The 283,710-nt window shown below is 50.7% G+C and overlaps 3 protein-coding genes across 3 annotated transcripts; 1 reads left to right on the top strand and 2 right to left on the bottom strand.

Moving 5' to 3' along the window:
* Window positions 1–85,742: 85,742 nt before the first annotated feature.
* Window positions 85,743–92,305, bottom strand: BRINP2 (BMP/retinoic acid inducible neural specific 2). Its single transcript, XM_066324714.1, has 7 exons — window positions 92,004–92,305; window positions 89,801–89,991; window positions 89,455–89,645; window positions 88,975–89,080; window positions 88,384–88,620; window positions 87,974–88,196; window positions 85,743–87,632 (listed from the first exon to the last, which is right to left on the bottom strand). Exons 1-7 carry the CDS (start codon window positions 92,303–92,305, stop codon window positions 86,516–86,518), a joined length of 2,367 nt encoding a protein of 788 aa, XP_066180811.1. The 3' UTR covers window positions 85,743–86,515.
* A 9,949-nt stretch (window positions 92,306–102,254) lies between these two features.
* Window positions 102,255–157,128, top strand: ASTN1 (astrotactin 1). The gene is made up of 23 exons (XM_066324713.1): window positions 102,255–102,537; window positions 124,504–124,691; window positions 127,906–128,299; window positions 130,166–130,312; window positions 130,761–130,868; window positions 131,879–132,028; window positions 132,818–132,985; window positions 133,188–133,272; window positions 140,859–140,933; window positions 141,408–141,545; window positions 141,868–142,018; window positions 142,685–142,851; window positions 143,026–143,220; window positions 143,553–143,680; window positions 145,897–146,001; window positions 146,165–146,353; window positions 148,743–149,011; window positions 149,352–149,485; window positions 149,844–149,995; window positions 150,332–150,467; window positions 150,587–150,687; window positions 151,158–151,341; window positions 156,120–157,128. Exons 1-23 carry the CDS (start codon window positions 102,255–102,257, stop codon window positions 156,352–156,354), a joined length of 3,882 nt encoding a protein of 1,293 aa, XP_066180810.1. The 3' UTR covers window positions 156,355–157,128.
* Window positions 157,129–164,410: 7,282 nt separating this feature from the next.
* PAPPA2 (pappalysin 2) lies at window positions 164,411–254,963 on the bottom strand. Its single transcript, XM_066324712.1, has 22 exons — window positions 254,492–254,963; window positions 248,201–249,263; window positions 226,361–226,506; window positions 219,257–219,550; window positions 218,359–218,551; window positions 215,222–215,343; window positions 213,269–213,761; window positions 212,617–212,745; window positions 211,560–211,651; window positions 211,104–211,297; window positions 209,855–209,989; window positions 206,164–206,299; window positions 205,745–205,967; window positions 196,420–196,591; window positions 194,190–194,367; window positions 191,637–191,850; window positions 185,335–185,503; window positions 184,505–184,637; window positions 183,284–183,393; window positions 180,735–180,806; window positions 168,302–168,400; window positions 164,411–164,530 (listed from the first exon to the last, which is right to left on the bottom strand). Exons 1-22 carry the CDS (start codon window positions 254,961–254,963, stop codon window positions 164,456–164,458), a joined length of 4,914 nt encoding a protein of 1,637 aa, XP_066180809.1. The 3' UTR covers window positions 164,411–164,455.
* Between the last annotated feature and the right edge of the window lie 28,747 nt (window positions 254,964–283,710).

Raw genomic sequence — 283,710 nt, 5'->3', positions numbered from 1 at the left:
TACTGGCTCACATATTGTCTCAGGACCTCAGCAGCGAATCTTTTGAACATTTTGGCTTGTTCAGTGTGGCCCCTTGCAGGGTGACATCCCAGGAGATGCTCTCCCATCGGATACCTGCATGCAAACAGTAATCTACCCTGGGCAAGCCCTCTGTGAAGGGGACACGGCAGAAGTCTTGGGCTGGCGTGGAGCAGAGCAGTATCCCCATCCATCTCTGCCAGCCGTGCTGCCGGCGCTGGGAGGCAGTGTGTGCCATCGCTGTCCGTCTGACACGGCAGGTATAAATCATGCATGGGCAGCAGAGACGGCGGGGAACGCGCCTCCTCTCACCCCTACTCTGACTAGCATCCCTGTGATGCCAGGGGGGTGGCAGAGGGCAAAGCTTGATGTCACTTCTTGGCACTCTACGAAGACGTTATTCAAAGAGACGGTGACCTCTCCTGGCACGCGGAGCGCTGCTGGGGACCTCCAGCCCCGCGTCTGCGGCAAATCAAATGATGTGCTGGGGGAGAGGAGGGCTGGCACTCAGACATCCATCACCAGCCTGCTGACCGTGGAGGAGAGGAAGAGAGCTGCCAAAAAGCCTCCCCTCCATCAGCCCTCAGAGGCGCCGGTAGCTTAAATCCTGGGGTGTCTCCTTACTCATCCATTAGTGGACACTAACCACAGCTCCCTGTGCAAGCACCTTAATGGCTGCCTCATCTGGACAAGACCTAATTAAGACTGAGGAGTGGTTTCTTTTCAAAAGCTGTGCTCAAGTGTGTTTTTCTAGTTTCTCACCTTCCCAGATGAGATTTCCAGGGCTCAGGCTAGGTGATTTTTCTTTTCTTTAGTAGTTCCAGTGATTCACCAGTTTAAAAACGTGAGAGGACTGCAGGACACCCGATCAGGCTTCCTTTCTGATCACACATTCAGGGGATTTTATTATCTTTTCTTTTCCTCTCCAGAGAGCTCAAGCTCCGAGGTAGCTCAGGTAGAAACCTGCAAACCACAGAAATTAATCTTTGCTGACAAAAGCTTTCTGACTAAGCACTGGTCTGGGTTTGAGGATGTGCTTGACACTCCCAGGTGAGCTTGCAAGGGTGGAGGGAGCACAGACGTGTCCCACCACTGTGGCATAGATCACAATAGGGTGTGCACTCACTATGGGGCAGAGTTAGGGGGTCCAGGCCACTCTGTATGTAGCAGTGACTTTGTAGTGCTATTTCTGGGCATCCTGGAGGGTGAGACCAGTGAAGTGCTAGAGATCTGCATCTTGCTTGCAGGCTGTAGGAGGGCTGAGAGGTTTCTTCAGCTTGGAGGCTCCAGCTCCTGTTCTTCACTGGTACAATCCAGTCTACACTAGTGACTTCAATGGGCCAGCCTTAGTTTACCTAGCGTGAGGTAAACTAGTTTATCTTTGACCTCAGCTGAATTCTCTGGCCCATCCTCCCCCCTGTGATCTGCCCAGCTTCTTGTCCAGCTTGCCCCTGCTGTGGAGCCCACCATCTCAGCCACGGGAACAATGCTGGGCCTTGGCTGCTGGTTCATGTATCATTGGAAAAGGTAGTGCTCTCCCCTTTCCTTGTGCTTTGGGGAAGGTGTGGTTTCTGCAGCACTGAACGCACCAGTGGGAACACAGTCCCGTGTGTTCATTGCCTGAATTGTGTTCCTCTGTGGAGGCCTTGCCTCCCTCTGCTGATAAGGGGGTGCTGGTGAAGACTCTGGTCTTGTGTGATAGAGGCAGCAGCATGTGACAGGCTGTTTACCCAGAGGGCAGCATGGGACAGAAAACACTGCGGGGAATGTGTCTGCTGTGGAGTATGGGCCTGATTTGAAGTGGTGTCTGCTGGGATCTGAGCCTGCCTTTACAGAAGACTTTGGGTGGTTGGCACTTTCTTGTGTGCACGAAGAGTCTGAGATGCTTGGCTGAGCCAGGTGCTTTCAAACCTGTTTTCATTTCACAGGCACTGCAGTGATGCTGCATTGGTGTCCCCCCACAGGGCAGTACAGTCCCCTCAGGATGGGGTCTGAAGGTGTAAAGAAGTTTCCCCAGCTCACATCTCTCCAAGTGGGTTGCTGGAGGTAAGACAAGCTTTCGAACACCCCAAGGCAGAAGGAACAACTGTTTCCCAAGCTCTGGGCAAGTTCTCCTGGGGGGAAAAGAAAGACCCAAGTGTTGCAACATCCCTTCAAGCTCTCTGAGCAATGATGACTGAAATCCCCTGGAATCTGGCCCATGCTGTGCTCCCCAACCTGAGGTTCCGTGTCCCTTCTGACAGCTCTCTTCCGCACAGGTGCCTGGGGAGTATGGTAATTCCTCCCAGGTTTTCCCAACCCCTTTCCCAGGCAAGGCAATGGGCCTCTAGATGGCAGTGTTTCTGTTCAGGAGCCCAGCAGCCGCTTCCCAGGCGAGCTCCATGGATCCCTTTGGTGCCAGGCTTTGGAGAAGCTCCGGGATTAACGCTGGGCTGAAGTGGGCAGCTTAGCACCCCGCTGCCTCTTATCGCTCCCTCAGTGAAAGTGGCTTGAATTTTGTGACCTCAGGGGAGCAGCGGCTTGAGCAGGCTGGACAGAAGTTTCTGGCTGTTCTTCCTTGCCACGTGATGAAATTGGCTCAGGGCTGATTGCTCGGACAATTGCCTGTGGGTCAGGGAGGTAGCGGGGATTCTGGTGTGTGTCCTTTGCTGTGACAAAGCTCAGCGAGTTTTCTATGGGTGCTTGAGGATGCAGACAGGGGGTCTGCTCTTCCCAATGTGTGTGGAGGCTGCCTGTGTGGGACTAGGGCCTTGTCTTTGGCTGGAGGAGAGCTGGGAGCTTAAGGAAGGAAAATGTTGCTTGAGAGAGGACTATAATTGCTCCTGCACACTTGGAGCTGTCACTTGCTGTCACCTCCTCCCTGCACCTGGCTCTGCTCGCTGCCTGAGTGATGGGATCCTGGGCTCAGTACCCTCCTCCTTTCCCAGGGCTTCTGCTGTGATGCTGGATGCAGACCTCACCTCAGAGGCTGTGCCCTGTTCATCTTCTCCCCTGGATGCCAACGTGACGGGTACTTTCTTTGTCCATATAAGTGTCAAGGGAGAAAGATGGAGGAAGCCTGAAGGCTGCTGTCCCTCACTGGCTGCACTTGGTAGTTTTGCTTCAAGCTTGGGGCTGATCTCACTTGGCTTCTGACTTTCTTTTGTCGTGGACTCAACCCATTTGGGGTCAAGAGGAGAAGAGGGAGACTCAGGAAGCCAGGGATGTGTTCCTGCCCCTGGGAGCTGTGAAACGCAGCACATGTAGACTGGGATTCGGTAACTCTTCCCTATTACAGCCCTCCTGGAAGCTGGCAATAAAATTCAGCCCCTTGCCAAGGCCCCCAAAGAGCTGAGTGTGGGGGCGAGGCAAGGACCATGTTCAGCAAAGGTCTGGGCCATTTGTACTCATTGTGGCTCCTTGGGGTTATATGAATCTAAGTGTAACCTCATCTTGGGAGAACTGGGTTTACTCTGTGGGCCAGAAATAGAGGCTAGACCCAGATCTTGCTTGAGCTTGACTGGTATGGTGCCAACAGCTGGCCTGGGATCTGGGGCAATCTCCTCTTCAGCTAATTCCTACCACTTCCACTAAGGGAAGTGTTGAGATGGCTCTATTTTCTCCCTGTATGGCAAGGATGGGAGGGGCAAGCCTTGCTACTGAAGCTCTCCTCTTGTACTCCATCCTCTTCCTCTCCCCTCTGCCTGCCTGGCCTGGCTCTCCCAGCCTGGCCCCTTGCCCAGGGTTGCTCATGCACTGTGGAGGAGCCTGGAGCTGCTCCTGAGCAGTGGAATGATGGTGGTGCTGCAAAGTGTGGAAGGGGTATTTCAGGGCCTGCACGAGATGGCAATCATTTCCCAGCTCTGCCACAGCAGAGCAGAAATCATTCCTATCTCCCTGTGCATCATTTCCCTCTGCATAAAATAGACAGTGATCCTTTTCTTGCCTCCTTGAGTTGATGCCAAAGGAGAGAGACTGGTTCCTCCTTGTTTTTCCCTCAGCACAGATGATAGTCTCTTTGGGGTTGGCGTGGTCATGCCTGGGCTTTCCAATCCCCCAGGAGACTCTGGCTTTTCAGGAGTGTGGTGGCAGAGATGAGCTGCCTGGCTGTCCCTCAGCCTCTCAAGGCCATGAGACAGCTCGCTTCCAGCCTATGCAGGAGCTTTCTCTGCCGGTCCTGCACCTGCAGCCTGGGAAAATGGCTCCAGTCATGCTGCAGCGGCCATGGACAATTGATTATAAGTGGTCATAGATTACCTGGAGCAATGCTATTAAATTTAATACACTTCTCCACCGGCTCTTGGGGCTCAGCCTTGGGTTGTGTAACTGACATCTTGTTGCAAAGCATTTTGGGGACATTGCAAGGGGCGGGAGGCAAAGAGATTCAACTGCAAAAAGAGGGAGAAGAAGATGAGTTTCTGTTGAGATTTATTTCCTGCCCTATAATTACCCAGAAAAACTGTGTAAACCTTCTCTGTTTGTGGAACAAATACTGCAAGAGTTACTGCTCTGACCTTTTTTTTTCTTTTCCACTGGACAATTGTCTGTGCCCTTGCTATTCTGAAGCCTTGATATGCTGCTGGCAGATTTATGCCATGTTGAAATCCACTTCTTATTGCCTCAGAGTTGATTGGAAGAAAGGAAACTTGCTTGCTGAAAAAATAAACCCGCTACCATGTGCCTGGCATGCCAAGCTGGGGTTGAAGTTTAGAAATCCTCTTTTCCTTGTCAGCTCCTTGTCTCCTGTCACTGTCATCTTTGAAAGGTGAGGGACCGGCTCCAAAGAGGATCACCACTGGATTTAGGCAAGAGTGAGACACCTAATGAGCAACCTCTTACTGTGATGCAGCGAGGCCACTGCTTCCTCTCGAGGGAAGGGTTATTCAGTGTCCAAGTCCTGCCCTGGCTTAACAAAAGGCTGTGGCAAATCCCCATGTGAACACTCTCGCATTGATTTGGCAGCTGCTAAATTTGGGACTAAATCCACCTTCCATGGCAGTGGTAGTAAATCAGATGAGGCATGTCCAGTGAGGGTTTGGAATCCTCTGCAAAAATGCGTTCAGTTTGTGTGTGGTTCAGAGCTTGCCTGTGCTGAAGAGGACTTGGTACTGAAGCTCTCTGGAACAAACCTCTGAGTTTTAATCCTGTTCTGGGTGGGATCTCAGGTGAGATCTTAGTACTTTTTGGAGTCTTCATCACTCCGCAATCCTCTGATTTTGATGCTTAGAGAGTGTTTTCCCTCTGTATCAGCACAGAACTGACAAGCCAGTTGTACAGTAGCCAGACAGTCTAGAGAGACTGTACAACAAAAGCTACTTGGAGTCATCAATCTTCCCCTTGAATACCACACAAGAGCAGATGCCAATTGCCAGCCTCAGCTCCTCATAAGTGTTGGGGGGGTTTGAGGTCTATTACTACCGGCCTTGTCCAGGCAGAACATTGGTTCTGTCTGTAAGGTTTATTCTGGGTAATACAGGATTTGGGTGGTAGCTGGTAAATGTCAGCCCTCATTAGGAAGTATGTCATCTTCGGGGTGTGTTTCTCCTTGTGTTGGGAGCTACTGGTGTTTCACTGAGTGCCTGAGTGGAGAATCAGGCCTGTATATGTGTATGTCCCCGTGCACTTCCTCCTGCAGGTGACAGGAGAGCAGAGGGCGTGGGGTTTAATCCGTGTGTCTGTGTGGGCGGCTCTGCCGAGGCTCTTTGTCAGCTGGAATCCCAGCACAGGGCTCTGCGGCATCAGCCGTGCCTTCCTTTTTGCCTTCTGTCACATTTGGAAGGAGGGAAGATGTAGCTGAGTCTTGCAATAGTAGGTCAAAACATACTGCAGCACTAAACATCAGAGCAAAAGCTTTCTTGTACAAACACATGGTTTTATTCATCCTGTTATTTTCTTTATCAAATGCTTACTTGCCTTTACAGAGCAGCTTTCAGCCCCAGGGAAAGAAAGTGTCTCTGGGAGGGAAGCTGGGCTAGTGACTGGAGTGGGGGACAGTTATGGAAAATGGGCAGTCTGGACTTTTATTCCTGATTCTGCCGTGTCTCCTGACCTCCAGATCTCTGTGAAGAGCTGAAGGAATGAAGTGCAGGGGCTGTCGCTGCATGTGTACGTGGCACAGAGCGTGGTGGCACCCCCAGAGCACCCTGGGTGCAGCCAGAAATGCCAGTCATGCTTGCAGCTGTTTCTGGCTGGGTAGCAGTCTGGTTAGGGCACAGCCTGGTTAGGGTGCTGGAACGAGCTCTTTTATCCAGGCAAAGCTTTGGCCTGGAATTCTTCAACGTCCAGACATGCAGACAGCTTATTTTTAAGGTCTCATTTGAAAGATGTCAGCTCCCCCTCCCTACTCTTCCCCAGGCAGCGAGAGCAGAAAACTAAATTTATCTGCATTGGGACAGAGAGAGCTGGAGTAAACCAGCCAGGCGCTGCTCCAGATCTGCTGGGTGGAACAACTGGCACAGAGCTGTCTGTCTGTCCGAGTCAGAGGTGCTGGGGTGCAGCTGATGCTGGGCTGACTGTGACACCTGCACAGCGTTTTTCATTCCTGTCCCCGGGGTTCAGAGTTTGCTGGAAAGTTTGCCTCGTTGAGGTGATGTTTTATCAGTCTCTGGGTTAATATATCTCTTCTATAGGTGATGCACAGCAGTCCCTCTGCTTGTTGGGAGACTGATGAGGAACTACACTCCTTACCTTGCTTCCCAAGACCTTGTGAGAACCCCAGGGTGGGAACAGTGCTGGAGAGGAGGTGAAGCCCTTGTTGCTCCGGAACTTTTGGATGTCCTGTAGGTAGTGCACGGGAATGGGTACTGTGAAGGACTCAAATATTTTCAGTTTGGGGGTAGCTGCCCACAGGTCCCTTTTTGGTGTCATTCTTGATTGGTGGAACATAGGGCAGATGTTTGAATGGGTGTGTGCTGCACACTGCTGTGTGCCTGAGGTAAAGAAGAGACTTACTGTGTTCCTTCCTGAGGCTGGCTGGGGCATGGGCAAATGGGGGATCACTGGGATCTGTTTTTTCTTTTTCCCTTCCTAAAACTGGAGCATCCTTCTCTGTCAGGCTGCTGCTAATGAGTTAGTTAAACAGCATCTCCTTACTGGAAACTCTTTTCAGTCCAATTAAGATCTTGCAACATGTCAGTTGCGACAATAAAAGTGAATTAAGGCTCATTTCTTCTTTTTTATGATGTTTATTAGAAGATGGGAATGCTCATTTAGAGGAGCTAATCGTGGTTATTTATTTGTCAGTAGTACAAAGAAGCCCCTGCTTAGGCTAGAAACCCAATGCTAGATGCTGTGTGTGCTCTTGGAAGGAGTGGGAGCCAGCCTTGGAGAGCCATGCAAGAAGGGCCCAGGTGAGGTAGGGAGTGACCATTTAGCCCCAGCTGCAGGACTTGCTGCTGCTTGGAAATGCTGGGACAGCCACTGGAGTCTAAGAAGGAAAGAGGAGAATGCATAATTCATCTTCCCTCTGAAGCTACTTTGATTCAATGGCTTGGCCAAGACTTTAAAGCAAGCTCTTCCAGGAGCTGGGCTGCTAGTGAAGACGCTTTGCAGCACATCTAACAGGGAAAAGGAGTTATTTTATTGCTGTGAAGAGCCCAGGCAGGTGGATGTGATAGAAAAGGCCTGTAGGAAGGTTCAGAGCTTCACCTTGGTTTGTGCTTCTCAAATCCTTAGCCAATAGAATGAAAAGATCCAGTAATTAAAAGCAGAAATCCAAGGACATGGAGGCACAGAGATTGAAAAGTTGGCCAGGGAGGAAAAAGCCAAATTAATGATGCTCCCCTGCTATCTGTCCTGCAGAGAACCAAGAACAGTTGACCCTCAGTGCCTCTCCCTACGAGGTGACCCTGTGCTGCAGGAAGGAGGTAAAAGGGTCTGGCTCCCCTTGCCCTCAGGTTGCCATGTGGGGAGGGGCAGAATTTACTGAAGGCAAAGGCACTGAGCACAATGAGACAAATTATCCTGTGGGCTACTGCAGTCCCATGCTGGCATTGATAATGACTGAGCTGTGGGTTGCTGAGCTCTGTCCCTAGCCTGTGTTTTGGGCTTCCATAAGTTTGTCTTTCAGTCTGGGCTCCTTCCTCAGGACTTTTTGTTTCGTGCTCTTATGCTTATGAGCATCATCCACACCCTGGGTCCATCCTTGATGCCAGCCTCACATAAACATGGGTTGGGGTTCTGAGGGCTTTGAAAGTCATCCTGAACGTGAGAATGGAGGAAGCTGAGGTAAATGAGGCTGCAGGATGTGCTGACTTGCTCCCAACTCTCTTGCCAGGATTGCCAGGCTAGGGTGAGCCAGCAGCAGCCTGTGGGGAACTGAGACTTCCAGGTTGGGCTCCTGCTTGTGGCCCCAGGAGTACAATACACTGGGGCTCTTCCCCATCCATGAACCCATCCTGCCATGTTGTAGCAGGGAGAATCGCTGTCTGTATTGGTGTAAAAACGTCTTTTTTCTTTCAGTCCTGCAGCTGTCGATGTTTTGAAGTTAAGAAAACATTTAAATGATTTAAAAAAAAAAAAAGTACCCAGCCTTGGTTTATCAAGGGAACTTCTAATGAGGAGAAGGGGAGGGGGAACACACACAGGAAGGGCAGCAGAGAATAACAGCCTGGCAGAGCACTTGTCATCTTGACAACACAGTAAGTTTCAAACTGGGCTCGCTCCTGACGTTTGCCTGAAGGTATATTTAACTAGTGCGGGAGACGCTGGAGCAGAAGTGTGCACCTTTGAGCCCAAGGAAGCCTCCACGGGGGTTAGCCGGGCTTGGGAAGGGGGGAGATGGGCTCCAAACGGAAAATGTGCTCCTTCCCTGCCTGTCTGTCTGTGTGTAGCCAGACTGCAAAGCTGTGCTCGCAGCTTGGTGAGAGAGGATGCTAATGAAGCGTGAACCGGCTGCGCTCAGTGGCGGCTCCGCGTTATCTGCCACTAGCCCACCTCTTCCTTTCATTCCTTCTCTATCTGCATGTTGTGTTTGACGAATGGAAATGTGGGCTTCTCTTTGAAGCAGGAGGGATGACAAACAAACAGATAGGATGAGAGCTCAAATTCTGCTTTCTCAGGGCTAGGCTAAATTGTCAGAGGATACACAAAGCTCCTAGGAGAGATTTGCAGCCTTTGGGACTGATAGGAGACCCTAGATTTTGCAGGTTCAGTGAGGTGCAAAGACAGATCTTTCAGTGGCTCTGTACTGTGTCTAGAAATCTTTTACTGTGGTTTTTTCTTTTTTTTTTCAGGCCCTGACTTGAAGTGCTCTGTTCTCCAGGGCTGCTGCTCCTCTGTATGGAGTTCCAAATCCCCAACCCTTCTTACTCCAGGACTTCCAAAGTGCACCTCCCACCTCCCTGAAATGCCTTTCAGCTCTTCCTGCTGCAGCAGGACCTGCTCCATCTCTCCTGTCCAGGTATTCCTGCCCTCTTCCCCACTGCCTCTGGCTCTTACCTCCCCTTCTTCCCCTCAGTTTTCCCTGCTTTAGTCAGGCCTTTGCTCACTTTCTGTCCCCAGAACGTGTGCTTGGGATTTCAGAAACAGACATGAACTGTGCTTCCAGAAATCCTAACATGGTGCCTACAGACCACAGGCTTGTTGTGTTGAATCTGCATTACCTGCACGTGGGAATGAACAGCATCATCTCCTCAAACATGCCTACAAGCAAAATCATTGAATTGTTAAGGTTGGAAAAGACCTCTAAGATCATTGAGTCTGACTGTTAACCCAGTACTGCTGTGTTCACCTCTAAGCCATGTCTCCAAAATAGTCCAGACAGCCACAGGAGAGCAGGATGCTTTATGTCTGCTCCTGTGTTGTGAGAAGGTTCTATGGCAGAGCTTAAGGCACATACATTGACACTGGATGCTGCTGAAAAGAGATTTGATTGGTTTTTTCATAGTGAGTGACTTTTTGGCATTTCTGAGAAGCAAACTCCCAACTAGGAGGCAGAACAAGCTGGGCATGTGAGATGGGAGTTGTGCCATGAGCCAGAGCATCTGCTGTATTGGAGGATCTGAACTGTCCTGTTGCTTTCATCACATCCCCAGGCATCTCATGGCACCTCCCTGCCTGGAAAAACACATCTGGAAGGGTGCAAATGCCAATCTGTGTTTGTACTGGCCCTCTGTAACAAAGCCAGCCACATCCCAGCACCAGTTGTACCAGGAAGAGATGGAAACACAATGTTAGACCCTGGAGTGGGGGGTCTGCCTGGGAGCCTTGCCTGGAAATGGTTGTCTGTGGCAGTATGGGGAATGGGCTAAAATCAGGGATGTTAGTCCATGCTTCCTCTTGCAGCTGTGTGGTTTTATCTCCCTTTCTAGATTGGCTTTAGGATATGGGAAAGTGTTGAGATTCTTCCCATAGGAGAGATTTGCTGAGGTCCTTACCTGGTACAAATCAATCAGGCTCTAACTCACAAAGCACCCTATGGGGACACAACTTCGATAGGAACCTTCCCTCTGAAGTTTGATGTGATTTCCTTTTCTTCCAGCCACACATTTTCCTCTTTTCATTGCAAAAATAAAAGCTGTGACAAAGCCTGGCATAGCCCCAGAGCCGGTCCCCACCTCCCTTGTCCCAGCCTTCATGCCCTCCATCACAAAACTGTGAGTCATCATCTCTTGGCTCCACCAGCTTTGTAATGTTTTTTTTTTCTCTCCTCTTCATTCCCCCATCCCAGCTGGGGTGAAGAAGTGAGAAAGCAAATAGGAATAAATACCTCCAGCCATAAAAGTGAAATAAATCAATACCTCTTCTCTGAAGCCAGAGATGCTTAATAGGCAAGGATCATTGCCAGATTGTAAAAAATGTGTTTAGTGTGCGGCTGGGGCAAGTTTAACCCTTGGACATAAACAGCTGAGCAGCTTCTCTCACCTCTGAATTAAATAACTTTAACTGCAGAGGGCTGTGATTAATGGAGGTGCCTCTGCTTGGGATGCTGCAGGTATTTGGTGCCTGTGGATTGTCTGGGAGTTTGGGATGGAGAAGTTGTTGCCAGGTCCTTTCTGCAGGCCCAGTGATGCTTTTTTTTCCATGAAGGTAGGGCTCTGTTCACGGATAAGGGAGCTCCTGGGCACTGGGCTGAGTTGGTGAGACTTCAGCTGCCTTTGCCTGGAATTAAAGACTCTTCCTTTGTCTGTGGTGGGAAAGCAGAGGAGCAAAGCTTGAGTGAGGACCTGAGACAGTGATAGGACCTGAGGGAATGGCATGAATCTGTGTCAGGGGAGGTTTAGGCTAGATATTAGGAAAATGTTCCTCACTCAGAGGGTGATTGGGCACTGACTTCCCAGACTTCCCAGGGAAGTGGTCACAGCCCCGTAGCTGCCAGAATTCAAGGAGCATTTGGGACATGCTCCCTGAAGTCTGGCAGCCGTGGTGGGATTGTTGGACATGTCCTGTGCAGGACCAGGAGCTGAACTTGATGATTCCTTTGGGTCCCTTCTAACTCACAATATTCTGTGATTCAGTAGGATGACAAGACACAGCCAAGGCTGGAGTAGCAGGGATTGTTGGAAGCCCAAGTGAGATGTTGGGAAACATTAGCCCTGCTGTCAGCTAGACTGGTGAGACCACATCAGGAATAATGGGGATACTGTGGCCAGTCTTTCTGAAGACCAGTGAGGTCAAATGGGAGCAGGTATAAAGGAGCCTGCAGGGAAATTCTGGATCATGCAAGTCCTATCACACCCTGAGCTTGGCTTCACAAAATCGAGGCTAAGAGGTGTTGCAGTCTGGGAGAACTGTTTAGAGTAAGCAGGTGTGGGCACAAGGACAGCTAGTTATGGGCTGTCCATGAGCTCAGGAGACTGGCAAGAAGCAGAAAGACAGTGATCCCTTCCAGCAGTCATGGAGCAGGGAAGCACTGTTTAAAGTGAAGCTGAGCAGGAGTGATTATTTGACATAACTCCAGCACTGCTCAGAGGCTGGATGTAGGGTTTCTTACAATTCTTATTTATGATGGTTTGTGTGCCTTTTGTTGGGGCTAGGAGCTCCAAGATAGCCAAGGTATTTCAGGAGAGGATTAGGGTCAGTTTTCCCACAGAGCCTTCGTGCACCTGGGTAAGCTCTTTGTTCCCCTGGCACAGTCTCACACTCAGTTAAGTGCTGCCTGACACGCATATGTTTTCCTGAACTGCTGAGGAGAGCCACATGATGGAAGTTAACTTGGTGTTGAGGAGCTGGCGGCATCTGACACAACTCTCAAAGCCAGCTGGTTGCTGTGCAGAAGGAAGACAGGGTCTGCTGAGATGATCCTGGAAACACTTGTGTTGTTTTAATGTTTATTTTCATGGGTAGAGGAAATCACATCTCTTGTTAATATCAGCTGGCCACAGGTGTGGGAGTTATTAAAGTAGCAGTGGAACAGGCGATTCCAAATATTCCCTGGTTTTGCTCTTCTCCCATGGAGAGTATTGCTGTTAGCTGGGACAGAACAAACAGGCTGAGGCTGTGGTTGGCATAAAATGGGCAGGATTTGTCCCATCACTTGTGCCAGGCTTTCCTTATGGGAAGCAACAGAGAAACCTGGGTCTTACACAGAAAAAAAGGGCTTTGCTGACTTTTGATGCATTACTTCTACCTTACTCTGCAGCCTGTCAGGCAGCTCCTACTCCTCCCCAACAGATTCTAGGTGTTCCAGTTTGGACCCGAAAGCCCTTGTAGTTAAACCGGGTAATATCAGAGGTAGATCTCCACACCTAAATCCACTTAATTAAAAAATTTCCAAGATTACCAAGTCCAACCATTAACCCAGCACTGCAGCTTTTTTCAGTCTCTTGATCCCTTCAGCAGTGCAGCAGTGCATGTAAGGGTCTACTGCCTCCAGGACCCCAGTGTTTTGGATGAGGTGATGTCCTGTGGACATCAAACATCTCTGTGGCTTTGTGTGTGTCATTCCTTGCTCACTCCTCCACCTCCGAACACAGGAGAAAATCCTCTTGGTGATGCCTGCAGAGTTGTCTGTGTAAGTCCAGCCATGGAAGAGCTGGTGAATTGTTTTTCTGCCCAAAGCAAAGAAAGTGCTCCTGGTGGGATAATCAATCTTCACAAGAGCTCCCCCTGCCCTGACTTTATGGAGTGTAGAGCACCTCCCCTGAAATGGCCACGAGTCTCCCTCCCAGGCAGGAGCTCACCTGTGGGATGGAGAGAGTGTGTGTGTGTTTAAAGGTCGTAAAAGGCTCCGTGGAAGAAGGCTCTGGCCGTTACACGTGCTGACAGGAGAGCTCCCGGCACTTCAGCCTCCTTGGCGTAAAATCACAGCGGCGGATAAATCCCGGAGAAATAAAACGAGCCCAATCGAATTAGCCCAGAACCATGTGCAGGAGGTGGGAAATGTTTTCACAGTGTTTTATCCTCTCTTGCGGGTACTGAATCATTGAGGGTAATTTTTCAGCTCAGTGCAGTTCAAACCAGCCAGGGCTCCTTGTTGGTTAATCCTAGTGAGGGAGAGAGGCCCCTCTCTTGGTCTGACAGTACCACATTGTTCTTGTGTTCTCCAAAACGGTAAGGAAAGGCACTGGCAGTGGTTGTACCCTTCCAGCAGCCTCCTGAAAAGTACAATATGAATAATTTTGTTGATCCCTCTTTTCCTTCCTCCTTGGACTTTCTGATGCTGTGCCTTGAGTCTGAGGGAAGGATGCTCCCTAATGTCAGCCAGCATTGGGCTGGGTATGCTCTGCCTTGCTGGCTGCCCCGGGGCAGGAGCCATCACCCAGGCTGGGATTTCTCCCGAGGCTGGGAAGTAGCTGCCAGGCCGGATCTGGGATGGGGGAAGGGAAAGACTTGGTTTCTTTCAGTATCTGAGGGTGGATTAAGTGGAGCGTTCCTTGTTAGCTAATTGAAACAGTCAAAATGTCAAATGAGGCATTTCAATAATAGTGATGTTAGGAGCTTTACGTTTTTATTTCCTCCTCTCTCTCTTTTGTATCGTGCCTTCAAGACTTGGAGACCTAAGTCTGCTTTTACAGAAACCCTCTTAAAGAGGGGCTTCAGGGGGATGGGGCAAGGACTGAAGCTGTTTTAATCCCCTCCAATTCCAACATTATTGTGTTTCAGCAAATATTTTGCAAAAGGATTTTCAGGCTGAACTTCAAACAGGAAAATTCCTCACTCCAGTGACTCGGGGAGCTTTGCAAATTTAGAAAAGAAAATGAAGATTGTTTTAGCTGACATTTAAACCTCTTCTCTTTTCCCAGCCTGTCAGGAAGCTTCATACACTTTGGGTCAGACGCTCTTTCCCTGAAGAAGAAAAGGATATTTATAGCTGGGTAGGACCTTAAAGGGGAAATCTCTAGGCTGCAGTACCTGTCAGATGAAGTTATATATTGCCCCAATAGGAACAGTCAACCTGGAACCCACTAGAGGGAAGCAAAAAGGTGATGGTCCAGCCCTGGGCCACACAGGAGGGTCTAGCTCAGGTAATTTGGCTGAATTCCAGGAGGGTGAAGGTAGGTTTGGCTGGAGTGTGGTATTTTCCGGGTTTTCCTTATAGCTCACTGTGTTTTGTTGTCCTTCTGATTCTTGGAGAGTGTTGGCACACAGAGACATTCAAATGTGGTTTGGAACTTTCCTGCTCCGTGGAGAGGTGGGAAAGGGATTGATGAGAGAGACAAACCCATGAAAAGGAAGTTTATCACACAGAGAGGCTGTGGCTTGCTTGCCCTGGTTGGTTAGGAGCTCCTGAGGGGCTGATGGAGCACCTGGCTGCAGGTCTTGGTTCCTCCTTGCTCCTCCAGCCGGGGCTGAAGCCAGGCTGGCAATGCCAAGCAGTGAGCAGCTGTCTGGGCTGTGTGTGGAGCAATTTACTCCCAGGGATTAGAGTGATTGGGGTTTCTTAAGGTAAAGACAGCTTGCAAAGAAAAGCAGCATGTCTGGGGACAGCAGAGCTCTGCCACAGCCTGCTCTTGCCCACAGCTTGTTCTACACAAGGAGATTTTGTTGGCAGATCACCTCTGCTCCAGAACTGGTCTGGAAGGAGGAGAGCTCACCCTAAGGGAGTGGGGTTGGGCTTGTCTTCTGTGGCTTTTGGGGCTGCACAGGAGGTTTTGGCATAAGCTTTTCTGCAACCTGGGGCTTGCTCTGAGGCCCCAGGTAGGACACCAAGGACATTTTGGTGTATCCCAAAGTAGCTGGAGTCTGAATGAAGGTTGGTGTCAGGCTAATGTAGCTCTGGGTCTGTTATTTCTGTGTGGTATTGGCTAATTGGACTACAGTGTGGAAATCTCTGGTAAGCTTCAACTAGGCCTGGGAGCATCTCCCACAGTGTAGGTCCAAGTGTTCTCCTTTTGGCCAGCATGGGCTGGGTGTTCTGTGCACTCTGTTTTTTCCCATATCTTCCTAGATTTTAAGGGAAAGAAATCCACATGCAGTGTCTGGAAAAGGAACCGTGATGTGTTCTGGCCAAGAATCCTGATTTAGCCATAAGGGTGTGGTGGCTCATTCTCCATGGAATGGGCATGCAGGTACCACCCAGAGCTGTGTGGGGTGCTGCAGGCAGGCTTTTCTTGTAGGAAAACCACTTGGGCTGAAGGAATAACAAAATGCCTCTTGGAGACCACTCATCTCATGGAGATGAGACCCAGAGGCATCTCCTCTGGAGCTCGCAGGTGACTCTCAGCTGGTGTTGCTCCTCTGGGCTCTGCAGTAGTGGGAGAGCCCAGAGCACTGTGCAGGATGTTCTGGGGGGTGTCAGCTTGGATCTGGCCACAGTGTTGGTTCTGCTTCCATGTTCCTTCAGATACCAGCCCCAGCAGTGCAGTCCTGGAGCCAAACTGCCCAGGTGTTCATGATCCCAGAAAGGAAAAGAACAAATCTCTTACACACGGAGCTCTCCACCGGGGTTTTCCCACTTTCTGCCCACCCTGGTGGATGTTAACAAGCTAGTAGATCTAGACCTGCTGTGCCTTGATAGAAAGATTTATTTTTAGGGCCTTGATATTTAAAATGATCTGTTATAATTTCATGCTTAAATAACACTAAATAATGTTCCCTGTTTGCACAGTGTAATTGGAAGAGGCGAATAAACCAAACAAACCAGCTATGACTGAGCTTCCTTAGTATTTCCAGACTGAAACAAACAGCAAAAAACAAGAGCTTAGCCAATTTAACACTTTGGGGGTATTTTCTAGTTGGCATTTCACTTTTTCTTTTTCACAGGCCAAGAAACACAAGAGTTCTAAAGAGCCAGTGGCTTCTTGCCAAAGAAAACTCAGTTGATCTTAGATTGCAAAAAAAGAAAAAAAAAATCAGAAGTGAACTTATTGTTTGTTTTTTGGAACTGGCAGGGCTAATGACTCTGCAAGTGCCATGGGATTTTATGCAAGTGCAGAAAAGACTTAGAAAATATTCAGCAAGTTCATTTAGGCTCCTTTCATGCTTCTCAAATCCTGAGGCTTCTTTATTGCTTCTTTATGTCAATTTGGCACTGCTTTGATTTCACTGCCACCCTCAGTGTTACTGCAATGCCATTGTTGTGCTCCATGTGGAGCAGGTCCTGCACTGATCACATTCCATGTAACCTGCCTGGGCTTTTAGGGGATTGAATTAAAACTTTGGCCTTTGGTCGACCCTTTTTGGGGATAAAGAGTTCAGGCCAAGCTGCCATTTCTTGTGTGCAAGGCCCTCAATGTCATTATTTAGGCAAAGAGATTTTGTGATTAGTCATGAATCGGTTGTATTCCCTTCTGGAAAACTGCTATTGGAGAGGGAATATAGCCCTGCTGCTGCACATCAGCTCATCAGTGTGTCTTTATCTGGCAGCATCCCTCTCTGCCAGGGTTCAAGAAGTGTTAGGACAACACTCTCAGGTTCATGTTGGGCTTCTGTGCAGGGCCAGGAGCTGGACATCATGGTCCTTGTGGGTGGCTATGATTTTGTGATTCTCCTGTTGGAAGGGTGTGTGTAAGTTTTCCTCCTGTGTCCCTGTGCTGAGATGCCCCGTGGAGCCATGCTCCTGCAGGCTCAGGCTATGGCAGTGATCACGATGAGACTCCTTGGCAGCCCTGCATCCTCCTCTTGGCTCTTCCCTTTCCTTCCAGTGCACTGTTCTCCCGCTGTCCCGCCTACCCTGGGGCGAGCAGGCTTCCCCCAGCGCCTCCCCTCCTTCCTGGCTGGTGAAATCCTTCTCCCTCTCCTCCCCTGCGCTCCGCACAAGCCTCGGCTCTGTTTGTGCCCACATTAGCATTTCTGCTGACTGCAAGGATCAGTTTAATTTCATGGGTGTCATTTCCTTCAAGAAATCTCTCTCTGAGCAGCAGCCCGACGAATGCCTGATAAAACATATTTTCCTACGGTAATGATTTTATGGACCCATAAGTCATGAATTTATTATGATCTCAGCCCCTGCTGCTGATTGCTGTAAAATGCAAAGTAATTAACAGCGAGCGGTAGCAGCTATTCCCACCTGGTAGCGTGTTCTTGGGTACGCTGATGGCTTTGATTAAAGTAATGGCTAAAGTGTACAGCCCGGCTGTAAAATATTAGCATGATTAATGCAGTATCCTAAATAAGAAACAAAACTAATGGGCATGGTTTAAGGAATTAAATATATATATGTGTGTATATATATATATACACACACACATTCCTCTCCCACCCTCTAGCTATTGTTCTGGCTCATTTATGATTTCTTTTCTGTTAAATAATGTATGGGCTGGAGGACCGGGGGCCAGGCTACAGATGCATATTGCAGTTTCATAACATCTTAAGTGCTTGTGTTAATTTTTCACTCCTTCCTCCTCTTTCCCCTCAACCTGCCATCTCCCACTGCAAAGGGGGAGAAAGATAATCGAGTTTCCTGAACTTGGCCTGAAGTCAGATGTGATTTGATTTGGATTGCAGGCAGCCCGGGGAAGTGGCTCCAAGACAACTCGGAGAGTTGGACGTGGTTTCTGGCCTCTCAGAAGAGAAACCCCGGCGCTGTGTTCACATTCCCGTGGCTGGGGGTGATCTCGGGGCTGTCTCAACAGCCGGGAGCCCATAAGTTTCTTGCGCATGAAGAACAACCCACATCTGTCCAAAAAGCTGCAGTGCTTCTGCTGAGAAAAGAATGCTTGTGCTTCTCTTTTTTCAGAACAGCCTAAAAAAGACAGTGACTTGATTTTAGTGGCAAGAAAAGACCAGAGTAAGATTTCTCCCTGCCACCCTTCCCAAAACCATGATGAATTTGGTTTCTGGCATTTTCCAATGGAAAATTTTCTAATCAGAAATTGCTTCGGCTTGGGTGTGAGAAAAGGAAATACACTTCTTTTTAAGACCCGCACTTTGAAAATTTTATTTGGAAATGGAGAAAATATCTGATTGAGGGAAAAAAAAAAAAAGGGAAAAAAGGCCTTTCTGACCCACACATTTTGATTAGCTCTTCTCTTCGTATTTGTAAAGATGTGGGCACCAATGCCATCTAATTCCCTCTGATCAGTCTCTACCTTTTCAGGTCTATTGATCTGCTCTAGTTTATGAAGCTCCCAACTATTGGAAAGAAGAGTTTATAAATAACTATAGAGAAACGGGATTCTGTATCACAGGAGTTCCAGCTGTGCTGCTTTTGTTTATCACACAACACACATTTTTCGGAGCTTTTCTTAACCAGGAGGTTGCAAAAGAAAGCTCAGCATGCCAATGTCACTGAGAACTGTTGTGTTGTATTGTACTGTAGAAATGGTGTTTTCTCCCTCTTGGGATGGAAAGGTTTCTGGGTTTGTTTTTGTAGATAAGATATAAACTCAGTAGTGGTTCTGCTAGTAAATACAAGTAGCCTCAAGCTCTCTGGGATGTGTCTTGTTGGTCCCTCTAGTAATTTGACAAAGTACCCTTCCAGCAGCCTCCTGAAAAGTACAATATGAATAATTTTGTTGATCCCTCAGTATCTGGACTAGTGGGAAGAGACACTTTGCTAGTGTTAGTGTGAGGTTTGGATGTCTCACCCACATTCAGTGGTGGTCAGTCCCAGGAATCAGATGTGTGTTACCGGGAGGGTGAGGGAAGTTCTCCCTCTAAAACTGCCACTTCTGGAATTGTGACTATCTTTTGGGGGGTAAAATGTGTAGGAAACCTCAAAAAGGTAGAGTCTGTGATTTAAGGTACAGGGGAGCTTGCAGGCAAGGAGACATTAATCAGGTTGGGATGTGTTGTTGGAGCAGAGAGGCAGCTGGGAAAGGCGGAAGCCAAGTACAGTCCAGAGACGAGTAGGATGGTTTGCTGTGTCTTGTGATGTGGGTAACCCAGTGAACTCAGTAAGCAAAAAGCTTAAAGTAAATGAAGGTAAGTCCATTCTCCTGACATGCATAATTACATATATATTCCGTCATCACTTGCTGCCGTGGAGTCCAAAAGAAGAGAATGAATAGATGTGAAGCAGGACTAGATCATCGTGGAAGGCAGATTGCTGGGGATGCTGAATGTAATCAAAGGGTATGCAGCAAGAAGAGAGTCACAGGTATCCTCATTTGCTTTCCCCCTCTTCCTCTTGGGAAGGCTGCGGCCATGTTCTTATGCCTGTTGTAGCCTCTTGTCTTGACACAGGGTCTCAGAGGCCAAGTGCTGGAGGATGTGGTTTGACTGACAGCACTTGTCTTCCTCAGGAATGGATGCCCCAGTCTTCTCCCACCACGTGAGACCTTGTGTGCTGGATGAGGAAGCGCAGGGCAGGTGGTGAAGGAAGGGCAGGGATCCTGGGCTACATCATGATGCCCCCAGGACCATCTGGCCTGAGGGGCGTGGAGGACACCACAAGCCCGTGGGGCTGAGAGGTAAGAGCCAGGAGTGTGGATCTCCTGCCAGTCCTGAGCCATGGCAGTGCCCCAGCAGACCCTGGCCTGTGAGGGTGGTGTGTGGTGCCTGGGCAAGGGGGAGCTGGTCCTTTTCATCCCTCGTTTGGGCGCTGTTTGAGTCGGCTGCCGCAGTCGGGCTGCGGGGTCATATTTGGAAGGCTTTCTCAGCAGTGCACACATGTTAATGATGTTTGAGGAGTAGTTTCTGTGGGAGACCTGGGAGCCAGGCAGCTCTGCAAATCAGCCCATTAGTATTTTAAAAGAAAACCTCCATCCTATAGGAACTGCTTTGGCCTCTGGAGACATGCCAGAACTGTATCCCAGACTGCACCGCATCCGCTTCTATTAGATCTTTCCCTCTCCCCTTTTATCCACCCCTTTTCCTTCCCTCCTGCCTAGAGCTTTCTCTTGCTTTTCTATCCAAAACACACTTTAGCTGTTCCTTTGGAAGTTTGCACAAGGATAGGTTGGCGTTTACTTTTCCCCCTGCCGTCTCCTTTCTCCTTTTGGAGCTAATCACCCCGATGAAATTGAGCTGTAATTCAGTTGGCAGTGGTCAGATTGAGCTGAACATGTGTGCTCCAGCACATCCCCAGATTCTTGCATCAACAAAAATGAACACAGACAGGCACAAAGCAAAGGAGAGATCGCGTGGCCTTGTTTAAAACACACTCGTGCGGTGGCGTCAGCTACCTGAACAAAAGCTGCCTGTCTGCTTTTTGGAGGTGGGTGAAAGAAGAGGTCATTTGGCTTGATGTGCACAGCAAGAAGGGGAGATGGTGTTTCCCCCCTCCTCCCCCTGCCATCTGCAGCCTGGTGGCAGGTAGAGGAGGTTGGTTTGGTGGGGAGGATTTGTAGCTGCCGTGAGTCAGTCAGTGTGTCAGGGTAAATCAAGCCTGACGTTTTTAACATCTTCCCCACACAAAGAGGGAGGGGCAGGGGGGAACGGAGGAAGCAATTGTAATTTTATGTCTATATCCTGCTCGACTAATCAAGGTGAGCAAGACACTTGCCAGCCAGAGGTTTTCCTCTTGTTAGCTTGTTCATTTCTCTGCTTTCCCTTTCCTCTTCCTTTCCTTTACTGAAGCAATCTCCTCTGTAGGGAAAGAAAGATCCAGCTGATCAATGCTAGAGGCTTGTAGACAAATGGTTCTTGCTCCTCCAGACTGTCTCTTGTATTATGTCTCTAATTAGGGAAGTGAAAACTCAAGGAAAAACACATTTTGGCAGAGGTTTGACTACCTTTGACTCTGTATCCTGCCTCCTCACTCCTATTCAGACCCTAAACTTACTGCTATCCCTGATGGCAGTGCTGCAGTCCACCATCCTGCCCCTCTCGGGATCACCAGGTTGGACAGGCCTGCAGGTGAGCTATGGAAAGAAAGAATATCTGCATCATGAGAGGAAGATAATTCCAGGGGATTTCCAGCAGCAGCATGGCTTTAGAGTTGTGCTTGGTATGCCTCTTGTCTTGCCTCAGGCACGTGCTGCTGCAAAGCCTCCCTGTGCTCTGCACCTTGCTGCCAGCTCAGGCAGCCTGCTCTAATCCCAGGTGGGCTAATTCCCTCTGGTGAGCAAGGAGAGAAAGGGAGGCAAAGTAAACTCATAGACAGGTGCCACCCTTCCGTTACCAGAGTCCAGAGTAGGGGTGTAACACATTAAGTGCCTCCTGGTTTGTATATACGGGGATTAACGGGATGTTCCACCTTTTGCTGGGAGGATGATCCAGTAGCCTGGGATACCTGATGCCAGTGGAAACAAGGCTTGTGCTCTAGGGGAACAGCCCAGCAGCTTCAGAGCTCCCTTCCAGCCCATGGCATGGGTTGTCCTGAAGGTTGTGGGGGGTGGATCATGCACAGTCCTGGGCTGGAGCTGTTGGGCAGCATTAAGAGCTGCACGCTGGGTCCATGTGCTGCCAGGGCAGGGCAGCATCATTAAAATTCCTGGTGTGCACAGAAGTGGACTAAGTCATCAGCACAGGGCAGGGAGCCTCCGAGTTCTGAGTGCTCGTGCTGATTTACACCAGCTGGGAAACTGGGCCAAATCTGTCTCGTTCAATGAATGATCATTCAATTTTTCTCTCTGCTATCAAGCCCTTAAACAAAAGCCAATTGAAATCAATGGGAGACTTTCATCATTTTCAGGGTTATAGGCCTAAAAAATTGGATGCTTGGGGAAAAAGCAGGCAGGGGAAGAGAAAGGGAAGAAGGAATAAATGCTGCTGTAACATTATGGCTTACAACAGAAACAGATGGAAGTGAGAAATGCTTTAGTTACGATTCTCTGGCAGCAACAATTCAGCAAAGCTGTACATGGAGATGTGTACATTGAAGAGCATCCTTCCTTATGTAGACTGCTCTGTGGGTGCAAAGAGAGCCTGTCCCTCTGTGAATCCCATCTCTGCGTGTCCTATTTCTATATGTGATTAAGTTCTCTGCTCTTCCATTGCAGTTTAAGTTGTTATTAGTGGTAGAGCACTTGCACATGCTCCACAGCTGGCTGTTCTGCACAGAAATGCAGGAAGGAATGCTGCCTTCTGCTCCCAGAAACCAGCAGGATGATTTTTTTTTTTTTTTTCGGTAGCTGGAAGAGGGGGAGGTTAATATCTCATCCAGCCTCTGGCTGTATTTTGATAAAATCCTTTGTCCAATGACTGCAAAGTATTTTGCACGTACAGCAGGATAAATCCCCTTCAGACAGGTATTATCTGGCCTGTTTTTACAGCGGAGAATTTGCAGCCTTCGGAGCCATCTGAAGGCGCTGCCTGCACCTTGTGCTCTCTGCAGAATGAATGTGTCAGGATGGGTACTGTCGACCCCTGCCCCAGTTCCAACAGAGCCCTCCAGTGTGCCTGGGTACTGTTAGATCCTTCCTCCCTCAGCCTCCCCATCCCTGTCACAGGTATGACAATCATCCCTTCCCCCGGGTAAACATTTCATTATGCGATGCTGCCGAAGCACCTCGGAGGGGAGAAGACCTACAGATAAGTCTGCATTCTCATTTTGGCTGTATTTGTGTGCGTGTTTTCTGCTTTAACTGCTCTTCCCTTTCTTTGCCTGCTCATTAGTTCTGCCTGAGTGCAGGACCTCTCCAAAAAATGCGGTGCTGGCAGTGGGCATGAATTCTTAACGACTCCTGTCTCTAATGACAGAATCCAGGGCCAGGCAGTCAGTTTGCTTGCTGGGAGAAGGAGAGGCAGATGAGACTGTGCCTCTTCCCCTTGTCATGGGGGTGAGTTTGCAAAATCACGGGAGGATCTGCAAAATATGCTCAGGTCTTGGACTGCTTCTCATGCTGCAAGGAGAATTCCTTGAGATGGCAGATGGAAAGAGATGCCTCTCGGGCTGTGGAAAGTGTTGAATTTGTTTTTAAAGCTCACTCTGCTGTTCTACCCAAGCAATCAACAACAGATTTTTGGCTTTTGAGCCAAAGCTGAAAATCTTGAGTCTGACTTGCCCAGTGCCCTTTTGTGCTGACCAACCTAATGCAGATGGAATGCATTAAATTGGTAAAGAAGCCCAGACAAAACAATACAACAATTAACAGAAAAAAAAACGCCAAGAGTTCAGTTTTACTGAACAGAAGGACTTTTCTTAATGGAGAGATTAAAACTTATTTTTAGTAGTGTTTTTGTTGTCTTTCATTCCTATTCTGTTCTTGATTCAAAGTTTCTTTCACTTTTTTGCAGATGCAGCTTTTAACACGAGCTTTTCTTTCACATGCTCCTTTGTTTAAAGAAGAAGCAAGTCTTCACAAGTTAAAAGAGGTGGGAAGAGAAAGACAGGTGAATCCTGCCTGGGTGCCATTCTTTCTGTTCCACTTAATGTCAGGCGTAAGAAGAAAAAATATTAAAAATCCTCAGGTTTTGATTTCTAAAAGCCAAACCAAGGAAAATTACAATTTTTCATACTGGTGATGAAATCTTAGATTTTTAGTTTGGTGGATTTGTGCTGAAATATCATTTGGTAGAACTGTTTTGTTTCTGATGAAATCTCAGTAGGCACTGAGAAAATTTCAAGTTGATTGTGGGATGACCAATCCCTCTTGGAGTTCTGCTTATTTCTTTTGATTTGTCCTGGTCTCTCCTTCCCACTTTCATCCTTGCTGATGCATTTCCCCCCTTCTATTCCTGTTGCACTGAAATTGCCAGCACCAAGGCCATTAAAATGCCCATGAGGCATTTCCTCCCTGGATGGACTAGTTGGGTAAAGATCTTTGTGATTCCCAGAGATGACCTCTTAGCCTGGCTGACTTGCCTCCATCTCACACACTGTTGCTGGAAAACTTCATTTTTTCTGCTCAGAGTGCTTCTCTCCACTTCTTCTATAAGGAAAGGCAAATTCTGGCACTGGGACATTCCATGTGGCCTGTGGAGGTTGCTCAGGTAGGCTGGATCTCTACCTGTGTTGTCTGCAGAGTTAATTCTGGCTTTGCAACTACTGAAGTTCAGCTTCCTTGCTGGTTTTATTGTTCCTCGGTAGCACAGATCTGTTAAATCAATAAGTAAATAAATTAAAATGGTGGGATTTATTTGGGAATCTTCAGAACCATAGGTAAACCTTTGATTTGGAGGAAAGAGAAAGTTGGCAAGTATCCTGTCCAGGGATTCTCCTTCCTCTCTCAGTCCCATCTGTGTCCATGGGCCCAGGGAAATTGAACTGGTGTTCACCTAGTTCTGACAGATGAGTGCATGCTGAAACACCAGTGTCTTGGCAGAGTAATCTGAAAACCAAAGGGTCTCTGGAGCTCTCTTCAGAGCTCTGTGAAAGCTTCTTCTGCATGAAGCCTATGCCATGACTTTGGAGACAAGACCTGGTCATCTCAAGACCAGAGTGTTCTGCCAAAATGTGGAGCCACCACCTTTTTTGGCACTCTGATGTTCTTGACCAGCTCTGGGATGAAATATCCAAAATCCCTTTGTAATAAGGTCTTTGGGACTCTCTTCTCCATGTCTTTCTGGCAGAAAGTTCCCACCTTCTTGTGTGTACCTCCATCCCCTCGAGCAGGCATGTTGATTCCACAATCCTCTTGTTCTCGAGGGCAGATTTTAAAATCCTGTCGTAATTATTCACAAGCTTTGATTGGAGCCCACGCTCAGAAACACTATTTGCATCCAGGGAGGATCTGATTATAATTGCTGAAGAGAAGTTTGTTTGAGACTGATTCTGTGTCAGCTTGAAATTTCTTGATGATGCTCTTTGGGCATGAGAACTGTTCAGGCTTAAGGGCCAGAGAAGGGTAGTGGGGAGACTTTGAGGTGTCAGACTTGGGGATGGAAATTGCTTTTTTCTTCAGAGAAGATGGATATGGTAGGAATGCTGAGCTGGAGAAAGAGCAGAGCAGTAGAAACTGGAATTACCTGACTGGTCTTTGGGGCACCCCTGTCTTCTCCACCCTAAAGACTTGAGGAGGTGGCCTGTTTTCTTCAGGATGGTTGATTTAAATCACCCATTTTAATCATGATTTAAATCAACAAGCAGGAAATCTTGATTTAAAAACCACGTTTTAATCTCGTATTTTAAAGTTCATTTCTTAATGAAATGTGGCTTTTCATTGGTTGGCATAATTTGGTGCTATTTTTGGCAAAGCAAAAGGGGATGCGGCACCCATACATATTTATTGGTGTGACTGTATAGCTCAATATATATCTGTTCTAACTTTTACATCTTTTTATTACACTGAAGGAATGGAAAGCATGTAATTTCTGATATAATAGCCATGGCTTGGTTTTTTTTTACACTTGTCTCAAGCTGTATGAGGACAAAAATTAAAATGCAATTAAAAATGCATGAAGAAAGCAGTTAAAAAGTTTGTTGTTGGTATCGCAGAGGGCTGGAAGGAGCCTCTGCAGGTAATCTACTCTGTGTGTTGGCATTGAGGCAAGATCAATTACACCTCTCCCCTCCACACAGGTGTTTGTTTAACCTTTCCGTAGATGTCTCCAGTGAAAAATTCTGCAACTTCCCTGTATCTGTTCTAGGGAGAAAGTTTTTAATCTTTTTTTTTTTTTTTAGATGTCTAAACTTAAGCTCTCTTTGCTCCAAGTTAAATTATTTCTTCTTCTGCCACTGAACACAGAGAACAATCGACTGCTGTCTTAATAACCTGCAAGCTACTGGAAGATGGTTATGCCTCTGTGCCTTAGTCTTCTCCTTTTTTTTTTCTAGGCTGAATGAACCTAGTTCGTTTAACCTTTCCTTGCCAGCTCTTCCTAAAGCTGTGACGGTTTAATTTCTTCTCCTCCAGACTGCCCCCTGCTTTTTTCATCTCCTTCTGCATCTGCAGTGAAATTACTTTGGGGGTGCTTCAAGAGGAGAAATTGCTTGCCACGCCATGTAGGCAAACTGTGGAACTCATTGCTATGGGATACTGTGGATGCTAAAGATTAAATGGGTTTGGAAAGGGTTTAAACAAAGTAATGAAAGCTGTTCCTGAGCTGAGCGTTGCTGGAAGGCCTTGGGAGATTGGGATAAACAAAGGGTAAAATGCCGTGCTCTGTGTTAAGGTTTCATTGCTGGCTTTGGGGTGCTACTAACCCTGCCAGGGGTCATATTGCCATGCACAGCCCTGCGTCCATGTCATGCTGTTGTGATGTACCGGGAGCTTGTCCCACTGCTGTGTTTCAGGGAAGTGCTGCGATGTGCCCGTCTCTTCCCCCAGAGCTTGTCTTTCCAGCCTTTCCAGCAGCTGCCTTCCAACCAGCTGGAAAAACAGGAGTCCAGCTCTGACTCGAGCATGTTGGGAATCAGAGACTCAGAAAACCTGGATGGCAGCAAGGGGTATATGTATTTCCTGGGATTTGGATGTTAACCAGATGCTGCTTGAGGGATGTTCTGCTCCTCTGGCAAACAGGAGCATGGGGTGGTGCTGGTGACTTTGCTGGAGCACCACGGTGGTTAATGATGCCCCAGCCAGGCAGCACGAGTGCTGTAAACAGCCGTCGGGAAGCAGAAATCTCTCTCTTCTCCAGAGCTACTGGATTCGACAGTTCCTCTTTTATCTGTTCAGAAAGTGCTGAAGTGTTTTCCAGCTCCTCTTCAAAAGCAGTTCTGCACTGCCCAGAGGGGGCTGTAATTCACATGGGGAGCCAGGAAAAAATTATACTCCCCATCTCAGCAGATGTGTGTAAACCATGTAAATTCTGACTTCAGCTCCTCAGTGAGATTTAAATGTGAGGGTGGGAATGTGGTGACAAGGACTCAGTGGGTCACCAGCAGGACAAAGGTACACCAGGAAGCTGTTACTTCTGGAAAGGCAGCGTTTGAGGATAGCAATGCTTTGTCCTGGAGCATCTTCAGGGATGTTAAAAAAGGTAATTGGAATCTGACTTTCCTGTTTTCCAAGCCTCATGATGCTCTGTGGTTTCATAAGAATACTCTGTTACTGAAGGTCTTTATAAAACAGTCCCTCCTTTTTCCCATCTGTTCTTGGGCTTCCAAATCCTTTTTTCCTTTTCAGTTTACCTTATGGAGAGGAGCACTTTCTCAAAAGACCCTGTCTGATTTTAGCTCTCTTGAGGCCACTGGAGCACAGCAAGGATTGGGTAGGTTCACAGTTCCTTGGGGGAGAATGAGGCCAGTCCAACATTTAAGGGGAAAGCTGGGATGTGGCTTTTGATGGGCCGGGGATCATAGAATCCTAGAATAGTTTGGGTTAGAAGGGACCTTAGGCATCATCTAGTTCCAGTGTGGGTGTGTGGAGGTGGAATTCAGCAGCAGTGAAACAGTGCTGGTCATGTTTCCCTTGCCATTGGCAGTGGGGCCAGGGACAGCTGGGCAAAGCAAAAAGTTGCTCATCGTCTCCCAAGTGGTGGCCCCAAAAGGAGGGTGGTGTGTCTGAAAGGGACTCACAGCAGTTATTGCATCTTTTGAACCTCTTGAAAAACATTTGCAGGAAGAGATGTCTTTGTTTCAAGAAATAATAAAGCTGGGCAGCTTGCAAGCCTCGTGCTTGCCTTCTCCCTGGTGTTTCCGTGCTTGGCAGTGCCTTTGCTTTTGCAGAAGCATGTCTTGGTTTTTTAACTCTTGCTGCTCTGTGAAAGAGAGCAGCCAGAAGAATGAACAGTTTGGGATTTTGCAGGTAGGCAGGGGGTGGACACCAGCCCTCTTTAATCTTGGGTGCTGAAGGTGATCAGAGCTTTTTATACAGACCTTTATCTGTTGGCAACTTAATTAACTAATGGTCCCAGAAAGCTCTTACAGAACAATTGATTTTATTCACTTCAATATCGTTATCTCTGTCCTGCTGGCACCCAGGCAGTTGTGCAGACATTTTTGGGTGGTGAAAGCTGGTCATGGCTTCCTTTCCCAGATGTGTTTTTTCTCCATAGGTTTTTTTGGATTAGAGATTTAGCTTTAGAGAGAATTAAATCCTCTGTCTGTGGCTGTGTGGGTAGCACATGGCTGCAGCTGTAACAGCCGTAGAGTATGAATGGCTCAGGGCAAAGGAAACATGATCAGCATTGTTTCATTGCTGCCTTGCCTCACTGTCTGTGCTCCCCACCTGACCTGAGGACACACGTGAGAGCAATACAAGATATTCAGCCCCTCATCACGTTGTGTCTTTTCTTTGCCTCTGGCCTGAACCCTGGTCTTCTGGTTACTAGTTCTTGCAATTTTGCTGGTAGCCCTCCTGGTGGTACATGTCATGTTGAACTCCCGTGTCCTGGGTGCATGTGACAGAGAGAATCACAGCCCTTGTTTTAATAAAGCTTAATTCTTCTGCCTCATAAAAAATATCTATGTAAGAAGACACAGCTGAGCCCTCAGGTCTAGATATGAGAAGGTAGAGGGAAGATCTCCCCCCAGGCTCTGTGTGTGTGTATTTTAAGTGCTTTCCCAGTGCAGGGGTGTGGACTCCTGGAGTCGTTGGATTTGCTGAGACTTCAGCAATAGGGATTGCTGGGGTGAACTGGGATTTGATGAGAATTGAAGCTGGCTGTGAAAAAAAAATTACCTGAGTCTTCCTCCAACGTCACGCTGGGTTGGATTTTGCATCATCTTTGCCGAGGTCAGAAGAAATTCATAATGGCAACTAGGGCCAGAACAAACAGCTTTAAGGCTTGGTGGAAGTCTTCTCCTTTTTCCCATCCCTCAAGCTTCCTTGGACACCTGGTTGTTCCCCCTTTAACCCAGCAGCTCATCACCCTGCCTGTCAAGCATATCTTCCTCTGGTACCTCTCTCTGTCCCCATTCCCATCCTAAGGCATCCATGACCCTACCAGTATTGTGGCAGGATCCTTGCTGGGGCTGAGGGTGGTTGGGTCAGCTCTTCCTGCCTGTGGTGCTCTGCAGTAGAGGGAGCTACTTCTCTTTTTATTAAAACATAATCAAATAGGCCACCACATATGGTGGCACCTCCATACAGATAAGGTTGTGATCCTTCAGACCTGGAAGTGGGAAGCACCCCCTTTGCCTCCACAGATGCTGGGACAACCCAATTTGACTTTCTTATATATTTTAGTCCCTTAGCAGGGTCTTCTGGGCTCCTGGTGGCTGGGGAGAGGCTATTGCTTTGTTTGAAACCCACAAAAGGTCATTTAATCAGTTTGGCTTCCTATATGACTGGGCAAGAGCACCCCAGAAATGTAGTGGGCTGCTTTCACGGGCAGCAGCTCATGCTTGATATTTATAGAGAAATGGTGCTTTGAAAAGACCCCATTTTTCTGTCTCTCCTGCTGTTCTCTAGCTAGGGCTGAGCCTTGCTGTTAATAAGGGAAATGCAGACATCTCTTCACAGTAAAGACAAAAAAATCTCCCCTTTGCTTTCCTTCCCATCTTGTCAGGAGCACCCTGCTGTGCCTCTCTGCTTTTTTCCCATCTCACAGAGGGAATGGATTCTCTCTCTCGGTTTTGCTCCTCACTGGAGTCCTGGTTGCTGAGTGTGTCCATGCAGCCATACCATATCCCTTCAGCTGCCTTTTATTAGCAAGCAGAAAGCAAAGTGCAATGGTTTGGGTGGGGGGGGGGGAAAGGAGGGGTTTGGAAGACCTGAGGTTAAGTCTCAGTTGTGTTTTGGATTTACCGTATAGCTTTGGAAAAGTAATTTGTGTGCATCAGCTCTCTACCTGTAAGCATCAGTGTGGTCTGACCAACTTCTTCGGCATTAAATGGTAGTTATGTGTTGCTTTTAACCATATTCCATCCACAGAAAAAAAGAAGTGGGTGTTGAAGCAAGGGTCACTTTGAAGCTGAGCCTCAGCCGTGTGTGTTTCTCAGGTGCTTTCAGTAATATGACCCATGCTTTATGTTACAGGCTGCAAATACTGCAAAAGGCTATTTTGAGCCCTGGTAGCTTTGACTGAGATCCAGGCTCCTAGCAGCCCTTGCAAAATGAGCCTGACACCCTGTATTCTGTTGTTCTAGTGAAAAAATGGGTTTCTTAAGCTTTTTGGCTGTGCTTTGGGTAGATGTTTGTCATCTGAGGTGTCACCAAAAGAACTGGGCTCTGGCTCTGCAGGACTCTTCAGATGTGTCAGAATTCTGGTATCATTTTATCTCTGGAAAATCACTGGCCATATAAAAAAACTGCGATGAGGAAATGCTTGGTTAAAAACTCAAGGGACACTCCATGGCAAACCCACGGGAGGATGCATTTCCCAAGCCTCCTGCTGTCTGCGGGGGCTATTAGGAGATTCATTTATTCTGCTTGAAGCCTGCAGGCGTATTAACACAGGCTCTTCTCTTCAGCTGAGTTAAGAAGAACAACTTCCGTTTGAATTCCTTTGGGACTGCTGCTGTCTGTCTCTATCATTCAGTTTAGGAGAGTAGCAGATGGGAGGGGGGAAAGCCACGGGAGCACCAAAAGGCTCTTGGTTTGTACTAGGAAAACCTGCATTAACCTGGTGAAGATGGGTAAAAATGTCACAATTAAACTTGTGCTGCCGCAGCCTAGAAGGATTAGCCCCATTAGAGCTTTTAGTGCAGCATCCCTGGTGTCTCTGTGTGGATGGGGCTGGGCCTGAAGACATGGCTGGGCTTTTAGACTTAGCTAAACTAATTGTCTTTGGAAGGTGGAGACAACGGGCAGCTCTCCCTGGGCTGTGGCAACACTCAAAAGAACAAGGCAGCATTTCTGGGGCCTCTGAATGTCACTGTTGAAGGTGTTGAAGAAGGCTTTGGGCTCATGGCTGAGAGATGCTACCGCAGGGAAACTCACAGTGTCTGAGGGGGTTGCAGAACTGAGGTTGGAGAGAACATGTGAGATGGCTTCTCTGGCTGTTTTCATTTTCCTGTACCATACTCAGGAAGATTCAAATACTCCAGGGACCTGTTCAGTTCTCAGGCCACAGCTGGTTTGTAGCTGCTGGGGTCACTTTCACCCTGCAGGTGGATTGAAAGGCTTTCACTCCCTCCTGCACAGGGATCGAAGGGTTCTGCTCCTTGGCTTGTGAGACAGAATGACTGCAGTTGCTGTGAGAGAGCAGGAAATCATCTCTGTAAAGCTGTCCAGAATGCCTTGAATTCAGGTACAAGCCTCATGTTTATAGGAACATAAAAGGAACCATGGAAACTAAATATGGGTCAGAGCATCCACAAATAGAAAAAACAGAGGGATTGCAGAGTTACACTTATTTCTCTGCATTTGGATTTGCTGTGGTGGTTTCAAACCTGCCTGGGGCCTAGGCTCTGAAGGAGACTTTGAGATCCTTGGGAGTAAGGAATATTTTTGGGAAGGCAATGGGCAGAGGACCTCATTTAAGTGCCTTTTCCACGAGGGTCATGCTGCTCAGTGGTACATAAGATGTGCTGGCTGTGACATTCCCATTGAGTCCCAAGGGACGTCAGGCACCTGGAGAGGAACGAAGAGCTTCATGTGCATTGTTGACATGGAAGTTAAACTTTGCTTCCCTCTATTCCTTTGCTTAGAAGATTACCCTGTGGAGCTCTGCATGCCCTCCCGGGCCTGTCGCAATGATTCAGCTGCTCTGCAGTCCTCAGCTTCATCACGGGGAAACTTCTTCACCTAGCTGCTGCCAGCATGCTTTTGGCGACCCTGGGTGTCCTGTCAGCTGTTACAGACCATTAAAGGATTTGTTTCTCGGTGTATGAAAAGGCTTAATTCAATTCTCATTCTCTCCTGGCATTCCTCGGAGGTGAGTGCGTCCCCTCAGCATGAATCCTCCAATGCCGCTAATTGACTTGAAAGTAGCTCGTGTCTCCTTGGAAATGTCACCCAGCCCTTTTCAAGTGCAATTCCAGGCAATCAGGATCAATATGTTTCTTTAGCTAAGGGTATTAGCACATGACTGACAGCCCTGCGGCATTAGCTTATTCATATGGAGTTTCGATGCTCATTTTTCTTCCCTGTCTCAGCTCCAGTCCCAGTAAGGAGGGACAGAGCTTGGAGCAGAGCCATACCCTGAGCTGCTGTTGTGCCCAGAGCACTGGTGGCTACTGGGCTGGCTCTCCCATACCTGCCCCAAATCCACGGCTTGCTCTCATTCCTTGTCTCTCAGGTGAAGTCAAACTGCTTTGCTCCATCCCCTTGCTCATCACATCGTGGCCTCGAGGTGTTCCAGAAAGGACGGGGCTGGATTTCTCTGCCCGTGTTAATAATCAGGGCAGCGCTTTGTTTGATAAAAGAAAGGGTGTCAGCACATTTTGGCAGCACCTTTGCACAGAGAATGCTGTCAGTGTAGCTGTCCCTCCTCACATCACTGCCCCCTTTCGCTCCCAGGGAGGCTGCAGTCAGCAGCAGAGGACTTCCCTTGCTTTCCTCATCGTGTGGCAATTGTGGGGTGGTCCTGGTGCCCAAAACATTTGGGATTTTCACTATGTCTTCCATCAATTAGACATTCTTCTGCTTTCTTGCCTCAAAAATGTTTGTGAATTCGTCTTCCCAGCACCTTATGAGGAAGGGACATGCTGCACTCTCTGCCTAGACAGGGGTGAAAGCACTGGAAAATGAATTTAGAGGAGCTCCCAAAAGCACTTGAGGCAGTGAATTTAATCTGAGCCCAGGTGCCCTCTGCTTTTCTTGCCTCTCCTTTAATAAGGCTGCCACAGCTGATGCATCCACTCTGTTCCCCTGGAGAGACCTCCCATCCCTTCTGCACCCCAACTCTGCCTCTTTCCTTGGGAAGCAGAGGGGAACTCACCTCCGACTTTGGGAAACACTCAGAAGTCTTACAAGCAGCACCTCTGGAAACAGATCACAGAATATTTTCATGTTTTCAGAGGCAGAAGCTGAGTTGCTGGGAGACCAAGAGCCATGTCCTAGGTGAGATGACATTTCTTAGGCTTGGTTCTTCTGGGTTTCTGCCACCCTGCTAGCAAGCAGTGCTCCCAGCTCTCCAAGAGCTCCTCCTGGCATGTTAGAGCTGCAGGGAAAATGAAGGTAGCTCCTAAGCAGCAAATATTAACATACAGAAGGATGAGGCGTGCTGCACTGGAGTATTGAGAAAACTTTGAGGACTTTAATGCCATTGTGAATTTGAGTGTGCTGTGAATTTGAGTGCAGGGCTGGTGATGGCACATCATCTGCCCCCACCTGGGATTTGTAACTGCTACTGAGGCAGAGGTGGGGAATCTGTCAGGGAGCTGCTGAGAGCACGATCCCCAAAGGCACATCAAGACAGAAACAAGAAAGCCTGGAAGTTGATTTCTTTTTTTTTTTTTTTTTTTTTTCTTTTTTTTTTTTCTTGTGTGTCTGCCTGGATACCTTCGGGTGTGTTTGCTTTCCCCGTCCTCTGGAATTAGTCAGTAAGGAGTTAAGGTGTGTGCCCTGTGAGACAGCATGAACAAGCGCATCCAAAACCCCGGCAATCAGAGGCAAAGCCACAATTATTAACGCCTCGTTGTTTAATGTGGCAGATCGCTTACGCCCCCAGTTATATTGTGTGCTCAATTCCAGAGCCCTCAGAGTTGTCAGTCAGCAGGTCCATAGATCATGGTGACCTTAGCATCGTGTCAAGGGGCTTCACTCCATCAAGGATAATGAGCATCTCCCACCGGTTTCTTCCCATCATTCACTGGAGATCCAGAAGTTCATCATGCAAATGACAAACAGTGTTAATTTTCTGCAAATAATTCCTCCAGATGTCCGCAGGATTCCAGCACTCCTTGCCCAGAATGGTAAAATATGTTTGTCTTCCTCCCTATAATTCATCACCAGGCCCACAAATCTCCCCAAAGTCTCTATAAACAAAGCAGGATGCAGAGTGCAGAGGACAGTAGTTCACTGCAAACATGTCTCTGGGTGTCTCTGTGCTCCACACTAGAAAAGGAGTGGCAGAAGAGGTCCAGACGTTTCTTCTCATGTGAGCTGAGTTTGACTGCATTTAGTCTTGCAAATACAGTGAAACGGGATGGTCTGAGCCAAGCCTCACACAAGCACAAGTCATTGTGGGAGGAGAAACTCTGGAGGAATTTTTATGAGTTTGAAGTTCAGGTCTGTCATTCTGGAATGGCTCGATCTGGAGTGAAACCTCCTGCAAAACATCTGCATCACCAGGGGACTCTCCCTGAGATCCATGCTTTTATCATGGATCTGCATCATGCTGTGTTTTCTGATGAGTGCTAAAGCAATCAGCTAGAGTTTGGTTTCTCCAAGCATCTCATAGCTTACTGGATTCCAGATACAACCAAAAATACACAAAGAACTGATTTTCAGGGAGATTTGCGCCACAGAGCACAAGAAGCTTTGTCTTGGATGGATTTGAAGATATGATGCAGGGATTTGCTCCAGCCAGTATATCTGGCTGGGAATAGGGCAGACCCATGATGAGGCAGACAGAAAAATGACTGTATTTTTGACTCACACAAGAGGTCATCAGGCAGCTAGGACCCAAATCCAAGGAGGATGGTGCAAATCCTGGACTCCTTCCCATGTTCTGAGTAAAGATCAGAAGACTTTGAAGGTACCTGATTTGCCTCAGGCTTGAAAGCTTTCTGTACTTGAGATATGTATAAATGTATGTATTGTTTTATTTAGTTGGACATGGACAAAACCAAGGACATCCCAAAACTCTTCCTCCTCTGGCTGCTGAGAACACCCAACCATGTGCTCCTGCCTTACTTTGACCCCCATCAAGTGCTAGAGCCAGCCTGGGGGCTCTGTCCTGAGCTCCAGCATGGCAGTGACCTGACCTGGAGACACATTAAGGACAGAGCCACCAGCTCAGAGTGAGGCTTGTATGTGCTGGAGGAGAGAGCATCCCAGGCTCTGGAAGGTCCTGTGAGGGCCCAAGGCCCATCTTGCCAGTGGCACAGCGGGGCAGTGTGCGGTGGCTGTGTCACCTGGCAGAGGGCAGGTGGGCTTTGTTGCTCTGCTCCTCTGTTTCCCACCATGCTTAACAGGCCCAGCTTTGCTGTGGATTTTACCTCTCCATTCTCCAGCTCCTGGAAGGCGCTGCACCCGCTCCCTCCCTCACTGGCCTTTTCACCCTGGAAGGGTTTTTAAAGGTCCCTGTAAGCCTTATCTGCTGTGTGGCTTTTTTTTTTTTTTTTTTTTTTGGTGTGTGTGTGTGGTTTTTTGTGGTGTTTTTTTGTGGTTGTTTGTTTCTTTGGATTTTGTTTGGGGTTTTGTTTTGGTTTTTTTGGTGTTTTTTATGATGGGCTGGAAATTAATTTCTTTTTCACTGGCGTTGGACTATCCATTCCCCATGTCACAGTGCAGAATGAGCTCGTAACTCTCTTGACTGCCTCGTGGCTGAGTTATGGGGTCTTCTGCAGTGTAGCCCAAAGGGTTTAATTTAACAGTGCATGTTGGAGGAAAGCAATGGAGTCCTGACAACTGTCTAGTGCTTTTGCTGTCGGTGCACTTGGAAAATTTTTCTTAATATTTGACTGAAAGGTTCCTTGTTGTAAATTTAGCTCAGGACTTCTTGTCCTCTCCATAGATGGGGAAAGGTGGATTTTTTTATTGTTTTACCCCCTTCTCTTTTTGTTTGTCTGAAGATTGTAACCATGTCTCCATCCTCTCTAGACTGAGCATCACAAATGCTTTCCACCCCTCCTTGCCAACTGTCTCCTATAGATTTCCAGTCACTGTTGTCTGTCTCTCTTGGACTGTCTCCAATTGTTCACACTGTCTGGAAGATCAGCATCCCAAACTGGACAGCGTGTTCCAGCTGAGGCTTTAGCAGTGTGGAAGGCACACGAGGGTAACTCGGACTCCTTGCACATGGCATCTTCTCTGGGCTCTGATCCTGGCTGCCCTTGGCATGATCTTGAACCTGTTTTGGGGCAAGCGGGGTAAAGTGCTTTGGTGGCTGTCTGGGCCACCTGTGGTGGTGTCCTTGTCACCACACATGGACACTAATAAGGCCATCTGCCATAGGAACCTGTGTCTTGGATCAGGGATGCTCAGGTGAGCTAATGTGAAAGGACAAAAGATGCCTGCTCCTTGCAGGAGCTGCAGCTCATTAACCCCCCTGCAGATGCTCCTCCATGTGCTTTCTTTCATGGGACTCTTCATAGGCTGGTTTAATGGTGAAATTGGTGGGGTTGTGTCCACTGGAGCGCTCTTCCTCTCACAGAACTGTGGAAGAGCCATGGGGAAAGAAATAAAGTCCTTTGTTTTTCCTCATCCCTGGTTCTGCTTTTTTGTAATTTCCCCTTACAATGATCAGCAGATCATGTGTTTTTTAAGGCCCAGCTCATTTTTGGTCCCCTTAAGGAGTAATAACATCTTAAGGGCACTGTCCCAGGATTTTGTCTCTCACAGGCCAGCACCAAATCCTGTAGCATTTGCTCAGTTGAATGGTCGCTGGTTTTTGTGGACTTGCATGGAGGACATGGTTTGGATCCAAGTGCAGTTCAGGAGCTGGGCTCTTGCATGGGGGTGATTATAAGCTAACAGAAATTGTTATGTTGGAAAAGACCTCTTAGATCATCAAGTCTAACTGCTAACCCAGCAGTACAAAGTTCCCAAGTGTCTTGTGGGCTAAACTATTTCCCCAGGTGCCACATCCACAGGTTTTTTTGAACACTTCTAGGGATGGTGATTCCACTGCTTTCCTGGTTTGCCTGTTTTAGTGCTTGAACACCCTTTCTGTGAAGAAATTCTCCTAATATCCAATCTACACCTCCCTTGGCACAGCTTGGGGCTGCTTTCTCTTGTCCCATCCTTATTCCCTGGGGGCAGAGCTTGACCCCTACCTGGCTACAGCCTCCTGTCAGGGAATTGTGGAGAGTGAGAAGATCCCCCCTGGGGCTCTTTTTCTCCAGGATGAACAACCCCAGCTCCCTGAGCTGCTCCTCATTGGTCTTGTTCCTCCTTCTTCACTTTGGGGCGTGGAGAGCAAAGCTGAGGCATTAGTTGTGAAGCAAACAAGAGTCATGAACAAGGGAGGATTTGATATGGTTGCTTGTAGGCCAACCTAGGTGGAGGTGGAAGGAAGGGTGGGTCCGGCCAACAGCTGGAAAAACTGAGTAGGAGTCCTCAACCTCCTGAGGGGAGAAAGGACTGAGATCTTTGAGTTGTTTTCTTCCTGTTTAGGACTGGGACTAAAACAGGCATGGATCTGACACACCCTGGAGACCTTACAGCATTCCAGCAGTAGGGATGGAAATGCAGATGTATTGTGAGGGTCTGGAGTTACAACTCCTCAGGGGATGCCTGTGTGACACCTGTCTCAGTGGAAATGACCAGAGAACCCGTGAAATCCCTCTTGTTTCTCAGAAGCTCACCCTCAGCTGGGTAAGGAAATCAGGATAAGTGGGCTTGTCTTGCCTTTGGCAGTGTGTTTGAGGCAATCATCTCTTTCTGGCACCACCTGGGCACTGTTTGCACTCCAAATACTGTCAGGTTCTGTGGGACAGCCCCTGTCTCTACCTCAAACTCATCTCCTGGAGCCAGGCAATTAGATGAGACTCTTTTTCATCTAAGTGCTTTTTGTTTTGCTTTCTAATCTGTGGAAGGAAGCTGGCAAATATCATCTTTAAAGCTGAGGAAAATGGAGCCAACATTTTATATTCCAGAAATCTCATTATTTTCTAACTAATATGCTGATTTTGGATGCTTGGGGTTTGGCAGTGATGCAAGGGTCATTGCTGAACAAAGCAGAAGCCTGCCCATCCTGGAGAAGCCTGCCTGGGTAAAATACACATTTTCTAAGAGTGGAAAACATGAATTCTCTGGGTCATGTCAAAGAATGAGGCCTTGTGGGTAATTTCCCTTTGGCTCTGACTTGATGAAAGCTTTTACAAAAGGAAAAAGTGTGTTTTAAGAAGTTACTTGATACTTATCTGTCCGGAGTGCTTTTCCCAGGCTGGATTTGGGGAGGGATTATCTCAGATTTTCATTTAGTTCTGAAATCCTGGGTATTGGTTTTATAAACTAAAACCCCTTCGCAGCAGGTTGCTTGTTCTGTCTTGTTGTTTTAGCTTGATGCCTAGGAAGGAATTTAAATTTCCTGAATGGATGGGGCCTGTGCCTCGCTGGGGTAAATCAGCATCGTTCAAATATTTAAAGGCAGATGCATCAATACTGGCAGCTGAGGATCTGGCTTACTTTGATTAAAATCTGATCAAGATTACTCAGCCTTGCCAAGGGACTTGGATTACCAGTCTATAAAAAGAAGAGGAGGAGAGGACATCAAATATAAAAATAATCCAATGAAGGACGTTAAGCTAAACTCACTGCAAATTGAACAATAATGAAAACATCCTCCTTAAGCAGGTGGAGGGTGGCAGGGCTTGCAGGCAAGCATGGGGCTTGCAGCTGGGGTTGAGGTAGAAATATTGCCCTGGGGTTTCTCATGGGCATGGCTTCATCTTTTAAAGGCAGATTTCTTTTCAAAGGAGGGCCTTGCTCATTTAAAACCCCCAAGGAAGCATTGCGGGAGGAGATGTGGGTGACAAATCCTTCGGAAAATCCTTGCCTCTGCTTCCTCAGGAGACCTGGGCTAGTGCCAAATCTCACTAGCAAAGAGGTGATTGAAGCTGAGGAACAGAAAATCAACTCTCTTACAGATTGCAGAATGCGAAATGTGCTTTTGTCTTTAGGGCTTCTTACAGGGGTTGAATTTCAACTTCTCCCTTCCATCACAGCATTTTTTTCACCCTGGTTCTTCATTACTTTTTAAATGTGAAGCATATTTAAGGAATGTTATTATGCCATGGGATTAGGCTTGATAGCCAGTGACTGATGGGGACACTGCACCAAGCTCACTGCTTGCTGAACCATTTCAGGAGTCTGTCCAACCATTTGGCATGTGTCTAGATTTCCCAAGATTTCATATGCTTATGGTCTCTAAAGCCTGGTCTAATGGGAAGTGTCCCTGCCCATGGCATGGGCTTGAAACTAGATGATCTTTCAGGTGCCTTCCAACTCAAACCATGATTCCCTGTGCTTCTGTCAAGTGCTGTAGCTATTAATAGAGCAGGCACACTCGGGTCCTAAACTTGTTGGTTTTTGAAGCTCCCAAGTCCCACTGAGGTCAGCAGATTTTTCCCTCCTCTTTATGGAGCATGCTGGCTGGCTGGAATGGGAAGGAAGCACATCCCTTGGTGATCTCTGGAGAAGACATGTGGGTGGAAGGAGATCTATGGATGTTGCAGGACTTGAGTGTCCTTTTGACAAGACTGTCACTTTGTGAGCAGGAGGCATGGAGAGCTGGCTGGTCTGAGACTGGACCATGCTTTGACTGTGTCAGAGGACTCTGGGAGCCTGGAGAGTGGGGCTGAGTGGCCTTAAAATAGTCACAGAATCCTCAAATGGTTTGGGTTGGAAGGGACCTTAAAGATCATCTGGTCCCAACCTCCCTGCCACGGGGTGGGAGGTGATGTGAAGTGACACCTCTCAGATTGCTGCAGGGAAGTCAGGGGTGGCTGTGGAACCTCCTGGGCAATTATGTACATGGATGGTCCGTGACCTCGCCTGAATGCCCCAGCAGTGATGCCAGTCTGTCCCGTTTTCTGTAATTGGAATGAGGGTCAGATGAGGATAAGATGGTGTTGTAATAAATATTTGAGAGCAAGTGCCTTCCCCTCCCCCCTCTAATATTGTTCATTTTCCTTGCAGTAACACGTGCCTCGTTCAGCTTCTGTTGCTCCATGTGTCGTGCTCCATTACTCCATCTCACTCGCAGCCACAGAGCAGGAGGAACACAGCCAAGGCTTTTTCTGGGAATTTGCTCTGGTCCTGCTACTTCCTTGGTGGTGCTCAACCGATGTGTTTTGTTTGCAGGGAAGAATAAATGCTCAACTGTAAGCTCCTGAATGGCCTGTCAGAGACCAAGGCAAGGACCAGCCCCTTTCAGCTCTGTGTGCAGGTGCCCACACAGCCATGGTAAGTTTTGGGCCATGACTTTTGGGAGAGAGAAGTTGCTAAGCAATAAACGTGACCTCGCCGTGTGTTTTAAAAGATGTGAGACTTTGCTTAAGGCATCCTTAGGATAAAGGTTCTTCCTCTCCAACCTTTCTCAGGTGCAATAACAGGGTCTGCAAGTGGCTGTGATAGCCTGTGAAGAGGCAGCCCTGTCTGAGGTGTGATTGTATCCTCACGGGATGTGGAACAGTGTTTAAAAACGTTGATAATTGAAACAAGGTTTGCAAACACTTGGTTTTTTTTTCTGGAAACAGGATTGTCCTTACCCGGGTCAAGTGGCTGCAGGGAAGGTGGAGCAGCAGTGGTGGTGCCTGGGCCATGGCTTGGTTAACTTGAGGCTGAATTTCTGATGATTCAGAAGGGAGCCTGGCAGCCCCTCAGCTGTTTGCAGGTCTGAGGGTCAGTGGTACTGTGCTAATGAACCAGCACTGCATTGAGCAGGGCTGGGACCAAAAGCCATCTCAGTCCCAAACTGCCTATAAAATGAAGCAGCTGAGTGTTCTCAAGTGTCAGGTCTGCACAGGGCACTCACAGGCAAGTTCCAGAAAAATAATAAGGTACATACTTATTTTTTAATAAGAAGGTTCTTGCTGCTTGCTTCAGTTTCTTTCAGGCCATGAGAGGGAGCAGGGGAAATTTGAACCGTCTGATGTACATTAGCAATGAGAGATTAATGTTGTGCATGAACAGGGGCTTTATCCCTGCAGGAGCTGGTGATACTGAGTATCTTATACTTTCTGATTTATAATTCCTTCCTGATCTGGAGTCTTTGGTCAAACATCTTTGTATGCAAAGCCTGAGGAATATTTGATGGGAAAGGCCCTTTTTTCATGGGACATGCCTGCAAACCTTTGGTCACAGCAACTTCAGAGCATTTGACCATCAGAGTGGGCCAGAACAACACGGGGTTGGTTAGCAGTGGACAGCAGTTTGTGTAGCTCCACAACCCACACCTGTGCCTGCAGCATCCTGGCTTGCAGAGCCTCTGTGCTTGCTCAAGAGGTGTTTCACCTCAGCTCTGGCTCTTCAGGTTGTTCTCTGAGCTGTGCCTCTGTCCCACCTGGATTTCTTCTCTCCAGGAGCTGCACAGGGCAGCTGCCCAAGCTCAGTTGTAAGACCCTTCCTTCTTGCCTTTTCCCCCTGAGAAAAGAGGGTTAATATGTGGGTTTGGCTCCTTTTTTGCCCACCCCTAATAACTTTCCACCTTGATGGCTGATTGCAGCTCTGTATTCCAGAGACCTTAAAGATAACAAGTTCCTACCAGCTTATTATAAATAGAGGGCCAGGGAAAAGATTTTATCTTTGCCCCTCTCTGCCAAAGGAGTTCAGTCCTTATCAGTACAAGAGCATCTGTGTGTGAGAGAATGAGCAAGAGAGATGTCACGAATGCCTGTAGGGAAAACTGTTCTTGGAGACAGTACCCTACTGCATCCTGGGGAATCCCACTGGGATATGTAACTCCATGGGAAATGGAAGTACTGCTGGCCCTGCTAGGGGCTGAGCACTGTGTGAGGCTTTCTGTTGTTTGTTTTCCCTGCATCCTTTCATCAGAGACTAGAAGAAGTGATGTGTGTAGTGTTGCCAGCCTGACTTTGAGCAGGAAGCCCAGAGACAGGAGCTTGGTACTGGAGCAGAGGGTGGTAGCCTGATTCCCAGGGGGATGAGGCTGTTTTAGCCTCTGGCTGGTTGATAGGGCATCTTTCTCCTCCAGCAGTGTAGAGACATCTGTGGACAGCAGGGACAAGGAACTCTGCTGACCTGAGATATTCTAGAAACACATGGTTTTATTGCAGGGGTCGTGGGTAAAGAGGGCTGCTTTCAGCCACCAGCCTCGGCTGAAGGGAAGTCCCAAAGAGAGAGAGAGAGAGGGGGGGGGGGGGATGAGGTAAGAGAGGTAAGAAGAGTGCTGGGGTCAGGACGGTAAGAGAGAGGGAGGTAGAAGAAGCAGAGGGAGAGAGTGGGCAAGAGAGAAGAGAAGAGAAGAGAAGAGAAGAGAAGAGAAGAGAAGAGAAGAGAAGAGAAGAGAAGAGAAGAGAAGAGAAGAGAAGAGAAGAGAAGAGAAGAGAAGAGAAGAGAAGAGAAGAGAAGAGAAGAGAAGAGAAGAGAAGAGAAGAGAAGAGAAGAGAAGAGAAGAGAAGAGAAGAGAAGAGAAGAGGCAAAGTGGTAAGTGGTAAGAGAGCAAGGACCTTGTTACAACACATTCTATCTCCTTTTGTGTTGAATGTTCTAATTTACAGTGACCAACCGGTGCAAGATACAAAACCTACAAACTGCATGCAACCTATGAGAACTACTAAATTGCCATCTAATCCTATATTCTAAACTCTAAAGACTAGTCATATTCTAAACTCTAAAGACTACTCTTCTTATCTACTTCTTCCTTGATGCCTTTGCAGGGTGGAGAGGGGCTGCATTCTTGGGTCCTTTCTTCTGTGCTTCAACCTATCTTCAGTTACTCACTGTCTTCCTGCCTGCCATGCCTACATCTCAAAGCTGCTCTTCATTTCTATTTCACTCACAGATTTTATGTCTCCAGTATTTCTTACCAGACGATCATATCCATAAGCCCTTCCTGTCCTGTCTTTCCCAACACAGCAGCACCTATTTTCCCTGGGGAACAGCCCCTGTTTCTAGGATGGTCCTCCAGCTCAGCACCCAGCTCCCTTCCTGCCCTCTTTGCCTTTTGCAGAAAGCTGTTTAATCAAGGGTGTATCAAAATCCATCTGTCTACACTGGTGTCAACAACTTGGCTTCAGGGACATTTTAAATCATTTTCTAACTGCATTCTGTAATGGATTTTGTTGCTGAGAGAATGGAAAGCAGGGCAGCAAAGGTGTTTTAATTACATCTGATTGTGGCATCTTGCAGACTTGCCCTGTCAGTTGTTCTGGCACAGCACCATTTAGAGCCTGCTTTTGCCAGCACAGGCACGTTAGCTGGGGCAGGTTACTGATCACAGAGGAAATCATTGATATTTTACTACTGACATTATCTTGGAGCTGTGTCTTCTTTCTCTACCTTGCTTTTGTGGCATCAACTTCTGCTTTAGAGGACTCCAGTCCTATGTCATGTCAATTGGGAGCAGTGAAAACCAGTTACCTGCCCTATTATTGTTTGGGCAGCATATTGGGGTGGAGCAAAAGTTCTTTGCTTGCTCTGAAGAGAAGCTGTGTTGCTGCAAGGGAAATGTCCCTTTGAACCCTTTCCCCAGCTCACATCTTGGTTTCACAGCCTCTTAACATAAAAAAACAGCTTCCCTTTTTCTGGGTCTAGCAGGGGAAGATTGAAATGCTGTCTCCAGCATGACTGTGTGTGGGGGAAGAAGGAGGGAATGTGGCAGGCAAAGGCTAATGGTCTCGCTGGGCTGCAACACCTTTGTCAGACCCATGGGACTGGATCAGCAGGTGGAGTTAGTCCTGGACAGGCAGGGGTGTAGTAGATGCAATAAAGCACATTTTTGGAAGTGTCTGCTCACCACACAAGAGGAACTCCAGCAGGGCACGTGAGGGAATGCCAAGAACTATTCTATCAGTACACATTTAAGGTGTATTTTCACTGGCACTCAGGGCTCATGGTCTCTGCAATGATGCCTGTGTGTTTTCTGGAGCATTCAGCAGGTAGCAGCTCCCAGAGCTCATACTTTGACTTACCATTTCAAACAGCTTAACAGGCAGGAACTGTTTGAATCTAACCTGGGGTTTGGAGGAATGAGAGTCCGAGGAGGAGGAGGAGGGCAGAGCTGATGCCATTTTTCTACATGACTGCTAATATTGCTTCCATTCTTTCCAAAGCTTTTGGCTCTGATTTAGTAGGTAGCTCAATCCTCAATATCCACAATTTTTCAACGTTGGAATGTGCTTGTGCTCCTGACAACTCTCATCTGTGTCATTTCCTCCTCTTAATAGTTATAACCTCAGCTGCAGATGAGGAGTGCTTTGTTTGTGACTCCTGGGTGCTCTGCACTTGATGCATCTTCTCCCGACAGATGCAGGGCAAAAAACTCTGCTCCTCCTGCCTGGCCTGGGCTGCAATGATGGATTAAGTAGGTAAGTAATAGAGTGGTAATGAGATAACCACTGACACTGAACATTAACATGGGAATAAATGAAGTTACCAGCCAGAACTAATGGCCTGAACTATCACTGGGTTGTAATTAATAAGTGTGGTGGCTGAGATTTACAAGGATATTTTAGGATGCTCCTTGCATGCAGCTTTGGGTTTTATGGCTTAGTTGGGGAGAAATTGGTGAATGCCAAGAACTTAATGAATGGGCAGAAGCTGTTCTTTGTCAGTTTGAAGTGCTTTTTTGTGTGGAAGAGGCCAGAATGGCACATGTGGAATATCTGCTTTTTCATTACTTTGGGGACTGGAGGAGGGTAGGACGCTGTGGCCTCTTGGTGTCTCTGCCTTGCAGTGTGAGGTATCTTGCAGCTCTTATTCCTTCTGTTTTATTAGGGCAGACTAGTAGGAGCCCTGGTGCAAGCACTGCACCATAGGTTCTGAAGTGAACATATGGACAAGTTCACTTGTATGTAGAAGAGTTTGCCATTGACATGGATTCTCCACCCAGGACCTCTGAACTGAGCAATGGCAAGCTGCCCTGTTCTGCCCCATGGAGATGTGACTTCTGGTTTCTTCTTCTGGTCTTCTCCTTCTTGCTGCTCTGGCTCTGTTGCCTGCATGTCACCCCCTCCCTCATCCTGCTCTGATGTCCATGTGATCCAACTGCCTGGACCTCATGCAGGAGTTTTCTGGAGCAGGAAAGGAGGTGTCCATGCCCAGAGGGCTTTGTCTGGAGACCTAGCCCTCCCTGCCTGAGCAGCTTTCTCACTGTGTGACCCTGCTTAACGCTTCTCAGACATGTAAGAAACATTTCAGAGGTGGTTGCTAGGCTGTTGCAGGAAACACAGCAGAGCAGTCAAAATTCTTCATGGTAATTGGTGGGAATACTCCAGCCACTTCACTGCTGCCTTCCTTATCTTTCCATGGCAACCCTCCCTCTACAGCAGCCCAGGTGCTTGTGGTTGGAGAGAGTAGGAGTTTTTGAGTCCTCTGTCTTCCAAATCACTCCTTGGAGCATGGAGGGAACATCTGTACTTTTAAAGTATGGGCATCATGTGATACAACAAATAACTTCACTTGCTCTAACCATATTCCTTTTTTATGTTGGCAGAGACAGAAAACTTTGGAAATATGTCTGAATCAGACCCTTGCATTTCTTTGGTGGAAAGAGCTGTTACCTTATTTTTTAATGGGGAGACAAAGGTGCAGAAAGACCTGAGTGTTTCTTTTCTTTCCCATGGTCTGAGCCACCACATCTCTCTGTGCTGGAGAGAGGAGTGGGACCACACTCAGCATCTGGTGAGCAAAGGGCAGGACAGTCTTTTTATCTCTGGCAGAGACACCCTGGATGGAGTTGTGATGTCTCCTACAGGAAGCCAGGATGGTGGCAGGAAGGAACAGAGATGAGAGAGAGGTCAGGCATTGCCTCATCCTCATTTCTGCTCCCTGCTGTAAACAAGGGTGAGTGTGACACAAGGTAAACACAAGGGAAACTGCCTGTTGGATGATGCTCAGCTCTGCCAGCATGGGCAGAGTTGGGCATTGCAGAGCAGAGGCATCTTCCTGCTCCCCACTTCCCTGAAATATTCTCCATGCATGTTCTAGTACCATTGTCTTTTCCCAGACCTGTCTTACGGGCATTTTTAATGATTCCAGGGGAAAATGAGACTCAATTGGCTTCTGGCAAACCCAGCCCTAAGCTGCCCAGACTTGGGGAGGTTGCCCTTTTTGTCTGGAAGCATTACTTATCCTTGGTGCAGGCTCTGTAGTTCCCTCCCATGTTGAAAAGGAGGAGGAAGAAATTTCCCTCAGGCTCAGAAAGTTCCTTTCCATGGTGAACAGGAGGAAGAAATTTCCACTTGCTGGGCCAGCACAAGCCAAGACCCAAACTGAACAAAGAATGGGCACTGTAGTCAAAGATATGTAAATCCTCCTCCCCCAGCTTTGGGGAGTTTATTGCCCTCCACGAAGTACACAGTGTGGCTGTCATTCCTGAGCAGCCCAGGAGGGCTCTTAAATGACAGGGGAAAATTACCCAGTCTGTTCTCCAGAAGGCAAGTGAGTAGGAATTTTCCTCCAACTGGTTCAGGACATAGTTAATGTAGGGAAAGCCATTAAAATTAATGCCGGTAAACAAGGATAAAAACCAGCAGGGTTGTAACAAAATTTGGACCAGATTGGGTTTCCCAGCTGTTGTGCTGCACACTGTCTTAAAGGCAGGGGGCAGAGGGAGGGGGGAAGCTGTGCTCAGAAAAGTCTTGCTGGAGAGGGCTGTAGGGTTGGGGTTGGGGCATCTGGGCTCAATTGGCACCACCTTTGTGGTCCAGCCCTCTAATCTCCTCAGGCTGGCTGTCTTTGTCTGAGAAACAGTGATGCTGGCGTTTTTTTGTGATGGTCATTACACGTTTTATATATTCTTGTTATTTATCTGCTGTTCTGCAGAGGCTGCCCTCTCCATTCAAGCCCTGCTTTAGGGCTCTGGCAATGTGTCCACATGGTTGCTGGCTGCAGGTGTTTTGTGTGAGCTGATTTGGGAGCAGATCTTGGGCTGTTGGAGCAATGACTTGCTACAAGAAACTTATCCTGAGTTCAGATGGGTAAAGAGGCACCTTTCCTCTTCCCAACCCCACAGCTTTGCTAATATGATCCAGACAACTTCTCCAGAACACCAGGCACTGGATGTTCAGCTGACTTGGCACACTTGGGAGTAAGTCAAATCTAGTATAACCAATCCAAAATTTCTAGCCCCAGAACAGAAGTAATGCCCCATGTTTTCAGGTGATCACTGATGGTACTGGTGAGAGGGGAGAGGTACAAAAGCAGTCAGCCACTTTCATGCAGTGTCTGAGGGAGTTGGATTGTATGTTTGGAAAAAAGAAGGCAAGAGTCTGAGCACCACCACTTTCAGCACAGATGCTGACATTCATAGAAAACTTTCTTCTCCACAAGTCAGTGAAAACAACAGAAATATCCTTTAATTCCTCAAAAAGTGTCATATCCCTTGTGTATCTCCCTAGTGAGGCTGTGTTTGCTCAGAGTTCAGTGGTTTTGATGGTCATGTTTTACAGGTTGAGTGGGTTCTGGAATCTCCATGCAGCAACTCACAGAGCCAAGTGACGCTGCTGAGATAAGGAGCTGTGATGCCTCCAGCCCAGGGCAGGGAACTAGAGCTGGATGTCTGAAATTATGCTCAGTGAAGAGATGGAGGAGAGTCTGGACAGGTCACAGCTCTTGCTGGAACAGAAAGCAATGTGGAGAGAGGCCCAACACACAAGGATTCTTTTGGAGCTCTTATCCCTCTGGGAATCCACAGGCTGCCTCTCTGGGGAGGCATCAGCCCCATTTCACCAGTCAAGCTGCTGTCAGATTGGTGTCTCAGAGGTGGAGAGCTTGTTTTTCTTGAGACATCACCAAAGAGTCAGGGTGACAGAATTATTTTTGTGGAAGTAACTATGTGAAACATTTTTTTTTATTTGGATTATTTGAAAACTAAAACTGTTCATGGGTTTTAAAATTCATGTCCCCTCCAGGTAGCATTACTTTTTTTTTGTTTCTTATTCCCTCTCCCTTATTCCTCAGAGGAAACCATCCAAACCTACACAGTGTGTTATTTCTTTGAGAAATGCAATCATTTTACAGTCAAACCTAGGCTGGAAATGCTGCTGGTGATTCATTTGTCTGAGAAATTTAAAAAGGCTTGGATGGAGCAGAAACCTGGTTCAGAGGGAGTTTTCTTGTGTGTGAAGACCTACTTTAGCGGGGGCGTTCTTTCTCATTGGAAAAAGAAGTTTTTAGTGGCTTTGTTAGGGAGACTTGGGCTCCAGCCATTCTTCTGTTGCAGCTTTTTGTATGGTACAAAGATCTGGAGCCTGGCTATCCCAATTCCTGCTTCCCACATCTGCTGCATTGCAGAGTTCCATGATTCCAGTGCTTTGAGCCCTTTGTTCTTTAGGGTCACTGCTTCAGCAGGGTGGGATGGACGTGATGCCATTTTTGCCTTGGCTGTACTTTGTCTCACAAGACTTCCCCAAACACAAGTACCGTATGAATGCACAGCTGTGTCTTGAGGGCAGCAGGGATCTCCTGCTATCACATGGTGAGGGGTCTGGGTCCCACATTCATCTTCAGGGTCTGCTCAAGCTCCTCTTAACCAAGAACCTCTTTCTGAAGTTTCCCAGCTTCCAGCTGGAATGGCTCAGGGCCAGGCCCCAGGAAGGCAGAGTCATGGCTGGTAACCACCACAAGTCCCCTGCAGAGTACCTTTTTGGCCTTCAGTTTCTCCATCTATAAGCCAAGCATTTTTAAATGGTGTGCTCTTTGAGACATAGCTTTCTGTTCCCTCAGACAACAGAGACCTGTGGAAAACCCCCAGGCAGGGACTGAAATCAGATGAGCTGATATATCACATCCCAAGAGTAATCCTGGCTTTGGGGAGCTCTTATCACCTCCATGGATGTCCCAGAGTTGGCTTGACTGGGGGCAAGGAGTACCATGGAAACAGGACTGGGAGAGGCTTGGGCAGTGTTGGAGTCCAGGACATCCCCTTGGATGACCTGGGACCCGAGGAAGGGAATTTGAGCCCTGGACAGGGGGTTGTGAAGCTGGTCCAGGGGGGCTTGGAGACCTTGGCACAGAGCCCAGGAAAACACCAGGTTTGATTTCAGTCCATGGGAGAGGCTTCTGACACAGAGAGAGGAATTACAAACCACTGGGATGTGAAAACAGTAGTTTAGCACAGTAGAAGATACAGAATTCAGTAGTTTTAGGGTTCATAGAATAGAGGTAAATGGGGACAAGATGGTGGAATTTGGGTGGCACCTCGTGTCCTTCTCCTTCTTCCTCGTCCTCCGTATTTTGGCGTGGTGATGGCACAAAGTAGTTAGAGTGGATTGGGTCAAAGTAGAAATGACACTTTTAGTGTGGGCACTAGGCACTGGTACAAAATAGTAAATAACAGACACTTAGTTATCTGTATAAATGTTAGGGGACATCCCATCTGTGGGCAGTCCCCTCATGTCCCAGCTGCTGTCCGGACCTCAGCTGGGAGCAGAGAAAATTCTGAGATACCAAATAATAAACAACATGAGAAACCTGAAAACAAACCTTGAAGACTCTGCTTTTTTATACCAACGCGACTCAGGGCTTTTAGAGGGCCAAGAACTTAAAACAATCTAAATCTCGGGTGAGGAAACCCTCCCTGAGAGGCAGTGAGGCAGCTTTGCAGGGGTCAGGGGTGGTGGCAAGTGCCAGTCTGTCTGGAAATAGAGCAAGAAGTGGTCTGGATAGAGGAGACCACCACTCCTTTAATGACTGCTGTGAGAGCTGCCAGCTCTGCTGCCTACTGCTGGCCCCATCCCATGGTGTGACTGCTCATCTCCAGCCCCTGCCTCCTCTGTGTCCCACTTGCTGCTTTTCCCTATAAATAGTCCGGTGGGAAGTGGAGCATGGAGCCACCACAGATGGCCCCCAGTTCCACGTGCAGCTGTGTGTGAGATCCCAGATAGGAGCTGTCAATACCTTGCCTGGAGCCATCCATGAAACCTCATTAAAAATGGTGTCCTCTTCCCTAACCCCCGTCACCCCCTCGCTTCCCACTCCGACTTGCCTGCATTCAGGCACCCTTATTAAACATGCACTTCTAAGCAAGGAGCGCTGACTTTCCCTTAATTGAGGCATAATAATTAGAGCATTAACACATTAGGAGGGTGAGACAGCATGTTTAGCTTTTGTGATTAATTATCTGAGGATTGTAATAAGTTGTTAAGACATTAATTACTCTGGCATGTTTATTGCTCTTTATTGCAGAACAGACACTTGGTAGCAGCAAGTGCTGGTTCATCTGGAAATAAGAGTGAGAAGTGGTCTGATGGGAGCAGACCACCTACTCATCCACAAAACAGTGAGCTGCTGCTGGTGGCAGCAAGGTGGAAGCATCCCCCTGGGTGTGCCTTGGTAACCAAACAGATTTATTTCTCTCAGATGGATATAGAAATGGTACCTGAGTCCCTTAGGACAGTCCAGGACCCAAAAAGTCCTTTCTGATATTTTCATCTGGATTCTTCTCTTCTTTCAAATGAAGTGTTTTCCTCCTAATGCTTTGAGTTCCCCCTGATTTGAATCGTGTGGCCAAGTTTGATCAGCATGGCCCAGTCTCTGGATATTACCAGGAAGGTTGTCTGAATTAAAGACAGGCTGAAGTTTGGAGCATCAGCAGAGGCCAGGGAATGAACCAGGACCCCACTGGCCTCCCTCACCACACTCAAACTCAAAGGATGAGTTTTCCTTTGGAGTTTGGAGAAGAAGGTTAGGGAAGGGGTTGGAGAGGATTGGAGTGCTGTAGCCTCCTTTTTGCAGAGCAAGCTCCTCTGTGTTCCCTAGAGAGCTCCGTGTGGGTCAGTCAGGTTGGGATTGATGGCAGGCCTGGAGAACGAGTGGTTCTTGTGTGTTCCTGAAACTCTGAGAAAAAGAGAACGCAATGTCGTAAAAAAGACACATCATCAAATCAGCAGGATGACATGGTGGACCTGTTCCCAGTCTTCTGCTCTTCCCATGAAATGCTCATGCTGATGGACAGCCTCTCCTTGCAGTTATCTGGCTGGGAGGAACACAGGAGACATGATGGCAGCCCCAAAAACAGTCACAGATAAAGAAATTTGGGAGTACCATGAAAAATGAGAGGGTGGGGAAGCCAGAGGAACGGTGTGTTGCTATCAATTTCCTTTGGGACCCCTGGAACCCAATGTTTCTGGTCTCTAGGCTGTTCTGTGTCCTCATGTCATTGCAACACATGCCTGTGTCTGATGGATGCAGGGGGCAGGAAGGGGGGATCCCCTGTTGCCTCTTTTTAGAGTTAAAACACAAGATGATCCTGACAAGTCTTTGTCCTTCCAGGACTGACCCAGTGGTCACTTTCCCTATGGCTTCCACCAGCTCAAGCCAGTGTCACTGTCACTCACTTATGTGAATGGCTGTGGAGGAAAATTCCCTGTGTATAATCTGGGATCTGTCCTGTGTCAGCTGAATGTGATTTGCTGCCTTCAGCCCCTCAGAGCCTGGTCTGCCTCTCTCCAGCCCAGTCTGGGACTGGCATTCACTGTCAGGAACCTGCTCTCTGCATTCAGAGTGTGGGACTGTCAGCCTGGCCTTCCCTGCTCCGCCCTGGGGACAAGGCAGGTCATGACTTATGCATTTTATCATTACAAAGAGAATTTCCTCTAGATTTGTGCAATAAGACAGTGGTGCTGACCTGTGATCCTGGCATTGAGCAGCGTTAATGACTCCCCTTGCAGGTAATAAGCGGCAAATGTACACATTTTGGGGAGATCTGAATATTTTTTTTCTCCTTTTAAGACTGCTGTCTTCCTAGGCCAGACTTAATTAGCAGACCTCATTATTTCCTGAAATGTAACTTGACTTCCATTGAATGAGAATTGTTCAGTGGATGGGAAGCAGCAGAGCAGTGCTGCAATATTCATATTGTTTTAATTGCAACATTAACATTTCATGCCGCTCTTGGCACACTTTCAGGTGCGGCCCTTTAGCTCAATGCAACACTGTGAAAGGCTGGATCAGAGTGATTAGGATAGAGTGACTGGATTTCTGGATTTTCTTTTTTTTTCCTTCTGTTTTAATGAACATAAGCTTGAATTCGATCCCCATCCCTCCTTTTGTTGGGCAGAACAGGGAGTCACCATCCCTGGAGTGTAAATCTTTTTTTTTTTTTTTTTTTTTTTTTTTTTTTTGTAAAGGATGTACTGTAGCACATGTTTAAATTGTCGTTTTGTGGAGCTGAAGCCCCACAGGTACAAGTGATACATTACCCACCAGGCTGAAGGCACCTCCTGGGACTTGACCTTTACCAGGTGAATCAGAGAAGTCCCAAAATATGTCTGGCCAGCTGGGAGAGTGTCACAAATGAGCTGGAGGGAAAAAGGTTATTTCTCACTTCTCGGTTTCTGCCAGGGCTCTGGAATGCCTGAGGCTGGAAATGACACTCCAAACAGATAACGACTGGGTTATCAGTGCGGATCCTAAATGTGCACAGGGATTACACCCTGCTCCATCCCCAAATTGCACACAGAGTCTGGCTTTCTGACAGGGGGGTCAGACAGCTCTGAAATGCTGGGCTCAGCCTTAACAACGTTCTATCACACTGGGTGATGTTAATTGACTCTAAGGGAGAGAGCCAGGAGGCTGTTGTATCCCCTTCAGAAGGAAGAAGAAGGGTTTGTGAGGCTCACTCGTTCCTCCTGGGGGAAGGATAGCTGTGCTGCTGCCTGCCAGCCCCGTGCTGGCACCGGCAGCTCCGTACTGGGGCTGGTGGGCAGCAAGGACACGTGGGAGGAATCTCTCCAGTGCCACCCATCAGTCAACAGCTAACGAGCAGCCCGATGTGTAAGTGATCCTGCTGAGAGCTCACCAGGCGCTGCTCCGACTCTGGGCTGCCTTCCCGGCAGCAGTGTGTGGGTGAAACACCTTTCTGGAAGGTGCGATCTCTGCCCGTGCAGTGCAGAGGCAATGGGAGAGGTGTGGTGGGGGTGAGGGAGCTGTTCGGCCCGGCAGCTCTCCCCCTTGGAGCTGGGCATGGCACTTCCATTGGAGGCAGCAGCTGAACTCATCCGTGAGTCTGGGAGGGCAGTTAAGGTTGGAAATGCAGAAGGACCTCAGCTTGGTCTCTCGAAGAAGGATAAGGGGAGGGCACACATTCCATTTTCCATGGACTTCCCAAAGGCTAACGTGTCTTAGCTGGCTGGCTCTCCTATCAGCCAAACAGGCCTGAAACCCTCTCCTGTTGGTACAATGTGCAGTGGGATCCATGAGATCTCACCTTCTCTGGATGCACAGTTTGGGTTTGGAGTCTCTGGTGTCCAGTAAGTTATTTGTGCTGAACGGAGCATCTCCGTTCCCTGGGATATTTATAGCATCTCTCCCACACAAATTGTCTGATGTCTAATAAGGGATGATGCACTACAGTTTGGAAGGTGCTAATAATGTCTTTCCTCTGTTTGGTAGTCTGTTCCCACGAAATTTATAGACTCTGACTATCTCCAAGACCTCTGTTGCTCTGTCACATCAGCTTGAAATCTGTTTGCGGTGTCAGAAGTTGCCGGGGAGTGGGCAGAGGACAGACTGATGCAGCAGGATTGCACATGCTTAGCACTCCTTGGGAAATCAGGCTGAAAATGAGCAGGTCCGGGCACGGGGGCAGCTGTGGCTCGGGTCACGGAGCTGTGTGTTTGGGGAAGCGATCGGGCTGTGTGGGAGGAAGGTGATGCGCTCCCAGCTCTCCGCCCCTGCCGCTCCCCAGGCACCGGGCGAGCGGCGAGTGCCTCTGCTGGAAAACAGCCCCCGCGGACGATAAACGAGCCAGCCCAGAGCTCCTGGCTGGTGTGAAGGATTGCCTGGCTAAAGGATAATGAATGCCACAGCAGCAGACAGAGCGTTTCTCTGAGGCCATTCATCCCCTTTAACACCCTGCTAACAAGCCCCAGAGCGACTTTCGAGAGGCTTCTCGGGAGCAGCGCCATCCCTCAGCCGTGCTGCTGCCTGGGTGCTGGCAGCCAGGGGTCCTGCATGTGGCAGCAGGCTCAGCAGGAAAACCACGGGCCCTCTCCCAGAGAACAGCCCCGGGTTTGGGCCTCTGGGGACTGTGCCTTGGCTTTGGTTTGGCTGGCGTGGAGACCATGCCCTCCTTCAGGCCGTGCTTGCTGCCACCTGAGAGATCCAGATGTAAAAGCCAAGCATCCGTCTTTTTAAAAGTACTTCTTGGGCAGCACCTACAGCACCCTTAGGAGGATTGCTCCATCCTAACTCCCAGCTTGCCTAAGATTTAAGATTTGTAAGATTTATACAAGACCCAAGAGGAGTTTGGGGCCGTCAGCACGTAGGTGAGTTGGTTCTGCTTCACTTGCAGCACAGCTGAGCCTGTGCGTGAGCCGTGTGAGAGGAGGAAAGGGCAGGAGTGATGTGCTCTTCATAAGAGCTAATAAAAGCTAATCCATCCCTTTGCTCCAAGACAGTGGGAAGCATTAGTGGCTGGCTGAGTGCCTTCTCCACTGCAGCAGCGTGCAGGGTGCCTCCACCTTCCCTCCGGCTGGGAGCAAAGCGTGTCCTCCCGTGGAGGGGAAGGGGTCTCTGGCAGAGCTGTGTTGCCTGCAGCTGCCTCCTGGGAAGGAAAAACTGCCAGAGAACCTGGACAGTCAGGAAATAAGGATGGACATTCCTTGGGCAATCTCTCGTGGCAGGCCTCAGCTCCAAGCAAGTGTCTTGCCTCTGCTTCAGGAGATGTGGTTTGTGGGAGCAGAGGAGAGCATCACCTCTGATTTGACTGGTGTGTATGAGACCCTCAAAAAGGCTGGAGCCAGTTGAGCCCAAATGGGTGCCCAAATAGGTTGGAACACCTTCACCAAACAGCCTGTGTGCTCACCTGTGCCCTGTGTGTGCCTGTACAAGCTGTGCCACCCTGCCAAGAGTGATTTGTGTGTGGGGCACAGTGCACAGTGGGTGATCAAGTAGAAATAATTGCCAGTAATTGGAAGTTTTTTCTTCTTCATCCTGTGTGTTTTCTTAATTTCTCCTTCTTTTCCTCCTCCAGGTTTAGCTGTTGGGGAATGCATTTTGTGTGGTCCATGGTAAACACCCCACAAGCAGTGTTGGTGGGAGAAAGGAAAGCAAACAGGAGAGTTCATGTTGTGTTTGGGTGTCCTCAACAAATGCTGATAGTGGTTTTATAGGGGCAAAAAATGAGAAGAAAAGCTGCAAAGCTTTGCAGATAGAGGGGGCAGAGTGCCATGATAGATAATTGGGTAGTTCCAGTGAGGGGAGAAAGAGCAGGAGAGCAGCAGGTGGTGGGGATGGCCTGGAATGTGTTTGCAGAGCCGTGGAGCAGAGGAGAAAGTGTGTCATGGATCCAGGTGTCTCCTTGAGTGTGAGCAGCACAAAAGCAAGAGGATTGTAAGCCTGTTTTTTACTCTTGATTTTTTTTTCCAGGAGGTCTCCAAGCATTTTGAAAGGAAGCTAACATTGCAGATTGAAAAATTTCCCATCTTGAAGCTTCAGTGACTAAGTTTGGAGCCAGCCAGAGGAACCTGTGAGTGTTGAGCCTTTATCACATGCTTTCCTCCCAAAAAGTCTGCAATTTAGACCTTGGCCCCTCTCCCAGACCGACTTGCTGACCAGACTGATGAGGGGGAGTTCACTGGAGGCCAGTCATGTCCCACGAGGTGGCAGCAGGACATGTCGCCTCCTGTGGCCACTGCCATCAGCTGGACTGCCTCTGGAAGGGAGGATGTTGGCAAGTCAAATGGCCTTTCAGAGCAGGCCGGAATTTAACTGGTGCCAGTCCATGAGGGCCCTGTTCCTGCCCTGACCTCTCAGTGTTTTGGGAGGAGTTCACTTCCAGTCTAGAAACAGCTAGTGCTTTTTCTTCTTCTGCCAGCACCATTAAATGTCGAGTTGAAGGGAAACACAATACATCACCTTTCTCGTGGGCTGCCATTCAGCCAAGAGTAACAGAGATTAGCCTTCAATCACATGAGGGCTGCAGCTGAAGGAAACTTTCCCGAGGACACGCTGGAGAAACATTTTCATTAGCAGAGGAGAAGGTGACGGAGATGAAGTGGCCCTTCACCTTGGCTGCCAGGCCTCTCGCCTGCCTGGTGTTAACAGGATGGGGAATGCTAACTGAGGAGCTGGGGCCAGCTGCAGTGCTCTAAGTGCTGGCTGCATCCAGATGTGGGAACAGCTGGGACACAGCAAAGCAGCGCTTTTATAGTCTGATGGGGGTGGTCTTGGTTTCCCCCCTGCCTATGAGCTCTCACTGCCAGGAATAAACTGTCTCTCTCAACTGAAAGGAGAAAACGTGTGCTAGGGCACATTCCTGAGTGGGTACCCTGGCATGGGCCAGAAAAACAATGTCCTTGGGTGATAATGTCATGAGACCAGGAGGTATCCCAGCCTTTGCCTCCTGCAATATGTTTTGCAAATTTAACCTTAAATCCTTAACCTGAAGTCCTTAAAATTAAGGAATGCCTTGGTGGTTAGTAGAGGCTTTCTCTGGAAAGCTGTTCCACAGCTCTTTGCTCTTACTCTGCATCTCCCCAAGGCAGGTGAGGTGCCCAGGATTCACTTCAGCTATTGATGTTGATGAAACACCCCCTGGACCCCAGCTGGGTGCCTGGCACAGACCTGTCTGTCCCAGTTACTGGGAATTAACCAGCAGGATTCCTGCAGCTCTGTCTGCCGTCCCCCACCACCTCACCTCCCCGGGGCTGGCGTGCTCCTGACAAAGGCAGACTCCATCTCTTTCACTCACAGCTAAAGGATGCCTTGCCTGCTCCTATCTTGCAGGTTGGAGGAAATCATTTTAATTTGTGTGGCACATTCCTTTGGGCGTAAGTTGCAGGAAGAGAAGAAAAAAAATCCGAAAGAAACTCTGGCCATTCTGGGTATTTTTAGTTGTTTGCGTAGGACCATTAATATCTCTTTCTCTCTCACTTTTTTTTTTTTTTTTTTTTAATTTCCTGCAGACTGTTCTCTCTCAGGAGCTGCCTGTGGTGCTGCATTACCATCACATCTCTGTGGTGAAGGTAAGCTAGTTCTCAGTGTTCCCTGAGACACGGACTCGGAGGGAGCCCCATCTCTCCTCTTCACTCTCCCTATGTGCCCGTCACATGCACAGTCCTCTGAGAAGGGGCTCCCTGGCTGGGAGGGTGAAGGCTTGGAGATATTTATGCCTTTTGTGATGGGTTTTATCAGGAATGGGATTTGAGCTCCCATTTGAGAGGGAAGTGACACCCAGCCTGGAAGCTAGGGAATTGGTTTGGAACATCAGAACAAATGGCTGCTGGTTTTGGAGCCTTCTCATGTTAAGTTACCTCTCATGTCGGCCTCCTTCATTTCAGAGCTGAGAGCAGCCAAAATGAGAGGAAAACATGGCTCCCGAGCATTTTCCCCCCCTGTGATGCCTTTGCCTTTCTTGCATTCCCTTTTCTCCTACGATCTCAGCTGGCTGGGTTACACTGCCAGCCTATTGAAAGGAAAGGCACGTGCTGGCTTATGGAGGGAGAGAGACCTGAGACAGGATAAATCTGTATGCAGCGAGAATGGGGGGAAGCAAGTCAGCTGCTCTGACACTTTTATTATGGAGCCAGGCTGCTTGGGGATGAATCTTTCTTGAAACGTGTTGCTGGATGACATTTCTACCAGGTCTCAGCAGTAACCTTCACCAAGCCTTGCTGCCCAGCCCTGTGCTCGCCTTTTCCTAGGACAAAGAGAATGAATATCAGCTGGAAATGCCGCAGGCAGCAGAGATCAATGGGGCTTGATGCACCTCCAGTGAGTCTGAAGACACCTGGACTCTCTCACCAGAAGCTCTTCAGGCTTTGGTGACTTCAGCTTATGGCTGCATGTCTTGTTTAGCAAAGGAGGTATGGGCTCCTACGTCTGTTTCTCATTTCAGAAACAAAGAGGATGCAGCAGAGACCAAAATGAAATTCTCTTTGGAGTTGTCCAGAAGGACAGATAACTGCAGGAAAATACAATTCCATGGCTCTGGAAAAGGAATATCTGCTTGTTTAGTAACCTGGTAAATGAGGTGCTGGCTCTGCTCCATGCAGAGGCTGGAAGCCACGGGAGATTTGGGGTTACAAAGAGGGCTGGGCAGAGTTTGCTGCCCTCTCGGCTCCTTTCCTGTATCACTGTCAACTTAGATTTCACATCAAGAGGGTGATGTTATGGCTGGCGGTGACAACAGCAGAATGTCACTGGCAGAGGTGAAATCTTTCCCTCCGTAAGGGTAATTCTTCCTTCCCTTTCCCCTTCCCCCTGGCTGGCATTGGGACCCACTGGCTCCTGGTGCTGAGCAGGGCAGGCACACATGCTGCTGAGGGGACAGCTTATACTGCACTGAGCAGCACTTCCCTGCTGTCTGGGTGAGTGGCTCCGTGTCACTGCTGCCTCCTGGCTGCATGGTGACCTGGGACAAAGGGAAACCCCTTGTCACTGCCTGAAACAAATTGGGGCCACTGGAAGCTGCAGTGTCTGCCATCGTGGCAGCATGGCAGAGTGGTCCTCTGCCATGCTTGTACCAGCAGGAGGTCTGCCAGGAATGCCCCTTCAGAGCCCTGGGGGCCCATATGCTCTTTAGGGCCAGGCCTAAGCTAGGTCTGGGTCTGAGGGGCAGACTGACATGTTGTTAATGGTTCATGTTCTCTGCAGGCTGTCTCTCACCTCCTCTGAGCAGGAGCTGATCTTGTAGAAAGGTTCCTGTGCCCACCTGCTCCAGCAGCCCCTCTACCAGCTTCTGTCCCCAAGGGCCAGTTCAGCAAAGCCTTGGTGTTGTTCTGAGTCCAGTTTCCATTTTTCAGCTGGTTATGGAGAAAAGGATGAAGGCACCTGCTGCCACCAGGCCACGGTAAAAAACAGGAAGAGGACTGGCCTCTTGGTGTGCTTAAAGATCCGAAAGTTTAATCTGACTCTGCTTCTCTCTCCACTCTGATCCTGTTGAGTCTTTTCCAGCTGATGCTTGAGTCTTTTTTTGTTTTGCTATTTTTTCTTGTTCCCATTTACCCTCACTTTATGAAAAATGGCTTTCCCATCTGCATCTGTCAGGAGTCTGCCTGAGCTGGGTGTATGGCTCAGTGAATATACAAATGTGCAGCTGGGTTGTGGCCCTCCTGACAGGCCAGAGATGAATTCCCAACGTGCAGGGAGAAGGGCTTCTGCTGCCTCTCATGGTTGTTTTTGTTATCCCAAGGAGGTGTGAGAATCGCCTTTGGGAGCAGCGCTTCCTTCTGCTCCTGCTCTGCCTTACCAAGGATCAGTTCTCTCTCATCCATCATCAGATGAGTCCTCCTTGCTCCCACATCTCAGCTGCTGATGGGAATGCTGGGGAAAGGGAAAACATTCTTATCCTGCTTTTTACTACTATTCTCTCTGCCTTTTGCATCCCACTTCTTAGGCCCATGACAATACCCTTGGCAGGCTGGGGCTTGAGGACACTTCCTGGCCCAGGTACTTTTAAAAAGAGTTAAGGACAAGGTAGAGGGAAGGGCATTGTTTTGTAGAATCGTAGAATATTCTGAGTTGGAATCCACAAGGATCATCAAGTCTAACTCCTGTCCCTGCACAGGACACCCCAACGATCCCACTACGTGTTTGGGAGCATTGTTCAAACACTCCTTGAGCTCTGGCAGGCTTTTGGCCATGACCACTGCCCTGGGGAACCTGTTCCAGGCCCAGTCACTCTCTGGGTTGAAGTACGATTTCCTAATGCCCACCCTAAACCTCCCCTGACACAGCTTCGTGCTGTTCCTTCTGATCCTGTTGCCTGTAACCATTTTCACCCTTAAGGGGCTTAAAATGCAGCTTTGGAATTTTTCAGCAGTTGTGCACATAAGATGCCCTGAAAGCACCCAAATGCTCCTGCACATTTCATCCTCACTGTGTCCCCTTTCCCTGCTGCACCACGGGGCTCTGCAAGGAGGAGTTCACCATCTATGCTGTGTAACTGCAGGGTCACTCAGGCGCCCAAAGGGAGCTGACAGCCTACCCTGACACCCACGGATTTGCTGAGCTGGCTTTCTGCAGGCTGGTAGGTGAGCTGCTTCCCTCACCCCTGTGTACAGAGATGCTTACAGCCAGACGGGCTCAGAGGAGCAGGGAGGCAGAAAATGAAATGAGTCTGCCCATCCACTCTCTTGCCACACTTCCCTGGTCAAGGAAGAGAGGTTTCTGGGAGGGCAGAGCCCCACTTTGGCAGGAAGAGAGAGCAGGCAGCTTGAGCTGAGCTCATTTTTCCACAAGCAGATGGATGTTCAGTGGGGACCCACGAAAACCCTCTCAACTCCAGGCTGCAAGCCCTCCAAACCAAAGTGTTGTGCTGACATGGAAAAAAAAAAGCATCGTTCCATTTGTGCTCAAGCCTGAACTGCTTCTTCCATTCGATTCAGGACACAGCCACAGCCTCCTCCTGCCACCAGCTCCCGTGAGGAGCCAGCTGCACACCTGCAGCCAGGTGAGGAGGGAGCCGGAGCTGTTGAGCCACGAGGAAAGGCGACTGATGGCAGATTCCTCGGGCATTTCCACCCCGCGGGGCTCTTGGCGAGTGAGCGCTCGTCTGCTTTGCGAGCTCTTAGTGCTCCTGCAGGTGGGAGCCAATTTGTCGGCTTTCCTGCCCAGGTGCCATCTGTTTGTAGGATTGCCTGTGCGGTGGTTGAGCACGGCGGGGATGGGGAAGGGAAAAAGGGCTGCCGGGGTGGGAGAGATGAGCCTGAAACTTTTCCTTGGGTATCTTCAGCACTTCTGGCTGCCGTTGCTCCTTCTCCTCTGCGCCGTGGCGGGGAAATCACAGCCTGTCATTTGCTGTTCCTGGAGCGTGATGGGGAGCTGAGGCACCGCTAATAGCAAACCATCATTTTAATGCTAATTTCCTACCATTAACTCAGGCTGAGGGAGGCTCAGCCTGGGTGGAGGGAAGCCATTAACAGATGGAGAAAGGGGGGATGTGTGGGGATTTGTTCTGCACCCCCAGAAGGGACTTCCAAAGGGCAGATGACTAACTACCACTGGGAAAATTGGTAGGAGGCACGGGGGTCAGTGTGTGGTGGATATGTGGGAGGTAGGAAGAGCAGTGCTTTGTTCCAAATCATCTTCATATAGGGATTTCATGAGTGCTTCAGACTTTGGCTTGAATTTGGTGTTTGCTGCTTGTTGCCAGCCCTCTGTGTCCTGTGACCCAAGGGATGTTCAGAGTGCTGGCAGGGCTGCAGCTGGTGGCATCACTGTCCTTTCAACAGGGGAGACAAGCAGGGTCAGGCTTAGCTGCTGTCATCTTGGGAGGGATTCTCTAGTGCAGGAGCCTGAAAACCCATGTTGGGTGATGGGCTTCAAAGCAGGGAAATTTGAAGCTGTTCTTGAGATACCCAAGAGCTAAAAAAAAAAAAGAAACCTGCCCTTTTGCCAGGGGAGCAAGGTCAGCTGTCCCAGGCTGGAGAGCTGGCAGGAGATGCCAGGGGCTCAGTTTGCAGTCATGAAGGAAACTCATCCATTTCCCTGCCCTTTCCAGAGATGGTAGTCCCCACATCCAGCCTCTTGGTCAGTCTCCTCTAGCCATGCTTGCAAAGTGGAAGAGCCTGGGCTGGTGTAGGTGCCTGGAACTCCAGGAGAGTTTGAAGAAAGATGACTGGCTGTAAGGCCTGTTTGGGATTGTTTGGGCAGCAGTCAGAGAGGTTCCTCTGCCGTTTCTAGACCAGTATGCAAATGCTGGAACCAAAGGAATGCAAGCTCAGATGCAGTGCCTGTCTGGAAAGAAACTAGTTGCCTACTAATGAGGGACAGCATTGTTTGAAGTCAAGGGCCCAGTGGTGTCTTGTCTGTGGTGTGACACCTCTCCTGAAGACACACCAGCCTGTGGTTCATCTTTTCGTATGGAAGCCTATGTGGATTTTTTTTAAAACTAAAGGACTGTTTTAAAACTCTTTTGTCATTGGCAGAGAAGCAGTGGAAGGACAAAAGCAGCCACAACAAGCCAAGAACTGGTTAAATGGCAAAGGGATTGAAAGCCAAGAAGGGACCATCCTGCCACAAGGCTACATTAGTAGAGCACCAGCTATCAGATCCATCTCGGTGTGGAGCATGACTCACTGTTTTTAAAGAAGCTATTTCCATCTGAGAAAATGGCTCCTATATTTTATAAAGGCTCATCCCAGCTTTGGTTGAGGAAAGAACAGAAAAAAGTGAGGGACAACTTTTTCCTAGTTGAGGAGAATCAAACTTTTCCTTCAAGTAGCTGAGCAGGGAAACCGGCGCCTTATGTGCTCCCAAGAATAATACAATCCAGTAGTTTTGGGGGGGAGAAGTGAAGTAAGAATAAAACAGCATTGCTTTTCCCAGTTCAGCACTCTGAATAATGAGCCTGCAAGGCGGAGGGAGCGCTCCCGAGGGAGGCGGCTGCGTACGGGAGATGGACACAACAAGTGTCTCAGATGGGTCGGTATCTGAAGGCATCTCTTCTAATTTTCTACATCACTGAGAGCACAGCACAGCACCATCAATCACAGTCAGCCTCCCCTTAGAAAGCCACCTCCTACTTCGCTGTGCTGTTGTGTCCCCCTGTGCTCCTGCCCGTGCTCCCGGGCAGCAGCACTGCAGGCACTGTTCCTCCCAGGGGGTTCTCATTCCTCCTGTTAGAGCCTGCTTGTGCTTCTGCCTGTCCTCTTCCTCCACCCCTGGCACCTGCTCCTTGCCAGTGTGCCATTGCCAGATGCATCTCCCCCTCCTGGAGTTAGAAAAGGCCAAATGCTCCCTTTATCTCCAATGAAGAGAAGGTGTGGGGCTGTCTTACCTGGAATAAAGCCACTGTGTGCTGCCTGGGGGAGGCCTGAGGGTGGGCCTGGTGCTTGTACTGCTCACCTGAGGATGGGAAGGTTGGGCTTATTCTGGGGTTTGCTTAGGACTAGCTCCTTTGCCCCAGCTGTGGCTATGGAGCACCTTTCATGCTATGCTTGTGATGCCATACAGCAGCTCTTGGTCCCTCATCTCTCTTTCAGACAAGCCTCCTGCTCCTTTCTGGCCTGGCTGTGTTTCTGCCAGACCCAGGGGCACTGCTTTGGCAGGAGAACTGGTGCTGGGTCTTCTCCTGGCCAGGCACACTCCTAGGCTGGCCAGAGGGCCGGTAGGACACAGATCTGTGCCTGTGGCTGTTTCCTCTACTGTAGCACAGACATAGCTGGTGGGTTTGCTGCCTCTTGGTTCTTCATCTCTCTCATGTGCCAAATTGGGTGCTCTTCCTCAGTCGTGGTGGCTCTTGGACCTACCAAAACTTGGCTGACTTGTTCCTGGTATCGTGACACAGAAGTTGTTTGCAGCCCCACATTGGACTCCGTGGGCTCAAGCTCCAGCTAGAAAACCAAGGACTGAGCTGCTTTCTTGAACACAGCCTTAGAGAGAAGCATTTTTAGAAGAAACTCTTGCAATTGCCACCTCCCTCTCAGCCTCTTCACTGGTTTCTGAGAGCTTCTGAGCATCCTTGACCTCTCTCTCAGGCACGGTTCCCTGCATGTATCAGCTGTGCTCCAGTGTTGTGGAGCTGTTGATGGTATCTGTAATAGCTGCCTTGTTTACTTCCCAAGTGCCTGCCCTTTCTGTAATGAGCTGTAATTCATCCTGGTTTACACAGGGCCTGGAGATACCTGGAGCTAGGAGGGTGTGCCATTACACCACCTTCTAGACTTCTGGCTGGACCTGGGGTTGCTGTTCTTCTGGAAATGTAAAACAGGGGGCCAGGTGGAGATGGGGAATAACTACCTTGCAGGGTAGAGGGGGCTGGCTGGGTTGGAAGCTGCTGGGAGCTGGCACACAAGTGCAGATGGATGGTTATGGCAGGCAGGGCAGAGGGATGAAAGATGCCTTTTTAAAGCATCTGCCTCCCTCTCTTCCTCTGCTTTATAACCTGTTTTTATAGAGACTGCACGAGGAACACATTTTTTTTATTAGCAGCTTGGGAGTGGAGAGTAATAAAGATTAATTTTTTAAAATAATTCTTTGCATTATCTTTTAATTTCCTGTGGCAGGGTTTGACTTTTAAATCTGCAAATGGACTTAACTGCTAATGTGCTCATCAGTTCAGAAGTGGCAGCCAAAGGAGCTGTGGGACTCTGTGAAGGTGGGAGAGGCCCCAGAGGTGAGCCTGGAGTCCCAGGAAAAGCTTTTCCACAGCCTTCCCTGGCCAAAAGGACCCATTCAGGTCCCCAGCTGTATCCATCCCAGCAAACTTGGAGAGATCTAATCCACACTTTAGCTCTTGGTGCCAATTTTGCTTCCTTCCACTGATGGCCATGATGAAGCTCCTGTGAGGAAGAAGGAGGGAAGCCTGATGTCCCTGCTGTGCTGCTGTGGGTGACAGGTCCTTGCTGGCCTCCTCCCAGGATGGTGTGTCCTGCTGGGACCTGTGCTGAGCTGTGTGGGATGGTGGGCATGGGGCTGTCCATGCTGGACTCCAGGGCTCATGCTGGCATCAGGAAAAGGTGGTTTCAGCACTGGGGAGTGGGAATATCTTAGGAAGGGGATGAAGTGTCAGAGAGAAGTGACAACACTGGGGATCTGCTCAGAAAGGCTCTCCCTGCCCCACTGAGCCACACCATCTGTCCCAGCCTCCAGGAGCACAGACCAGCTGAGGCTCTGCTGGGCTTTAACCTGCTTGGGAGACTGGCTTGCACTGGAGCTGGAGAACCTTCCCTGGCTTGGATGAGCTCTCCCGTGCCCTGTAAATGTGCCACGGTGGCACTGGAGCTGGGGAGAAGTGATGCCTAGCATGCAGATACCCCAGCCCCAGCTTACTTTGACCACTGACCACCTTCTCAGAGCTTGTTCCTCATCAAACAGCCCTTTTGGTTGAGTTTGCTCTGACTTTCTGATCTCCTTGTAGACAACGTGGTGGAGGCAGAGAGCAGCTTTATGGAGAACCAGCACTCTGGCTCCCACAGATACAAAAGCAGCTGTAGCTCAAGTGCCTGATGTGGGCTTTGGGAAGGCAGAAAGGGAAGCCCAGTGAAGGGTGGAGCACAGCTGGAGTGTCTGTTGAGCCCTGAAAAGGCTTTTAACTGGATTATATTGCTCCTGTGTTGGAACCAGGGCCAGAATGAGAGGTTTTGGAGATGCCTGGGGATGAGGAAGAGCCAAGTCCTACACGGGGAGCACTGTGACCCAGACTGCTCCTGGCTGCCTCTGACAGATGCCATCTGGAGCAGGCCCTGTGCATGCCTGGGTGTCTGTGTGCCTTGGCAGCCCTGCTGGCCAGCTCTGCTGACCCAGAGGGCTGTGCTCCCCCCCTCCCACTGCTTCTCTGCACGCTTGGAAGAGTGATAACAGGGTAGCTCTAGACTCAGCCTGGCCTCACGGCTGCTCCCACAGCTCCCCTTGCTCCTGGGCAGAGAGGAAACCCACCTCAGACCATGCTCAGGTCGGTCACCCCTTGCCAGGTCACCTCTGTTGGCATTTCACTGGGCAGAGCTGTCCTGGGTGAGCTCTGGGTTTGTGGGCACCCTGCAGGGGATGTGGAAGGTCTGCCTTTGGATCTGTGAGACTGCCTGGCTCCAGGAATCCTGCCTGCAGCAATCAGTGTGGTTTGGGTTCTGGTTTTGTACCTTGGCAGCAGGCTGAGCTCTCATCCTGTTGGCCAGGTTTCATCCAGCTGGATCCTCTGGTGTCCAAATGAATGCCAAAAAGCTTTGGTGCCTGTGGCTGCTGCATGTTTGGGGCAGGAAAACTCATTCCTCAGCCTTTTGTTTGAATTCTCCATTTATTTGAGGCTTGGACAAAAAACGGGACCCTGTCCTCTGCCAGCAGAAGATGACAGAAGTGTTCCTGGAAGAGAGCTCAGGAGGTAAACTGAGGCTCAAAGAGGCTGTTTTGCACCTCAGTCACACACACATCCTCTCTGTACATCTGCCAACCCCCGTGTCCCAACCTACTCTGAATAACCACAACTTTGAGTTGTGTTTTTCAGCCAAAAGAAGCATCACTTGTTACATTCTCCAGGTGTCAGGAAAACTGGGAAGGCAGTACCTGACTGTCAATATCTGTCCAAGAGCAGAAGCCTCTCCTGTTGTGGTGAGTTCTTCTTTTTTTTACCTTGTGAATTCACAGAGAGAAAAATGGAAATAAAAAGCAGCAGGGAGAGAGCTGTTAAAAAGCTTAAAGCTGTCACAAGGCATTGGTTAGTTTATGTGCAGTGAAGTATACAAACAAGTTTTCAGCTTGTTGGTTGGAGCCAAGGAGCTGGGGCTTTTTTTTTTTTTGTGTGTGTGATAAATATGTTTTATAGGTCTTTTATGGGATTTTTTAAAATGCCTGTCCCAATAAATTATTTACCAGGGTAATAAAAGATCAAGGATATTGTTTCAACCATATCACTGAGCATCTAAATCCCAAACTTTTACTGGGGTGGAAGGACTCTCTGAATTCCTGTGTCCTTACGGAAGATGGGGCAGGTGTGGTGTTTGTCTCTGTTGTCCTTCTGGAGGCCGGGTCCCCAGTCACCCTGGCACTCCATGTATATCCAGGAGGTCCCAGAGGCTTCACACTGGTTTTCCACCCCCTCAGCATCTATTCCTGGGGATGGATGGCATTTCCTTCCACCACTGGCTGCAAATCTCTTGATAGTCTCTGACTTTTTATTTAAGTTTCCAAGAGATCTCAGAAGCTTAATGGTCCTTACTGAGATGAAGTCGGAGTTAGAAATCACTTGGAAAGCAGGGAGGAGCTCAAAGAACATCCATAAGCCCTGTGGGATGGGCTGGAAGGGTGGCCATGCCATCCTGCAAGCAGCAGGGACCTTTCCCCATCCCAGGTGTCTGGGTTTGTTCCTCCTTGTTTGGCATCAGCCTCTGCACACAGCAAGGGCCAGGTCCTGCTGGCTTGGGCTCCGTGGCAGACAAACCCAAAATAGCCTCGGGGCAGGACAAATAAAAATTGATTGTCACAAAGTCACAAAGTCTACAAATACATCTTTTTTGGGCATTAAAGTAGGCTTTAAGATATCCAGACACTCTCCCTCCCTGCTCTTCCCAAGAGGAAGGAGGGGGCTGGGGGTCCTATCAAAGGCTCCCTTTCAGGACTGGGCAAATCCTTTGGCTGCATCCCAGACTTTCTGTAGTAAGTGGGATTAGGTGTAACCCCCAGTAGGGTTTAAACCACATGCAGTTGTTAATGCACTGGCTTTTATGAGGACTCTGGTCAGGAAAGGCGCAGGCCTGTGTGATAAGCTGGCCACAAATAAATTTAGACAGGATTTTAAAAGCAATTTCTGATGCTTAAAAGAGATCCTTCTGGAGTGGTCTTCAAAATGGCTGGTGGGTGGGAAGAGACAGCCACTGTTTCAAGATAGCTCTCAATATTCATGGAAAAGGATTATTCATTCAGAGCCTTTCCAGAGGGGAGAGTCCTTGGGTATCTGGTGTGCTGAAGCGAGACTGGATTGATCTTTGTTTGTGCTGTCTTTGTCGTATGTTAATCCCTCACTTCAGGGTGTCTGCTGTCCTCTGCAGAGTCCAGGGAGGAATCCTCATCTCCCTTGGTGCCTAATTTGGCTCCTGGGTTGGTGGTGGTCCTGTCTCTCTCTGAGGTGCTGGAGAGTGGCCACAGCTGGAACTGCATCTGGGGACAGGGAGCAATTTCCCTGCTCAGCCAACAGGGAGCACAGGGCTTTGTTTGGCCTCCTTCTGGTGCCTGGAGGCTTCTGCAGATCTTTCAGTTTTCTGAAATAATTCCTCTGCTATTACAGGGCACTAGGAAATTCACAGAGCTGTTTATCTTCCTTGATTGCTTCCCATGCCACATTACAGTGGCGGCTTTTGGGCTTCCCCTGGGCTTGTCTGACAGCTTGGGGCACGGCCGTGTCTCCAGGTCTGACAGATGTGCTGGGGTGGAAATCCTGGGTGGCTGCTGGATATCCTGATCCGCCCCTTCTGTGCTGTCCTAAAAAGGGGCTCGTTCCTCTCATGTGGGAATTGTGCCAGCAGGAACAGCCCTCCAGCATCTATTCTCTGGGCTGCTGGCTGCCAAAGTTTTGGGGTGTGTTGGCCGCACCCCAGAATGTCCGGTGTTGGTGCTCACTTCTGTGGGTGGAGTAAGCTGAGCCGAGGGCTCCAAGCTCAGGAACCATTATGGCTTTATCCTGGGAAAAGTTTAAACGAGCTCTTTGTGTGTTGTAATGTTTGCTGGGGTCAAGGCCCTGTGGTTTGGCTTTTAGGCTGGCAACTGGGAACCAGGTTTTGGAGCAGGCTTTGCACCACAGGGAGCAGAGGCTGGAACACTCTGATGTTTGGCTTTAAAGAAGAAAAAAGGAGACATCTCCCCAGCGTCCCTCTTATTAATGATAAACATGTCCTGCTAGTTAAGGATTGGATGCCATAAATCTCAGGATTGAGGCGGCACGGGGCAGGTGTAAGAGACCCAGATGATGTGTGTAGGCCAGGCTTAGCATCCCCTCCTGCTCACTCCAGACTGCAGCGTGACTCCACTGACTTCAGTGGCATTTCCTCCTGGCTCCCCTCCTCATGATGGGAATTGGACTGCACGTAATTGAAAAGGATGGAGCGTCTGCCAGCAGACTGCGAGCCACATTCCCCTTGGCAGCTTGAGCTCGCTGGTCGAGGACAGGGGAGACAGGCTGGGGCAGACACCTGCGTCTGGGGGAGGTGATCAGCATCACAGGGATCCCAAATCCATCTCCATCTGAAGCTGTCTGGATGTGGCCTCCCGTTGTGAAAGGATTGCCCGTGCCCTGAGGGGGGCTGATATCTCCAGCTGCTGGTTCGTGAGCAGTAATTTTCTCTCATTTCGTGATCTCCCCTGCGATGGCACCAGGATAGACACGTGAACTGCTGCTCCTCTGAGCAGCTTTCTGAACCGAGGACTTGAACTTGAGAAGCATCCTCTGATGCGTCCGGCTGCTGCTGACCCGGGGCTCTGAGCACATCTCCCTGCCTGAGCATCAGCCGAGGGAGGCGAAAGGCTCCTGGGGTTTGCGTGGTGCCGAGCGCTAACGAGGGTTCATCACACACGGCCGGGGCAGGGCGCCTCGCTGTAAGGCCAGCGATCAAGGTGCGAGGGCGCTGTAAATCCGACACCTACAAAGATGCGGGAACAAAGCGGGGCAGGATCTGCATTTCAAAGCGCCTTGTTTCTGTAGCACTGGAGCTGACGTGCTCCTGCTGCCGAGGCAGAGACCGAGCTGTTTGAACAGCGGGATCGGGGAGCCTGTGCAGCGCCAGCTCCTGCTCAGGGCACGCTTAAAGGAGAGGTTCATGACCCCACGCTAATTGCACGGTGAGGTGATGCCGACTGGGCACGGCGCTGCCTAACATGGGCTGCAGCAGAGGAAGATGTCTTGGAACTGTGTTCCAAATGTCTGTGCTGCCTCACTTGGCTGCTAATGACAGAAGCATCACTGCCACAGTCATAGAATCACAGAATATCCTGAGTTGGAAGGGACCCGTAAGGATCACTGAGTCCAGCTCCTGGCCCTGCACAGGATAACCCAAGTGGAGGCTGGCCACACCAGCAATAGGAGGTTCTCTTAGGGAGAGCCAGTTCCTATTCACAAGCCTTTGGTCCAGGCAGGAGAGACAGCCATAGGAGCGGGAAGTGAAATAAAATCCTGGTGGTGATGAAATTATTTGGTTTTGTATCCCAGTTACAGCAGGGATTGAGTCAGGAATGACAGCCAGAGCCTGGCCATGATTGCTGGACACAGCCTCCTTCACCACAAATAGTGCCTTTTTTTTTTTTTTTTTTTTTTAAAGAAAAAAAGGGGTCGTTTTTGGCTGTGAATTGGATTTTTCTGTTATTATTTTCTGGAAGGGGAAGTTCTAGTGAGTGGGTGCTTTTGGGCAGCATGGCACCACTTTCATTTCTCTGTGCTGGCCATCTCAATGGGAGATGGAGCATCTCCTCCACAGCACTTCTGGCTGCAGTCATGGTCCCAGGGCAGCTGCTTCCCTTACGGGAAGAGGGAGCACCAGCAAATCCCAATTTCTGAGTGATTCCAGCCTGCCCTGCCTGGCTTATGGTGACCTTGCTGCTGTCCAGGCCCTCCAAGTCCAGACCAGGAGCAGCATCCTGATGTTGGAACTTCTGTTAGAACCTTGTGTGCCTCAGAGGTGCCGGAGGAAGGAGCAGTTAGAGGGAGAATTCTGCTTCTTCCAGGAAGCAGAATTAAATAGAGCAAAGTAGTGGCTGAACATAGCAAGTAAGGAAGTTCAGTGTGTTCCCCATGACCAAACTGAGTGGGGAACAAGATGGTTTTATGAATAAAACTGTTCTGCGTGTGTCCAGGTCAGGCACCTGTCTGGGTCACCACTGTGCACTCACATTTCAGAGGGCACCATCAGGAGGGGAAAAAAAAACAACAAACCAAAATACCAAAACCAACCAAAAACAAAAAGAAAGAAGAAAAATGCCATCTGTGCCACTCAAGCCCCCTCAGTTCACTTGGGCTGTGGTCCAGAAAAGCACTTAGGCTTGTGTGAATGCTGCTCCAGGCAGCAGTGTGTGGTGTCCCCGCCTGGGCAGGGCAGCAGGGCCTGGCCTTGGGGTTTGGGAGCCAGGGAGCCCCTGCCTCTCAGCACCCACATGAGATGCCCAGCAAGGTAACCCCTCTTGGCTCTTCCTGATTCACTTGTGGCTGAGCCTTGGGAAGTTACTGCACTTTTATTTTATTTTGCATACACCTGTGAGGAGTGGACCCCTTCCTGGAAATGGGGACTCACTTCTTCATGCTGGGATGGGTGGAGGTCTGCAGGATATCAGACAGGACATCTTTTCTCAGAAAAAAACAGATGCTTTGGCATCTCTGGGATGTTGAAGCAAAGTCCTTTGGTCACAGGTCTGGCCTTAGGCCAGTCTCACTTTCAAGGCTGCATCTGGACAGCTTTGCTTCATAATTACTTCAAGTGCAGTTGCCAACACTGGTGGGACTTGCATGAGGCTTTCCTGGGAGCATCAGACCCCTTTTTTGGGGCTCCTCTCCAGAAGGAGGGTGGGACAACACAGGGGTTCTCCTGTGGTTTCACAGAACTCATCTAGACAACAGAATGATGACAAGTTGCTCTACAGCTGAGAGCAGAGCTGGATCCAGCAAGGTTGCCACCATGGTAACAAGTGACAGGACAAAAGGAGATCTCTTCAAGTTGCTCCAGGGAAGGTTTAGATTGGATATTGGAAAAAAATTCGTTCACTGAAAGAATGGTTGAGCGTTGGAGCAGCAATGGGGTGAGTCACCATTCTTGGAAGTGTTCAAAAAACGGTGGAGGGGCACTTGGTGGGTTTGACAGGGCTTAAAGTTCTTTCCCAACATTAACAATTCCACCATCTCTGGTTGCCAGGCTGCCCTGCTGTGCTGAGACAGGCCCCATGGCTGAGGACCACTGTGGAGACTTGTGGATTCCCCCCATGCCAGCTCTCCACGTGCAGGGCCCCACACCACCAGCAATCACTTGTGCATGTGCTGTTCTACAAACCTTGGCCAGGTCGTTAACGGAGGGAGGAAATAAAAAAGCAAGGGCTCCAAATGGATCCCAGAGGGATTCCCTGTAGCAATTAGCTTTATACTTGAAAACATATTTCCAGTCTTTACTGCCTGCTCTCTGTATTTGAAATAATTTTCTACCCAATAAACCTTAGTAGCCCCCAAACATAATTTTAGCGGTGCATTAATTAACAACAAGGTGACCCAGTGGTTCGAAGCTGAGCAGAAGCTGATGCATCTCAAGGCAGTAAGGCAGCATTTCCAAGGAGCTCTCCGGGGCAGCACGTGGAGCCAGGAGCTTTATATAGGATATTACCTAAGGCCTGGCTGGCCCCAGGGCAGTCTGGGCTCTCAGGTGCTGACAGGCACCTTCTGCTTTGGATAACCACACTGGAACTTGAGGCTTGAAAAGCTCCTTTCTGGAGCTTTAATCCTTCATAAAGAATAATTTTGGATATCTGTTAGGCTTAGGAAGGTCTCTGAATAAACCCCTCACTTCCTGGTACCCTGTGGCTGGGTGTTTCAGGGCTTGGACATGAACAGCAGATCCCTTGAGCTGTTGGAATCTCCTGCCTTCCCTGTGATTTCTGTCCCTGTGGGTGTGAGAGTCAGCTGAAAATCCCTGGTAACTCCTTGCCTACTGGTCCCTTGGCACAAATTCACACTGGAGGGAAGCACAAGGCTTGAGGTGCCTGGTTTTTTCTGGGGGCACAGCCACCAAGTCAGAGCTGGTGGAGGCTCCTGGGCTGGAGAAGGCATCAGGTGGGGAGGGCATATGGATTCACCACACCGTGTGGAGCTGGTGCACCCAGAGCTCAGTTAAGCCAGTCCCAGCTCCCTCTGGGATCTGTTCCCATCCAGAGAGTGGGCAAAGATGAGGGAGAACCTTCAAGGAGGTGGATCTGCAGGTCTGGAGCCTGCTGTGGACTGCTGGAGAACGATGCAATGCCTTCAGCAGGTTTCTGCTCCCTGCCTGGGGGATGACACAGAGTCTGGCTGTGACCAAGAGGATGGGGACCCTGCTGGCTGCCACCATCGTGGAGGCAACCAGAGCAAGAACCCAGTGCCACCTGGTCTCTGAGCATGTAATCTACTTAACAGGAGAGGCTAGGGAGCATTACAGGCTGCTGCTGCCATCGGGGTTTGCAGCTATCATGGGCTCATCCTGCTTTATCTGTTGCATGTGAAATATCCCATGTAAAGCTACACAAAGCTGCAAAGCTACCGTAATCCTTCCTAAAGCCAGCCTGACTTTCCCTGCAAATATTACATTAGATATGCTTATTAAACTCACTCAGCTGAAGTTTTACTTCCAGCCGGTAGTGATAGTCTTGAAATGCCATTAAGGTGATAATTATACCACGTTGTGCTTCATCCAGATTTTGGGTACTTTTGGGTACTTGTTCACTCCTGCCGCTAGCTATGGAAGAGGTGGCAGATGCAAGGGAAGGTTGTGGCATAGTGGGTGGTGGGATAATTCCAGCTGGATAATGTGAGGGTGCCTGGCTGGTCAGGGACTCTCCAGGCCACATGGGATTCAGTGCCAATGTCTTGCAGTGACCAAGACAGTCACTCTCTGGGGTTGGATGATGGGTGGGAGGTTCCCTGTCCTGCCCTTGCACATCAGGGTTGTCCCCACGCTTTGGAGATTGAACTGGTGCCATTTAATACCTTCATAAAGTGCCTGAAGTTCTGCTGGAAAACAGAGTGATGAATTTCATGATCAGAGGAGGAGAAATGGAGGGGAAAAGTCTGACATGAGGCTGTTGTGGCTCCTTCTTACTCTCCATGGTGTTGTTGGACCTGGGTCCATTTGGTTTGACCAGTCTATGAGAAGCAACTTGTTAGTGGTAAGAGAGCCACAGATGTCACTTTGCTCCTGGCTTTTGCACTCAAATGGAAGGCTGGATTAACTTCAGTTATTTCTATGAATCTTACATGGAACTCATTGCCACCAATTCCACATAAATACCTGGGAGGTAAGAAGTTGCAGTTTGAAATTTAGCAAACATGCAATAGGTGGTTGTTTTGTGATGTAAGTGAACTCTGTTTATCCTGCAGTCAGCTGTAATCCCGCTGCCTGTCACTCATCCCACCTGCTCTGCCACAGCCCTGCTGAGATGACCTGTTTCTGGGTAAACCCTGGCAACCTAGAATGTGTTTCCTCCTGGGTTAAAATTGGATTTAGCAGAGATGAAAGTGTCACTTCACTTTGCTGGTCTTGAGTAAGAGCAAAGCACAGCCTGACATCCTGGCCCAGTGGGATTTGAAGGGCTCAAGATTCCCAAGACCTGTTGAGGTGTCTCCCTGGGCTGCAGCAGCCCTTCCAGGAGAGAAATCTGTTCAGAATTTGCATGACATGGGATTGCTCTCAGTGACTTTGCCAGTCCCAGCTGGAGCAGGAGGATCCTCTCCCTGCTTTGGCCTAAGGGGATACCATGGAGTCTGCCAGTCTGCTGGGTAGCTGGGAGAGGGAGCCAGGGAGGACAACAAGCCAGGAGGACTTACGGCTGTGGGAAGAGGTACTTCATTCCTGTACTTGGCACTGCTGAGGCACCTCAAATCCTGTGTTGTTTTGAGTCTCTTGCTACAAGAAAGGTTTTGAGGTGCTGGAACATGTTCAGAGGAGGGCAAGAGAGCTGGACAGGGGCTTGGAGCACAATCTTTGCGGCTGAGGGAGCTGGGTGTGGTTACCCTGGAGAAAAGGAGGCTCAGCAGGCACCATATTGCTCTCTACAACTGCCTGAAAGGAATCACAGAGGTAGCCACAGAGGTAAACCGATGGGCATGGCATGACCCTGGGCATCAGGACCGGGCATCCCGTCCTCTGCCTTCATCTCCTCACTCCTCTGAACCTCCAGAACTGGAGCTCCTGGCAGACGTGTGCCATCAGTCACGGGTGGGGAGTGATCTGGGTTAGCATGACACTGATGTAAATTTAAAGCCTTCTTTTGCTCTCTCCGCTAGCCGCCTTGTATTTTCAGGAAGAAAGAGAATGGGAAACAACTTTTTTAATGAAGTCGAGCATTTAAATTCTCTTTATACTTAGTCCTATCTGGAGCTCTTTACCCAAATGAAGCAGAAAGCATTTACAGCTGTATTTTCCATCACACCAACCAAGGAATATATTCATTTGCAGTAACATGGCACTCAATGAAGTGGAAAATAAGCTCCCAAAATTGAGCTATGAAATGGTTTCAGTGAGTAGGAGAAGCCTGCTTGGACTCCACTGGCCAGTCGCTTTGGTTATGATAAAAATTAATTTGATTGAACACCTGAGCTGTGGCAGAGGTGAGGTTGGCCCCGAGATCGCTCTGCTTGGACTGCGTTTGGGGCTGGATGCTCTGCCATGGCTTCCGCCTCTCCTGCTCATGGCTTTGCTTGCCCAGGAGATCCGGTGCCTCCAAGGGATGGCCATCGGTGACACACGGACGCGCAGCAGCCGATGTCCCACGTGTCCTCCTCGGCACGGCTGCAGGAGGGGACAATGGCAGGGCTGGCCCCTGGCTGTGGCAGCACCGCTGCCCGTGCCCACCATGCACACACTGGGCGTGTGGAAGCTGTGAGAAGAGATGGAAACGGTTCCTCCTTCCCGGCGCCGCAGCCCGCGGAGGACGTGAGCGGAGCGCTAAGCAGGTACCGGCCCAGCGCCAGCGCGGGGTCTGCTAATTGCTTGTGATGTCTAGTCCAACTCCATCGGCACGAGCAACAATTGCTACTGGAAATGCAATTAATAATTAAGCACTCAGCACTGGCAGGTGTCAGCAGGAATCCGCAGGGCCTGGCATCCCCCGCCTCAACACCTCCCTCTGCCCGCGCGGGAGCAGCAGCGCCGGGCGGGGTGCGGGCCCTGCCTGCCGGGATCGATACTGGGGAGGATGCACATCCCTGCCTTGAGGAAACAACTCGCTGCTGGAATTTCCCCGCCATGGATGAAGGCTGCCTGCTGTGGGGCAGCGGGATGAGGACTCAAGGCTGCCTGCCTGGCTGGTGAGAGCTCTGTGTAGTCCCGTTATCATTGCAGGGATGCTTCCCAGTGCCATCCATCTTCCCTCAAGACGTTCCGTGGGCATTTCCTGGTTTTGCTGTACAGAGTGATTTTGGGTGGAGATGACTGGCAGCACTTCTCCGCAGTGTTGGAGGCTGGGAGCATAACCCCATAGCTGGCACAGGGTGGCTGGGCTGCAACAGCTGGGCGATGCAGCCCTGCCCCAGCCATGGAGGCAGCCGGGGAGGACGGCGGGGGGCAGAGACATCTTAGTCCTGGCTGGAAAAAGCAGCACCCTGGTGGATTAAAATGTCTTCCTGAGACACTGCTCCAGCTCAGGGCAGCCCCAGGACCCCCTGTGTCCCTGCTCACAGGCTTTGCCAGCGTCGCTTTCACTTGCAGTGCTGGCTGCTGCTTGTGATGACTTACTGCCTTCTTCAAGCTGGCTTTTATTTTTAATTACATTTTGCCTCTGAAGATGGTCTGCTTTGCTGGTTCATTATTTTCCTCTGCCTTTTTTTTTTTTTTTTTTTTTTTTCCCTTCCCTCATTTTTCTTTTAAAGCCCAACAGACTTTAGGCTCCCTGAGAAATAGCTTCACCCTTTAGGAAAGTGCAGAGCCTTTTCCCTGAGTAACAAAAATGTTGATTTGCTACCACAGGGCTGAGTGATGGTGATTCCCTTATTAAACTGCACTTAGAGGCAGCGACTGTCAGGCAGGGATGGAGAGCTTCTCCGATAAGTTGGAGCTATTCATTATTAAATTATCTTCATTCACTTGAACATCTCATTTTCATTGAATTAGATGAAAAGTGCTCAAAGGCAGCTGCTGCAGCGGCTTGGAGGCTGCCAGGAGCAGCGTGCCAATGTCCCTGCTGGCTTTCCCTCCCACACCAGCCATATCTGACCCTTTCCCACAGATGGATGGGCCTCGTGGCTGGTGTAAATCTCCTGGAGTTGCACCTGCTGACGGCCTGACCTTGGAGACCTGGAGCTCTGAGAGCTGGAGCTAGTGGGGATTGACTCCACCAGGGAGTGAGGTAGTGTGTCCCCAGCTGTCTGCAAGCTTGGCAGCAGTGACAAAGGTGGGTGTTCCCAGTAACTGGGGGCCAGTGTGACCTCTCAGGAGGGCCTGTCCCGGTGTTTTGAAGGGTGTGTGTTTTGGTGGGGACTGCAGATGGTTTTGGCTGAGTTACACAGGGCTTTAACCCTGCTCCTGCTGCCCCCTTCCCCTCCTGGGACACCCTCCCCAGGGCAGCCACCGGCCACATCGGGCTGGCTTCAGCCCTCGATGGAGATGAGCTGCTCTGTGTCCTGTGGCTGTTTTTGTGGGAGGATGCCATCTGGCTGCCTGATCTCTCTGCTTTCACCTTGGCACGAGCACCTGGCACCCGGCCCCACGGCTCGGCACCGAACCAGGGGCTGCTGGCTGGGCCTGCCAGCCCACTGCTCTTCAAGGCACTTTGTGGAGTCTAAGCTGCTTTAAGGCTGGCCCCGAGGAATGGGGGGCTTCTGTCTCCAGACAAAAGACCTTGGACAGAGCACACCGTGCTCAGGCGTTATTCATCTCTGTCCCAGCCATATGTGAAGTTGCATCTTTCCCTGTGAGAGCTCAGAAGTGGGATATCTGGCTGCTGCTCAATCCCAAACGCCTTGGGAGCAGGCAGCACCCCTCTCTCCTGTGACAGCCTGCAATCTCACTGGGCAGTGAAAACCTGGGTGCTGTGAAGCCCTTCTCGCCCCCTTCCCACCACTACCATCTTCTTCCTGACAAGGATCCCCTGGCCCCTTGGAGCAGCTCCTCAACTGTTGCTTTTCCTCGCCAGCGAATCTCGCCCGAAGAAGCTGCTTTGATCAATGCACTTGGATTTCAGCCTTCAGCCTTGATCAAGGCAGGAGGAGGGACGGGGGAGAGCGAGTACTCGCAGGCTCTTTGGGGACGGTCTGGGAAGCAGAGCTGCTTCTCCAAGAAAAGCCTGCTTCAAAGTAAGAGGCGGTGCTGTCAGAATAAGAGTGAACCAGGCGGGCAGAGGAGGAGGAGGAGGAAGGCTGCTGGGTGCCAGAACTCCAGCTGGGATGGGGCAGGTGCGGGTCCAGCAAGGAATGGTGATGATGGCATTGCTGTGAGGCTGGGGAGCAGCTTCTGGGAAAGGGCAGGAAACCAGGTGCAGTGGAGGGGGAAAATCCACACTTCCCCCTGTGCTTAATTCTGTAGCAGACCTGGTTTTCTGTACTCATTAGCTTTTTCAGCTCTCCAAACTTCCCCAGCCCTGGGGACCTGGCACTGAGAAAGTTTTAGAGCTGAAAAGGGAATGCATTTTCTTCTTTGGGTCAGTGTTTTTTTCTCCCAGGCTTTAACTGGTGGGGATGGTGCTGCAGGTCAGGTGTTACGGACCTAAGATGGCTCTGGGACAGGAGCAGGGGGACAAAGCCTCCCTTCCCTGCCAGCATGGCCTGGCTGCTTTAGCTGTAAGGGCCTTGTGTGGCATGAAGGGATGCTCAAGGTTTGATCAGATCAGAGCTTCTGCTTACTGGTAATGAATGGCCAGGAGGAGGCCTCCTGGGGCTATCTGGCTTTGTTTCCCCCATCAGTGCCAGGGAGTTCTGTGTCAGCCACTCTGGAAGGCATGGGCCATTCCTTTGTGGGTTGCATTACCTGGGAGAGGAGCAAGAACCGAGCAGAGATGCAAAACCTGGAAGTCCCATGAGCAGGGAAAAGCTCTGGCCAGAGACCACCCTCTGACACCAACCTGCTCCAGCAAGCCTCCTCCTCTCTCCTGCTCCCACTCCCTCTTTGCTGCTGCTGCCTTCCTCAGGTGCTCACACATGCACCTCTCGCTTTTCCTTTCAGCTACAGATGGCAGGCAGGAAAACCAGCCAGCCAGATGTGTTTTTCATAGCTCCCAAACCAGGCATAACTAAACATTTACATTTATTACCAATTAGAGGGGAAACAGACTGTAGTTTTATGTACTGTATGTGTCTGGATATATTTCAGTTTGTGACCTTACTACACCCCACCCTCAGCAACTAAATCTCTCTTGGCTAGGAGCAAAACCCTAGAAAGCATTGGGGTCCCATCACCTCGTGATTAGATGATGTGCAATTCACCACTTTGTAAGAAAGCCTGCACAGGGGTTTGCTCCTGGGTGATGCTGCACATCCCTAGGGATGCCCCAGAGGTATTTCCATGGTGGAGCCCATATCCATTAAGCCCATGTATGGCTGTGACCACACTGCAGCTGTCAGTGGGTGGCTCAGGAGTGCCCAGAGCCTGCAGGTCCTGAGCCAACATCACAGCGGTTCTTTAATGATGTGTGAGCCAACAGCAAAACACAAATAAATCCATAACCAGACGCTGAGCCTTGCTGAGAGCTGGAAAGAAAGCAGGAGGGGATGAATGTTCATGGTGGAAGTGATGTCCCAGCCTTTACCAGGAGGGTCACTAAGGGACTGATGTCCTAACAAAGTCCAGGTCCTGGCTGGCAGGGGTCCAGCCCCAAGGTGGTGACGGTGCCACTGCAATCTGCTCACCTCTGTGAGGCCAACACCTGAATCTGGGCTGCCTGGGGCGTAGGGGCTCAGGACAGGGTCTGCATGTGCCCATCAGGCCTTGGGCAGGCCGGTGGATGTCCAGTCAGGTGGAAATGAGGACTTACTGGTTCTGTGGGGATACTGGGTTTGCTGTACTGGGTCCATCACTCTTGATTCTGCCTCTGAGCAATCGTTAAGCTGCAAAGAAAAGCATAGTAACCTCCTCCTTCAGGTCACCATCCTCTTGGCAAGAGAGGAAGGAGAAATGTGGTAAGGCCAAGGGACGTTGGAAAACTGCTCTTTAAACGAGGTTGTCCCTTATCCATCCTGGTACTGGGATTGTGCCCCCCAGCACCACCCCACAGCCACACATTTGGGATGTGGGATGCTGCAGGAACTGACCTGCTCAGCCTTCCCGTGTCTCCCCTATCCTCCCACAGCATGTCCCACAGCCATCTATTCATGCAGCAACATCCCAATTCCTTCCTCGCTCCCAATTTTCTTCCCACAGAGTGCCTGGAACCCTCTGGCAATCATGACCAAAGCTCACCTCTGGCTGTGCCTCCTGGATCCCTGTGCTCACCTCTGCTGTTGCTCAGGCAACAACCTCAGAGTCGGATGCAGGGCTGTATTTCCCTCCTCTCTCCAGGGTGCTGCTGCTGGGGAAGCAGCCCAGACCCAGAGGGAAAGCCACGGGCGATGCTGTGGGATGCACACACAGCAGTTGTGTGCATCCCTCTGGGGATGCCTGGGGGAATTATTCCATCACAGGGAGCTTCAGAAATGCAGTATTTTATTAGAAGCCCATTAAACTGTTCAAACAGGTGATTAGGAGAGCGGTGATGATGCAAACTGAAACGAGGCAGGGGTGGGCTTCCACCTGGGCAAGGAGAGCTGTGGGGTGGATTTCCACCTGAGCAGGGAGAGCCGTGGCTGGAGGGCTAAGGTCAGCTCTGCAAGGCCAAAATAAGGAATGGATAAAGCTGAGAGGTTTGAAGGGGCTGGGGGTGGAATGAAGGGCTGCAGTGTTTTGGCAGAGGTACTGGAGAATGGAAGGAACCAGCCCTGGGGTGGAAATGGTCCACCCCAACCTCAACCCGTGGAGAACTGTGTGGACATGCCTATCCCATGGGAGGCAGCATCCTGCCTGCATTTGGGTAGGAAGCACCAGGTACAGGCTGGATCAAGGATGATACAAACCTTGGCCACCAACTTTTGGGCCCCTCTGAGAAGGAACAAACACAGGGACCAGGCACGTGGGGAACATTTGTCCAGCAAGGGCAGGAGAGGAGTTAGCTGGGAGGTGCAGGACCTACTGCTCCATACACAGACTTGTCCCATTATCCTGCTGATCAGCAAAAGCAGGAGACAGTTTAACTGGAGAGTTGGATTTAAGATTAAAAAATAATATTTAATTTTTTTTCCTCCTCTTCTGTAACTGTGTTGGAGAGTGACAGGGTGGGAACTCTTGGCAGCCGGGATGTTAAATGTTTTTCCACATGGTCTCTTGATTATTAATGGATTTTAGCACTTGACAAAGTAGAAATTAGGAGATAAAAGCTATTAGAAACTAATTTGGGTAATCACTGATTCTGTTCCCCCAGGAGCCTTTCTGAGAGCATTGCTCCCAACACCACTGCCAAGTCTCAGGAGAGAAGAAATCTCTTTTCAGCAGAGTTTCCTGGGCTTTGGAAGAGTCCCCTGATGTATGGCCAGTAAGGAGATGACTTGAATGGAGCAGGCCCGATCCAAACAACACTCTTCTCCCAGAAGCCTCCTGGGATTTATAGGATTTCACATCCCTGGACGCTATTTGGGGTGGTTTATGTGCCACAAATTTTTTACTGTTATGTTGCTGAAACAACCATAGAAACTAGCTTGGGAAAACAAGCTGGGAGATAAATCCTCGTGGCATGGGCTCTCCCAGCGATAAAATGAGCTACAGGTGGAGAAATAGACCCTTTATTTCCTTCAATTCCCATCTTCCTGAGTGGATCAATACCACCAGGGGCAAGGAAAAGGTGAGGAACCATTGCAGGGAATCAGTTTAAGGGAAAAGCTGGATGGTGGTAACTGATGTAGCAACCACTGCTGATTTTTGAGGCAGATGGGCTGGGAGGGTTTGCATATCCCAGGAGGGTTTATGTACAGAGAAGAGGATGCCTGTAGGCTGGGAGAACACTTTTTGAAATAATTTGACTGATTTTTTCTCCTTTTTTTTTTTTTTTTTTTTTGTTTTTTTTTTTTTTTTCACATCCAGTCAGTCTCCACTCCTGGCATATGCAGTAGGAGCAGAAGGTCTGTCTTGCAGAGTTTTTGGGGGTTTTATTCCACCCTACAGGAAAGTCCCCTCCAAATCTCACCCGATTGTCCCACCAAAATTTGACCATCCCAACCCTTGTTCCAGGAGCACAGCCCAGACATCCTGTGGGAGCACTGTCCTGAGGACAGCTCTGAGGGTCCCAGGGGAGCTCCATCCCAGGCAGGGGTCAGGGTCCAGTGGATGAGGTAAATCCTCCAGCCAGGCTCCTGCCTGTGGATCAGCTGTGTCCCTGGCTCCAGCCCTGCTGATTTACACGGGCTGTGGTGACATCCCAGGGCAGGATACCCATATTTAATGGATGGGGATATTGCTGCTGGCAGCAGCAGCTCCCAGCCATGAGCTCAGGGAGGAGAAAGCCATTTGCCATCATCATCGCTGGTCCTCTGCAAATTTTTCCACTTGCAGAATGAGATGCAGTGAAGGGACTTTATTTGATGGTGTCTACAGAGGTCTCCAGCTTCTCCTGAAGAGCTGGGAGCAGCTGAGGGCACTCAAGGAGGCCAAGGGCTGGTGCAGGCTGGGTTGGGTGGCTGAGGTTATACTTTCTGATCTCTGCTGAAAGACAAATTGGTGGGGACAGAAGAAGGGAGCTGAGGAACTGGGACTGGGGCTTCCTGAGGTCCCCACCAGCTTGAGTCATCCCAGGTTCTCACTGAGCTCCTAGTGGGGACACAGGAGGGTGGCTGGGACATCTCCATGCCTGGGCTTGCAGGAACCTCCCTCTTCCCCACTCTGTGCTGATTCTCCTGTCTCCTTCAGAGACTGTGGCAGGAGGCTGATGAGGAAGAGGGAGGAAGAAGCTGAGGTCACCACCATTCCAGGATGCAATTTTCCCCTCATTCTCCTTAAGAAGTGGCCATTTACCACAGGCCCTGTAAATCATCCCTGGAGAGAAAACACCAGGGAGCCATGGCATGGGGGGGATGAGAGCCCTGGATGGCTTTGAAAGAGATAGCAGGGAGGAAAAACAGCCCACCATTGGCGAGGAGGGATAACACTGAAAGAGAGAGAAGCTGAAAATGTGCCGAAGCAGCTGATGACAGCCCAAACAGCAGGAGAAGGCTCCTGCCTGCCAATTAACGAGGCTCTGGTGCTAATTTGCCACCTTGACTGCACTTCTGAGCTTGTCAGGAGAAGAGGGAGGAAAAACAAAAAGATGAGGCTAAAAAAGAGCTGGCGAGGCTTTGGTTTGCCTCTTGGCTATGCAGATGTCACTGGGCTTTGGAGAGGCAGGGGAAGCAAGGGGAGCTGGTGGCAAACCCCACCAACCCATAAGCCAGGATGTGAAGAGGATGATGACCAGTTTCCACGGGCTTGTGTTGGCAGAACAGCTCTAGGCCACGGTGCTGCCTGACTTGGGGATGCCAGTTTCCCGGGGATCACATCCTGCCATCTGCTGGGTCAGCTGGGAGAGTGAGAGGTGATCCCGTGTGTGCCCAGGAGCATCTCTGGTACCCGTGATTAAACTGAGCTATAAAGGAGCCAGAACAGCCCTGTGCTGGGCCAGAGAGGGGCACAGGCAGCTTGGCATCTCCTGCCTCCCCCAGAAACACTGTGAAACACAGAGCAGATCTGCTGGCAGCTGCCTGGTGGTTCTGCGTGGCTAACACAGCCACAGGAGCCCTGGGCAAAATGCTCAGTGTGAAGCCTCCTGCCAAGCCAAACGTCTCGTTCTCACTTCTTGCCCATCCCGCAGCCCAAACCAAGAGACCATGGGGAGGGATTAAAAGCAACATCTGCACCAGTGTGCTGTTTGCATGCAAAGCAAAAGGGTTTCTGCCAGGGAAGCGTGTTATCTGGAACCCTCCCAGCCCTCCCTCTTCCTCTGGGATGTTTTAATTCCTATGCATCCTCGTTCTTCTGACACAGTGTTAGCTGGGAGCCACAAGGGGTAAACTGAGGCAGGCTGGAGTAAGAATTGCAGGCTTAGCCTCACAACCTCACTCCATGCTGGCACTTCTTGGAAAAACTGTCCTTGGTGTTTGGGGCCAGCCTGATGTGGAGATGCCCTTGGGCCAGGAGGCTGAAGGCCCCACCTCATGGCACCCCAGGGCTGCAGGCTCAGCCAGTGCTGTGGAAAAAGGGCGAAGACAGGAGGCAGAAAGGGTGTAGGTTACATAGGTGGAGCTGTGGGCTGTTTGCTCAGCCCATTACTGGCTGTCTCAGGGTGGGAGATGGAGTTAGGATCAGCCCCAACCTGGGGGCCATGAGCTCTCTCTGCCCTGGGACAGCTGTGCAGGTAACCCCATCCTGCTGCCTGGGCTGGAGTGAAACATCCTGGCCTTTCCCTGGCCTCCTTTTCCCCGGCAGAGCTGCTAAACAAACGTGTCTGGAGGGAACCAGAGTGTCTGCAGTCAAGTGAGTGAGGAGCTCAGCTTGTTATTTAAATGCCATTTTCTGGCTTTTATACTGCAGAGAATCTCGTATAAACACAGAGCGTAGGAAAGGACAACCCCAAACACACCAGTTGTTAGAACCTAATGGGTTTGATGCTGAACCCCTGGTTCAGAGTGGCACACTGGCTATTTCCATCCTGAGGCCAGATCCTGCTGGTGCTGTGCAGCAGCAGCTCTCCAGCCAGCCCTCCTGCCATCAGCACTGTTCTGTGCAGGGGAAAGCACTGCAAGGTAATCAAACACTGACCTCCAGTTATTAACCTCGTCCTTTTAATCACCTCCACGGAGCGCCTTAATTGCTGAGCAGGGATGGGAGGACCTGGCTGCTTCCACCTGAGATTCCCACACAGCCTGGCAGTCACCTCCCAGGGCACGCTGCTGCTGTTGCTGCTGCTCTTCCTTTAACTCACACACATCCCCAAAAAAGGTGGCAGCAGTTTTCTCCCACAATACAGCATTTTAGCAGCCAAATTCAAGGGACCAACTCTGTTTCTCTGTGACTGAGTTAAAGAGGGGGTGCAGCCCCATGGGCTTGGGGTTGGATGACCAAGGCCTCGTTTGCCTGTCCCTGTGCTTCCCAGTGGGATGCTTTTTGCTTAGACAGGGCTGTGCCAGCTGCCAGCCTTGGAATGCCATGCACAGCCTCATTCCTAGTGGGAATTGGCAATTTGGGGCACACTTGGTGCTTTTGGGAATAGATTATGGATCTTGCTGGGGACTGTGGAGAGAGGAGAGTGCAGCCCCAGGGGCAACTGCTGAGGATGCAAAGAGCTGATGGCTCGTCCTTCCAGCTGCCTGCCTCCCCCTACTCCCAACTTTTTATTTTTTACATGAAATTAAAAATAAATGGCCTTCAACCACCTCTCTCCTCACACATGGGGCTGTTAGGGCATCACCAGCCTCCATCTGGAGCCTACACAAAGCCAGAGAAATCCAGGGTCCATCCCTTGATGGGTTCCTTGAGGTGTTGCCAGTCATCCCAACAGCCCTTGCATTCATGTTCAGGTGGGTTTAGGATGTGGGACTGGTTCAAGACACCAAAAAACATGGCAGGAAATGCTCTGTCTAGAGGAGATGGGATGGAGTTGAGGAATGATAGCCTGACACATGGCCCACGTGATGACTGGGAGAACCCCAGCATGGCTTGGGTTAGAAGACACCTTAAAGCTCATCTTGTTGTAACCTTCCACAGGCAGGGACACCTTCCAGTAGACCAAATTCCTCCAAGCCTCATCCAACCTGGCTTCAGACACTTCCAGGAATGGGGCAGCCACAGCTTCTCTGGACAACCAAGAAGTGATGAGATGGGAAATGTACAGCGGAAGCCAAAATAATTTCACTAGCTGAGAATCCTCCCAGCAGCCCTGCCTGCTCAGGAGCACTGCTGGCCTTCATGCCTATGCCCTCCCCATCCCCAGGCTGATGTCTGCCAGCTTTGCCTGGGGAGCCCAGAGGATGGCTTTGACTTCCCATTTCCTCCTGGCTTCTTTAACTGCCTGATTTTTTTTTTTTTTCCCTTTAGGACTGGGAGAGAGGAGAGATGGGCAAAGGAAGACAGATGTGTAGAAAATAGAAGTCTAGGTGACAGATTGAGGGCTGCTATAACCACAATAGCCAGCCTGATTGATAGATTAGACAGGGAATATAAATAGCAAGTATAGTTTATCTATCCCCATTTTATTTTCCTCTTGTCTGTCTCTTTCTCTCTCCTGGTGTTATTTTCCTCACGCTTATCTCTTTATCTGCCCAGCCCGAGGATGGAGGAGAGGTGGGTGACAGAAGCAGGATGGATGAGTTTGGCTTCCCACCGCCTTTTGCAGCATCCAAGCAGACAAGTTTTGCCAGCTGTGGATTAGAAAGCAGCCTCAGATCTGCATGCTGAAGACACTTTTCCCACCCCTCTCCTTTCCCCTGCACCATCCCCTCTGTCCTCATGTCCTGCCTCAGGGATGCTGCGGTTGGAAGGTTGGCTCCTTCCTCTCTCTGGCTCATCCTCAGCCAAGGAATGAGGGCAGCCACTGGAGCAGTGAGCTCTGCTTGTCTGGGTACCCGGCGTTCCCATCTGACAGCCGGGCAGCTCCACTGCTTGATATTCCTGTCAGGCACCAAGTACAGCAGCAGCACTGGGAGGAAGGCAGGGAGGGGAGCCACACAGCATGGGAAAAGCCAGGGCTAGGGATGACAGTAACTGTTCTGTTAGTTGGTTGGGTTTTTTTTTGTTGTTCTTTTTTTTTTTTTCTTTTTTTAATCTCTGTTGGTTTTGGTTGCTCTTTTGCTCAAAAAAGGCGTTTTTTAAAAAATATATTAAACAGATACATTTTACTAAGATGTCTCTTGGCTGGAGCCACTGACAAGAAATGACACTCCCCAAATGAATAGGCTTAAAAAAACCTGTCTCAAACAAACCAAATAAATAAATACATAAATAAAACATTTTCATTTTCTTTCTTTTGCATTAGGTTTTTTTTTGTTGTTGTTGTTGCCGTTGGTTTTCTTTTTTTTTTAGGGAATCGTGGCCCAGAGGTCTCTGTGATGGTGGTGTCCCTGGAGCAGGTGCCAGGTCCTTCCCAGGCAAGGGGCGAGACAGTGCCTCAGCACTGCAGCAGACACGAGGTGCTCATGGAGAGGGGGAGCCAGGTCTCCAGACCTGCCAGGTCTCCAGGGCCTGTGCTGTGGACCCCCACCAGCACCGTGTGCAAGGGTACGGCTGCAGGATGGATCATGGGGGATGCAAAGGCAAAGGTGCCAGTAGAAACCTCTTAAAAAGACTACAAAAGTTGGGGTGGCAAGGAGGCTGCCACTGGGGGATCCTTACTGTGGGTTATGCACCTGCTCTGGTGGGACCAGCAGCTGCCTCTGGCCAAGCCACAAGCCCCTGGGCCATTGGCACACCTCTACAGCCACCTCTGTGGTGGCCACAGTGGCACTGTCCCTGCACCCGAAGCCAGTCTGCACTGTATGAGCCATCCCTCCTCCTTAGTCCCACTGGCATCCTCCATCTCCTTGAGCCCTGTGTCTCTTTGGCCAGTTGCTGGGTGTACCATGGAAGCACGCAGTTGGCACTAAGGTAAGGCCTTGATTTATATTTTTAGGGTGGTTCTTTCTCTCTCCTCCCCAGGAAATCTCTCCTCTTGGCCCCCTGGCACCGAGGCCTGAGCCGTTAGCTGCACAGCTTGCCCGTCTCCTGCTCCAGCGTGTTGGGCAGCTTGGAGCTGAAGGCTCTCAGGGAGGACTGGATCCTCGCCACCTCGTTGTTGGCCAGCTTGAGCCGGTGCCGCAGCAAGCAGGTGAAGAGGTCGAGGCGGATTTTGCCAGGGGGTGAAAGCCTGTTCACCCTGTCCCTGATCTCCAGCAGCTGGAGCATGGCTGAGTCCTGGGAGCCCTGGGTGTAGGGGTAGTCCAGCTGGAGGATCAGGTCACGGATAGCGTCCGGCTCAAAGGGCAGGCTGTAGCCAAAGACTTGCAAGCTGTTGATTTTCATGTACCCCAGGTTCTTGGAGGGATCTGACATCTCCAAGGGTTCATAGTAGATTGTCTCATTGGAGCTGTCATCCAGAGACTTGATGCGGCTCCGCAAGTAGACGTGGACCGTTTCAAAGAAGGTCTTCCACTTGTTGCCCAAGGTGATCGTCCAGTTTTGGCACTGGGCAGAGGCATCTACGGTAGTCCTTTCCCAGTCTGGGAAGCTGCCCTCATTGACAGGCATGAACCAGCTCTCCGAGTGGCTTCCCCCGAAGGGGTTGACATAGATGGCCATGACGGGCTCCAGGGTGCTGTTCTTGGTGAGGCAGATCTGCAGAGAGAGAGCCAACATGACGTGAACCAGCCCGGGCTTGTACTTGTTGCTCTTCAGGGTCAGGAGCATGCGCTTCCTCCAGGAGGGGTCAAACCAGCTCCCCAGGCGCATGTCGTTGCTGATGAAGATGGAGTGCACCTCGATGCGGCTGTCCCGTTTCTGCAGGAGGTACTTGAGCTCCAAGTCCTGCAGGTCGGTCTCCAGCCCCAGGTAGTGCTCCAGCGAGTCGGCCACCTCAGGGCGGCAGAAGCCCTGAGCGAGCACGTAGCCGTGGTTGCAGGTGCCGCAGCGGGTGCTGTTGTCCTGGTCACAGCTGGCACAGGCTGGCCCCTCGCCCAAGGCACACGGTATGGACCCCTGGCAGGAGGGCTGCTCGGAGGGACACGTACAGCTGTGGCTTTCTTCCAGGAAGGTCCCAGGCACGGTGGTCTCGCTGCAGTACAGGAGTGACTGTGCGCGGCTCCACCAGAAAGGGAGGGACCTGGTGCAGAGGAAGCACGGAAGAGAGGCTTAGGTGGCATCTTTTGGGATGTGACTGACTTTCCCTAAGAATGGAAGAGCTGCCCACCTTGCGTTTGTTTTCTGCGCTGCTGGTGGCCCCCCCCATGAACCAAACCCCATTTTTCTACCTTCAGGTTTGCACCTGATCTCTCAGGGCTACATTCCAAGCTGGCACAGCCACTCCTGCTGCCTGCTCACCCCTGGGCGTCCCTCCCAGGTGAGAGTTTCTCCAGTTGCATCCACAGGGAGGTAGCCCCTGTCTCTGAGCCACCCTTGGGGCACGGGGCAGTGTCCCCAGCAGGGGATGCCATGGCACCCTACCTCTCCTTCGGCAGCTTGAAGCGAGGCTGGCGGTGGCAGCGTTTGCTGAGGTTGAAGAGCCGTCGGATGAGTCGGTAGGTTTTCCTGGAGAGCAACTTCAGGCTGGTGCCCAGCTGTTGGTAGCGATGCTGGACATCCAGATCCATGGCCCAGAAGTGGGAGATGGCTGTCCTGTTCAGGAAACGGTCCGTGGGCAGCCTTTTCACCAGTGCCTGAAACTCCTCTGTAGGGAGAAGGAGATGGTGTCAGCAAACCCCAGAGAGCAGGCAGTGAAAGTGGAGCCGAAAGCAACCTCCCTCCACCTGAGCTCTGAAGCCTTCATGGTGAGAAGGTCACCCTGGAGACCCAGCACCCAGCCTGGGCTGCTCACAAGGGCAAGGAGATGTTTGGTGGGGTCTCCCCAGCCTCACCTGACTCCTCGAACTGGTTGTGGTGGCTCTCCCAGGCTCTCCCAAGCTGGGCCAGGCTGGTCTCCAGCGCCTGGATGTCGGCCTCGGGGCAGTTGCAGTGGGGGGAGGCGGGCTGGCACTGGCAGCGGCAGTCGCTCCGGCGGCACAGCAGCTCCCCGGCAGAGCCACAGGCGATGTAGCTGAGAGCGGCCGACACAAACCTCTCCCGCAGGTAGGAGGGGAGCACCGTCTGCAGCCCTGCCAGAGGGGGCAGCCCCGAGAGCATCAGGGCCCGCGTGGAGCCCCTCAAACATCCCCTGGTGGGGAGGGCACGAGCCGCCCCCCTCCCTGGGCTCCCACCCTCACACGATTATCATATCAATTTGCTCTGGAGCCGCTTGTCTGGGCTCTGCATCGATCTTGGCTCCTCTTGGCAGACAAGCAACAACCTCATCCCGCCCAGCTTTCATTATTTTCATCCCCTCTCCTCCTCAGCCCTGAAATTAGAAGCAGCATCTCATGCCAGCATCTTCCCCTGCAACCCCCTGTGCACCCACAAGCATCCCATGGTAGCACTTGTCCACACCCACATCCCCACCAGCCCGCTCCTACCTTGGAGCTGCACTTTGTTCTCAGGGCTCTGCACCAGGACAGAGCTCACCGAGTCCAGGTTGTCATAGTTGCTGCAGCCAAGCGGCCCTGTCCGTGTTTCTGTCACCTAAGGCAGGGACACACAGGTGGTCAGGGATACAGGAGGGGACACAGGGTGCGCTACCCCACTGAGAGTGCTGCAGATAATCCCTGACCCTGCTGGCCAAGCCCCACTCCTCATAGTAGGGCGATGGTCGGAGAGGAGAACTAATTATCTCCTAATTAGCTAGTTGACAGGCGGCAGCCCTGCCTGCAGCCCGCTGAAAAATGTGCCTTTATTAGCGTGCCCAATTTCCCATAAATAACGGGACCGTGTTAATTTTCCCTGCCCTGTCCTCTCCGGGTGACGCTGTTTCGGGTCTGGGCAGCTGCGAGGGGCCGCCGGCGCGGCCCGGGGCTGCCCTGTCTCGGCGCTGGTCCCTCCCTTGCCCGCTCGCCTACCTTGATGGCGGCCGTGGCGATCTGGATGTGGTGCAGCCGGCGCAGGGTGCTCTCCCGGTCGATGAAGTAGGAGGCTGCCAGCTGGTGCAGGGTCTCCAGCGAGACCCCCGAGCTGTTCCCAGCGCCGCCCGCAGGCTCTGCCCTCCGGCTCAGCTTGCGCTTGTCCACAAAAATGGTCAGGGACTCCTCTCCTGGGGGGACACGCCATGCTTTTGGAAGGCTGCTGGGCTCCCCCACTCCCTTTCTTAGCCGTATTTCTCCTGCAGCGTTTCTTTCCCCACTCTCCCTCCTTTGCACGGTCCTTGTGCAAGGGGGATGAGCAGCACTGAGCACCCCCAGCACTCACCTCCCAGCGTGGCGGCCAGCAAGAAGTGTGTCCCATACTTTTTGATCAGGCTGTCGGTGATCTGCTGGGGGCTGGGCCGACGCCCCAACAGCCGGATGTTGCGGATGAATTCGGGGGCCAGGGGAAGTGGAAGGCTGAAGAAATCTTTCCTCTCCAAGGCCAAATTATTCACCTTCCAACGAGCAAACTCTCTGTGGGAGGAGAGCAGCAGTGGGGAGAGGGTGTGAAGTGAGTCTGGCCGTGGCACATGCATGCTGTCCTTCCTTCTGTCCCCAGTTTCCAGCTCAGGACAGGTGGAAAACTCTGGTTAGAATCATCCCGACCTCCCCATCAGAAATGAAGGACCTGCTGCGTGCACGTGCCAGCTATGGATCCAGCCAGGACAAAAGCACCATCCCTCCCTAAGCCATTGATGGTGATAAAGAGCTACAAGCAGCAGACATGCCTGATATTGATTAATCCAGCACCTCCGGAAGGCATTAATCACAGCCCAGGGCAGGGCTGGACCCTTTTCCAGCCCACTGGGCTGGTTGGATCTCATTCCTCCTCCAGCCCTATGCCTACAGATCCAAGTGAAAATTCAAGGGGGTATCACAGTTTTAAATATCAGCAGCATTTTGTGGGAAGCTGGAGGTGTTGGGATGTGGTGGGGTTGGTGGTGAGCCCCTCAGAGCCCCAGATGCTGTGAATGTGCCCCCCCCAGCCTTGCCCAGCCCTAGGGAGCATCTGCCACTGCCTGTCACCAGCCTGTCACTGCCTCCAAAACCCCATGGCCTCCTAAACAACTGGCAGCAAATTCCAGCCTAATCTTTGGCTTTTTGCTCTAATTGAAACCAGGCAGTGCCTTTCAAACAGTTTTGCCGCGGCTGGATGGGAAGAGAGGGAGAGGGAGGAGGAGGGAGGGGTGGATGGGTGCAAAGCAGCAGCTGCTGGGCTTGGCAGATGACAGGTTGCCTCCCACCATGACTTTTGGGCTCAGAAGATGGGATGCAGGGGCCAGTATCAGAGCTGAGGAGGAGTTGCTCCTCTCCTCAGGGGGGATGCTGCCTCTTCCCTTGCACACACACTCCCTTGGGGCTGGGGTGCCGATTTCCCCCCTTCCATCCCAGAGGCAAAGCAAGTCCTGAAGGCTGGTAGCAGGTTCCCTGCCTCTGGGGAGGCGTCAGCCAGCTGCTGTCCCTCTGGCTGCTCCTTCCTGTCCCACCACCGTCACCAGCAGCATCCCTGGAGGACGCAGGTCCCTCAGCATGGCAGCGTCAGCACACAGGAAAGAGGAGAGGAGCTCCCTGGGGGTGCCGGGCTGCATAACAAGGCTGCAATCCCGGCACCTACCTCAGCATTCCCCAGAGGCCTGGTCAGGCTTTGCTCTGCTGCTGCAAGTCCCCAGGGCTCAGCACCCGTGGGGAGCAGAAAAGAAAAGGGCTCATTAGCCAGAGGTGACAGCCCCAATTAGGAGGCTGTGGAGTGGAGTGGGTTTCCCACAGAGGCTGTCACAGGGTGCCCCGTTGCTGTGGCCAGTGGATCCCAATGCCGCAAAACCTGGTTTTCTGCTGGCAAGAAATCCCCTCCGGCCTCGGCCCCCATGCATATGGCATCCCACTGCAGCAGTCCATGGCACTGGGGCCATGCCAGGGGGCCAGTCAGAGGGCCTTTTCTCGAGCCCCAGTTGCACCCCAGCCCCATCCCAGCCCCAGAGAACTGCCAGTCTAGGCAGGTTCAGTAACTTGGTACTGAACATCTTTGTGCATGGAAAAAGGACAAAAGGACAAAAGAGCATCTTTGTCCAAAGGGCCTGGGAGGTGGACACCACACGCACATTGCCCTTTCTGCTGTCTCCAGTTTCCACCTTGGGGCAGGAGATCAGTAGGTGGAGGATGTCCAAAGGGACTGGAGAACACAAGACCCATCCAGCCCAGTGGGCTCTGTGCCTCCTGCCATAAGGGCTGATTCCATCTGAACCTGTGCACCAAATCCCTCCCAGCTTAGGGCAAATCCTGCCTGGAGCCCAGCCTGGCCACACCGTGAGCATCCTGGGGGGGGGGCTGCTGTTACACTCCCTGGAAAAGCAGCATCTCACCCACCTGCTGTCTGTCCCAATGGACAGCCTCCTCCCGCACATGGGGGTCTGCTCATGTGGATTAGAGAGGCTCTGCCTCCACTCTGCCGTGCGCCCACAGCCCCCCACCCCACAGCCCCCTCTCACCTGTAGATCCTGTACCTGGTGGTGAAACCCTGCCGGTAGCGCTCCATGAAGTCCACGTACTCCTGCGCTCGGTAGAAGGGCCCCCGGTCGGTGAGGAGCCAGTCGAGGGGCGCCCGGACGGAGGGAGAGGAGGATGAGGAGGAAGAGGAGGGGGTCGCGGGGGCTGCATGGCCCTGGGGCACGGCGCTGCCCGCCCCGCCCGCCACTCCCCAGCGGCAGCAGGCGCTCAGGGCCAGCAGGGCCAGCGGCCACGGGAGCATCGGCGGCGGCCCGTCAGCACGTGGGAGGTCCTGCCGCCCCATCCTGCTGCTGCCCGGCCGGCTTCTTCATTCTCTCACCCCGCCGCGATCCGCCGGGACTGCCCCGTCCTGCAACGCCAAGAGGGGGAAGCCCGTGAGGACAGCGCCCTGCATGTAAACCAGGAGCGACTGCAAGATTTGGAATGCTTGTTGGGATGCTGGCAAGGGGAAAGCTCCAGGGAGAGCCACACGTCAGGCGTGGACTGGTCACGCCACAGGAAATAAAGAGTTTATGGGGTTGGAGGTGCTGGGTGTGCTGAAGTTAAACGAAATCCTGGCTCATGGCTGTTGGAGGAATTTCTGGCTTTTTCTTTACGTTTTTCTCTGCTGTACATCAGCCTGTCAAGCCAAGCTTGCTGCTGTGGGGTGCCCATGTGGTGGGGATGGTGGGCTGCCTCTGCACCCTGCACTGTGGGGACACATGTCACGAGCATGAGTAACACTCATTTCAGGTGGGGCTAAAGTAATAATCATGGGGAACTGGGAAAGTGAGCTGCTCCAAGTATGGACTGGATCATGTGTGGTTGATGTTAGACTTTTCTTCGTGTCCTGCTAGTGACTGACTGGCTGGCTGGCTGGATGTCCACTCCAAGGCTGGCTAGGCTAATGGAAGTAGTGTTTTGAGTGCAAAGCAAAGATGGAGCTTTTCTGGCAGCAGCAAGCACAAGGCCAGAGCCTGAATTTGCCAGTGGAAATGAGAGATGGGGAGCTGCAAGGTTTGGCCAAGACCAGATGTGCTGTGAGGCAACAACAGCTGTTTGCCTCAAAACAGGGACCCCATTGCTGCCGTACTGCCAGGGAAGATGGTTTTTGTTCCAGGAAGGCGGCTGGAGCCCAAATACCCATCACTGCTGAGTGCACACCAACCCTGCCTTCCCCCAAACAGGGCTTTGCTGGATGAATCATCATGCTTTAACATGTAGTAATATGTTTCTCCAATTTTTTTTTTCTCCCTCTCTTCTATTTTTAAACCCTTAAGGGTGCCCTTTGATTACACTTTCTCAGCTTCTTGCTCAGCCCTCGAGGCTGGGGCCCTGTGAATTTTAAACGAAAGCTGAGACTTTTGCATCACCATGCTGGGGTGCCAGGACAGTGGGGTGGGCAGGAGCAGCAGCATGGCTTATTCTGTTCCCCCACACTCTTTTTTCACGTGTCACCCTGGTTTCTCCCAGTCTGGCAGGCAGCCACATAATATCTCAGTCACTGCTTCCAGCTCCTGGCACGTGAAGTCCCCCACGGCCACGATGTGACCAAATTCTGGCCCCAACCTGTCCCATGCTGGAGTGGGGGGCAGGCAATGCCAGGCTGGTTTCCTCACTCTGTGCCTCCAGTGTTGGAGGGGGCATCTGTCACCCCTAAAACGTGGCAGGACCCAATGCTAGAGGCTCATGGAGCTGCCAGCTGTGGGCAACGGCTGAGCAGCCGAGGCACTTTGGCTGCCCCCTAATCCTTCCCTGCCTGCTTCCCTGCCTGCAGCCAAAGCTAGGCCGAGGGGGAGCAGGCAAGATGGGATGCTGTCTGCCTGAAGCAAACCTCCACCTTGCTCCCCTCCCCAGGAATATCTGCTAGTACAATTAAAAATTGATGTGGCCTGGGGACCAAAGAGATCCTCAAAGCCCAAGATTAAACCCCCCCAGGTGCACGCTGCCTGCAGCCATGGGTCCTGCTGTTGTGCTGACTCAGGACCAGCTGCCGTGTCCAGGAGAGAATAGAGGGAGCCAGGGTCTGGCCGTAAACCTCATGGATGGCTGAATACTGACCACAGGCTAAACCCTCAGTGATTTGACCCCTTTCCCATACAGCGAGGAGGAGAGTAGCACTCTGGATCTCAGCTGAGAAGCTGAGGGAGGGTAAAGCATCCTTGAACAGCATCTTTCTAAACCCTGCCCGTGGAAACATGCCTGCTTGTAGCATTAAATATGGCTGTGACAGCGAAACACCTTGTTTAAATATCTGGTGCGCTGGGACTCTGCCTGTTGCCGCACAAACAGGCTTGGCACACCCCATCTCCTCATCCCCTGCCATCATCCATGGGTTTTAAGTGGCTCCTGACCCATCTCCAGCTGAGGTGGGGCTGGACAAGGGCTGCTCCCTGGCTGTGTTCCTTGCACCCCTCGCTCCACACAGGTCTCTAACAGCCTGGGTCTTACAGGGGATCTTAAAGGGGATTTTAAGCAGTTAAAGGAGATGCTTTTCCACAAGTGCCATGGGATATCGGCCTCATTCTATCACTTCTTCACACCACCACAGACTGGTAGGGACGTTTTGCACCAGTTACTTCACCACCCTCCCCGAGGCTTTCCTGGTGTAAATCAGAATACAGGAGTATCCTCCCTTTGATTCAAAGCACAGAGGGGCGGAACACAGCAGGCAGAGCACTGTCTTCTCCATCAAACCATCCCAGATGTTAAATGCTTCCCACCAGCACTAACCAGCCCCTTGCCATTACTATCCTGGGAGGCATCTCCATGTGCGTTCACCAAGAGGGGCTTCCCATGCTGTCCTTCCCCTCCAGTTCCCCTCTCCCAGCCCAGCGGTGGATAGACCCACTCTGGGCTGCCTTTTCCCTTAGGCTGTGGTCCCTAGACCAGCTAGAAACCATTCCAGCCTGCTCTGATGCCTTCCCTGGGGAGCTCATTCTGACATTCGAGGCTGAGCATAGGATGTTTCCCTGTGGCTACTTCATGTTTTACTACAGAGCAGTAAAAATAGGATTTGATATTTCCAGCAATTGGTGGGGGCAAACCGGTGCAAAACCAGTGAAGACTCCCTCCTGGTATGAAGCAAAGTTTCCAGCCTTGCGAAGTGAGCTTTTATTCACACGTCCCTCTTATTTACACCGCGTGTGCCGGCACCTCCGAGGGAGCTCCTGCTTGGGGACGGGTGCTGACGCACGACAGCATCCTTGCCAACAGGAACTGGGAGTCCCAAGTCAGGCAGGAACGGGCAAGGAAGGCCTGTGTGGGGGCTGTGCTGAGCTATGCAGCAGCTTATCCCCTATGGAGCAGCTTTCCTGCACCACTGTCAGCTGGGATAATTTATTTCCTCCTATCGATCAGGATTTATAGAAAATAAATACGTGCAGATATTGCCATAGCTCTGTATAGCCCTCAATACCTGCAGCTGGAGGAACTGGCTCTGATTTGAAGGGAAGAAGGGCTGCACTGCTGCTCTGTGGGGTTGGGGCAATGCTTTTTGGGGTGCACCTCCACGTGCTCACACTAGGACCCTCCTGGGATGCTGGGGAGAATAAAGCTCTTTAGAAACAAATAACCCCCTTGACCTTACTACTAGAGCTGGAAATAACTTTCTAATCACTTTTCCTTGATCCAAAAAAAAAAAAATGAAGATTTGATGAGAAGCATCTGACGACTCTTTTTTTTTCTTCTTCCTTTTGATTTAGGGTTTTGCATCACAAAAGTTGGAAAACTTCCAGCTTGTTAATTTTTTTTTTCTCATCTTCCCCCTTCTATAAAAACCCCAAAGCAATTGAAGGAAGAGTGCCAAAGCAAATATTCTTGGTGAATTTTCCTAGGACCACAACCTCTTACAGGGCCAAGTCCTCCTGAGCTTCTTGCAGCCCACTTGTGTCCCCATTGCCTGCAGCAGAACACGCTGGTGTTCCTCCAGAGACGGCTGATGCATGGCCCACACTGTCACTCGTCATGAGCTGCATCTCAAAAAGAGCTTGTGGCAATTTCTAGAGGCAATTTCTGGGGTCACTTCTTTGGTGGTGTCCTCATCCAAAACTGCTCGAGAGGCTGAAGGAGGGATGTGAGATGGGTATGGGGGTGCTCAGGTGAGCTGCAAAAGCCTCCCTCTTCTGCCCTTGGAGCTGACAGCGACAGCAGCAACATCCTCAGCGTAACATCAGAGTTATGCCGAGGTCCCTCTTGCTTCCATGCCGACGGCATCTCCAGAGCCACGCGCTCCACCGCTAATCAGGCGGAGTTCGATAATTAAGACGTTAGCTAATTGTTAGGGACATTACCATTGATTTGTGCCCTTTAATGCTGCAGGAGCAGATATTGAGATGCAGAAATTGGGACGCATGCTCTGGGGAGGAGGCCAGTGGTATTTGCCAGGTGCCGTCGAGAAGCACAGGAAGATTCCAGATGGACTCTGGAACTACCTCTGTCCATGCTGAACTGAAGCCCAGAGCCAAAGCAAAGCCCACTGTCCATGGCAGGTACAGGACAGCAGTTGGTGACATTGCTGGGATGTGCCTGTTCCTTGGGCACAGTGGGAGCAAAGGTGCATCTGTGGAGGAGCGATGGGGAGGGGTCTCGAGCTCCCTGGCGATGCCTTTTAGTGGGAATGAACATCAAACCGAGTGACTGAGTCACCTTCTCATTAAACATGGAAAAGCTTTATCAAATTAAGGCCACTTAAAAGAGCCTGGGCAAAGGTTAAGTGCAGTTTAGCGTCTGAAGTGGATTGACTCGGCTGAGCTGTGTCTATGTATGAATTCACACAGGCGCCCAGGCCACCTCTTGAACACCTCGGGACAGACAATTCCAAAGGGCTCAATTTTTGCAGGATGCTCCCATTGCTCTGGAGCCACCCGTCTCGCCTGGGGCTTCGTGGAACCCACCCCCCTACAGCCAGCCCTGCCTCTCCCTGCCTACGCCGTCTCCTCCGCCCCCTGCCCCGGCTCGATTGTGGCTTGCAAGGAGCTGCACGGCCGGGCTCGTATCCGCACGCTCCCAAGGAAGCGCCAGGGCCTCATTGATCTGCCGGGGTAATTAAGAGAGCGAAGCAGGCACCGCCGGAGCGACAGCAGCGCGGTAATCGCCGGCAAAGTGGGCACGGCGGGGTGCTGGCAGCCACCTGGCAGCCGGCCTCGGAGACACGGCTCCAGGCGGCGAGCGTGGGGACAGCCACCTCGGAGCCTCCCGTCCTGCCGGAGCCGCCGTGCTCAAAGATCACAACCGTGGCTGCGAACAGATTCTCACTGGGCTCCCGCAAGCCACCCTCGGTAGCCCGTTCAGTCCCCACAGCCGAGGGACTCTAAGTCACTGCCCTCCTCTCAGCTCATGAGATCAGTTAGAAAACCTGCGGGACTCAATGACTTGGGTTCCTTTTATTAGCTTTTCCTCACATCCTCAAGAGCGAGACACTTGAAGATGAGAGTAAAGGAAAATAGCAGAAAATCCCAGGACTCAGGGAGCCCAGGATTTGCATAAGACATCAAATGAGTTGAAGCCTGGGCCGCTGTCAGGGGAGATGGCAGCTGTGTGCAGCGAGTCGCGCCAGTGCCATGTGTTCTGCCCTCTGGCTTTGCACACCCGAGACTTTCACACCTACAGGCAAAAAGCCTCTTAAATAAAGCAATGTGCAAAATACAGTTTCACCCCCCACCCCAGCACAGTGACGGCAACAACAGCTCCAGCTTCCCCACCTTGCGCCGAGCTCTCACTCAGACCAAAGAATCCCTGCAGAAAGATCTTTGGGACCGGAGGAGAGCATCCCTGCACACGAGGGGATGAGGAAAAAGAGCAAGCCTGTGCACATGGGGCCAAGGAAAGAGAGCAGCACCGCAGCCTCCTCCCCAGGGAGGATGGCTCCTTCCCTGGAACAGATCCTGCATGCCCGGTACCCTCCTCATACAGGAGCTGGGGGCAGTGCAGGGTGAGGAACGCTGCTTCCCTTCCCTGCCATGCCTTCGCACGAGTGACAAGTGTCACGGACGGGCAGTGATGCACAAGTGTAGCTCAACGTTAGCGGCACAGGATAAATAAGGTGGCGGGTGGCTGGTGTTGGGCAGAGAGAGGGAGCCCTCCTCTGGGGTGTCAGAGTGTGGCCACTCCCCTTCCCAGCACCCTGCTGCTCCCCAGGTCTCCAAATTGTCACTGAACGGCCACCAAAACCAGCTCCGCTTTGGGAAAAGTGCAGCGGCCTCCTTGCAACATCTCCGGGGCTGGCAGGGACCCTCCTGGCTGCTGAGAGAGGGGACACTGACATCTGCCGGCAGGTCCCACCCGGCCCCGCAGCGCCGTGCTCGGAGTGCCCGGGACCACAGCGGGGGCACCCCGGGACCCGCCACGGCCGCTGCAGGGCGGCGTCCCCTGGGGAGGGGACAGGGCAGGGGGAGCGTCGCTGCGCCGAGAGCTGATGCTCTCCGGCGCTTTAAAGACACAGAGTTTTGTTTCTTGCTGGAAAGATGAGTGTTTCGGGAAGGGAACGGAGCCCGGCAGCGGGGACCCCCCGGCTCCCGGAGCTGTCGCTACTGTGCCGGGTAGATGCCGGAGGCGAGCAAACATCTCCCGAAGGATCACGCACCCACGGCTCGACCCGATGCCCCGGGTGGTGGAGCGGAGCCCTGCGGCGCGGGGAACGGGCGATTCCCCCACAGGCTATTGATTAATCGGTGCCCAACGGAGAAATGTGCGCTTTAACATTGGCGGGGGCATCTCCCCCGGTCTCGGCGGCCGCGGGATGGCTCACCCGGCATTTCACACCGAGCAGCGCACTCAGCACACAGCAGCAGGTCCCAGCATCCCGGGCAGCCCGTGTATCCCGGTGGCCCGCCGGCAGCCGGTCCCACCGGGCCGGTCGCAGCCGCCCCTCACCTGTCGGGCCCCACGGCGGGGCGCCTCCCGCCTCCAAGGACTCGGTGCCTTCCGCTACTCCCGGGAAGGCTGCGAAGCGAGCCCGGAGCGGGGACACAACTTGACCAAGGTCACCGAGCGAGCCGGCCTTGGCACCCGGGATTTCCGCCCTCGCGGGGCCGCTGCTCGCCCCGCACCTCTCCTTTCCCCCACCGCCTGCGAGATTCCCACGCCGGCCCCAACCCCGTCCCACAACTCCTCCCCGCGACCCCGCACACTCACCCCAGGCTCCGAATCAGCGCCGGCGGGGCACCGGCCGCCTCTCCTTGGCGTCCCGCTCCGATCCGCTCCGCCTCAGCGGCCCCGGGCGCTGCCCCGCCGCCGCCTCCGGGCCGTGCCATGTGCCGGCGGGCGGGCGGGCCCCGGCGGCGCCGCCACCATCCCGCGCTCCCTCAGCCGCGGCCCGCCACTGCCGCCGGCTCCGCCGCGCTCCGCGGGGCCGCCGCGCCGCGCCATAATATATGCAGCGGCCGCAGCCAATCACAGGCGCCGCCGGCGGCCCCGAGCGTTCCCATTCGCCAGGAGAGGAGGGGCGGGGCGTGGGGGGGCCCGTTCCCGCCTCCCGCCCCGGGGTTAGCGAGCCCCGGGATGTCCGGGACCGGGAATGGGGAGCTTGGAAAGGGACCACAGAGATCATCCCGAGCCCCGGGATGTCCGGGAATGGGGAGCTTGGGAGGGAACACAGAGATCATCCCGAGCCCCGGGATGTCCGGGACCGGGAATGGGGAGCTTGGGAGGGACCACAGGGATCATCCCGAGCCCCGGGATGTCCGGGAATGGGGAGCTTGGGAGGGAACACAGAGATCATCCCGAGCCCCGGGATGTCCGGGAATGGGGAGCTTGGGAGGGAACACAGAGATCATCCCGAGCCCCGGGATGTCCGGGAATGGGGAGCTTGGGAGGGAACACAGAGATCATCCCGAGCCCCGGGATGTCCGGGACCGGGAATGGGGAGCTTGGGAGGGAACACAGAGATCATCCCGAGCCCCGGGATGTCCGGGAATGGGGAGCTTGGGAGGGAACACAGAGATCATCCCGAGCCCCGGGATGTCCGGGAATGGGGAGCTTGGGAGGGAACACAGAGATCATCCCGAGCCCCGGGATGTCCGGGAATGGGGAGCTTGGGAGGGAACACAGAGATCATCCCGAGCCCCGGGATGTCCGGGAATGGGGAGCTTGGGAGGGAACACAGAGATCATCCCGGGCCCCGGGATGTCCGGGAATGGGCGGCTTGGGAGAGACCCTAGAGATCATCCCGAGCCCCGGGATGTCCGGGCCCGGGAATGGGCGGCTTGGAAAGGACCCTAGAGATCATCCCGGGATGTCAGGGGTCGGGAAGGGGGAGGTTGGAAGGGACCGTAGCGATCATCCCGTTCTCGTCATAGGAAAGGACACCTTCCGCTAGATCAGGTTGCTCCAAGCCCCGCCAACCTGGAGCACTTGCAGAGATCCACGTTGACAGGTTCTCTGGTCCAGCCTCGTGTGCCGGTCATTCCCGGTGAGCAGCAGGAGGACGCTGTCAGTGCCACCAGATTTAGTGTTCTCGGATGGTTTTTTTTTATACGTGTTCTATTTATCCGTCTGTGTTCTTCACACCTCCCACCAAACCCTTTCCTTGCTCTTCCTCACGTGTCGTTAGGCATTCCAGGGGCGCTGCTCCTGGGGATGCATCCCCTTTCCAAACGGGAGGGTGGAAAGGACCTTGTAGGAGACACCCTATAATAATGCAATTACACCGTCTTTTTTTATTATTTTTCAGAATGAAAAAGCTTCTTTTAATGAGTTTGTGGTGAAAGAAGAGCAGTGAAAACGCCTTTTGGAAGTCATCCAATGGGATTTCCCTGTGCTCCCCCAAAAAAACACAAAAGGAAGGCCACCGCCTAAAAACACCACTGCTCATTTTTCCTTTTTTTTTTTTTTTTTTTTTTTTTTTTTTTTTAGGGTGGTGGGGGACTGTGGTTTGTTTGGCGGGTTTTTTTTCTGATTTTCCCTGATTTCTCCTTATCCTGAGCCAGTTGGTGCCAGAGGGAGACAGCCCTGCTGAAACACTACAACCCCACTGGTTTAGTTCAGTGCTTCGCTCTGGTTGTTGAAAATGGGTAATTTCTGGTGAGCATAGTTCTTCCTGCCCAAAGTGTCATGGAAATTAAAAATACATGGGGTTAAAAATACAGATCACTCTGGAGAAAAAACAGGCAGTTTTTGGGGTGTGTGGGACACAGAGCTGTCCCCCCTCGATGCCGACCCTGGGGAATGTTAAGCATCACAACTGGCACAAATGAGGGAGGAGGAATTTAGAGAAACCTTACAAAGGGAGGTGGAGAGCTCTGCAAAAGAAAAATACACAAGAAAAAAAAAATCACAAGTATCTGCTGTGTCTGGTTTTCTTTGGAGGTGCCAGGTGGGATGGGGCTGTGTTCCCATGAGGAGATGGTGTGGAGCTGTGGAGTGGGAGCTCTCTGATGCCTCCACACCGTATTCCAGAGCTGTCTGCCATCAGGAGAGTCCCGCGGGGAAAACCAGCAGATCACCATGTATTCCTGCTGGGATGAGGACTGGGCATTTCCCCCAGAGTGGAAGAAGAAAACATTTTCCATCAGAAGATTTTGGTTGCAGTGGGGACCACAGGTGTCTGCAGGAAGATGTGGCTGTCAGACAAGCCGTCAGTGCTGCTTTGTGCTCACTTAAAAAGGGTGAAAATAAGAAGCATCTGTATCCGGCAAAAATATCCAAATCCAGCAGGTTTGGGGTTGCCCTTACACTCCATACACATATACACATAAATATGTGTATATGTATATATATACGTATGTATGTATACACACATTCACATTTACAGACAATGATATATATTTAATATGGACTTGGGGAATTCAGAGATCGGTGACTTCTTCTGGGGCTTTGGGGCCCATGACTTCTCCTGGGACTTATTTTGGAGGTCCCTCTGTGACTTTTTCTGGGATTTTGGAGGTCGGTGACTTCGGGGGCTTTGGCTTCCATGACATCTCGTGGGACTTCCCCTGGGATTTTTGAAGCCCGGGGTTTCGGAGGTGCGGGATTCTGGAGTTCTGTCATTTATCCTGGTGGTACCTGCGCGCTATCCTCAGCGCGGAAGGAGTCCGCGCAGTCCCGGCGCCGCATCGCTCCGCAGTTCTCCCGGTTTCCCGAGGATGGGGGGATGGAAACGGGGGAAGAGGAGGACAGGAGAGGCGGGGGGCCGGGGAAAGCGAGCCGTGCCGAGCCGCGCCGAGCCGCGCCGCACGGGGAGGCGCCGGCCCGCGGTCCCCGCCCCTCGCCGCCGCCTCCCGCCCGGCGCCGGGAGCGCGGCGCGGGGCTCCAAGATGGCTTTGGCCGGGCTGTGCTCGCTGCTGGCCGGCTGCTGCCTGGCCGCGGGCAGCGGCCCCGCCGAGGCGGCGGCGGAGGCGGCGGCCAAGGAGCTGGAGTGCAAGCTGAAGAGCATCACGGTGTCGGCGCTGCCCTTCCTGCGGGAGAACGACCTCAGCATCATGCACGGCCCTTCGGCCGCCGAGCCCAAGCTGCTCTTCTCGGTCCGCAACGATTTCCCCGGCGAGATGGTGGTGGTGGATGACCTGGAGAACACGGAGCTGCCCTACTTCGTGCTGGGTGAGCCTGCGGGAGCGCGGCGGGGCCCCGAGCATCCCCGGCGGCGGGGCTCCTCCCTGCCGCACCGGCGGGCGGGCGCCCTGCGGCGGCTCGGCGCCGGGGCCGCTTCACCCGCTGCAGCATCTCGGCGCCGGGGCCGCTTCACCCGCTGCAGCATCACGGCCGCAGGTGCCGCAGGCCGGGCGTGCTCCGTGCATGCCCGGGTTGGCACCCGCGGGGCTCGTCCCCTGCTCGATCGATGGCCACCGGCGGCTTGCGCTGGCGGGGGGCCCGCAGTGTCTGCTCCCAGCCTGAGGGTTTCTGCTTTGTCTGCCCCTGAGCAGGGAGTCACCTTTCCTGCAGCCTGATGGAAAAATACTCTGCTGCCCAGCATATCCCATCCTTGCCTGCGTGTGCTGCCTCCAGCGCTTCTGCCCCCAGGTTTTAGGCTCTGGCCTATTCGCATGGTCTGGGTGGTTCCCAACTGCTCTTCATCCACTTGGGTGAGGCTTAGCTGCCCTTATCTCATGGGCTCCTTAAGGTTTTTTCCACCCAAAAAAAAAAAAAAAAAAAGCCAACGATTTGCTCCTTTGTTTATGCCGAACGAGGCCTCCACCTCTTGTATGCAGGGCCCCGTTTCCCTCCTCACCACCTGGAGCAAGTCACTGAGATGTTTCATTTTTGGTGACATTGGTGCAGAATGGCAGTTCCTTGCCCACACATAACATCCTGCCCTGGGCAAATGCCACCATCACTTCCCTAGCAGCCTGACAGCAGCTGTGTCACCTCCTGCAAGCCTTGTCCATCTGTTGCTTCTCCAGCTGCACCTTGGGTGTCCCATGAAGTTCTCAAAATGCCACCCTTGTTTGGATGTTGGCCCAAAAATGAGGTCCTGGTGTGTTGCTTGTTGTGACATTGCCCCGCTGTACCACCCTTGTGTATAGCAGTGACCCCAGACTGGGTTTTTTTTTTCCCCAGAAATTCATCACTTCCATGGGCTATGGACCCCTCCACGTGCTCAAACCCCCAAGTTATTCTTGCTGGGTGGGCTTGGGGCAGCACTGGCTGCTGTGTGGGCACCCCCTTCTCCCGGGTGAAAGGCAGAGACAGGGGCTGCTGATGCCGTGGGGAGGGGATGTGGGGACAGCCAGGGGTGTTTATCCGGAGTCCAGGGGCCGTGTGAGGAGGAGCAGCGCGCTGTGGTGTGTCCCCGTCTCCCGGTCCAAGCCCCGTGCTGCGGGATGCTGCGGCGGAGGCCCGGGAGCGTTGCTGTGGCAACAAGGCAGCGGCGCTGCGGATGCCGGGGGACGCATGGCCGCCAGCCCCCGCCGCTTTGGTGTCCCCGAGGCCACCCGAGTGCTTGTCCCCTGACCCCTCGGACCCACTCCCGTGGAGCCAGACCCCGATGGGGCCCCAGGACCTCGGGTGCTGCCAGCAGGGAGCTCCTGGGTGGGGATCCTGGAGGAGGCTCCTGGGCATGACCCCAGCCCATACTGTAGGGTTTTCCTCAGGGATTTTTCAAATTTATGAGGTACCACACACTGGGCAGCATAGGAAAGAAGCTGCCTGCCCTGGCAGCCCCCACTGCTCTGATGATGCCTGGCAGGGCTTTGCTTTTGCCTCTACTCTCTGCTGCCAGGCAAATAGAAGGATGACAAGCCCTGTGCCAGTGCACCCTGATGTCCTGGTACTGGCCAAGCTCTCTGGGGCACTGCGGCTTGGGACATTGATCCCCCAAAAACATGACCGTGCGCGGTGCTGTGCCAACCCCCAGCATGCAGGGGTTTGAGCTGTGGAGACACAGAGGAAACCCAGTTCAAGTCTTCCTGCCTGGAATACTGGGGCTGGGCTGGCAAGAGGGACACCTTGTGTTTTGGCAAACACCCCTGTTTGCCAGGGTTTTGGCTTGGTGACTTCAGAGAGATGTCACGTTACATCTTCCTCTCTGCTGTGAGACAAGGGCTTGCCCTGAGGCTGGCATGGCCACTTTGCCATCTGTGGGCATTACTGTTTTGTGCTGTTTTACCATGTGGGGGGTGTTGTTTTTATTATTATAATTTTTATTGTTATTATTATTGTTATTGCTGCTACTACTACCACCGCTATTAGCCTGGACACTGCTTTTGCATGGCAGAACCTCTGAAATGCACAGAAGTCTTGCAAGACCCAGACTTGGCAACTCAGAGGCTGCAACCCCTGGGTCTGGAGGTTCCCCTGCCCAAAAACCCAAGACCATCAGTGCTGTCACTGCACACTTGCTGGGGTCATGGCTGTGTCAGGTTGATGCCTGGAGCTGGTGTGAGTGGCTGTGTTTTCACAAGCCCTCGTGCAGGGAGTGGAGGGTGTGTTTGAGCATCTTTCCAGAAGTGTGGCTTCACACAGTGTGGCTTGCACCATCCGTGGCAAACACCAGACCCTTTAATTGCACCCACCTCACTGAGTTTGAATATATAATAAATATTTTGGAGTGGGGGATAATCCCCACCCACCTGCTGAGCCTGGTCTGGTTCAGTGTCTGAACCAGGGGGAGCTGGGCAGCTTCTTCTTCTGCTCTGGTGTTTTCCAGATCTAGGGCTTGTGCACAGGGAAGGGGTTCCCAAGGAAAGGTAAGCCCCCACCCTGGCTGACAGGCTTGGGCCATTCCCAGGTGATGCCCCTGATCAGAAAGGGCCTGGGCTTGGGCTGGAAGCACCATGAAGTGCTTCACAGAGGCTCGTGGCAGTGGCACCTTGGCTCCCTTGGGGGGGATCTCCCCATGCCTCAATTTCCCCTCAGAGAGGGTGTGAGCATGCGGGTAGGTGGCTACAGTCGGGGGGTTAGTGAGGGGAGCAGCTGGGAGAGAGTCTGGATCAGGGAGCCCAAGGATGGTGGAGTATCATCCGCCTCCAGTCTCCCTCAAATTCCTCCTAAGTAATTTTCAAGGGCTTTTGAGCTTGGCTAGTTTCCGTGGACACTGGCATGTGTGGTTCCCCTGCCTTGGGGAAGCCTCCGTGCCACAGTGGCATCCCACTGATGGATGCATGGATTTTTCTCCCAACTGAGGATGTGCTGGGGTCTTTGGAGAGCCACATATGGTGCTTATTAAAGCTGAAGTGCTGGGGGGAGATGTTGAACTGGGCAAAAATAGCTGTGACTCCTGAGCCCTGATAACCCCTAATGGGAAGCTCCAGTAACATAAGTTTATTTTTAAACTTATTTATTTAAATATAAATGAGCTTTATATTTATCTTTACACAAGAGGGCGAGGCAGTGCTTGCTGCCTGCTTTCCATGCACCTTTTCTGGGTCTCACCCTCCCTGCTGCGTCCATCCCGCTGCCAGAGACAGCTGTGGGTGCCTTGGTGCTCTGGTCTCCCAAACACAGGGGCCTGGTTCCTCTGTTCCTCCAAAAGCAGATGGGCTGTCTGTGGGGTTATGACATCTGCTCTAAGAGGAGGTGACATGCTTGGACAAGGCTCTACAGCTTTTTGCCAATGAGTGGAGCAAGTTTTAATTGCACTGGCCGCCTTCTTCTGTATGTGCTGCCTCACTGCCTGCATTTGCTGGGGAGCAGCTCAGGGCTCTCACCATAAACCCCACAGTGGTTTATATGTTTGTCCCCAAAGGGACTCCAACACCATCTCCCCATTTTCCTGTCGGGTTTTCTCCCACCTCCTCAGTTTTTGGGAAGTGCTGAGGGTGTGAGAGCTGGGATGGGGCCGCTTGCTGCGCACCGGGCTGCCTGCATTTAGTACCACCTGCTTCCATCCTGCTTTCATCCTGCTTTCAATCAAGCAAACCTTCATTTTGGAATGGTGGCCTTTCGTCTCGTTTTGTGTTTGTTGCGTTAGTTGTATTTTTTTCCTGAAGGGAGGAAGCGTTTTGCTGGTTGGTGGCCATTAAGAAATGCTAATTTGCAGCTCAGTATTCCCTGTCTGCTCGCCTTCACACCCCCTTCTCCCTCACTGCTTGGCTCGGCAGCATCCAGCCACATTTGATATGTCATTAACTGGATTCACACTCCTGCAGGCTGCTAATTTTTTTGGGCCCCATCCTTTGCAGGTTATAAAGCAGCACGAGGGGTATTTATGAGCATCCTGGCTTCGCTCAGCCCCTTGGGCTTGACAGAGATTTGTGATGCAATTAAAAGCCGCGCCGAAGACGGTGTCTTTGACTCCTTCGCCTTCTCCGTAATGCAATAAATGTTTGAAAAGTAAAGTCTTGAAATACCTTTTCGAGTGTAAAATCGACTTGAGAAATGAGAAAGCAGAGCTGACGGGTTGAACTTGTGCTTTCTGGGTGCCAGATATTTCAAGATCTTGAAATACTGGATGGTTTCTTGCATGCTGGTATTTCTTTTTCTTCGATGTGGAGGAGCTGAAGGAGCTGCTTCTGCCTCTCCAGGTTCCCAGCCCAGTCGGTGTGCTCTGAAATAGGGCAGTGCAGCCCCTCACCTCCCCACTTCCCACTCCCCACTGCCCTCCTGGGTGCCTCAGCAGCAGAGGGTGGGAGATGGTTCTTAACTTCAATGACTTTAATAGATTATCATAAACTCCAGCCTTAATACAAGCTGTCATGATTTCAAATTATCTTACTTTTAAATTAAATAGATTCCTTTTTAAATACAAAATCAATTCTAATTTTTTAGAGGGGTGAGATTTTTCAAAGGCACCGATGAGCTGGGCATATTTAACTGCTCTTGAATATCTCCCCGAAATATCTAATCAATTTTTTTTTTTTTTTGCTAAATCCTAGCTAAGCTCTTGGCTCTACTGCTGGAGGCTCTGGCCCTGACTTCCCTGGGTTAATAACGGGATTGCAGAGAGGGGGTTTGCAGGGCTGTGAGACAGATCAGGGTGGGATGTGGCTGCTGCTAATCGGGGTGACGGCCACCGGAGCGCCCGCCCGCCCCGGCTCTGGCCAGATGTGACACCCGTCAGCTCTCATGCTCGTTCCACACATCTCCCTGCTGCTGTGGACTGCTGGAGATGGTGTCCTCAGGCTCTGTCCTCAACCCCCAGCTCCTAAAAGGCCCTGGAGGAGGGAACCAGGAGCTGAGGGGCTGCAGGGTTGCATTATCCTGTACTTTTTTCTAGTTCCATGTCAAGTGAGAAGAGCGTCCTGTTGAGCTTTGTTCCTCTCACCTGCATCTGGGTGCTGGCTGTGGGTCCCAAAGCTGTTGGCACACAGGGCGGCTCTTTGGTCCCAGCTCTTCGTGGTGGGAGGCAGTTCTTGGGGTGTTGTGGTGCCATTCCCTGGCTTGACTTAATTCCCAGGATCATCACCACCAGAGATCCCCTTCCATCATATGTCACCATCCCATGAGAGCAGAGCACTGCAACAGGGCTGACTCCACCGTGGGGCCCACAGTGTGAACCTTGCGTCTGGGAATAGGTGTAATGGTGAAATAATGAAGCAAATATTAAGAAATTCTAAAGTACCTAGAGAATAACTAAGTTAAATTATACCAGGGGAGCTCAATTGCCTCGCTTAGATTGATTGAATTACTAAATGAGCCTGACTAATGGAATGGAGTGGATATATCGGACTTTTACTCGAGATCCTGAAATAATTTCTCTAATAAGATTGTGAGCCATTAATTGAACTTGGCTTTGATCCTGGACACTGTCACATGCTCTGAAACCCACTGGTGTGATCTGTGCTCTGGCAGGCCCAGCAAGGGGACAGCTGCTGTCATCTTCCTGCTGGGTGGCTTGGAGGGCAGCTGGGGGATTCACCTGGGGAGGTCTCAGGTGCTGTGGTGAGGAAGGGAACCCAAAACACCCCATCTCAGCTGCCCTCCTGTCCCTTAGCAACCCCCATCCTGGCAGGGGCATTCACTGAATTTCTCCCTGCTGCCAGCAGCTGAACACCTGGCTGGTGTCTGAGCCCCAGTTTCCATGCATTTGAGATGGATGCTTGGAGTGTATGCCTGCCGAAAATCCAGGAGTGCCACGTTCTTGCTACATCCTCCTGGAGTGGTTGCTGCTGGTGGTGGAACATCGTTGTAGCACCCAGAGTGCTGCTGGGTGTCTGATCTGCTGTGTCAGATGTTTGTCCCCAAGGCTGGGGGGCCTCCAGAGTTTCCAGCAAAGCAGAGAAGGATCTATCAAGGGGATGCATCCTACCCTGGCCCTGCCCTGGAGCACCTGGTGGGGCAGGACATGCTTGTTTAATAGAAATATCTAATACCTCATCTAATAATTGGGTAAAAACTGCTGGTGGCACCCCATTCCAGCTCCTCCTCTTGGCCACACAGCGTGACCACATCCCTTTTCCAGCTGAGTCCAGAGCCTGGAGTGAGGTGACCTGCTCAGAGCCACCGAAGCACCGGGGACACCCCATGCCTGTACCATTCCCTCTTCCAGGCAATGGAGCCCAGCACCAACCTCAGCTAAGAGCAGGGGCCACCCTTAAACCTCGTGGTGGGGTGGGAAATGCTGCAGGAAGGCTGCAGGGAGTCTGCTGTGGCCAGACTGGGGGTGATGGGGGCTCAGGAGGGAGGCACAGTGTGCTCATCCCCGTCCTCACAGACGCCTTGTCCCCGTGCTGTGCCCATCGCAGACTCACTCTCTTGCCGAGCACGGGCATTCCAGTGACATGGAGGATATACAGGGCCTCTTGTATATTTTTTTTTTTCCTTAACCAAGGGGAAAAAAAAAAGTAAGAAATAAGGATTTGGTCTCCGGGAACCCGTTGCCACAGCAACAGTGCATCCAGCTGGCTCCAGTGGCAGCGGGGCTGGGAGGGGATCTCGCTGACCCAGAAAGCAGTGTGGGGACTGGGATGTGGGGCTGCTTCACCTTTCCAGGAGGGTGTCAGGGTCTGGCAGGGTGGGCAGGGAACCAGCAGTCAGCCAAGGGGGCTCCTGGTGCCCTGTTTTGTCTCTCATCCTGGATGTCTCAACCCATGTCCAGTCAGGGATGCTCAGGCTTGGTCCTGTTCCTGCCCTGTGACCTGTCCCTGTTTTGGGGCTTGAGCTGCCCATATGGGCGCTCCTCAAACACCCCCAAAGGTTTCTGGTAGGTTTTACACCTCTGGAATTGGCTGTGGTTCTACTGCTGGAGGGGACCTTTGGGCAGCCCTAATGTCACTGTCTCACCTCTGCCCACCTCTCCACATGCCAGTGGCATTTGCTTCTGGGCTGCATCCCATATTTTATTTTATTTTATTTTACTTTCTTTTATGCTCCTCTGTGGTCTTAAATGCCGTTCTATTTTGTTTCATTCTGTTTAATTTTATATTCTATTATGTTTTATTTTTTTCACGGTCTCTCAGCCAGCTAAAAGGAGATTGAAATCATCTCTTGGAGCCTTGCTGCAGAGCAGTCTTTCCAATGAAGGAATTTTTGCCTGGTGGGATTAAGGCAGTGCCTGGATGATGACAGCTCTGTCATTTAAGTCTGGTTGTCCTTTTACTTGCAAATTGCTGGGCTCTGGCATCTCTGCAGCTGTGGCCGGTGGCTCACCCCAAACAGCAGCTGGGGAATTTGTCTAGATAAGGGAAGATTTTTGATTGCCAAGTTCCGTCTGTCCCACTGCAGCTTTTTGCTGAGAAATCACCCAGAGGCTGATGCCCTGCTCCCGTGGGCCGTGTTGGTATTTCTGACCCTGTTTCCTGCCCTGCAGCTGGGGGTCCTTGGGATGGATGCTCCCCTGGTGCTGGGCTCTTTGGAGCCTGGTGTGGCATGTGGTTAAGCTGACCCCACACTTTGCTTTGCTCCGGGGTCTCGTTGGCTGGTGATGGGCTGAGGAAGGAATCTGAGCCTCTTCCCTCCGTGGCTCGTGCCTGCAGAGCCTGAGATCCACTGGGAGGTGGGCAGGGACTTTTTAAAACGTTCATATTCAAAGGGAAGCAGGGATCCTTTAGGGACCCTCGAGCTGGTGGTGGCTCATGGGTCACAGAATTTGGGGTCCACAGCCCCCATGCGAGAGGGGACACAGCCCCTTTTCTGGCCAGCTCTGAGGCATCTCAGTCATTAGGATGACTAACGAGCATAGCAGAGCAAGCAGCTTGTGAGATGCAGAGAGCTGGCTTTGCTCCTACAGGGAGCTGATCCAGCTGAAAACTAACCTGGTGGAGGAATGAGATTGGGGAATCCCAGAACTGTAGAGTGGTTTGGGTTGGAAGGGACCTTAATGCTCATCTCGTTCCACCCCCTGCCATGGGCAGGGACACCTTCCACTGTCCCAGGCTGCTCCAAGCTCCATCCAGCCTGGCCTTGGAATCCCACTTGGATCCCACTTCCAGGGATCCAGGGGCAGTCACAGCTTCTCTGGGCACCCTGTGCCAGGGCCTCCCCACCTTCATGGGGAAGGATTTCTTCCTAAGGGCTGGATGAAGGGCAGGACAAGGTGGCAGAAGGTGCCAATGCTCTTAGTCGGGCACGTCACAGCTGCTTGGCCCAGTGAGGGCTGTGTTACCCTGTGAGTGCTTCCCAAATCAGGTCAGTGGTCCAAGGAAAACCATAGCCTGTTTGCCAGAGCCCTTTGGGATGGAGGCCTTGACCTTGTTTTTTGGGAGTGGCGCCTCCTTTTCCTCCCTGCTGCACCCCTGCCCTCCTCCCCTGCCAAAAAACCCAGCTGCCATGTCACCGTCACAACATCGTGGCTGCCTGGGAAGGCAGATATTAGCAACCCCGAAATATCCCCGGGACAGGCTCTTGTGTGATGGGAGACAGTTACCATGGAAACCTCCTTCAAATTAAAAAAAAAAAAAAAAAAAAGAAAGAAAGGAAAAAAAAAACCAAAAAAACAAAAAACCCCAAATTTAAAGCAGCCCTTGTAGCTCAGAGGAACTGTAGACCTTATAATGGGTTTTGGCAACCCCCCTTTTTCTTTTATTTGTTCCGGCTAAAAGCTGCAAGAGACAAGGCAATTAATTTGGCATCCCAAGGGGAGTGAGAGAGTGAGGGTATGGTGCTGGGAACCAGATTACCGGGCTGGCAGCGCCCGGAACTTCCCGGTGTCACTGCCCCACAGCCACCAAACACCCTCCTCTAGTGGGGTTCCTCCAACACAGGGGAAGAAGCAGGGGAGTTTTTTAGTAGAAATGGCTTGATGGGTTTAAAGACCCTTTCTACACGTATGGAGTGTCTGGGAGGGGGTAGGATGAGTGGAGGGGTCAGGGCGCTGCAGGAGGGGTGAGGATTGGGAAAAGCACCGCAGGTGGCAGCTCCAGCGTGGGGATGGGTGGCTCCAGCGTGGGTCGGGGGGGGCTTGTCCTTACCAGGGTGGCAGGAGGAGGCAGTGCCCTTTCTCCTGCAGGAAGGGCAGCAGCATGGCAGGAAGGCTGCTGTGTGGATGAGGCGAGCCGGCTGGCTGGTAGGGAAGGGGGATGCTTGGTGGGAGAGACGTCCCACTCCCAAATTTTCTTGCCAGCCTCTACTGTGCAGCAGTGGCCGCAGGGTCTGTAAATGGCTGCTGTGCTCTCGGCCCATTTGCTCCCCTAATGATGTCCCCAGTGTCTGCAGCCTCTGGGAAGTCTCCTGTTTGGACTGCAAAGGCTGCCGTGCCTCCCACTGCCTTGGGCTGGCCCCAAGCTCCCCTGGGCACAGCTTTCCCAGTGGTGGTTGTGCTGTTCTGCCATCCCAGTGCTGCACCTCCCAACCTTTCCCGAATTGCTGAGCCAGAAATAGCTGGGCTCTGTCTCTTGCCTCTTTGGGAGAGCTCTGGAGAGGAGCAGCGAGGAGACTTGAGAGCTGTCATGCTGCCTTGGAAAGGAAAGCCTTGCTGGCTTTCCTGCTGGCCAAGGGGGCAAGCCGGGAGTTTGTCTCTGCAGACACGAGATGTATGGCCTGGCAATCTAGGGGGAATTATTAATGTCTCTGCTGGTCTATGAGCTACAAGGATCTCATCCCAGCTCATGCCAGGGTGCCACTTCAGTGGCCGGAGATGTGTGTCCAAGCCTCTGCAAGCAAGGCAGTGCCTGAAACATCCTTCGAGGGGAAAAGCAAACAAATATTTTTAGTTTTTCGGCAGGAGCTGCTCTCTTCTGGGTTTGCTGTGGTCGTGGTGTGCTCAGACTTGGTGGGTGTGGTGGTTTCACGTTCGCCAAATTTTGCTTACTAAGTGGGAGATGGGATTTTGGGACAAAAGGCGAAACAGACACAACTTTAAAGTAAAAACAGATAGATTTTATTAACATACACTAAGGAAAGAGAGAAAGAAAAAAATGAGACATTCAAACACCTTTGCCCCCCCCCAAACTGTTCACTTTCCCACTCAACACAGGGAGATAACTATGATTTTCAGTCAGTTGCCACCATTTAAACACGATCCTGCATCACCTTGGGAGAGGAGCCTCTCCAGAGTTATGGAGAACACGCCAGAAGAAAAGGTTTGGTGGCTCTCAGTGTCACAAATCTGCAACAGCCTGGAATTCTGCAGATTCTGTGCAGTCCCACCCATATAACAGTTTCCCAAGCTGCTTATGGGCCTCTGCATGTTTGGAGTGTCATTTTAAGAATGCTTTTCTAGTACAAAACAGGGATTCTCTTCTTCTATCTCTAAAATTGCCTCTGTCTCAATAGAAATAGAGACCTCCTTGTTCTTTCCCAGGAGCTGGGGACGTGTTCTATTCAAAATTCTCAATTAAACTCCATGTATATCAATATACACAACCCTTTGGCTAGAACCTGCATTCCCCCAGGCAGCACTAGGACATTACAAAAACAGTCCATTTCCCCATAATTCACATCCAGAGAAGTCCGGTCAGAAATGTCCCCTTCCTCCTTCTCATGTTCCAATAGTCTTTCTCAGTTCTTTCACTGACTTTGTCTCTCTACATTTCAAATCTGTCTTCCATGGAGGAGGGAAAAGGGTTAAAGCCTTTGCCCAGAGTCTTTTTTCTCCTCTCCAGCTGACTCCTGGAGCTTCAAGGCCACAAGTGATGGTGGGGGAGGAAGGGGGAGAGGAGCTGCTCAGGAACGCTGATGGACAACCCTCATCCATCCTGGTCAGATCTAAAGCAACTCAAACTCGGATCAGCTCCCTGGAGCTCCGGAGAAAAGTTCTCCAAAGTCTCTCCTCCCTCAGACCAGAGGCTCCAGCAGCCAAGGCCAGAGCACGGCCACCACAGCCCCTGGGGCAGGGCCAGCACTGCGACCTGCCATCCTCCTCCTGTCCCCATGGGAGGGGCTGGGGACAGAGGGGACACTGCTGGGGGACACTGCTGGAGACAGAGGGGACACTGCTGGGGACACTGCTGGGGACACTGCTGGGGACACTGCTGGGGACAGAGGGGACACTGCTGGGGACACTGCTGGGGGACACTACTGGGGACACTGCTGGGGACAGAGGGGACACTGCTGGGGACAGAGTGGACACTGCTGGGGACACTGCTGGGGACACTGCTGGGGACACTGCTGGGGGACACTGCTGGGGACAGAGGGGACACTGCTGGGACAGAGGGGACACTGCTGGGGACAGAGGGGACAGTGCTGGGGACAGAGGGGACACTGCTGGGACAGAGGGGACACTGCTGGGGGACACTGCTGGGGACAGAGGGGGCACTGCTGGGGACAGAGGGGACGCTGCCAGGGAGCAGAGGGGACACTGCTGGGGACAGAGGGGACACTGCTGGGGGACACTGCTGGGGACAGAGGGGACACTGCCGGGGGACAGAGGGGACACTGCTGGGGAGAGAGGGGACACTGCTGGGGGAGAAAGGGGACACTGTCAGGGGACAGAGGGGACATGGCTGGCCCTGGCCACTGTCCCACAGGCAGTGTCCCCACCGAGGCCTGGCCCCAGGGGCCCAGCCTGAACTTCTGACTCACGAGGTGATGTCAGCTCCGTGCCAGCCAGCAAAGGAAAGAGGGCCGGATCACCTGGGACTTTTGATTTGAGACTGGTTTCCAGAGCTGTATACAACACTCCTGTTTGTCAGCCAAGCTGTCAATCCGTGCTAGAACTTCTTTAGGAAAAAAACCTTTTCACATTCATGCTAAACCACCACAGAGGGCAGGAGAAAGAGCTCAGCTCCCTCCATGGATGGTGGGAGGAGAGTCAGCCTTGGACTTGGGCCGGCTTCCATGGCTTTTATTGTCGTGTTTCTGCCTTTTTGTGCTTGCAGAGTAAGGCACGTCTCTGGTTCACCCTGGAGGACTCAGCCCCAGCCCCGGCATGCCCCCACAGTCCATCCATGCCGTGGCACAAACTGGGAGGAAGGGGTGTCCTGCAGGAGCTGGGGCTGGTGGAGGATGTGGAGGTTCCTGGGGGGTGGTGATCATCTCCCCATGGCATGGGGGTGGCACGGGAAACCTGGAATGGGTCTGACCTCCTTGTAACTAAAGCTCAGGGCTGGGTCTTCCCAGCTTTCTCATGTTGGGGATGAAAGGCAGTGTGGATGTGAAACCACCGTGCCAAGCAACAGGGGAGTACCAGGGCAGTGGAGGGAGGGCAGGAAAGGAAGGACTGTGAGGAGGGGAGCAAATAACTGCAGGAGCCACACGGGAGCTAAGGGGCATTAGGAGCAGTGGTGACAGAGCCACTCACTGTGGGTGGGAGCCACAGCATCTTCGGTGGCTTCTTGAAGCCACTGCACACAGTGAAGTGGTCCTTGCAGTGAATCCCAGCAGGAACCAATGGCTGGTTTCACACCAGGTGGCAGCATCCAGGTCCTGGGAATAGCCCTGCAAGAGACATGGCTGTGTAGTCAGTGGGTTTCTGGCCGAGAAAGGGAGGAAATGCCAGGAGGAAACGGCAGGAGGAAGTGGCTGGCTGGCCTGCTGAGCCCTGGACTCAGTAGCAGCCAGAACTGGCAGGGTTAAGGCAAAGATGTTGCTGTAAATGCAGGAGTTTGCAGTTACTGGTGCACAGAGTCCAGCAGGGCTCTTCGCTCTTGAGATACTGAAAATGCAGCTGACTCCTCACCTTGATTTGATTTTCTTTGCTAAAATGGGCTCCTGCTTCTCTGGTGCAGGAGTCAGAGACAGCAGCCCCTTGCTTAGAAACTCCCTGGTCATGATCATGGGAGTGCTATCCTGGCTAGGGCAACTCTTTTGTGCTTGGCTGGGCTGAAGCACCCCAACTCCATGCCCTTTTTCCTGGCCATCTCCAATTTCAGAGACCACTGGACCAAGAGAATTGAGTAGGTTTTCCTTCCTTCCCTTTCCCACACAAATGCAAGGGAACTTTCCGCCTGTGGTTGTGAGGTTGGGTTCCCACTTCCCACTGCCAAGGGAGCCCTATGTGACAAGCCAGGCAGGTAAATACAGGCAGGGCTATACTGCTGCTGTGTGAGGGCACTAAAGCTGATGGGTGCTGAAACTCAAGAGCAGTGTTACATAATTTGGACTGCAATGCAGAAGCTCTTCCTTAATTTTTAATTATCCAGTTGCCGCACGTTTGTGGTGCTCAGCTCGGGATGCGAAGCCGGCCTGTGCACACGTGTGAAGGGCCTTGGCTGGGGAAGGGGACAGGAAAGCCTTCCCTCATGTTCCTGTCCCTGGTGGCATGGCAGGAAGAAATGGATCCCCATGGCACCAAGCTGGGCTGGGTGGTGGTGGCTGGAGAGGATGCTCTGCACCCATCCTGGGGACTCAGGGATGTCCCGCTGGGACTTTGGGATGGGGAGAGAAGGTTTGTGTGCAGCTCTCCAAAGGCCTTTGAGGTTTCTCTGGTTCACAGTGTTGGAGAAGCGGACGGCTCCATGGTCATTTTGCATCCAGATTTCCTGTAGAGCCCCAGCTGCCTCTCAGCTGGGTGGGTTTGTTGGGATGTCCTGTTTGGACATTAGGACAGGGGGAGAAGGTTTGTGTGCAGCTCTCCAAAGGCCTTTGAGGTTTCTCTGGTTCAAAGTGTTGGAGAAGTGGAAAATCCTCCATGGTCATTTTTCATCCAGGTTTCCTGTAGAGCCTCAGCTGCCTCTCAGCTGGGTGGGTTTGTTGGGATGTGGGAGAAGCTGTGAAAGAGCTGGTGCAGACCTCCGCTGTGAAGCACCATTTCCTCCCCTCCCTGTTTCTCTCCCTCTTTCAAATCCCCACTCTGCACTTTCTGTCCTTCCTACAAAGGCGGCTGCCTCGGAGCAGCTTAGGCTTCAAAGTTCCCAAAATAACAAAGGTTAAAATAAAATTGAAAAAAAAATGAAAAAAAAAAAAAAAAAAGGTGTTGCTAAAAGATCGAGTCAGTGCCCCACTTGCACCTGGGCTCAGAGCTTCAAAGCCGCTGCAAAGAACCCCCCACGATGTCCATGGTTGGGCTTCTCAATGCTTGTGGTCCTGTCTTCACCCTTCTGTAGTCACAGGAGATTTTGCAGAGGCCAGGATGAGGCTGCAGGTAACTGGAAGGGGCAGAGGGTCCTGCTGCTTTTGCTGCCTGTGAGGGCAGTTGGAGAAAGTCTCTTGTGGAGGAGGAAGTTGTGGTGATGTGCAGAGCTGTGTGGGTGAGGTGGGTGCCCCAGGGCTGTGTCCTGCACCCACCAGCCCTCTCTCCTGGCCAGGCAGGTGGGCAAACAGCTCCTCTGTGCCCAGTGTGTGCTTTGTGCCTCTGCTGGCTCCACTGATTTATGCAGATCATCAATATGACAATTATATACACCTGCAAATTTAATTACCTCCATTTTCATCAGGCGGCGACAGATTTATGCCTCTGTTCAGTTCCTGTAAATCTCAAAGAAGCTTGACTAGACCCAAAAGTCTTCCCATTGATCACTGTGCACTGGCTGGTCTCTGGCTGTCTTGACAAGCTCTTCTTTCAAGAGTGATAAATTTGAAATGCATGGTTAACTTTTTTCCCTTCTACATCTTTCTTCTTTTTTTTTTTTTTCCATTCTGCCTTTTCCATCTTTCAAAGCCTCCCCACAAACCTGAAAATGAAGCTTGAAATCATGTAAGAGGTCCTAACCAACGAAGAGTTTATGATGCGGCCCATACCTGCCATCTCCATCCCTTTACCCAAGGCCAGCGTTGTTCTCTCCAGGGCAAGTGGGAGGAAGAGGAGGATCACCTCTTGGCCTAGCTGTGGATAGGAGAGCAGACAAGGTTGTTTTGGTCCTGTTTCATTCCCTGGGAGGGCCACCTCAGAAAACCAACAGGTCGTGGCTCTGCCCCCAGGGAGATGAGGAACAGGTAGCTGTGCTTGTTCCCTGTGCTGAGCACAGAAACGCCAGGATAACACCTGATTTTCCTGACCTCTTTGCCTTGGCACAGTGAGTTCCTACACAGGTGAGTGTGTAGGAGTGAGCTGAAGCACACCCTTGAGGTACAGCCCGTGTCATCACTGTAGAGCATCCCCCCACAGCCCCCTCTGGTCCCACAACCACTGCCTGACCTCCCCTATAGGATATGCTCTGATGTTCTGCTAAGTGCCTGGCAGATGGGCTGGAGTGGCCAGCCATTTCCTTCCCTGCCAGTCCATGATGGATATAAATAGTCCTTTGCCTCCCTGTGAAAATTGCTGGCTGGCCTGTGAAGCTGAAGGGAATCTTGGCAAGTGTCTTGGGTCTGAAGGGTCTGACAGCACGGAGGGTTGGCATTTGGAAAGGAGGAGTTTCTGGCTGGCTGTTAAGAAGCTCTGGCACTAGGAGGGGGCTGCCCTGGGGTATCCCCTCCTCCAGTGCCTGAGGGAGCAGAGGGTCTCAACCACTCCCAAAGGGACACATGGATGCGGGATGCATCCCTGAATGGTGGCCTGGGTAGCACAAAGCTGGCTTTGCAGTCGCTCCTGAACCCCAAGAGAGTGGGCAGTGTGGAAGTAGTGGGTTGTTTTCCCTTGGCATCTACAGCCAGCACCGATAATTGAGAAAAAAGAATTGTTAAAGCCACAGGATATCTACATGGTCCTTTCCCTGCTGCCCAGGTCTGTGCTGCTGGGATTTCTCCACCTAGGATGTGCCTGTTGGCTCTCTGGCTCAATAGCTGCTGATGGCTGTGTCTTCCCCGAATTCAGTGCCTTTTGCAGTGCTTTCACACTTTATGGTGGATGAAACAGAACCTTTTGTTGCTTTTTACTCACGTAAACCCTTGCAAAGTGAGAAACAGTGAATAACCATTGCCTTTCCCACTGCTCCACAGGCCCGATGGTTTTATAGGCTTTTATCATGTCCTCACTCTGTTGTCTGGTTCCTTTCCTGAGGAGTCCTAACAGGGTTGGTTTCTCCTCTTCACAAAGCCATTTGCAACATCTCATCTTCCTTGTACCCTTCCTCCCAACCTCCCAAGCTTTGCCTCCTCCGTTTCGAGATGCTTGACCTGAATATCACTTGCAGGATTCCAGATCAGCTTGCTTTCACCAAGGTTGAGTTTCACCTGCCCACTTCCTTGCCCACTTTCCTCCTGCACTTCTCAGCTTCAGCTTTGAGAAGACTAAATTTAGCCTTGGTGACCAAGTTTGTCATTTTCCTCCTCTTCCAGGGCATTTCTGAGCAGCCAAGGTCTTGACAAAGATATCTATGGGGCTTCTTGGTAGCCTCCTTTCTTCATGAAAACGAAACCCTTTCTCCTCCCCCACCTGGTGGGCTTCAAGATGACTTTCCTTCTTATCCCAACACCGCTTTGGTTCTTTGGGAACCTTTGAGGGTGGATTTTGACAAGAACCCTTTGAAGCGAGTCTGTCAAATTGGATCACCCTTATCTACTGGCTGACAGTGTTGGGTGACCCATATTTACTGATGCACCCACTGGTTCCTCTAACAAAGTCTCCAGGGCACAAGCAGAATTTACTGGTCTTGAATTTCCTTGATGTGCAAGAACTTTTATAAGAAATTGGGGTTTCCTCTGGCAGGTTTTGCCCCTTGAGTTGCTCATCCTTTTGGAGCGATAGTAGTTGTGTTGGTGGAGTTCTGCAGTTCACAGGTAAGTACCATCTGAGCTGAGGGGTTTGTACCCTCCTTCTCACTGGTTTGCTGGGAGACAATTTAGCCAGGGCAGTAATTTTCCATGGCTGATTGGGAGCCTCTCCATCATTTGGACTCTTTCCACAGAGACCTGATTTTCCCTCTGGGAGAGGTGATGTGACAGCATTGCAGGGTGAGATAACAACTATAGATGTGGTCTTTTCTGGGGATTTTATATCAGCGTGGCATCTTGGAAGTGTATTCACACATTCTCTTTATTTTGCTTTTGCTCCCTGTCGTGGGTGGGCGCTTGGGTTCTTTTGAACATGACCGTGTCACCCGAGTGTTGGACCAGGAGGTAGATTTGCCTCTCTTCCCACATTTCCTCTGCAGTTCACAGTTACACCAAATGGGACCAAAGTAACAAGACAGGAGTGAAAATCAAACACCAGCAAATGTCCCAATCTGCTGGTTGTTTTTCCCCCCACTTTAGGTCAAAATTGACAAACGCTGATGGGTCAAAATTGACAAAAATAGCGTTGGAAGGGATGTCACACAGGTGTGGTTGGGCAGGTCCTTGGGCTTGTGGGGAAGAGCAGGGCTTTGCCACGTTGTGAAGTCAGCGGCTGCAGAGCAAACCCAGTCAGCTCAGGCCCACTGATGATGAACCAGTGTCCTCTGCTCAAAAACAGTTGTGCAGCTCAGCATCACTTCCAGAGTGATGGAGGGTTTGTTGTTAAAGAAAGGGAGGGGTTAGGGCTCTGGCATATTTGGGACAAAAAATCTCAGTTCAAGGCTGAAGTGTGGCTGCAGCTTTGAAATGTAACTCCTTGGTGACCTTCCCGATAGCAAAGGCACCCTGCATTCCAAGGAGAAACCTGGTTAGCTGTCAGCCATGCCGTGGCACCTCGTGGCTCCACGTGCACCAGCCTCACGTGCAGGCAGTCGTGGTGGGGTGATCTCTCTGACCTAGCCTGAGAGTGGCTCCAGGGAGATCACCACTGCCTCTCCCTCAAACCTTTATGTTCTCCCATATCTACGAGTCTTTCGGAGATTTTCCCCCCAGGGGCCCTCTCTTATGAGGCAGGTTCTTAATATTTCCAGTGAGGTTTATGTTTGCTGGTATGGAAAAGCTGGATTGTCCTGAAAAGGCAGAATGACCTGTGGAATGAGCCGGTTTTCCTACCTGAGACTGGAGACAGGAAAAAATGCAAATGAAATATGGGTAGTCAGTGATGAATGAGAATATTTTAGGCAGGTCCATAAAAACATGAATATTATCCCATGAATGATCTGTCACTAAAACCCTGGAAGTATAAATGAGTTAAGTATCAAGATAAGCGTTTTGACATCTGAATTGGTAGAAATCAAGGCCTGAGTTCCCAACAGGGAGAGGGAGTGAGTCGTGGTGGGAAGGTCTCCTGAGTCACTTCAGACATTGGGGATCCTCAGAGGAGTGCCAGGCTTGATTTTAGCTGGGTTTGAGTCCTTTAAAGGATGTGTGTGTTTTAGGCATGGAGCAAAAGCCTTAGCTAATGTGGAACTTAAATAAAAACACAGTCAGGTTCCGGATGGAAAATAAGGCAGGTTTAAATGTTAACGAGGAAATACAAGTCCAAGTCCAAATCTGTGCTGGGCTGTATGAAATGAGTCTGTGGAGACCAGCATGATGGCAGAGTTCATTTGACTTATTGGAGGCATCTATTAGTGCAAAATGCTTCCTAATGGAGAGGAAAAATTGTTTTGCTGGGTGTGTTTTTTCATCAACATGCTGATGGGAGTTTTTAAGGAGAGTTGTTCCCCTTGTGTGCCACCATGCCAGGTCTTGATGGGGGGTTGAGGACATGGGAACAGGTCCAGGCCAGCACATGGGCCGTGGTTTTGATGTTGCATCAGTTCAGGTGCAGAACTGGGCTGTGACAGAGGTGCTGCCTCCCAAAATCAGGACACACTGAGGTATTGTGTCTCCAGCAGGACTGGGTTTGCTTTGTGTGGGGCAGCTGCCCCAAGGGAAATGAGACTGTTTTGGGATAATCAAGAATGAAGCAGGTGAGAATCCACATACCTCCAGCACCTTCAATCTGGGTTTTTTTTTTGTCCTCTCCTCAAATTGCTCCTGTAGAACCTTTTATTTCCCTGCTCAGATGGTCTGGGAGGGGAGCAGCCACGGCCCTTATGTTGAAAGCATCAGCCAGGGCCTTTGGAGGCTGCTGCTCCTGCAGATATGAAGGACCTGGGCCACGTTTGATTCCAGGTGAATGTGGCACAGCCTAATTAGTGGCCTCCTACTGTTATTAACCTCTGACTCAGACAGGCTATTTTTTAACAGAGGTGCAAGAAGTTAATACTACTGCTAATGGCTTCCTATCCAAGGCCTTAATGAAAGCCATGCAGGGATCAGGCTTTTCATCAATATCTTTCAAACTTTGAACTTGAAATTATCCTCTCCCCCTGCCATTTATTTTTTATTATTATTATTTTGTCTTTCTGCCCACTTTTCTGCCTCCTCTGGGACATCCTGGCCCCACTGTACAAACTGGTCAGCAGGGTTGGCACCTGCCACTCCATAGCAGAACTGACACCCTGTGACTTCCAGATAAATCATCCCAGTTGTTCTACGTGGGTCATCATGGCATCTCGCACCAGGTGGTGAGATGTCTGCTTGGAGGGCAAGGCAAAGGGAAAAGTGAAATCTGTTGGACAGGGAGAAGAGAGAGTAAAGAGATCCTATGTTAGGGAGGAAGCTTGGTCTTGATCTTGTCCTGGTCTCGCTTAAACCAAACTCCAAGAGAGCTTCATGGATGCAGGAGAGCATTTATATGTGTAATTTTTTTGAGCAGAAATGGGAGTGGGATAGAGGCAGCTGATGTGTTGCTAAGGCACTCAAGAAAAGGAGGAGAAGGTCCAAGGCTGAAGCTCTCTCATCCAGGCACTGCCTCAAGAACCTTTGCCAGGGCAGGAGCAGAGATGGTGGAGTATCCTTGTCCTGCAGTGTGATGGAGGGCTCGTAGCCTGCCATAGTTTGAGGTGATGGAAATTGATTTTTGGGGTGTTTTCCTTTGTCTCTTGTACTTCTGACCTGTGTGCAATGCAGCTGCAGGGTCACGTTTTGATGTCTGGTGAAAGAGGATAATGTGCTCAGGCTCTGTGGCTGGGTTGTGCTCTTCTGAAACAAGAATCCATGTTTTATTGAAATATATTTTTCTTTTAAGAAATAAGCCTGTTTAAATAAATTTAAAATTATGACAACCTATTTTAAGGCTTAAATTTACTATAATCTATTAATCATTTAAATAACTTCCATCAAGGATTTCTTCTCAAATATTAATGAGCTGGAGGGTGCTGCTTTTACAATGATATGTCAGATCAGGGGGAAAACATCTCTAGCTTTCTAAATGTCACAATGTCACATACTTGGTATCTATTATTTTCCCTCTTTACAATGGAGCAAACGCTGGTATTTACATTTTTTCCAAATGTCAGTACGTAGAGCTCCTGCTGTGCATAAAAGCTCTTGCCTTAATTACTTCTAATTTCACGTTAGCAGGCAGGTGCAGGGAGAGTGTTTTCTTCCATTTGAGCTGGTTCATACGAAGTTGAGAAGCCGTGGGGAGTTGGCAGAGCGGGCGAGCTTGTTTTCCCCTCTCAGTCCATGAATAAAGACCATGTGGGAGAGGAGGAGATGTGCTGCTTCAAATCCTCCCGCCTGCCAGCACCGGCTTTTTTTTTTTTCCAAAGGGGATCAGTGTCCCTAAACACATAGCTCAGCAGTTAGAGGGAATTTCAAAAGTGCTTCTGGCTTCCTGGTGACTTAACTCTGGATTTTGCTTCCCGGCAGCTCTGTGGAGCGCTCAGCAGCATCCCTGTGCTGGGGACACCCCGAGTGCACTGAGCACCGCCAGAAACACGGCCCGTGCTGAGCACAGACAATCTGCCAACTCACTCGCTGGGGCTGATGTGCCTTTTGATTAATCAAATCAGTTTGGGAGGGTTCGCCTGGTTCCTGATGCAGATTTTGCCCCCTCTTCTCGCCCCTCCTCTCCCCCAGCAGCCAGCTCACTTAAGGCAGCCTAATGAAATTAATTAACAGCGAATTTAAAATGTTGTTTTTCAGCACTGTAATTGAATTCCAGTTTTCATTTGAAAGGCAGCATGAAACAAGCAGAATAAAGATGATAATTTGCAAAGTGAGACGGGCGATTTCCCGTTGCCGTCAATGGGGCAGATAGAGGAGGGAGGGCTAAGCCTCAGTGGGAAGCTCATTGTGTTTTTTCCGGTTGTCCCAACAAAATCTGCTATTTTCACAAAAAAAAAGCAGCTAACAGGCTTGAGCTGATGGCTGAGATCGAGGCGGTGTGAGATGGTGATTAAGTTGATCTGGTCTGAGGAGGAGATAGTGATTAAAACAGTGCCCATCTCTCCTAGGGAGAGGTACTGGTGTTACTCTGTCTTTGGCTGAGTCCCAGCTGTAGGATGTCCCTGAAATTTTGGAGCCAGCCAGGTAAATTAAGTTTGATTTGGCTTTTAGTGTCCTGGAGCATGTGTCATGTCCCTGTCCTCAGCTTCCCTTCCTGCCTGGGTGTCCTCTACCGCCGTGACAGCCCAGCTTTGTCCATCTACCTGTCTCACTGCCCCAAACTCTGGAATTGAAGGTACTTAGGGAAAATAGGGCTGCTTGGGCAGAAGCTGCAGGTACCTCTGCAGGTCTCTGGGCTGAGTCCTGGCTGGAGAGCTGTAAAAAATGATTGAAAACTGAAAACCGCTGAAATTGCAGCCACATTCAGTTTCGCTGTTCACAAAGGATGGTAAATATTTTGTCTGCAATAATTTGTGATGTGGTCCCAGTGATCCCATCATGCTGCTGGAGCACTTGTGCTGTATCCTGTGTTCCCAATGTCTGAAGCCGTGTTTAACACAGAGCGTGTGGGTGAAAACTGTCCAAATTAGAGCTGGAAGGACACTGCTGGGTTACTGCTGTCAGTAAGTGCTGTCTCCCTGCAGCACAGCTGGATTTTTGGAGAGGCCCACATTTGGATTATACCCAGAAATATGTTTTTACTCCCTTTAGCCGTTCAGGTTGTGATTTACCTAGGGACAGCCCTGGTGCTGGCACAAGGTGGCTGGAGGTTGTGCATCCTTTGGTCCCTGCACCCGTTTTTTTTTGGTAAGAGTTGAACACCTCCCATGAGCCCTCTGCTCCCCATTTGCCCCCTGACCAGCTTTGCTCTTGCAGAGATTTCGGGGAACACGGATGACATCCCGCTGGTGCGCTGGCGGCAGCAGTGGCTGGAGAACGGCACCTTGCTCTTCCACATCCACCACCAGGACGGGGCCCCCAACCTGCCCGGCTTCGACCCCACGGAGGAGCCCCAGACTGAGTCAGCAGAGGAGGAGCTGAGGATCCTCCACATCTCTGTCATGGTATGTGATGGGGAGGCAGCCCCTGTTTAGATGTCCAGAAGCCTGTGGAAAATACAGTGGCTTTTGAAAGGCCCTTTATTTCCCCATCTGGCTCCAGCTGCCCTAGGATGGGGAATGTGCCCACCTTCGGAGTGGTTAGGATGCCCTGAGCACCACTCTTGAGTGGGGAATGCTAAGTGCCTTCACAGGCTGCTTTAAACCTCTCCCTCAGTTTGAATCACTTTGAAAATACATTTGTGGGGTGCCTTCATCCCTGGGGGTTCTGCGCTTTGAAGGTCTCAACCACGTTAACTCAGGGTTAATTCACATTGACTCAAAGGAGCCCTTTGCCCAGCGCATGCTGCCTGCTGCCTTCTGCCCTGATGCACAGCGTGTGTCACAGTGCCACCAGGGAATGTCACCACCACTTCTTTCCACCACGGCGTGGCAGCCCCGTGGCCATTGTTTCATGTGTCGAGGTTGCACAGCAATACTCCACTCAGCTACACAGAGACAAGGTTTTAAAGGCAGAGAAAGGAGAGATCTGTGTGTTGGGGGAAGATCTGTGGTGTGTTGATTGTTTTGTGCTTTTTTTCGGTTGTGTTGGGAAAAAATTTGAAGAATCCTACAATTTGTGCCACTGGAAGATAATTAGCTGGAGACAATGAGTTGCCGAGGCTGCAAACAGGCTGTTCAGTGGTGTCTACCCTAATAAGAACTTCAATTGCTCTTCCAGATTGCAGCCCAAGGCCAGATTTCTCCTCCATCATTTGTGCTTGATTAGTCTGAGAGAAAAAAAAATTGTTTGCAAAGCCACTCCCAAAAACATCTTGCACCATTATCTGTATTTTACTGTCCATTCACAGCTGCTCCTAAGAGGGTGCATCGCCTCTGGAGAGGCTGGCCCTGCCTTGGTCTTGGTCTTCTTGGGCACTGCTGTATCCCAAGATCAAGGCAGAAGTGCTTGGATCAAGGCTTGTTATCGAGCTGATGAAAAGGATATCTACAACTCATTGCTGTCATACCAAAATGTGCAAATGCAGATTGAGTCCTCTTCTGCCCTTTCTTGCCCATCACTCTCAGCTCTGCTCTGACAACATCCTTAACTCCCTGACAAATAGAGGTTGGCTTTTCTGCCAGGAGTCAGGATCACGTGGAGTTTTCAAGGCTGATTTCCTTTCTTTGCTCTGTGGTTGCCAAGGGAAGAAGTGTGAGGGAGGGGTTGTATCCATCAAGATCCACGACGGGGCAATGAGCACTCCCACACCCATCCGGTGCAGGGCTCCTCTCACAGCCATCACGTGGATGCTGGACTGGGTGAGGTAATGGGATTTCTGTGCTCCTGTGCAGGGAAAACTGCCGTGTGAGGTGGTGGTCTGACCCTCTCCAATAGGCAAAGTATGGGGGAGACTTCAGTTCTAGCTTTCCTCCTCCTCTCAGAGCCTCTTGAAATCTCAAGAGTCCACAGGCTGCTTTTCTCAGGGATAATTTGAGCTCTCAGACGACCGAGGCAGAAGAAATTCAGTTTCAATGAAATAACAGGTCTCTTTTGTGAACCCACAACCACTGCCTGAAAAGAATGAGCATCCACCAGATTCGAGCTCCAGCTTGGTCTGTCCTGTTCACCAGCGCAGGCGTGTGGCAGAGCTCACTGATGTTTGAGGGATTTAATATGCATACACAGGGAGAAGGAGAGCCAGGAATGCCCTGGAATTCCTACTACTTGTCATGCCATCTGCAGGTGGACTTTCTCCAGGCTGATGGAGAGCCATGACAGAGGAGGAGGCATCTCTGGTGGGGATGGGGATAATCCCCACTTATTTATGGATCACAGGAACTCACAGGGATTGGAGCATGATACAGAATTAGGCTTCCACTTTGCCACTAAAGATTCTGCAGGACTGTCCCAGGCACATTATACAAAGGCCTGTAGTGGTGGAATTAGACTGATACAGAGATTAGATATTGGAAAGAAGTTCTTCCCTGTGAGGGTGGTGAGGCCCTGGCACAGGTTGCTGGGACAAGCTGTGGTTTCCCCATTTCTGGAAGCGTTCAAGGCCAGGTTGGACAAGGCTTGTCCCTGCTTTTGGCAAGGGCTGAGATGAACTTTAGGTCCCTACCAATCAAAACCATTGTAGGATTCTGTGATTTCTATGATCCAGGGACAGTTTTTAGCCCCAGCAAGATTTTCCAACCTCTTGGCTGTAGGCTCCCTGACCAGAAAGATGCCAGCCAGCCTCCCAACTTCTGCAGGACTGCTGGTCTCCTGAATCACTGGAGTTCGTTTCCTCTTCTTCTTTCTTTTTTTTCCCCCTGTTTTTAAAGAAAGTTGGGAAGGAAGCTGGGAGAGTGCATCACAGCTCCATTATTCTGGAAATGGAAGTGGGTTAAACTGTAATGGCCATTAAACTTCCTTTTCCATCTGCCTCTCCTGCTTCTCATTCAATAATTCCCCTAATGTTTTATCCTAATGGAGCAGATTATTACTATTATTTTATTTTCTCAAGATCACCTGTTGCATAGAAAAGAGGAGGGAGACTGGAGCTGTGGATGGACTCTGAGCTCTTAGCTGTCTCCACATGCTTTTTATTGTTATTATTGTTATTATTCTTGGCAGATTGCGCATAAAGGGCCAGTTTGGGGCTTTCATCTCACCGCTCTCTATCTGTGTACAGTGATGTCTTGCAGGAGGGTGATCTTGGGGACAGTGGCAGGACGGCAGGGCCAGGTGCAGTTTTGGGGTCCGTCCCTGTGGGACAGGAGCTTTTTCAGCCCCTTTCCCCAAACGTGTTTCCCAGACAACTCTTCAGTCCTGTCTCAAACCTTGATATCTTTTAATCTGTGCTGCAATTTCTGCTGGGTACTCTGGGAAAATCTCCCAAGATTGAGAGTGACAGCAGTGAAACCGGTTGGAAATGGGTCAGAAAAGTTGCCCGTAGGAGCATTATTTGCCTGGAATAAAGCTGATCTCTGTTTTCAAAGCCAGGAGAGTAAAACAAAAGACGCTTTGCCTTAAATGCTGCTTTTTCATGCCTCGGTGGCAACTTCAGAACTGGTCCAGCCCAAGGCAGGCTCCAGCTGGGTGCCTTTGGCCAGTGCTGGGTGCTCCGGGTGGCAGCAGACTCTTGGTGATCGAGCTCCCCTCTCCAACTCCATTGCTGCTCCAACTCTAGGCCACCCTGGCGGTGTTTGTGTCCCGGGGAGTGGCTGACCCTGCCCATGCCTGTGCCCGCAGGGAGGGATGATCGCCCTGCTGCTCTCCATCCTCTGCCTGGTGATGATCCTCTACACGCGCCGGCGCTGGTGCAAGCGGCGCCGGGTGCCGCAGCCCCAGAAGAGCGCCAGCGCCGAGGCGGCCAACGAGATCCACTACATCCCGTCCGTGCTGATCGGGGGCCACGGGCGGGAGAGCCTGCGCAACGCCCGCGTGCAGGGCCACAACTCCAGCGGGACGCTCAGCATCCGCGAGACGCCCATCCTGGACGGCTACGAGTACGACATCACCGACCTGCGGCACCACCTCCAGCGCGAGTGCATGAACGGCGGCGAGGACTTCGCCAGCCAGGTCACCCGCACCCTGGACTCGCTGCAGGGCTGCAACGAGAAGGCCAGCATGGACCTCACGCCAGGTGAGCTGGGTCTTTTCCTCCTGCTTCTTATCTTCTCTTCTTCGTGTTAGAGACGGGATTAATACACGGGTGTGAGCTCGACACTTTCTGAGCTTGAGAAGCTAGCTCTTCTCAAGGGAAACTTTTCTGCAGCAAGGGTCCCTAACTATTAGGAGATTGGACAGAACAGACGACACACCTAACCGATACGGCCTCCATGTTGAATTCCCCTTTATTATCAGCCCACGGCAAGTTATATAGGTTCACTACATAGTTTACAGTTACAGGCTATACAAAGAATGCAAACAACCCTTATTTATCTATGTCTTAAGGTGGCTAAAGTGTTAGAACTACAATTCTACATTTAGAAACCCACTACTTCCCAGAACACCTTTATATAAACTGTGAATTTCTAACTGCGTCACTGTGGCCTGCAGCCCCTGTGGACTCAGGGGCCCACAGGCCCTGCAGGCCAAAGGGCCCAGTCTGGAATTGCTCACTCTCAATCAATACAAATGTAACACTCTCTAAAAAAATCCCAACACTTTTCAACAGTTTTCGTTTTCCCAGGACAACCTTGTGTAAGCAATATTCCTTTCCCATAACAACAGGTGTTGTTTGCTATTTCTGTTACTTAGCCAATGGGAGAGGTGGCAGTCCTATGGACCAAAAATGTGCCTTCTTAGAGCAGCGTGTTATAAAAGGGCTGAATGAATTGTAAAGAAAGCCTTCTGATTTCTACTGCCTTCTGACTGGAAACATCTTTATTTCGTGTCCTACTGCAACACATGGGAGTCGCATTTTTGTGTTCAGACTCAATCTTTATTAATCCTTATCTATATTACAGCCTCACGAGCTGTGAGCTCTAACTAGCAAGTTAGAAAAATGGAGATGTCTCTAACTCTTTCCAAGGTTGTCTAAACGTTAATCACCCAATAACGAGATGACACCTATATTATTTATACTTTTAACCCAATAAATGACCACACAAGGTCTGCAATGCAGTCCTTTTTCACCCAATTAGAAAAAAACACCCGAAAGCAAGAAGGAGAAGGTGAAGAAGGAGGACTTAGACAATGCCTTTAATCCTCTATATTGCCCCATATATATCACTATATACTAAAACCTTGAAATCTAAGTTTCCAAGGTTTCAATACTTTCCATCTTTTCTTCACTCTGCGGTTCCATGCATGTGTTTTCCCTGGAGCATCTCCCCTGTTTCTCTGGGTTTTCATTGGGTGTGAGATGTTGGTATTCCCCTGAAGGCACTTCCATTGCCAGGAGACCTTGCAGCCAGTTGAGAGCAGTCCCTGCTGAGTGGACATGGCTGGGACAGTGCAGCTTTGTGGTTGATAACCAGCACAAGGTTCCCTCCATGCTCTCCCGTCGTGACCCCCAAACTTCCCTTCTGTATCTCCAGATTTCTGGTGTCTTCTTCAGGTGAGGTTTTTAGTAGCAAATTTTTACTTGCCGTCAGAGTGATTCAGAGCTGCCTTCTGATCACCAGCAGGGATTCTTTCAGGCTTATAACAAACCTGTTCTTTGGTCATATCACTAACTGAGCCATCCGGATAGAGCCTTTCCAACTGAGGCAGAGTTTGGGAAGATCACAGTGTGGTGCCTAAAGCTCTCCTGCATATGAAGAAGTGCCCTGGGAGGCTGAGTGTTAAATCTCAGCTTTTGGCTAGTTTGGTGGAAGTGCCAGTCCTCTTCAGGATTTGAGCTGCTCATGAGTGTGCACTGGGGGCAGCTCAGCTCATTGGCTTCAGCACCTCGATCCCCTCAGGGTGATTTGGAGATGGATCCAAGGAAACCTTTCTCCCACCTCCCTCCCTTTTAGAAAATCTTCATCCCTGAAATATTTTGCCTTCAATTCTTCCTGCTCAGGGAGTGACAATGCCAAGCTGTCCCTGATGAACAAGTACAAGGACAACATCATTGCCACCAGCCCCGTGGACTCGAACCACCAGCAGGCCACGCTGCTGTCCCACACCTCCAGCAGCCAGCGCAAGCGCATCAACAACAAAGCGCGAGGTAGGGCGGGCCCCGGGGTGCATGGGGGGCCTGGGCCTTCCACCCACCCACATTCCAGCAACCCACCCTCTCCTGCGATGGAGAAACAGGACCAGAGTTGGGAGAGAGCATGGAAAAGAGGGTTTGGGTGGGGAGAAACGGGAAACGTGGTGCCTGCAAAGTTGCAGATGGTGTTGGGTGGGTTGTGTACAAAGATGCAGATGGTGTTTGCCCCAGTAAATGCTACAGGATACTGGCACAGCCACGGGGGAAAGCTGCAAGGTAACCCGTGGTGGGGAGGTCTGGCTGTGTGTGGTGGGAAGGGGAGCAGATGCTGTCCCTGCTGTACCTGGCAGATGGGGCTCCTGGTTTTTAGTGCAAGGCTTTCCCTGAAGGGTGGTGTAGGATGCCAAGGCTTGGGGTGGCACGGTGCCAACCCCTCCATGACTACACTCAGTGTCCCCTGCAGCTGGCTCAGCGTTTCTCAACCCTGAGGGGGACTCAGGGACAGAGGCAGACACCGATCCTCAGCTGACCTTCTACACGGACCCCTCACGGAGCCGGAGGCGCAGCCGAGGTGGGTGATGAGCCACGACCCCCCTTGCCTTATTTGCCATTGCTTCTCTGGGTTTGGAGACTTTGCGTTGGCAAAAAAGATGGAAACCCAATTGCAATCCCAGCTGCCGCAGGCAGGCACCAGTCCCTGCTTCGCAGCAGGCTGCTGCTGCTCTCCAGTGGACTTTCTCAGCAGAGGATGAAATAAATTCTGATGTTTTGCTGGAGGCTTGTGCTGGGCACTGGTGTATATTAATGAGTAACACGCTTCAAAGGCTGGCCCGTGCGTTCCTGTGCATCATGCACACACCAGCTGTACGTGCACCAGAGGCTGGGAACATCTCCAGTCCCCAGGCAGGAGTCTTGCCCCACTGCCCTGCACCATCCCTTGAGGAGGTTTCCTGTTCCCAAGAGGAAAGTTAGTTGTCTGTTTTCCCTCATTGAGCCTCGTTTGCTGGGTGATGCCTTGTTTCTTTGGGAGTGGCAAGACTGGGAGCCATCTCCTTCAGCTGATTCAGGCTTTGTCTCCAGCCAGTTTGTTTTCCACTCAGCTTCTTCAGCTGAAAGATTAAAAGTCAAAGACCTGCATGCCCTGAGCAGTTAGAGTTCTCTATTGCTTTTTCAAGAGCATCAAATGAGCCTGTTGTCATGAGAAAATTAACCTGAGTGAAGTGCCGAAGAGTGGGGAAAACCAGGATACTGCATTTACCTTTTTTTCACTAATATCACTGCTCTGCTTTAAAGCTCTGCTGCTGCAAAGTTCTCAGCATGGTGCAGCAGAGGGTGTGGGAGAGCCAGGGCTCTGGGGGATCAGGAAGATCTTGATCACAGCGGGAGAGAGGGATGGAGAGTCCCATGGCAAAGGCTGCTTCGTGTTCTTCAAAGTCCAAAGTGATTCCATTTGATTTTGATTGATGCTGGATTTCCAGGGGGCTGGGCAGGGTCTCTGCATCCTGAGGTCCCCTGGCTGCACCCAAAGATCTTCCTGGGTCCCTCAGGTGTCAGGTGTGACCGTGCCCCTGTGTTTTGCAGTGGGGTCTCCCCGAAGCCCTGTGAACAAGACCACGCTGACCCTCATCAGTGTGACGAGCTGTGTCATCAGCCTGGTGTGCTCTTCCCACATGAACTGTCCCCTCGTCGTCAAGATCACCCTCCACGTCCCTGAGCATCTGATTGCAGATGGTGAGCACCCCGTGGCCTGACCCGTTTCTCCCTGCCCCACTCTGTAAGGTTTAATGGACCAGAGGGACAGGATGGGTGCAGGACAGAGGGGACAGGCATGGATGGAGGGCACAGTGCAGGACACAGGGAATGGGCGTGGGATGGAGGGTATGGGCACAGGACAGAGGGGATGGGTGGAAGACAGAGGGGGATGAAGCAGGTGGGTCCATGACAGAAGGGATTGGTGTGAGATGGAGGGTGAGATGTTGGGAGCAAGGGATGGGGTGGTACAGGATGGAGGGGATAGGCACAGGACAGAAGAGACAGACACAGGGTGGAGATGGCTGTTGTGGGACACAGGGCTTGCTGCAGAATGGAGGGGATGGGCATAGGGCAAAGGAGGAGATTATTGTGGGCTGGAGGGGAATGGATGTGGGATTAAATGGATCATCATGGGATGAAGGACATTGTGGGACAGAGGGGTCAGCCCTCAGTGTGGGACCAAGGGGAGGGGTGTGGGATGGAGGTGGCTGCTGTGGGACAGAGGGGAAAGGCACAGGATGGAGGGAGAAGACAGGTGTGGGCTGGAGCGGGCTGTCATACAGCAGACAGGATGGGCACAGCACAGAGGATTCCTTGTGGGACAGAGGGGACTTTCTCAGCGTGGAGTGAATGGGCAGGGGATGGAGGGATCCATCACAGGATGGGAGGGAAACATCACGGGATGGATGGGATGCAGGGCACCATCATGGGATGGAGGGTACAGCAGATGGAGGGTCCTTACACTGACTCCCCTTGTCTCGGTGGCAGGAAGCCGGTTCATCCTGCTGGAGGGGAGCCAGCTGGATGCCAGTGACTGGCTGAACCCAGCACAGGTCGTCCTCTTCTCACAGCAAAACTCCAGTGGGCCCTGGGCCCTGGACCTCTGCGCCCGGCGCCTCCTCGACCCCTGTGAGCACCAGTGTGACCCTGAGACTGGTAAGTGTTCCTGAGGTTGGGGTGGGCTTGTGAGCTCTCCTCTGCCTCCTCAACCCAGCTGTGGTGGGAGGGTGCTGCCTCACCTTCTCCGTGTGCAGTAGGGAGCTGCTGGGTGTGCTGGGGTGGCTGCAGGCTGCACTTTTCACATGGAAAGCCTTCCCACGTGCGTTGTCCCGTGTCCCCCATGTCCCTGTCTCCACAGGGGAATGTCTCTGCTATGAAGGTTATATGAAGGACCCTGTGCACAAGCATCTCTGCATCCGGAACGAGTGGGGAACAAACCAGGGGTGAGTGCCCAGACTCGGGGTGTCCTCACGCGTGGAGTGTCCTCACATGAGCTGCTAGGCTTCCACAGCTCCTTACCACAGCTGTGGTAACTTCTCAGTGGCAGAGTTGGAGGCACCTCAGTGAATTGTGAGGTCAGCACAGGACTGTGCTCTGCAGCAGGTCTGCGGGAGGCGAGGATTTCTACTCTTTGAAATAATCAGGAAGGATGAACAAGAGGCCATTGTCACATTTTAAACACCCCCTGGAGAAGATTGAGGCTGTTCCTCCCGCCATTGCGTGCGCTGTCTTGGGCATCCTGTGCTTTGTGGGGCTTTTGTTTGGGGTGTGTGAGGCATCAGAGGAGGGCTGAGGTCGGGCTGAGATCCCTGTTGAAAACTGGGAAAATTAAATGCTTTGGTGCTGTGTCTGAGGGAACAGAGGAGTCACCCCCTGCTCCAAGCTTTACACACCTGGAGGTGCTAAAGGAAATTTTCCTGACGTTTCAGCAGCAATTCGGTGGTGGATTCCAAAAGTTCCCATCTCTCTGTGACCCTCAAGGGGGTGCTCCATCTGTCCCTCCGCACTCCCAGGGCTGTGATGTGCAGCTGGGGCCTCCCAGGAATAGCTGGAGGTGGTGTGCAGAAAGCCAAGGCATCCCCAAAATTCAGATGTCCCACGTGCAGCAGCACCCCCAAACCCTTTTTTTTTACCCCTCCTTATCTCATTACGCCACAGCTGGATCAGTGGCGGTCCTGCACGTGTCTGAAGTTAATAGTCTTCACAGTGGGATGAGAAAATTCATCAAAGGCTGGGCTTGGTATCTCCCCTGCCATGCTGCTGTGCTGGGGGATGGCAGCAGTGGGGGCTGTCAGTACAGCCCTGCTGTGTCCCTTTGAACTGGGGCCTGGGGAGAGCACTGCTGCTCCATCCCCAGCCCCCTCTCTGTTTTTTATCATTTTAAAGGCAGTTTATCAACTAAACCCAGCGTGGAGCACCAGCTGTGTTGGACAAGTTGTTGCTCTGGGTGCCCTGAGCCAGGGGGATGCTGGTGGCACAGGTGGCCCCACACTGGGGATGTGCTGTGTGGGGTGGTGATGGTCCCCAAACCTCTGCCGGGTTCCCTGCTGGGGAAGGGAAATACAGGCAGAAATACAGATCTGTGTGCTGTTTGTCCCCAGGGAGCAGTGTCCAAGAAGAATGTCCCCAGCTGCTCTGTGCCATCTCATAAGAGGCACTGAGCAATGGGCTGTGGTGTGCGAGGGGTTATTCCCCTGCCAGGGATTTGCCTGTTTTGGGAGGTGTTTTGTTTAGGAGTGTCTCATAGTGGGCTGGAAAGAGCCCACAGCCACTTATGGCTTTGGTGCCAGCCTTGGCCTCCATCACAGCAGTGTGTTGGGCCCCACCACCTTGAAAAAGCAAATTAGCAGATAACTTTGTCCATTGAGGCTAGGAATAAAAACAGATAAACACTGTAGAGAAACATTTGCTTCCTGACCCTGTGCTTTTCCTTTGCTTCTGAGTGTGGGTCGGCAGCTTCACGCTTTTCTTCCTGTACACTGCTCTTCTCCAGTCTTTTCCTGATTTATCTGCTTTACTTTGTTAAGTCAAAGTGGAGAAAAAGATGCTGCTTTCGGGTAAATTGGGAAAAAATATAGATGGCAACAAGCAGGAGACAAGCCAAGCGCAAGAAAGACCAATACGTTCCTGAAGCCCCCTGACCTGTTTGCATCTCCTGACCCAGCTTTGGTCTCAGCAGTGCCCAACTGAAAGGTGCTCAGGACCTCCTCTGTTCCTCTGGGGGACTTGGGGCCGCATTTTTAGACCTATCTGCAGCTTGATGCTCCCCCAGGAGCTTTCTCTCTGCCTTTTATGAATCTGCAACAGGATTCATACCTGGCCAGGGTACATCTTGTATTGTGTTTCTTCTTATATACCAGAGTTGGCTATGACAAATTATGTGCAGCATTTCCAAAATATTTTTCTGTTGGGGTAGAGAAACCTTGCAGTTCTCTTTCTCCCCAAGGTGCAGCATGGCCCTAGACCACGTCAAAGTCCTTCTACCCTTCTCTGGGCTCTCAAGAAGGCTCCAATGCTGCAGTGTCACCATCCTTAGAAAACTCTCTCAAGCCTCTTGAAACTCTGGTCATTTTGTGTGTTTCTTCGTTGAACTTGTCAGATTTTTGTTTCATAAAACAATGGTAGCAGCTGAAACCACACTTCATGATCCCTGCCTGTAGCTTCCACTATTTTTAGGGGCTCTTGAAAGCATGTTCACACTAAGCATTGTGATGCCCAGGGCACCTTGGTGTTTAATGAGAGTCTTTTTCCTTTTCTGCTTTCTGGTCCTGATGTCCAGGTGCTGCTTAGTGCAGCTCTGCCTGGGAGGGCCTGTGATGGCTGGAGGTCCCTTTTGCATGAACCTTTGGCCTCCACAAGGTCATGACTGTGGTGAAGTCGCTTTAGCCTAAGAGAACCATCTTGTCAGAGCCCATTTGACTGAGTAACTTGTAGCTGTAAGCTGGTATTTAGGGTTTTTTGGGGTAGAGGTTGAGCTGCCATGCTGTTTTTTGCTGGGCTTGTCAGCTTACTCCCAGTTCCAGCCCAACCAGGTGGCTTGCAGGCTCACCTGAAAGAGATGTCTGCAAATCTTCTGCTCTCTCCCCCATCCCAAGGTGAGATCAGCTGTGCCTGAGACATTTCTGACTATTGTTTGTCTAATATGCTCTGGACCCTCCAATATTGGAGTGATGTGCTGCTGCCACAGCTCAGTCCCTAGAAAAACCACACTGGTGCTTGGTCAACAAAGCAGGATTTGCCAAATCCCTTGGCAATGGCGTGTTCTGGATATGACCTCCTCTGTTTTCCCCGAGTGGCCTTTTTAACTGAAAATTCATTTCAACCCTTTGGTTTAAATAGTTTTGCCGCTGGTTTGTTTTTATTTACAGTGATGACAAGTTGACTCGGTGTCTGTTCCCTCAGTAGCATCTAATTTTGCTCATGAAGGCAAGCTCATCTTTGTACTTTATTGGTGATGGCAGTGAGAAGCTTTTTGTGTTGTGTGTATTTTGGGTACCAGACTGAGATGCACGCCTCCGCACTGCATCTTTTACCCAATGTGTCCAGACCCTAAATCTTCGGTTTTCCAAAATCTCAGATCTTTTTGATCATGGGTTGCAGATACATTTGATCAGGTCTGGGGTTTTTTTTGGTTTTTTTGGGTTTTTTTGGGTGTGTGCTGCTCTTTGCCTGTTCTAAGCAAATCTGTCTGGTGCTGTTAGTGTGCTCACAGTCTGTTTCCCTACTTTGATATGCATTGTTAATTAGCTGCTTTTCGACTCTTACTCTAATGTTCCTTGAGGAGGATGCAGTTTCTAGCAATCCTACCAGCCACACTTCATCTTTGCTCATCAGACCAAGTTTCTGCCCTTCTTTTTGTGGTGTGACTTGGCAAAAAATCGAATCAGCTCGTTCTGTCTTTAGTTAATAAACTGTTACCTGCCTGCTTTTGTTCTCCCCAGCCCTTAGATGCATCTCACACCTTTCCCCTCCCCACTTGCAGTTCCCTGGGCGAACTTTTCAGCCTCCCCGTAGAGATTTAAGGTGCTCTGCGTTTAAGTGTGCTCTTTTAATTTGTAATAGGCTTCACCCTGGCCTGGGGAGGTTTTAAGGCAGTTTAAGGTGATACAGTGAACATGTCAGGCTGGGTGCTTCTCATCCTGCTAATAACTGTTGGGAAATTGTCCCACCACAGTTTTGCTCCCCCACCTGCAGCCTTGCAGATGTTTTTTTCCAGCACAGGACCCGAATCAGTACATCAACCTGTGCCCTGCTCACCCAGATACTCTCCTTTTCCATCCCTTCCCCATCCTGCCTCTTCCACACACAGATATCCCCATCCTGGCTGTGCACCTGCTCGTCTTATCACATCCCCAACCCACAGAAGAGCGAGGGACACACTGAAGTGACAAGGACAGCAGTTTTCCTGCTTAAAGTCTTTATTTCTCTCTCTTTTTCCCCCCTACCCCACCCCTTTTTTTGTCTTTTTTTATCTTTTTTTTTTTTTCCCCCCTTTGCCTCTCTCCATCCCCTGCTGTGTGCCTCGGCTTTGCGAGCTGGAGGACAGCCTGATGAAAAGCTCCTCGTTCTTTGAGATCCTTTCACCAAACCACCCGTGCCCCTTCTCCCCCCCCCCCGCCTCATCCTCCTCGTAGATTTACGGGCAGCCCAGGGAGAAAGTGCCGGCATTAGCATTTTTAATAAAGAGCTGCTTGCAAGGAAGGGATGGCAAAGGGGAGGGGGCTGGGATGGGAAGGGGAGAGCCATCAGCAGCTGAAACCCGAGCAAAGCTGGTGCAAAGTGAAGTGAAGCTGGGGAGGGCATTCCTGAGTGGAGATGTCACTCGATGCTCTGCTGCCATCAGGGCGGTTCTGGGTCTTCATGGGTCCCCACTTTGGGGTCCTGGGGTGCAGCAGATGCTGTGGGTGTGTTCTGGTCTGTCCACCCTGGGCATGGCCATCCTTGGTTGGAAACCCTGAAGAGCACAGAAGGTCAGGGAGCCAGATGTGAAGTCACCTATTCCGGCGTGTAACAACTTTCTCCTCCAGTGACATTTCAGTCACACTCCCGTGCAGCAGCTTCTTGTGCCTTCTGCAAAGACCCTCTCCTGCACCTGCTCCAGCCTCCTGCCAGCTCCCCTCAAACCAGCTGCTCCAGGTTAGCTCGTGGTGGTTGCATCCTGCCAGCACTGGGTTTATTCCTCATCCCACCCAGCTCATCTGCAAGAGTTTTGCAGGCAGTGGGGACAAGCTGGAGCACAGTTCCTGATGGTACAAGTCAGTCTGGCCTCATCCCCTGGGAGCTGCAATTTAAGCATGGCCAGGGCCCTGTTGAGCTGGTTCAAAGCATCACCAGCAGCTCCAGGTTGGGAGGGCTTAGCAGGTGTTTTGTGAGCCTCCACTCAAGCCCAGATGTGAAGCAAAGTATCCAGATAATGGTCCAGCTAGAAAAGCCAAGAGGCTCAAGATTGTCCTGGGGATCCACTGGCAGCACTTTGGCCTTGGGAACTTGTTGGCTGAGTTTGGGGAATTTTTCTGGTTCTCAGGTGCCCTGGTAATCCCCATTCTGTTGTTTCAGATGCCTACCTGAGTGCCAAGGCTTGCAAGAAGCTGAGGTTTCTGGCCCATTTAGCCGAACCTGGTCAGCTGCAGAGCTGCTGATCAGTCTCACTTTTCTTTGGGAGCTCTGAAAGCCATTGTAACCAAAATACCCAACAAGAATAACCCAAAGCAGAGCAGCAAGGTGCCTCCAGTGATGGCAGAAAGCAGGGAGGGGAGTGAGACATCCGTGCCGGGGAGGACACATCCACGCGGGGAGGGAGGCAGCCGTGTGGAGACACACACAGAGGAAGGAGGAGGTGAAATGGTGACAAAAGGCAGCAATGGGGGAGGTAAGGTGTGCCTGGGGGAGGAGATGCTGCCCTGTCCTCTGCAGCAGGAGACGTAAGTCAGCAAGAGTGCAAGGCTGGAAATACCAGTGCTGAGCTTCTGCAGAGCTTCCTTGGAGATGAGGATGGGTAAGTGTCTCTTGTTGAGCTGGAGTTCTTGTATGGAGGACATCTCAGGGCCTTTCAGCAGAAGGCCCATGTCTTCACAGACCCAGGGGTGCCTGCCAACACTGACCATCCCTTACCCTGTAGGGATGTAGCTAAAGGCTGAATATTGCATTTAAGGGTCTTTTTTTGACCCCAGGTAAGGGAAAAGTGTTGCCACATATGTCCTTTCCTGGAGCACAGAAACCTCTTCCCTGGATCAAAGCCATCATCACTTCTAACAAGGGCACGTAGCATTAGGATCAGGGGTAATGGGTTCAAACTGACAGAGGGCAGGTTTGATTACATGCTAGAATGAAATTGTTCCCTGTGAGGGTGGTGAGGCCCTGGCACAGGGTGCCCAGAGAAGTTGTGGCTGCCCCTGGATCCCTGGAAATGTTCAAGGCCTGGCTGGATGGAGCATAGAGCAACCTGGTCTAGTGGAAGAGGGGCAGAATGTGATGATCTTTAAAGTCCCTTTCAGCCCTGGCCATTCTAGGACTCTATGATTACAAGAATTTTAGCCACATTTGGAAATTGAATCCTGGGTGGACACAATATGGCTTGGGTGCTGATACACTGGCTCCCTGTCCTGGGTGTGTTGACATTCGTGGGCTCACAGATGTGCCACCAGGCAGAGGTCTGGCAGTCCCTGTGCTTGTACAGCATCTGCCCCAGCACTGAGCTCTGCTGCAACCCAAGAGCAGCTCTCCACAACCACTTTTCCACCCGAGTTGATGGGGAACAATACCTCGCTTCTGTACAGCCTCTGCCTTTGTTCCCGGCCTGCCGTGCTCCTCAGAAGCAAGAATAAAACCCATCTGCAGGAGCACTGGAAGGTGGGGGAGTGAAGCATTCAAGGTGCTGGCGAGACACAAGGAGCACATCTCTTTCTGGATGAAGCTGACCTCATTCAAAGCAATCTGATTGTGGGCTGAATGTAATCCCCGGCTCGCAGCCGATGGACAGGGAAACAGCATTGTGTGCCAACGGAGGAATGAGAAGGCGTGCTCTAATCCTGCAGTCAAGGTTTTATTATTATTATTTTTGTCCTTGCTGAAATCACTTCAGATTAGAAATTAAACTGCTTGTGCAGGAGAGCTGTAATTGCCTCGAGAGAAAATCCCAAGGCTTGTCACTGGCACCTGACACTCTTGACTCTGAATTTTAGCAGCAGTGATGTGACGGGGTGGAAAATCTCCTCTCCCTAGTTCTGAGGTCTTGCAAAGGGGATTTGGAGTTTTAGGGTTTGGGAGCAGGGTTCATGGTTCCTGAATCAAAGCCCACCACGGCTGGGTCTGTTGCCTGACTCACTCTGCAAGTGATGGTGTGCCAACAGGGCTGTGCTGCTGGGGGTTCATGTCCCGGAGGTGTCATGGCCGTGGGTGTCCCACTGAAAGGCACTGGCCTCCAAATCTTAGTGGCTCATCACTCGTCACCCTGTGCTGTCTACAGCAGCAGGGATGGAGGGGATGGGGCCACCAGCTCTCCAGCCTTCTGCTTGGCTCCAAGCTTCCACCTTATCTTCCAGCCCATTCTGCAAAGGTCCCCCTCCTGGAACAGTGAAACACAAGGGTGATAGGGCAGCTGGTGAAACCGGGGTTCCAGACTTGATGTCCTCCCTGGCAAAAGCCTCACAGAGAAAGGGTCGGGCTGCAGTTTGGTTTTCTTTTTGCAATTCAATAGCTGCGATGCAAATCCCTGAAACAGGACCAGGCAGGCGGTACCGAGCATAAAGGGATGTGGGGATGGCTGGAGTGCACTGAACCCCAAAATAACAGATGCAACACATCCCTGGCCTATTGGCAGGTTGGGGCTGGGACGAGAATCTGATGTTGCAGGGACCCCAAAATGAAGATCTCAGATCTGAGGCTGTTTTATCCTTGTCCTGGCTACCCTAGGAGTCATCCTGCCCTTGGACCTTTCTGCCTGTGGTTTGGGGGCTGAGCAGGGCATTTTGGGCTGTGAGCAGCAGTGGGGACACGATGCTGGTGTGATGCTCCTGGGTTTCTTTTGCAGGCCTTGGCCATACACCATCTTCCAGCGGGGCTTTGACTTGGTGCTGGGCGAGCAGCCCTCGGACAAGATTTTTCGGTAAGTGGTGAAGCCAGCATGCTCAGCACATTTTGGGGCTTAAATATAACCCAGGGCATATAGGCATGCAGTAGCCCAGCTAGCAGGGCTGAGCACAGCTGTCCTGTGCCACCTCCTGGGGACATGAGAGCATGGCTGGGAAGATCCCCCTGCAGCTGTCATGTGAGTGCTGGATACCCAGCAGTCAGTTCCTCCTCTTTGACTGTGGGGAGAGTGAGTTTTAGGCTTTGAAGGAAGGTATCTATGGAAAATGAAAATGCCTTTTTAAAAAAATTACTTAAGTTACATGCAATTTTTGGGAATCACTGGGTGTATTTGGAGGAGCCACCCCACTTTACCCTGCCCACACACCTTAGTTTGGGCTGGCATCCCTGCAGAATGAGCAGGCAGGCTTGAGGGCTCGGATTTGGGCAGAGACAGCCTTCCAGGCTCAGCGTTTCCCTCTGTGCCAGCCTTTGCTGCTCTCCCTGGCAGGTTCACCTACACCTTGGGGGAGGGCATGTGGCTGCCCCTGAGCAAGAGCTTCGTCATCCCACCAGCTGAGCTGGCCATCAACCCCTCAGCCAAGTGCAAGACTGACATGACAGTGATGGAGGATGCAGTGGAGGTCAGGTAGGTGCCACGGCAGGGTGAGGGAGTTCAGAAGGGCTTTTTCAGCAAATAGAGCTGGGATCCCCATCCCACGCTTTGCAGGTGGACATTAGTGCAACCATTAACCTGCCCCTCTTTCGTCCTGCAAAGCCGAGCCTTTGGCAGTATTCCTCCTCATCTCAGTAGCTCCTGCATCCTTCTAAAAGCTTGGCTGCCCTCCAGTTCACTGTGAGGCAGAGGAAAGCCTGAGCTCTGGAAAAACCCACGGAGCAGCCGTGGTCACGCACGCGTCCACAACATCTCATTGAAGCGGTGACACATCTCCTCTTCCCCCTCCTCGCAGGGAAGAGCTGATGACCTCATCCTCCTTCGACAGCCTGGAGGTCCTCCTGGACTCCTTCGGCCCTGTCCGTGACTGCTCCCGGGACAACGGGGGCTGCAGCAAGAACTTCCGCTGCATCTCAGACCGCAAGCTGGACTCCACGGGCTGCGTGGTGCGTGACCCCAGGGGCCTGCAGGCTCCCCTGCTCTGAGCAAGGAAGGGGAGGCCGGACAGGGAATCCTTCCTCCCTTACTGTCACTTGGGGGTGGATGTTTTGAGGTTGGTTTTGTAGCGGGATGATGTTTGTGGGCTGGCATCTCCTCTGTTGCTGCACGCTCACACATACACACGCACATGAGGCAGTAAGGGGCCATCTGTTTGTTTGGCGGTGTGGGAAGCTCCATATCTCTCACGTGTGTGTCACCACCACAGCTGCTCTGCCCCAGAACTGGGCGTCTGTGGGGCTGGGTGCAGTGTTGCCAGAGCTGAGCATTGGGGTGGAGAGGCTGTGAGTGTGGGGCAGAAAGGGCAGCACTGCTTTGTCAGTCACTGGAGCTGGGTTGCTGGAGAGTGGGGTTGATATCAGCACAATGCCTTGGTGGGGGATGGCTTGGAGGGCTCCCACCTCAGGGGATATGCTCCTGAGGGGTGCAGAGAGGCTGTGGTGCAGGAGGAATACCTGCAGCTGTGGATGGTGCTGTCCTTCCTGCAGCCCCTGAGCATTGCTCAGGCTGCAGTTTCCAGTGGAGAGCGAGGCTGGAGCCCTGCCCTCCAGCTCAGCCCCAGAGACAGATTTCTTCCCAGAGGTTTTCATCTCTTCCTTCCCCCACCCCCGCAGTGCCCGACGGGGCTGAGCCCCATGAAGGACGGCACAGGCTGCTACGACCGTCACGTCGGTGTGGACTGCTCTGATGGCTTCAATGGGGGCTGTGAGCAGCTCTGCCTGCAGCAGATGGTCCCCCTGCCCGAAGACCCCCTGCTCTACAACATCCTCATGTTCTGTGGGTGAGTGACCCATCACCTCCCTGGCCGCCTGGACACCCCCGGAGTGCTGCTGTCCATTGCTGCTGCCACCCTGAGCTCGTGGGGTCGGGATGGAGGGGCTCTCCTCTGTCCTCGTGGCTGTCCTCGGTGCTGAGGGGGCTGCAGCTGACAGTGGCCCTTGTGCTGGCTTCCCAGGTGCATCGAGGACTACAAGCTGGGCACGGATGGGCGCTCATGCCAGCTGATCTCGGAGTCGTGCCCCGAGGCCGGGGACTGCGGGGAGCCCCGCGAGCTGCCCATGAACCAGACGCTCTTTGGGGAGATCTTCTATGGCTACAACAACCACTCCAAGGAGGTGGCGCCGGGGCAGGTGCTCAAAGGGACATTCAGGTGAGTTGCAGACATGGGGAGGGGACCCCAGCAGGGTCAGACCTCACCGTCCTCTCCAAGAAGAAGGCATGGGAAAGAGCCTGGGGTGGGGCCGTAGCAGACTGCCTGGTCCATCCATGTCTGGCTTCACTTTGCAGAAGATGGAGGGGCTGGTGGGGAGGGTGCATCTGACACTTTCCACCAAGAGTAGACATCTTTTTAATCTGTGCCTGAAGGAAAGGAGAAGTGCCAGGTGTTTTTTTGGGATGGGTCACTTGCTGGCGGGGATGATCCCAGTCATTTCTGCTGTCCGCCCCACCAACCTTGCTCTTCTCTCTGCTATTAACTTCCAGGCAGAACAACTTTGCCCGGGGCCTGGAGCAGCAGCTGCCAGATGGGCTGGTGGTGGCCACAATGCCCTTGGAGAACCAGTGCCAAGAGGAGCTCTCTGACCCCACGCCCGACCCTGAGTTCCTCACTGGTGAGGGAGTCCAGCTGGATCCATGTCTCTCCCAGTGAGGCAGCTGCCAGCATGTCCAGCTTCAGCACCTTAACTTCCCACAGGACGTATCTATTGTGGGATAGAGCTGGTCTGGCATTAGCAGTCTGTGCTCAGCTGCACATACACGAGCCAGCAGCTGAGGGCTGGTTCCTTTTTTCAGTAAGAGGAAGGCATTAAAAATGAAGGAAAGGCAAAAGCTGTAAATTAATTGTGGAGTGTAAAAGCTCAAGCATCCATCAAATATTTGGGGCATTTGCAAAAGGATTTTTCTTTTTTGAAGGCAGAAAACGTTTTCCAGCTACCTTTGATTTCTTTGCTGATATAATGAAGCATTCAAAACCCAGTGCACCCAAACCAAAATGTTTTAGTTTGCCGTGCCAGAGCACCATGGGCCGTGAGTGACAGGTTATCATGGGTTCCTAGACAGCCTTCAAGGATTTGCCGTTTTTCCAAGTCGCCGGGGTACTCATAAATATCTTTCGTTTCCTTGGTGTTTGTTGCTCTTGGCTGAAATGACCCAGACATTGAGGAGCTACTACGCACAGGATGTGGCTAGTAAGGTGTTTCGGTCACATAGCAGACCTTGTGCATTCCCTTTGTCTGGCAGAGCTTTCAGGAGGATTTTAGGGAGCACCCATGGACTGTATCAAGGGTCTGGTGGATGCTAGTTGCCCTGATAGGATGCATGGCAATTAAGGTGTGTGTGCAGGCAGATTCAGCAGGGAGGAGGGTGCTGGTGGGTCTTGGGGGGCTGATCTTCCCCAAGAGAGATGGATGGGTGGGTCACTCCTGCTTCCCTGGGAATGCTCAATCCTACCTGGAGGTGCTGGAGGACACCTGCCTCCCAATGGGGCTGTCCTGCCTGTGACACGGTTACATGGATGTAAGGAAGGCACTGTCACCACAGCCCCAGCATCACAGCAGTGTCAGTGGGACTGGGACTTCACTGGCAATTATGCTGGGGAGGTAAAAGCCAGCAAATTATCCTATTCATTTCCCACTGCTCTGCTGGCTTTGTGGCTGATTAAGGGGAAAAAAAAAGGGGGGGGAAAAAAGGAAAAGAAGTAAAATATTCTCTGCTTGTCAGAAGCTTGGATATCGCTGAGAATACATGAGAGGCAGAGCTGCTGAGTAAGGAAGGGCTGTTTTTGCATAAACACTTTGCAGGGAAGAGCAAGGCTTTGAAGCTGTCGGCAGCAGCCAGCACTGAAGAGAGAGGCGCTGGAAGGCAAAGGATCTTATCCTGCTTATACTCTGCCTTCAGGTCTTGTTACAGAGTGGGGGATGCCCACTGTTATCCTCCTGAACTCCTGCTGGGTGCCTGTTAGCAGCAGAGTTTGCTGCTCCACTGCGGAGCAGAGGCGTGACGTGCTGGCTGTGCGGCGCTGGAGCTGCGAGGGAGGAGGTGGCCTGGCCCAGCATCCTGCTGTAGCACTCCAGGGATGCTCCAGCCACCAAACTCAGAGCCAGGAGCACCCTCCAGTTTCCTTGCTAGGCTTTTGTCTGAGACCTCTCTGGCCCTCTCTCATGGAAGCTGAGCTGCCGTGTGCCTTGGGTGCCCAGCCCACCAATTTCTGGCTTCTGTAACTCACAGCTAAATGGCTGAAGAACGGTATGTCTTTGAAGGAGAAGGACAAACCCCAGTGCTGGTCCTGTTCAGCCCCAGCATTGCCATAATGTCCTGAGGGAACATTAGCATCAGCAGGCGAGCGATTTCCCCGTCCATCTGTTGCCCACTCAGCTCAGTCCCAGCCCACGGGGACCCAGGGCCTCTTGGCCGGTCACACCTGGGCACGTGTGGCGTGACGGTGACCGTTCCCAGGCCTGCAAACAGCTCATTAAAAAGCACAGCTCTCGTTAGTGACATAATTAGCACACCTGGGCATGCCTTGGGAGTGGGCACTGGGAAGGAAGCAGGAGGGGATGCAGGAGGACGCTCATTATCTTCCAGCGCAGAGGCCCGGGTGGCAGGATGAAACAAGCTATTTGTTTTCCTTCAAAGCTGTCATTTTAATTGCTGGGCACCACCTGACCCCCAGCTCTGAATGCCTCCCTGGGGGGATGTGGTGCGTACAGAATCCTTTTCCCTGGCTTCCTCCCACCTTGCTGGCTGTGTTGCCCAAGGCAGGAAGGGCTGCAGCCATCCCCGTGGTGAGGTATTGCTCAGCAGTGCCACTGTGTCCTTTCTCTGGCAGGGATGGTGAACTTCAGCGAGGTGTCTGGGTACCCCCTCCTGCAGCACTGGAAGGTGCAGTCTGTCATGTACCATGTCCGGCTCAACCAGATGACCATCTCCCAGTGTAAGTGTGCAGGGACTGGGGGAATAAGGGGAGGAAGGATGGCAAGAGGTGACACAGCCTGCTGGCAGGGCTCAAAGGCTGATTGCCCATTGCGAGTGCGTAGGGAGGTAGCAAGGGCTTGTTGGACTCTGGGAACTGAGCATCTCCTCTATCTCCTTCCCAGCCTTCAGCAATGCACTCCACTCTCTGGATGGAGCCACCTCCCGTGGAGATTTTGTGGCACTGCTGGACCAGTTTGGCAACCACTACATCCAAGAGGCAGTTTATGGCTTTGAGGAGTCCTGCTCCATCTGGTATCCCAACAGGCAGGTCCAGCGGCAGCTCTGGCTGGAGTATGAGGACATCAGCAAAGGTAGGAGCTTTTCCTTGGGAAATAGTCATGGCCACCCCATGGCAGTGGGGTTTGCTTTTGCCATAGCAAGAAAGGTGCCCAGCCTGTGTCAGGACTGCATTCCACATCATCGTCCCACACTCTGCTCTCGCACCCTCTGAAGCCAGCCAAAGGATTCCCATAGATTGCAGTAGGCATTGGTCCAGGCCAGAAAGAAAGATACCCACAGCCCCAGCGAGATAAAAGACAAGTGCACCAATCTCACCAAGACATCCTGCCTCATTCTGGACTTAACTGTTGTCTTTAATCTTATTCTTTCCTTCCTTTTGTCTCTGCCATATCTACTCTCTTCCGCTTGCATCCCGCAGCCAGACTTTTCTCCCTCCAATGTATTTCCTTCTCCTGGACTGCCAGCACTGTGCTTTTAATGCCTAGGAACCAGCTGGGAGCTGGGAAGTTCATCATGGTGCAGAGGGCATCTGGCTCTGCTGCATCCCCTCCAGTGCCCTGGCTGCAGTGAGCTGTGATGGATCCCAGTGGAAGAGGTGGTGCCTGCTTTGGATGGCAGCTTTACAAAAGCTGGGGCAGCCTAACTCCTGCCTGTTGCCGTCTGTCCTCAGGACTGTGGCAACTTGGTCTAGTGGAATGTGCCTTGCGCGTGGCAGGAGACTGGAATGAAATGGGTCTGTATTGTCCCTCCCATTCCAAGCTATTCTCAGATTCTGTTATTCCACGATCTCTTGTGCTGGCCTCAGCAAAGCCGCCTGCAGGCGTTCTCCTGCCTGTTCTGGGGATGGTGGGTTGCAGCATCCAGGCTTGGGCAGCAAACAAGAGCCAGCTCCCAAGCCTGGGCACGGGGAACGCTGAGCAGAGCTGCTGCTTTATAGATGACCTTGGTTTGCTGCTCCTGCCCAGGAATTCCCAGGTGCAGGCAGTGTGAGCTTAGAGCTCACAGACACATCATTTCCATCCTCAGGCTTCATAATTCTCAGTATTGGCACCAGCCTATGATCCTGCTCATGCTATGTCCCAGCCACACAGACATCTGTTATCTCCTCGGGGCTCTTGTGTGGGAAGGGTTTCTTTCAAAGCCTGAGTCTGGATCCTGTGGGCTCAAGTCTCCTGGAGCCTGGACTTCTTCACAAGCACACCTGGAAAAGTACAGACCGGGTGCTGTTTGGCTGTAGGCTGTCTCCAGACGTAGCACCTCTTGATTGCAAGTACTTCTTTTTTTCTACTGCAATTTCCTCCTCTTTGATTCTCGTTCTTGGAGGCTTTTCAGGTCTGGCAGCCTTTTTCCACCCACAGTATCACATTTAGGTTTCACTCTGGCACCTGCCACTTTCCTTCCTTTGCTTTTTGTTTGCAAACGTCAGGGGCTGGATATCGACTGAGAAATTGCAAGAGACAAATCATTTCCTGGCTCCTCTGCTTTTCCTCAGTGCCTGCTAAGCTGCAATTCACAGCCAGCCTAAAGTGATCTATCTCCAGCTTCCTGGGGGAGCAGAGCAACACTTTTGGATCCCAGGTTTTGTTTTAGCAGCCTTGATTTCTCTGCAGGAGTCTCAAGGATGGGCTAGTGCTGGCCCATTTCTCCACAAATCCTTGATATAGGGAGATTTCCCTATTGAGTCGTGGATGTGGTCTATGGTGGCTCCCCACAGCAGCCAGCCTGGACCAAGTCACCACTGACAGTGGCCCGAGCCTGCCCTGGGGGTGAGGCTTTGCCTTCTGGTCCTTCAGCTTCCTCCAGCCCCACCAACCATCTTCAATGGTTGCTCTAGGCTCCTCTTTCTTCTGTATAAATCCAGGGACATCCTTTGGCAGGGATTTTTTGAGAAAAGCACTGTTTCCCTTCATGGCAAAGATCACCATGGCAGGCTGATGCCACCCAGGGCACAGCAGTGATGGGCAGAGTTTACCTTTTTGACTTCTGTGCAAGGACTGTTCCTCTTGTGTCAAAATATTTCCTGTTATGTAGGGCCAGGAGGCCTTTTGCAGGAGAGTGGTTTGGCAGGGGAATTTGGTGGGGATTCGGGGTGAACTGAAGGTGCTCAGGCAGGTCCTTCAGGAGTCTCCAGCCACATGGAGGAGGCTCCCTCTCGTGGGGACCTGCTGTAAGGGTGCTCTGTTCCGGTCCAGGTGTAGGGATGGGGCTGGGGAAACTGAGGCACTGGGAGACCGGAGGACCTGCAACCATAGAGGCCAGGGTGGGCTTTTCAGTCCCGATTCCTCCTCTAAAGACCAGTAAGTATTTAATCCCTACAGTGCAAACAGCTCTTAAGGATACAGGGGCCTCTTCAGAAGCGCTGTCTCTCTCCTGGGTGGAAGGCAGAGCTCTAGCCCCCTCATATTCTATTACCAATGACTTGGAGCCCACTCTGGTGTCACTTTTTTCTCCCTTCCCCAGGCAACTCGCCCTCAGATGAGTCCGAGGAGCGGGAGCGGGACCCCAAGGTGCTGACATTCCCCGAGTACATCGCCAGCCTCTCCGAGTCCGGCACCAAGCGCGTGGCGGCCGGCGTGCGGATGGAGTGCCAGAGCCGCGGGCGCTGCCCCTCCTCCTGCCCGCTCTGCCACGTCCCCTCCAGCCCCGACGTGCCAGCAGAGCCCATCCTGCTGGAGGTCACCAAAGCAGCACCCCTCTACGAGCTGGTCACCAACAACCAGACCCAGAGGGTGAGGAGCTGCATGCTGGGGGTGATGGAGTGGGCAGCAGGGGTGGCAGGACGGCATTGTGGCTGTCTTCGGAAGCAGCTTGGCCAGATAGCATCATGTCCAGTCATGGCAGCCCTTGCCAATTGGCCAGCTCTGCTCTTCAGGGTGGAGGGACTGTGCTGAACCCACCAGGGGGTGGATGGACACTGTGCTGAACCCACCAGGGGGTGGACGGACACTGTGCTGAACCCACCAGGCAGTGGATGGACACTCTGTTGAACCCACCAGGGGATTGATGAACAAATGGTGGCGGGATGCGAGCTCACCTGCCTGGTGCTCAACCCCTTCTCCTGTCTCCCAGCTCCTGCAGGAGGCCACCATGAGCTTGCTGTGGTGCTCGGGCAGTGGGGATGTCATCGAGGACTGGTGCCGCTGTGACTCGAGTGCCTTTGGGGCTGATGGGCTGCCCACCTGTGCACCTCTCCCCCACCCAATGTAGGTGCCCAGCCTGGCTTTTTGGTGTGATGGGTCTGTGGAGAGGTGGTGATGGCCAGCAGTATGGTGGGGCTGTGTGCCTTTATAGGACAGGTTTGCAAACTGATCGGTGACCTGGAAATGGGGCAGAGAGTACAGGGTTGCAGTGTCTTTTCTAAGTTCAGCTGAGGACTGTGGAGCTGGTTGTGGATCCATCCTGGAAAAGCAGCCCTAGGGAATGAGTCCTTTGGACCAACATGCCCAGAGCCAGGAGGGGAAAGGGAGGGAGACTCATTACTCTCCTGAAATTGCTGTCTCCTGTGAGTTAATGGCTTTGAAACCCTTTTGGTGTGAGACTAATGCAAAAATTGTCCCCCAGCCTGCGTCTCTCCACTGTACACGAGCCCAGCAGCACACTGGTGGTACTGGAGTGGGACCACTCGGAGCCCCCCATTGGGGTGCAGATCGTGGACTACCTCCTCCGTCAAGAGAAAGTCACTGACAGGATGGACCACTCCAAGGTGGAGACAGGTGAGTGGGGACTCCACTGGTTCTCTAGGAGAGTGGGATGGAGATGTTAGCAGAGAGCCTCTGTCTTTGTCTTTCCAAGGGGGTGCTGCAACAAATCAAATATCTTGTGGAAGAGAGAGCAGCCCTTCTCCTGCCCACCATGCTGCAAAAAGGGGCAGCTCCATACCGTAGGGATGAACTTTTCTGGAATAGCCATGGCTCCAACTTTATACCAACTTCATGTGTTAGCTTTGGTCCCCCTTTTCACCAAGCAATGTGGCAGCAGGCACAGACTCTCCACAGCCCCAGGGACACCTGTGTCATCAACCAGTGGCACATCCTCCCCTCTCTCCCTAGAGACGGTGCTGAGCTTCGTGGATGACATCATCTCTGGTGCCAAGTCACCCTGTGCCATGCCAGCCCAAGTGCCTGACAGACTCTCCTCCACCATCTCCCTCATCATCCGCTGCCTGGAGCCCGACACCACCTACATGTGAGTGCCCTGCCTATGGCTCTGCTGACATCCTGACTGTGGTCATCCTCTTTGGTGCTGCCTGTATTTCTGTGTGCTCTTGGGAGCCCAGAGCTTTGTTTTTAACCCTTCTCATCCAGGTTCACGCTCTGGGGAGTCGACAACACAGGAAGACGTTCCAGGTCAAGCGATGTGACAGTCAAGACACCCTGCCCTGTGGTAGATGATGTGAAAGCTCAAGGTGAGACACAAGGAGCTGCTGGACTGTGATGCTGGGGCAAGAGGGAGTTCTCCCTTCCAGTATGTTCCTGTACATGTCTTGTGTCCTGGCTGTAACACCTCCTTCACCCACAGTAGCCCAGGACCTGCCACATGGTGTGGAGGGCTGAGATGGGAGGCTGCAGGGGGCAAACGTCCTCTCTGAAAACAAAAGTGCATAAATGGTGTTTCACTAATGTTACCTGATGGTGCCACCCATTTCTTTTCTTAATTAGACCAAACTGTGGGAAGCTAACCTGAACTGAGTTGAGGGAATGCCATCTAAGCTGTTGCTTCTCCACTGGGACCTTGTCCTGACATGATGTAAATCATAACTCCATGGACAAATCTTGGTTCTGGTCCTGGTTTCCCTAGAACTGAGCTTTAGCCCTGACGGGCTTTATTAATGACTCTCCTTGCACCCCACTGAACACCCCCTGTCCTTCTGCCCAGAAATAGCAGACAAGATCTACAACCTCTTCAACGGCTACACGAGCGGCAAGGAGCAGCAGACAGCCTACAACACTCTGCTGGACCTGGGCTCCCCCAGCCTCCACCGGGTCCTTTACCACTACAACCAGCACTACGAGAGCTTTGGGGAGTTCACCTGGCGCTGTGAAGATGAGCTGGGGCCCAGGTAGGCTTGGGGCCTGAGTTGGCTCAGCAGGCTGGCCTGCCCACCAGCAGGCTTGTCCCTCATGGATAGTGGTCACCAGGAAGGCATCTCTTCAGCAAATCTCATGATGTGATGATGGATGGTGGAGTGTCACAGTGGGGTTTCTATTTTGCTGGATGCTGTGCGTGTGCAAGGACCATTAACATTGATAGGACAGAGTGGAAAGTGGTTGACTGTTGTCAACCCAGCGTTGTTGTCCATCTCATCAGCCCTATACTGTCTCTAGAGATTGGCCTAACATGTTCATGCTGTGCGGAATGGCAAAGGGATGGGATTCTCTTTTTTCCTTCGTAGTTGATGCCACAGGCAAAAAGGCAGAAAGTCTTGGGAAAATAAAGCACCTTTGAGGGATGGAGATCGGGTTCTGCTTTCTGCCTTTTCCTGGGCTTTGGCTTGAGCTGAGTGCACCTCTGTTTGCTGAACTCTGTCAGCTTGTGATCCCCAGCAGGCAGAGGACTGACTTCAGGTCTGAATTATACATTTCCTCACTTCTGATCCACAAAAATGTGGTTGTCTGGGGGTGACACTAGTGTTTTTGGTGCCCAGGCAGTGCTGAGCTGCCACAGCAGGTTTTGGAGGAGGTTGTCCTGAGCTCTTCCTGTCGAAAATAGTCTCTTTGTGCCTGAGTAAGCAACATGTCTTCTCTTCAGGCTTCTCCAGGTCACTGAAGCCCATCCAGCTGCCTGAGAATGTCCCAGGCTTGTGGAGATAGCCAGATGTTCCCTTCTCCCCATGTCCTTCAGCATCTGCTTTAGTCTGCGTGGTTTCCCAGTAACATAGATGTTTCCAGTCAGTTTAGCAAGCTGGGCTGAGGATTGCATGGGCTGCAGTGGTGTTTCATAGCATCTGGCCTCCAAAGAACCAGAGCTGTGATCTCATCTGGAAATCAGGTTTACTTTCAAATGTACCTCAACAAGAGCTCCTGTGTATGAAATTCATGGCCTCCAGCTTTCACTGTGCCCCACACCTCCTCCTGCTGGTCTCACCACTGTCTGTCTTCTCCAGGTCATCACTTGTGTGCTTCTAGCAGAGGATAGGTGATTCTCTGTGTGTATTCTCTGTCCTCCAAACCTCTGCTAGACAGCCAGAGAGACTCAGCAAATAGCTTGTGCCCATCTTGCACTTAGCACCTTGGACTTGTCTCCTGGTACCACTTTGGTGGGAAACTCTGAGGAGGCCCTCCATACCCTGCAGTGGAGGTGGAGTCTCTTCTCTTTCCCCTTTTCCCATTAATGTCCTAAGAAATGTGAGCTCTTTGAGGCGCAACCTGAAAGCTCAGCAGCAACACTGCAGTACATGGAGTCTTTTTAGGGCGGAGGCTCCTAGCAGCTCCTTAGCCCAGGGTTGCCACATTCCTCCCGACACCGAGTGGGATCAGCAGGCTCGGACTTTAGTCTCACCTTTGCCTCCATCCCAGCTGTGGTGATGCCGCTCTGTCTCCATTTCCAGATGTGAAATCCAGCCCTGGTTTGCACAGGCCATCTGACATCTGTTGTGGTGATTTGCATGAGGAGCACATAAAATTCCTTACGTGTCAGACTGGAGTCGTCACAGAGCTGCTGCCATCACCGGGGCTGAGTGGTGCCACTGCTGCTCTCTGCCCCAGGGAGGAGACTGAGGACCAGCTGGAGCATGGGGTGGAAGCTGCCTCCTCGAGCCCCACGAGGCAGAGGTGCATTGCCATGGAGCAGCCAGAAATGCCACTGAATTACCCGAATGGTACCATTTTCTGTGTGAACCTATGAGCCAGAGGGTTAATTGCACCCTCTGGAAATGCTGGAGCGCTTAGGATAGGATGACGCAAGTTGCTGATGAAGTGTTTGCAGCTCGCACTACTTGGAAAGAGGCATTTAGGCAGCTGCAGCGGGTTCTGGTGATGACAAATCTTGGAAAGCAGACCTCCTGTTTGATCGTCTGCGAGGGCGAAGCACCCAGACTGGTGGTGACAGGACAAATCACTTGCAGATGACATTATTTAGCCAGCAGACAGCGTTTGTTTGACTGTTACTGATGCTCCTTTGAAGTCGTGGATGTGGACCCATGCGACTAACTCTACCATGTCCCTCCTCCTCCACACGTCCAGGGCACCTCCTACTCTGCTCATTTGTGGTACACCCAGCTCCCTTCTTGGCAGTGCTGGCTGCTGGACTGAAGAAGCATAACTTGTCGTGAGTACCCAGATAACTTGTCTGAGGCTACGAAAGCAAGTCACTCCCTCATGGTCCAGGAAGAGATGCAGAGGGTCCTGGTCTTTGCATAAGGAAAGAAAAAAGCAAGCAGTAAGTGGAAGCAAAGCCGAGTGAAGTCTGGTGGTGCCTATGGGCTTTGAGCCAAAATCCATGGGATCATGTCAGGCATTCCTGTGAGAGTACCTGTAATGCTGAAGGAAGAGAGGCACTCGTGGCACTTTGCTTAGGTGTCAGATGCAGAGACCAAGACAAGTGAGAGCTTGGCTGTTTTCTCATGGCTGGCCAGCTTGGGTGGCTGTCTCCAGAGCCAACACCATGCTAACCACCTTTGCCTCTCTGGCATGCCCTGGGCATGAGCTCTGGGTGGCAGGTGTCATGTGGCTGCAGATCTGGACAACCCTTCAGCTCCAGACTGGGCTTGGAGCTGCACTCACATCCAAGGTTTTCTCTCCAGGAAAGCCAAGGTTGGCTCAGACTGGACTTGGGGTAAATTAATTCCTCTTCAAGCAGCTCTCCCGTCGTGTGCCTGGCCTAGAGGGAGGTTTGGAGAGGCAGTGGATGTTCTTTCATGGTTGGTACACACATCCTGGAGCTGTCAAACCAGCCCACACTGCTTATCCTAAGTAAATATCTCCAGTAAGAATGTGATTTTTTCCTTCAGAATCATGATTTGTGACTGCTCCTGTTCTGGGCTGAGCAGATGCTGAGTTGAAGCTAGTGAGGGAATGTATCTTTTTTTCCCTGACTATTCTAACCCACCAACTGGCCTTGCAGCTGGGCAGGAAACTTATCCCAGCTCATCAGTTGCTTAAACTTCTGTCTGGGTTTCCAGGCACATGAGATACCTTCAAGATACTTAATTTCAATCCATTGCCTCCACAGTGGCCACGTTCCCTGGAGATCATCCAAAGTGTGAGACAAATTTAAAATGAACACAATGTGTTTTATCTGTACAAACTGATTTTCTTGGTAAAAACATGAGAAGCACAATTTTATGAGGACAAATTTGAAAAGAACACAACTTAGATCATGTTTGGCCATGATCATCTGCGCTCTTACAATACCTCATCCAATACAAGAGGCTGGTAATTTAGCATTTCCTCACTACCAGGACAAGCCTGCACTGAGGCTATGATGCTCTGGGTGTGCTGTATGTCTGTTGCAGAAGATGGATTCATTCCTGACCTCCTCTTCATCTGACCTTCTCTTAAGGCTTCCTTGGCTGGGTTGTGGCTCTTCACAAGCTACTGCTGCAGTGACTTGCCTTTTGTCACCTTGTTCTCCACAACTGGAAGATGCAAAACGCACATGCAAAGAACCAGGGAGCTCTGCCACATCCCCTGCTCTCTCAGTTGTGTTTTGATATATGCCCCAGTATATCCCTTCTGGTTTGCACGATGTCCTGTAGGACACATTTCCTAAGCTGTTACTAAATATTGTATTGAGCCATGTAGAAGGAGTGTCAATCACTGGACTTATGTCCTGTGATATTGCATCCTGTGTGGATCATGATTTTTATCTCACCTTCAGCCTTCCATACAGACCCTCACAAGCTGGACATGACATTCTGGTTTGGGTTTTTGGGGTATTTTTTCTTTCTTAAATCTCCCTCCTGCTCAGTGGTATCCCTGCATGCTGCTCCCAATACTGTGCATTCTGGCACTGGAGAAGTCGAAGATGCCCCATTCCTGGAAATGTTCAAGGCCAGGTGGGGACATGGAGCAACCTGATCAAGTAGAAGGTGTCCCTGCCATGGGACAGGGGAGTGGAACAAAAGGATCTTTAAGGTCCCTTCCAACCAAACCATACCATGATTCTGAGATTCCTACATCAAGCCATGAGTGACCAGCATATTTCCTGAATATGCAGCACATACACTTACTTAATGGAGAGGACACACATGGTGACACTGTTCTGGGCTGGCCATATAGGTCTTGCCTGACACTTGTTAGCATTTATCCCCACTGCCTACAGTTCTATTGGCTCCCTGTTTCTTTGGGATATCCTGTTATGTTTGAGGTCCAGTAGCTGCAACAGTGACAGGTGGTGCCATATTGGTGATGCCCACCCAAAGGGGTGCTGGGGGTTTCACAGCTACACCTGTGACTGTCTCCTTAATAAACTCTCAGAAAACCTGGGCTTGTTGTATGAGTGATACAGGGTGGAGGAAGAAAAGGGGACAGGACAGGGAAGTGTGAGTCCCAAGACCAGTGCAGCAGGTCCAGCAGTGCCATGGTGATATGGGCATGTCTGTCCCGGGTAGGGGCTGCTCTCACGTGGATTCAGCTTGCGGTGCTGCCTTGGGGTGATGTGTCCCCACAGCCCCACCATCCCTCCTTGTCCTGGCAGCATCAGGCTCCACACAGCTGCCCTTGCATTATCTCTTCTCCCTCAAGGAGCTCCCACGGTGTCCTTAACTGTCTTTACTTTTCTCTCCTCATACATTCCTCCCGCCCTTCCCGCCATCCTCTCCATGGTGTCTCCATCACTCCCGCCACCCCTCGCTGTCCATCGCCCCCCGGCATCTCCCCTTGCCCGCCCTCGCTGCAGGAAGGCTGGCCTCATCCTCTCGCAGCTGGGGGACCTCAGCAGCTGGTGCAATGGCCTCCTGCAGGAGCCCAAGATCAGCCTCCAGCGCTCATCCCTCAAGTACCTGGCCTGCCGCTACAGCGAGATCAAGCCCTATGGGCTCAACTGGTCGGAGCTCAGCCGGGACCTCAGGAAGACGTGCGAGGAGCAGACGCTGAGTGTCCTTTACAATGACTATGGTGACAAGGACTACTGAGGGTTCTGGGCGCCTGCTCTCAGGCTGGCCTTCCCGTGGGCGTTTCTGAGGGTTTTACACGTGGACCCGTGGAGGGGAAGGGTGTCGCTGATGTTTCTGGAGGCAAGAATTTGGACTGGGGAGCAAAACTGGCTGCTCTGTGCAGGACTGACTCAGTATTAGTTTCTTCTTCAACTTGGCCAAAAGCCTTTCTAGTTAGAAGTCTTGTGGGACCCAGTTTTCTTGGTTTTGTTTTGTTCATTTGCCAAGAGGTTCCTCAGCAGTGGTGGAGAAGGCAGGTTGAGAGGGCACAGCCCTCTTCTCCTGCCCCATCCCTGCCCTGGCTGTGGGGACTGTCTCCAAAAGTGGGGGACATCAGTCATGGGAGAAACATGGTGACACAGCCAGGATGGGAGAGCAGGTGATGCAGGCAAAAATGGAGGCAGGGCATGCAGGTCAGGTTGAGATGCTTATGGTTATGGCTGAGCTAATCAGCCACTGGATGGCCAGCAGGGTTGGGATGGGGTTTTTTGTCATTGTAAAGCATGAGGTCTGGGTGAGACCTGAGTAGCAATGGTGCCGTTGATGGGCAGAGCTGGCATGGTTTCATCAGCTGGGGTGAAGAAGAGGGGCATTGTTACCCCCATCTCCTCAGGTTCTTCTGCCATGGCCAAAACCCACATGTGCTCCAAGATGCAGAGTCCTCCAGAACAAAAGCAGCTTGGCCTCAGGACCAATGGTCAGCTGGACATCATGAGCTTTCCTCTTGAGGGACCACATTTCTAGGAAGTCAACTTTAAAATATACTATCTTTAATACTTTAATACTATCTTTTTACCCACCGTCATAAAAACTTAGAAGCAACATCAAGCTGCTGCTGAGGAGAACCCAGCTAGGAGAGCAGCCAGCAGATGGCACAGACAAGATGTTCTGCACCAGACACTTGTAGCTGTGGTATAGCCCAGGCTCTGCGTGGTGAGGGGAGAGGGATGCAAGGTACCCCAATGCTGTGGCACAGGATGGTCCTGAAGGTTCTGGTCCCAGAGAGGGCATGGAGAACAGGCTTCTGGGGATGTTACTTGCACGTGTTCGAGCTCATATTTCCCTCTTCCTCTGGTAACTTTTTTTTTAAAGCCAGGTAGCTGAGGTTGTACTGGGACACTGGGTTTGGTCCGAGCAAATGCGTCTCCAAATCCCTGTCACTGCTGATGATGTTTCTGCTGAGGCAGAAAGCAGGTTCCTTTTAGCTCCAGCTTCCTGCCTGGTTTGCAAAGGAGGGAGCTCTGGACTTGCCAGCTCTGCACCTTTGGTCTGGACAAGACCGGATCCCTAAAGTGGGATTTTTATGATGCCTCCAGAGAGAAATTTCCTTTTCATTTTTTTCAGTCTTGGCAGGAAGAGTCTTCAGCCTGTCTCATATGATTTTCTGCCTCATTCCTCCTCCTACCTGCCAAGGACATGGCTTGAATATTTGCGTGGTGCTGAGAGGGAAGTGGCTGTCCTCTGCACCCCATCACTGCCAACAGGGCTGCATTGCTGTATTTCCTCAACAGCAGTTCAGTATCTTCCTGCAGGACCACATAGTGCTCATGGGCAGACATCTCTCCAGGGGCAGCTGGCCTGGACTGGGGAGCTGCTGGGAGCAGCCACCAGCAGTCAGTGTGACCCGGGCATCCCTGTGTCATTGCTATGATGAGTGTGTCTAGCAGGGGTCATCAGACAAACATCTGCTCTGTGCAAGAAGGAGGTCTCCTGGATCCTTTTGGCTTTTTTCTTATGTGTTTGTCCTTATATTTTGATGTGCCTGATGCTGCCAAGGGCTTAGGGCTCAGAGCGAGGCCAGTGCCACCTCCATGCACAGGTATATATCGGCAGGTGATCTGTACTGAGTCATCACTCCTTTTCCTTTCAGCTGGCGAGACTCTTGGCCAAGACGCTTCTGTTTATCCTTTTCCTTATCCCAGCAGATGTTGAGACAACTTTCAACTTCCAGCCAGGCAGCCATCCAGCCATGGGCAAAGGGCACCTCTGCTCAACGCCTCAAAGGGATGTTTGAACGAAGGCTGCTCTGGCCCAGACACCATTTGGTTTCTCGCCAAGTAATACCGTGTACATGGCCTTTATGTGAAATGCAGACTGTTTTCCTTTGGGTAGCAGACTCCTCTTTTTTATTGCTTACTAGGTGCAGCAGCAAAGACAGGAGCAGTGCTGTCTGCCAGCCATTGGCTGTGGCGCTGCCAGGAAAACCCTGGACACCCCATGCATTCATACCTGCCTAGGTTACTATTTCATCTGGCCCCGAGATTTATGCAGAGGCTCTGCAGATATTTCTGTTCTGCTTCTGTGCTGACACTTCAAAGCCTTTGCATGGGCAACCAAAGCCCTGCAGCATCACCAGCCAGTTGGGCCAGACTCTGCTCCCTGGGCCCCGGCTTCCCCATGGGCTGGGATTTGGAGGGTGAGGGGAAAGCCATCCCTCCAAAGTCATTTGGCAGCACCCATGCACAGCTGAATGGGGCTCAGCATCCTCACCCTGTGAGACTCTTCAGGCTGCTGGCAGGGCTGTGCTCTGCTGATTTGCCTGTCATGGTGCCCCTGCAGCTGCTGTGCTGGCAGGACCTGCCAGTGTGGCACATCTGTAGGGCCATTTTCATGCTGACCCTGGCTTTGTCAGGGCTTCCCTCTTGGTTTCCTCATTCTAGCAGAACCTCGTCCAGGCTTGGATTTTCTTGCCCAAGTCTCTCACCGACCACATGAGTCCATCTCAGACAAATGCCAGCAGCCACCATGGGGGACCAGACCAATCCACCATGGGGCTGCACCATGGCTGTAGAGCTGGCCTTGGTGAGGTGTCGTGTGAGACTTGCTCATCCAAAACAGCTGTGCCCTGGTCTAGTGGGAGCTGTCCCTGTCCATGGCAGCAGGGTTGGTACCAGACGATCGTTAAGGTCCCTTCCAACCTAATCTATTCTATGTCTCTGTGGTTCTCTGTAGAGCTGACACCATCCACGTCTGCTGCAGGGTCCTGCTGTTGGGCCTGCACAATATCTTCTCTCTTGGACTCCCGATTCTTCCCAAGCTGCCAGCAACATGAAGACTGTTTTCCAGCCATTTCTGCAACCTCTTTCACCCCCCTGTCCTTTCTTTTTGTTTTACTTCTGAGTTAAAGAACAATCATTCACCTGAGATGAACCTCTGGGTCGTTAACTTTTCTTTGCTGCATCCATACCCCAGTAATAGCATTACTACCTTTGCCCTGTCGTGGAGTTATTTAACATATAAAGAAGGTTTGGTCCTTTTCTTTAGAACGATGGCTACAATTCATGTTCCTTGATGTTCTATTAAAACTCTAATGTGACGTTTTACTACTGTAGATTGAAAGTAGGGTGCTTTAGGGTGAGATAGCCATGTGGCAAAAAATACAAAACTGGATTACTTAAAAAAAAAGAAAAAAAAAGAATGAAAAAGAAAGGTTTTAAACAACAGCAACAAAAATCATTGTAACACTATGTAAAACTCCAGATGATAATTTAACTGACTATTAAATGGAGCTGTTAGTAATCCCTGGCTCTGGCAAACTGGAGTGTTTGTTTATAGTTTTGGTCCAGTTGATGTCATCTTTGGTTGCAGATGAAACACTCCCAGCCTTTGAACTCGGGTGAGTCTTCACACAAGTTTAGCATTAGCCTGTCTGTCCACTGGGTTAGCCAAGTCCCAAAGCACTCAGCACACGCAGATGGAGCCGTGTCCTGCGCCTCGTCTTGCCCACCTGCTCTGCTGGACATGGGAAGGTAAAGATGTCTCCAGTCACCTTTGGGGGAAAAACTGCATTTACACAGTCCTCGGCAAGGGTCTTTCAGTCCTTGATTTGAAAACTTCCACAGAGGCTGGGAACTTGGAAGCTGAGTCTGAAAAAGCTTCTTTCAGCCATTCTTTTAGTATATAAGATAGATGGGATGGTGCTGCCTGGTGGTCAACCACCTCTGGAGAATGTCCTGGTCCATCTGGCAGACTTCTGTCAGAGGACTAACAGCAACATGAGTATTAATGTCCCACAGAGAGTGTGAAAACCAGTGCCTGAACAGAGGTGAGATCTGCAAAAGATGCCAGAAGCCACTTACAGGGCTGTGTTGTGTCTGATGGTCAGGCCATCAGGACTTACTAGGGCAGGTTGCTAGGCCAAGTCCAGTGTGTATTGCCACCTGCCCTGCCAGATGTGTGGAAGACCCAGGGAAAGCCTGGGCAGACAGACAGACAGACAGGCAGACAGACAGACAGGACACTTGGGAGGACACAGGGGGGATTTAGGGGCTATAGCACACAAATCCATAGGAAACCAGACTTCATCAAGTCTCATGGAACAACTTGATTTCTTCTTTTCCCAGTGTTACATTGCAGGAAAATAAGCTAAAAATACACCAAATACTTTCCTTCTGCTATTTTCCATGCAGTTAACCACCAGCTCATTGCACAATAAGTGTGGCTAAGGAGTGAGATGGAGGAGGAGGAAGAGGAGGAGGAAGAGGAGAGGGTCTGTGTGGCAGCAGGGTGTGCAGCTGCAAGCCTGAACTGCTGTGTAAATATCTGAGCACAGCTGGCTCATGACAAAGTCTTCTCAGGGGTCATCTGGCTTGCAATCCATGGGGGTTTGGAGAAAGCCACCCCCAAAAAGGGTGAAGTGGATTGCAAAGTGTGTGTTACCAGCACATCGGTAGGTTTTTAGGAAGGGTTTGCTAATGTGTGTGTGTGTTGGAAGGGTTGCCCTTGGCTCCTCTCCAGAGTGCATGATTCGGGGGAGCTTCGTCCCAGAGAGGATTTTTGATGTTACCAGGAGATATTGTTCCTCCTCTGGGACTGAGTCCCTGTGCAAAGACCAGACATGAAGAAAAGACAGATAAGGAACATCAGAGATGGCTGGAGGAAGAAGAGTGGGCTTTAAACACAGGGCAAGGGCTTTTTGGTGTTTCTCAGTCCATAGGTACCAAATTTAACTGGTCACCTTAAAAAAAAAAACCCAAACAAACCAACAAAAAACTTCCCAAAATCTTAAAGCAACTTTATTGTCTTGGGTTTTAACTTTCTTGCCAGGATACCACATGGTCCTCTGGCTCTAGAGTGAGCCACCTTTTGCTTCCCATCCCCAGGGAGGTGAGGTGTGAACACACACACACATTTCCCTACATTTTAAGTGGATTAATTACAAAAAATGACCAGCCTTGGACCAGTTTGTAGCATAACCTGGAGAAGACCTTCTGCAAAAGTGTTCTTGCAGCTGGTGGCACAGCAAAAGCTGCCTGGGTGGCAGCCTTGAAGTAGGGTGTGGCATTGGAGGTGAGTGTCCCCCCACAGCCCAAAACCCAAAGGAAATCTCCAACTGGGCTGTGACTGTTCTGGGAGAATCTGTGTTTTGGGAAGAGGAGAGAATATGTCAGACCAAAGGTGTCAGGACAAGCAAACCACCTCCCTGGCCCCGTTTTTGGGTGAATCAAGGAGGCAAGAGAGATGGAGGATGAGAAGATTATTTATTTTTTTCATAGATTTTTATAAAAAATAATTATCAAATACAAAAAAATAAAAATAGCAGCAGCCTCCGTTGTGAATAAAATCCTAAAGGGGACAAAAACCGCTCAGTGTCACTATAAAAGAACAATATTTCAGTACGTAGAAGCTGTCTGGTCATGAGAAGCACAAATGTCCACTAGCCAAGCCAGCACTTCCCGTCCCAAACCCCCAGCTCCCCTCTCCATGGGGCACAGTCCCTTCCCTGCACACACAGCTGAGCAGAGAAAAAAAAAACCAAACAGGATTCTCATGCCAAAAGGGTACAAATTTGGCAGGTAAACACACAGGCATCCAGGTAATGCTGACACCAGGCAGGGGAGGGTTTGTCATGGCAATGTGCTGGGCCTTGAAATTCTGCTTCTGATGTCATGTCCATCCCATGTCCTCACTGTCCCCACCTGTGGGGGGCTGCCAGAACCCCACTCCTGCTGCATTGGAACTCCTGGATCTCCTGTTTCCTGCACTGGTGGAGCAGGACAGGCTGCCCAAGCTGCACATCCTGGGGGTATTGGGTCAACTATTATTTAAATTTCCTTGGGTTGCTTGAGGGTCAGTTTTTTTATTGAAAAGTGAATACCTGACAAAATATTGCTGCTATCTGCCCAGCTGACTGTGAATTCTGGGGTGGTGCCACCTGTGCATGGTGAGAACAAAAATGTCAGTGTCCCAAGAGGAGATGGGGCTCACTGTCCCCTGCTTCTCTTCAAATCTCTGCCTAGGCCAGGTGGATGGGGACACCTGGGGACAGGAAAGGGCTTGGAGGACAAGGCATCTTCTGCCTGGATGCTGGTAGGATGTCCAAGCACCTCTGCCCCTACTCGGGTCCTCCAATAAAACACAACTGTAGGAAAATCCTGACAAAATAGGATGGGGTAGAGCTAGTGAAAGCCAAACGGAAATGCCTGGGAAATTCCTGGTCTGTCCACACCGTGTCACCCTCTCTCCACCACTCCTTCACCAGATAAACTGGCTTGAAGCCTGTATCCAACAGCACAGGCCATGCAGGCAGGACACAGCCTGGAGTCCTTTGGTCCCAGCCTGCAGCTCACCCGGGGACACTGCAATGAGTTCCTACTCTGTGGTCCCTTCTCTGCTCTCCTCTATCCCTTTTCTCTGCCTCTTTACAGCACAAAACCATCAGGGATAATCCCAGCTGGAGCCAGGCACCTTTCCTATTGCTGCCTTTATGCAGCTGGGTCCAAGCTGAGCTGCTGGGAGTCAATTATGGCGGGCAGATTTCTTGCTGGGCTTCTCTGAGGCCAGAATTGAGTCTGCAGATTTTCACTCAGTGCCCATAGGAGCAAGAGCCTCTTGGAAGTCAGCAACTGTATGTCCAGCATGAGGGGCTGGGACAGAGATAATAATACTGTTAATACTAAGGGAAAATCTCAATGAGAGAAGATGATTCTTAAAGTCTCCTGACAAGTTTGGGTTTTTTTGGTCTCTTCAGCATTACAGGGCCTAGTCTCCTCTGAGAGCTACTGACAACACAACTCAGTTGGAGCTCAGACATGGGGGAGAGAGAAGAAGGACCACCTCAGCATCCTTCATTCAAGCAGCACACAACTACGCTGGTTTTGCCTCTACACCCAGCTGGGTGTGCAGTGGCGGGGGAGTGAGACAGAGAGGCAGCGTGCTGAGTCTTTGCTCCTATTGACCATGCAGTCATCCCCATGGACACTAAACCCTGCCCAGAGGGCTCTAAAATAATGTGTGATGGATGCCTGTGGTGCCCTTGGAATCTGTTGTGCTCACTGGGATGATTCAAGGGCACAATAACATTTTTTCTCAACCCCAGAATCCTGATCCACGCCCTAGGCAGAGCAAGGCAAAACACTGGCAAATACCAAGGGCAAAACTTAGTTTTGCAAGATGCCAAAATCATCTTGAGGTGGGAGCCTCCACACCTGGGGAGCCCTCTCCTAGCATGGCCTGGATGCTTGGCTTCTCTCTCTGTCCTCCTTCCAGCTCCCTCTCAGCAAGGAAGGGGAAAATCCCTGCTCCTCCCGCCCCGACCTGCGCTTTTCCCAATGGTTTGTACTTCACAGCAGCATGGGTGTGATAAAGGATATCCTTTCTCAGCTTCATCAAGAGCAAAGAAAATATAATATATATTTATATATATATTATATATATGTATATAGATACAATTAAGTTTAAATATTTGCAGAGAGATCACAACTACCTCGACCTTGCTAAAAGAAGTCTGTACAGCAGAGAGGGGTGAATAGTGACAAAACCCAGAGCAAAGACAGACACCCAGGAGCCAGACCAGGACAAACATCCGTGGCAGCATCCTGGGCGTGGATGGGCCCTGGCCCAGCGTGCGGCTGAGGCAGCACCAGACCCTGGGCTGAGCGCCCCGTGTGCCTCCTGCAGGGAGCAGCGATGGGGAGGAGGCCACATGCCTGCCCTCCTGGGCTCCTCCGTGTGCAGTCGCCATCCCCCTGCCCAGCTCTCCCCCAGGCTCCTGCCCCCTTGCCCCCCGCCATCCCCACGGCCCCGCTGCCCCTTGGCTCCTGCGGCGCGGCCTGACCGAGAGAGGCCCCTCATGGTGCTGCTACTGGTTCTCCTCGGCCGCAGGGTCGCGGCACGTGCACTCGTCCTGGTCACAGTCAGCAGCAAACGGGATCACCTGGGGGAGCAAAGGGACACCTCAGCCCTGTGACACCCCTGTGTCCCCACAAGGCCTCTCCGCCCTGGGATGGACAAAGGGACACCTCAGCCCTGTGACACCCCTGTGCCCCCACAAGGCCTCTCCGCCCTGGGATGGACAAAGGACACCTCAGCCCTGTGACACCCCTGTGCCCCCACAAGGCCTCTCCGCCCTGGGATGGACAAAGGGACACCTCAGCCTCAGCCCTGTGACACCCCTGTGCCCCCACAAGGCCTCTCCGCCCCGGGATGGACAAAGGGACACCTCAGCCCTGTGACACCCCTGTGCCCCCACAAGGCCTCTCCGCCCCGGGATGGACAAAGGACACCTCAGCCTCAGCCCTGTGACATCCCTGTGCCCCCACAAGGCCTCTCCGCCCTGGGATGGACAAAGGACACCTCAGCCTCAGCCCTGTGACATCCCTGTGCCCCCACAAGGCCTCTCCACCCTGGGATGGACAAAGGACACCTCAGCCTCAGCCCTGTGACATCCCTGTGCCCCCACAAGGCCTCTCCACCCTGGGATGGACAAAGGACACCTCAGCCCTGTGACACCCCTGTGCCCCCACAAGGCCTCTCCGCCCTGGGATGGACAAAGGACACCTCAGCCTCAGCCCTGTGACACCCCTGTGCCCCCACAAGGCCTCTCCGCCCTGGGATGGACAAAGGACACCTCAGCCTCAGCCCTGTGACACCCCTGTGCCCCCACAAGGCCTCTCCACCCTGGGATGGACAAAGGACACCTCAGCCCTGTGACACCCCTGTGCCCCCACAAGGCCTCTCCGCCCTGGGATGGACAAAGGACACCTCAGCCTCAGCCCTGTGACACCCCTGTGCCCCCACAAGGCCTCTCCGCCCTGGGATGGACAAAGGACACCTCAGCCCTGTGACACCCCTGTGCCCCCACAAGGCCTCTCCGCCCTGGGATGGACAAAGGGACACCTCAGCCTCAGCCCTGTGACACCCCTGTGCCCCCACAAGGCCTCTCCGCCCTGGGATGGACAAAGGACACCTCAGCCTCAGCCCTGTGACACCCCTGTGCCCCCACAAGGCCTCTCCACCCTGGGATGGACAAAGGGACACCTCAGCCTCAGCCCTGTGACATCCCTGTGCCCCCACAAGGCCTCTCCGCCCTGGGATGGACAAAGGACACCTCAGCCCTGTGACACCCCTGTGCCCCCACAAGGCCTCTCCGCCCCGGGATGGACAAAGGGACACCTCAGCCTCAGCCCTGTGACACCCCTGTGCCCCCACAAGGCCTCTCCGCCCTGGGATGGACAAAGGGACACCTCAGCCTCAGCCCTGTGACATCCCTGTGCCCCCACAAGGCCTCTCCGCCCTGGGATGGACAAAGGGACACCTCAGCCTCAGCCCTGTGACACCCCTGTGCCCCCACAAGGCCTCTCCGCCCTGGGATGGCCAAAGGGACACCTCAGCCTCAGCCCTGTGACACCCCTGTGCCCCCACAAGGCATCTCCGCCCTGGGATGGACAAAGGGACACCTCAGCCCTGTGACACCCCTGTGCCCCCACAAGGCCTCTCCGCCCTGGGATGGACAAAGGACACCTCAGCCTCAGCCCTGTGACACCCCTGTGCCCCCACAAGGCCTCTCCGCCCTGGGATGGACAAAGGACACCTCAGCCCTGTGACACCCCTGTGCCCCCACAAGGCCTCTCCGCCCTGGGATGGACAAAGGACACCTCAGCCTCAGCCCTGTGACATCCCTGTGCCCCCACAAGGCCTCTCCGCCCTGGGATGGACAAAGGGACACCTCAGCCTCAGCCCTGTGACACCCCTGTGCCCCCACAAGGCCTCTCCGCCCTGGGATGGACAAAGGACACCTCAGCCCTGTGACACCCCTGTGCCCCCACAAGGCCTCTCCGCCTTGGGATGGACAAACAGATGTACCCTGTTGTTGGCACTTCCAGGCTCTGCTCACTGAGGAATGGGCTTTCATACAACCTGTCCCGAGCTGAGTTTTGGTTCCTAGCCTTTCCCTTTTTTGTTAATGTGTTTCAAGTTTTGCAGCCAAAGGCCAGGTTGAATCTTGTGCCCTCAAATGTCAAACCCTTGGAAAGAAGTGTCTCCTGATGGGGGTAAGACATTCAGACTAGGGCTGGCAGTAGTGATGCACCTCTAGATCCTCTAGATTTAAGTTTTACTTTGGTCCCTTTTAGAAAACTCCCTTCATTTGTGTCTGAACCTATGGACCTGTCAGCTACTCCTAACTTTTCCAGCAAAGAATGAAGATAACATAGCCTCGTCTTCTGCAGTTCTTGGAAGAACTCAACCAGGCTCCCAGCTGTGAAGCTGACCTCCACACTACCCAATATAAAAGCCAGGGTAGGTGCATTGTCCTCATGCGTTGTGGATTAAGGAAAACCAGGCAGGATGGAGGCTCTGTGAGCAGGAACAGCCTTCCATGGGGTGGGCAGTGGGTTCATCTAGGGCCACCACAAACTGTGCAGCTTTGAGACACCCCATGGTGTGTGTTGAGAGGCTCACTGCACATTACTTTCTCTACAACAACTGCATGTGACCGAGCAAGCTTGTGTCCCCTTAGCTGGTCATAGCAGAGAAAGGAGGGAGGGCATACACTGAGCATCTGACTCCTGGTTGACAGTGGCCTGGTAATCAGCCATGGGAGCCAAGAAAACAGTTTCCTTCAGAGATTTTATATACACCAGGCTCAGAGCCAGGAGTTTTTCTTACTGTGAAAACACATTTGATTTTTCACAGGCTGGATCAGTGAAGGAAGAGCTGGAGTGCTTTGGAGGGATTTTTTTGATGTTTAAACCCTGTATTTCTCCACCTGCCTTAACAGGGATGTGCTGGAGGCTTGTTGAGCGGAAGATCTGGAACCTGTGGGGGATGCAAGCTGGATCTGGGTCTTCTGAGAGCCATGGGACTGAACCTCCCCACTTTCTGCTGTGAACCCATCCTTTATTTTGGCCATGTCTTGCTCTGAGATGTCATGATATCGTTGTGGGGATTTCACTCATCACTTGGGTGTAAAGCCTCTTCTTTCCTATCTCAAGTGGATCTTCCCAGGATTTTATTTTTCCTTTTCTCTGTGTATGTATGCGTGATGAAAGGAGAAATGATTCAAGCTCCACAACAAAGATGAGAAGATCCAAATTCACATATTTTCGCAGTGAGAAATTATTTCATGCCCTGTGATTTGTTTTGCTGTTGGATATGATTAGGAAGAATGGGCTGTGAGTGCTGGATAGCATGTTAGGTGGGAGGGAAGGTTGTGATGGGAGACAAAGAAGGGTCTGTGCAACACCAATGCCAAGTTGCTCCCTCTACACTATTCTCCCCTCCTTCCCTCCTCAGAGAGGGTGGAAAACATCACTTGTAGCAGATGCCAGTGGACCATACCAAAAATCCCCTGAGACAGCTCAATTACACAAGGTGACTTCTGACTCACCGTGTCTATCACTATGTCCTATGGATGTCATTTCTTTTGGGACACGTTTCCCAAAACGAGAGGAAATCCCATGAACCTCAGTGGGAGCTGGGCTGAGGTTTCAATCACACTGGCCTGAGTCCAAACCCCGCTCTTAATCAGGGCGATGATGTCCATCAGCTTCAGCTGGCTTTGGTTTAAAATCGTGCGTTTGTTCTCCGTTCATGGGAGAATTACACTGCAGGCTCAGTTCCACAGCCAGCAAAGCCAAGGAACATAGATAGCAGTCACCCCTGAATCCATAGATCCTGGCCAAGGCCACGGGAGGTTCTCTCTTACCTTCCTGGAGGACAGTGTGGAGGAGCAGCAGTCCCCGCCATCATACTGGCAGTATGCCCGGTTGTTGATGGTGTCACACCAGCCGTCTGCTTGGAAGGGCTAAAGCAGAGGAACAAAGCTTTGTTAAAGGTTGTTCAAAAGCATAAGGTTGCCCCCAAAAGTAGAGGTCCCAGGTCCTCAGTAAGGCCCCTGTGCCCACTTCCACCATACACAACCCCCTCTTCAAAGCCAAAGGGCACCAGATATCCCAGCTGGTGTGGATGGAGTAGAAGTGTTGCAAGGGCAGCAGCTAGAGGATCGTGGAATTGTGTCAGAAATGTTAAATGGCATGAGCAGCCATTCAGAAAACCAGTCTATTGTTTAGTTACATGAGTCATCTGATCAGAGAAGAAGCAACGGGGGCTGAGAAGCAGCCAGCAATGGCTGAAAAGCTATCCCGTGCAATGGCTGCGACGTGCATGGGAAGCACTCTCAAGGAGACATCAGGAGAGGTCGGCAGCCAAGGTTAATTTATCACAGATCTACACCAGCACTGCCAGGCAGCCACTGAACTTTAGCCACTAGCTACAGGGTGAAGAAGCCATTCGTTCATAATGATAAGTAACGAAATGCTTCTTTCACTTCGGGCTCTGTGATGGTACCTACTGGCCCAGCAACCATGGCTGACCTCCAGGAGGACGTTTTCCATCAGAATCATGGAATGGTTTTGATTGGAAGGCGCCTTAAAGACCATCTCATTCCAACACCCCTGCCATGGGCAGGGACATCTTCCACTAGACCAGGTGTCCAAGCCCTGTCCAATCTGGTCTTGAGCATTTCCAGGAATGGGGCAGCCACAATTTCTCTGAACAACCTGTGCCTTTGTCCCACCACCCTCATAGTCAAAAATTTCATCTAGTATCTAATCTAAACCCACCCTCTTGCAGTTTAAAGCCACTAACCCTTATCCTATCACTCCATGCCCTTGCCAAAAGCCTCTCCCTGAGCCCTGTGTAGTCCCTTTTAGTCTTGGAAGGTGGTCTAAGGTTTCCACAGTCTTCTCCAGACAAAACAGGACTTTTTGGTGGAAACCTGGCTATCCTGCTGTTCATGGAAGCAGCTGACCCATTTCATTGGATCTCATCAGCCCCAAACAACATCCAAACTCCCCAAAATGCCCAGACTCAGCCTTGGATGATGCACACTCACATGTAGCACCCTTAAACTGAATGAGAACCCGCTGAAAAATGTCACTGTACCGCAACAGCCCTGCACCCACTGTGCGAAAGCCAACATGTGGGCCTGGTGATAATACCAGTAATTCACATGAAAAAACCATGCCAAAAACCAGAGAACCCATGTGGCTTTTTGTCCTTGTGACTCACAAGGAACAGAAATGGGCTCAACACAGGCTAATAACACTTTAGGAAGTAGCAGCAGGGATGATGGCAAACCACCAAGTCTGGTCTCCGCTATCAGTAGCACAGGCCACAGGCCAAATTCAGGCAGCCACAGAGAGACTACATTAGCCTGGAAGATTTTGGCAGAGCAGAGAAAGAGCACACCTTCCTCCTACAGCTGTGGAATTGAGGCACAGCCGAGTTAGGTAGCTCCCTCAAAAAACAAGAAGGGATTTGACTTTAATCATTGCTGTCACAAACTGGGTCCAGGGGAGAGCAGAGTGCAACTTCTTCAAGGCAACAGTGTTAATACACCTCTTCCACTAAAAAGCATCAGGTGGGTCTTAAATGATTGTGATCAAAGGAGGTTTCTTAGTATTGAAGCAGCTTTGAGCCCCGGGAGGGCCAGGGCAGGGATGTTGGGGCTGGCAGGTGCCAGGATGCAGTTGGGGCTGGCCAGGGCTGCTGGCAGGGGAAGGCTTTTCTGGGTGTGATTTGCTTTTGCAGCCTTCCTTCCACACAGTGGAGTTTTTCCTTGAGCTTTGCTCCATATGTCATGACTCACTGGCAAAACAACGCCCGTCGCTTTGGTAGTTTCCATACAATTATGGGGAGGTTTGCCCATCCTGGCTGCACAGGTCTGAAACGATTTCCAGATCTTGCGTGCAAGGTGGGGAGAGGACAGAGGCAGGGACAGGATGGGGAAGGAGAGGCTCCCAGTCTCTCACTACACCTATCAGGGCTAACTGCCCCCTCCTCTCACCCAGCCAGAACCCATACCCCACCCTAAACAAATACAGGCTCCTATGGCAACACTTGTTGGGGAAACTTAACAACTCATGCTCCAAATTACATTGGAAAAACATATGAAGGGAAAATAAAAAATGACTAATTGGACTCAAGGCACAGGAGAGCCAGGCACAGGGTTTGGGGATTTCTGTCCCTGCTCCTTGCCTAGTGTTTGGAGAACATGGTGACCCCCGTGCCCTTGCCTCCTGAGAACCTCGACGTGGTTTTGTCTTCTCAAGGAGAAAGAGCAAAGTAAGGTGCTGGTTACCCTGTAGGGCACAGGAGCCCTTGTACTTGCATCAGTCTCATTTTGGCCTTGCAGAAATCATGGCAAGGGAGGACACAGGCATCTACTGAGGGTAGGCGGTGTGAGAGAGAGAACCCATAGAGACTCTGTTCAGCCTGTGCTTGAGATGTGTGGCTCCACAGAAAGCAATGCCAGTGGTGGGAGAAGGCAGCTTGCTCACGTCTGCGACCCACAAAAACACCTGATGATGTTTTAAGATGCTGGCAAGAAATAGGAAAACACCGATGCCCAGCTGTGCCGCATGAAGGTGATGCGATCCAGGGAAACGTTCAGCTGGGTCTCAGCTGCCAGAATACGCATCCTCCGCTGCAGAGGGGGCAGTGGGCCGCTTGAAATGTCTCTTATAAACAGGGAAAAAATGAACAAAGTAATTGCAGCAGCCTCTCTCTACGCCGTGTTGAGTGTCGGGGAGCTGCCGGGCCAGGCGGCGTGCCACTGAGGCAGCCAGGGAGACGGGCTGTGTCAGCGGATCTCCCGCTCGGCCATCCATCTTCCTTGTTTGTTCAGACAGCAGCCTCAGCGGGGCATGTGGCAGCACGTGGAGGTGCAGCATCTGGCACGGCCGGGGCCGGAGCCCCGCGCTGGCGGCACCAAAATAGTAACGGCAAATCGAGAGCTTGGCTATTTAAATAGGCTAGAAAAACAAGGGCTCTCAAAGCTGGGAGCAGCCACAGATGAAAAGAGAAAAAAAATTTGAAGAGGGGCGGCAGGCAGGGAAAAATGAAAGAGGGAAAAAATATTGCAGGCAAAGGAAGGATGCGAGAAAAATCCCTGCTTTTGGTTAGATGCCAACGCATCCCAGCCAGAAGCATCTCCAAGTGCTCAGTGGTGGAGTTTCTCTCAAGGATGCAGGGAGATGTCATGCAGGGAGCAGTGCCTGTGCATAGTATACTTCCACAACTTTTCAAGAGTCCCCAGGCTGGCTCCGTCCCTGGGGCTGTTGTCTTGTCCTGCAGGGAGTCCCCAGTGCCATCAGTCAGGTGGGCAGGGTCCAAGCCTTTTATTATTTTTTTTTTCCAAATCCGCTTTACACGTAGGTTGATTCATTGTGAAAGAGCACAAAAGGGTGCAACAGGTGAGGGAAAGGTGGATCATGAAGACTCAATCACAGATCACATCAGTGTTGGGCATATTTCAGTGCTGCATTGCTGGTGTTTGATAAACATTATTTCCCAGGAATGCAGGCTTTGCACTGGTTGAGCACACCTGAAGGCCCAGCACCTTGCTTTTGGCCATGCTCCCTTACAGATGCTTTGGAGGAAGGTGAGAAAAAGAAAAAAAAAAAAAATCGGCATTCACCTGGCCAACTGTGTAACTGAAGAGCTGAAATACTCCCCTGATCTGCCACTGAGATGGAAAGTGCTTGTCATTTCTACCTGCACACAGCCATTGAAAGCCCAGATCCCAGTCCCAGGGACTCAAGTCCAGCCTTAAGAAGCAAAATGCTTTCTCCCAGACAGGTCCTGGGCTTTGTGACTCTGCTGATCCATCCGCAGAGGGTGCATAGTTTGCCTTCATGGAGCTTCTAAGTCAGCATGAATTTTGTTGTCCTTTCATTTTTCCCTTTGGGCATTGGTGTTCTGGGCATCAAGCTCAGACTGTCTGCATGCTAATGCAACCATGCGGCTGAGAAGATGCAGGTGGTTTTGCCCTCCTCAGCTGCCACTTTGAAAGCAGCCCTCAAGAAAAAGGGGAACCACCATTTGGGCAGGGACCAGCCCTGGAAAAGCTGCTGCTGCCCTCAGACTCACGCCTTGTGCATCAGCTTCACCACTGGTAATTCTGCTCCTGGGATGGATGAGTCACTAGTGGTGGGAAGATGAGTTGGAAACCCTTTGGGGATCACCCTTTGGTGGCAGGGGGATGTCAGCCCAAACTAGGCTTCACATAATCACGGGACATGAACCCGAGTTGCCCCAGAGCTGGAGAGTGCTACAGCTGCTTCTCGTAGGCAGCAAGAGAAGCTGTGTCCCAGGGGAAGGTGCTGCCTGTGGCAGGAAGGCAAAGGCAGGATGTATAGGGAAAGGAAAGCATGGACAGGCTGCAGCAGCCCTTGGGGAGGCAGAGGGCAGCTTCTCCCTGCCCGACGTCTTCCCTTCCTCCCCACCTCAGTCACTAGCAAAATCTTTCCAAAAGCTCTGGGAGGTCCCTGGGAGTACTTGAAAAGTGCCCAAAGCCTTATTAAACATCTGGTTCACTTAAAGCTCCAATACATCCACCACCTCAGCTTGGGTCCCTGAAAATTCCCCCTCCCATCCCTGTCCCAATCCTTCCAATATCCTTCCAAACCACTGTTACCCTGCAGAAAACTGACAGTCCTGGAGGCCAGAGATGTGACAGGAGCTGCCTAAAGTGATGCTATAGCACCGTGTCCCCAGGACACATCCCTTTCCTTACACACATTTGTGCCGGTGAGGCAGAGAGCCCGGTCATTCTTGGCTCTCCCTGCTTGCCCAGGGAAGTTGACTGGGAATGCAGACTGTGGGAGGAAATGACAATGTTCATTGTTTGGATTAAATATTTTTCTTGGCCCTCTCTCTGTTGCAGTGTCTTTTATTTTATTTTTTCTCCCCCCCCCTTGACACCCCAAGCACATTCACTTTCCTTCTCTCTTTTTGGAGGCTCCCTGGCATAAGGAGGAAATCGGCTCTGAAAAACAGAGAGGGACAGAGAGGGAACAGGTCTGGCTTATGCTCAGAAAGTTTTTTGGGATGTTTTTGTGCCCTGAGACGCCCTGAGCAATGAGCAAGGTCTACCTGGCCTATTGTAAAAAGGGAAGCAGGGTGAGCACCACCCAGAGGAAGAGACCTCTAGAAATTTTGAAACAGGAACCTGCGACCAAGTGACCTGAAGAAGAGAAACAAAATCCTACAGACTTAGTGCTTCATTGTCCATTTTTATATCTTCCAGTTCCTGCCCCCTGAGCCATCCTTCTGCTGCTTTTGAACAGTGGCAGCTATCCCTTGGATGTACATGCCTGTTGCATGGCTTGTTGGAGACATCATGGACCTGCTCCATCACCTCAGACACACAGAGAAAGCAAAACGGAGAAATCCCAACTGCTTCTGAGCCTGCTGGTGTCCCTGAGCCACTCGTCAGCCAAGCATGCAGACCATTTATACCACATCTCAGGTCTCCAGAAACATTTGCTCCAGCTCCAATGTCTTCTCCCCAAGTCCCACTACAGAAACAGAGGCTTGCTGCTTGAGAACATTCTCCATACACCTGAATGAACACTTCAGGGAAGAGGTGTTGGGCTGAAGGGTTGTGACATCCTGCTCTCTGGTCTCAGCTCACGGACCATCACTGGTACTGCCATACCACCTCCCAGCAATCTTGGTGTGGAGCTCTAGGTGTTCTTCAGGATGATAGGGTCCCTTGGACACGAGTTTCCTGCAAACAGCTGGGCCCATTTGAACCAGCCTGTGCTGAGCTTGTGCAGGATTGGTGTCTGTAAGGGGGATGGAGTGCACAGAGGCTCCATAGACTGCTGTCAATGGCCATCCTGGGAGAGCAGGTCCTGCCTTCACAGTGCCTGAAAGTGCTTCTATCCCAGGCCAGGATTCGACTTGGACACACTTCTGCTGCAGAAATGAACACGTGGCACTTTGGACCCTTGAATGGGGATGTGTTTCTTTATCCCTCTACACTGTGCTGCTCAGAGGCCTCATGTCTTAGCAGAGAGCCATCTGGAAAGGTCTTTGCACAGACCAAGGGACAAGAGGGAAGAAAGGGATGAAAAGCATGTGTAGATCACCACACCAGAGCAGATCTTTGCTTCCATCAAAACATCCATGTCTACAATCTATTGCTGGTGAGTTCCTCAGCCTTGTCCTTTTTACACCCTGATCTCAGCACTAACAGGAGAAGAGAAACAGAAGCAGGAAAGAACAGGGAGAGAGGAGCAGAGGGAGTTGCTGTGTGTCAATAGTGCTCCTGGCAAGCACAGTGTCTCACCATTCACAGGAATACTGCTGGGACACACGAGAGACTTCCAGGCAGGACTTCCCGTGCCATGAGCACCAGCCTGCCATCCTGCTCTCAGTGGCTTGCCTGCTGCAGGGATTAGATCTCCTGCCAAGCCATTTGTGCAAAATATGTTACAGGATAGAACGGGTTATGGAAAACAAGCCTTGAAAACCACAAGGGCCTCCTGACCCACTTGTATCTGGTTTCTGCCAAGTTCTTGTTACAGATCTTAAACAGAAAGAAAAACAATGTACAAGGCATGAAGGAGCTGAAGGGGAATGAATATTCGTGTTGGAAGAGCAGTTGGCTGGGCCACGCTTGGGGATGTTTATTATCAGAAACGACTCATTGATTTTTATTTCAGCGGGTGCTTTCAGTGGTTTTCCACCCCGTCTATACCACTGGCTGCACGACTGTGACTGCTGGGAGGGGGAAAAGCAGGATGTGGACAGGGATGAGGGGAAGGCACCTGAACTGGAGAGGGCAAAGAAGCAGTCACAGGTCAGCACATCCCAAGTGCAGGGCTGCTGGCACAATGTGGCTTGGGGAAGCTGAGACTGCTCCCTGAGACCTCTTTGGGGCTCCACCACTACAGGTGGTGTGTCCAGGTGCTGGAGCCCTACCCATGCCAGAAGACCCCCCATCTTTTGGGGCCCTGTGAGCCTGTCCCTGCAGGTAGGGGAAGGGCACCTGTCCTTTGTCCTTGCACCGTGCTGCTGTGTGATCATTCTATTTCCCTCTGCTTTGTCTCTCAATAAAATGATGCTGTTCCAATCATGCACTCTGTGTGTGTGCAGGGGACAGAGACCATCTCACTGTTGAGGAAAAGCACGCCTCAGCTGAGATTTTTGGAAGAGATACAAATTTCTTTGGGATCATCCCCTGGAAGCCTATCTCCTATGCTGAGCATCCCACACTGCCCATGCCAAAAGCAGCATGAAAATGTACCCAGCAGGTATGCAAAGAGCCCCCTATCTTGCATTCCACCTCTCCAGCATGAAGGGCTTTGTCTTCACCAGCCAGAGATCATGTGTGATGCAGAAGTGACCACTACCTGTAGTCCTTGCTCCTCATGCTCCCCCACCATCTGTACAAGCTGCATTAAGCACGGTGGAAGGTACAGCACTGCCTGGTCCAAGAGAGGAGAAAAATGTGTGAATCTTGAGAGGCTGACTAAATTCTGGCCACACTGCTCTAGTTGCTCTAGAGAGTCTCCTTGGTGCAGCTGGGGTGCCTTGTAGTCCTCATTGCCTGAAACCTCAGAAGACAAGCTTTCCTGGAGCAGAGCATTCTGCCAGCATCACATTTCTTACCAGTTTCCTGTGCTGACTTTTGCCATGGTACAAAATCAGAGACCCACAAGTCGGGGTGAGTGAGAACCAAGGGTCCCCAGCCCCACTGATACTGAGGAGCAGAGGCAGGTGGACCTCAGCTGCAGTGCTGTCCCAGGGAACAAGCCTCATCATGTCTCCCATCACAGGAAAGAGCAGCAGATTTCAGGTGACACCTCCCACCATCCTTATTGCATGTGCCTTTCAAGGGATTAATTCTGACCGAGAAATGCTGGACACAAGCCACAGATGTGCCCAGTGAGGATTTTGTGGATGCTGGTGGGAAGAGCTAAGGATCCTTCAGGGTCCTTTACTACCTGTTGAGACTCAGGAACAACTTGCAACCACACAAACACTTCAGTCCCTATTTAATAATTTCCATTGTAATATGTCAGGAAAACCACAAAACAGAGAACACATTAATGTTTTACGATTGTGATAACATGACCAGCAGCATGAGGGCAGCGAGACCTTGTCCTCATGCAGGGAAGACCTGAGGAATTCCCAGCAGCTCATGCTCACAGCAGTGTTCTGTTCTCTGCCCATCTTCACCCAGGACATGAGGCAGAGATCACAAGTCAAAGTCCCTTCCAATTAACCCTTTGTTACCCGGACATAATGGCATGAAGCTGGAGGTGAGAATGAGGCCAGCATGTTGCACAATGTGTTGGCTGCCCAAAAAAAGCTGCCCGCATTCACTCTGGTGACTGCAAGAGCAGTCTAGCTTTCTCTGAGTACATTTGAGCAAGACAGTGGCGGTTACCCTGTCCTGTGAATAACATTGGGTAAACACAATGAAGATAAAATAAGTGAACTTTTTAAACCTAAACCAAATCTACAATGTGAAGCACAAGAGCCTCTGTGGTGGCAGACAGAGGGGTGCAGATGTAGGGCATTGCACAGACTAGGAGGTGCTCTATAGCAGCCATGCTCATGCACAGACTACTTTGGACTGTGGCAGGAATAATCCAAGGAAACAACCTGGACCTCCATACATGCTGTCTCTTTCCCTGAAGTCAAGTCTCACTTGCTTTTGAGCACAGGAGGATGATACATCAGAGGTGATCACCTTTGGATGGCTTAGGAGAATGTGACCCAGATGCTGCAAACTCCTCCCTCACTGCAGTCAAACACACCACCAGGACCAAAACCACCTCCTCCCAGCCCATGGTGGGGAGGAGGGGTTTCTCTCCCCCTCCACTCCCCTCTCCTGACAGCTCCAAGCCCCCTCCCTTGGTGCTGCCATCTGTTTTTCTACTGATGGCAGGGGACGAGATGTTCCGCTGGCCCTCGAAAGGCGAAGTGCGCTCGGCGCTAACTCGTATTCCTGACGGGCTCCTGGAAAGGTTTGCATCCCTGCCTCCCTCCCTGAAGTACGTGCCTCGCTGCCTCACTCATTGGGGAACTTGGCAAGGCACAGCAAGAGAGCAGGAGGCAGATGGATGACCAGATTAACAGAAAGAGAGGGGAGGTGGGGAGAGGAGTGAGAGGGATGAGCAGGCAGGCTGATCCACCGCCAGTGCGGGATAAAGATGAGCGAGAGACCCTCCAATGCCATTGCATGGTGACCTGCACTTTCCAGTATGAGGAGGAGCTCCAGATAGAGCTGGGAAGGTTGAGCCTTGGCTACCGCTCCCATGCCCCGTCCTGAAGTGACTCCACAGGAGAGAGACAGTACGAGCTGCCAGGTGGCCTGGATTTCTGTTATGTAGGGTTGCTCCCCTCACTGAGGCATCCAGAAGAGAAAGCTTCCTGATCCAACACACACTTGGCAGTCAATGGAGAGACAACGGAATCTCCAGGGCGTGACTCAGACCTGAGGTGACATGGACAGTCCACTGGAACAGCATTTCACCGTCCAATGATGGCAGAATCTGGGCTCTTAAAGGAGATGTTTCCATTGAGGGGCTCCTATGAAATGAGAGGGAACCTGGGGTGAATATAACCCATGGACATGGCAAGTGAAGCTGAGCCATGTGTGTAAGGGGAGCCACCATGCAGTGAGGACATAGTACAGGTTCTATTCTCTTTACACTGCTTCGGCTGTGTGATGCCTCCATCAAGGGATGGAGGGAAGTGAAGCAGCCTCTGAGAACTGCAGAGTTTTTTGTCACGAGGAGGGCAGAGAGGAATAGGAATGAGCATGGAAGTCTGCACAGATGAGGTAGAAACAACATTCAGGGTATTCTATGGTCAAATGGGGACATTGATGTTATCTCCCTTCTTGCCAGTACCAAGCAGCAGCTCCCAGAGCAATACTTTGAACAAGGCACTTTCAGTAGGAGTTATTTTATTGCAAGACAATGACTACTATGAAGCTCACATGGGGAAAAAAGTTATCTGGGAAAATTTGTATTGCTGGTCCCACCTTAATAGCTTGCAGCACGTAGGAGGAAACACATGGAAAAGGATAAACAAAGACATGTATGTGAGAAGTGAGAAGGAAAACAGGGATGGGGAGGAGGCTGGAAGCTATATTAAAAAGGAGAGCATAAGGGTGAAAGAAACTGTCTGAGGATGAATCCTCATTAGTGTTACAGTGAGTGACTGTGACCTTAGAAATAGGCCTGCCCTGATGAAACTGCTAACAAGGAAGAAGGCAGAGGAGGATCAGGATATCTAACAGAGAGTTAGACGACTGAAGGACTAGAGAGAGAAACAAGATGACATTTTCTTCTATAAAATTGAAGGGCAAGCTCTTGTACTGATGGCAAAACATCTGCTGTTAGCTTGGTGCTCATCAGTTGGAAACAAAGGAGGAAGAGACAGAACTGGGTGTTCTTGCTGACCTCAGGATATCTGAACTGCCAGACTGATGTAACTGCAGAAACAACAGATATAGTCCTGTGTCCCATCAAAAGAGACATTTCCAGCACAAGGAAGCTTTATGCAGGGCTTTGATGAGACCTCAGATGGAAGAGTATGTACTGACTGCTTGGTCATTCCTCATGAGACAACAATTGAAAGCAGAAAAAGCATTAAAAAATCTACAAGGGTGATGAAGAACATGGAATCTCTCCATCTTCTGGTGGGACACTGCAAGATCTTGGCTTGATTAACCGCCTGTGTGCCAAGAGTCCTGCCAGGGACTGATTTCTAGGAGTAAAGGAGGGTGACAAGCAAATAGGAACAGAAAGAGCTCGTGTTGTCTGTGAGCATGTTTGGGTGGTTGATGAGAGCACAGTGACTTACATTGGGACACTGGGACTTCAGGGACTCAGTGTCTCTCTCTCACACACACACAAATAAATAAACTGGCATTTTTCATCATTTCCTCTGGGATCTCTCACTGAACCCACAGACCCAAGGTGAAGCACAGGAACCAGAGAGCAGGAAACACTAGGGTCAGTCTGGTGTACCTGAGCCTAAGGGAGAAGTCTCACAATTGTGTCAGGTTTCTGCTACCTGAGCTGCACAGGAAGGGAAGAAGAAACACCTCACACTCCATCAGCTTCTTTTTTGAAAGGACCTAACCCCAGAGAGCACAAGAAATTCTCCTTGCTAGCAGAACCACCACAGAGACAATCGCTCAATCATCTAGTCTGCTCTTCCACTTAAGCCATCCCATTTCAAACACATTACCCCAGATTTGTGCTAAAATATGTGGTTTAGAAGACACAGAGCTCCCAACATGTCAGAGGATCACTAACTCCTGGTACTCAATCATCAAACACCTCTCTAGCACGCAGCACCTCATTCCCCCACTCTTTCTGCCTGTGTCTTGCAGTAGACAAGCACAACACAGACAGTGAATTTGGGAAATAACTGCTGCACCTTCTGTAGACCATGAGATTTCCTTCCTGGGGGTGTGCCCCCTGCAACATTGCCCTTTCTCCCACACTTCAGTCGACAAAGAGCTGAGCTCAGCAGAACCAGCGAGGAAAAGCAATCATTCACATTGAAATGAGCACCAAAAAAAAAAAAAAAATACAATCAGCAAACTCCAAAGCTATTTTTGGTGTGCAAACTCCATTTACATTTTCCTTTTTGGTAAAAATCCCAAACTTTCAGCATACAACATTCCAAAATTTCCCCCCTTTTTTCTTTTATCCTCAATCATAATAACAACTAGTGCTTGACAAAGACTGCCTATTTTTAATTTCCTTTGTGAACTGACTCCAGGCTGCCTATGATTTTCTCCTGCCTGGTCATTATTCAAAGCTAAATGAGTGGCTAACCAATTTCTGCAAGGAATTCTTTGTCTGCAGATTCTTCAGCAGCAGTTTGTTTTGCATACACAAGGCTGGAAATCCTGATTGTTTGATTTGGACAGGTGAGCCACACAGGGCTTTTCTGGACCCATGTTACTCTAGAACTGCGGTTCTGGTTATGGAAATATTCCAGCTTGGAGTCAGCTCAGGCTTTTGGGGGATACCCCTTGCCAGTGAAATCCTTTTGCTAGAATATTCTGCCTGATCTGGCCAAAAAGAAGCAGGCAAGGAAGGAAATGGGTTATTGTGCAGCTCTTGCTCCCCAGCATGATCCTGGCTGGGGGGACTCTACCCAAGGATGCTTCCTCCGCTCATCCAGCAAGCCCTGGCCCAGCTTGGAGCAAACATAAAGTCAAAGCAGTCTGGTTTGTGCTGGAGCAGGTCTTCACTGCCAGGAGCTCTCCTGCAAGGAGCAGGCAGCTTGTGCTGGGGACAGGGAGGGCTTACCTCGCACGACTGGATGCAGTGGATGACAGAGGGGTCTGGATGCCACTGCAGCCTGCCCGTGCACACGATGTTCTGGGAGAGAAAGAGAAGACAGCAGTTAGGCCAGGTGGATGAGGCACGGAAACAGCCAGCAGTGCTTTCTGAAGCTAAAGGGTCTCCTACAACAGGAACACACAGACCAGGGTACATTGTTCAAGGCAGAGGCCAGATACACACACACTTGTGTGGGAGTATATGTAGATGTATATTGGTTGGACTTGCTGATCTTGAAAGTCTTTTCCACTCTTAGTGATTCTGTGTTTCTATATTGATACAAAACTGGAAGAGGACAAAGGGAAAGGACAGGGACTACCTGAGAAGTGGGTTTGGCTGGCAATGCCACCATAATGTCTGACTCGGCCAGGAGCTGCTGCTGGGGATAAGCCACAAGAGGCTGAAGTCTACCCTTGTGTCTCTGTGTGATGCTGAATTCACCAGCTTCTCAGCTGGTCATCACTCAGTGCCTACAACAATTGGCTCAGGCTCTAAAAACTGCATCCTGGGAGGACTCATCTCCCCAGACCCGACTTGAAGGAGATACACCAGAATCACAGTCACTGTGAGGTTCTCACAAGACACAGACTCAGCTGTTGCAGCCAGATGGACACAAGAGCGAGATGTGAAGGGCTCGGTTTCCCGGCCCTGGAACACATTGCCCTGCTCATTTAGCTGGGGTTTGTGGGGAACACTCACGATTACACAGGGGGAAGAGAAGCCCCACCGCACATGCAATTTCCTCCTTGTAAAGCTCAGGCAGGCTTTGAAATCTGAGGCCCCATAAAACGGCGTCTGGCCTGTGAAAGTGTCCTAGGATGCCCTTCACAGCACAGGAATTGCACAGAGGGGTGTTTTCTCCCAGCTTCTTGTTTGATATGTTCAGCAGCAGGAAGACCAGCTCCAGCATTCCCAGGTGGCACGGCAGGTAGGGATGGGCCAGCTCTGCCCACACAGACCAGCTGCAGGTCTTTCTGCAGCATCTTTGGTCAAGACCGTGATGAGGCTGAAGCAGGATGAGGTCCTGGTCCTCGTCAGCTAGTGCAGGGACAGCAGTCCCAGAGAGAGCCAGCCTAATGGAACAAAGACTGGGGAATTGCAGAGCCCACCAGCTCCTGCTCAGCCAAGAGGATGTGTGCATCCCAACCCCATGGAGTTGCTTTGTATGTGGTTGTTGTGCAACTCGGATGCCATTTTAGCATACTCATATTAGTATACTTGTATTCCAGGCTGGGAAATAAGGGCGGAGAGACAAACCTGCTCAGCTGTGGGATGCAATGAATCAGAGCTGAAAGCAAAACAGGACTGTGCCTTCTCTGAGCGGCCTCTGCAGTTCACAGTGTTGTTTTGCCCCATCCTCTCCATCTCATGGAGCATGGCAGCTCCTGGGAACAGCAAACTGTTGGAAGCTTGGGGGAGCCAAGCGGGGAGCAGAGACAGAAGCCAGGACAGAGAGGAAAACAAGATGGTCCAGGGAGAGAGCTCCTGGCAAAGGACAGACCTCCTTCTTAAAATAGCGTCTCCTCTCTCTCCTCCTCCCCTCTGCAAAATGCCTCCCTTGCACGAAAGCCTGCAGTGGTGGTGAAAGGGAAGCTGAACGCCACTGCCTCAACGGGCCAAGCCATCTGATCCCTCAAAGGCAAGGACTCCTTCCAAGGCTCGTGCTTAACCATCCCACATGCCCCAGGCATCCTCACCCCCCCCGGCAGCCGGCCGCTGTGGGTCTGATTCAAGGCAAGGCACAGTAGTATCCACAGGCATGATCCTGGGCCTCCTGCGGCTTCCCAGGAGGAGGAGAAAGCATTTGGATGGGAGCACTGGCTCCTGGGAAGATTGTTTGCTTTTCTTTGTTCTACCTCCTTCCTTATACATCTCGTTTTTATTTCAAGAAATATTACCCCGGCAGAGCTGCTTCTTGGTAAAGTCGTGCCATGAGGATCCAAACTATTTGAGCTATTTGAGCTGCTTTGCCTACAAAATGAGTAAGAGGTGGGGAGGGAAAGGCTCCCCTGTTCCAGCAGCAGAGGCACCCGGCTGGCCAGCGGGTCCTGGCAGCTGGAGACACCTTTCAGCTGACAGTGCCCTGCCTCTTCCTTGGCAGGGAAATGCCTGCCTAGGATTGCATCTTCACTGCCAGATAACTGGGGACCCAGGCTTACACTTTACCAGAGGCAGCTTTTGCTCTCCCAGCACACTGGCTGACAATAAACAGCAGCTTAACAGGTTTAGGCACACAGTACATCCTGAAAAATCAGTGGGATTCTTGCATTCAACTTCATACATTGTGGTATCCTGCAATTCCTTGAAAGCTGGCTTGGGAATTGATAACTACGCTGAACTTTGGTATAGGAGAGCAGCAGAATGTGTAATAGCATCTGCTGCTTGTCTTTACAAGTCTTACCCTTCTTCACCTGAGGCAGAGATTTTGGGTTAGAACACCAGATGGAGAGGGAAGGAGGTTCCCTCTCTAATTTGCCAGCAACTCCCCTGCTGGAAGAATTCATCTCCCCTTTTACCTGGACTCTGGTGGGCTGCAGCCGGTGATCCATGGTCTCAGCAGTGACATTTTTGGGCAGTATGACAGGGTCACTGGGAGGAATGACACAGGAAGGAATGCACACAGCACCTGTGGGAGGAGGAAGAGCCTTGAGGACCTTACCAGGAGCCAGGCATCAATGTCTTGCAGGATGCCACCACTGATGGTAGAGACAGACATAGAGGGGACTCTTTTCCTCCCAGCCTGGGATAGCAGTTCCTTCCCCAAATCCTGAATTAACCACAAGCCTACAGGAGTTGTGCCCAATTCTCTTCTCCCAGATGAATGGAAAACTGAGCACAACCTAAAAGAAATATTCCAACCTTGATGGCAGGACATGGGGCCCAGCATTAAAATAAGTCTGGCCTGAGTGTTAGGTGATATTTGCTGACATGTTAAGAAGCATCTTTCATAATTTTTCTACCACAGAGAATTCCCACTGCCTTCCCATGACCCAGGAAGAAAAAAAAAAGCTGCAAAAACCACCTTGGAAAAACAGGTGGGATCCCAGCTCTAATCCTAGCCTCACATCAGGTCTGTCCTGAGCTTAACCTCAGTAGTCCCTGTCATCAGACTGTCCTCAGCCTGGTTTGACCAGACTGGGATGGCTGGTGTGTTTTCTTCAGAGTAATATGGGCTGTGCTCCAGCATCCTTTCTAGTGGGATGCTAGACCAGATGCAACAACCATGGCTGAGTGTTGCAGCTTTTCCTGAAAGCACAAGGCAACCAAGTCCTGCAGACAGAAATGGATGATGCGGTCCCTCATCTGGTGAAAGTGCCCTGTTACACTCAGTTGTCACTGCAGCTTTTATGGCTTTTATCTAGGACTTGTCACAAGAACCTCGCAAACACCAACAGTAGTAGCAAGTGGAGAGACCTCAGGAAAGATGGAGGGGTACAGATCAGGAAAATGAATACAAAGAGCTGGGTTTGTCCTAAAGACAATCCCTGCTGCTTCTGAAAAGAGAGATGCTTAATGGTGGAGACAGCTTTAGATTTGGGTGTTGCCCAAGAGTACAACCAGGGTGACCAAAAGGCTAAAGCCACCCCTGGCCCTGTGTTTATAAACACGATGGATGAAAACACAGGATTTTAATTTTTTTTCTTTTTAGTGGGAATTTGTACAGGACGAGTCATTGTGATTATCAGCTCTCTGGGATGACTGAGTCAACACAAAATTTGGTTTGCATCTGCCCTTACCTATGCCATGGCCCTGCTCACACTTGTACTCCACAAAGTTCAGCTCCGGGGGGGGTGGGCAGGTTCCCCTCAAGCTCTCACACAGTTTGAACTCCTCTGTCCACAAGCCCTCCTTGGTGCAGACGATGGGAACCTGCATAGCAGAGGGAGAGCAGCTGGCATTACATACCCTGCCCAGCCACAGTCCATCTCCGGGGTGCAAGGACATCCATCCCACCAGCCCCATCCAGAGAAAAGTCCCCCAAGGCAGCTGGGCTGCAGCCATCTGGTCCAGCCTATGTGCACTGAGCAGAAAGCCAATTGTTTCCCAGCTGCTGCTGGATCCCACCAGAAGGAATCAGCCACTTTTTTTGACTAGACCCTTTCCAAATGTTGATAAGATACCTGGGTGGAAGAGCTGGCAGGCAGCAGCCTCCAGGTCCAGGGAAGCCCCTTGGTGAGCACAACTGCCTAAGCAAGCTTGCCCATCATCCCAAGTGAATGCTTTCACAGCAGCTCCCAAAACCTACTGGAAACCCCCTACATTTTGACCCTTTTCACCCAAGATAAGCCAGCTGGCTTAGGACCACTGCTTTCCAGACAAGGTCCCCAGGGAGCAGGTGAGCACCCCCAGGGAGCAGGTGAGCGTCCCCAGGCAGTGGTGCACAAGAACAGCTTTGGGCTTGTAGAGGGTCTGCTCTTTGGTGGTAAAAGGATATTTGGCCTTGGGGATGGGTCAAACTGCTGCAGGGCCCCTCTACATATCAGGGCACAGGGAGCCCTGCAGTTGGCAGATGCTCTGAAACACCAGGTGTGGTCAGAGGCATGGCTGCCTCCCCCCAGACACTCACCTGCTGTCCCTGCTGCTCACAGTTGAGGACACACTGGCTGTCCAGCTCGAAGCCCTGGGTGCAGTTGTACATGCCCTCGAAGACAGGGGGCGGGGGCTTGCAAACCACGGGGACACAGTGTCCCTCTTCCCACTGCCCACTCTCCAGGCACTGGACCTTCAGGAACTTCCTGGGGAAACACACACACCAGACTGGCCTGAAGAACCCCAAACACTGCACCTTGGCTGCACCAGGCACCCCACAGATATCAGGAGCAGACTGAAGACATCTCTCCTGGAGGACAATCACACCTCCCACATGTAGGACTTTCCCATACCATACAATCCCTCCCCGTGGGCATGCCTTCCAAATGCCTTCCCCATGCTTAAACAGGACCTTTTTTTTCCTCCCTGGGGGGATTGCAGTGATCTAGGAGCACTGCATGCACGTCCCTTGCACTCACCATCCCACTGCTCCCCACCTCTTGTGGTGCCGCCTAACCATTCCTCCCACAGTCCCTGCAGGTCCTGGTCTGCTTTGTCCCACCGCCAGTAGCTGCATATTTTGCCGGATGGAGTTTGCCTCCACCAGTAAATCCTCTGGCCTGTGCCCAGCTGCTCCTGAGGCTCCTCTTTGCACTCCAGCCAGATCTGTCAATCCTGCTCTCACCAAGGGGCTGCTGTGCTGCTGCAGACCAGTACCACCCTATGCTGCTAAAACAGCCCAGACACAAACTACTTGTCAAGAAAAGAAAGCAAGAAAAAGTCCAAGAGTGGAGCCTACAAACTTTTCAGTCACCTGTCCCTGACAATGATAGAGACACATCATCTTTTACCACAGAGGCATCAAAGCTGGTGAGGCATCAGACTGGCCAAGGACTACTCTCAGCAGAGGACACGTCACTGCCCTGATGGGCTTTACCTGAGCCAGAGCTGATTCCTCCATCCTTAATGAGACTTTTCGCCCAGCTCCTGTCCTCCTTTACTAGACAGCACAGTGCAGCTGCCTGCCCCTGCCCTCTCCCACCACAGGTGCCAGCAGGCAGGCCTCCAGGCACCACGTCAGGGAGTTTATAGCCTGCCACAGGTATGTGGAGGGGGCCACCAGGGGTTAGAGAAACCTCTGGGGGAAGGCACTAAATTGCCCTTTATTCTGAGAGGCAGCAGATAGTGTGAGGCCACCCATGTGCCCCCTAACACCTGGTGAAGGGTCATGACATCATGGGGCCACCCAGCTGTGCCTCCACACATAGTGCAGGTTCACACAACCTGGAGAAGCAAGGGGATCCCATTTGCACCATCCCCCACTGCCAGACCAGGGGTGTTCCCTGCCAGATTTCTGCTGGGAGCTCCTGGATGAGACATGTTAGAGGTTTTTGCAGCATTCTCATATTTTAAAATACTTGCAGCTCTTGGAGAGACCCCTTTTCCCTTCAGAAATCAGGGATCTGTTTTTTCTCAAGACTGTATAAAGGGGCAGTGGGCTCCTGCCAAGGTGAACAGGGCTCCAGCAGCTAACACAGGAGTAGGGAATGGGACACAGGAAGTCCACTGGCACAGTGCTCTGCACAGATCTTCCCTCCAGCCCAGCTGAAAAGTGAGGATGGCTGTGGTGTGAGCAGTGATGGTTGCCACAGTATCACCCCTACAGCAGCAGCCTTGAATTAACTGAGGCAACTGCAGCTATGAAGTATTTCAGAAAGCTGGTGAGGTGGAGAGACTCTGGATTCCATTGTAGGCATCTCTGGTTTCAGTCCATTCCTCATTTAACTTTCTTGTTTGCCTACCCTTTCCATGAGGATGATAGTCACTGCTTCGCAAAGATGTTCCCATCAGACTTTGCCTTCTCCCAAATCTAACGGAATGCTTTGTTCTGCCCAAGTTTAAAGGTAAGCAAGGACACATGCCAAGAAGTACTAATCCATGTTGGATATCCAGCTCTGCAAGTAGCATTTTCCCTTTCTTGAACTTCCTGGCTCACAGGGTGTGGATCCAGCTGTAGAACTTGGTGGAGGTAAAGCACTGGGGGTTATGGAGGCAGAAACAAACTGGTAGTGTGAAGTCACTGCAACAGCAATACCTCAAGCACTGAGCAAACTCCTTTAAAGACCAGGAGCATTCCAGCCACATGTGACTTTTCACCAGCCAGTGCACCTCCCTGTTGCTCTCCAAAGCATGGCAGAGGCCCTGTGCCCAGGAAGGCCTGGGGAGATGGGTCAAGCTTGGAGAGGACACGCTGTGGCAGCTGCAGTTTGCTCAGGTGCAGGCTGTGGTTTGCAGCCCCATCATCCTCACAGGGGCTCCTCGTTTTGATGTGGTGCTGGAGTGACCCCAGTCAGAGCCAGCACCGTGCATGGCCTCTCACACCTCTCCCCCAAACCTGCACCCCTCAGACCACCTTGCTCTGAGGCTCAACCCACTGACAGCATCCATCCAGGGACTTCAAACACAGTTATAGCCCAGGCTGACCTGGGGGTAGAGGGTGGGGAGAGGACCACTCCCACATATATGAAATAAGCAGTTCACATGGAAGCATGGAGAAGCTTTTAAAAAAAAAAAAAAAAAAAAGTATACATACAAATACACACAACTTCACGGGAGCTTGAAATTTCTGGACCCTCTCCCACTCCCCAACTTCTTCTGATCTGGGTTAGTGGCACTTCTTGACAATTAGCAAGGAAGCCAGGAAAATTGGAGTCGACCCTCCAACCAACCAGGCAAGCCTAATGAACAGAGGAGGCAAAGGAGAGGTCTGAGGCCAGCAAGGGCTGTATCTGAGGTGAAGGCACCAGCACTTGCCCAGCTCCAGGAGGTGAACATGTAAAGCCTGGAAGGGATCCAGCCGTCTTCTGAGGCAGCCAGCTTGGCAGGGAGAGTAGGTTTGCTGTGCAGGAATGGTGACAAATGAACCTAAAGCTGCTAGGTGTGTTGTGGTTGTTGGCTGTGTTTACCTTTTATCTGGAAGGAGCAAGATATAGGCAGGGGCAGTGAGTGCTTTTGTGCCCACCACACACTGCAGTGCTCCTGGATTGGGCTGTCCTGCTTGCCACACTGTGAACTTTGGGTTTTTTCCCAGTCCCCAGTCTGCTAATTCCTTCCAGCCCCCATTTTCTCCTCCACATTCTCCCACCTCCTCTCCTTTTTCCATGGTCTCTGCTGTTTTTGAACAGGGAGAGGAGGAAGAGGGGCTGACATCTCCACGGAAGCTCACTGAGGACTGTGCTGGGCTCCACTGATCTCTGGTCAAAATGCAGGCTGAGACTTTCAAATTTGCCTGAAAATACCAAAGTGGTTCTTTTCTTCATTCCCTCAAGCTAGCAGAAGGAGCTCACAAAGGCACCTTTGAGATCTCTAAATCACTTCCCTCCAAGGAATCGTCCCACAATGGGCAAGTGAAAAAGTCCCCTGAAAGCTCTGACGCTTTAGGTCCCCAAATTGAGAGCATCCTCTCAACATTAGAGTGCTCCTCTAAAGGCTCTCCTAGCTATTAGCACACAATCATGGAATTGCTTTGGGTTGGAAGGGACCTCAAAGATCATCTTGCCATCGACAGGGACACCTTCTACTAGACCAAGTTTCTCCAAGCCCCATTCCAACCTGATCTTGTCTATTCCTCTCAGAGATCTGCTTCAGATGGCACTTCATGCTGGAAGCAACAGCAAGAAGCATTGTAGGGGTGATGTCCTATCCCCCCAAAGTATCTGACCCCTGACTTCCAGACCAGCACTTTTCAATGCTCAGCTCTGGGTGGTGCTGAACCATTCTCCTTGACAGTCCACATCTTTGTGTGATCCAGGTGGTGAGTTGGCACTGCCATGGAACAGGTTCTGCCTAAATCCAGAAAGCTCCCATCACAAAGCACAAATGCATATGTTAAGTTCCCCTTATTCCCCTTACTTTGGAATTAGAAGTGAAGTAGTTTGGCAGCTGGAAGTCAGGCTGTTATGTGGCCTCTTCTGGCTGTTAACAGATCTCCTTTAGGAAGAGTCAAAGAAGCTTTACCCTTCATATCAGCATTGTAAGTCAGATCAACCTGCCAGCAGGAAGGCAGCAACTTTCTGGCAGGATCTTGATTACACAATCAGTATTTCATCAAGGATCCCTTGTTGACAAGCAGTGATTCCCCGAGGGCCTTTCCTCACCCAAGTTAATAGACAAAAGTATCTCCAAGACAACTGATTTCTTCATCCCCTTTCTCTTCCACTTAAACTATGGGAAATAAATTTCAACTATGACCTCAGTCTCTTCTAAGCATCCTTACTGCTCCTGCAGTAAAATTCAACCAAGAAATAAAAAGTGAGGTAATTGCATGAACATCTGTGTCCAAGATTATCTTCAGTTGCAGAGACAGCTGGATCCCAAACACAGTTCAGGCTGGCATAAGGTGGGCAACTCCATGTGAGGAATAAAGCTAGAGCTAGAAGAATAATTCAAAGAAAGCCTGACTATATTTCCAAGGGTGAGCTAGTTAGTGGGTATGAGGAATCTTCGGTGTCAGCCACAAATTATGCTTGACTTTTGTCCAGTATAAAGTACACACGGAGGGTCTTGCTTCTTGATCTACGTTGACACCTGTATGGCACTAAATCCTTTAGCAAGTGCTTGCTGGGTTGGTGGACAAAGGGGGAACAATAGATCAAGAATTTAGTTTCCTGAACCCAGAGAGACAGCAGAAGACCCCAAAAACCTGATGTCCAAATCACCAGCTCAGACTCTACTTTCACACCAGCACATGAGGAAACTGTAACCTCATCAGTGTTGGTTGCTTCCAGAACACCCCAGCACCTCACTTTCTCCAAAACTGGCAGAGACCAACCTCTCACTTTGACATCTCCCACTCTCTCCTTGCCAGGGCTGAGACAGCAGAAGGATTTCCAGCAATCCTGGAACTGTCTTAATGTCTTAGAGCTGCTACACCACACCAAGGGGTTTGTACTCGTGCTGTGTGTACACCAAGAGCTCCTGATGAGACTGTGCAATAACTTTTACAAGTCCAAGGAAAGGTTTTTGCTTGGGCTGGGCCACTCACATAGGAGTTAATCTGCGTGATAGGAAAGCAATACTTTTTGTGGTTTTGTCAATGTGTATTTTTTGTATTCCACCATCAGAGATGTCTGATGAAAAAGCAGCAATTGCAAAGGGAAAAACGCAATGTCAATGTGCATTGCTACGAAAATCTACTCCACTTTGCATGATTTCCCTTGACTTGTCTCACAGGCTGTTCAGACCCATATGGAATTTACTCACACAGAGGAGCCTCAGGATCTCCCAGGGGTCATCATTTTTACAGCAGTTTGCTGCAGCAGGACAGAGGGGGCCAAACTTTGCAAGCTGAGTGGATGTGTCTGAATGCCCAGTGCCTGAAGCACTACAGGCACAAAAGCTGCTCTAGAGTTTTCAAAGCAGTCCATGTGATCACTGCCATAATCATCATTTGCTCAGCTCCCTTTGGCCCAAGAAATGCTCCTAACACTGTGAAAAGCTGTTTACAGAAACCACTTCCTTCATTACAAGGCAAGAAATTTGGCAACTGCTTCCCACTACACAACAACTCTACCCCAGAGCAAAGAAGAGATGAAGTCTGCATCCAATTAAAACTGGAAGGGGGCATTAAACAATTAACACATAATTACCTGATTTGGGCTAGAATCAAGACTCTAGGGAGGACCTAGCCAGCTCCAGGGAATCTTTAGTGACCAAACCAAATGTGGACTTTGACTGGAGGTGTCACAGACAAAACACTGCTTTACCCCCCAGCATCGAGATACTGGCTGAGAGCAGGGCTAGTGAACCACCAGGAATTTTTCCCTGAAGCATCAGGAAAAATCTTCTCCCATTGAAATGCCAATACTAGAGATTACGTATAGCCAAGAGGCACAGTGGGTGAGATGTTAACCCTGACAGAAGGCAGCCATTCGTCCTTACAGTACCTCTGCTCTATGTTTTATCACTTTTAGGAAAGACAGAAGCCCCAGGAACCTGCCGACATCTTGTAAATGTCTAATTGCCTGGGAGTCTGCAAACACTTGGTTTGGTGCTTAACTTTCACAGAGTGACAAATAGGTTGAGGTGCACCAGAAGATCTGCTTGTTTCATGTGAAAGTACTTAACACACTTGTGTGTGCAACAGCACCTTGTTCCCACCAGGTTCACCTAGACCAGGGAATGCCTCTTGTATTTCAAGAAGTATGATCAGAGCAAGCTGCTCTGCCTTCTACCTGACTGAGCCAGGTCTTCGAGACTGTCATTGTCCTATCACCTCTGCTCCTTGTGCACACTGGGAAGAGGAAAGAAATGGTGATAAGAGACCTGCCACAGACTTACTTCTTAGGCTTGTCTGCCGTGCTCTCGGCCACGTGGTACCCAGGCTTGCACTTGTATCGACAGACTGAGCCCACGTCGTGGTTCCCCTGCAGGCACTGAGGCACCAGGAGCTTGGCGTTGGCCACGGCGGGAGGCATGTCACACTCCAGCTTGCAATAGGCCTCGGGCAGCGACCAGAGACCATCCTCCAGGCAGGTGAGCCACTGGTTTGTTCCTGAGCCCAAAAGAGAAGCAGTGTGTGGGGTTACAGCTGAGCCAGGAACGGAGCCCTGCCGAGGGGAGTTCAGAGCAACCAGCACAAGTCCTCTTGTTTGAGTATTGTATGTTTGGTATACTGATACCAAAGGGGGCGACAAACACAAAGACTGTGGACATCATCGCCTGCTTGGTCAGGCTGTAGCCTAAAACACTTGAATGCAGATGAAAGTATGGCAGGGTCAGCTTCTGGAGGCTGGAGAAATTATCTTGGTTCTGCAAATCTCCCCAAATCTTCCCCTTAAACTTGCCCTCTTTTGTGGTGCCTCAGGGTAGCAAGGGGCCTTTGTGTAAGACAGCACCCTGTCTGAACAGCATTCGGTTCAGCCCACCTTCATTCTCCCCAAGGGCTTTTTGCAGCTTGTCCTTACCTACTCTGATCAAGCTGACATACCCTACTAGAGATGCACTGCAAGATCATAGAATCACGGGATGGTTTGGACTGGAAAGGACGTTTAAAGGCCATCTAATCCAACCTCCCTCTGCCATGGGCAGGGACACCATCCACCATGTCAGGCAGCTCAGAGCCCTGCCCAACCTGGCTGTCAATATTTCCAGGGATGGGGAACCCACCATCTCTCTGGGCAACCTGAGAGTCAGGAGGATGGAAAATGCCACAAAGACAGATGTGGAAGGTTTCACTGGTGTGACTGGGAACTCAAACCACCCATCATTAGAGGTTTGGGTTAAGTTTTACAGCCTAGCTCTTTGTTGTCCCTGATAGACCCAGCTAAATGGGTGGCCAAAACTGCACAGCTCTGGATGCCTGCAGGAAGTGCCCAGGACTAGATCATCCACAGGGTGTGGATAATGGATAGTTCATTGGGAACTGATGAGCAAGAAAAAAAGCTGGACTGGAATGAATGGGACTCTTCCTAGTGAGAGGTTTGGATCAGCATGTTTGTGGTGCAGCCAGGCTGCTCTACAGTTCCTTCAAACATCACTTTCTTTTTACAGAAACACTTTTGGGGCAGGGAGAAGACCACATCTCTACTAAGCTCCTGTGTTCCTGATGGGTCAAAGCTGCCAGGGGTCATCACCCACTCCAAGCGCCACACAGCCATATCATTCTTTCTTTGCCTATTCTTCACATTTATTAGCATCAACAGCTTGCTTGTCAGGATGTAAGTCTTGGGGGGGAACAAGCATAGAGCATGTCCCTGCCTCAGTGGCTCAGTTGTGTCAGCTGGACTCTAAGGTTTTACTCACGTGGCTTGGCAGCCTTGGCCAAGCACCTCCAGCCATCATGCTGGAAGCCACCCAGGGGCCCATGGAGGGGACACCTTCCCACTGAGGGAGCCCATGGCAAACCTCCCAGTGACAGCAGCAGGACCAAGAGGCAGCTGTGCGTGAAAGATCAGATTAAAGCTCTGCCCTCAGTTGACCAACCCAAGGCAATAGGCATCAGGTCCTGCAGAATTTGTGTTGCTGAGATGACATTTGCATGCTACCCATTGATCAGCTCACTCTGGGGATCTGCCACCATCCTCCCTGTCATGAAATGAGACCTTAATTCTCTGCAGTTTTTGCTCCTTAGATTTAACATTAAAAAAAAAAAAAAAGTAAACAATTCTCATACATTTCAGCTATAAATGTCTCCATAAAATAGGGCACCCATTAAAATGATTTGTTGTATGTGACTTTTCAGAGCAAAGGCACTGGTGGAAACTCACAAAGTCCCAATGATTCAAGCTGTCAAGGCAATTACCCCTGAAATCCCATCCAGCTCAGCCCTTGCATAGACAGAACAGTAGCTCTCTTTCTCTGACTTTGCTTGAAAAATTCCTGCGGCTACTGATGGAGTCGGCAGAATGAAAGCCAGGCCATGGTGTGTCTGGGTGGTGAACATCTCCCAGACTGCTCTACAGCTGTGGGTATCAGTCTCTATGGCTTTATACAGCCCCAGGCCCCCTGAACCACAGGCTTTCCCACAGCCACCAGGCACAGAGCCACTTCTGGCTCTCTGAAGTCCTCTCTGTCTGCCTGCATGCCTCTTGTCTCCATCACCGTAACACCGGGGGCTGGACCAGTTATCAGGAGAGGACATTGCTACACCCTGAGGTGGATGGATAAGGGCTGCCTGCCAGGGGATGGGAGTCAGAGGGAATTATCCCCACACTAGGATGTCTCTGCTCCAGGGGGAGGGATACCCATCATTTCGGGAAGTATCTCAAGAGCCCATCCAGCTGGCAAATCCAGAAATTCCAAGTAGCAACGCTCTGTTTGAACTGCTTGGGACAGGCACAGAAAGATGGCATTTAAAAGGGTGGTTAAATGCCTTGACACTCCAGACCATACCTTGAAGCTTGGCTGGGAGGATGCAGGAGAAGGAGCATCTCTGAAGGTAGGTGGTCCCCAGAGGGCAGGAGAACTCGGCATTGTACACGTGGGACTGGTCAGGGACATGGCAGTCAACAGGGTCACAGGTCACAGATCTGTCCCACTGTCCTGAACTGCATGTCAGCACCACCTCCTGCTGCAGAAAAAGCAGAGCTCCATCAGACTCCCGAGGAGAGCTTTGATTTACAGGTGTGCCACCACAGAGGAAAGGTCTGGCCCACATTAAAGGATGAGGAGAGCTCTCCAACGTTTCTCCTCCCCTAGTGTGCCCTTTCTCCCCACTCTGGACAACAAATCACTAAGCTCTGACCTGTTCACAGGGACACATGTGGGGTATGAGAGCAGCAAATGTACCTTGGGTTAACAATCCAGCTACTGTGCATGTTACATTGTCTGGATGGTGCCAGTCCACATTAAGGAAAAAAGGAAAATCCCTTCAAGATACACTGAAACCTCTTGAGGTAAGCTGATCCCAGCTCTGTGTGCTGCAATTTCCTCCCCTAAAAGTCAAGTCTTCAACTGTTGTCAGAAAGCTGTTTTTCCCTAAATGTATCAATTCCCTCATGCCTCAGCCCACAGACCCCATTGAAATCTTGTAACGTCATTTAAAGTATGGTCAACATGTGCTACAGGCTTCACCAAAATTGAGTGGTGGATGATGGTTTGCTATGAGCAACCTGGTTTAGTGGAAGGTGTTTCTAGCCACAACGCGGGGGGTTGGACTAAGTGATCTTTTAAAGGTCCCTTCCAACTCCAACTGTTCTATGATTTCCATCCCCTCAGCCAGGGGCTGCAGACCAACATTCCTGACGTCCCTTCACTGCCTGAGGACAGGCACACTGCTGGTACAGCTGAACGTGTGGGACCTACCCTCCCACATTTTGATTGAACCTGGACGTGGTGACTCTGACGGACAACGCTAAATTGGAGACTGGCACTCCCAAGTGTGCAGCAGGCTTATAGTGTAGCTGAACTAGGTGGAAAGTGTGTGCGTTTTCCTGAAAAGAGTTACAAGCCAGACATCGTTGTAATATGACTGGGAGGGCTCAGGGCAGGGCACTTGCAAGCTTCCCTCTGCTGTGACAGCCACTGGGTAAAGCTCTGTTCAGAAGTTTCCCATCTCACTGCCAAACACAGGAAAACTGTCACCCGAGGCAGACTTATTTTGTGTGGTTTCATTTCGGAGAATTGGAACATTTTGTTTTCCCTGGGCAGGCCTTGGCCCACAGACCCGGTGGCCATGTAATTAACAACCTCCCAGTGATGAGCAGTGCATCTCCAGCTGCCCTATTGCACTTCCCAGGGCCCACCTCTGCTCTGGCCAACACTGCAGCACGGGAAACCTGCCTGCCAGGTGCCACAAGCAGATCTCCAAAGAGAGGAAATGTCACCCTGCCGACATGGCCCGACTCGCTTTCCTCTGTCTGCCCCAAACAATTTCACACCCTCACTCAGTCTGGCTCGTAGACCAGCTCAGCTCCAGGGACTCCTTTTCCCCCCTCCAGAAACCTAAGGACAGGACACAATGTGCCTACCCCCCTGTCAAGGTGAGTGCCTGGACCAAGGCACACATCATCCCAGCTCTTCTCAGTCAATAGCTACAAGCTGTGCTGGCTCCTGGTTTTTATGAGGTAACCCCCAACCCTCTGGAAAGTGGGACAAACTCTTTCACGGTGACCTCTGTGCCATTGTTGCAACACAACACAAAGGAAGAAAAGCTCTCTATGCTCTCAGCTCCCTCTAAATATAGCTGCTCTGCAATGACTTCATTTTTTCCTGAGCCACTAACTTCAGCCTTAAGAGAGAAAACATCCCAGGGATGTTTAACTCCCCAAGCAATGTCCATCTGGAGAGCAGAAACCTCTCCCTCTGCTGGAGTGCATCACCTTGACATGGGACAAGCCCTGCAGCAGCTTTTAGCCTGACAGAGCTGTGCTCTGCAAACAACACTGGGCTGGGAGAGCTGGACTACAGCAAGGAAAAGAGAGGGATCTCCAGAGCAGAAACACCAGCCATGAGCACAGGAATCCAGCACAGCAGCTTCACTGAGCTGGGATGTGTTGGGAAAGCAGCAAGAAGGCTGGGGCTGGAGGAACAAAGTAGCCTGTGCTCTTCCCAACCACCTCAAGGTGGTTAAATGTTTTTTATCTACGTCTTGGTCCCAGGGGCCATCCTGAGGCCCACTCACCTCCATGGAGCCCAGCCTCTTCCCACCACTGGAGTGGAGGACAAAGCCCTTTTCGCAGGAGACAGCACAGGCCATGTGCCCTGGGCCATTGGAGCTGCAGTTGAGGGAGGCAGCATGAGCAAGCAGTGGCTGTGTGCAGGTTCCTGATCCCACACAGGCACCGTGGGCACAGCTGTGGAGGAGAACAGAGAAGGGATCAACCAGTGGGTCCCAGAACTACTTCAGCAAGGAAGGGCTCCCTCCAGGCGGCACTTGTGTGGAATGAGTGCTCAGCAGGTCACAGATGCCTAGAGATGCACACTCTCCAGCTTCTCCAAGACTTGAAGCCTTCTGACAATGATGCCAGGAGAGCACATTATCCCAGCTCTGTCTTAGCTGGACTTCATCCCAACCCCACATCTTCCCACCAACCACCACCATGTGCTTTCAAGCTGATGAAAGGAGGCACAGCACAACAATATTCCAAAATTTGTGCTGCTTGCAGAGTGTGCACACAGCCCAGCACCAAAGGGGTTCATTGCAGGTAGACCAAGAGGACAAAAGGAGGAAGGCGACAAGGAGAGGGGAGGAAGAAGGTACATCTTTGTATAACTTTTGAATCAGATACGTCCAACTCTGTATAGGACACTGGAGAGTCCACAGATAATTCTCCAACTGCAAGGAAAGGTTCAGCTAAGAGGAAATCTTTGCAAATATTAGGGAATCATCCATGAGATGTTCTTCAGACTCCGTGTAGTTCCCCTTTATATCCATACAGCTACAACACAGACTGGTGGAAGGGACAAGTTGGATATAACTGGCCCCTCAACCCCACTCCTGTCACCTTCCCCCTCTGCCCTGATTGTGTTCAGCACTTCTGCTCTTTCCCCAGCCCAACACAGCACTCCAAACCCGCTCATGTTGATCTCGTTGGGGTCAAGACCGTCTCAACACACACCTGTCCACCTCTACAGCCTCAACTGTGGCCACCAAGGTGAGATGTAGATAAAGGGAGGAATAACATTCCCCTCAGTACTACTGCAAGTTACAAGAGGTCCCAGGGAAGTCTGTAATACATCACCCACGCCACCTCCTCCTCACTGCAGCAGCTTCCCACTGAGGAGCAGTCATTAGGTACTGATTATTCAAGCATCACAACTCCATAATGAGAACCAGTGTTGGTAAAAGGATTATGGTCTCCATCAGTAAAATGCAGCCAGTCAGTTAATTACCTGGGATGGAACTGGGACAAGACATAGAGCAATACAACAGCTCCCACAGCCTGGTTATCCATCAGCCTGGCTTTATCTGTTACCAAGTGATACAGGTGAAACACCTGATCTCAGCCCTGCTCAGTCAGGGACAGAGGTGCTGCAGCTTCAGGAAAGAACTGGGGATGATACCTTAAGTTTTAGCTTTTATGTATTTCAGACTCTGTACTGCCCAGGGCTGCAGTTCTGAGCCTCACATTCAGTGTCACTCAGCTCTGCACAGAGTAGGTGACAAAACAAATCCTTTTCCTGCTGAACACCAAGGACAACTTTCAGGCCCAAAACTACAAACAATGGTGGGCTGAAGGGAGGAACAAGAAGGATGGGACCTCACAACCTGAAGCTGTAACTGGACAATTAAACTCCAATATGCAAATGGACCAAAACTTATAAAGGCGTAAAACCTCTTGACCTGTCGTTCATTTTGTGACCACTTTAAATCCACCTTGGGTGTAGCCCTGCCCAAGGTGTATCTTAGAGACCTTTCAATAAATACCTACTTATTCGCTAGCTCTGTCCAGTCTCTGTTTCAGGTCAGCCTTCCCAAGGCATCAGTTTTTGGCCACCCAGGGCAAAAGGAGAAGGGCAGGAGCTGTACCTGAAGGCCTTGCTCTTCTCTGCTCCCTGCTTGGCACAGGGCTGCCGGCCATTCCAGGCACTGCCTTTCTCCCAGTGAGGCAGAGGCCTCTGCCTTTTGCCTTTACTCAATGTTTCCAGCCAAGGATGCACAGAGCTAGAAATACCACAAAAGACACACACACAAAAAAAACCCAAGAAAAAAAACCAAAAACACAACAAACCCCAAGAAACCCCAAACTGGTGCCGGTGCAGATGTAGAGAGAACGCAATGTGCTGTTGACTCTGGACAAGTCCACCGAGCCAAAGGCATGGTGGAAACCTGCAGGCCACAGCCCTGAAAGAGCCGGTGGGCACAGGAGGGGACCACAAAGGAGAACGAGAAGAAAGGGGCTGTTTTTTCAATGCAGACCTGTTTATGAAGTGAGAAATGGTTTCAGGGCAGCTGCTGCAAATTCTTTCACTAGCTTATATTTCCATTTGCTTCCTTTTTAAAGAATTTGTTTTACGAGTGCAGCATTTGTCAGGTCATTAGCTTCTGAGGGCATCTGTTACCAATTGTAGCCCTCTCCCCTCCCCTCCCACAGCCACCTTCTCTGGGCAGTTGCTCTGCTCCCTGCCTGTGCCCCTGGCTCATTCTTGCTCCCATTCCTCGTTCCAGCGCCTGGTGATGGAGCTGCTGTCCTAAACTTCCTTGTGTGTTTGCCTCTGGACACTCATGTCATCTTTCCAGCCCTGCTTCTCCATTCCATCCCCTTCCTCATCAGTCATCAGGGTACCTTGTCTGGGGCAGCCTTGGCAGCTGGGACAATGCTGTTATTAAATAACAATTAAATGAGGCGCTAATCCTTTTGAGCGCTACCATTTTGGTTTTCCACCAGCTCAGAAATGGAACCAGCAATGTGCTATAAAGTAGATCAAGATATCAGCAAGTTTCTTATACATTATAAAGGCAAAATGTTACACAGGGTAGTTATGCATAAGAGATCGATAATCACAGGTCATAACAACAAGATATTTTTACGGACATCACATCATGCACATGTTCTGTATGTGCATGGAGATATATTTTAGAAATAATAGAAAAGTTTGGGTTAGAATAATTACCTTCCTCTTTGTCCCCAAAGATGACTAACTTAGCACTGTTTTCTCTGTGACTAACATCCCTAATCCTACAAATACCAACTAGATTTTATTTGGGAAATTATCTGAGACCCATCAGCTCAAGTTCTGAGAAGCTGTGCTCATCCTACACCTTGCTTTGAAGTCTGATGCTACTATTCCAGACCTGACGAGGAGCTCACATAACTGAAAGCTATCTGATTGTCTCAAATATATCAGTAATCTTAAAAAAAATATATCAAATCTACCAATAAACGCTGCCTTGATTGCTTCCTTTATCAGCATGATCACTGCCATCACTGCTGTACTTGGGGCCAGGACACTTTTGAACCTGATGGTGAACAAGTGCAGGTCAAAAGAGAAAAAAGCCCTGTGACCTGGCCTCATCATGATCCACATGCTATGCCAGGGCTCGGGTAAAGTGATGGAATAAATCACAGTTCCCAGACCCTGGAACACCCTAACAAAGGCTGGACAAGGAAATGGTGCAGTTAGCCCAGTTCTGATCTCAGCATGAAGGAGCTCTTTCTGCTTTTGATGATAAATGAAATTCCTGTATCACAGCTGCAAACTCCTGACTTCTGCCCATTTCTGATTCAGGCCATATAAGATGTGGGACAAGCCAATATTTTTTCACTTTTTTTTTCTGCCCGAGACATCAAAAAAAATTTCCACTTCTATCCCAGCATCTTTTGAAGCTCAAACTAATGATTTGTCAGCAACATTTTTACAAAATACCAAGGTTTTTCTTCTAACTTATTTCATGTCAGCACAAGCCTGCACGATGCTCTGGGCTCACCGAGTCCCATAACTTATACATCAAAAGAGAGTTTCAGGCCTGGAAATCTGTGAAATTCTGCCTAGTGATGGCCCTAACTGCTCCAGAACGGTAAGAGCTTTGTTCTGAAATGGAAACAATTCTATAAACTAGAGGAAAACTTTCCCTTTGGGATCCTTCATCCTTCTATAATAAAAGCAGGCAGCCACTACCAGCAACAGAGCATGTTAAGCCACTGGTGGCAAAGCTAATATGGTAACACTACTTTGTTGTGACAAATCCCAAATTCTGAAAAGCTGAAATTTCATGTTTTACAGCAATTACTTAATGCAACACAGAAAACACTGATGGATTTACCCACATCAAACTAAGCCAAGTCAAATGCAGCACAGCTGCCTAAAGTATAATAAATCATCTATACACTGCTGTAGCGTATACTCGAGCTTTCAACCCCAAGATTCTGGTGAAACATCCCTTATCATCAAGCTCCAGCTCTTAACAGCGGAAACTTATGAGTTCTTCTCATGGTGCGAATTTTTTGGGAGAGGGGGTTATAGGAGATGTTGACAGGAAAGCAAAGGCTTTGGCCAAATCTCCTGAAGTTAAAAGTCATCACTGCACATACTCTGGTGGAGTCTGGATTGTAAATGCTCAACATCAGGGAGATAAAAGGTGTTTACCCCAGTGCGGTCTAGCAAAAGAGAATAGCTAGGAAATGAGAAAAGGTGTTTTGGAAATACTTGGGAATGTCTCCCTTCAGGCATGTTTCCCGTGAAGGTGAAAGGTCTGACTTTTCCAGTAAATCTGATGGCAACCATCCTTGTGGGAGCAGGCTGCGTGTACAGACCCAAGGGTGGTGATGCCTCTTGATTACGATCTGCGCTGAGGTTGCCATCTCCAGAAAAGGTGTTTGCTTCTGTACGTGACTCCAAAAGAAACTTGGCAAAAAATAACATCCCTGTGAGTCATCTGTTGTCATCTGCCTCAGAGACAGAGAAAAGGCAGCAGTAAGACACCAAATGACCTGTTGGCCCCTCCGGAGCCATAGTGGCAAAGGGGAAAAAAGATGCAGCAGTAGATAATGTATTTCCAGACAGCTCCTTTCCATTTTTTGTTTTTCCATTTTTGGATTCTTTTGTTGTTGTTGTTGTTCACTACACCAAAATAGTTGTGTAGAGGTACAGAAAATGAGGTTGAATAGGATGTCAGGTTTGGTCTAGTCACCTTTCCCAACCTAAGCCAGGACAGACTGTACCCAAAGAACATCTTTATTCACATCCGATCTCCACAGGAACACACTCTACCTCATTTTCTCATCTTGTCCAGAGGAATTAATTTCTGAGCCACATCCATCACCATGAAAGACATAAAGATAGCAGAGGGATTTCAAAAGAGAGCTGCAAGCAGAAGCCATAGCTGGGCTGCAAGACTTACGCTGTAAGAAAGATTTAAAGAGGAAAAAATATTTATCATAGAGATATCAGAGAGGAGATAGTGAGAGGATCTGACAGCTCTGTACAGACACATGGACATAGAAAAGTTGTCTGCTGGTAGGAGGCATTCAGACCTTTCTGACAAGGACGGAGCAAAAGCAACAACTTTCATCTTGAAATCAGAGGCACCTTCTCAGCAGAGAGGGTTACTGGATATGAGAATAGCACAGCAGGGGAGAGGGTGGACTCATCACCTCCTGCAGCTTGTGACAGGAGATAAGAGAACCTTCTGAAGGATGCATTTAATCCAGTGCCTGTAAAAAATGCCTGTCCCTGTGTATGACAGCAGGAAGGGCAGGGTAGAATGGGGGAGACTGGCTGTAGCAGGAAACTGAGGGCTCTGCTGGCAAACCTGGGGTCTCCCAGGGATTGCTCCTTTCTTCACTGGGCATAGGAACTCACACAACTGATCTGTGTTGTAGCTTACATTTCTTTGATGTGTCAGAGGTCAGCTCTGCTTGGAACAAGTGCATCAGACCAGGTGGCCCATTCCAGGAGGTAACACCAAGCACCCTGGTTGAAAGCTGTTCTGTTACTGTGTTTGACTCAATTTTCACCAAATCGGTGAAAATCTTGTGCTGGGAGATATTTTTTCCCTAGGCAAGACTGGTGGTCTCAAGAGAAAGGCAGAAGACATCTTGAGCATCCCCAAAAAAGCCCATATATAGAGCACTACTCCCAGGAAGCTTATAAGGCTGCAAAGAGCAAATGGGATGAGACAGTCCATGAAATGGTGTCTGGCCCTCCTAGGGTTACCTGTGACTCCTTCCAGCTGGACATTCATTTAAATTTTAATTTCAATTAAAATTAATAACACATTCTTGGCCACTGTGTCCCATTAGCCAGTCAGGACCCACAAGTGCCAGAGGTGTGCAGGCTTTGATGCTGGAGGAGAAGCTCCTCTAGAGGTCTCAAAGGCAGAGGTGAGCCTATTCCCCAGGAAAGGTGGTCATCAGGACCCTGGAAACATAGAATCACTTAGGCTGGAGGAGCCCTGTAAAATTAAGTCTAACCACTAACCCAGCAGTGCCAGGGCCACCACTAACCCATGTCCCCAAGTGCCACATTTACACGGGTATTAAATCCCTCCAGAGACGGGGACTTCATCCATGGGGCACCCTGCGCCAGAGGCAAAGGATCAGAATGTTATGGTCCCTTCCAACTCAAACTACTCTATGTCTCTGTGAAATAAGACACCAGCATGTCTACCCAGGGTGCCCATAAATCTTTATGCCATCACACATGCAGCTCATAAATTGACCCTGCATAAATTTGGTGCCTGGAAGAAAGAAAACAAACGGAACAAAACCTGTTTGGGAAACAGCCCTTTTTGCTGAATAAAACTTATCAATTGAAAATATGTAAATAAGTCCCTCCCCCATCTAATTTTCACTCCCTCACACCCATTTTCCATACTAAAGGAATCCAAACCAGACTCCCCCTGATGCCTTACACCCACTTTTGGAGAAGCAGAGTATGGAATACAAACACAAAGCAGATTGCCTTTTGTAGCACCTTTCCTGTGAACTTACCCAGGCATTTCCCAGCATATGTGAACATAAAATAAAACACACCAAAAAATAAAAGCAAGCTAAAAATAAACATAACAGAGGAAATTAAAAATGTTCCCCTGGTTCAGCATATAGCCTGTACCAAGTTAAACAGGAGGGACTGTGGCCCAGTTTAAAAATGCAAAGAAAAGGATGAAAGCTGGGAGACTTTTGCATCTCCTGGGTGGAAATGTGTTAAAACATCTGATTTCTGGATGACTTTATAAGGTTGTGATTGGGAGCAGAATGCACAGAGAACCCCTGAAACCCCTGATCTACTGGTGGAGACAGCAGAGAAGGGCTGCTGGTGATGGCAGTGAGGACACTGCACTGCTTTGGTCTGCAAGTGCTCTGCCAGCCCTCAGCACCTTGAGTGGGCCCAAAGCAAAAGGAGACGCTTTGTTCAAAACAAGTCCGTACTTTTCTAGAGTCAAACACCTGTTGCATCCTGACCTGGAGAAAGTTCTCTGCTCTTCAGCAGCAGCTCATCATGTTCCATAAACACGATCTCTATGTTTTCCCCAGCCTGCAAAGCACGGCAAGATCCTTCAAGATGAAAGATGCTACAGAAATACCAACCTGTCATATATTTATTATTTTGGCAATGAGCATTTCTAGGCTGAAGGCAGAAAACCTCACTTCTTTGTTGCTTTTGTTACTGTCCTTTCTCAGGTTATTTTAGGAAAGCCCTTGCACGCACGTACTGTGTACATGAGGCTGGGTGCGTGCAAACGGTCAGTTCAACTCTCTACAGGAGGAACATGGATGTTCTGTGATCTTTTACAGTCAAATGCCTCTAGCCTCTGAAGATTTTCTATTCCTGGACTTTTTATAGGGGATTTCCCCCCCTGCCCACCACCAGAGTCCATCTACTTTATATGAAATTAATTGTTAACCTTTAAAAATACTGCCAGGCATTTCTTCTGGAGATAGAACAGGTTTTAAAAATATAATAAAAGGGGAATACTTTAATGTTTTCTGACTTAACAGAGGAGTATCCTTTATTATTAGCGTGGCTACTCAAGGCTGTAAGCCTAACCTCCTGCCCCAAATATTCAAGACTTCAGTTCTGAAGATCGATACTCTAAATAGAATTTTCTACTGTGAAAACACTGGGAATCCTATTTGCTTTGAGTATTTGCTAAGGGCACGCACATATCCTGCAATTCAGCATATTGCTGCAAAGTCAAGGCCATGGGGAGACCATGGGAGGGCAACAAGAGGAAGAGGAGACACAAGGATCCTGCTGTGCCCCTGGAAAAGGCACACGGCTTGGTGTGCCTTGGCAATAAGGGAACTGCCTTGTACTTCAGCTATAATGAGACTTTTATGAGGAAAACATCTATTTTCCTCTTTATTTGCCCCTATATGGGCATCTCCTCAGCCCCAGTCAATGCTCAGCCACGTCCAGTGAGTCTTTTCCTCCTTGCAGTCACTTCTCAGGGGAAGGGGGAAGCTCTCAAGCAATGAGAACGCAAGATTATTTTAAGGGATGGGAAAATGTAATTGAAAAACCACATCAGTTGGCCAGGGTCTCAGAAGCATGTGAGTACATTGCTGTAACAGCTTACCAGGAGGAAACACGCTGCATTTCAGGTGAACACTGATCTTTTAATGTAAGGTTGAGAATAATATTTATATACTGACTCACTAAGATTTATGTTTCTTTATAAAACACACATGCACTTTAAAAAAAAAAAAAAAAAGGCAACTTCAAGATATTCATGGCTTCCAGAACTCTACATAAATCAATTGTACCACAATCCCACAGGCTTTAAGACAAACACATGCACACACTCATTTGTTTTCAGGGATGTTCACCCATCCAGGCCATCAATAGAAGGAACATGACAAGGACTGCAATGAGACGACCCTAGACAAAACCCTTCTGTGTTGAAGAACCCCAAAGCTCAATTCAAAAATCAGTATTCCCAGGGGTGTGGCTTGAGTACTGGCTGAACTGGAGCCCTGGATCAGCACATGCAGGTAATGTCAGCGAGCCTGGGATCCAAAAGCAAAGCCAGACCTGGCAGATTTAAAGTTCTGAGCCCGCTGCTGGCACTATCACCACATTCAACACAGCAGTGTGAGAGTCAGTGAGGGGCCTGGATAGACCAGGAGTGAGAACAGAGAGGATGAGGAGAGCTTCATCCCCACCTTCCTCAGCATGGGAATGACCAGAATGGATGGAGATGGAGCTTGTGAAGTAAGTGCTGAAGAAGCCAACGCTTCAGCTTTAGCAAAAACTCCCAGTGATAACTTCTCAGGCATTTTCAAACTTCTCTTGCTTTTCTCACCAGGAATCAGCCCTTTAGAGCAGTTCTGTATACATGCAGAGGCCATGCACAAAATCTGATTTTTGCCTTCCCGCTCCCTCCAGCAAGATAAGCAAACCAAGACTCATTACATCAGATCTTCCAACAATACCTCAAAAGCCACCTGAAGATAGTCACAAAGCACTCAACGAGAAGTTAAAACCCCCAGAATTCAAACACAAACTCCCAGAGGAGAGCAGTAACCCTGGGTGGCCACATGCCCTGAGGGGACCATCCATACCTGTAGCACTGGTGGCCACATCCCTCCTGGTGCTGCAGGAGGCAGGTGGTGAGGGGAGCAGAGAAGCCAGGCTGAGCCAGGGTCCGCAGGGCCACGGCTGCAATGCCCACAAGGGGAGAGGAGAAGTTGAGAAGCACCGAAGCAACCTGGGGGGACGGGTCCTCCTGGCTGTGGCTGACATTGATGACGAGGGGGTTGTGCTGACAAGACAGCTCGTGCATCCCTGTGAGACAAAGCAAAGAAAGAAGTGACTGGTCCAGCTCCAGGCATTTGCTTTCGGTTCACATCTGCTCCCCTCACACGCCAACAGACCAGCTTGGAAGGCAGAAGGCTCTGCAGGGAGGGCAGGGGACAGCAGTGACGATCACAGCTGTGGCTCTGGGTGTCCCCGCTGGTGTCACAGCCCACAGGTTGCTCACCCAAAGAGTGGTTCTGTCCATCTGTGTCAGTCAGCTGGACGGTGACCACCGGCTTGTGCCGCTGGCCTGGGAGAGTGCCAGAGGAGGCCAGGAAGAGCAGGAGAGAGGAGGGCACTGCAGGTCTCTCAAAGCAAACCTAGGAAAGAGGGATTGAGACACTCTGAGAGCAGGCACACCAAATACAGCTTCTCAGAGCCCAAATAGGCAAGAAAGAGGGAGCAGTAGGACAGCAGGAGCAGGCATAAGGGGTCAAAGACCTTGCGGGGTCGCAAAATGGTTGCAAAGGTAGGGAGGAGGAAGGAAAGCAGCCAAAATAGTCCTTTCCCTCTGGATTTCCCTTCTTCCTTTTACAAGGCTTCTCCTCACATATTCAGTCCAACCTTGACATAAATTTAGGGCATCTTCACAGCACTTAGATTTGCTACTCTTGAAATTGAGCAAGATCTGGAAAACCTTTTTCCTGCTCCCCCTTCACCAGGCTCGGACTCCCACTCCACCCAAAGCCATCCAGGCAAGTGAGGTGCCCAGAGAAAGCAGCAACCAGCCTTGTCACCTAATATTTCCAGCTAAAAAAAAAAAAAAAAAAAAAAAAAAAAAAAAAAAAAAAAAAAAAAAAAAACAGAAAACCAAAAAAAAGACAAAAAATAAAAACAAGCCCAAAGAATGTCCCCAGTACCCACTGCAAGAGCAAACTGTCCACCAGCCAACACGTGGAAAGATTTGTGGGAGGAGCCCTGCCTGCTAGGAGAGCCAGCAACTTGCTACTTGTCTGCAACCCTGAAGGCAGCTGGAAGTAGCTGGGAAACTCATGGCATCAATCATGGCAGAGCAGATGTTCTCTGGAAGTAAGAAGACAGAAATATTTTTCTCCCCCACCCTGGTGCCCCCCCTTTCCCCCAGTGCCGAGATGTGTTTTGATCAAGATCCGCCTGATATGGTGTGTTTGTGGAATGCTGGCGTGGTGGAAGCTCAGAAATTCGAGGCAAAGGTGTATTTGGAAAGAAGACAAGTCCTGGCTGGCCAGGCACAGCCCGAGGAGCAGACTGTGGGAACGGAGGGGACAACCACGCAATCTGTGATGGCAGCCTAGCCTCAGGGTGGTTTTTGCCACATCAGGCATTGTTCACACATGGGAACAGGAGAAAACCTTGGGCTTCAGCCCAGGGGTCCCACCCTGCAGGGAGGGGCTCATCAGCAAAAGCCCCATGAGCAAGGCCCCACTGCTGTCTCCTTGCTCCCTTAGCCAGGTCTTACTGGCTTACAGGGCTGCCTAGCTGCAAGGAGTGGACCAGAGGGCTCAAATGTTTTTATTTGGGATATCCCCACTCTCTTCCTTGGTGAGATAACTGGAGGAAGAAGGAAAAGAAACAGGAAAGCAAGAGGGGAGGAGAAGAATGAGAGGAAAGTCAGCAGTGCTCACAGACAAGGAGCCCTCCAAGACAGAGCTACAGCTGTGAAGTCCCAAGGACCTGGATGAATTTTACCCAGCCTCCAAGTGTGGGTCCTCGGGGGAGGAGAGGTAGTTGGAGAAGTCAGGAGAGGCTTTCCTTCAACTACACATCTTGAGGTGGAGAGCTGTCTTTCCCTTCCTACAGTGCATCTCTGTGGGGATGAAAGGCGCTGGCCCCAAGCAGCTGCCTTGATTAACCTCCCAATCCTTTTTCAGCACATACTATGTGCTTGCCCACAGCAGGCTATCCTCTCTAATTTTTCTCCCTCCCTTTCCCCCTTTCTGACTTAATTTCCTGCATTACACATCCTGACTCGCTTACAAGTGATTTTGATGTCTTCCCTCATCAGGTGTATTAAAAACTAAGAACAAAGCATGGCTGGAGGTCGGCAGATCATAACGATTCTCATGTGAGACAGACCCAAGGGCCATGGCAGGTGCCCCATTCAGTGGCACAGACATACATACCTCTTGCCCCCAGCCTAATTACAGCACGACAGCAAGCATGGAAAAACACTGGCACTGCTTTTCCAGAGCAGTTGTGGATCCCCTGGAAACATTTAAGATCTCCTGGGGCTCTGAGCAACCTGGTCTACTGGAAGGTGTCTCTGCTGATGGCAGTGGGCTTTGAACTCGAGGGCATTTAAGCTCCTTTCCAACCCTAACAATTCCATGATCTTTTCACCCAGCCGTTCCCCTTGTTTATTGATGCCACCTCTTCAGAAATGCCATAGGAAGTGATTCCTGCCACCTGATGAGTTTTGTGGTGCAGCTCTAACACAGGTGTGACAGCTTTAAAATGGCCCTGGGAGCTGGTGGGCACCAAACACCTTGTGCATGTGGGTACACATGTGCATCAACTGCACCATTCCTGTCTGGGCAGGCAGCTGTGCTAGGCATATTGTCAACAAAAAGCCATCTTTCCTAAGCCAATATGTTACCAATCAGGCAAACTGGTTTAAAAAAAAAAAAAAAAAAAAAAAAAAAAAGGCGCATATTTATTACTAGTCCATAAATAATTTTATGGGCGGAAAATAATAGCACTCCTAGAGAGAGCATGGAGAACCAGTAATGAAAGTCTTCAGTATAAACATCCATAGAGGAAGAGAAGTGACCACAAGCTCCAATAAAACTGTAACATGTTTTAACCCCTGTGGAGAAGTGGAAAGCAAGCTTTCATCTAGGTAAGGCCGAAGGGGAGGATTACTGCTCTCCCTTCAGCAAAGGAAGAAAGGAGGAAAGGTTTGTCATGGCCAGAGACTGAAGCCACAAAGTGGGTTGTGAGCACACAAGCAAGGAAGAGAGGGAAAATTAGAAGGAGCTTAAAGGAAGCTGTTTTGTAGAGACAGAGGATTTCAGAGCAGTACACCCACATTTATTGACTGAGGTTTGATGATTCACCGAGCTGTCCGAGCATCTGGGGAAAGAGGCCCCCTCTAGAGAACCTTGAACAAAACAGGGAAAGCTGCCCCTCAGAGCACAGAGGAAGCAGCATGCCAGAGCCTGGCTTTCCAGCAACACCAGGCAGCAGCCACAAAACCTCTAAACTGTGCCTGTGGTCAGAAACCCAATGCTGTAAAAATCCCAGTGGCCTGACCCTCAGCCCTCCTCTGTCCCTCTCTTCTACCTGCTTCAACCAAGGAGTTTGACCCTCCAGGGGCAGCCCCTGAGCCCCTGCTTGGCTGCAGGACCAGCATCCTGGGGCACAGAAGGGCCACCTCTGGTCTGCAGTCATCAGAAGGACCAGCCTACAGCTGGTTGCTGTGGGCTTAGGGTGCTCAGCAGCACCCTGGGGTGCTCAGGACCCCTCAGGATGGCAGAAGATATCCATGCCCTCTGCTGCTCTTCCCAGCCACGGGGAACAAAGGCAACTAGGACTTTAAACACAGCCTGTACCTAGCCTTTGGGGTACAGGTACACAGCTTGGCTTCAGGGGAGAGTCAGGAGCGAGTTGTTTCTCAGCCTCAAGGCATTTCTGTGGTATTTTGGTTTCATGTACATTTGGTTTCTTGGCAATCTGCCCCAGGATGGCTTTGCTCCTCACAGTGGGAACGGGGCAACTATGTAAGATCCAGACACAGGTATTTGGGGATTTACAAAGAGTGCAGCAGCATATGGAGTAGTATGTAAGTGAAGGTTTTAAAGGTTGCTGTAGCTCCTACAGGACAGAAAAGGAAGGGGTCTGTCACCAGAGCTGAGTAAAGACAAATCCTTTGTGCCTGACCACACACCCTCACTTACCTTGAGCCAAACTCCCTCACGGCCCAAGAGCATCTTCTCATTTGGGTCCTGAGCATTCTTCTGGCTGGGGGCACAGGGAAACCAAGCAGCCTGCAGAAGGTCCTTTGGCACCTCAGGAAGGTGGGATTTACATACCTGAAAAGAGGGATTTATTTCGATCCAGAAGGTTGCAAGGAAAGGAGAGAAAAACAGCACCTACAAAACTTCATAGAAGATTCAACAAATGTTAAGAAGGACCCCAACGTGGCTCCTAGCATGAAGACAGTTTGGATGTGGCTTCCTAAGTGACATCTCACTGCCCACACACGTGTACAGAAGACTTTCGCTATTTTGGAGCGCTGCAAATGTGTTGTTCAAGCATCTCATGGTGTCTGTGGGGCTGAGTAACAAATGAGTCAAGCTGTGAGCTGGTAGGTGAGACCACAGCATCCTGATTTTGGCTGGGCTCAGGTGTGATTCATTTGCCTGAATAACACTCTTCTGTTCCATTCCATGCCCTCTGGCATTCCCACAGGCCTGGCAGACAAAACCTGGGAGATACAGGTGTCGTTGTAAAGGAACAGACACCTGAGCCCAAGGCACCACATTGGACATGTATATCTGGGCAGTTTAACCATGCTGCAAGTCTCAGGAAAATTGTTCCTCATATCAAGTCAGTAGAAACACACGTGTAAAAGGGCTAAATATGATCTCTTTACATATTTCTTGCCTTTCTTCAGCTTGCTAGGAAAGAACATACACACCACGTTAACACCAATCAGGCAAAATCCCCTCCAGGCTCTGCTCCAAAGCCCATATGAAAGATGGAAATTCTCCCATTGATTTTTCCTTGGCTTCAGATCAGAGGGCTTGGGAGCAGTACAGATGCTGGTGTGTGCGTGATTTCATCCTTTCAGGCCCTGACCTTATAAGGTATTAGACGGACGGGATGTTTTTAAGCCAACAGTAGGACAAGACACATGCTCCAAGTTGAGCATTTGGCTGGTGGGATGGGGTGGTCTCTGTTCAGTGAAATGCATGGCTGGGGGAGGTGCTCCCTGCCAAGATGAAGCACCTCTCCATGAACTGCAGTTCCTGAACTCCGGGACTGGTACAAGAGGACTGTGAGAAATGCCCAGGTCATCCACTCAGTCCCTGGTTGGAAAGGTAGTAACTGATGAATGCTTCCAGAGCTGATTTTGTTTGTGCTTTCCCCAGGACAGACTTTGCTAGAAAAGTTTTTTATTTTTTTGCCCATGCCTTCACTCACCTTCACAACAGGCTCTCCAGTGACTAAGGAAGCAGGGCAGGACTTTGCATCCTGTTGGGAGGCATAGGCTCTCACTGCCCACAGATCCACGTATCCCTCAGGAGTGTATGGACCACAGTCCAGCATGCTGCTTGTCTTCTCAAAGGGCTCACACACACCATCCCCATCATGAACGTAGCACAGGCTTGGCTCCCCTGCAGGGAGAGCAGGGATGAGATGTTTACAAACCAGGCTCCAGGCACACACACACCTCCTCCCGTTATAAGAGGTCTGATGTTTCATTAGCCCAGGGTTTTCCCCACCACAAGGGCCTGACAAGATCCATGGATCACTCCAGCTGTTGTGATGAGGTGCCTGGCCCTCTATCTAAGGAGCAGAGTGAATAATGTAAAGTTTTGACTCCTGCCTCAAAAGGAGTCAATCCATTTGGACCCGTCTCAATCCAGCTGGACTCACCGACACAGTTGAAGCCTTTTTCCTTTTTACACTTCCTGGAACAACCATCTCCATCCAGCAAGTCCCCATCATCACATTCCTCCTCCAGGCTCCTAAGAGGGAAACAGCCAGATGTATTGTTACCACCTTTGACTCAATACCCCTGTGCTCCTGCTCAGTAATGAGTGAGGGTCCCTTATCTTGGTTCTGTTTCCACAGAAGCAGTTCAAAAGGAAGAACTCCACAATTAGATAAACACCTTGCCAGGGGGTAAAAAGAGCTTAAAGTCACAGCATTTGGGAGCAGACATTATTATACTGGAACTTTTCTATAAGACCTGGGGCAAGAACTATGGGAGAATAGAAGTAGAGAATTAAGCATGAGGAAGAGAAGACCAGTTTCTGGAGAACGCAAGTGTTGAAGGCAGGAGATTCTGAAATGGGGCTGGGGTTTCAGTGGGAGCTGGAGAAGGGAGAGACAGAAGGTTCCTCTCCCTTTCCCCACTCTGCTAAGAAAACTGGTTTCAAATGAAAGTGATCCCAAGTATCCTGGAAGGTGAAGTCTGAAAAAGCTTGAATATGGAGATCTGAAATAATTATCTCCCAGGCAGAGCAGGTGAAGCATTGGGCTCTCTCAGTGTAGAACTGGTGCATCCCTCATTATCTGGGGTCTCTGAGAAGAGACTGGACAGCTCTCTAAAGAGAGAGTGTGGGACTGTGCTTGTTGCAGAACCTACTCCTGCAGGGCCCTGTGCAAAAAGTTACACAGCCCACTTCCAAAGGCAGATCCTTTGGGTTGGACCCTGCAACAGCTCACTGAGATGGGCCAGAATCCAAACACTGAGGTAAAAAGCAGAAGTTCAGGTTGGACCCCTCATGCAGACCACACCTCTCAAAAAGCCCATCTCCATCTCCTATGCCCATGGCATTTTACAAAACACAAGCTCTACAGCTCAGATTTTGTGCAGCATTTTCAGCCACGTGCCCATGCATGGAGGACCCACCTGCTGCTTCCCTTTGGGGCAGGATGACCTGACAGCTTAAAGAACTCATCTGAGAGCTTGAGTTTTCCAACTTACGTGGTCACCTTCCCATCCCCACAGTAGGGTGTTCCATGCACAAGGACGAGTGGTGGGGAGGCTTCTCCTGAGGTTGTCCCAGAGACTACCTGCACCTGGTAGTGGTACACCTGCCCAGGTGTGACTTCCCTGCAGGAACAGAGAGAGCTTGAGGGAGCAGCAACATCTGCATTGAGGTTTGCTCACCACAACTATAGACATCATGTATATATATCCATGCAGTACCACAATCTGATGTGTCTTCCTAAGACACAGACACATCAGAGGCAGAGCCTGTGGGAAGAGAATCTCTTTTAGCTCACAGTGCTTATTTCTCAAAGGTCTGAGCCGGGGAGAAGTGTCATTAGCTTGAGCAATCATTTTACTTGTTGCATTGATGGAGAAACGTAATTTTATGGGTTGTACTGATGGGGAAGATGTTTCTGGGTTTAATAAGCTCCTTCTAGTTAACCAAGGGTCGTGCTGGCATGGTGGGTCTGCCACACACTTGCTCAGTGGCACTGGATGCAATAATTCCCAGAGCGGCGGGGACAGGAGGAAAAACAAACCAGAAACAAAACCTCCAGGGGTTCAAAGAGAGAAGACACAGGGAGGTCATCAAAGCTGACTCAGCCACCCCTTCAGCCCAAGACAGAGCAGCTGAGTAACTCACGTGTCGGTGAAGTGGCGATGTGGCTGCAGGGGGCTGGCAGGGGACCCGTCTGCAAATGGGGGCTCACGGAGCACCCGGTACTGGATCAGTCTGCAGGCTGAGCACAGGGAGCTGTGGGGCCTGGAGGTCAGCAGGGCTGTGTCTATCTCCATCCTCTCATCAAAGGTGTAGATTTTAACTCCAGACATCTTTTTAGGGATATTCAGCTTCACAGTAAAGGGGACATCGCAGAAGGTGTCCAGGGGGCCCAGGTGGATGGACTCCCCCTGCTCTGTCAGGATTTCAATGTCAGACAGTGCCTTGGGAGAGCCTGTGGAGAGGTACGTGGTCCAGAGGGTGAGGGAATCGGGGTAGACAGGGTGCAGGAAGCGCAGCTCCAGGATGCAGCCGTCTGGCTGGGGGCACGGCACAGTCATGTTCATGTCATACAGGTGGAGCTCTGGACTCCAGGCCTGCAGACTGGGCTCACAGGGCTGATCCACATCTGGAGGACCTGGGACAAGGAGGGAGCTGGTGAGAACCAGGGGACAGCTGGCTTCACAGGAGACCCACAGGGTGATCTTCCCTGTAGGTGCTCATGCATCTCTGGGGTATAACTGCACACCTGTGTGGGTTTGTCAGGAATGTCCTAGACCTGGTGGCACCTGCCCTAACATCCTGGAAAGCAATAAACCCCACTGCTCTCCCAGCTCCTGGGTACCTGGACATACACACAAGGCTCAGCAGACCTGGTGTCTCACAGGCCTCTCAAATGGGAGCACTGCTATCCACACTGCAGCTGCAAAGATCTAGGGACAGCCTAGACACAGCTGAGGAACATGAAGCTTGCTCTGTAGCTTCACAGGTGCATAAACTTTGCCAAGGGCACCTGAATGCTCCAAGCAGAGCAGAAGCTATGCACTAGCATATGCTGGGACAGGTCATAGCCAGGAAGGTACCAGGCCCAAAGCAGGGAAGCAGGGCTGGAAGGCTGTTTTTCCAGAAGAACATCCAGGACAGAGCCCAGGCTAACCTCAGAGCCCCAACATGCCTCCCCTGATGGTGGATTAGCATGCAGCAAGAGAAACGGAGTGCTGGCCTTTCAGACTCAGAAAGGATCCCTGGAATTTATCATTCTGTAGGTAGAAATACCCTTGTCTTCATTAGCCACTGGAAGCATTTCTTAGGGCCCAGCAGCAATTCAAAGCCTTCACACATTTAAGACAAGTCTAAAAGTTTCTGAAACCCACAAACTCTCTCCTTTTATCAGAGCAAACAAGCAGTCGTGACAACTACAGACACACAGAACCACGTCCTGTGGCTCTGCATGGCTCAGCAGCAGCACGTGCACCTCACACATCTCCCAGGACCAGCTCCCCATGTCTCCTGCCTTCTCTACCCTGCTCCTGGAGGAGCTGAGGCAGCAAGAAAAGCCCAACAGCTCCTGTGGAAACTGTGTGACCCTGAAAGTCACCACTGTGCCCACAAGGTGGGTCTCCAAACCAACGTCTGGGTCTCGGCACAAGAGAAGTTTTAACTCCCGGGCTAGGGAAGAATGGACTGCCCAGGGCTTGGCATACACTCAGTGGGACTCAGCACAGAGCTCCTCTTGCTCTCTTTGGACAAGACTACACTAAACTCTGTGAATGTCCCTGAGGCTTTGAATGAGGTTCCAAGATCTATATTTTAAGCCTGATTTCTGTTAAAGGCTCCTCCCTTAGGTCAGTATTTCTCAACAACACCTGTCTGAACAATGGTTTGGGTAAATATTGGGGTGCCAGTCAGTTTGTCCAAGGCCATCTAGCCATTACCAGGTTTTTCCTGGGCACCAGGAAGCCCTTCCTGTACTACAGAACCCTTGCAAAGGGAAGACAAGAGTTGCTCTGAAAGAAATTTAAAAAAATTATTCTTTTTCTTGTACCAGAAAGATTCTGTCTGGGGACTCACAGACAAGAAAAGAGAGGAAACATTTACCTTCTGCTTCTTCTGGAGTCCAGTAGCCAGAGGAATCACAGACCCGAGGGGAAGAGGCCTCGTGCACATACTGACGGAAGGTGCCATCCTCAGCACAGCTGTCACACAGTGTGTCCTGCTCCCTGCTGACAGAGCACACACCTGGCATGTCTAAGGAGGACCAGGTAACTTCCCACCCACATCTGTCCAGGTCGGACCACCCAGGAAGTTGGAAAAGCAGAGCTAAGGTCTCAGAAACTCCCTGAGTAAATAATTGCCTTGGGTTATACAACAACAACAACAAAAAGTTTATTCTATTCCATCTGTTGAAACACAGTTGGGGAGGTGCTTTTTTTTCTTTATCTGTTGTAACTCCAGGAGGGAGGAGCGGCTGCCTTTCTGATAACAAGGCAGCTGTTGAAACCAGGTGGGGCATTCTTATCTCTGTTCATTGTTCCACTACCCCCATGGGGATATCTTCTGTTAATGGGCATTAAAGCTCACCAATGACATGACACATTACATCATCCTGTTGTAAGATGCTCTACCCAGGGAGGAGGAGCCAAACCATCTTTGCCCAGGTAAAAGGAGCAAAAAGTGTCACCAGACATCCAGCGTTCCCATGGGATTCCCAATGGAAAACCAGACCCATCTCTGGACCATCTCTGCTTCCAACAAGACTATCCTCTGCTTCCAACAGGACCACATCTGCCACTCCAGGAGGGCTGACTTTGGACTGTTTCCAACACCCTGATCAACAGGGTGTCAGGTTGTATTTCTGTCTCTGTCCAGGTTTTCTAGGATTTCTTGTTGTTTGCTTATTCTTTTGTACTTCAACATTTGCATCTTTAATATCCCTAGTAAAGAACAGCTATACCTATTCCCCAAATCTTTGCCTGACAGCCTTTTAATTGCAAATTTATAACAATTTGGAAAGGGAGAGGAGAGGGGGCTTACATTCCAAGGGAAATTCCAATCTTCCCTGGCAGATACCCGTCTATCTAAACCAAGACAGATTTTGGTGCCCGGCGTGGGGCTAGAGGGCATTGAGACAAAAAAAAGAATAGCAGTTCTTAGGTGACCTAAGTGCTTGTGTAGAGAAGCCTCGTTGGGCAGCATTATGTGGTCCAGCTTTCCCTGGTTTGAGTGACACATAGTTGTGGCTGTATTTCTGCCATTTGCAGGCCCTTTCTAAACATGGCCCCTATAACCAGTTTATTTTATGGGTTTATAAGGTGAACTCATGGATTTTTAACTTCCTCTGGAAGGCAGGCACATGGATTCAGGGCCATCATACACTAACTGTGTGGTTTTGGGGTTACTTTAACAATGGTACCTACTGTGAGGAAATGACACGGGGGGAAATTTATTCCCAACCCTTCACCCAACCCTTCACTCTTTGGGTCTACTCCACCAGTTTTTGAAGGGTTTAAATCCTCTCTGAATGCTAATGATATTATACAGTGGCTGATGTTGCTTCTTGGCCTATTCTATTTAGCATTCAGAGATAAAGGAAGATTTACCTGGATAACCACACTGATACCTACCCCACAGAGTAGGGATGCTACCCCAGAGCCCGACCCTGCCCCACAGCCTGCCTCAGAAAGGACTCACAGATTGGGTTGAGGTTCTGGTAAAAGATACACACGAGATGGGCCAGATGCTGAGGGAGCACATTTCCCCAGCTCATGGGTCAGAATAAACTTCTTCAAAGACTGGGAAATACAAGTGCCCATGGGACTGGCTGGATTTAATCTCTCCTCTTCTCCATGCTCTCTAGGTAGTCTTGGATGAACAACCTGTTCTGTCCTCCCCAGTCAGAGAGAACATATCCTACACATCTCAGGGCAATGCCTCTGAACTAGAGTGGGTGCAATTGGGGCGCTCTCTGCTAAACCCAGAGTCAGGCTTTGGCTTTCAGCATTACTGTAATACAAACCAGTCACAATAATATCAATTTCTGTGCTCTCCAGAAAAGACAAAGGCACTTTTCTATGCTAAGGGCCAGCCTCCGCCACTTTCCTTGACCAGTTCTTCTCAGAGAATACAGGACTGCCACAATGGAACAGCTCCTGAGACAGTTATGAGTGACAACTTGGGATGGTTCCAAAGTGTCTCCCTTCTACACTCATGTTTTCCTACTCCCAAATCACTGCATTCCCCAACAAAGCAGTTTATTTGGATGATTCAAGGCTACCCAGCACTCAGAGCCTCTTCTGCCTGTGGGGTGACATGCAAGTGCTCTTGTTACTCCTGAGCAAAAGGCCCATTGTAGAGAGCACTCATTCTTTGAAAAGCCAGAAAACACTGGTCCAAGAGTACCCCAGCTGCCATCAAATAGCATGTTCCTTTTAATTATAAAAGATAGCTTTATGAAGCAGCTTCAGAACAAGTTAAAAAAGCTCTTTATGTATGTGCTTATGATCCCATAAGCAAAAAAAAAAAAAAAAAAAAACAAACAAAAAAAAAAAAAAAAAAAAAAAAAACACCAAAAAAAAGCCAAACAAAAACACCCCGCCCCCCCCCCCAAAAAAAAAAAAAAAAACCCCAACAAATTAGGTCTCACCACCTAAAACCTGGTGGAAACCAAAACATTTTAGCAAGAGAGGCTGCTGAATAGACACACTGGTGGTGTATCCAGGTCTTGGTGGCTCCCTTAGTGGAGAGAAGACAGACATCCACCCAACACTCATGGCTGTGGCATTGCTCACCCGCCAGACAACTCAGGCTCCTTGGCTTTAAAAGTTTCTTGATTTACCCCCAGTTAGCTGCTCTGCAAGTCCACAACAGTGCTGGGAACGAAACCCAGCTCTTGTGGTTCGAGCTCCCTGCCTTAACCACAAGGCTGCAGCTCCTCCTGGTAAATAGCTACTTTATACAATAAGTGCTAAATGAAGCTCATTTTTCATCCCCTGATTGCACTCTGGGGTTTAAGAGCTGGCTTGGCCTCCTGATGCTCTTTGGCTCCTCCGGCCGGAACCCCGAGAGCGGGAATCTCGTGGGAGAGCCCACATCTGCCAGGGGGCCATGGCAGCAACCTGGCTCTTATGTCTGAGGGCTCTGCTGGGGACAGCCAGGGTGGGAAGGGGATTGGGGGTTCAGAGATCCCTTGTCCCTTTCTCGCAGGCTCAGGACCGCGGCAAGCGCAGCTCCCTCACCTCTCGTGGATGACGCCGCTGATGGGAGGCAGCCAGTGGATGCTGAGCGAGTCCTGCGTCTGCCCCGTGACCATGGGAGGGATCGGGATGGGCGCCGGCTTCTTGCTGTGTCCCCAGCGCTGGTACACCAGGTCCAGGTAGCAATGCATGCGGGCCACCTGGTTGGGGGTGAAGCTGTTGGTGCAGTCATCGTCTGGGGGAGAAGAGAGGCCGGGATGAGCGTTAGGATACGGCAACAAGCATCTTTCATCCTGGCCAAAACTTCTTCGGGGGCTTCTCGGGAGGGCTGGGAGGCAGCAGCGGGCTGTGGCTCGGCTGCTGGGGCTCTCTAGTGTCGTGTGTCCCCAAAGCCACAAGATGGCACTGCCACAGCAACTCCGCGTCCCTGCACCTGCCCCGCGCCGGCACCTGGGCAGCGCCCGCGCCGCGGGGACATGGAACTGCTCCTCCGGCGTGACAGGACAAACACCAGCCCCATGCCTTTGGCATGCCTTTGGGAACCGAGCCAAGAGGGTTCAGGAGGTTAATCATTAACAACAACAACAACAACAACAACAACAACAATAATAATAATAATAATAATAATAATAATAATAATAATAATAATAATAATAACAGCTTTAGGGCCGGAGAACAAAGCCACACGCACAGACAAGAGCAGCCTTGGTGCACGTCCAGGGACCCACTGGCAGGAAGAGAGGGATGGACAGAAATAGCCTGCCGGTAGAAAGTGGTTAAACAGCTACTACAAGCACTGCCTGACACATCCCAACACACCAGGAGAGGCCCTGCGGGTTAGGGAATGAGGTAAAGCACTACTGATGGAGGCAGAAAGGAGGGAAACCCAAGTTTTAAGGAAGGTGAGTCCTTGTGACTCCCAAGAGTGATTACTGGTTACCTGTGTAACTCATGTAGTTGTTGAAGGGCGTCCCCGTGAAATGCGTCTGGCCACAGGTGTCATTGGTAGGGTCTGGATCCCGACAGAGTTTACTCTTGGGGGTGGGGGCAGTGTCAGCACAGAGGTCTCCTGTCTCCATGGATGGAGTGGTCTCCCTGCAGGGATCGTCACAAGACTCCCGCTCGCTCACTCCCTTAAAGACATGGTACAGCCCCAGGACATGTCCCACTTCGTGGATCATGGTGTTGGTGTGGCCCTGCATGCCGTAGTAAGCAGGGTTGAGGACAACTCCACCTGGAATTGCAAGCACAGAGAGCATCATTCCAAGAAAGGAACAGTGGACATCTGTCATGACTCACCTGTGAGAGGTAAAACTCATTTCACTGTGCTTCTAGGCCACCGACAAGGAGCCAGATGGAGACCCAAAGACAGACATATTCAGCCTCTCGTGGGATAGGAAGAGGCTCCTTTGCCCGCTTGGATTGGGACAGGGTGGGTGGTTCTTCTTCCTCTCCAACCACTTTATTCCCCCTTCAAGATCTTCAGTCATTTCCAGCTACTATTGCCCTCTGCATCTCTTTGCACAGTTGTAATTCAGTGTCTGCTTTGGATCACACAACTCCTAAGGAAGTTTGGAGCCAGAGCACCAATTGAGTCATGCTGTGACTTTACAGAGATCATCTTTGGAACCAGAGGGCGGAAGCCCTTCCCTGACCTGGACAGGTGTCTAAGGCAGGCCAGCTTCCATGGAAGGTGAGGACAATGAGGTGCTGAGCAGAGTCCTGACACATTCAGCTGTGCCAGCTTCAGCAGAAATCCACATGGAGATTCAAGTACACTAGCTCCAGCCCCTGCAGAGAAATCAACCATGACCTTTTGCTTCACCCTCCAAACCAGACTCTGAGGGGTAAACTAAAAGTCTCGTGAGGTACTGTTGAAATCCACTAAGCTTCTACCACAAACCTGACCCAAATTAGAGTGGGATTCCACAAGACATAGCCTCTGAAAAGCTCTTCCTCCCGCCTTCAGAGGGGTCTGCATGTGATCAAGGTGCAAATGAACCCAACAAGACCCTCATAAACCATCATCTCTTCACTGGGATATCCCAACCCCCAGCTCAAAGGGACACAGAGGGGAAGTTCATCTCCATGCCAGTTTGGTGCAGGTTCAGCTGTCAAAGACGGAGCACAGGCACAGACCAAGTCCCCCAGAAACTGCCCCAGAGCTGACACCTCATACTGAGAGCAACAGCACACAGCTGGACAGGACCCATGATCATCCTGCCCTAAACTGACCTGTGGCTGCAGGGCAAGTGGTTTTTCCTTTCCTGTGAGCCTATCTGTGATGGGAAGAACAAGGATCAAGGATACTGACAAAAGCCAGGTGGAACAGAGCCTTCCCTTTGCTCACTGCCAGCATCTCTGGCTCCTGACCTGGGATGCACACCCTGTACTGATGGCTCTGTACCACATCTGCCAGGAAACTGTCCACACAAGGTGCTCAAGAACAAAAAAATTTGCTTCACTGGCCTCCTTTTATTTGCCTCCTTTATTTTGTCCAGATTAAAATTTCTTTCGAATCTCTTCATTTTTTCCTCCCTGTTTTGAGGTTTTTCACTGGGCATTTCCCCCTTTTTTTCTCTTCTCATTTTCACACTCCATCCACTTTTCCATGCTGCCTTACAGTGGAGGAGCAAGGGCTGGGAAGTATCAACAAGACCGGGGTGCTAAAAGCAGACCCCAGCATGTGCCCAGGCTGACTCCAGGCAACTCCTCCATGCCTCGGGAGGCTGTTTTTACACAACTGCTTTTAACCCAGACAGCTTGGATGGCAGTGTGGTGAATAGTTGGCTCCGGCACAGCTTGCTCCCTCCTTTGCAGGGCCCTGGAGGATTTACTGTGCCAGCTACCTCACGGCAGAGCCTCTGCTACTGCATCTCTGCTGATGATCACTGCCCTGCCAGCAAAGTTAGAGCTGGCAGGTGGCCACAGTGTGATCCTGTCTCCAGCCACACAGACTGCTTGAAATCTGCTTCTGGATCAGCTCTGTACACTACCGACTGCCTCATGTGCTCGAGTACAGGGCATTCCTTCCAAGAGAGGGTTTTTCTTCAGATCACAGTGTCCCTGGCATGACATCAGCAGGTCTGTGACTCCTGTGGGGGAGCCACACTGGGTGAACACTGAGCTGGGGGCTGGAAAGGGACTTTATTTACTTCAGAGACGTCCTGAAAATTCTCCCAAGCCCTTTCAATGAGGGGTGAAGAAACGAGGGTGACATCTTCCAGAGAACATCCTGGTGTGTGGCCCATGGAAGGGCTGAGAGGCACCACTGACCTGTCTGTCAAGTGGCACCATTTCTTAGCTCAAAACTTGTGTTTATTGCTCCTCCTTCCCACAGTGTGGATCTTCCGCCCAGGGCTTGAGGCAAAGGATGGGTCACAAAGTAGACCATTGCATTCCCTTTCTTCCTAGTAGTGAGACAAGAGAGCAAAGGACTTTGCATCCCATCAGTCAAGCTCTTGACCCTTTAGCTGCCTGGAGATGGGTCACAAGAAGGCACAGAGGTAGAAAAATCCTTTTGGGACCTTCATGTTCTGTCCTGTCAACTCTTAAGTTTCTGGAAGCCATCACCCTCTTAATTACCACCCTAGTAATTGCTGTAGATAGTGAAGGGCATCCCACTGATGGGAAACCCAGTGGGCACATAAAAGCGAAGCTGCTTCTCATTTCAATCAAAACAGGGCATAAGAGAAGAGAGAATAGAAAGAAAAGGCATCTCTACAGCCAAACCAAGCCTGAGCAAGGCAGGGGGGCTGCCTGCCCAAAGGTCTGAAGGGAGGAATGAGCACACAGAAAGAAAATAGTGCTCATAAACAAGTAAATGAGACGTGAAAGCCCGGCACACACCCTGCAGCAGTAACCACAGGGAAAGAGGCTGAGCACCAGGGGCATAGGGCACCCTGGGACCCAGCAGCCCAGCCCTCCTGCCTGCAGAAACCCAATGCTCTTCCCATGTGGTGGAATAAATGGGATTCCAGTACAGGGAGGCAGAAAACTGTCACAAGAGAGGGATGCCAAGGCTGGGGTACCCTGTCCCCTCCCCTCTGCTGGCTTCCCCTATTCCATCCCTCCCCCACACTCCACAAGGACAATCATATTTTTAGTACTCATTTTAACAGCTAATTAAATGGCAGAATTAGAAACAGTCTGAGAACTCTGCCTTCCAGAACATCCCTATCCCTTCATTCCCTGCCCCCATTGCTCCCTAATGAGTTGGGAGTGCTCCCAGCTTTGGATCAGGAAGTTCTATTTCCCCTCTGCAGGATCCTGGCTGTGAAGGCAAGATGTGGAAGTGTTCACAACATCCCAACAAGACCACCCTCCCCTCTCTCTCCACTGCAGATCAGGCATTTCCTTCTCACCTCTGCCTCCTCCTGCCCTGGGTAAAGGAAAATTTGGCTTTCAGTGACTGAGAACCAGCTTGAGGAGGTTCACAAGGTCAGCATTTACAAAGAAAAGCTAAAAACTTCCATGTCCCTGTCATATCAAGGGGGTCCAGCACTCCAAGGCAGGTGAACCAGAGACTTCTTAGGACTTGCTCACCCAACCAAGTCGAGGCAGCTGGAAAGATTCCGATCTGGCCTCATAACACCTTGAACCTCCAGGCCAGAGCTACCAGCTGCAGACCTGGTAGTGTCCCTAACGCCAAGACTCCACTCTGATCAAGTAAAAGGAGCTGCCCAGCCCACCAGATTTGTGCTGGTGTAGATCCTGCTTCTCCTTTACTCACAGTGCCCTGGAAGCTCCTGTTCCCAGGGCATTCTCTGCTACTAGCCAGGATCAATGGCAATGCTGAAACACTCCTGCCCATGCCAGCCCCAAGGAAGCCAACCTGTTCCTAGGTCAGGGCTGTCCCACAGGACATTCCCAAGTAACCACAGGACCTTTAAACAGTAAACCACAAGGCTGAACCTGCATTGCAGGGCCAGTCTTCCCCAAACACTGAGTCAGAGCAATTAATGGAACAAACGCATGACAGTTAGTCAGACAGGAAGATGGCCATTGCCTAAGGTACCTCGGATGGAAGGGCTGGCCCTCCTTCAGGATCCACTGACCTCTGCCAGATATATGAGCTGGCCTCAGCTTATATAACTGCAGAAAGTATTTATAACATCAAATGTTCACAATTCCCTTGCCTTTCAACCATGTTTTTGCAGTTCACATGCAGCTACACATGAAGTTGAAAGCATCTGCATTATTACATTACTGGGGTTTTTTTGAACAAGGCTTTCCACCGCAGAAAGCTAAGGGGTTTTTTGTTGTTTTTTTTTTTTAAAGGAAGTTCTTTGACTCCTTCTACTTTGTAGTTAAAAAGATTTACTTCTAAGTTCTCAGAAGACTCATTCCAGACTCCAAGAAATCTGAATTTGTGAGGAAGTCACACTGATGATGGTGGAAAGACTGAGACAGACAGTAGTCACAGGGAGTGGTGCAAACAGACCTGAGACCTTCTACCTCTGCTGCTGGCTGGCAGCAAGTTGTCTTTCTCTGGGAGCTCCACAACAGCTGAAACACGGTCTATAGAAATTTCCTAGACCACTTCAGCCTCTCCAAGCCAGTAATTGTCTTTTTTGCTTCACTGAACGTAGTTGCTGTTGGCTGTATTATTGGTAAACTATCCCCAAGCCTTCAGAAAGGCTGCCTGAAAATTAAATCTCCTCAGGTAAAAAGTCTGGAGGAGAGCAATGGAACTGTAGGTAACCAGCAGCATATGAATGGTCACGTAACTTCTGGTAGCTCCAGAGAAGCATTGTGAAGAGAAGGAGACAAAAACCAAAGTTCACTGAAGTCTTGCAGAAGGTGATGACACCAACAGGAAGGTGAGGAGGGCCCTCTTGAAAAACACACTCAAAGATCATGAAAAAAATGTTTTATTAGAAGATCAAAATCCAGATGACAGATTAAATGATGATGGAGAATAATAAAGCTAGTGACCTTTGGGCTGAAGCATAGTATTATAATAGAAGAAGGGAGGGCAGCTGGAGAAGAAAAAGTCTCATGATGCTTCTCTTGAAAACATCTAAAAGTCCCGTTCAGAGAAAAAAACAGAGCAAAATCTGACCAAGACTCTCAGGAGACAAGAGGCAGTTTGGCTTCTCAGAGAAGTCATGGAACCAATGTGATTCATGCAGAGAACTAAACCATGGAGGGTCTGTATGTGTGTAGGGAAAAATCAGGGTCACGTCTCTGCTCTGTGGGAGCAGACAGTGGTGTGAGGGGTGCAGGTCTCGTGGGCTGACCCGAATATTTTAAGGTCAGGATAGACAGAAGATTAGCAAGATACAGCACACGGAAAGGAATCTGTCTTTTTGGAGACAGACCCCTCTCTTGTGTAGAGACCTGTCTCCACCCCTGGCCACAGCTAGGTCCTTAAGCTCAGGAATTTTTCTCCAACTGCCATTAACTCCTCCCAAGGTTTTTCTTTCTCTTTACTCACCACTTTACTTTCACATCTACTCAGATTCTCCAATGGTCTCTTGTGGGAGTTTTCATCAAAAGCCACACACTCACGGCCTCCTCAGGCCTAAGTTTCTTCTGTATGGGACAATAATATACCTTGTGCATGGTACAAAGCAAGTGATGACGTGGTGAAGCTCACTGTTTACGGAGAGCAGAGTCCGCTGCCCGCCCTCCCGAGCTCATTAAATCTAAACCCAAGGACAGTCTTGAACCAAAGTCTTCAGCCCGTGCCAGAGACTCGAAGAGGTTTGGATCCAGCTTCATACTTCACAGCTCTGGCACCCAAGTCAAGACAACACCCCTTTTCTCCTGAACCTCCACACTAAAAACCCTGATCCAACATTTCCAGATGGTGCCATTTCTCGTGTCCCTGGCTGGACACAAGAGCAGAGACTGGAGCTAAATGCAAGCTTTTGATGAGAGCAGTCACCCCAATTACCCCTCTGTATAACTGCTTGCAAGCCATTGGGAGGGGTCCGAGGGGAACGTGTGTGGCTGAAGCACTTGCTGCAGTCAGATGATTGTCAAGCTGAGCCTTGGAAGTGATTTCTGGAAGCTGAAAGAATAAATTTCATGGAGATTTGCCTTCCTCAAGAAGCAGCTGTAGCAATATGCTATTGAAAAAACAGCCCTGAAACTCATTGAGGGAGGGAAACTGGCAAAAAGGAACTTTGAAACAGGTCTTTAATGGCAGTGTAAAACTTTTAAGGGTTGAACATCACGCACTTGTAAAAGCTGAAGGTCTAGGTCTGCTGTGCAGGTGTCAGGAGTAATTATTTCCAGTCACTTATTGAGAAACACTTATTCAGACATTTTGACTGCAAAGTGTAAAGGGCTTTGCCAGAAAACTCCAACACTGAAGAGGTGGTAGGAGAGGCAGGAAAAAGAGAAACAACAGAAATAGCAGAAAATGCACAAAACAATCACATTCTAGGGAACCAGTTGCCTGATGACCTTAAGGATTTGCCCTGAATCCTCTGAGGCCAAGGAGAACCTTGCCTCCAGTAGGTAGTAGGCCAAGTTATAAAAACATGGTAAAATTTGATAGTTATCCTCACACTTGCAGCTGGATTCGGAAGTGACCAGTTCTGGCTGCTGCCTGGGCAGCCCTGGAGTTGCTGAAGTCTGCCATCTCAGCTCTGAAAACACTGACACTCCTGATTTGTATCTGTTTGCTATTATGTGCTGCAAGTGAAGTTCACTGTCTCCAGAATCCTAAAAGATAGACCTGGAAGGTCCAGAAGAAACCAAATGTGAGTTTGGAACCCTCTCCAGAGCCTGCACTTATGGTAAACCTGTCATCCCTCTGCCTCGCTCCCTTCACCATCAAAAGTTTCTCATAACAACACTGAAGTCCCTTGTCAGCGTGTAACCTCACCATCTTACCCACACGGATACAGGGAACAGACAGCTCTTTTCCTCACAGCAGCACCTGCTGGAACACCCAAATCCTGTTACCATGACCTCTTTATCAAACATCCACAACACTGAGGCACAGCGCATCCGCCTCTTTTGGCCAAGTCAAGGAAGAGAGAGGAAAACCAAGAATTCTGAGACTCCAGGAATGGGATGAGTTCCTTACCCAGGTGACTAAGGGCCTCTTTATCCCATGGCCAAGTGGCAGCACCAGCCAACTCTTCCCTCACGGAGCTGGCGAAGTAAACGTTGAGGAAATGGGTGCTGTTCAGCTGCAGAGCCTCCTTCAGCTCCTTCACGCTCATGTATGCCCTGCAAGAAGAAAAGAGAGGAAACAGTCAGCACACACACCAACAGAGTGAGGAGGAAAAGCAGGAGCCATCCACAGACATCCTGCAAAGGGTGCAGCAAACCTGCAGGAGACATCCTCAACTCTGAAACCAAGGGCGTTTTAAAGCACAGAAAAACTCAGCATGTCAACAGGATGTCTCCTGGCACTGCAAACTCTGCTCTGTAAGGTGCAAGTCCAGCTAGTGAGGGGTTTGGGTGGTGGTGGAAGGCACTCATGCAAGCCTGAAGAAGTTTTGCTAATTACAGTAGTGTTGCCTCAAGTTTGCCTGCTTTTCACTGTTTGCATTTTGTTCTCACGCAGCTTCGAGTAAACTATGCATGTTTTTAGAAAATAATCTCATGCTTACATTCTTCTCCTCTGGGAGAAGAAAGATGATTGATGGTGATGTTCACCAATGAGGTCAAAGAGGTGGCTACCTGTGTAGCCAATCTTGGCCTGTCTGTAAATTTGTATATATATGGAGTCAGAAAAATCAAGTAGAAGCTTTCCTGCTTGACCTCCTGCTGCCTGCTTCGTCCTTTCGTGCTCCTAACAGCAGCTGCAAGTGTGACCCTCCGTCACACAGTAGCTTTGTTGGTGAGTTCTACTCTCAGAAAAGGTTTTCCAACCCTGGGGACAAAAGAAGCCCCACAAAACAGGATAATAGGGAACAAAACAGGAGGAAAAAATATGAGAGAAGGAAGGAAATACAGAGGCAGGGAAAAGATAGGGGGTTTGGCATCAGAAAAGCAGAATTTGAGGTGGAGGGAGAGAAGAATGAATCCAGAACTCCAAATGCTTCTAAGAAGAGGTTTTCAGGGTTTTCCCCTGATATGGGACAGGACAGGAATGGACATCAATCCTTACTGTTGGGAGCAGAGAGGGTTTGTCAGCTGGGGCTGAGAAGTCTCTTCTCCTACCTTCTCTAGTCTACTTCCATTCCATCCTCTTCCCTAGGAAAAAACCCCCAGTATGCCAGAGATGGCAGTATGTGGCAAAAACAAGGGTGTCCTAGCAGTGCACGGGCACATCTCTCATCAAGACATATCCAAGGTACTGCACAAGGAAGAGCATGAGCAAAACATATCTTGGAACTTGCCCCACCCAAAAAACAACCAACCAAAAAAACCTGAACAAACAAACAAACAAAATAAACCCCAAAAAAACGAACCAAACAAAACCTCCACATCTTAAAAAAGAAGGAAAAAAAAATCTTGCAGCTCTGCTCAAAACGGATCTTGGAGAAGACTCTGCCCCTCTGCTCATGATCTGAATCTTTCAGACAATATTTGGGATGTCTACAAGAGTCAGCAGGGGAGAAAACAAGGTCTCCCAAAATAAGCTTAATGAAGAGAGGGTAATCTCGGGAGCCAGATTCATCAAAGGGTAAGTTTAGTGGGGAAAGTCTCCTGACAACACTACTGGTTGTCTCTCCTCCCACCTTCAAAGCTGGGAATGAAGAGCTGCAGGAGCAGAAAAAACACTGGAATAGGATATCCAAGACATCCAGCTCTCTACAGGCCACAGGAAGGCAATGGGCTAGGAGAGATGGGTAGGCACTGGGCATTGCAGCAGACCAGTAACACCTGTGGGTATGTCTGAGTGTCCAAGAAGTGATCCTCACAACACGCTGCACATCTCAGCACTTGAAAATAATAATAATTTAAAAAAAGTATAAAAAATCCAGCAGTCAGGAAATTTAGGTTTCATTCTTCCCTCTGTGTGTGTCTCTGCACAGGTCAAGAACTGCATCACACTCACCAACAGTCCCAGCATTGGTCTTTAGGGAGTCCGTGTCCTCAGCTATGCAAAACAATCAAGGTCTAACCTAATATCAGCAATAATAATTGCAATGGAATTATAAGGCCTTGGACTGTGCTGCAAATGCTAAGCACCCTTTTAAATAGGGGATCCTTGTGGGTCCCTTACATCTCAGGACATTCTATGATTTTATAAATCAATTACTACCATTTCCACCATCTGTGCCATTAACCCCATGGGCTGACACGGGATTAGGACAGGCAGCAGACATTGTCTCCACATTTCTGTGGCTGTTCTCTAAGTCTTCAAAACTTGAAGACACTGACCCACAGTTTTGTGAAGCCATTCATTTAAGAGATTCTGAGCAAGAAGAAAAACAACTCACGGAAAGGCTTTAAATACATCACTGTGGAATGATGATGGAAACACACCATTGTGGAAATATGTCATAAGAATGACTAAACCTGCAGCATGAGGCCAACAGCAACATTAAGGTGGTGGAAAGCATTTCACTTATTCCCATGCTTCCAGGAGCAATTGGCGTCTTTGAGCTGCATGGACAGATTATGGATGAAGCACAATCATTTCTTTGCACTTTCCATGAAGGAACACCAGCCCAATTTGAACAAGGTGCTTCTGGTGGTGTCCATCAGAAGTGATGCCCATCAGTGTATTCCTCACCACATGGGATGACGGACAGAAGGATGGAGATGAGCATGGGCTAAGGGGAAAAAGGCATGTTCTCATCTGGGATGTGAAGTGAGCAAACCAGTGTGATGTGCAAATACCCCGTTTGACATGGCAAGATCCCGAGTCAAGCTGTTACACCAACAGGCTTGTTTAGAAAGACAGAGATTGCTACAGCAAATTGAAGAGAAGGAGGAAAAAATGAAAAAATAAAGGATTCCAGAAATAAACTAGAGCAGGGTGGCATGTGGAACAGAGCTGGGTGAACCCAAGGGCCAATTCCCTGGACCTGAAATAGCAGAAGCTTTCAAAAGCCACTGCTGGCCTGGGAGGTGTCAGATAATCAGGCCCTTCTGACTGCCTCTCTTACCAGTCAGTCCCAAAAGACCATCCCAGGCTGGAGACATCTCACCCATCTTCCCAGGAGCTCTGAAGATTCAGTTACTTCAGAAAAAAATCTTGGCTGGACTATGTGGCGGAATGAGATGACCAGCTTGTCTTCACCAGGCCCCAAAATCTCCCACCACAAAACAGCATTCCCAGAACACTTTCCCCAGCCACATCAGCTTGTGGAGAGAAAACTCTCCCAGCCGGAAAGGACAAATTAGGAGAACTTGATCCCTTTCTCTGTGATGTCCCCCCTGAGCATCCCAGACACGCGCCACGCTGCCGCCATCGCTCCAACCCAACCAAGACGGGAGCAACAGATAGTGAGGAGAATAAACAAACCTGAAGGACATACTTGTGGCATGACTCGGAAGGAATAGAAGGAAAAAAAAAAAAATTCATAGAAATAGAGCATAAGGAGGGGGAGGGGGGAGGGAAAGTCTCCTTCACTCATCAGGGCTGCTCAGGGGACACAGACTTAAAAATAGCATCAATTCCTGACCTATGATATCTTGGAAAAATAGCCCCAAAGCCTTCCAGGCTGTCCAAGAGCCAACGTCAGCCCTATTCAGAGGGATATTCCTGAAGCCCCTCTTCTGGAGACATGATGTTTTTCTGGCTGTCGCCTGCCATTCCCTTGACACTGGCAACATTTTTTTGTCAAGACTTAATTATAAATAACTGTAATTTCCTCCATTGAGAGATCTGGATGGTTCAGGGATGTGTAAGGGTTAGGAGGAGCAGTTCCAGCACTGAGAGATGCTCAGATGGGCTGGATAGACCAGGATAAGAAAGGACCCTAATTTCACCCCCTATGGCATAGAAAGCACAAGTATCCTGCTATCATCCCCAAAGATGCCAGCAGAACAATTCTAGAACAGGCAACTCCAATTCCCCTCAAACTACATTTCCTGCTGGCATCTTTAGGTTAGACAAGGAGCATCCAACTGGCATCTGAGCCTTCTGCTTCCTGCCAAGGTTAGGCTCTCCCTCTCCTTCAGTACTTCTGTGATTTCCACTCAGGCGAAGGCAGAGCAGCCTTTGGTCTCCACAAACAGCCTAAATGACAGCACTCTCCTCTGCTTCCCAAACAGTTTTCAATGCCTACAGGACTAGAGTATTCCAAACTTGATGGTATTTACAGCAGGGTGCGCATTGCAACGCAACGGGGAAGCACAAAGGAAAGACAGAAGGATCCATGAAGGTACAGCTGTCAGCCAAGGAGCAAAACACAAACCAACCCCAAAGAACAGGGTAGAGGTCAAAAGAGAGAGAGATGGGACATCAGGTTTGCCAGATTCACAGTCAGTGTTTTTCCAAGGGCATCCAAGAGCAACCAGCTGTGTGGTGATACCACCTGGAGCTGGGGAGCACTTGCAGCCCTGCAAGAGCATCACTTGCAAGAAGAGTATGTGCAACAGTAGAGAGAGATTAGGGATGGGAGGGCTGTGGAATGACATTATTAGACACGAGCATGGGGATGAAGACAATGGTATTTGAAGGACTGAGCCCAGAAATGGGCTCCCTTAAAACAGGTGATGGCTCAAAGTCCTGCTGAATGACACTGCTTGATGACCTGACATTACGGCACCACACTGCATCCTGTTTTACTTGTATGGCACATAACGAGGGGCTGTCATCCTGTGGTGCCTCTTGCTGCTGGAAATAGGAAAAGAAAATGAAGCAGCTTCAGCAAGTGTCACCACAGAACAGTAGAACCAGAAACTCCACTGCAGATGGAAAGGATCTCCACAGGCCATTCTGACCCCCTTGTTCAAAACTAGGTCTAATTAGATCACATTGTTCAAGGTCATGTCCAGCTGGGGCCTGAACAGCCACATTTCCCAACCTTTCTGTGCAACTTATTCTAGTGTTTAAGCATCCTCCAGTTCACAATAAATCCTAATGTCTAATCCAAATTCCTTACATTCCCAATTGAGTCCATTGCTTCCTGACAATTGTCTTCTTGGAGTCCTGCTCCATCTTCCCTGTGTCACCCCATGCTATCAAAAGGGGAAAGCCATCAGATAACTGTAGATTTGCATGCTAAACTCTTACTGCACTAGACCTCACCTTATTAAAGTCTAAAAAGCCAAAGCTTCCTTTCTGAGCAGTTGAAAAATCACACTCCACTCGTGATCCCAGACCTCCCTGGAGAGCTCACATTCTTTTCTCATGCTTTTCCTTGGAAAGTTTTGTCCTGACCATGGAGGAGACAGCACCTTCCTAACCATGGTTGTAAGTGAGGCCCCGAGCTGGCTTGGTCAAAGGAGAAGACTTGATATACCCAGGAGAGACAGAGCTGTTGCAGCTTTTCCAGCACAAATTTCTGGGAGCAACAACAGGACCATTGCTGGTGGGGAAGGAGGAGAGAGGAGAGGATCTGCTAGTCCATGGGGCAGCAGAAAATCTAGCAGTGAAACAAGCCTGACGTGGGACAAGGTGCAAGAACAGGGGCAAGAGTGGCACTTTTTAGTGACAGCCACACCATAACAGGAAGCCTTCGGGGCACAAAGTGGCCATGACCAGCAAGACACAAAAGATGGCATCTCGAAATGGAAAGCAAGGCCAGCACATACCCCCTGCAGCACCATAAATCAAACTGAATTCTCTGGGTACCACAAAGGGTGCAGCGTGTAATGCCACAGGAATTCCACTGCAATTCAAAAATAGGAGTCTTTTCCTGTAGACCTTTCAGAGGGGATGTGAGAGTAGGGTTGGGTGGAAGCTGTCCAAGTGCCTTCCATGGACAACTTGAAAATACTTGAGATCCAGCCAGCTCCAGCTAACCATACAGCCTAAAGTCACAGGGGATTCCTGGCTCTGCTTTCATGTCTTTCAACCACTGCAAGGAAATTCCTCTTCCTACTTCCTGCAAGCAGAGAGGCTCCCTTTCCCCCAAAACCTCTGCTTGACAAATGAGGAATCCCTCAGATTTCCCAGAAATAAGCACCAGTCTGCCAATAACATTTTTAGTGTGTGGGTTACACATTTCTCCAAGACTGCAAAGGGTTAATGAGAAACACAGCAACCTTGTCTCTGAGTCACAGCTCAGTCCATGAAGACAGGTGCTGATCCAAATGGCATGAACATTTTGGGAGAGCAGACTCTCTAAATTCATGAAGGGAGGTGCTCTTCCAGATGGTGAGCCAAAGCGGGTATCTTCCATTTTGGCCCACCAAGAGACTCCTCCTCATGGTGAATCTTCAGCAGGAGGTCTAAACAGGTGAGCCTCCTCACCTGGGCTCTCTGCTGGCATCAATGAACCCTCCTCCCTGTTCTCATCACATCTCAGCCTTGCCTCCCTGCCAGAGGCAGACAAAGCCCACCACCACGGCGTAAACACGGTGCCACCTCGGCACAGCAGAGAAGCCCAGATGAGTTACTCGGTCTGTTTCCAGATGAGGCTGATGGTCATTCTTGTAACTGCAGCTGCCTCACACTCCGGGTTTACCTGCCCCAAAATTTCTGGCATTCATGCAGCTGTGGGGGTGCTGTGTTTTTGTTAAGTCCTTCTGTACTTACTAAGACTATTTGCATCCCCATGACCACGTCTGGGAGCTCTGACTCCAGTCCAGCACTCTGCTGGTACGCCACAAACATTCTCTGCCAGCATCATGACAACTTGACAAGGCAGCAACATCCAAATGACTCTCATCTGGACAGGATTTGGTAACACAGCCAGATACAAAACACATGCAAGATGGGAAGGGAAGGCTGAGAAAGAGCCAGACATTCCCCTGGGATCACAGGAAGCACAACACTGCTGGAATAGGGAATAATACCCTCTGTAGTGCTCAGGAGTCTTTCATCAACTTCACTGGGTGCTGGACTCCAGCCAAAGAGCATTTGAGTCCATGAAGGATGAGGACATCACACAGTTCTTGGACATGCCTGGAAAAATCCACCTCTGAGGCAGTGACAGCACGAGCAGAAGAGCAGCCTAGGAAGCAGCCATCACTGACAGGAGAGCTTGTGTTGCATGGGTGGCTGAGTATCAGGATGCCAAAGAGGGTGAGAAGGCAAAACAGAATCCTTCAGGATCAGGAGGTTCCCTTATGTATGAGCAATTCCTGTTGGATTCAGAGTTAACTCTCAATCTCCATGCGTGAGCACAGGACTGAAGCAGTAGCAGATGCTGAAAGGTCAGAGAGATGCACTGGCAAAAGCTGGCAGATGAGATGAAAAAGACATATTGTAGTGCAAGGCTGTGACCCTTCCACATAGATTTACAGGGGAAAGGGAGCTAGAAGGCTGCAGACTGCTAGCACGCAGCTCTGTTACATCAGAGGGTAGTACGCAACTCCTTGAGGTCAGATTTGGGAAAGACAGACATTAACATCAGTGTTAGAAAGCCTGCAGGGCATTTTGCCCTGAGATAGGCTGAAAAATAAGTGCTGCTAACAATGGCATGGCCCAGATATTCCTGGAAGTGTTGGCTAAAAAGTAATTCACTAAATCATCTTTGAATCAGCCAAAAGCAATGCTATTTTAGACCCAGTTTTGCTAAGAAGTACAGAAATTATGAAAGAGAAGATGAAAGAAAGAAAACTTGGCCTGAACCTGTAATGAGTTGATTCAGACCAACTTAAAAAGAGGGACGAACACAGGTCTTGAATGAAGAATTGAAAATCAGGACTGACCAGCAGACACTGCTGCAACTGAGCTGTCAGAGAACATGGGATGGAATGGAATTCCCTGAAATCAAGCTGACTCCAGTAAAAAAACAAAGAGTAGAATATCCTTTCAGAAATAAGGGAAAAGAAGGAAAAGCAGATCTGCTGAGGAGCTGAAGCTCAGTGTAATTGACAAGATTACAGTATGGCCCCCATCTTTATCCAAGTTTAAACACATGGTAGTGAAGCAGAGCTCAAGATAAAAGCAAAAATAATAAAAAAAAGTGTCAGCATTTGGATGGGGGCTGAAGTGTCAGTGAGACGGGGTGGAAGAGAGACCACTGGGAAGGTGGCAAGACCCAACTCCAAAAGTGTGGGATGTAGGAATACAGAGCAGGAGGCAAAAAGCAAAATGAAAGAGTGCAGAAATACAAAGATCCATAGATAAACAGAGCTCAGTGGTTGTAACACATTTGCAGGGAAAATGCCATCATGTATGCAGAAGGACTGACCACAGGACTGGAGAACAGCTGATATGGTACATACAGAGACATCCGAGAGGGTGACAAGGATCACAATGAGACAGGCTGATTGGGATGTTCTCTCTCTTAAAACCCGTCCCTACCTGGTTCTTTTACCTTTAAAGGGAATGAACTGCTTTTGTGGTTCTAGGAGAGTGTTCTTGAAAACTCCCAGCACTCACTCCTTTAGCCTGCATGGAATGAATCCTTCCCAACTGAATTTTGAGTGAGCTGCAAAAGCCTTTGTCTTAGCACTCACCACCAGCACCACAGCAGGATCCAAAATCCACAATACTGGGATCACTGCAGGCAAGACTACCACTATCTGAGCTACTACAAGCCAAGCCAGATATTATTGGTTTGTGATTAACAAGCCCAGTAGTGCCTCATTCCTGGTTGGCACATCCAACACTTGTGTCAGGAGCAGTCCCCTACACACTCCAGGAACTTTATGGATAATCTGTGAGCTGCTGTATCATTCTTCCAACAAACACCTGGGTAGGTGAAGTCACCCATAAGAACGAAATTCTGATGACTCAGAGCTTAAATGACTCAAATGGTGTTTTGCTGGCCTTATCATCTTGGTTTGGAGGTCAATAGCAGATCCCTACTGTAATATGTCCCTTGGAGACAGCCCCTCTGATCCTGACTCAGAGGCTTTTGACAGGACTTGCACAATCATCACAGTTGGCTTCCGTACATTCAAGGTTCCCCCTCATATAGAGCAAAGCCAGAGCCAGGCATCAAGGAGTTGTCTTTGCCTCTGGCATCACAACAGGACACCTGACCTTAGGAAAGCTGTGTTAATTCCTCCCTATCAGCCTGCCCAGAGACTCCTTGCTTTTCTGCCACATGCTGCTTTCCTCTCTGGATCTTGTTACAGCTCTGTTGACAGCTTATGTGCAGGGCAAGAGGGCAGAGACCAGTTTTAAGGCTGGTTGCAGGTTGCACTCATGGTTTGGGGGTTGAACTGAGGACAGTCTCCCACTTGTGCCGAACGCCTGAGAATAAGCCTCATGAGAGGTTAACCCCCAGATGTGCTCTCACAGCACTGCAGGCACCCTCAGGACACCAGTGCCAACAGGGTGCACACGTGCACCAAATGCTTGGATCACAGAAAAACACTGGGTTTGTGATATTTGCATCCTGAGGGTGGGGCTGGCTCATTGCCATGCACGTAATAGGCACCACAGCCTGTCTAAGAGCCTCTTTAGGATGGCTGTGCTGGGAATCCCAGCACATCTCCATGTGCCTATGTAGGCTTCCCAGATAGACCTGAGATACCACTAGCCCTAGCATACCTTTGGAGGAAATATAGTTCTTGTGAAATACTCACTGGGACTCAGACACTCAGACATCAGCATTTTGTTCAAGCTGCTTTTCAGTTTCCCAAAAAAAAAAAAAAAAAAAGGCAAAAAAGCAGCTGATGGTTGTGGCTATTTGATAAACCTGTAGTCATTCTTTCTCTCCTGAACTCCTGGAGGAGTCAGTCCTGCACTGCAAAAAGCACCAAGACCAACCACCAATAACCCCAAATGATCCTGTTGCCTGACACAGAACCCACTGTAAGAGGACTCCTTCTAGGGATAGTTGTCTACACTCCATCCAGGAACAGGAACCTACATGCTCCTCTCCACCTGCCTCAAACTAAACTCTCTTAGGGAGGAAAGAACTGATTCACTACATTGCCTCCCCACTCCCATCACAAATACCACCCAACATTACCACATTGTTGGAGGGGAAGGGGTGTCCTTTCCATGAGTGGCCTCATGGAAGCATCTAGGCATGGCCCCATGGCACAGACATCATCCCCAGCAAGAGAGGTCTTGGGGAGACCACAGCAGGAGGAGAGGAGTGCTGGATCGGGCACACACAGCAGAGAAATCCAGGGCTGTGGGAAGGAGCAATGAGGCTGATTGAAGGAGGCATGAAGGGAGACAAACAAGGGAAGCATGGCCTCTGGCTCGGCAGGGACTACCTGACCTCTCCTGCAAGGGGCACGGCAGCTCTGGGCTGACGCCGGCAGCGAGCCTGCATCCTGAGAGCTGCTGCTGTCTGGCAGAGATGGCAAGCAGCAATGCCCTAATCTGAAGGGACAGCTGGATCACAAAGCTCCCCACGTTTCTCTGCCAAGCCAGGGCTGGGACTCCTTCCTTCTGCAGTGCTCTTCCCTCGACCGCAGTGCATGTCCTGAAAACCACTACCCATTCCCAGAGGGGACAATGGGTCCCAGGCCTTTGGGTCACCTCAAGGGACAGGCCTGCCAGAGCTGTAACCCTCCATCCCAGTGCTCAGCAGGGACACACAGACTTGCACAGCTCCAGGTTTAGGATTGGCACAGGCCTTGCCCCCCGTTCATGATCAGAGGTGTGGCCAGCAGGACAAGGGAGGGGATTCCTCCTCTCTCCCCTTGTGAGACCCTACCTGCAGTGGTCCAGGGCTGCCAGCATAAGGAAAATGTGTATGTCAGAGCGAGCCCAGAGGAGGCCACAGAGGTGATCAGAGCAGCTCTGCTGTGCAAGGTGGACAGCAGGAAACCCTGTGCCACCAAGAACCAATCCAGAAATTTAGCATTTCTTACAGCACTTCAGCCCTAAAGCACCATTTGTTTCTGCCAAACAACCAAAGTCTACACACACTTGAAATTTCATACAAAATAAGGTAAATGTTCCCAAAAAGCTCCTGCAGGAGCCTGGCTTTGAGCTTGTGTTAGCAGCATTCAACACATGAACCTTCCTTTTCAACCCCTCAGGGAAGACAAATCCATGCAAGTCCCATAAACTTCCTGACTTCTATGACAATTCTCATGTTGCTTAAGCATAATGGGCCATCAACTTTCCCCTGGGATAAATTTGGCCTGGCAAACTGTCTTTTAGTGCTCTACATCTTGGGGGAGTTGATAGCATTTAGGGTTTATTTTAATGGGAGCCAGTAGCCATGATCAATTGTAAAAGCTCTATTTCCACGGAAATGGGAATTTAATAGATTTTTGAAAATGCTGCTTATTGACCCAATGGGCCTTAATGGCTTAAAAACCATCTGATTGTAGTGTGTATGAGTAAATGCATATGATTTTCAAATGAATACTGGAATAGGTAGTAAAAACCCATTTAAATGGCAGGAACCTGGTCAATAGGGAGTTTCCATTTGCTTGTTTGGCTTTTCTATTTCTATCTGAGTGAATCATGGCCGTCTCTTCCTCAGAGAGGCTCACCATTTCCTCACAGCTGAGATCATCCTGGAGCACGCAGCCCATCTGAGCCCCAGGAGGGTTTGGGGATGTCTTTCATTAGGCCAGGCAATGATGCAGAGCTCTGGTCTCTCAGAACAGACAGGCTCCCAGATGCTTCCATGGTGGGAGCAGAGCATGCATGGACCATCCCTCATGGATGATGTGCCCATTGCTCACAGGACAACTCCTTGGAAGCTGCAAAGACATGTGTGCCTCAGACTCTTGGGTTTGAGCTCAACCTACAGGCTCCCAGCTGACAATCCTTCAGGGAAATTCCCAGGCAGAAATTTTGGGTTGTCTGGGGTTGACACGTATCAAAGACATCAACAGGAGAGAACTCCAAAGGAATGCATGAGTTACACGAATTGCGAAGAAGTAATCTTAGAAGCAATGGACTGACCAAACTGATATTTATTCCATAGAGCCCGCGAGCACTGACTGAAGCCCCCCTGCTCCAACTAGGGCATGTATTTAGGGTTATCACCCCTAAAAGCCCTCCAAGGTCTACCAAAGCTCAGAACAAGGCTGCAGTTATTCCTCATTCCCCATCACTGGAGCAGCTCCTTTCTGGCTGCCCTTTTTTTTTTTTTTTTTTTTTTTTGTGAGGCTGCAGGAACACAGATGCCCAAGATTTTTTACCTGTTTGAAACCAAACTGTGGGTTCAGCCACTGCAAAGAGGAGATACAAGGAATGTGTGCAGAACAGCAGGGCTGGGTGAGGGTGATGACAAAACTCCTTAGGATAAAGCAGAAAAAAACCCCAAGGAACCTGAAAATTTGCAAATTTTAAAGGGACATCTGTCCTCCTGGTGCCTCAAACCTTCCCCTTCAAACACCCAATGGAGCAGTAATTAGAGAGTTCAGAGCCACACACTGTTGCCTCTTGTCCTCATCAGCGGAATAAGCAAAGGAGATAAACACTGCAGCTCCCCACCTGCTTCTACCCCAGTAATGCATCTCCCACTTTCATGTTCAAGTATCATGGGTTGGTTATGATATGGATATATATGGATATGACCTGAAAGACCATCTCTTTCCATCCCTCTGCCATAGGCAGGGACACTTTCCATTAGGACAGGTTGCTCCAAGCCTTGTCCAACCAGGCCTTAAACGGAAAGGGATCCTGACACTGGAAAGGGATGAGGCAGCCACAACTTCTCTGAGACATCCTTGAAAACATGGAGAAAGCTGTAGTTGAGGAGAGTTAGTAAAAAAAAAGAAATCCAAGAAAAGTTAAAGATCCAGTTTGGAACCATTGAGGGGAATGAAAAGAGCTCTGCCTGGGAGAAAGGCAGTGAAGCAGCAGCTCAGGAAAGAGAGTCCAGCCTTGCCCTCCAAAGCCCAGCATAGGGAGCATCCCACATCCAGCACCCACCAACAGCTTGGGAGAGACCTGCTATCCACAGCACTGGGTAAGCACTCACCTTCCTTTGGCAATGCCAGTGCTGGCTGGAGTTACACAGAGTGTGGGCGAGAGGGCCAGCAAGAAGCAGCTGGGGAAATGGAGAAATATGTTTGCAGCCCTGTGCGGTTTTGGGAGGCAGAACTCAACGGTGGCAAGTTATTCTAGAGCCAGTTCCAAGCTAAACGAAGTCAGGGATGGTTCCCTTTCTGTCTGGATTGTTTGTTTCAAAGCAAAATAAGAAAAAAAAAATCCCAGGCCAGGACAAAGTTTTACAGGTCTTTTTTGTCTAAGGTTGCACAGATCAGCCTTGTCTCACCTAAGCTACAAGAACAGACCTATAAATCAGTTATCTTACTTTTTGCTTAAAACAAAAACATAAAGCAACTTTCCAGGCTTAAGGAGGCCTTACGGGTTTTGGACACAGCTCAGGGTCACCAGAACCCCAAACTTCACTGTCAATTTTTATAGTGCAATTCACAATCTGCCGAGCTAAGGGAGAGTGGATAACACCTGAGGGTGCAGTTCTCCCGGTCTGCCCCACCACTGCACGGGCTCCACATGGCTGAGCAGTGCCTCAGTGCCAGGAGGCTCATTAAAGCCCTCCAGACACACGGGAACTGTGCAACCTTTTTCCTTGTGTTTAGCCAGGACAGAGCAGCTTCAACTCCTTTTTAAATGCCTCTCTTCCCTACCCAGGAACTGGGAGGCAGAAGGGCCAGATGCCAGCATTAACAGCAGCTGCATGACTGGGGAGAAGATGTCCAAGGCTTCTGTGCCTCGGTTTCCCTGGCTGATGATTATTTTGCCCACAGCAGAGGCAGGTTTGGTGGTTGTTTTGCAAGCATTTTGAAAGCTGTGACCTCTGCTGTGCAGGGTTTTCACAGGAGCTCAGAGGCACCCACATCTCACTGCCGTTCGAGGGAAAGCAAGCATCCAGCTCTTCCCAAGTGTCTCCTCCTCTCTCACAGCACCCTGCTTCACAAGACAGATCTCAGCTACTGGGAAACAGGGAGAGCAGTGCACTGGGTGAGATGGTGAAGGTGACCCTTGTGGCAGTGAGGATCTGCCTAAAGGCAAAGATTTTGGGATTGGTGCACGCCAACCTTTGGCTGCCTAAAGCCTAAGACTTTGGGACTGATGCACACCACCTTCAGCACCAGGCCTCAGCAGAGGAGTGTGTGGAGATCTGTGTTAGAACCAGCCAAGGCTGGAGAGAAACATGGACTGATGTGTATCAGGAGGCAGCTTGGTCACCCCCTGACAGAAGGCTTGGCTGGCAAAGAGGGCCCAGACCACAAACTGGTTTCTGCATGGATGCAAAAGGCAGAACCCCAAGCTTGAGGCCATCTCCAAACACAGCCTAAGTGACAAAGGAAAAAAAAAAAATCAGTCTCTCTTCTTCATCCAGCCCCCCTGACAAGCAGCAGCAGAAAAGGCAGCACAGACACTGCAAGGTTGAGGAGGGATTTCTGCTGGGGCCAGACAAGCCTGCAGCCAGCTGCAATGGGCACCCCATCCACCAGCAGGGCAGAATAGGCAATAAAATGGTAGCAGAAGACCAGGGTGCCACCCTTCTAACCCCTGGACTGTCACGTCTGTTCAGATTCCTGGGCACTGGCAGGATAAAGGTGATTTAACAGGCCTGCCAGCAGTGGATCAATTTGCTGAGGAAGGATGATGCTTCCAGGCTATTAAGCTAACTGCTCAAGAGGAACTACACAGCCCTGTGGTCAATAAGCCCCTCCTTGTGGACTCCTTCCCATGATGACAATGTCTATTCTTCCCAAAAGATCCCAAACTTCGCTACATTCACCCTAAGCTTCTCATTGAAGGGCAAAAGTTTGCAACCATGATATTGGTCAGGAAAGGAATTGAGACAGAGGAAAAGAAATCTGTTCAAGCCAAATGTCTCCAATTTTCTTTTTATATGCATATATTTACTTTTTTTTAGGGCAAAACCAAGTCCCAAGCCTCCAACTTATTTTTAGATCCAGGCAACTGGGTGTCCCAGCCAGAGAACAAAGTGCACAAGCCAGTATTCTAAGAATGCCTTCCTCACAGATATAAAAAGGACATGAGAGAATTTATTGGGGAAATTCTGTAGTGTAACAATCTTACATTAACAGAACAAAAACAAAAAACCCAAAAACCAAGGCTGCCTCTCATCCTCAGCACAGCCCTTGTGAGGCAACAGTCACAAACATTCAGCATCCTCATCCTTCTTAAAGCCTCCAAGTCCTCTGCTTCACACCATCTCAGTAGGTATGGGTCTTGCTGGACTCATTCCATCTTACCCCACTGCCCTCTGGAAAGGGGAAATTTGAGTTCCTAAATAACAGTGGTGGCCGGGCCAAGGAAAACTAGAAGCAGTATGTTCATTTGAGGACTCTCCTGGCCATAGCTCAGGCTGCCAACTCAAGGCAGATTAAATCATCCCAGAGACCTCACCAGTGCCAGCTGACAGGGTGTCCCTCCAGATGGCTGCCAAGCTCCTGCCACCTCAGTTCTTGGGGTCTCACAGGCCTGGCCAGGGTCTCTGCTGGTGTCCTGCACTCAGAGGCCAGGGTACAGTAGGATGAGGAGGAGCCCTGGGGAGGCCTAACAAAGAGTGACCCCTCCCAGCCATGGGACACACGCTGTTCCTTCACAATTGCCATCCCCACACAATTGGCCCCCCTCGAGTGAGCCCCCGAGTCGGTGGTGTTTGTGAGAACAATAGCTCACATCTGGGACAGCTGTTTTCCCCAAAAGCGCCCAGGCTGCCTACAGCCACCGGGCAGGGGTCCTGTGCCCTGGCTCACACGCAGATCATGTTCTCCCTCTCCTGCAGAGATGTGGTTGCCCCTGGGGGGAACAGAGCAGGTTCCTCCAGGAGCTGCCTGGCAGCTCCATGCCCACAGGAAGGCTGATGGGAGTGAGGGAGATTCATCCTCCCACAGAGGTCTGTTGGAAATTAACCCCTGAGCTTTCTACCTTGGCAAGAAAAGAAGCAAATTACTGTGATTTTATTTTTCTAGAGGAAAAAAAAAAAAGGCAGGGAAGATTTGTGCACATCAGCAAGATGGGACTGGGAAGCACCCTTGGAGCCAGACACCTCCACATGCCCATGCTGCTCTTCCAGCCCTGCAGGGTAACTCAATAGAGCTCTGGCCTCGCATGGAGCCCTCTCCAGCCTTCGGAAGGTGCTCCCAAGAGCCTGCATGGGCCCTTGGATGGCAGCACCTTCATGCTCAGTTATTTCCCTCTGGAAAGAAGTCACTTCTGCAGTCCCACTGTCCTCCTGCTGTTGGATGGGCTGAGTAAGACCCTGGTGTTCCACATGTGCCCTGGAGGGAGTCTCCATGTGGGAACCCCCACCACATCTCCCCTACCACAACAATGCAGTCTCTCACCACCCCAAGCCCTCCCACTTGGGAGCAAAATCCCACTGCTGGAGTCCTGTAACTAAGCAGTAGGAACATGCCAAATACTCTCCAATCAGAAAATATCTATCTCCATCCTATGCAACACTTTGAGAAGGTCAAAAGCAAATCTGGGGTCTTCACCCCCAAGCTAGGGCCCTGTGTGTGCTGAGGTACCTTCACACAGGTGTAGCCTCCAAATCCCATCAGAAGCAAGCAACTCGAGAGACATCCTGTCCACCTGATATACTGGGCTCTACCAAAGACATTCCCTCCTATTTTGCTAAATTTAAAACTGTTAATCCATAGGAAAGCTCAGAAAGAAGGGACTTTCCTACAAGGAAAGGAGAATTTTTCCTATGAGGTTAAATCCAAACACTCAAGAAACTTTAAAGCAGCCACCAACAAACCATCAGGCTCCAGCAAAAAGTCCTGTTTACTACTGCACCCCTACAGCCCCAGCAGGTGTATTAGAGACTAGAAGAAGCCAGCTCAGAAGCCAGTGAATCCATCACTGCCACTTTTGGTGTCTCCAAAGCACTCCCCTCCTCACCACTTTAAAGCCCCAAGCCCAGCACTTGAGGCTCTTTGGAAACACCAGGGCAATATTTGGGCACAAAAGCTGCCAGAGGGAGCTCAAAAGCAGCCAGAGCCCAGGTTCTGAGCAGAGAACCTCCTAGCCATGCATTGCTCATGGGACCAACACAGTCTCTGCCACTCCGCAGCCAGTGAAAATCACTGAAAACACCCTCTCCCATGCACCCTTCAAGAAACCAACCACCACAAGCAGCAGACACCCACCACCTCCAGTTGAATCTGTTCTCTGCAACAGCTCCAGTGGCCTGAGGTTATACACAAGGCTTTTACTTTTGCAATAACTTTGCATATACCTGCCCTCTTGCACAGTAAAAAAGACCTACTAAGGTTTCCTGCAGTAAGGGAAGAAGAAGGGGAAGAGAGCAGCTAATCTGAATGCTGGTTTACTATCCAGTTGGGATCAAGGCCTAGGCAAGTCAGCTCTGCCCCCAAGACACCGCATTGCCTCACCTGCTCTCAATTTGACACCCTTGATGCTCTCAGGTCCAACCACATTCAGCTGAACATCTCCTGACAAGGGGCTGCTCAGGTGTCCAGGGATTGCTCAGAGTGATTCCTTCTTCCTCTTGATTGTCCACCAGAGACTTTTAGTGAGGCTAACCTCAATCAGCTTTCGAAGACAAGGCTTAAACTGCAGGAGCCTCCCAAGCAGCCTTAACCCAATTAAGCATCAGTCTCTTAGGAGGGAGGCCAGCTAAGCTTGCATTAAAGCCCATCAAGTGTCCAGTTAATCAGGTACATTTGAACATCACAGCTTTGGTCATCCCAGCGGAGGCCACCAAGCCTGGAGACACCTCGTCATTTTTCACTTCCTTTTGTCCCTTTGGTTATTTCTGCCATTACTTTGGGCAGCAAGATGAAAGGCCCAGCAGCTCAGCCCTTACCCACTTTGCTCTCCAGACTCCCCTCCGGTTTTTCTTTTCACATTAACTGTGTCACACACCAGATTCTCGTTGACTAAGTGCCCGAGGGGGACCCTCGCTGAGTGTTAATTGCTGCTAATGAGCTGTTGCTGCTTTCCTTCCAAGAGCGCCAATTACAGCAGCACTCAAGCTCCGCAAGAAGATGGGAACCTGCAGAAAATTAAGGCAAATTTTACTCCAGACCTGACATTGGACTACCAGAAACTCCTGGAAAATGCTTGAAGTCAGGATGAAACTGGGCGAAGGACGATCATTCTTCACCCAGTAACTCTCCTGATGATGCCTGTCCTCTTGCTCCTCATAAGGTAGACCTGAGGTGAATGACAAGTCTGTGACTTGTTTCCCATGGCTCCTGTTGGGGTGCCTTGCAGGGATGTCTAAACAGAGCTCTCCACCTGAGTTCTGTCTCAAGTCCCCCTCCAGCCCCACATGCACAGTCCCACTGGTGGGTTTCACCTGTGGGTGGTGCTCCAGCTGGCCCATAGCACAGCAGGGCTTTTCTTGTTCCAGAGGCTACCAGAGGAGGTGCAGGAGGGATTCAGCAATATGTTTCAGTGCCCACTGATATCATTTCAGCATCAACCCTTATCCCAGCTTCTGCCTTGGCCACAGTTGGCTCCATTCCCACCGAAGTTTTCAGAGAACCCTGGAATGGTGTGGACTGGAAAGGACTTTAAAGATCAACTTGTTTCAACACCCTTCCAAAGGCAGGGACACCTTCCACTGTCCCCGGCTGCTCCCAGCCCTGTCCAACCTGGCCTTGGACACTTCCAGGGATAGAGCAGCCGCAGCTTCTCTGGGCACCCTGTGCCAGGGCCTCCCCACCCTCACAGCGATGGATTTCCTCCTAATATCTAACCTGAACCTGACCTCCTTCAGCTTAAACCCAATCCCCCTTGTCCTGTCACTACTTTGCAAAAAAAATCTTTTATCAATTCTTCTTTCCAAATCTCATTTCCCTCCCCTGGGTGAGGGTATAAGCTGACACCAGCTGTAGCCCTGGAAGTATAATGACAGGTTCACCAGCTAAGAAGCACTGAACCCACCACTGTTCCTCAGCTCTTTCCTCTTAATTTACCTCTCTCTAAGCTGCAGCCCAAGAGGGAATTTTAAATCAACAATGTGTTAAGATGGAAAAAGTGTTTGTTTGAGTGGTTACAATTGTAACTGACAAGACGAGGTGTTGAGACCCTTCAGCAAAATATATTGAATCTGTCTACAATGCTGGTAAGAAATCGCCCAGCATCTCACTCTGACTTCGTCAATTCAATTATTTTTCGCCGTAGTAAGAAATGCTCACCTCCAAACCACTCTTCGTGAAAGCCTTGAAATGAGCTAAAGATGATTTAATCCATGAAAAAGACCTTAAGACTTTTGGCCTTGCCATCTTGATCTGAAAGGAGATACAGAGATCATCTGCAGTGGGGGTTCCCTGTCTCCTGATTGTCCCCAAGCCACAGCTGCCTCCTGGGCACAGGTATGAGGAACAGAGATGTCTGGGTCAGCAACAGCCAGCTTGCTGTCCTTCAGTTACAGACTCAAACCTGGCTCTTATTGTTCTGCTTTTCTGCAGTTTGTTAAATTTCATTTCACATTATTTCTCCCGTTTTGGCTTCCACCCTAAAAATCCCTCTGTAAGTTCACCAGCTGCCCTGCTCATTTAAGAATAATACCTTACAGCAAATGCAGCAGGAGCTCTGCCTGAAAAAAATCCCTCAGGCTGAGGTCCCCTGCTTCTGTGTCTCGGGATCCACCAACCAATTTTGGGGGAACGCCACACACCTGGCCATGCTCTTCAGCAAGCACAAGTACACCTCGGCTTTTCACACACTACTGGTTTCCCAGCAGATCTCCCCCAAACACATATTACTTCCCCAGAAACCATCCTCAGCAGGGATGAGCACAGGGAGGGTGGGTGTCCACCAGCACCACCGGATAGGATGGGACTTGGAGAAATCTGGTCCAGTGAAAGGTGTCCCTGCCCATGGCAGGAGGGGTGGAACTGGATAAACTTCAAGGTCCTTCCCACCCAAACCATTCAATGACTCCTTTTTTTCTGTGATCTCTGAAGAAGCCAGCCAGAAGCAGCTCAGAAGGTCTCAGTGGCAGCAGGATTCAACCCATGCTCCCTCATTTCCCAAATGCCAGGCACACTGGATTTCATTTTTCTGAGTTTAGACTACAATCAATCATTCTTGTCCTCCGTGCAGACCAATGAGGTCTGTGGAAAGAAAATTGCAAAAGATTTGTTATTTCCCTAGTGTTCCCATTTTCCCATTCCTTTCCCACAGAAGCAAGGGTGGGTTTTTTTTGTTTTTGTTTTGTTTTGTTTCCCAACTTTCAGGGGAAAATCCTGACAAATGGCAGCCCTGATTCATACCAGCAAAAATTTGGCCTTTTTCAACTTAAGGTGGAGCCCTTTTTGTCTGAGGACAAAAACATTTCTCTAACTGCACACAGAGGCAAGGACACAGCCTTTGCCCTGCCAAGGCCGAGGTCAAGTGGTGTTAGATGCTGATGGCCACCACAAGTGGAGAGTTGTTGTGCTTTTCATCTGCTCCACGATCAGGGAAGCACAGCCATGCTGGCTCACAGCATGGCAAACAAGGGGGCAGGTGGCCACAGGGTGGCAATGGTGGCTTGTCACCAAAGAGACTTCCAGAGGTGGGAAAACATCTGGGGAGGGTTCCTTGGCCAGGAGCACAGTGTGAGGCCTCTCTCTGTTGCTGGGATGCACTGCAAGAAAAGTTCCCCATCCTCCTCCTGTGTTTTCTCAGGCAGCTTAAGGATGGGTGAGAAAGACTCGGGAAGGAAGGAGGGAAAGTGCTGCTCCTCCCTGTCACCACTGCCCAAACAGAGATGCTTGCTTCTCTCTTCCCTCTGTGTGCTGTCTGGGAAGGAGCAGAGAGAAGAAGCAGACTTGGGAAAAGGGGATTTATGGCTATAGTCTATCTTCTCCCACTGCCCAGAGAAAGAAAAGTGAAGGAGAAAGAAGATCAAAGAACAGATGTGTCCCATAATCCTTCCCTTGCAACTTTTCTCGGCAGATGCTGCCATCTGTGCTGCACCTCTCCTGCTCCAGTAGGCACCTCTGCCTGTCACTGGGAGCCAACAGCAGGGAATGAGTTTTCTGTGATACTGAGGCAGAGACAGCTTTAAATTTAAAGGAAAAAAAAAAAAAAAAAAAAAAAAAAAAGGCAAAGCCTTGACTTTTATTCCCCTTCCCCATCTCCATACAGCAAGTACATTCAGCGGAGCGTTGAGTGTTGGAAGCCATCAACAGTGCTATTGGCACTTCAGAGGCTCCAGCAAGGAGGGCAGGTGGGTGCAAGCCACCAACTGCACCCAGGACACTGTTCCCAACAACTTGGGCTCCCTCATCATGTGAACGGGTCTTCCTCTCCATCCTCCCCCTTGCTGCTGACTCCAAAGACCCCTGGTGAGAGCAAGGGTCCCCTAACATCGCATGGATGCTCCATGGGGTTTAGTCCATGTGGATTTTCAAGGTATTTTACACCTGCAGCACACAGTAAAGGCAGATGTCCTCCTCCAGCCAAGGGAACCTTCTTGTGAGCATCACTCCCTGGGGCAAGATTCAGGACACACACCACACCTTTCCAAATCCTGCACCTCACAGCGAGCACTGCTGGGTTGCCTCCTTCTCCCCACTCCAGCACTCAAGAGAAGGCATTTTGAACACAAATTAAGAAACCAGTCTTTAGACACACCCAGGCAAGGGGGAAAGGGCAGCAATTCCCGAACTACATGCCATGCAGGGGATCAGGGTAAGCAATATCCTTTGCACGGGCTGCTCTGCCCATCCCAGGGATGCCTACATTCCCACTGCCATGTAACCAGAGGCTGGCAGCTCTGCACTGGGAATCCTCCCGGCCTTGGGGAGCAGGAGTGTCCCCGGGGGAAAAAAAACCACTTGCTGGGAGGGCTTCACAGAGGGGTGCAGTGTCACACTGTAGGATTTACTTCTTTTGATGGCAAAACACACCAAATCCCAGGGGAAAACACCCCTCTGCATTCCCACACTGGGAAGCCACTGGTCAGAAGCAATACCCAGACGGAGAGCAGGTGCTGGGGAGGGGGTGCATCCCATCCCTTGGATATCCCACCCCCACAAGCCCCACACCTACCGCTGGGGAGAGTCAGGGTCGAAGCAGGTCCTGGCCACGTCGGTGGCCCGCGGGTCGCAGCAGTCGCCGTCATCGAAGTCGTCCAACATGTTGTTGCACTCCATGTGGCAGACGCCGTCCCGGCGCTTCCAGGAGAAGCAGCGGCCGTGCCTGCGGCAGTCCCCGCCGTCGTAGCCGGTGAGGGGATGCTCGCACTCGGGGTCGCAGCGCTCGTTGCCCACCTTGCTGGGCTCGCAGCCCAGCAGCACGGCGCGGCGGCGCAGGGAGGAGTTGTGTACCTCCAGCAAGCTGAGCTGCCAGGAGATGTTGTAAGGCCGGAAAGCTTCGCTGAGAGCCCGGTGCTGCCGCCAAATCTGCTCCCAGCTGACGGTGGGCCGCCCGCCGTCGTCCTCGGCCAGGTTCACCACGCGGTAGCGCACCACCTTCCAGCTCCGCAGCGGCCAGTGCTGGTTGTAGTGGGACACCAGCTCCACGTTGTCGCAGGCGGTCTGCCCGCAGGCGGGGGGACCCAGCGGCCGCACGATGGGGGGTGCTGGGGACAGCAGCACCCACTGCTGGGGGAAGGCACCCTCCCGAAAAGGCGCCCAGCATTCCTCCGGGGTGGCAAAGCCAGCGGCCAAAGCCAGCCCTGCCGTCTCCTCAGCCACCTGCTCTAGAAAGGAACGCTGGAGGCGGGACTGGGACAGGGCACCGCGCCACAGGGCCAGCCCAGCCAGGTGTCCCCGGAAAGTGTGGTTGGTTCCCCAGGCGTCCCCTCCCAGCAGCAGCGTGCGACAGGAGGACATGAAGGCGCTGTGCAGGGGTCCCTCCTGCCCGCTGGAACGGCCAACCCGCACCCCATCCACGTAGAGGGCCATCCACCGCCCGTCGTAGCTGGCAGCCAGGTGTGTCCATGTCCCGGGGCGGTAGCGGTGGTGGGAGGTGACCTCGGTGGCGGTGGCTGCCCGGTCCGTGCGCAGGGAGAAGAAGAAGCGGGCGTCCTTCTTGCCACTGAGCTGCAGGGCGCGGATACCCAGCGCCCAGCCCTTGTCGCTGGCTGAGTGCGAGCAGTTGTTGAAGACACCTGCAGCAGGTCGGGGAAGGGATGGAGAGAGAGAGAGGAGAGCTGGTAAGGACCAGAGAGCATCACCACTCCTCCCTGGAGCACAAGCTGGGTCCTTGGCAGTAGGTAAATGAAGGTGGTCAGAGGTTGGGCAGTGGGCGCTCCACCAGGGGTGAGACCCCAGCCCTCATTCAAAATCATTTGGATGAGTAGGTGGAGTAGCCAGGAAGAATGGCAGAGCCAGAGAGGTAGGATGGAGAGGGGAGGAAGAGCGTGGACGGGAGGAGAGGCCGAAAAGCGAGGTGTTTCTGAGTTGCTCTCTGTAGGAGTGCTACGCCAGGACGGGATTAGAGGCTAAGCTTTTTATCTGCGAGCCAAAGCTTTTAAGAATTAGAGCACAGCAACCCAAAGCAATACAGGCTCCTCCAGGGACTGCTTCCCCAACAGCTTCTAGGCAGATTTACAGCTCTCGTTTATGCTCCAGTTTCTCACCCCGTCGTGCATCCAGTGCTGGCGGGAGAGGGTTGGAGAGGGCTGCGCTGCCTCCAGCCTGGCCAGTGCACTCCTCACCCCCTATGGTCACCTGAACATAAATCCATTCCCAGGAATAGCCTCTCCCTCTGCATCCAGGCATGCTGCAAACCTGTTTTAGGCTGGGCAAGACCCGGCGCTGTGCTGACTTTCCCCCAGACTGCTGAGTGCCCATGGCAAAGAACCAGAGGCTTGCAGGCAAGGAAAGCCCTTGGGAATCAGTGGCCGTAAGGCACCTAAACGCCGGCAAAGGTAAAGGAACCTGCTGCTTGAAATAAATGCCTCTGGGCTCCTTAACCACCACAGCCAGGAGGTTCATGCAGGTCATTAGCTGAGCTGAATGAGTTTGAAGTCACTCTGACACTCAGTGGTGTCTTCTGGGACCACTCTGCTCTGCCATCCATCACCCCAACAAACAGTGTCCCAATGCTGACAAAACTTGCTGCCATGCCCAGAGACTCCTGCTGTGGTATTTCGTATTCTCCATCCTGCTTTTCCTGCTGCATGGATTCTCCTGCCCCTCACTGTGCCGTTCCCATTTCACATATTTTCTGCCCATCTTCATGGCATCAGGACCTCGGGTCTAAAATGAAGCCTTCCTGCCTGTGCCACTGTCTTTCCTGTTCCTGGGGATACCTCACCTGCTGCCAGAATATCAAACACACCAGTAGAGAGAAGCAGAGGTGTAGAACAGAAGAAGCTCCAGGAGCAGCAGGATCTCCTGGCTCTCATCCAGGGCATGTGTCTGAAGCCAGGTTACCATGACCCCATGTTTCCCCCTTGTAAACACGGCTGGCAAAGGTCACACCAAGCCCTGCTGCACCCCAGGAAGGAGCATCCCTCCCTCTCTCCCTCTCTCCATCCATCACTTCCGCCAAGGGCGAGATGGGTGGTGGCCTCTAAACCATCCCACAGCTGTAACCACCCTGGGCATGGATCCCTGTCACTGCTCACTACAAAGGCAGCCACGCACAAAGCCTCCGTGGGCGGATGGGCTTTGGCCAACTCTTGTTTTCTGGTGGATTGTGAAAGAAAAGCAGAAAGACCAGGGGAAGCTGAGACAGGGAGAAGCCAAAAAGTAGGAGGCGAGCAAAGGAGCCTAGCAGAAGTGAAAAGACAAAGCTGGAGAGTGCTTCTGGGCTGGGTGCTGGCTGAAACGTGCTGAGACCTGCCCACTTGAAAGCCATCTTTGGTCACTGGGGGTTGAGGAAATAGGGCTTGGTACCTTCACTCTTGGGAAAACTCATGCAGTTCAACTTGAAATGATTCAGAGTGCCTCAAATTTGATTAAGCCCCAAGATAAAAATGGGAAAAACAGCATCGGGGTTGAGTGTAAGCTATCATCCTCATGAACCCATGCTGAAGCCAAGCCATGCCTGACAGTGCCTGATGAGTTCAACACTGGCCAAAAGAAATTTAAATGAGCCCAGGACCATGTAGAAGGACTTCATCAAAGTCCTCAAAGGGATGTAAGTAAGGCCAAGGCCGGCTCTACAGCAGGGGAGGAAAGTCAGTAAATCAGCAGCTGGTGCATCCTGGACATAGCCAAGGATGACACCTCCTCAGCAGCAGCGGTGGAGGTTCTGCCGGCAGAGCCGCATGTCCCACAGCCAGCAGCCACTGCAGAACAGCGTAACAAAAAAGGTCTAACACCAGGTCCTGGCATCTCTCAAGGGCCCTCATGAGAAATCATCAGGGGGGCAGTTTCAAGCCCTCAGAGTTTGTCAAGGAGCTTGGTATTTTGTCCTGAGGCAACCCACCAGAAGGCAAAGCTGTTTGTAGAAGAAGTGTGAGGTGTCTCCTCAGCAGCTCTAAGTACAACTCTGCCTCTGATCCCTCAGGCAGGAAAGGGGAGCTCTAGCCTAGTTTATGCTGTTCACCTGTGCCGTAGGGGAATGCCTCCGGGGGTTGAAACAAGAGTTGTTGGTAACAGTGCAAAAAAATTTGAAGAGGAAGATACCTGCTGAGGAAGGTCATGGAGAAAAAGCCCACACACAGATTGAATGTGCCCCTTTGTAAGGACCCCACTGCAAGCAGCCTTTCCCACTGGGGACGGGAGTTTTGCAGCACAAGGAATAGCTTCCAGTCACGCTTTGAGACCCAGATACTGGGGGAAATTGGCTGCTAAAGCTCCAGAGGGTCTGACAAAGGCCAGGAGCCTCTAGTCATGGTCACCCCTCAGGATATGCAGTGGGAACCCACTCAGGGACCCAAGGAGGACATCTGGATTTAGACACAGCAGATGTTTTGGACAGTCGCTGGTGAAGGATCTGACTCAACAAAATCACCTACAATTTGAGTGAAAACAAATCTCAGCCTGACACAAAGGGAAATTCCTTGGGGTTCACCAGAAGCAGAGCAGGCATGAATGGAAGGGAGACAATAAAGATGGAAAAGGAAACTGCATCACATGAAAGGACTCTCATCTGCTGCCCAAAATGAGTAGGACAAGGAAGAAGGACCAGTTTTCTTCCCCAAAAGTGGCTGTGGCAGGTTATACCCCAGCAGAAATCACCCCATGAAGGAACAACTAAGAAGGATGAACAGCCCCATCCAGGGTGGCCCTGAGGCAAAATGTGGCATCTAGGGGAAAAAACAGCGACTCTTGAGCCTTCTATCCAAGCAACAGCCACACCAGCTGACAGGATAGCTTGTTTTCCATGATCGGAGCTGCTCAGCCTGCCCTGACTTCTCAAGCACTGATGCTGGGAGAGCTCAGCTCTGCCCTGCTTTCCTCCTGCCTTCCCTCACACATGGACACTTGGAGCATCTCCAGCTCCTCCACACCTTTGGATGACGTCATGCTAAGTCACCTCTCCTTTGACAGAGCAGGAGCACCAGATCAGAAGCAGACACAGCACCTGCTGAGGGCTGGCAGCTGCTTCTGTCACCTGCTCACACAAAATGCCAGCAGCACAGGGCTGGTCCCCTTTGGCCACCCACACCCAGATCCCTTGGTCCCAACTGCAGGGTGACAGTGGGAAATCAACAGTGACTCAGACAGCCTGGGGCTGACTGAAACCCTGGAGCAGGGAAGCTGGGGGATATTACTCGAGTGAATGCCAGCACTTACGGGTGGTGCTTTCAGCACTAACAACTGTCCCACCCTCCAGAAGGAAATTAAAAAATAAAGAATAAAAATAATAATAGAACTCTGCTGGCTAGCTGGAAAACTCAAATCCCAGCACCTGCAGGCCAGACCTCCAGATGCAAACAGCTGTGCTGCTGATGGAATGACTGGGAATTGTGCTCCCTGCATCCCAAGATGCAGAGAGGCATCGAGGATTGCTGATAGGAAGGTGGACAGTGAGGTGGATGCTAGGGAGTTTGGTAGTTTCCTTGTACAGAGCTATTTTTCCCCTCAGTCACGGAAAGAACAGGCTGCAGGTATGGTTTTTTTGCCCTATAACTGAGGAGAAAAATCAGTCAAAGGGACCAGGCAAAGCAGAGGGAGGTTCAGTGGAATGATCACAAGCCAAGGGAGAGTTAGGATAGAGAGAATTCCCCAATCAGCTTGGCTGGGCCAGCACAGAAACACAGGAGCCCCCACTGTGGGAACCCCAGACATCCTCTGCCATCTGTTCCCAGCCCTCTCTAGCATCCCTGCACTGCCCTGCCAAGGCTTGTACCCAGGCACAAACACCCATCCTGGCATAGCCGAATGAAGCACCACTGCAGGAGGTGACATCTGTCCCAGTCTGTGCCTGCGTACCTGTTTTCTCTCTCTCCTCAGCTTCTCCATCACAGGATCATTAAAGTTGGAAAAAACCCTTTAAGGTCATATCCAACAGTTAGCACTGCCAAGCTCACAAATGAACCATGTCCCTAAGCACCACATCTATACCTCTTTTAACACTTCCAGGGATGGTGATTCCACCACTTCCCTGGGCAGCCTATTCCAGCACACAACTCTTTCAGAGAGGAAATTTTTCTTAGTATCCAATATATAAACGTCTCTTGGCACAATTTGAGGCAATTTTCTCTTGTCCCATCACTTGTTACTCAGGAGAAGAGACAGACAACCACTACATCGTCCTTCCAGGTACTTGTGGAGAGTAATGAGGTCCTCCCTGAGCCTCCTTTTCTCCAGGCTGAGCCCCCCCCCCCCAGCTCCCTCAGCCGCTCCTCATAGGACTCGCTCATCCCTTTCCCTGTTTCTCAGCAAGTCCTTGCGGGGGTAATTACGGCTAGAACAAGCCCCTGGGGCCGGCCCCTGCCCCGCAGTCGTTCGCCCTCGGGGCCGCAGCCCGGGCACCGGAGCCTCGGGGCCGAGCCGTGAGTGCGGCGCGGCTGCCACCGTGCGGCCACCGCCCCGGGGACCCGCCGGGAGCCCCGGAACGCCTCCGTGCGCCCGGAGCCCCGAGCAGGGGGGACTGGTGGGCTGCCGGGGGAGGGGAGGAGGATCAGGGGTAGCGTATCACCCAGACAGACCTTCCAGCTCCCGGCGAGGGAAGACGGAAAAACCAGATGGAGCCGGGGCGGGCTGGGGGGGCATGGGGGCGGGCTGGGAGGACGGGGCGGGTGGGAACAGAGGGGAGGGGATGGTTTAGAGTTTGGTCTCAAGGGAAGGAGGAATATTCCACGCCCGCGGTGCTGAGAACGCGGGTGTGGGCGCAGGGTGTCACCTGCCAGAGCGGCGAAGTCAGGGAGTCCCCCGTGCGGATGTTCGAGGAGGGTCGCGGGGTGTCGGGTCCCCATCCCTCCTTGCCGGGGTTTACCTGCGATGATGGCCGGGTTGTTCTGTCCGCCCTCCGCCTTCACCCACAGCTCCAGGGTGAACTCCTCCCGCGGGACTGCGGGCAGCGCCTCCGCCCGCGCCGCCAGCTGCTCCCGGCCGCCCGAGAAGTACAGGGCGGGCAGCGGCCGCTCCCGGGGAGGGTCCGGCACCTGCGGCTCCCGGCCGCGCCGCCTGTCCCCCCGGCTCCGGCCCCGGCCCCGGCCGTCCGCCTCGCCCTCCGGCTCTTCTCCTCCTCCCCTGGCTCCCCGCGGTCTCCGGCCCCGCGGGGACGCGGCTCCGAGCGCCCCGTGCGCGGCGGGACCCTGCGGGTACAGCCCGTACGGGTGATGCGGGGGCGCGGCGCGGCGGCTCGGAGCCTCCATCCCGCACCCCGAGACCGCCGGGGGCTCCCCGCGGGCCAGGCTGAGCGCCGCCAGCAGCAGCGCGGCCAGGGGGGCTCCGCCGCGCAGCATCCTCCTTGGGAACGAAGTTTTGGGGGCTGGGAGGTGGGGGGCCAGTGGCCGCGGGGGAAATGGGACGTTCAGGGGGGCGGCGGGCGGCAGCGCCGGGGCACAGTCCCCCGCCCCCCGCCGCAGCCGCTGCCCCCAACTTTTCCCCGGCACCGCTCTCCTCCCTTCTGCTCCTGCGGGAGGAGGAGGAGGAGGAAGAGGAGGAGGAGAAGGAAGGCGAGAGCACCGCGGCGAGGACCCCCCTCCTGCCTGCAGCCGGGGTTCCCGGGGCACGGCGGACCCTAGGCGGCTCTCGGCGCTGCCCGGCTCTGCCTGCGGGAGCGGGGGCTGCGTTAGTCGCCCTTATCTAGAAAGCCCCGAGGCGCTCCGCTCCCCCCCCCCACCTCAAGGAGGGGTGTGGAGGGGGGGCTGCCCTTATTTAAAGATGATTATGTCCAATCTAATAAACGCCTAGCGGAGCATCGCCCTCCCTTCCCTCCGCCCTCGCGGGCGCTGCCCAGGATGCTGGCGGGGAGGGGATGCGGAGGAGACACAACCCTCCGGGCGCTTGGTCCCCTCCGCACCCCCTTCCCGCCCTCGGGCTTTTGGGACAGCACCTGCCCTGCCCCTGCCCGTGTTTTCTCCTGTTGTACTTCCCACCTGGCCTCCATCCTCCATCTCCATCACCTAGAGGAGAGGAAAAGAAGTGAAAGGAGGGAACATCCTTCCCTCAGCCCTGCCCCAGGCGAGGGGAGAGGTTGTCTTGGGCTAGGAGTCCCTCCTCAGCAAGGGATTTTTCTGCTTTTTCTCGCCTTTTTTTTTTTTTTTTTTTTTTCCCAAACAATGACACGTGCAGAAAGGGAGGGTGGAGGTGCCTTATCTGAGCAAACCACATCCAAAAGCAAAAAAAAAAACCCTATGAATGCACCAAGGGAGTGGGCAGCAGTGTGAGGAGCATCTCATCCACCCTCTGCCAGAGGATACAGCACCAGCGCAGCTAAGGAAGAGTTTCTCAAAGCATACAGGTGAGAAAACAAACCCCCAAAGTTTCCTCTCGGTTCCCAAAACTCTGTCACAGCAGCACATGGCATATGAGACTAGGAAAACTTCAGCAAGGAGATTCAGTGAGACAAGAAGCTTTTTTTTTTTTTTTTTTTTTGGTTTTTTTGGTTTTTTTTTTTTTTTTTTGCACTCCCAAACACTATCTGTGGCGGTCAGTCTGAAGCAGGGTTGCCAGCGAAAGCTGGGAGGCCCATTCCAGGGTACAGGCTTTCAAACCAGCAAGGCAGGAGGGAAGGGATTTAAGAATAAGTGGCAGGAGCTGGCTGTGTGGGGTTGGGGTTGGGCGGGTTTTTTGTCTTCTCAGGGTGGGAGGGTGATGGGAATAAGGGTGGGGGACTGATGCCTTTAGTCAGGGAGAGAGAGAAAAATACAGTGCTGGAAAATTTGAGGGTTAGGAGGGGCGAGCACAGTGCATCTCCTGCTGCCTGAGAAGGAGGAAGGTGGGTGTGAGCACACAGAGGTGAGGGCTGGGCTGGCGGTGTGTGAGGAGGAGGGCAGGACACAAGGGAGCGAACAAGGCCAGGCAGAGCAAGGATGGCTCATGCAACCTTGTTCGAGCAACTCCCAAGGACATGTGTGGCATGAACCACATCCAAGCACAACACCAACACCCATGGCTTGTGGGGAGGTGGTGAGAAGAGGTCTGCAGCCCTCCTGCCTGCCCTGACTGACCCAGTGCCCGTCCACTGGCAGTGGGGCATGGAAAGAGCCCAGCTCATGGCTTGGCACTGGTGAGGTGGCCCAGCAAGTATTGTCCTGGGGCCAATGCCAGCAAGCTCTGCTTACAGTGAGTATTCATTCAGGAATGAACCAGGCTCCTGATAGCTCTGTCTACCAGGGCCTGATAAGAGAGGACCCCATGGGATGGCTAATTTTGAATGGTGGTGATTTTATTAAGAGGCTGTTTATCATCTTGCCACACATTCTTCCCCAGGTAATCCGAAGAAGCAAGACCCTCAGCGATGTACCAAGAGGTTCAGCAGCACTGTCTCCTCAGGGACGGCCTGGCTGGGATGAATCCAGCATCAAAGAAACAAATCCCTCCAGAAGTGCACCCAGGCAGGGACTCTATACATAGGCTCTGGCCTGGGCTAAGCTGCTCTCTTGACAGAATGGCACCCACAAACAAATAGCTCTGCTGTCTGCAGGGTTGGGATGAACCAGGAGCTGCAAAACCTACCAAGGAGCCTGCTTCCTGGGTGCAAGATGGGCAACAGCAGAGGAAGTCTCCCTGCCATGCCAAGCCCCTGTCTTCCCCTGCTCTGCCTGTCCAAGCCTAAGTCTGTCCAGATTTGGGAACCACTGGAGCAGGAAGCTGAGACTATGAATCATTATCCTGTGTTGGCTCCTGAGTACTCTCCACCCAGGCAGGTTCCCCTGGCAATCCCTGCCAAGGTGGTGCTGGTGAGGATGAGGATGGCAGGACAGTGGGGTCACATCACTGGGCTGGCTCAGCATCTGGGGAAGAGACATGCTGGGATGCTGTTCCCATCCCAGCACCACTGTGGGCTACAGAGTAAATCCCTGTTGTTTGGGTAATTTTTCTTTGCTTTCCAAAAGCAAACAAACACATTAAAGAAAACAAAACAAAACAAAACAAAAACCAAGCCACCTCAGAAAAAAACCAACCAAACAAAAAGCCCCCAAACAATTAACTGACCACTGAGATGATTTCTCTGCCTGTAAACCTGTGAAGAGAAGACTGGTCCTGTGGATAAGGTAGGGATTCCAGGGTGGATGACTAGTGGCAATGTGTTCCCAGCATGTTTTCTGTCTCTCAGGGAAGCATCTGTTAGATCAGTCTCTCAGTGGGCATCTGTTAGAGATCCCAGCTCAGAGCCAGGCCATCTTGGCTAAGGAATGCAACAGCCCTGGGATCTTGTATGGAGATGATCCTCACAGGCAGGGTGCCACTGCAGTTCGAATCTGCTAATGGTGTTCAGGAGCAAGCAAAAGGATGCTGAGTGGGAGGAAGAGGAGGGCAGAGTGTTGTCAGAGGGTCAGTTTGGTGGGTTATTCCTCAACCCTTCCCCACTCGTTGTCCTTCCTGGCATGCCCCTGCTCTTTGGATCCTCTGGGCTGTCAGTCTCTGCAGTCAGGGTTCTTTGGGGTGGAGATTGGATAAGACAGGCTGCCGATGCTGGGAAGGAGCAGGGGGCCAGGAGCCTCTGGAAGGAGGCAGGGGAAGGGGGGAGCCCCATCAAAGTGAGATGCTGAGCGAGGGCCCTGGGATGCTCCCAGCATAGGAGTGAGGTACCAGGGCTGCTCCAGCCCACACTGGGGAAAGGTGAGGAGCAGTTGTGGGGTGCACTACAGGGGGGATGGACAAGATGACCTTTAGAGGACCCTTCCAGCTCAAACTATTCTATGATTCTAGGATTTAGCTGGAGCAGAGGCTGAGCCTTGCTTTTCCCCACGCCTGTCAAAAACTATCAACAAAAGCCTTCCTCTCCCTCCACTCCTCCTCGGGAAACCACTAGTGATCTTGACATGGGAATAAAGGCTCTGGGAGAATCCAGCTTTTTTGTTCACGGCCAGGCAGCCAAATCCTGCAAGCCTGAGACAGCAAGCCTCAGCAATCAAAGCCACGAGCAACAGCCGACCCTGCTCAGGGCACAGCCCCAGCCCTCCCTCCTCTCCCTACCCAGCACTCCTGCTTTTCCCAAGCAGATTAGGAGCCTGTTCAAACACTGAGGACCCCCGGAGGTCAGAGACGCTGGCCTCCCTCACCAGAGGTTTGTTTGGGAACTCGCCGAGTTTCCTGCTCCTGGTAGGTCTGGAGATAAGCCCTGGTGTGCAGCCGCCATCTGGTGCCAGCGCCGGTAGGAGTCCACAGTCACACACGGAAAATCCAGCAGCAAAAGCTCCAGAGCCATAGAATCAAAGGATCACAGAATGGTTTGGGTTGGAAGAGACTGTAAAGATCATTTAGTTCCACCCTCTTGCCATGGGCAGGGACACCTTCCACTATCCCAGGTTGTTCCAAGCCCTGTATGATCTGGCCTTGGACACTTCCAGAGATTGGGCAGCCACAGCTTCTCTGGTCAACCTGTGCCTCAGCACCGTCACAGGAAAGAATTTCTTCCTAAAACCTGAATCAAAACCTACTCTCTTTCACTTAAAAGTCATCTCTTCTTGTCCTATCACTACATACCGTTGTCAAAAGTCCTGCCCCCTGGGTGTTTGTGCCTTGCAAATGGACACATCTCATGAGGGATGAGAGACGACCATAGAGGCCTCCCATGGGCACTCCCTGGACTCTCCATGGCCTGGCAGGCGGGGTTCCCCTCACCCTGCAACACCCAGTAAGCTTTCCCTGTGCTGTTCAGTCCCATGAGCTGGGTGACAACAATTCCTCTGCTGAATTCAGAAGCTGTACCTGCCTCAAGATTTTAACAAGCCACATACACAACCTGAACTCCTTCAGCAATGGAGTCAAGGAATGAGATTAAAGAAGAGCAAAGGATATGTCTGCTGCATTGCCCTCACACCTCACACCTGCCTCCTCCCCTGTGCTCCAAGCCATGCAGCCTGTAGATTGCCCAGGGTAGCAGGAATGCAGGGGGTCCATGGGACAAGCCAACCAGCCAGGCAGTCATAGGGGTATCAACTAAGGTACTTGGAAGCCAGTTTGCTGCATCACCATCAGATGTAGCTATTTCAGAGCAGCCTTGGATATCATGGTGGAGCCCTGAGCTGCAGCAGAGCTGTGCTTTGGATGGCCCTTGCAAGCTTCCAGTAAAAACCATTTGCTTGCAGTTGGGATGTGAGGATAGTAAAGATGCTCAGCAGCTCACTCACATCTCTACACAGGGAAGACACTCCCTACACAACACCCTCCAAGGATCTTCTTGCATCCCGAAGTTTTACACTTCACCAAGAACTTGCAGGTGCTAAATTAAGACCTGCTAGAGAACAGGCCATGACCTTTGCCAGACAGGGTGTCTCAGATATTGAAAATTATTCCAAGTGCTGACAAAAGGCAGGGACTTATCTGCCTTTATGTAATGTAGCTCTTCCAGCAGCCAAGGAGGAAAAGCATACATGAAAAAGCAGGGGGAAAATGGAATTTAGCTTCTCACTTTCCATTCTGCTACTGTCGTTGGGGAGTTTCAGCCCCACTAAGTCAGGATAGTCCAAGAACAAGCCTATCCCAGCTCAGTGGGAAGTGCTTGCCAAGAGATGCCAGGCAGCTCCTGCTCCTGCAGCAGAGGCAGAGTCCAAGAGGAGCAGTGCAGGCACCAAAGGGAGGGACATGTTGGTACAAACACAGCAGGGGCCCGTTCAGACTTCCAAAATCCTGCCCCAGCAGACCCAAGTCTGCTGGGAAGAGCCTCAGGAGAGCATTACTGCATTAATGGCAGCTCTGGTGGGCAGGTGGAATAATGAGACAATCTTGCTGCATTTTCATCATCCATGTGCCCACACCAACACCTGCCTGCTAACCCCTGCTGGAAATGCTGCTCACACGATAGCATCTCTTCCTTAATCGAGTATGACTTCCCTTGCAGGAGGGTCAGAGCAATTACCTGTACAGAGCTCCACCATCTCCCAGCAGCCTTCACCCTGCTCCTGTATTTTTAGGCACTTTCCATGTGTCACCCAGACAGAAAGGCCATTTGCTGGAGCCAGTCAATAAGACATGAAATGAGCACTTAATCTGGCACTGGTATCTGAAGGACAAGGGGAAGGAAGGAATGGTTTGTGCCACCCCAGTGCAGATGCAAAGCTCAGCAGTTCCTCAAAATTCAGATTTTAAGATCTCTCATCTGACCCAAGCCAGGTAACAGCTGCAGCAAGAAGAAAAGGAGCAGAATAAACGAGCACAGTGGTTGGGGTGGAGGCAAAGGGGCTGCCTTTTACCTCAATGTAAAGCAGGACTTTTGGTACCGTGAATTAGAGGTGCCACATTATTGCTGATCCAAAACTCAGTGTCATTGGGACATCCTCTATCCTGCAGAGAACCTGCTTTGTCATTTGGCAGTGAGCAATAAAAAGAAGCACGAAAGAGTCGGACTCAGCTCTTAAAAGCTGGCCAGCAGGGTTTTAAGTATTTGGGGTTTGGACAAGTTCATCACAACCAGAAAACACCTCTGCCTTCCCCATTCATTTTTAGAAGGGACAAATAAAAATAGACTTTCCAGAAGAGCCACAGACAGGGGAGAGATGGGGATGGAGCCACACATTAGCTGCCAAGGAGGCTCACAGCATCCAGCTCACAACTGTGCTGTGAACCTGCACTGCCCAGGTCATTCATGTCCCACGCTGGGGCAGGTTGGAACCCTGGTTAAAATGTGGAAGAAATTATGATCACTTATGCACACACATTCTTCTCAAGCAAGAGAAAAAAGTGGTTATCCCAGGCTGGAGATATGACACCTACTGGTTTTCACTGGACAAGGAAAAAGACCAAGAGATGAACTCTGGTACCACCCACTATCCAGCAAGTTTTCAGTTGCTTTTTTGTTTGTTTGTTGGATGTTGCCCACAGCGTGGTTTTGTACCTGCAATGTAGTGGCAACAGCCCCAGGCCAGTGGCATCCTGGTACCTGTGTGTCAACACATGAGGCAGGAGCTGGAGGCACCAAGAGCATTGGTTCTCTCCAGCCTTCCCAATCAGAGTGGGTACCTCCATTTTCCGTAGGACTTGCACTGGGATGTGTCCTGCCATGTTGTGCCTCCTGTGCCAGTTAGCTGAAGTGCTTGAATATTTGGTTTAATGCTGCTGAGCCCTTCAGTGTCTCTATCAATGGTATTGTGATGATGGTCCACCTTTGTGACCAGACTCAAGCACAGAGACACCTTCTAGGGACGTTTGGTGCTTTGGTCCTGGGATATTTGTGCCATTTTTTACCCAATCTTAACCCCAATGCCACCTTAAAACCTTCTTAATGCAGAGTGCTCACTACAGCTGTTGAGCAGAAAGGAGCAAAGCCCGGGTATGAAAGCCTTGGTCAGGACAAGATATTACTGGCAAGGACCACCCCTTCCAAATCAGAACCTTCCTCGGTGCTAAAAGCCATTGATTTTTTTTTTTTTTTTTTTTTTTGTACCCTGCTCATAGTCTTCATCTCAGCTCAGTCAGAGCTAATTAGCTGTTTTATCCTTTATCCCTAGGCCAGGTTTTCCCCTCAACCATTTCTATGACTTCTTCTGGAGCTGTAGATGCAAGAGTGATCCCTGGTTGAGAAGGGTTACTCAAAGCCATCTCTGACTTCCCCTTCATGCCACTGGCAGAGCTGGCCAGCAGCATTTCCAGCTTCTGCCAACCTCCCTGGGCCGGCAAGGAGCACAGGAAAAGTGCAGGAATCCCAGTCTGGGGAGAGCCAGCAAAATCAGTAATCTATCACTTTGGCTGCAAACCTACTGGGAAAGGTTTTTCCAGTTAAAGATGAATAGGAGAGGCTGTTGATGCCATGTCCTCCCTGTGCAAGCCTCCAGCTCCTGAATCTGCTGCTGAAGAGTCCCCTGCAGCTCCACGTGGCCATGCAGTCTAGACCCCTCATTATCTCCTTCTTGCAGCCCATGGCACTGTGCCCATTGCTGCAGCTCTACCACCATCACCCACAGTGATCCTTTCCCTCCTTGCCTTCTCCAGGGCCCTGGGGAGTCTGTGAACATGCCATGTCACACACTGCTTCCCAGCTAGACCTGGGGGCACCGGGCCTTGCAGGAGGAGCCCCAAGGATGCAGCACTCCCTTGAGCATTACCCATTGCCCCGCGGGCTCTGTGTCTGCGAGCTGCTCGTAGCCAGAGCTCAGCTCTCCAGCATTGCCACCGGGGGCTCTAGAGGAACCTGCTGCTCAGCAGACTGAAGGCAGCTGAGAAGAAAGATAAAGCTAAAGCTTCATTTTGCTGGGATATTGGCACGCCGGCACTCATGCGACCCTCTTAGTTCAAGCTGATTTTCGGCGCAGCAAACCTCAGACCAAACTCATTCAGCAAAATCCCTGAGTAGATAGAGTTGTCCCCGTAAGAGGCTATTTGGCAGCATTGCTGTCTCGGACTAGTTTGAGGGATTAGAACAAAAAAGCTTTTTTTTTTTTTTTTTTTTTTTTTTTTTTTTTTTTTTTTTTTTTTTGTACAGAAGGTCTTCAGCTTTGGCCGTATTTTTTTCCTAGGATTAAACCGTGCTGGGGAAAACGTGCTTTTCCAACCTGTCGCTGCCCCCTGGGCTGAGAGGGGATCCTGACTAGGATGGGTTTCCCGGCTAACCCCTTGCCCTCATAGGACTGATTTCCCCTGCCAGGCTGCCAAAGCACCACCAGTGCTGGAGGCAGAGATGTGTCCGCACCCCACCGAGACCCACCGAGACCCACCGAGAGCCCCGCGGGGGCTGGTGAGGCCGCACGGAGGGAACCCTCCGAGCGAGGCGGGCAGCGCTCCGGGCGCATCGCTGGCCCCGAGCGGGGCGGGGACCGGCACTCACCGGCCCCGGAGAAGGTGCTGCGGTTCTTGGTCTCCCCCCAGTGACCAGACCACATATGACAAAGCAGCGGGTCTGGCTCACGCTGGGGATTTCCAGCCCCGGGAGCAGAGCTCCTGGTGTATGATTACCAGGTAATTATACTGGTCATTATTTCCCGGAATCCTCCTCATGAGCAGAGCTCTCTCGCTGGTGTGCAGGCTTGTGTTGCCGCTTTTGGAAACAATACCCTGTTTCTCCCATACACCAGCACTTGAAATGTATATATTCATTCATTAAGGAGCACTGACACCACTGTGGCAAATGACCTGTCAACAGATTTACAGCAGGAACTAAGTCACTGCCTCTGAGCCTGTGCTCTTAATGTAATTAAAGTCTTCTGCTTGGAATTCGCTGTTAATTAATATTCATGCTCTGTTCCCCATCTGCTGTTCCATGTTACTGGATCCTTCTGAGATTGATCAGAGGGATATTAAGGCAACAAGCAGACAGAGAAAAAGGGGTTGCCTGGTGGGAAGGGATTGAATCAGCTTTTGGAAGAGGAGCAGAATTGCATACAGGACCCCAACTGCTCTGGGAGGGAATGGCTGAAGCATTATCCTGTCTTGCTCCATTGCTGAGGACAAATAAAAAGGATTGTGAGAATGATGGATCAAAAGGTAGACACCACTGATTGGCTCCTGGAGTCTCTCAGGGCTTGCTTCAGGCCTCAGAGGGAGGTGAGAAGCATCTCTGGAGCTGGGTGCTGAGGACGAGCTGGCAGCTGGTGTTGTGAGTGAAGCATAATTGAGATGAATCCAATTGCTGGCCCTTGTCGTTTGGCCTGGGGGAGCAGCCAGGGCAGCCCAGCCCCATGAACCAGACCCACAGCTCAGTTATTTGGGGGTGGAGGCTCAGAGGGAGTTCCCAATGAAGCCATACTTACTTGGGCATATGCAAGGAAGACACACGTGTGTGAGGTGTCAATGGATACCAAAAGATCTTCCCAACATAGTTCAGAGCATGCATAAATATTTGTAGGGACACAGACCAGCTTCTCAGTGTGGGCACAGCCCTTGCAGTGGGAACACACCAGGTGCCCCTCTTACAGTAGGTCATGGGCTGGCCCTGGCCCTGGATGGGATCTGAGAGCTTGCCCCATCCCTGCACAGGCTGGAGGTCTCCTCCTATCTGATCTGCAGCCACCGTAGCAATTCCACAAGTGCTCAGCATGGATCCCAACACCCACGGGAACAGCCACAGCTCCTGTACCAAAAATACTGAAACCAGGCACTGCTCTGGGTGGGAAAGATGTCCCCATATCACAGCCTGAGGGCCTAGTGGTTACCATCCCAATGAGCACGTGGGCTGCTGTAAATGCAGAGCTCAGCATGAAGAGGCCGGGCTGGAAACATAGTGGCCGTGGTAGTGGCCCTGTAACACCCTACTACCCCATCTCCAGGTGCTGGAGGCATGTCCCTCATACTGACCCATATCACCCCACCACCCCATACTGAGATGCTGGAGATGTCAGAGATGAGCATCCTTTGAAATTTAGGGCACTTCATGGACTGCACAGCCTCTTGAAGACCCTTCCTGTTCCCAGGATAGCTGGGGGTCTCTAGTGGGCGCAGACAGGTAGGCAGCTGGAAGGCAGGCCCTGCAGTCAGCCTCTCTCAGCAGAAGGGCATTGCCCCTCTCCCTTTCCTGGGCACCTCCTCTTCCCCAGGAAAGGTGTCACAGGGACAGGGTATTTCAGGATGGAGGTTCCCAGAGAACCAGAGGGACTGGGGCTCTCAGCCAAGCCCTGAGTGACAATGGCTCTGTCGCAGGAGCACTATACATGGGTTTTCCTCTATTAACAAAGTCCATTTTGAATGTTTTTTAGATCCTTAAACACAATCATAAGGCTTAAATTGGATGCACCCTGATCTGAAAGCTGAGTCCTCCTTATACCTCCTGTTTATATACGAACAATCAAAGTGATTTACTCATCTGCCTAAAGCATGGTTGCTCTTTGGGCATCCATCCATTATCCTTATCTATCTGTCTTAGTTAGGAGCTGAGCCATCCATCTAACCCACCCTAATGTATGCCAAAAGGCTCTGCGTGCTGCCACGCTCCAAGAGGGCTCTGCTGGAGCCTGATTTTCAGCAGCATTAACGCAATTCCACTGACGTCAACTGGAGCCACTTCTTGTCACCCTCCTCGAAAATCAAAGCCTAGCATGGGCAGAACCAAGGTGGGCACTGAAGGGATCTGAAGTTGTCAGCGGGACTGGATGTGCCACCAGGCTTGCCATGGAGAGTGTGGACCTTGTGCCCTCAGTGTGCAAAGAGCCCAGTTAACCCAGAGAATTTCTTGATTCTCCTCATTACATTGCAAAAGGGGACCAGTGGTGTGGCTCTGGGGCATCATCTTCTCCCCTGTGATGTAAAGATCACACTGCTCATGTGGGTACCTAACAGTCAGGTGGATGCTGGCTCCCCACCTGGGATGTTGCAGAGGGGCTCAGGGGGTGTATCAGGCAATAGCAGGGTGATGCCTCATGGGGAAGAGACATTCCACACCTTGTAGAAAGTGCAGCACCATGAGGATGTTACAATCCTGGAAGTGTTGAAGGCCAGGCTGGACAAGGCTTGGAGCAACTGGGTCTAGAGGAAAGTGTCCCTGTCCATGGCAAGGGTGTTGTAACAAGATGGTCATTAAAGGTCCCTTCAGAACCAAACCAGTCTGTGATTCTATGATCTGTGGTCATCAGAATTTGCTCAGAAAGTGAGTTGTCACCTCTCTTCTAATCTTTCCTCAGGGACAAAGAGCTGTGATAAGCTGAAACTCCTTTTGTGCAGCAGGCAGGAGTCCAGCAAGGAGAAGTAGGTTTTGTGCTCTGTGTCCCACTTTCTGTTGCCACCCTGGGTCCTGTGAGGACTGTTCAATCCCACAGCCATGAATTGGAGAGTGCTGAGACTTAGTCATGCAGGATACATGGAGGGTCTCTACCCTGCAGAACACATGGCTCAGGGAGGATGGCACTGGGGCTGGACACCATGTGGTGGGCACCTCTTGGTTGTGTGACCACTGCTGAAACTGTAACTAAGAAAAATAATTCTAGAAGCTTAAATAAGCTGCACAAGGAAGTGTCCCTCTTAGGAAACCAGGAAAGGTTTGCAGCTCCTCATCGAGAAGGTCCTCTCCCACCAAATTTTATCTCTTCAGGTGAAGCACAGGGTGAAAGAGTTTTCCAAAGGAAATTCAGGAAGAGTGTTTGGCCACAGGCAAACCAAATGGCTTTCCCATGTCTTCTCTCTTGGAAAATCTGACCCAGTTTGGCTGAAATCTTTCACAGAAATTCAGGTTGAGGCAAAGCCCTGGGGAACAATTTCTGCCTGAATGTCTGTGCTTTGGCATTGTTATAAGTAATGGGAAACAAGGCCCCATAATGGGAAGTATTGGGCAATCTCAGAAACAAGCAGTGTTATCTGCCCTGTCTACAATAAAATAATTAATTATCGTTAATTTACCCTCTTTGCCTTTGAAGAGGATTTCTAGACTGTGGGGCAGGAGAGAGAGAAAAGACATAAAAAAAAAAAGAGAGAAGAAAGCAATGGAATTAGCCAACCACCTCCAGACTTGAATCACTCCAGATCTGTGAAAGCACCTGGCAGAGCAAGGAGAGGCATTAAAGGTTGTAGATAGGAGACCTCTGAGCTCATCTAATAAATTAAAAAAAAAAGTTCCTGCCACAGCCATCTCTGAGCAGGACCTTGAACAGTTGGGTAATATACGGGGAAGTTCCAAGCACACGGTGGTAGGAGTAGGGCAGCAGCACTTCCAAAAACCAGTCCTGGAGAGCGAAAATCAGGTATTCTCACAGTATTTAAAACCATTTCCCTCTCTGCAGAGAGGGCAAGCAACGCTCATGTTGGGATTCTCCACTGCATTGGTGAATGTGGTTTGCAGCTTGCCTGAAAGCAGGATGCCCACAAATTTTTGTGAAAGTGCTCATTTTGGAAAGATTTCCAGCCTGAGGAATTTGTGGTTTGGAATATCTAGAGAAGCTCTAGGCAAGCACATAAAATTTGGGGAACTAAGGCAGACCCAGACCCTTCAGTCCAGTGCTTACAACTGGGTACCAGGCAGCACAACTTGTTTCCCCACTTCTGCAGCCAAATTGGTAGGTTGGAGTGAAATGACTCACCTGACCATGCAACTTCTTCAATATCACCATAATTGGATGGGACACAGGTACTGAGCATCACTGCTGCTGCACCTGTGCAGTCTGACCTAGTGAGCCACCAAGATGTTTAGAGCCATGTCTGGCTGTCTTCTGGAAATTCCTGGATAGATTGTGCCAAAAGATCACCCAAGTTTAACAAATTGAGCTTGCTATAGTGTCAGATGACACTGTCCATAAGCCAGTTTGATTTCATAGCTGCTGTAAGAGATGGAGAGAAACTCACAAGCCAAAAAGGTGGCTTTGTGCAAAGAAACACCCTTCACCGAGCTTAAGTCAAGCAATGAAATATTCATAGGACACTAAAGCAGTGGGCTCCCTGGCTGCTTCCTTATGGGAATCCAATAATACTGGAGACAGCCTTAATTCAATATTCAAAAAGCCTCTTTTTCTTTCCCTCTCTTTCCATCTCCTCCATGTCTCTTTGGGTTCAGAGACCTTTTGGAAACCTCAGCTTTATATGCTGGATGCATTAGTGGAGAGAGAATGGTGGAGAGGAGGAATGTGGGGAGAAGGAGTGGGAGCACAAAGATCGGGATCACACACAGGACAGCTGGGGATTTCTGGTCCCCAGGCAGCCTGAGGACGCTTGGCAGGATCTGAGCCAGCTTTTCCCAAAAGCACATCCGCATGGCTGTTTTGGGGCAAGGCCCACACCTGTGCTCAGGCATGGCTGGTTAACAGTCAGCTCTGGTCCAAGAGCTGTGTGACCACGGCTGTGTGGTCCTGTGTTCCCACAGACAGACTCACTGCAAAACAGGATGCCTGGCTCAGCTGCAGTGGATGCCAGCAGGGCTGAGACCATCTTTGGTTCAGCACCTATCCTGCAAAAAGAAGTCACTGAAGAGGGAGCTTTTCTCCAGCAGCATGGACTGAAAATTGGGATAGTTGGGCCCAGGTGCTCATAGGGATAACGCCCTGAAGACCCAGTGACGTGGCTGCTGTTCACATGGACAATCAACATCAGTCAGGGTTAGGATGTGGATGTTGGCAGGGCTTGAATGAGCCATTTGGGTGCTTCCCAGTTGCTCCTGATGCTATAGTTCTCAATCCCTGACGTGGAAGGGCAATCCTGATATCCTCCTCCCCATTTCAGAAGGAAGCAGAGGTCATGTTTTGGGTGGAATTACACTGAGCAAACCTCCAGAAGTCAATACTGACATACAGCTGCTCCATGCCAGGAGATGGGGACTGTTTCATGCTGCAGCTGGCTGGGAGGGAGCTGCAGCTCTACTGCTATGACCTTTCTTCCAGTGTGAGAAGGGACAATAATGAGGGTTGGGACCAAAGCACCTCCAGCCATTGAGGGTCCAGGGAATTGCTTGCTGCTCCTCCAAATACAAAAAGAGGGGCAACAAAGGATATGAGCAGTGGGACAGAGCTTTCCACGCCATCCATGGACACCATGGGTGCTGGATGCTGTAGATGCTGAAGCTTCACACACCTCAGACAAATTCAGGGAAGAAAGTCCCCCATTTGTCATCTGTAGCTTTGAATGACAATGCTCTATACATGTTGCAGCAAAGTGAAGATTTAGAAGAGCAACAGCTTTCCAAGCACTCAGCACAGTATTCCCCCCCCCACTCCCCACCCTGCCCAGAATTCTTCCCAGAGAGTATTTAAAATCCAATTATTTACTCCACAATGAACTGGTTATTTGGTTTCTTCTGGCATCTCCCAGTCACGAATGCCCTCGAGCAGATCAGTTTCAACCTTCAGAAAACCTTTCTATTAGCATTTGATCTTGTCAAGCTCTTTTTACAGCCACTTTTAAAGCTATGTGGGAGCCACTAGAAGGTTACCTGCCATGCTGGAGTTGCAGATAGAGGCCAGATAGCAAAGACAGAGTACAGTCCCCATGCAGGAAGCTCCAGAGCACCAATGATGGTACAAACAATTCACAAAAATTGTGAGAAATGAACAAAAGCCAGGTCCATGCTCATGTGCTGGGGTGAGGATGAGGAGTTCCATACTGCTCTGAGCTGCTTCCCAGATCCACAGCAGAGCAGGAGCCCTTTGGAGAAAAGAAAGGTGCTCATCCTGCTGGTACCATCTGCAGGTCTGGGGCCTGTGCTGGGGCATCCCACAGAAGGAGAATGTGAGCAGAATGACTGCAAGTCCTTTCACACCTTCTTCAAGAGCCTGGCACTAGTGAGAGAGCCACTTCCCACTAAGGGGCTTTGTTTCCCATTACTTAGAACAATGCCAAACTCCATCAGGAGCCTGACATGCTTCTTGTGTTTTCTATGGCAGGAAAGAGATTTCTTTCTCTTTTTCTTGTTCTAGCATCTCCAGGCCTGATGCTGATCATGCAAACACAGTACAGACACTCTTCCTCCTTACTGGTCGTTTATAGATTCTGGTTGCAGTTACACTTGCAATTATTTTAAGACTTTCTGGCAAAGAACCAGTCCCACAGATTATTTTTTTGGAGCCTGTTTCCTTGGACATTTGGAGCCAGTGCAGGTCTCCTGATGGGATCTCAGGTAGCTTTGTCCCTTGACTCTGGTTCTCCAGCTGCATCCAAGCCCTGTCACCCCATAACACTTCCTGCCCCATCTGCCAATGCCTTGGGGCCACCCTCTCCCCTTTGTGACTTCAAGCCAGGTGAAACAGCTGGACTACATCTCCTGAGGGGAACAGGAACTTTCTGCTTCTGGAACACTTGGCACTGCCTGACATCACCTGGTCCATGAAGAGGAGCAAAGGTACAACACACCCAAATGAAGCTCCCAAAAGACACTGCTGATTCAGTGTCAAACAGGAATATGATAGTGTCAGGCTCAAACTCTTCCCTGTCTGATGATGATTGGATACAGCATGGCAAACCACAACCCTGACACAGATGCTGCTGTAATGCCATAGCATTGTTGTGTGTCTAGGCTGGAGAGGTGAGGCTGGTGTTTTATCCCATGGCAGTGTGTCCCTGGAGAAGGTATTAACCTACTGAAAAACTAGTTGATTTGTGGTGAACAGAGATTACAGTGCTTGGTTTTCTCCAGGTTCGGAGTCTTTTACTTCAGCTCCCAGTTTCAGAGGTCCAAACCAGGCTTTTTCCAGTATACGTGGTATTGTTCCATGATGACTCTCAGAGAACACCAGGATACAGTTGATGGATCTTGCTGACTACACTGAGAACAGAAAGCAGAGACATGCACTGATGCTTCAGGTGGGAAAGTAAGGTATAAAGAACATCCAAACAAAGTTATATGGGAGATATACAGCAGGGATAGGATATGGGGTCTATAGTTACAACCCCCTCATCTCGATCCTTTTCTTCTCAAAGACAGCTTGAAAATCCTGAAGATCCCTCTTTGCTCAAAGCTCCTGGGCTGCTGATGGGTGAAGGATAAGCTCTGCCCCGTGCAGCAATGGGTGCTGGGGTATCCTCACAATCCCACCTGCTCCCAGCTTTTCCCTTGAGGAACCCCCTGAGGAGGTGGGGCCACACACAGACCCATAAACCTTCCAAGAAGACCTTTGCAAAGAATAATGCATCTGATGGATGTTTCCTGTCTGCATGAATCATCTGCCAGTAGGTCACGAATTACTCAGATGTGTCTGTTATCCCGAATTATTCCCTTATTCACGTGGCAGCTTACGCAGGAGTTCCTTGATTAGACTGATCAATATCAAATGCCCTGGCTTGCTGGCCTGACCTTCTCATCCATGGCAGCCTCCAGGCCATAAACCATTCTTATCCAAAATCTTGACCTCATGTTTAATTTTATCACCGTTGACGTTAACAGAGGTTAGTTAGGCTTGAGCACGCACTGGAAGTTAAGCTTTCCTGTACCAGGGCCTCCATGCATTTCCCAGCCCTGACTGATGACCTGAATTCAAGGATGCCTTTTCCCTGGCTCCAACAGGCTTCAGCTTGGCACACGCATAATTCCTGGAATCAGTTCTCCACCACTGATGATGAATCAATCATTTGCTTTCTGAACGTGTTCCACAGAATTCCCTCAGCCTTCAACATGCTGGCAGGCTTTCCCACCACAAAATTTGTTGGCTCTACAGCTTTTGGGATAGTGAGCACCCCATGTATGGTTTCTGTCTGGAAGCAAATGGATTTAAACGTTTGAACTTTTGTGGGATGATCTTTTTCAGCAGGCCTCAGACTTGGTGAGAGCCAGACTCAGCAAAAAAGCATTGGTGGGCAGAGGGTGGTTGAGGAGAAGGAATGGTGCATGCGACTGGTGTATTGACATAGAGAGGGCTTTTACAGGTTCAGCAGAGCCATGGCCTCACCTGAGTGGTTTGATGGAAAATCCCTGTGATGCTCAAGTTGAACACACCTCACGTATCTGTAAGATTGGTTGGTTTGCTTTGTTGTGTAAAGCCAAAAAATCATCCAAGCTCCCTCTCTGGTGAGTGAAAAGACAAGCTATAGTTCCATCCAGGAGCTGATTTATCCCAGGTATTTGGGACAACTGGCACAGATGGGATGGATAACTCTCACACAGTTGCTCATTCAGTCTTTTGGTCATTGAGGGATTCTGGACAATAGCTTTTGCTGCAATAACTAGCTTTTGGATGGCTGAAGCTAGATAAAATGAATCCTACCTCTTGGTCCCCCCGTGCACATCTGCAGATCTCTCCCACTGTCTGAACATCCCATTCGCCAAGGTCCATTTCCACATGTTATCCCCCACAGTTGCTGCATGAGGAAATGTGCACCTTCACAGCCAGCAGTGGGAGAGGAACAGGCAGGACACCCCAACTCACAGGGCAAAGCTTATTTGGCCTTTCCCATAGAGGATCCTTCTGCCAGGAACAGGGACTTCCCACAGTATCTCATGCTGCACTAATTTTACTGGCAGAAAGCTCTTTCCTCCATTTTTCATAACTCTTTCACTGCAGTTTAAACCAATCGCTTCTCGCCTTTTTCTCAAGAGACTTTTTTTTAGCTTTTGGATATATTTGCAGCCTCTACATTTTCTACACCCTCTCCTCAGTCTTCTCTGCTCTAGGTAAACTGCCCCAGCTCCCTGGTCTTCCCATGCTGGCTAGTTTTTCCACACTCACACTGTAAGTTTCCAATATTTGTGAGGCCACTGAAAACCAAGATTCATCCATCTCCACAAGCTGATTGTCAGCATTCAACAGAAGATGCCAAAGCCAGACTAAGAGCAGCCTTGTAAAGAAGGACTTGGGATTAAGCAGTGGATGATGTGCATTCACAACCTTCCCTCTGAGCCAAAGCTGAGAGAATTGGGGTTGCTCAGCCTGGCAAACTCCAGGGAGACCTTATTGCAGCTTTTCAGTATCTAAAGGACTTAAAAGAAAATGGAGACTTTTTACCAGACCTTGTCATAATTTGACATGAGAGAATGGCTTCCAACTGACAGAGGGCAGGTTTGATGAGATATTAGGAAGAAATTCTTAACTATGAGGGTGATGAGGCAACCTTGGCATAGGTTGCCCAGAGAAGACATGTTAACGCCTCATCCCTGGAAGTGTTCAAGGCCAGGCTGGATGGGGCTTGGAGCAATCCAGCATAAGGTGTGGCAAGGGTTTGGAACAAGATGATCTCTGAGGTCCCTTCTAACCTAAACCATTCTGCTATCCTCAGACCACAATTTGGACTGTTTTAGAAAGGTGTCCCTGCATTCCTAAAGACACACAACTCCAAAGCCTGGCAGGGAAGTTCAATGGGGCAGGGGATCCCCAGCATCTCTGGAAAGCACATCACACCAGTGCGAGTGCCAAAAACAGGGCTGGGGGAAGCTGAAGTCTGAACATTGGCCCAGTGTGTGGGTGCTTATGTATTGGCATAATAGAGAACACATTTCCAAAACGGAATAAATCATTTTTCTGCCAATAAGTTTAATTCTTGAACACTGCCTCTCTTCAAATTATTAATGAACAGATGACAACTATCTCTAATCATTACTCCTAATTATTCACTCCATCTCTCCTATTAATAACAGGCAGGCAGCAGATTGACAGTAAACAGCTCCATGCAATTATTTTGCTTACTGAAGTTTGAAACAGAAGCAGTGCCAGGTATTTCTGATGGGGCACAGATTGCATGGCACATCCCTGACTACCCACCACGTGGCTATGAAATCATAGAACTGCATTTCTGGTGTGAATGCCCCCATTTGCAATAGGAACACGTGCCAAAAAGCTGCTGGTTCCCAGGCTCAAAGGCATTTGTTTGAATATCATTGAACAGTGAATGCAAAGAAAGACCAAAGCAAATATATTTTACAGAGCTCAATAAATCACCAGCCTCAACTTTGCAGGAAACAGCTTTCTGCAGGTCCACAGTGTATCTGTATATTGACAATGAGAAATTTTCACACCTGAAACTAGGAGTGATTTATTGCAAGGGTGCAGAGTACCCAATATTTAATTAGCATGATGTCAATTAGCTACATCACATTGGTTTCCTCCATTCACACCATGACCTAAACATAGTAAGGTATCTGAGCTATATTTGCAGCCCTCTGCCTTTCTTTCCTTGTTACCTGCAAAGATGCTGGGCAACAGCACACTAGCAGTAAGTTACTAAAAGCTTAATGGTTTTAAGGGCATTTGAGGTTGTAACTCTAGATTTCACCTTTAGCAGGAAATAGAAATAGGAATCTCCTTTATGCACATAGAGACCTAAATTTAAAGCCTTAAGGAAGGCAAAAATTGACTGCTCCCAAGCATGCACTCATCCCCTGGAAGCAGCAGCTGCAGTATTAACTCTGGACAAAAATCCCTGCAAGAGGGAGGAAAGGTATTGACTTCTGCTGGGGAGAGCTCCTGTCTTGGTTTTAAATTCACTCAAGATGCAGAGTTTATTCAATTATCAGCTGTCTTTAAACTGGAATGTGGCTTCACTCCAAATATCAGCTGGGCAGGCGAGATGATGACAACCAGGTTAACCCTTTGTTTACCTTCCAGCTAGACTGAGGGTGGGCAGCAGGATGGCACAGAGCAATTTGGCATACATCCACCATGCATCTCCAAGGTTAAAGCTTTTGGCTCAGTCTCTTACACACAGAAAGGGATTTGACTCTGGCTATGCCTAGGAGGACAGGTGGGGAAAAGAAATCCATGTGCTGTGGTACCCAATGGGAGGATGCTCTGTTCACAAGCTCCTTTTTCTAAGGAGACCCCATGCAGTACAAAAGACTCTTGTCCTCAGGGGAGATCCAGGGCTGTAAAAACAAAGAGAGACACCGGGAAAGCGTCTGGTTCATTATTCCCCTCTGAAAAGCCCTCCAGCTTTTTAAAGGAAGTCTCTGGCTATGAGGGGGGTGTGGATTAAGACTGAGATTCATTAGAAAAGGCAAAGGGGAGAGCTGGCAAGATTAAAATCCTTCTCAAATGCCTTGGGAATCATGGAGGGTTTTGGGCTGGCAGCCCAAATGGTGCACATGCCAGCAGATGGGGCTCCTGGGAGAGGTCAGAGCTGCAGCAGTATAGAACACTTTGCTACTCTAGGATACACCACTCCCATAAAGCTTACTTTAATGCCACTGGTTTGCTGGGGCTGTTGAGCCCTGCTCACCTGTGGCTTCGGAGAGCAGCAAGAAGCTGGATAGAAAGCCATCACCAACCAGTACAGTTTTTTTTTGAGTGCTGCTCAAAGTCTATACTCAGCCATAAATACAAATTCTGCTGGAGTAGCAAGGCTATACTCTATTTGGGATCTTAAAGCTCAGACCTGCTGCTTTCTGGGAATCCCTTCTCTGTTACTCTGCTCTCACTTGAAGCTCACAATACCATCCTTGCCTCTGGCTGCTGGCTGGGATGCTCCTGCAAAGCAAGATCTGTTCTCGAGGGAACCGGGGAGCAGAGCCCTTCCCGGCAGCAGGCAAATATGGGAAGCTGCATCTGTGCTCTGTGAGAAGGACGGTAAATGGGCTCTTGCCGTTGTCATTACCTCGCAGAGATGAGTCTGGGAAGCAGCAGGCTGCAATAACGGCGTACGGAGCATCTCCACCTGGGCTGAGCTTGCCCTCTGATGGCAAGCGCTGGTACTGAGAAGAAGCAGCTCTCGAAACCACGTCTTCCCTACTCCACCTAATGGCCCTGATGCTAAAACAGCATCTTAGACTGCTGTTGCCATGAAAGCATCCTCAGCTCCTGGGCTGAGGTTTTTCCCGGTGAGGGCAGCTTCTCCTTGGCCATGACAGCACAAATTTTGCCCTGCCTTACACAGGGCTGGGGGGGACGGGGGTGGCAGAGGCCAATGGAGGCAATGCAGGGATGCTACAGCAGCTCAAAGAGGGTAACAAGGCCACAGAAAGTTTTTTTATGGACTAGTTTAAAAAAGAAACAGAGAAACAAAGGAAAATAAACTCCTATGAAGAAAGGCTAGGAGAACTGGGAGTGTTCAGCCTGAAGAAGAGAAGACTTCAGAAAGACCCCAGAGCCCCTTCCAGGGTCTGAAAGGGCTCCAGAAGAACTGTAGAGGGACTTTGGAAAAGACCCTAGAGTGGCAGGACAAGAGGGAATGGCTTCACACTGACAGAGGCCAGGTTTAAATGAGATATTAGGAAGAAATTCTTCCCTATGAGGATGGTGACACACTAGAACAGGTTGCCCAGAAAAGCTGTGGTTGCCCCAGCCCTGGAAGTGTTCAAGGCCAGGCTGGACGAGGCTCAGAGGAACCTGGTCAGATGAAAGTTATCCCTGCCTATGGCAGGGGGTTAGAACCAGATAATCTTTAAGGTCCCTTTGAGCCCAAAGCATTCTAAGATTCTACGACTTTCTCCCAGACATCTACAGCTTACCCCAAACCAAGTCTTTTGGGGGGGTTCTTGCAGCATTAAACCCCTGTGACCTGGCATCTCCTCAGCCTAGCAAAGAGACAGCAGGCAGGGGAAGCAGCCAAGGAGCTGAGGGCTGCCCCACAAAGGGCACAAGCCAGGAGCCCAGGGTGACCCCAGCACAGCAGGGCACTCACCAAAAAGGGTCCAGCCTGAGCACAGCAGGGAGGCCTGGATTCTGGTAACAGGCTCCACCAGCTCCCAGACACAGCAGAGGAGTCAGGTCCTCCAGAGGCAGTAGCAGATGAGGCAGAACTGGAAACCAGCTACCAACAGCAGATGCACCAGGTCTCACCCATTGAGAGGGTTGGGCATCATCACCTACATCCTAAGGAGGAGACAAGTCCTGGGATTGCCTTAAATACAGCGGCAAACTGCCAGAGGATGCGTGTGTGGAGGTTCCAGATGAGGCTGCTCAAGGCAAGCAACAGTTTTTGTGCCCACAAGGTCCTGACACTTGGCGTGATGCTGCCTCTCCTCTATTTCAATACTGAAAGAGAGAAGCTGTGGTTCCCCAAGCCTGGGAGCGTTCAAGGCCAGATTGGCCAGAGCTGAGAGCAACCTGGTCTAGTGGAAGGTGTCCCTGCCCATGGAAAGAGGGACAGGATGATCATTAAAGTCTCTTCCAACACAAACCATTCTGTGATTCTACAACTTTTACCTTCCATAATAATAAAAGAGGGAGCTTTCAGAGATAGCAGCACATGTTCAAAGACCCAAATGCAGTCCACTAAACAGACATTTCATACTGTAAGGGCACATAACTACATCAATGCCATCATATTTTGTGGGAGAGAAATCAGCCTAGACAGAGAGAGATACTAAATCATCTATATTAAAATGATTGTTACAATTTGACAAGAAGGTTATTAGGGTGTGGTTTTATTTAGACAATCACAGATGGTGTGTTATCTGAGTAGGAGTGACAAGAGGGGCTGAGTTTGGCCAGGTTTGGGGGGTGTCAACTAAAAACCAAGCTGTGTTGACCCATGACAGGTGTCAATGGCAGCAGGTAAGGAACAGCTGAGCACTGAGTGAGAACTAGAGAGTCTGGCAGAGCTTCAGCATGCCAAGACAGACTTGGGGTTGCACAAGCTGAGTCTGGGTCAAGCCCGTGTGTGTGAGAAACCATCTCTATCCATGCTTATACTGAGCAGAGAGTTTAGTTAATATTTGCCTAGAAAACCTACTCCTAATACAAGGTCAAACACTGTTGGAGCAAAAGGATGTGCTGTAAGAGAACCTTCACTCTACCCCCAGACACGTCTGTTACACTGTGGTGTCTAATAATAAGATCATTTTTTCCCATCTAAAGGGAATTTCATAATTTTGAGCAGTCAATCAGGTATTTCTGCTGCTGTAGGTCAGGCTCCTCTGTAGCTTTGCTTCAGCACACACACATTAAAACAGCAGTTCCATGGACATTTCTCTTCGGGTCTCTCCAGAGCCTGGAAACTTTGAAGACAGTATTTCAGTATTACAGAAGAATCACCAAATTATTTTAACCTCATTGTAGCTCAATCAAGTGAAAATTTCTCTTCAGAAGACCAGAATGATGTAATTGTTTGCAGTGCAAGGATGACACTTTACCATATACCTGCTTTTTTTCTTTCTTTAAAAGATCTAAGCTTTTTAAACACAGCAATAAATTTAAATATTTTATTTTTGATGATTCTTGGTTTCTGAAAGGGATTAAACCATTTTTGTTTAAAATCCCTATGTCAGCTTGGAGCTAGCATAAGCCTGAGGCATCAAATTTCATCTTGCAAGTAGCAAAGGTGTTGTTATAAAGCATTTAAAAAAATCTTTAAGAACTCTGCGTAATCTTAAATAGAGTAGGTATCTCTAAGCATCCTCCTTCCTAGCCTTAGACTACTTGCTTTTGCACTATTGAACTAGAAATTAAAAAAAAAAAAACAAACCAACCAGCTCAGTCCCCCACAGCTCCTGCTCTTCTCATACCCCAAGCAGCCTGAATTAACCTAAACTGCAGATTTTAACAACAAAATAATCTTTTAGAGTCAAGTTTCAGGTGGTGACCAGACACATACCTGAGTCTATATATGATGAGTTTCTACCCCTGTGTCCAAGTTCCTACCCCTGTATCCTCTTCTCTGTGGAGGAGATATCTGCTGTGGGCAGGGAGCACTGAGCTGTGCTCCTCCAGATCCCCACATCTCTGTGCCTGACTGCAGGAACTGAAATCCAGAGATGTGTCCTGGTTTCTCCCAGTAAACTGGGGAAGGAGGTACCTGATGGGTAGGAACTAGGTCTCCTGAATGGCTTTGCTGCAGGTTCACTCCAGAAGTTGCTGACAGCCTAATTTTCAGATTTATGGAGCATTAAGAATTCCCACTGACTCTGTAACCAGGTGATGAATCTGTCTACGCTTCATTTTTCTCAGCTATAAAATGGGAGAAATGGCATTTCTATCCCCTACTAGCTGAGAGTTTATTGCAATGATTATTAATAAAGTTCCCTAATAACTTCTGGAGCAGCAACTCCCAAGCCAGGGTGGCAGTTTCTAGCAGGGTTTGCTGAGCTCCTGAATGGACTAACGGACCCAGTGAAAATTAGGTGACAGCAGCAGGCTTAGAAACGGAAGTAGAAGCAATTTTCCTGACGAGTCATCAACAGTCTGGAATGGAGCCTGGAGCCTGGGAGGTGACTGTCACTTCCCCCAGACATGCAGCCCATGGATCACTCTGTGTGGAAGAAGTGTCAGTCTCCCTGCAAGATGATTCCTGCAGAGTATCCTTAATGATTTCCGTGGCTGTGCTGCCACTGGGCACCACGGCTGCAGCGGCTTGTTGCACAGGTAAATGGAGCTGCAGCTGCAAATGTCACCAACTCAGGGGTTGTATTAAGTAGGGTTTATGTACCCAAAAGAGCAGAATCTTACACTGCTATTAAAGTTCATTCATCTATAGACAGTACTTGGTTTCTCCTTCCTTTAATGCCATGGGTAGTGTCTCTCTCTTTCCATAGGATCGGAACTGATACTTTGCTGGGATGTTGTCAGTGACTGACTTTAGAGGCTAAAATACAGAAAAGTAAGAGCAGATTCCTCCAGTCAGTCTTACAAAATGTACATCTGTCAGAAATACCAGGGTTTTTTGTGTAAAATAACCACTAAGGACTATAGCTGGAGACAGCTTATCCCAAAGAAACTGATTTGTTTGCAGCCTCAGTTTCAGGCCACTCAGGAATGGGTGAAATTTGCTTTCCATGCTTGATCCATGTTGCTTCAAGTTTGCCTGCTTTTCACTGTTTGCATTTTGTTCTCACGCAGCTTCAAGTAAACTATGCATGTTTTTAGAAAATAATCTCATGTTTACATTCTTCTCCTCTGGGAGGAGAAAGATGATTGATGGTGATGTTCACCAATGAGGTCAAAGAGGTGGCTACCTGTGTAGCCAATCTTGGCCTGTCTGTAAATTTGTATATATATGGAGTCAGAAATATAAAGTAGAGGCTTTCCTGCTTGACCTCCTGCTGCCTGCTTCATCCTTTCGTGCTCCTAACCGCAGCTGCAAGTGTGACCCTCCGTCACAAGTGGTGACCCCTCCGTTGGACAAGAATTCAGCCTTCCGGCGTCTGAGGTCACAGATCCACACCCCTTTGAAGGCAGACAGATATATCTCAATTAAGACTAAGCGAGGAAACACAAGCAATCCTCTGGAAGCAGGACCTATGAAGAGTGTGCTACATGAGGGTGCAGGTGTCCCCACACCAAGACTTTCCCCTCTGTCCTGAGCCCATCCCGAGTTGTGCTTCAATGCAGGATTGTGGCCTGCAGGCAGTGCAAAGGCATTCTGCTGACAGCAGGAGACAGAGAAACTTCTCACAGCTGATCTATCCTGTTTCACCCTTGTACCCTGGCCACTGAGAGCAATCACAGTTGTTGATACTCGGACTAAATCAAACTAATTCTTAGAGCTCATCTTGTGCTAACAAGAACTGGAAGATAAGTGACGAATCACTGCTCCAGCTGCAGTGAACTTTAGAACTAGAAGACTTTTTCCATGTTCTTTTTCCTGATACAACACACAGGTATCTCCAGTAAGTAGCATCTAACCTTCCCTTGGGCTGCATACACGGATTGTGGAGCTGGTAATGCAAGGCAACCCCAGTGTAAGATGTGTCTGGCTCCTGAAGACACTGCTCCAGATGTACCTGGGCAGTGAAAGGAAGGTTTCCAAGAGCTCCTAATGGTATCCTAAAGCTCAGGAATCAGGGAGATCTTCCCTAGGCATTGTGCTGGGTGTCACACTCATTGCCAGGGCTGTGGGTGTAGGGGATGTTGTGAAGGCCAGTTATGTAGAGGCCTATAAGTGGTCAAATATTTGATCTTTAACAGCTTTTTCCTGTGTCATTTTTTTTTTCCTCCCTGGAGCAATCAGTAATGGCATCAGCAAGATTTTCCAAGGATCAGCCAGTATTTCAGTGTGAAGCATGGGGTCGTGCTATTGCCAATACTACTGCTTACTACTTCTGAAAGTAGTTGTAGACACTCATCCATAAAGATTTTGATCCCTCTGGAAGAGAGGGAAATGAGACTTTCCTTTTTCTTACCAATAGAAAATAAGATGCACACAGACACCAACAGCCAGGCTGAAAGAAAGGTCTAAGTAACAGCAGTTCACTTTTGCTTCCACTGAAAACAAGGGGGATCACTACATTTCAATGACTTTATGGAGCTAGTCTTGAGACCTGCCAGTCAGAAAGCTATTTACAGGAAGCAGGGGAACTCAGTGGCTAAAAAAAAAAATCCAAAGCCAAAAGAAAACACCAAGAAGAGCCCCCCCCCCCAACTATATTTAAAGATGTTTTTAATAACAGCAATGAAGAGTTAAATCATGGGAGTGACTCTAATGTCAGTTTGTAAAATTGAGACCGCTGACCTGGATCTCACAGGGACTCCGCCTTTGAATTTCCTGCCTTGAATCGAATTCCTCAGAGACATTTTGGGTTTTGCTGATTGCCTTGGTGATTTTTCCCAACATGAGGGGCAAACATCCAGAGGCAAATAGCCAGTGGTATTCCAGCACCTCTGAGAGGGGAGGTCAGCAGGAGCACCGCACAGCTGTATCCCTTCAGCTGCATCTCCAGGATAAACCCAGAGCTGTGTTTTGCCTTGCTGCCTTTGGGACATTTATCATCCAGTATCCCTGCCAGCCTGCTGCATACCTGGGAGGTCTCCTGACCAATACTGCCTACCTGAAGCACCTTTTTTTTTTCTCTCAGACCAGTTTTACCAGCTCCCATACTGGTTTTACAGCTCACTCTGCTGTCCCTACTGGGATCACTGCTACAGCACTGATCTTTTTGAGTGTTTTCCCATACCTGGGTTTAAGATTACCCTACTCAGGGAATGCCCAAGTGTTTCACCAGCTGCCTCCTCAACTCTAGACAAGTAAAGCTGACTGCAGAAAACACAGTTACTCACTGCAAAGAAGGCAATATGTTTCCATAGGCTGTTGAAAGAGAAATGAAAGGAACAGCAGGTATCCACAGTACTTCTGGCCAAGCCAAGAAGTTGACAAGGGCTGTGTTTCTTGAACTTTTCAGTTTGGCTTGCAATAGGCTGGGTCTGGGGGCAACAATTCTCATAACATCCGAAACATCTTTCAGGCGTCCTTTTTCGACACTTTACTAATTAACTTGAGCAGAAACTGGTCTGCCCTTGCTCTGTAAAACTCAGGCCTGCTGCTGGGAAACAGGAACCCACCAGACTGTGGTTCTCACCATTGGGAATCCCACTCACTCAGGCAGCAGAGAGCTTGCTCAAACCTGGGAAAAGCTGTTCACTCATCACCAGGTATCTTTCACAGAATCACAGAATCATTTAGGTTGGAAAATACCTCCAAGAACATTGAGTCCAACCTGTGACTGATCACCACCTTGTCACCCAGACTAGAGCACTGAGTGCCCAGTCACTTCTTAAATTTTTCCAGGGATGGTGACTCCACCACCCCCCTGGGCAGCCTGTTCTAATGCTTTTTGATGGAGAAATTCTCCTGATGTCCTACCTGAACCTCCTCTGGCCAGGTTGAGGCTGTTTCCTCTCATCCTGTCACTTGTTACCTGGGAGCAGAGCCTGAGCCCCACCTGGCTACAACCTCCTGTCAGGGAGTTTTAGCGTGATAAAGTTCCCCCTGAGCCTCCTTTTCTTCAGCATGACCCTCACAGCTCCCTCAGCTGCTCCTCAGAGGACTTGTCCTCCAGCCCCTTTCCCAGCTCTGTTGCCCTTCTCTGCAGCCACTCCAGCCTCTCAAAGTCTTTTTTGCAGTGAGAGGCCCAGAACTGGACACAGCATTTGAGGTGTGGCTGCTGTTGACCAGCACCCTCAGGCCCTCCTCCACTCGGCCACTTTTCCTCCAGTCTGTCACACTGCCCGGCGTTTTTGTGACCCAAGTGCAGGACCAAGCACTTGTTGAACTTCACACAACTGGCCTCAGTCCATGGACCCATTTCTTTGTGTGGAGCTGGACGGCACAGGCTAAATAAAACTCAGCATGCTTAGAGCTGCCCTTTGAGATACATATCTAAGGTATAACTGGAGGTGAAGAACATGCTGTGAGATACAGATCAGCCCTGCCCTTCATGGGATCTCTCTGTGCTGCTGGGGGCTCAGGGAGCGCAGGGAGGGGTCCTGAATGACTGCCTGGCACATTTCCCTCTGAGGCCTGGCTGCCTTCTCCTCAATGAGGGAGATTACAGAATCACAGCCTCAATTAGGTTGAAAAAGATCCGTGAGGTCATCGAGTCCAGCCTACGACCCGACACCACCTTGTCAGCCTGACCAGGGCACCGAGTACCACCTGCAGCCTTTCCTTAAACACCTCTAAGACAGTGACTCCGCTGCCTCCCCGGGCAGCCCATTCCAATACAGAATCACCCTTTACTTGAAAAAATTCCTCTCTATGTCCAGCCTGAACCTGTCGTGGCGCAGCTCGAGACTAAGTCCTTTTGTCCTACCTCTGGTTGCCTAGGAGTAGATCCCCACCCTCACCTGGCCATAACCTCTTGTCAGGTGGTCGTAGAGAGCGAGAAGGTCCCTTCGAGCCTCCTTTTCTCCAGGCTGAGCCCTCCCGTCTCCCTCAGCCACTCCTCAACAGACTTGTGCTTCAGGATTGTACACCGCTAGACGTGGTGCCAGGAGGAGCGGCTTCAGGCGAGGCTAGAAGCTGCTGGCGCACACCCCCGGCCCGGCCCCACGGCCCCACGGCCCCACGGCCCCACGGCCCCCGGCCGGCAGCAAGCCCGTGACCGGGGCTGTGTGAGGAAACCCC

Source organism: Sylvia atricapilla, chromosome 9 (genome assembly GCF_009819655.1).
Source record: "Sylvia atricapilla isolate bSylAtr1 chromosome 9, bSylAtr1.pri, whole genome shotgun sequence".
Lineage (NCBI taxonomy): Eukaryota > Metazoa > Chordata > Aves > Passeriformes > Sylviidae > Sylvia > Sylvia atricapilla.
Note: the sequence above shows the minus strand (reverse complement) of the source record. Positions and strands in the feature narration are given on the sequence as shown.

Coding starts and splice junctions, on each gene's coding strand:
- BRINP2 (XM_066324714.1), bottom strand. CDS start 92,305: ATGGGGCGGCAGGACCTCCCACGTGCTGACGGGCCGCCGCCGATGCTC. Junction 89,646..89,800: donor GCTGGCCGCCACGCTGGGAG/GTGAGTGCTGGG, acceptor GTGTCCCCCCAG/GAGAGGAGTCCCTGACCATT. Junction 88,621..88,974: donor GAACAAAGTGCAGCTCCAAG/GTAGGAGCGGGC, acceptor CCCCTCTGGCAG/GGCTGCAGACGGTGCTCCCC.
- ASTN1 (XM_066324713.1), top strand. CDS start 102,255: ATGGCTTTGGCCGGGCTGTGCTCGCTGCTGGCCGGCTGCTGCCTGGCC. Junction 130,869..131,878: donor GAGCCGGAGGCGCAGCCGAG/GTGGGTGATGAG, acceptor TGTGTTTTGCAG/TGGGGTCTCCCCGAAGCCCT. Junction 142,852..143,025: donor AACATCCTCATGTTCTGTGG/GTGAGTGACCCA, acceptor CTGGCTTCCCAG/GTGCATCGAGGACTACAAGC.
- PAPPA2 (XM_066324712.1), bottom strand. CDS start 254,963: ATGCTGCGCGGCGGAGCCCCCCTGGCCGCGCTGCTGCTGGCGGCGCTC. Junction 168,401..180,734: donor ACTGCATCCAGTCGTGCGAG/GTAAGCCCTCCC, acceptor CCTCTGCTTTAG/CCCTTCCAAGCAGACGGCTG. Junction 164,531..168,301: donor CCACACTGTCCTCCAGGAAG/GTAAGAGAGAAC, acceptor TTGCTCCCCCAG/GTGATCCCGTTTGCTGCTGA.